At 39.1% G+C, this 266,569-nt stretch overlaps 28 protein-coding genes, 1 long non-coding RNA gene and 1 other non-coding gene across 41 annotated transcripts; 17 read left to right on the plus strand and 13 right to left on the minus strand.

The window, feature by feature from the left end:
- Positions 1 to 43,428: 43,428 nt before the first annotated feature.
- On the plus strand, positions 43,429 to 82,751 carry LOC6559440 (5-hydroxytryptamine receptor 2A). The gene is made up of 10 exons (XM_032734863.2): positions 43,429 to 44,117; positions 44,691 to 45,392; positions 48,597 to 48,730; positions 49,510 to 49,619; positions 67,742 to 67,931; positions 67,999 to 68,136; positions 74,280 to 74,501; positions 79,322 to 80,206; positions 81,532 to 81,653; positions 82,583 to 82,751. The coding sequence occupies exons 1-9, from the start codon at positions 44,093 to 44,095 to the stop codon at positions 81,628 to 81,630; spliced, it is 2,505 nt and encodes an 834-aa protein (XP_032590754.1). The 5' UTR covers positions 43,429 to 44,092; the 3' UTR covers positions 81,631 to 81,653; positions 82,583 to 82,751.
- LOC116805060 lies at positions 58,941 to 62,461 on the plus strand. Of its 3 annotated transcripts, XM_032734861.1 has the most exons (4): positions 58,941 to 59,402; positions 59,461 to 60,809; positions 60,876 to 61,894; positions 61,947 to 62,461. In XM_032734861.1, the coding sequence occupies exons 1-4, from the start codon at positions 59,043 to 59,045 to the stop codon at positions 62,369 to 62,371; spliced, it is 3,153 nt and encodes a 1,050-aa protein (XP_032590752.1). In that variant the 5' UTR covers positions 58,941 to 59,042; the 3' UTR covers positions 62,372 to 62,461. The 3 variants fall into 3 exon arrangements, with proteins under 3 accessions (XP_032590752.1, XP_032590753.1, XP_032590751.1); XM_032734862.1 differs by having other exon boundaries at positions 59,461 to 61,894; positions 61,955 to 62,071; XM_032734860.1 differs by having other exon boundaries at positions 58,942 to 59,402; positions 59,461 to 61,894.
- Positions 80,649 to 81,158, minus strand: LOC6559441 (RING-box protein 1). The gene is made up of 2 exons (XM_001987819.2): positions 81,110 to 81,158; positions 80,649 to 81,038 (listed from the first exon to the last, which is right to left on the minus strand). The coding sequence occupies exon 2, from the start codon at positions 81,032 to 81,034 to the stop codon at positions 80,696 to 80,698; it is 339 nt and encodes a 112-aa protein (XP_001987855.1). The 5' UTR covers positions 81,035 to 81,038; positions 81,110 to 81,158; the 3' UTR covers positions 80,649 to 80,695.
- A 2,167-nt stretch (positions 82,752 to 84,918) lies between the features above and the next one.
- On the plus strand, positions 84,919 to 85,351 carry LOC116804956. The gene is made up of 2 exons (XM_032734074.1): positions 84,919 to 85,200; positions 85,264 to 85,351. Exons 1-2 carry the CDS (start codon positions 84,980 to 84,982, stop codon positions 85,349 to 85,351), a joined length of 309 nt encoding a protein of 102 aa, XP_032589965.1. The 5' UTR covers positions 84,919 to 84,979.
- Positions 85,352 to 86,231: 880 nt separating this feature from the next.
- LOC6560666 (E3 ubiquitin-protein ligase TRAIP) lies at positions 86,232 to 88,150 on the plus strand. Its single transcript, XM_001987821.2, has 7 exons — positions 86,232 to 86,347; positions 86,401 to 86,616; positions 86,687 to 87,040; positions 87,108 to 87,165; positions 87,232 to 87,351; positions 87,537 to 87,728; positions 87,792 to 88,150. Exons 1-7 carry the CDS (start codon positions 86,232 to 86,234, stop codon positions 88,035 to 88,037), a joined length of 1,302 nt encoding a protein of 433 aa, XP_001987857.1. The 3' UTR covers positions 88,038 to 88,150.
- LOC6560667 (armadillo repeat-containing protein 6 homolog) lies at positions 88,077 to 89,982 on the minus strand. The gene is made up of 2 exons (XM_001987822.3): positions 89,579 to 89,982; positions 88,077 to 89,510 (listed from the first exon to the last, which is right to left on the minus strand). Exons 1-2 carry the CDS (start codon positions 89,693 to 89,695, stop codon positions 88,236 to 88,238), a joined length of 1,392 nt encoding a protein of 463 aa, XP_001987858.1. The 5' UTR covers positions 89,696 to 89,982; the 3' UTR covers positions 88,077 to 88,235.
- Positions 89,983 to 90,197: 215 nt separating this feature from the next.
- LOC6560509 (endoplasmic reticulum junction formation protein lunapark-A) lies at positions 90,198 to 92,393 on the plus strand. Its single transcript, XM_001987823.2, has 6 exons — positions 90,198 to 90,349; positions 90,471 to 90,700; positions 90,783 to 90,915; positions 91,182 to 91,608; positions 91,668 to 91,865; positions 91,934 to 92,393. The coding sequence occupies exons 1-6, from the start codon at positions 90,323 to 90,325 to the stop codon at positions 92,095 to 92,097; spliced, it is 1,179 nt and encodes a 392-aa protein (XP_001987859.1). The 5' UTR covers positions 90,198 to 90,322; the 3' UTR covers positions 92,098 to 92,393.
- Positions 92,394 to 94,873: 2,480 nt separating this feature from the next.
- LOC6560510 (DNA translocase FtsK) lies at positions 94,874 to 95,702 on the plus strand. Its single transcript, XM_001987824.2, has 2 exons — positions 94,874 to 94,993; positions 95,061 to 95,702. Exons 1-2 carry the CDS (start codon positions 94,979 to 94,981, stop codon positions 95,535 to 95,537), a joined length of 492 nt encoding a protein of 163 aa, XP_001987860.1. The 5' UTR covers positions 94,874 to 94,978; the 3' UTR covers positions 95,538 to 95,702.
- A 1,206-nt stretch (positions 95,703 to 96,908) lies between these two features.
- Positions 96,909 to 98,785, minus strand: LOC6560511 (histidine-rich glycoprotein). Of its 2 annotated transcripts, XM_001987825.3 has the most exons (3): positions 98,764 to 98,785; positions 97,992 to 98,053; positions 96,909 to 97,258 (listed from the first exon to the last, which is right to left on the minus strand). In XM_001987825.3, the coding sequence occupies exons 1-3, from the start codon at positions 98,782 to 98,784 to the stop codon at positions 97,006 to 97,008; spliced, it is 336 nt and encodes a 111-aa protein (XP_001987861.1). In that variant the 5' UTR covers position 98,785; the 3' UTR covers positions 96,909 to 97,005. The 2 variants fall into 2 exon arrangements, with proteins under 2 accessions (XP_001987861.1, XP_043070690.1); XM_043214755.1 differs by lacking the exons at positions 97,992 to 98,053; positions 98,764 to 98,785 and adding an exon at positions 97,484 to 97,560.
- A 6,542-nt stretch (positions 98,786 to 105,327) lies between these two features.
- On the plus strand, positions 105,328 to 117,885 carry LOC6560647. Its single transcript, XM_032735297.1, has 11 exons — positions 105,328 to 105,424; positions 106,903 to 107,038; positions 107,164 to 108,188; positions 108,714 to 108,776; positions 112,929 to 114,185; positions 114,248 to 114,592; positions 115,157 to 115,474; positions 115,549 to 115,696; positions 115,758 to 115,954; positions 116,307 to 116,490; positions 117,028 to 117,885. The coding sequence occupies exons 1-11, from the start codon at positions 105,355 to 105,357 to the stop codon at positions 117,356 to 117,358; spliced, it is 4,074 nt and encodes a 1,357-aa protein (XP_032591188.1). The 5' UTR covers positions 105,328 to 105,354; the 3' UTR covers positions 117,359 to 117,885.
- Positions 117,886 to 120,063: 2,178 nt separating this feature from the next.
- Positions 120,064 to 121,224, plus strand: LOC6560648 (endonuclease G, mitochondrial). Its single transcript, XM_001987828.2, has one exon. The coding sequence runs from the start codon at positions 120,184 to 120,186 to the stop codon at positions 121,120 to 121,122; it is 939 nt and encodes a 312-aa protein (XP_001987864.1). The 5' UTR covers positions 120,064 to 120,183; the 3' UTR covers positions 121,123 to 121,224.
- A 24-nt stretch (positions 121,225 to 121,248) lies between these two features.
- Positions 121,249 to 123,775, minus strand: LOC6559189 (T-complex protein 1 subunit epsilon). Its single transcript, XM_001987829.2, has 3 exons — positions 123,534 to 123,775; positions 122,109 to 123,090; positions 121,249 to 122,049 (listed from the first exon to the last, which is right to left on the minus strand). The coding sequence occupies exons 1-3, from the start codon at positions 123,639 to 123,641 to the stop codon at positions 121,514 to 121,516; spliced, it is 1,626 nt and encodes a 541-aa protein (XP_001987865.1). The 5' UTR covers positions 123,642 to 123,775; the 3' UTR covers positions 121,249 to 121,513.
- Positions 123,776 to 127,567: 3,792 nt separating this feature from the next.
- Positions 127,568 to 131,575, plus strand: LOC6559190 (ornithine decarboxylase antizyme). The gene is given in 4 exon segments (XM_032734922.1): positions 127,568 to 127,638; positions 129,875 to 130,040; positions 130,042 to 130,093; positions 130,177 to 131,575. Coding segments are annotated over 4 exon segments (801 nt in total). The 5' UTR covers positions 127,568 to 127,582; the 3' UTR covers positions 130,704 to 131,575.
- LOC6559949 (small nuclear ribonucleoprotein Sm D3) lies at positions 128,652 to 129,422 on the minus strand. Its single transcript, XM_001987831.2, has 2 exons — positions 129,008 to 129,422; positions 128,652 to 128,935 (listed from the first exon to the last, which is right to left on the minus strand). Exons 1-2 carry the CDS (start codon positions 129,324 to 129,326, stop codon positions 128,799 to 128,801), a joined length of 456 nt encoding a protein of 151 aa, XP_001987867.1. The 5' UTR covers positions 129,327 to 129,422; the 3' UTR covers positions 128,652 to 128,798.
- A 561-nt stretch (positions 131,576 to 132,136) lies between the features above and the next one.
- LOC6559950 (histidine-rich glycoprotein) lies at positions 132,137 to 132,844 on the plus strand. Its single transcript, XM_001987832.3, has 2 exons — positions 132,137 to 132,222; positions 132,347 to 132,844. Exons 1-2 carry the CDS (start codon positions 132,211 to 132,213, stop codon positions 132,713 to 132,715), a joined length of 381 nt encoding a protein of 126 aa, XP_001987868.1. The 5' UTR covers positions 132,137 to 132,210; the 3' UTR covers positions 132,716 to 132,844.
- Positions 132,845 to 133,562: 718 nt separating this feature from the next.
- Positions 133,563 to 134,426, minus strand: LOC6559951 (pupal cuticle protein Edg-91). Its single transcript, XM_001987833.2, has 3 exons — positions 134,130 to 134,426; positions 133,979 to 134,050; positions 133,563 to 133,918 (listed from the first exon to the last, which is right to left on the minus strand). Exons 1-3 carry the CDS (start codon positions 134,136 to 134,138, stop codon positions 133,706 to 133,708), a joined length of 294 nt encoding a protein of 97 aa, XP_001987869.1. The 5' UTR covers positions 134,139 to 134,426; the 3' UTR covers positions 133,563 to 133,705.
- Positions 134,427 to 135,291: 865 nt separating this feature from the next.
- LOC6559952 (pre-mRNA-processing-splicing factor 8) lies at positions 135,292 to 143,854 on the plus strand. Its single transcript, XM_001987834.3, has 13 exons — positions 135,292 to 135,930; positions 135,998 to 136,213; positions 136,275 to 136,487; positions 136,545 to 136,670; positions 136,976 to 137,395; positions 137,466 to 137,683; positions 137,743 to 138,794; positions 138,877 to 139,069; positions 139,306 to 139,879; positions 139,942 to 140,092; positions 140,160 to 140,336; positions 140,396 to 140,687; positions 140,756 to 143,854. The coding sequence occupies exons 1-13, from the start codon at positions 135,314 to 135,316 to the stop codon at positions 143,698 to 143,700; spliced, it is 7,194 nt and encodes a 2,397-aa protein (XP_001987870.1). The 5' UTR covers positions 135,292 to 135,313; the 3' UTR covers positions 143,701 to 143,854.
- On the plus strand, positions 136,713 to 136,895 carry LOC116805149. The gene has a single exon (XR_004365062.1).
- Positions 143,855 to 143,924: 70 nt separating the features above from the next.
- Positions 143,925 to 144,947, minus strand: LOC6559953 (dynein axonemal light chain 4). The gene is made up of 3 exons (XM_001987835.2): positions 144,702 to 144,947; positions 144,551 to 144,634; positions 143,925 to 144,268 (listed from the first exon to the last, which is right to left on the minus strand). Exons 1-3 carry the CDS (start codon positions 144,765 to 144,767, stop codon positions 144,104 to 144,106), a joined length of 315 nt encoding a protein of 104 aa, XP_001987871.1. The 5' UTR covers positions 144,768 to 144,947; the 3' UTR covers positions 143,925 to 144,103.
- Positions 144,948 to 145,539: 592 nt separating this feature from the next.
- LOC6559433 (small RNA 2'-O-methyltransferase) lies at positions 145,540 to 152,387 on the minus strand. 2 transcript variants are annotated; one of them, XM_001987836.3, is made up of 4 exons: positions 152,221 to 152,387; positions 152,103 to 152,166; positions 146,427 to 146,596; positions 145,540 to 146,363 (listed from the first exon to the last, which is right to left on the minus strand). In XM_001987836.3, exons 1-4 carry the CDS (start codon positions 152,385 to 152,387, stop codon positions 145,610 to 145,612), a joined length of 1,155 nt encoding a protein of 384 aa, XP_001987872.1. In that variant the 3' UTR covers positions 145,540 to 145,609. The 2 variants fall into 2 exon arrangements, with proteins under 2 accessions (XP_001987872.1, XP_032590341.1); XM_032734450.2 differs by lacking the exons at positions 152,103 to 152,166; positions 152,221 to 152,387 and adding an exon at positions 146,649 to 146,792.
- Positions 146,850 to 152,037, plus strand: LOC6559434 (glutamic acid-rich protein). 3 transcript variants are annotated; one of them, XM_043214753.1, is made up of 5 exons: positions 146,850 to 147,176; positions 147,513 to 148,420; positions 148,484 to 148,639; positions 148,698 to 150,793; positions 150,859 to 152,037. In XM_043214753.1, exons 2-5 carry the CDS (start codon positions 147,973 to 147,975, stop codon positions 151,366 to 151,368), a joined length of 3,210 nt encoding a protein of 1,069 aa, XP_043070688.1. In that variant the 5' UTR covers positions 146,850 to 147,176; positions 147,513 to 147,972; the 3' UTR covers positions 151,369 to 152,037. The 3 variants fall into 3 exon arrangements, with proteins under 3 accessions (XP_043070688.1, XP_001987873.1, XP_043070687.1); XM_001987837.3 differs by having other exon boundaries at positions 147,771 to 148,420; XM_043214752.1 differs by lacking the exon at positions 146,850 to 147,176 and having other exon boundaries at positions 147,433 to 148,420.
- Positions 152,388 to 152,473: 86 nt separating the features above from the next.
- Positions 152,474 to 153,030, plus strand: LOC116804993. Its single transcript, XR_004364971.1, has 2 exons — positions 152,474 to 152,705; positions 152,761 to 153,030. It is a non-coding gene; the product is annotated as an uncharacterized LOC116804993 (long non-coding RNA).
- A 9,727-nt stretch (positions 153,031 to 162,757) lies between these two features.
- LOC6560626 (glutathione S-transferase 1) lies at positions 162,758 to 164,021 on the minus strand. Of its 2 annotated transcripts, none has more exons than XM_001987839.2 (3): positions 163,949 to 164,021; positions 163,701 to 163,799; positions 162,758 to 163,393 (listed from the first exon to the last, which is right to left on the minus strand). In XM_001987839.2, exons 2-3 carry the CDS (start codon positions 163,796 to 163,798, stop codon positions 162,826 to 162,828), a joined length of 666 nt encoding a protein of 221 aa, XP_001987875.1. In that variant the 5' UTR covers position 163,799; positions 163,949 to 164,021; the 3' UTR covers positions 162,758 to 162,825. The 2 variants fall into 2 exon arrangements, with proteins under 2 accessions (XP_001987875.1, XP_032591045.1); XM_032735154.1 differs by having other exon boundaries at positions 163,701 to 163,803.
- Positions 164,022 to 172,297: 8,276 nt separating this feature from the next.
- Positions 172,298 to 211,916, plus strand: LOC6560627. 5 transcript variants are annotated; one of them, XM_032734398.2, is made up of 18 exons: positions 173,762 to 173,831; positions 188,676 to 189,409; positions 189,600 to 189,910; positions 191,204 to 191,364; positions 191,437 to 191,581; positions 191,684 to 191,849; positions 195,488 to 196,391; positions 196,574 to 197,031; positions 198,990 to 199,437; positions 199,528 to 199,654; positions 199,769 to 199,880; positions 201,881 to 202,063; positions 205,743 to 205,838; positions 205,914 to 206,997; positions 207,346 to 207,588; positions 207,656 to 207,972; positions 208,213 to 208,291; positions 210,515 to 211,916. In XM_032734398.2, exons 2-18 carry the CDS (start codon positions 189,215 to 189,217, stop codon positions 210,535 to 210,537), a joined length of 5,052 nt encoding a protein of 1,683 aa, XP_032590289.1. In that variant the 5' UTR covers positions 173,762 to 173,831; positions 188,676 to 189,214; the 3' UTR covers positions 210,538 to 211,916. The 5 variants fall into 5 exon arrangements, with proteins under 5 accessions (XP_032590286.1, XP_032590289.1, XP_043070686.1 ...); XM_043214751.1 differs by having other exon boundaries at positions 211,217 to 211,916; XM_043214750.1 differs by lacking the exon at positions 210,515 to 211,916 and adding an exon at positions 210,064 to 210,470.
- A 3,159-nt stretch (positions 211,917 to 215,075) lies between these two features.
- Positions 215,076 to 217,307, plus strand: LOC6560628 (dynein axonemal assembly factor 3 homolog). The gene has a single exon (XM_001987841.3). It carries the CDS (start codon positions 215,111 to 215,113, stop codon positions 216,872 to 216,874), a length of 1,764 nt encoding a protein of 587 aa, XP_001987877.1. The 5' UTR covers positions 215,076 to 215,110; the 3' UTR covers positions 216,875 to 217,307.
- Positions 217,248 to 218,678, minus strand: LOC6560720 (mitochondrial ribonuclease P protein 1 homolog). Its single transcript, XM_001987842.2, has one exon. It carries the CDS (start codon positions 218,660 to 218,662, stop codon positions 217,301 to 217,303), a length of 1,362 nt encoding a protein of 453 aa, XP_001987878.1. The 5' UTR covers positions 218,663 to 218,678; the 3' UTR covers positions 217,248 to 217,300.
- Positions 218,679 to 219,160: 482 nt separating this feature from the next.
- Positions 219,161 to 221,869, minus strand: LOC6560721 (S-phase kinase-associated protein 1). Its single transcript, XM_001987843.3, has 2 exons — positions 221,755 to 221,869; positions 219,161 to 219,812 (listed from the first exon to the last, which is right to left on the minus strand). Exon 2 carries the CDS (start codon positions 219,804 to 219,806, stop codon positions 219,318 to 219,320), a length of 489 nt encoding a protein of 162 aa, XP_001987879.1. The 5' UTR covers positions 219,807 to 219,812; positions 221,755 to 221,869; the 3' UTR covers positions 219,161 to 219,317.
- Positions 221,870 to 222,269: 400 nt separating this feature from the next.
- LOC6560722 (pre-mRNA-processing factor 19) lies at positions 222,270 to 226,136 on the plus strand. The gene is made up of 3 exons (XM_001987844.2): positions 222,270 to 222,393; positions 222,450 to 223,803; positions 225,845 to 226,136. The coding sequence occupies exons 1-3, from the start codon at positions 222,375 to 222,377 to the stop codon at positions 225,987 to 225,989; spliced, it is 1,518 nt and encodes a 505-aa protein (XP_001987880.1). The 5' UTR covers positions 222,270 to 222,374; the 3' UTR covers positions 225,990 to 226,136.
- On the minus strand, positions 223,912 to 225,711 carry LOC6560417. The gene is made up of 7 exons (XM_032735550.1): positions 225,672 to 225,711; positions 225,534 to 225,610; positions 225,362 to 225,471; positions 224,673 to 225,300; positions 224,479 to 224,612; positions 224,173 to 224,419; positions 223,912 to 224,109 (listed from the first exon to the last, which is right to left on the minus strand). Exons 1-7 carry the CDS (start codon positions 225,709 to 225,711, stop codon positions 223,912 to 223,914), a joined length of 1,434 nt encoding a protein of 477 aa, XP_032591441.1.
- Positions 226,111 to 226,820, minus strand: LOC6560418 (ragulator complex protein LAMTOR2 homolog). The gene is made up of 3 exons (XM_001987846.2): positions 226,682 to 226,820; positions 226,433 to 226,619; positions 226,111 to 226,371 (listed from the first exon to the last, which is right to left on the minus strand). The coding sequence occupies exons 1-3, from the start codon at positions 226,747 to 226,749 to the stop codon at positions 226,249 to 226,251; spliced, it is 378 nt and encodes a 125-aa protein (XP_001987882.1). The 5' UTR covers positions 226,750 to 226,820; the 3' UTR covers positions 226,111 to 226,248.
- Positions 226,821 to 266,569: the final 39,749 nt, after the last annotated feature.

Raw genomic sequence — 266,569 nt, forward strand, 5'->3', positions numbered from 1 at the left:
AATTCCTAATACAAATCGATTGACGAAAATTGATATGCTGCGTGTAGCAAATACTAGTCAATACACACACATTCACGCACACGCTTACACACACACACACACCCCCACACCAACATTCACATTCGCATTCTGGGTATGTGCGCCTAAGGCAAAAGTTTTGCCTGCGGTTTGCTGCTAAATGCTAAGAGTTGCTAATTTCTTATACAATAAAACTAATATGTGCGAGTGTGTAATTGTGTGGATATGTGTGTGTATATGTGTATGCAATACATGGACATTAAATGGAGCACATAATATACTGAAAGTCAGAAAAGCATTGAAAGACAAAACCCAACCCAAGGAAAATGCCATGCGAATGTCAAGGGTTCTTTAGCTACATCATAAATACAAAATTGTTTTGCAAATACATTTTGTCAGCATGTGTGTGCGTGTTTGGGTGTGTATTTGTGTGTGTGTGTGTGTGTGTGTTTGAGATGTGTGGATGTTGCCTCAAGTGTAAATTCAATGTACATAGGTGCATACAAATACGCTGGGGTAAACCATAATACATAACAGCTTATATAAGAGGCAAACATGCGTGTCTGTATTAGTGTGTGTTAGTTTGTGTGTTTGCCACAATGCATAAAAGTGCAACGCAGCATTCGTAAATTGCGCAGCTGCTCCACTACTGTCCCTGGTGTGTTAGCTGGAGTGTAAATGTGAGTGCATGAATGGCTATATGTGTATGTGTTCGAGGCAGTCCATTTCAATCCACAACGCCCCTCTCAGACACCCGCTGCTCCTTAAACTAATCTAACTGTTGACCATATTCGCGACTTCGCTACTCCACATGTATATATATGTTTATATAAGTGTATATATTACATATGTTTATATATTTAGCAATACACTTATGATCAGAACACTAGGTACAACTCCATAATTTGGTTTTGACTCTTGTCTATCATGGAGACCTTCCTTAGCTTCATATTCAAAATCAAACTCATAAAAAAGTTTGTTATATTCCTATTATAATTCTAAAGAAGATCACATCTCAGAGTCTCCACAAATCAACTCAAGGCAGATAAGTAAGGTTTAAAATCATGTGTAGTAAATAAGTAAATTAAAGCCTCAAGATCGCAAATGACAAAAAATGTCAAAAACAATAAAAACATATTAATTTGACCTTTGGTGTAAAAGCATATTCCAATCTTTACTTCCAATTGTAAATAATAAATGCAGTTGGAAAGCAACGTGCCACATTGGCTTTAGCACTGAAACGGGAACCAACACGTTTCCACCCGGAATGTGAGTGAACTTTCAATGCTGCTTAAAGAGTGTGCAACGCTTGTTTTTATAGGGGGTGTTACTGAATGTGAATAGTGCATTAGCTTGTGAACATTGTGGGGTTATGATCTCAATGACATTCGCAACCATTAGCTGATAATGCAAAGGGAACCATTCAATGAGCCATGCACCAAGTGCAAATGGCATGCTTTTAAATTCAGGAATATCCTTGAAAATAATTTGGCTAAATTCGCTTCTGAGTGGATGACAACAAGCATATTTTGTGCTCACTTTGAACATAAACAAAATATAAGTCAGACAAACGAATCGACGGCTTTTGTTAATCTTTTTTGTTGGATGCTTTCAAATTTATAGCTTCATTATGGGAGCACAGCGGAATGGGAACCAGAACACTATAATGGCTAGGGGAGAGGCGACAAGTGGGGGTGGCTGGTGAGCAGGCCATCAGACAAAGCGTTGCTATGGCTTCTATTGCCATTCGCTTAAGTTGTTGCTGTTGTTATGCTAGCTACTACTGTTGCCGATGCTGATGCTGCTCTAACTGTTATGGCTGTCATTTGGCAGCTTGTAATTATGTTTGCCACAAGTTGTTGCCAGAAAGTTGTTATCTAGATTTCATAGTCAAAAGCCATGACGGCGGGCAGCATCAAATTCAATTGAACTGTTGAGTCAGCAGCTCAGCTTAACTCATCTATAGAAAACATTTGAGAACTCATCGCCCATCACCACGTTTTCGTATAGTCTGTTAAAGCTAATTTGCAAACGCATGAAAAGTTTTTGAATTGAACTGCAAAGCAGATAAGAATCTTTTAATAAACTGAAAGTTATGGCCATTCAAAAATGTTGACTTAGAGACCTTTGATTGTTAATTTAAAAGCTGAAACATGATTTAAAAGGATACAAGTTGAGGCTGAAGAGTTGTTCGAGCCCCGTTGAATACCTATAGATAAAATCAATTGATAAGAGTGATTCGTGAGATGTTCTTGTTCTATTTCTTGAACGCACTTATTTTGCACTACAGTTCGTGCTGAAATAGTCAGTACGAGTATATTCAAAGACTTTTTGTATTCATTGTATTCAGATTGGCCCCTTGGTAAAATACCATGCAAAAAGTCTTGTTCTGACAGTTAGCTGTGAATATTGATTGATATTAATAGGCTGTTGATCAAATTTAAAAAAGCAAAACAAATTTGTAAATATTACTTTTGTAGCAAGCTTCACTAACAAAACATCTGTAACAAAACATCTGAAATATAGCTTGCAACCAGGAAGAAATCAATCGTTTTCAATACAGTAAAATGAGCAGACAGGCTTGAGAAATATATAATTTAGTTTCGACTGCTTCACTTTAAAGGGAGAACTAGATCATTTCTAAAAGAGAACGAACTAGAATTATGTTTTCTGCGCTAGCTAAGAAGCTGAATATGAAACTCTAAAATTACTTGTGTTCGTTATTATCATTACTAAATAAGAAAAATAAACTAAATATGCCTTGAAATGCTAAAAAGTATCGTTACTATATAAGAAATATTAATATAAGTATATTAATAAAATTGTAAGGCCTTGGCTGTATAGTCTATAACTCCGTCTGTTAATAAAAAATATATATAGACGTTTATTGACTCAATTGCTTTAAAAATTAACCCAACTAGTCCGTCCTCATGCGGCCCATTTAACTGTTTGGTGACACTATTTTAATGGCTGTCAGGCACCTGACGCATTCGCTATCTGACAGCAGAATGATGCAAATTTGTTTGGGGTATCTACAATTGTAGAGGCACACACAGGCAAACAGAGGCGGCAAATGACAGATAAAAATAATCAAGACACAAATGTGAGCATTTGTAATTTAATTTGGCAGCTTCGCAGCAAAAAATTTAAGTGCATTGCAAATGTAACCCTCTGAACTCAATATGAAAACAACAACAGCGATCTGTAATAACAAACACAAGAGTAGCAAGAGCAGCAGATCAAAGGGACTTAAAGGCGACAGAACTTTTATTTATTTAAAATTGTCAACAGCAGAGGCGTTGTTGCATGCAACAAATTTATTGTGCATGCCACGCCTCGTTGGATTGTTGTGGCTTTTAATTGAGTCATGCAACTGGCTCAGATGATGCTTATTGTTGTTGTGGCTGTTGCTCGTTGCCCAAGTTAAATTTATTTGCAACGCATTGCAACTAAGCCTACAAGCGACTGAGGAATGATATAGAATAGGACTGCGTAAGACGTAGAAGACAGAGAGAGAGAGATAGAGAGAGAGAGAGAGAGAGAGAGAGCGAGGGGGGAGTTGCAAGTCAACTAGTGGAATGCTTCGTATTGCGTGCAACTTTTACAAGGGAAAACTCTCCTGTTTGGGATACTTTATGTGCAAATTTTTGGTTGGGCAAGATACACAATGCAACTACAATGGCAACAAAAATGCAAGCACACCCACACGCACACACATAAAAATATACTTGGTTGGCAATTTGCTGGCACTGTGGCTGTCAGCTGCCAAGTCATTTGCATGCACATACAGCACAAGCACAAATACCAGCGGGGCATGAATGACAAACAAAAACAATAAACGAGAGTGGTTCATGCGAGGGGGTACGACTATGAGATAGTCTGTTCTCAGCTATTAAAAGCACATACACAATCACACAATAAAAAATATATTCATAATAAGAAAATTTGATGCTTAAATGTCTAGGACTTCAAGTATCTACATATACTTTTTAAAATCAAGACTATACATACAGAATATTTTGAACATTTATGTGAAAGACTTAAACTTACGTAAGAAATACGGCAAATCATCGTTAATTATCAAAAATCGCCTTTCTAGTCAGCCGTCCAGCTTGTCGATTTGCACAGATGATTCCTGATTACCTTCTTATTAAATTTTAATTGAAACAGGGTATAACTACGATATGGCAGAGAAATAGTGAACAACAAAAATGCCTTCGCTTGCAACTTCCAAGTTGAAACCACTGAAACAAAAACAAATTGACCGCCTGTTAGCATATAAATCACATGGTAAAAGATAAATTGAAAGCTGTTGTGGCTGCCTGTTCCATATCCACGATGCGGGTGCCAGACCTACCATGCCCTCCTTTTCTTACATGGTGCAAGCTAATGCAATTAACAGCAGCTGGGGTAATGCAAATGGCAAATGCGAGTGCCCAAAAGCTGCATTGACAAATTTCAGTGCACATTTCTTAGCCTGTCCCCTGAACTCCACACACAAGTAAGTATTGAAACAAGTTCGAGTAGCTAACTTAGGTACGCCGAATATTATATACCCTTGCAGCTTAAAACTGTATAAAATAGGCTTGCGCAACGGTTAGCAAACGACTCCTCCCTTTTCCTTCCTTCAGGACTAAATACTCTCCGCAAGGGAATAGCAATGCAAAGCAGTGCAAATGTCAGTTGAGCAGCTTACAACAACAGCAAAAAGCACATACACTGAGATAAATTGCTTAGTAAAAGCAATAAGATATATTTTAGTTCGTAGGTGATAATCTTATAAAAATTATTTTTTAATTAAAATATATATATATTATAATTTTAACCAATTAAGTTATTAAATTTATGATATGCGTTTTAAATATTATAAATACATTGCATCCATTTTAAGCAATGATTGATATTGCATACAAGTTGTTAAGGCAGTATTTTTAAAACTTTTAAATAATTTCACTTCGCATATTGTTCTTTACAACTTATGCGAAAGTTTCTTGGATTTATTAAGTATCAGTTTATTAGATGAGCTACCGAAAGCCCAGCTCATATTTTGCTTCTGGGAAGCAACTGCTGGATACAGTCGAGTTTACATTGTTATGGATTTCCTCTTTTTCGCATTGTCTATTTTACCCCATCATTCTGTCTTTCGCTGTGTCAAGGTCAATGCCTACTTGGCCCACATTTAAATGACTATAAAGCCAACTTGGTTTCTTAGTAAAGCTATACAGATTCCTTGGAAAACTGCTGATGGCTGCTTGATTATGAACATTGTTCATTGGATCTGATTATAATTTATATTCACACAATGAGTATTAAGCACTTGAGGACATCCCCTTTCGACATTTGCCATGCGACAGCTTTATCAGCTTTAATGCGTTTTCATTTGGCGCCCCTTTCTCTCGTCTCTGGTCAATTATACAATAGGTGGCTATTTGGCCACGGGGCTACTTTATCATCGTCATCAAGTGGATCTACAAATAACGCAATGAAACTAAATACCGAATTGATACTGCCCCACTTTTCACAGCCACAGCATAATGAAAATATGATTTTTGTATATATTCTGTTATTCACTTCTGCCCGAGTAAAGTGCTTAAGTGAAATGCTCATAAAATAAAAGTGCATTAAACTTTAAGTTAACTTTGAGGATCTCCTTTTTGAAACGAGTTCTGCGCTTAAACGTTAATTCATATATGTGGTGAAGTCTGTCGACTTCGTATCCAAACTAATTTCGCATTTTCAATGCTATCTTAAAACCCTAACTATATCTTATTTTAGCTTACCAAATGTAGCTAAGTCTGTAGCTAATGTTAAAACTAATTTTTATCTCTTTTACAACTTTATTCTTAACTTTATTCACAACTTATTCACAACCATTGAGATCTTTCCCTTCAAGTTCCTGATCACACCATTGATGTCGATCAACATGTTAGATTCAGATGTTATATTACAGTCTAAGAAAAATATATGTTGTCAAGTCGGTCTACTTACTATCTAATCGAATTGCAATGCTATCTTAAAACCTTAACTATATCGTGAATTAGTATAATCACCGATTTCGGCATAACTAGACATACATTAAAGCTGAAGCTAAGAAAAACAATATATGTTTACAGTAAGTAGAAAACACATGTCTGGCAATCCTGTTTTTATGGTCTGTGTATAAGCTGCTACTGCAAACAAAAAAAAAGAAAAAGAAAATAGTTTAATCTGCCCCAACAGCAGTTTTAGCCAACCGCACATCAGTTTGGAGCTGCTGGCTGCTGCATCCCGGAACTTGGGTTATAACTTTTAGCACGTGCTAAGTGCATTTTAATTTGTCTTTTATACTTAAAGATGCTGCTTTGTTGTCGTTGGTCGCTGGTCTCTCATCGTTGGTCGTTGCTGCCACTGCAGAAAATGACAACAAATTAAATTTGTGTGCAACCTAGTCTTAAGTGCTCGAGACAGGTGATTATAATACAGCTTGATACTGAGGCAGATGACAGCCAACTGAGCTGCACACCATTCTGTGACTAATTGCAATCTTATCTTTGTCACAAATACATCGATTAAAATTAAGCGAACTGCAGATGTCGAAAATGTCAGTAGAAAATAAGAAAATATATAGCTCAGCTTTAATTGCATTAAGCTTGTTATTCTTGTTGCATTTACAAAAATAATCGAAAACTTTTCAAATTTTTAATGACTTATTTTTGCCTTGAGCTTGAACAAAAAACCACTCGGAAATTTGATTTGTAAATTTTGTTTGCTTTGCTGATGCGAAATGCGATTCCATTCTGAAATTGTGCCAATTACAAGCGGCTTGTCCGAAGCAGATGACAGACAAGTCCAGAACAGGAGGGCATAGAGAGAAAGCAAGAGAGAGAGGGAGAGATGAGAAAGTGGAAGAGAAGTATTAAAATACAAGTGCATAGTTATGAATTCGTTATTGCTCATTAGAAGAAGCGCCAAAAAAATATTCCTGGCTATGGATAGAGAAAAGTAAAGCGAGAAGTATGTGGCATCAACTCCAGGCATGGCTATTGTTCAATAGAGTAATTAGGCAATTAGGCATTGCCAGAAAAAAGAGACTACTCCTGAAATCCTTTCCAGCATTTCAAAAATTCATCTCATATTAAAGTTGATCCAAATCGAATTTGTAAATTTAAAACAAACATCACTTTTGACTATTCCAAGTATTTAAATTTAATTTGTGCATTACAATAATTTTTGACATCTTGGTCGGCGACTGGCTTAAATCGAATTTATTTTGACTGTGGTCACAAAATGCTATTGTGTTATCCATTTCTTCTGTTTATTGTTAGCACATTTTGCTTTAGCATTGTTGCAGGAAGTATTTTTTTTTTCTTTTTTTACTTTTTGCTCTTATTGCTTAGTTGTTATTGCTGTCGTTGTTCCATTTCGTTTGAGAAATGCCAAGAATACATAGTCGGAAACAGACATTTGCATATATTGCGGTTCTGCTTGCTACGCTCGCTTCGCATTCTAATGCCACTATTTATACCCTGGCCAAAATACTGGGATGAGGTGTGATACATTTTTGAGTGTTGGCAGTGGAGAAATCCTTCAGTATTGGTTGTCACATTTTAAATACTATACTGATACTTGTAAAGGCTGTTTTTATATTAAAATCAAATTTGAATTTAGTTTTTTCTCAATAGCAGATTGCATATTAATGTTTAATCTTAAATGAAAAGTTTCTGAACACACATTTCAAAAACAGATGCTACAGGGTATTTCACACTCGGGTACTTCCGCGCTCACTTATCTGTTTAAGCTTACATCTGAAATACCAGCATTTCTAACTCAGATTGTTGTTGCTTTAGTTGCTGCCAGATGGATTTTAGCTGGCTCTGTTCTGGTCAGGACTTGGTATTGGTGCATTTGACGCTGCAGCCGCCAGTCAAACTAGTGAGTGGCGCAAAGTATTTGAGATTATGTCTTTTATGCCAACAGTTTGCCAACAGTTTTGGCGATTGCTTATCGTCACAGCTGTTGACCGTTTGTTGAAAGTGGACACTTACAGTTACAGTTGCAGATGCATTGCATTGTGGATACATCCTTAGATGCTATAGCTGCAATAACATTTGGCCAGCAGCAGGTCCTATCCCAACAAAGAGAACGGTTGATAAGCAACTGATAACAGGTAAATACTCTTATATTTCGAACTAAGAGCGCATCTCTACATAAAAAATGGGAGAGAAAGCAGCGCGCGAGCGTAGCGATTGCGACGCTGGCAGCGCAGGCAGCACATACGAACAAAACGAATGGTGAACACGAACCGAAAGCGAATGTCGACGCTGCTGCTGCTGCTACTGCTACTGCCGTTGTTGTCGTTGTGACGTAGTCAATTGTGCTGCTGCTGCTGCTGCGACGCCAGCTGAGGCAGCGTGATTTTGGGTGCTCTGGCGACGCTTGCTGCTGATAAACACTTTTCGTTTATCATCAGTTTGTCGATGGCACCGCGCGCAACTGGACGTTCTTTCGCTTGTTCACCGAGACTCTTTAACGTGTGCTCCTCACAACATTTCACTTAACAATTTCCCAGCCTGCCCGCCTGCGTGTGTGTGTGTGCCTCTGCCTGTGTCTATTATGCGTGCGTGTGTGCGCGCGTGTGTGTGTGTAGCTTAAGGGCGAACTTTAAACGGGTTTTATCAGTGCTGCTAGTGATGAATGGGCCGCATTGTATTTTTTGCCGGCAATTTCCGCTCAGAGTTGATGCAAAAACAACCTGCAATAAATTATTTATGAAAATTAGCAAATCATAAAAATACAAAATTAATATACTTGTGTATTCTGTGTCATGTCCAGCGTGGCATCTAATAAACCAACAAGAAAGCAATCAAAAAAATGTGAGTAAAACCAAATAAAAACTAGGAACACAAAATAGGTGCCGAGAAATATTTAAATGAATAAAGCAAGCAAGTGTAAAATACAATTTAAAAAATATTCATCATAATAATAATAATTCTAAATTCCCAAGCGCAAAATATGTGTGTCAATATTTATAATAATCACTAAGGTGAAGAAAATATTATAATTCAACGTAATTGAGTTTAATCAATTAAAACATAAATTTGCATTTGGTTGCTGCACATCATTAACTTGTTTTGGGTAAAGAGAAACTTTGAAACTTAATTTCTTGCCTTAAAGTAATTGAGAAACAACTTGTAGGACCAAATGAAGCCAGTTAACGTGTTTCTAAACGGACCCAACTGACCTCAAACAAAAGCAACCATTTTGAAAAATTGCCAAAAGGAAATTACCTGAAAGTATGCAAAATATTTATACAATATGGGTTTCCGTTTTTTTTTTTTTAACTAGCAACGAGTAACGAAAAACAAAGCAAGCAAAGGGAGGGACTGGAGGAGGGTATGCAGAGTGGATGAGGCGCTTAAAAGTGCAAAGGCTGCGTAAAAAGCGCACAAACGCTGACAGCGAGTGCGACTTGAAAAGTCGAAAATTATGTAAATGCAAAACATTTTTTATGCATGTAAACAATTTTTTGCGCCATTATGCGCCATCAAATATGCAAAGATATGTTGCTCAACTCAGCAGCCAAGAGGAGGGGTGGGGGGGAAAGAGTCAAGTCAGTCAAGGGAGCAGCCCCCCTCACCTGACATGACAGAAGTCGTGTTCCACCCGAGATTGTTCAGATTTATGCGATGCCGCTGATGCCGCTGATGCCGCTGATGCCGCTGAAGCCGCTGATGTTGCTGGCTGTCAGCTGGCAGCCCGGCTGTCTTGCCAAATCTATTTTGGCATTTTGTCTAAAAAGCCAAACTCAAATTACGGGAGCCAAACTCGAGAGGCAAAGTTACAATTAAAGCTGAGACTTGGTCGCACAAACACACACTTAGGTAAAGTTACACGCGTTTGCTTTGGCTGTCGCTTTAATTAAATTTAATATGCTCTGCCTCACACCCAGCCCCCCTCGTCCAGTACCCTTTTCTCTTTCCCGATGAGAAAAGTTGCCATCGCTTTCATTTGGCAGCGTAGCGTGCAATATTTAACTTTCGAGCTTTGCATTCAATTCACGCACCAAAACTTGGAAACAAACCAGTATCTTGTCTATGGTTACATACACACTCACACACACTCAGACACACACACACACACACATATAGGCACATACTCTCGCATGCACATACATGATGTTCGAGGCTGACTTATGCATAGACAAAGTGCCACGTTTTTATTGTAATACCAAAATCCCTGGCATGCTTTTAGTAGACAAAATATGCGCCTTTGGAGCTAAATCGCCAACTGGCCTTTGGCTCATCCAAACGAACCACGCCTCACCGTCCATACTGCATGTCTATCACTCTAGCTCTGTACACTTAGAAAACAAAACAACAATCTATGGATATGCTGGACGTCCATCATCATTATTTGAAAATTAAAATCAATAGTTTGATGTTAGGAATTTCAAAATTTTATTGGTAAAAGCTCTGAAAAAAATATATTTAAAAAAAAATATAATTTTCTTCAAAAGTCGAAACTGTGCATATTCTTAGCATTCCCAGCACCGAGAAAATTTTTAGAAAATTTTTCAGTAGGTTAAAGATTTGAAACAAACAACAAACAACATTTAATATAATTTAATTTAAATATGAAATATGTGAAATATATTTTCTAACGGGCTAACAAGTGCTGCTTTCGTTTTCTCAGTGTACATTTTGCTCGCAGCTGGCGACATTTGCTACTTTTATTTACGCACAAGCCAACAAAAATTGTATGGAGCGAAATAAGATTAACGCTCGCTGCCGCAAGAGCTGAAAGTAGTGGGAGCCATAAAACTTATGCCAAACAAGAGGCAGCCCAGATCGACCTGCTATGGACCCCAACCGGAACCCAGACCCAACGACGCACACACACGCACACACACATCGGAGCAGTCGCAGTTTTCGCTGGCGGAGGTGCCAGAGGTGCCACCCATTCATCATCAAGTGGCGTCTCCTGTCTGGAGTTTTACCACCCGAAGCGTGCAACTTTCTCTCGCATATTATGGTGCAAAAAAACAAAAACTGAGTTCAGCATAATGCACGGCACTCTCTCTCTCTCTCTCTCTCTTTGTCTTTGTCTTTATTATCTATCTTTCTCGCCTTCACGCTCTCAGCGGTATTGTTCTTGCGACTGTAATTTAGGGTTTAAACATTTTTATTGCCTACATTTGTGGGCACACCGTGGGCCTGCGGTTTATAGCCAAAACCTGGCCCGTTGTCAGATGCGTTTTATCTGTGCAGTGACACTCGTTAAACCATTGCAGTCGAGTGACGTGATATGGCATCGTTCAAAAATTCGCATAATTAACACACAACATTGTGTGTGCACGTGTGCTTTAGCTAAATACATGATTTAATGTTGTGGAATGCAATTAAGTAGCACTAATTTATTATTTAAACACTTAAAAAGAGAGCATCTAAACTATTAGCTATTAGCGCACAACATTGAGTATAAGCAATAGTTATAAATAGAGCTATCAGTATTTATTTCACTTTAATTAGGTAAAATAATAACTATTTAACTATTAATTAAAACTGTGTGATTTGTCCAGCTAGTTAAGCAAATTTTAAATGAGGAATTGGTGGCACAAAATTAGCCAAATATCTCATCATGAAAACTGCTTGCGACGCTTTAAGTCTGAAATTGTGATGGGCAAATTTCAATTTCGCGCTTGCCTTATGCTTTAATCAACTTGATGAATGGAGGCAGAATACGAAATTTGTTACTGTTTAATTTCGCTAAAAATGAAACTCACTCCTTGAGCGAGACTAACTAAATTGAAGCACTCGCGTTTCCCGAAACTTTTAAGCCGCTTAACACACACATTTATTAATTAATTTGGGCAAGTGAAGAAAAGTAAAGCTGCCAACTTTTCATTTAAAATTGAAGAGTGCAACTGGCAACGTCTGCGAAATATTGCACAAGAATTAAATTAAGCAGCGACCGAGCTGAATGCTTGGGTCCATTAACATTTCATTTAAAGTTGAGCCACTTTAATTTGGCAGCCAGGCAGCTGAGCAAATAAATTACAATAAAAAAATTCGCTGTGGCATTTTCGGAAACGAAATTGCGGCTGCAGTCGTAAAGTTTAATATTTCCTTTAAAGAAATTATTAAAAATTGTGTAATAAATGAACACAGATGGGGAGACTGAAAGAGAGAGAAAGAGAAAGACAGATCCAGATATAGGGAACAACAGAACATTAACCTGTAAAACAGCAACCAGCAGGCGAAAATGCTTAGTCGTAAACATATTAAAAGCTACTTTGCATAAACTTGGGTGCCTTCCACACCCAGAGAAAGATTTAAGCTTGGCGCAATCCCAGCACCTATCCCACTCACTTTTCAGCAAGGACAAATGTCCATTTGCAATTTATTGAAAAGGGCGAAAAACGAAACAAAACAACAAACACAACAAAAACAAAAATGAAGGCAAGCCAAACGGCAAACGGCAAAAAACCATAAAAATAAATGCGACGAGTGACGGCGGCTGACGTGACACGTTTTGGTCCTATCCTGTCCAAAACAGGACTGAGAAGGACCGTACCATAGTATTTATTAGGCAGGCGAAGCAGACTGGTTAAAAGGCTTCATTAAAAACACATTTCGTGCATAAACGTCGACTTCATTCGAATGCAGCAAAATGTGAAAAATTAAATAACGCCAAAGGAAAAGCAAACACAAAACAGAAGGCAAGAAAAGCAAAACGTAGGCAGCAAGCTATGAAATAAAAACCAGCTGTGATATTATTTGTATTTGAAAAGCAGCTGTCAAGCGAAGAGCGTAGCCAAACTGTGTAAGCGAGACAGCCTATTTAATGCTGTCTCACTCCAACTGCACTAGCACTTGCCGTCGACTCTGGCGATCTCTGCGACATTTATTATACTATAACGAAACTGGTTTTAGAAACTTATTTCCAGTCTTTTAAAATTAAATGAGAATTATATATATATATTTATATTTTATTGCATTTCATGTGTAACTTGGTTGAATATTAGCAGAAGATGCTAATGCAAAGTTGTTATGCTGTTAATAAATTTGTGAAACTAATGATTGCGCCTGCAGATAGGAATGAAATCAATACCGGAATATGTTTTGGCCCATAACTTCAGTGTTTCTTATCCGATTGTAATAAATAAATAAATAAAATCTTATAGTTGATCAATAATATTTCAATATACAGTGTCTCACAGTTTAAAAGACGCAGTGTCTAACCAAAAATTTAATTGCCTGTCATAAACAAATTATTCAATATTTTTCAAAAATTCCAAAGAGCGATGGCAGGTACATATATTAACCACCATAATGAATATATGATCCCAATAAACTGGGGTTTTTCCACCGGCTGGGCCGGGTTATGTAAAAAAGTACCTTAATTTATGGTCACAGCGAATTTGGTTCAGGGGCGTTATGGACACCTGGGTGCCATAAAACCCGGATTTTTTACGTCATGTTGATTATTTTCGGTATAAATAGACCAATCCTTCGTAGTCAGTTTAGTTATATCCTGCATCTCGGGTGCCACCAGCCAACAAGGACTATGGACAAACGGACTACCATTGAGCAACGAAATCTCATCCTGGAACACTTCCAGATTGGATATTCATATCGCCAAATAGCTAAAATGGTAAATCTAAGCACCACAACTGTATTCAACATCATTCGGCGCTTCGTCGACGAAAATCGGATAGAGGACAAGGGCAGAAATGCACCAAACAAGATTTTCACCGAACAGGAGGAGCGGAGGATCATCAGGAAAATAAGGGAAAACGCCAAGCTATCGGCTCCAAAACTGACTCCACAGATGGAGGACGAAATGGGGCAAAAGTGCAGTGTGGAATCTGTGCGCCGGGTTCTGCGCAACCATGACTTTAATGCCCAAGTACCACGGAATAAGCCCTTTATAAGCGCCAAAAATAAAGGGACTAGGATGGCATTCGTCAAAACCCACTTGGACAAGGATTTGGAGTTCTAGAACAAATTCATATTTGAATATGAGCCCAAATTCAACATTTTTGGCTCAGACGGACAAAATTATGTGTGGCGACAGCCCAACACTGAGCTGAATCCCAAACACCTAAAGGCTACAGTGAAGCACGGCGGAGGAAGTGTCATGGTATGGGCATGTATCTCGGAAGCCGGCGTCGGAAATTTGGTGTTTTTTGAAACAACAATGGACAAGAGTGTGTATTTCAATATATTAAAAGAAAATTTACTCCAAAGTGCCAAGAAGCTAGGAATCCGACGTACTTTCCGGTTCTACCACGACAACGACCAGGACAAAAGCCAAGCATAAGTCCGGATTAGTACAGTCCTGGCATATCTGGAACTGCCCCCACATGATAATTCCACAGGCCCAGTCTCCAGACTTAAATGTTATTTAAAATTTGTGGGCTCTGCTGGAAAATAACATCAGGAATCACAAATCCGATCTCAAAAATGCTCTGCTGGATGAGTGGAGCAAAATCAGTCCAGAAACGACACGGAAGCTGGTATCTTCCATGAATGATAGGTTAAGGGGAGTTATTAAGGCTAAAGGGTATCATACTAAGTATTAACATCCTTATTTAAGTTTTTATACGCCAAATATGTTACTTTTCTAAGACTGCGCCAAATTAACTGTGACATGTATTTTAGACAAATTTTCAGTTTTTGACTAATTTTAATTAATTAATTAATATTTTAATAAAAACTAAAGTTAATTTTTCAAACGTGATATAACATAAAACAAATTGGCATTTAAACATTTTGCGTCTGTTTCTTTGTTTAAACTTTATAGCACTTTAAATTTTTTGTTAGGCACTGCGTCTTTTAAACTGTGAGACACTGTATGTTATATATCGAGTGGCTCTACCTTTAAAATTGTACCTTTTATTACTATCGGAAATCTATGTATATCGATATTCGAGAAACAGGTACACTTATCGATCAAATGAAATAAACTAGTACTAGATAAGTTACATTCTCAATTAGAGATTCGCTTGTGCATATAGACGAACAGACCGACAATCAGACGGACATGGGAAGATCGACTCGGCTATTGATTCGGATCAAGAATAAATATACTTCATGGGGTCGGAGATGTAGTCTTCTGCTTGTTACATACCGTTGCACAACTTCATTATAAGCTTTTTACCCATTTTTAATAGATTTCGGGTATAATCAGCTACCAAATAATATAAATCTAATTGCTTAGTGATTGTGGTCAAATACATAAGATTCCCTTCTATATTACTTCGAAGCTCATTCCCATGTCATGCATGGAAGTGACTCACTAAACGATACATTTCCATCAAAAACATGTGTTCACTATATCTATTTTTATTATCCATTCTAGTATATAAAGTTTTGTTTAGGGTAACTGTTTTAAAGCTGTATCAGACCCCATAAATGTTATTTAGTATCGCTTGCAATTCCCTCTAATATATGACACCGGGATTTCCATGGCTATCACGTTTTGTCTATAATCTCATCACCAATGCACAGACAAGCAAACTCACACACATATACACACTTGCGTGTGTTGTAGCTTAGTTTTCAAAGCGTTTGCCCTATTTATATTTTCGCCTGTCATTTCGGCCGCCAGCTGGCAAAGCGCGACTAAGAAAAATATTTACAATGCAGTCGAGCGATAAAATGAAACGCACACACCCCCACAACAACACACACACTTTCACAGACATGATTACTGACCAGCAGACGATGTCAACTGGAAGTAGGGTCAGTGCTGGAGAAGAGGTGTGGGCGGAGCTTGCATTGATAGGCCAGCGTGCCATTTGGTCCTGAGTCCCTGTCCGATAGCTGTTAGGAGATAATCAAGTTTCAATTTCAAAACAATTCGGCGCAAAGAAATTGTCAGTTGCTTTTTGGCACAAAGAGTGCTCGGAATTTTAAGCGCCATGCAATACGGCCTGAAGGGTAAAATGATGGAGTACTTCACGTATGTGACAACGTCGTCAACATTGTCATGTGAGAACAGGCGAACAGCGGGGCGTGCAACAGGGGCCAAAAATTAAATGAAAACCAAAACACGAGCAAGCAAGCTAACAAACAAAAAAAGAAAAAATAAATGAAACGAACAGCCAGTGTAATGTACACAAAAGGCAGCAGGCCAGGCTCAGACCGCTGCATTTGACAGCAGGCAGGAGCAGGTCCTGGCCACACAGGAACACGCAGGCAGGAGGCACACATCAAAGCACCGGCTGCACGCATCGATGGAATAGCTGCTCCTGGTGCTCATTTTGCTCTTGCTGCTGTTGCTTTTGCTTTTGCTTTTGCCAGTAGTTCATTATGCCACTAGAACAGTTTAATGTCGTTTAAAGAGTAGCAGCCACAAAACAGCGCGAAACAAAGCCACAAAATGTGGACAGCAGTCAGCAAGCAACTGGCAGAGAGAGAGAAAGAGAGGAGTGTACAGGAAGGGGCGTCACGCAAGGGTTCCCCAAGTTACAGTACCGCGCTGCGGACAATGGGCGTCCCACATTGTGAGACTATGTTGGTTTTTGTGTGTGTATGTATTATAAGCAATTTTCCATTTTCCACATCATTTTCTTTCTTTTTTTTGTCTATTTGTATTTTTTCGTTGGTTTTTCTTTTTCAAGTTTTCGCTTTGCGCTTTGTTATACGTTGTCAGGCTACTACGAAACGTAATGAAAATGGCAACAAACCAAATAATTGAAATTTGGTTTAGCACAACAACAACAATATTATCAAAAAAGAAAACAGCGAGCTATGAAAAAATTGGCTAAAATGAGAACGAAAATTTGAAGCTAGTGCCAGCAAATACCAGCAATGAACAAAAGCAGATGGTGACAACACATCGACTAAAGCGAAGAAGATGAGCATTTAAGCCAAGTCGAGAAACCAAATGGAAAACACAATGGAAAACGCTAATACCACAAAAAAAAAAGAAGAAAAAAAGCTACTCAAGAAATACGCAGACCGAGACGACAATGTAACCTTATTTTGTGCAGATTTCTGTGCTGATTTTACTCTCACTTTCCTTCAGATTTCATTTTTTTTTTTGTTTTTTTTTTCTTGCCTTTATCTTTGTTTTTGTCTTGAAAAGTTCTCGGCCATTGCAAATTAAATTTTCCAATTCGCAACGCTCATCCTTAATGTCGCATTCGGTATTACCTTGACTTGCCTTCCAGTCACCAGGATAAGAGCCCACCACAACAACTGACATATAAAATTTTCTAATTTTGTGTAATATTACAGTAAAACCGCACACTCAACACACACACACACACTTACTCACAGACATTGAAACAAAACAAATTTCGACTAGATCGAAGTTTATATTCCCTAGAAGAACTGTTTGTTATAAAATTTCTGCGAATTTTAAAATTCGTTAGCAAATCAATTTCCTCTTAACCCAAAACTTTCCAAACCACAAAAAAGTTATAAATTCACATTTATTTATGCATTTGAGCTGCGATAAAAGCTAAAGCTTGCACTTGAGTGACTGCCGCTTGGAACTTTAATATTCCATTCTCAGTTGTTCATGCTCAACTTCATGGCAAAGTTATTGTGCCACACCGGCAATATCAGCATCAGCAGCATCTATATTAGCATCAGCGACCACGAAGCAAATGACAAAATAAATTCGTCCGTTTTGTGTTCAAGATTTGAAAAGAAATTATACATAAAACACAAGAAACGGCAACTATTGATGGGGTAAAGAATATTTAATGCACTTGCAGCTGGAATTAAGATATGTTCTTTAGTCAGATAAGAAATATGTTTATAATAAATTTACTGCTTTTATTTTGTCTTTAATAAAAAAAATATTATTATTATTATTTATTTGATTGAGTATCACAAAAGCAAATTTGAATGAAATAAATAAATACTTTACAAAAAAATCGTAAATCACTTCTTTTGTTAATGCAAATTTCATAATTTACTCAAAGCAAGAGTATCTAAAAAATTAACAAAAGAGCAAAATAAACCACGTCAAGTGAAGCATTGCAAACGTGAATCCGTCGGATCTGCGGCGATTTAGATGGCCAGCAACGTAGCATCAATTTCCATTTCGATTTTGGGATGTGCGCATTTCATAGTATTTGTTTCATCTCATGCATAATTTAAAATCCGTTACCTACGTGAACATTTTAAGTCGAGGATGGAACTGCTACACGCATAATGCGAGCAGATGCGAACTTATGTATACATATATATTTATATAAATATATAGGTACATATCTTAGTGTATATATGGTGACTATAGTTATAAGTAATTTAATGTAATTGATCTGCTCAATTGCACAATTACAATGACCGAAAACATGTTGCTGCATTACAAATCCCCTAATTGTAGCCATGGCTAATTACTTGTATCAATTGCATCGTTTACACACACACACACGCTATACATTGACACTGTTCAATAGCAATAACGGTAGCTAGAGTACCTTGTCGTTGCTTGTCGCATGCCGTTGATGATGACGCTGCTTGTGGGTGGCATGGGCTGGCCAATGCGTACTGCATACATGCAGGTCATGGCGTCTCCTTGTGTGCGCTGCATTTTTCATCATCAATTTTAGCATTAAAGCTTTGAATCGTCGTTTTGCTGACAAATTTACGAGGTGTGCTTTTCGAGTAGAAAAAAAGAATTATATAAATAAGAGTACTATAAAAGCATACCAAAAACTGTTGCTTAAAAAGTGAAGTCGACTGATGTAGTTTGTTGCATTATGATACAAACTAATAATCTAAATACTGAAAAAATAAAAAAATAAAATTTAATATTTACATTAAATATTATACAATTTTTCGTAAGATTTCTGCGTTTATCAAATGCAAAATTTGTTCAACATTTGTTGTATGGTTTTGGATAAGCCCAATCAATAAGTAAATTACGAAATTGGTCAATATTACTTCTAAATGTGCATTTTATTATATATCAGTTTTGATAAGTTATGGATTTTAGTATATGGGAATGTTAAGAGATATAAATTATCATAAAACATTTAATTGGATGTTTAAAGTTTATTTTGTGCTATCAGCATTTCATTTACTATAATGTACTGGATAGTTCTCGTCAACCGTTCGAGCGTATACGCTGCCAAATTTGGTATTCGGGTACCTCCGAGTGGCAAACGTTCTTTTTGTTTTTTTCTTCTTATCGGGAGAACGATTATTTCTACGGAGGGACAAAGCGGGCGGAATCCTCTGCACCGTAGCTCTTTCGGGATGGGGTGGGTTGTTGCTGAGTCTCAGTAGGGACAACATAGTTTTAATTTTTTTGGATTTCATCTACATCTAAACTACATGGGGAGACAATACCCCTCGAAGAGTTCGTTTGGGCTTACAAATCCCACAAACGATTAATGGACTAGACCAATTCCCTTTATAGTGGGCTGTCATCTGTTCAGGGTGCCCTGAACGGGGCGAGGTCTGAGGTGGTAGCCGACTCTTGCGTTCTATACCTTAACCCAACCATGATCATCGAAGCGCAGTTAGTCGATGATCCCCTAAAAAAAACTTATCCTAACTCATTATACTACGATGCCTCCCAGGAACGTTACGATTTTAGCACTTCATGATTATTTCTCTTCGGGTTTATTCATTTTCATTCATCATCATTACGGGCACCTAGTGTTAGCCACATAATGAGAGTTATTAAATTTATCAGATAAAAGTGACTTACAGATTAAGTAACAATAAGAATTTAATAAAGAAAAAATTTAATTCTAACAATCCATAATTTGGCATTTAAAAAAAAGGTTAATTAAACAAATTAATAATTTATAATAATAATTTGAAATTTTAAATTTACAACATTTTAACTCAAAAAAATAAATTACAAAATTTTATTTATTCCAAAATTTATGAAATTAAAAAAATTTAATTAATTCCAAAATTTATGAAACTTTAACAGCAAAATTAATTACAATAATTAATTTAAAAAATTTACAAAGTTAAACAAATTCAATTGAAAATTAACCCCTATAACAATTTAATTTAAAAAACTTTATAATTAATTTAATTAATGGCAAAATCTAAGAAAAACCTGAGTTTTAGAAATTAATACAAACTCCAAGGAAATCTATTACACTTTTAATTTTAATTATTTACAAAAAAAATATTACAAATGGGCGAACCATCATCGCAGCCACTGTACTTCGCAGGTCAGTGTGCGAAGCTTGCAATAAACAGCTGTTCGCGCTGCACACGCTTAAAATAATGTTTGTGTGGTACAGAATGTAGTTACTGGTAAAACTTTTTTTCATTTATTTATTATTTATGTTGGAGATTTGGGGTACTGATTGAAACACCAGGCCCATGACCATTGATAACACGAGGAGTTTTTCAGTAGAGGTTATGCTTATATATATACGTTTCAATGTCTTTTCGTCAAGCGCAGCGCGACCTTCTTTACTTAATGTAATGGAACGACTAAATTACGCTAATCGATGTTATGCGCGTCTTTACAGTGATCTGTTAAGAGACTCGCATACATAATGTTGTGGTAACTCTATGTACATGGTGCATGCAGAACTATGTAAGCATTCTTGCTTTAACATATTATTATACTATTCGCGATAATAACAATACGCTCCCTTAAAGTAACAATACGCTTTACTTAAATATATGTAACTCCCAAACTCGAAATGCATTCGCGATGTTTGCTCCCGCTCAGACCTTTCGTCAGGACGTCTACTGGCATTAGATTCGCTCCTCAATCTGCATCGACCACGCCAAATAGATCCTCGCCTGTTTGCTTATATAACAGATCCAATTGCTTTGTACCGCTTAGATACCTCAATATGCGTTTCGCTGCCTTCCAGTGCTCGACATTGTAATTGCTGTTGAACTGACTCATAAAGCTCACAGCAAACGCAATATCCGGGCGTGTCGTAACTGAAAGAAACATTAAAGCACCAATTAAGCTTTGATAAGGATACTTTCGCATTTCGCGTTCGTCGATAATCTCAGGACGCTTCAGGTTACACTTTGCCTCGATTGGTATCAATGCAGGCTTGCATTCGACCATGCCAAATTTCTTCAATATGGCACCAACATATTGTTCCTGTGAAATGAATATCCAGTGCTTGTCTATGCTCTGCTTATTCATGCCTAGGCAAGTCCTCACTTTGCCGATATCCTTCATCTCAAAAGCATTGCAGAGATCTGCCTTAATATTTTCCATCCACGTAGGGTCATTTGATGCCAACAATAAGTCATCAACGTATATCGTGATAAGCAGAGTTTTGCTCCCTTGTCTCCTTACAAATAAGCATGGGTCCTGTTTGGTGGGCTCCAATCCACTCTCCAGTAATTTAGTGGTCAACTTGTGGTACCAACGTAGGCCAGATTGCCGCAGTCCATAAAGGGCCTTCCGTATTAGACAAACATGATTCTTGGATTTGCTTATTCCTTTCCGCTAAGCTGCAGCGGCTTTTAGATATGCCGCTCCTTGAGGGGTGCCCCTTGTTCCGATCGGTGATCCTGATTCTAACTTTTCCATGAAGTCGGTAAATCCCTCTGGTATATCCATGAAGACGTTCTCTTCGAGCTCTCCATTTAAATATGCCGTAACCACATCCATTTGGTGGATTTCCATGTCAGCTTCTACTGCTAATGATATAAGCAGTCTGACCGATGTAAATCGTACTACGGGTGAATAAGTGTCATGATAATCTTCTCCTGGTCGCTGAGCGTATCCCTTGGCCACCAGACGCACTTTCTTCTTGCCTGCAGCGCTGCCGTCATCCTTTGTGCGAAATACCATTCTGTTGCCGATAACTTTACGATCGGCTGGTCGTTCTACGAGGTCCCACGTTTCATTTAGCACTTGAGCTAAAAACTCGTCCTCGATTGCTTTAGTCCACGCGTCTGCTTCCTTAGAATTTTTAGCTTCTTGCAACGTAGACGGACCGTCTACGCATGTAAAAGCCATTTCGCACTCCTCAATGATGTCATCCTCTGCCTTGGCGTCTCCCGCCTCATCATTGCTGCAGCTGCTGCATCGTACCTCTTTGTACAATTTTCGTGGCCTTCCGCGTTGACCCGTCCGAATAGTTTTTGGACGCCCCCGACCACGACGCGGATTGTGTAGTTCTTACACCTCCTCTTCGGATTCGTCCATCGCATCCTCACAGCGCTCACTTGGCTTATTCTTCATATTTCGTTTTGAAACCTGGAATATCCAAGAATTTTACATCGTTAGATAGATCACCTTGCGCCTTTCCGGCACGTATAGCCGATACGCTTTCGAGATTGTTGCGTATCCCAGCAGAATGCACTCTTCAGATCTGGAATCGAATTTGCCTTTCTTGACGCCTTTCTCAAGCGCAAATGCCTTTGTGCCAAACGTTCGCATGTAGGCCAGTGTCGGGATCTTATTTGTCCACATGGTGTAGGGAATCCCTCCAGATAGTCCTTTCGTTGGGCATCTGTTGCGAATGTAGCAAGCTGTGTTTACAGCTTCTGCCCAAAACATTGGAGGCGCTCCCGCTTGTTTCATCATGCACCTGGCCATTTCCACAAGGGTTCTGTTTTGCCTCTCAGCTGCTGCGGCGTATATGGGGCACTAAGCCTACGCCGGATGCCATGCCTCTTCAGATAGTTATCAAACTCCACGTTGCAATATTCGGTTCCGTTGTCCGATTGTAGTGCTTTTATTTTCCTTCCGGTGAAGTTTTCCACTTCTGCTTTATATTGCTTGAACATTTTAAACACCTCAGACTTTTGTTTAAGGAAATATATCTCGCAATATCTTGACTGATCATCGATAAAGGTTACATAATATCTGTAACCACTCATGGACTCTTTCCTCATTGGCCCGCACACGTCGCTGTGTATAATTTCGAGAAAATCAGTCGTTCTCATATCAGTTGTAGTTTTATAAGTTTTTGTAGTTTGTTTCTCACTTATACATACTTCACATTTCGTCAACTTTTCGCTGTCTTTGACATTCATACCGTACACTTTGCCGCTTTTCGCCATGCTCTTTAAATCTCCTTCGTTTAAGTGTCCCATGTGGTAATGCCACATGTCAATATTCTTTTGACTGCGCCCTTCTATGCTGTTTGCTTGGATTCGCTCACTCTCCAAGTAGTATAAGTTTCCATATATTTTTGCACGCAACCAAACCATATTATTGTATTTCACTATCAACTGCGATTCGTACATCGCCGACTCCACTGATCTGTGTCGTTTCATTGTTTGCCAAATGCAATGTTTTTTATATCATTGCAATATTTTCAAATTAATCCACATTTGAAGTCATATGCGCTGTACATCCACTGTCTAGGCACCACATACCAACTTTATTTACACAGAAATTAGTCTGACAAGCGAGCGTGGATTCTTCAGCTCTCTTTACTCTGTCTTTTTGGTTCTCTGGCTCTTTTTTTTGGTTCTCTGGCTCTTTTGCCTTGTTACGACAGTTGCGCGCTATATGTCCCGTTTTATTGCAAGTAAACCATTTTCTGTTCTCTCGCACTTTAGGCGGCTTATCGCGTTTACCGTTTTGTCGGTGAGCGAACATTACGTTTTGCTCTTCACGTTCACACTTAGTTTTGCGCGCATTTACTTCTAGTATTTTTACTTTTAGAACATCTGACTTTGGAAGATCATCTCTTGCTTCCATTGCGCACCGAAACGTTTCATATGATTCGGGCAAACTGTAAAGCAGGAGTATGCTGAGCAAATCATCGCCTATTGTCACGCCAATTTCCCTGAGTTGGTCCACAGCCTCGAAAAACTCGTACACATGTTGGCGCGCATTGCCATCTTCACTAAGCCGCGACAATGCGATTTTCTTCAGGAGAGATGCTTTTCGCACTGGTCCTCGTGATTGAAATGTTTCCCTAAGCTTTGTCCAGCAGTTGACAGCTGACGTACAACCAATTCGGATGGCCTAATCGCCAACACTATATCCGCACGCACTTTTTCGTCATACGTTTTCCATACGGCGGAGTCGATCCCGTCCGTCTTAGTGCCATCCACGTACTGCCATAGGTCGATCTTCATGAGTACGGCTTGCATTTGTAATTTCCATGTATAGTAATTTTCTGCGCACAGCGGTTCTATTTTTATAAAGGCACTAATTTTTTCACTTTTTGCATTTATAACGTTCTATTGTTTTCAAGTGATTATTATTATTTTCCGCGCACTGGAAGCGTGCTGGGCCCATAACCTGTTGGAGATTTGGGGTTATGGGTGCAGGCTTACTGATTGAAACACCAGGCCCATGACCATGAATAACACGAGGAGTTTTTCAGTAGAGGTTATGCTTATGTATATACGTTGCAATATATTTTCATCAAGCGCAGCGCGGCCTTCTTTGCTTAATGTAATGGAACGACTAAATTACGCTAATCGATGTTATGCGCGTCTTTACAGTGATCTGTTAAGAGACTCGCATACAGAATATTGTGGTAACTCGATGTACGTTGTGTATACAGAACTATGTCAACATTGCTGCTTTAACATATTATTATACTATTCGCGATAATAACAATAATTTATTTTATTTTTTGTTTTTTTTTTCTATTATATTTTATTATATTTTTGTTATCTTTTGTTTGCGCTCATCTGACATGCTTTCTTCTTTCGCCTACGTGTAGAGGTGATCACACGTGCAGAAAGCTTTCTCGGCACAGCATGTCAGAGAAGCTCAGCTTATGAAAAGCAAAAGCAACAGATTAAAGAATTTTTTGCACTTACTTGTGTCCCACATCGGAAAGCTTTCCATCGATGCTTGTGGTGGTGTGTGTATGTGTGTATCTAGCATACAGAGCTTTATATGTAGGTCTTCCGCTCTTCACTTATCTGATTTTTGCCTTTATTAATTTCTTTATTTTTTGTTGTTGTTTTATTGATCTTGTCTTTTAATTTATTTATGCATTTTTTTTCTTATTTTTTACATTTTTTCTGTCCAACACTTCAAATGAAAAAACAAAAAAACTGATGGCCAAAAGCCGGCAAGTAAAAGCTTTTGCTCTCACAACAACAACCACAATACTCACTTTAAGCTGCGCTTATGCTGCAACAATTTGAATTGGTATATATTCTGCATCTGCAAAATCTTTGATGGGCAAGCACTTATAAGTAATTTGCAGGTTCAAATTACTTTTGGTTTATGAGCACAACAAAAAAACGTCGAACGCATTTGGCACAGAAAAATTAGGAACGCCGGTTTCTGCGGCGGGTTGTGATGCACTGATGCCAGCTGCGGTGCAGAAATCCAAATCCAATGCTTCGGCTCAAAGCTTTGCGTAAACGCAGCTGGGCGTGCGTACTCCCGATGATAATTGTGTCCCAATTGGGAAGGCCTAGGGATGGCACGGCGTGGGGAGGACGCCAAATTTAATTCCATTGGTCTTTGACTTGGCGGTCTTCCATACCCACACCTGAAGCGACTGCGCCAACACACGTTTCGCTGGTGTGGGGTTGAATGGGATTTTAAGCCAAAGTGCTAAGAAGGGGATTTGGACTTTATAATACACGGCAATTGAGGCAACTGCGGCACATACCTTATAAATTTTTACAAGGCAAAACTTGTATGATCGCTGCCGCGATGGCCTCCAAGATGGAGTTGTCTCGCTTTTTCCTCTGCTGGTGGTCGCGGCCAGGCCTTACTGCCCAAAATATGAAAAATCTCTGAATAATTGGAGGCGCGCGGACTTAACCTCCAACGTTTAGCCATCGAGCTAACAGACGTGGAGGGAGCAGACTTCTTAGATAAAACAACGAGGCGTAAAGGCTGCACCCTGCCTCCGCCAGCTCTTTTATGAGCAAAAAAAAAAACGAAAAAAATCTTTTCTTTGTCGAATTTTGAAGTTCTGCTTCTTTCCTCGGGAGAGCCAAGTGATCGAGCTCTGCAGCATTTCTATTAAGGTCACTGAAGGCTGGGTGCTATGAAACTAACTCAAATTTTATCACCATCAATCGATATTATCGAACAAAAGAAAAGGCGGTATAATTTAAATTTTATCAGTTCAGCAATCCTTCCAACGGCGACCATTACATTACTTTAATACGAATATTCAATCATAACATTTATTTAGGCATTAATACATTTAACTCAAATATAACTTTCCATTAATGTTGATGGCTGTGTAAGATAAAAGTAAACAAATATTTTAATAACGCAATTATCAATGCTGCTTTGGATTTTAAGCATGTTTTACTAATTTATAGCAAGATTTATAAAGAGAAAAGTGGGAGAAGAAAAATTCCCAAGTATAAATTTCTATTTGTAAAATTTCGTTTAAGCAACAAGTTTCGAATGCTAATTAAAGCTATTGTTAAAATATAATTTAAAGCTACTTTTCGAGATGACCCACAGCTAGTAAATCCGAAAATTACACTTCGTAGGAAGCACAACAAATAAATCCTATCAGCAATCACTGCGCTTCCCATTGTTGGCGAAGAAAAATGAGTCAATCATAGTAAAAACTTTGCCGGCATTTCAAAAATGCAAAAAGTGATTTTTTCGCGATGACCTTGAACCTGGTCGCCCACATCTGTGAAGTGCCATCAAACTCAGACTTTTTAATAAAAACGTGTTTGTTTTGCCAAGGCGGCACTCGTAAATTTCAGCTTACCCTCAGACATCAAGACACGTACATACATAATGTATAATAATAATAATATGTATCTACATGTACCAAATTTAAGTTTCCCCAACACACACAGATAGTTTAGAGAACAAATATTACAAAACTTTTTAATGGTTGACCTTTAGTTATAAAAGGTATAAACAACTTATTAGACTTAACTGAATGTCGTTTGTTGTGACTGTAAAACTTAAAAATATTATTTGAAATGTAGGTAATTCTTCAGATAACTAAAAATAAACTTAAAAGTGCTTTCCAAAAATTTCATTGCAAAACAAAACATAAATATACAAACTAACACAACAAAATTTGTTATGGCAATACACGAAACTAATTCTAACTAAAACACATAACCATCAAGAATACTCTTTCAGTATTTGCGTTCATTGTTACTTGACTTGGAACATAAAACAAATAAGCAAACAATAATTTTTATAGCATCATATTTTCACATTTTCTCATATTTTTGTGTCGTGCTTTATGTGTTTTTTGGGGCCCAACTTTTGCATATTTTATGGATAGAACTTTATGAATTTTTATGGCCTGCCAGAAGTACGGCTGATAAAAGCAGCCAATAGGAAGAAAACCAAAAGCGAAAATGAGACCAAATCGCAATTTATTGCACTTAGCAATTGGCTAGAATGCCACTGCTCGAATCGGGGGCAACATTTGCCAGGTAAACTTTTAAATTCAATGTCAGTGTCAAACAGGCTGGCAACTGCTGTTGTTGCTTTTACTGCCACAACAGCTTCAGATACACATACTTATACTGCTGCAGCAGTTGTTTGCATGGAGGCAAAAGTTTTGCAAAGCTCGTTTGCTTTTAATTGCGCTGGGTAAAATATTTGAGTTAATTATGCGTCGATTTGGGATGGCAAGTAAACAAATTAATTAAAGAGCAAACATGTTGATAATGATGCTATGCACATACCCTCTCTCTCTCACACACACCGAATAACGCACATCAGCTGCCAAGTGCCAAAAGCGTCTTGTCTTTTGTTGTACCCTGTATCTTTAATGGCTGAGTAACAAGGACATCATCAATTTGTGTGAACGTAAATAACAGGTTAAGGGAATCAGCTCTGAAATCCCTGTTATAGTTCAGATAATAAATATAGTTAACTTGTATATTGATAAATATATCTTGAGCAAACACATTAAGTGATATCCTTATGAACCACGCTTTTTATATAGATTGTATACATAGGCGCAGCCTCGGGTTGAGTGAATTTGCATATAACTGACTGTATTTTAGGGCTAAGTGCACAGTATCTGCCAATCTGGCTTACTTATTTGTTTTATGTTAGCCTTGTGCTGTTGTTAGTCAAATTGTTGTTGTTGTTAGTGCTGGCACGCATTAATGTTAATTATTAAGCAAGTGACAATTTGAGTGATTTGGCTTGGGCAAAACGCCATGCGCTCATCTAATGTCAACAAACAAAATGCGACAAGAAAAACAATCAAAGCGACATTTGATGACCTCCCCACAACAACAACAATAACAAGAAACACAATACCAGAATCGCCTTCAAACTGAGCAACAGTGTTATAGGAAAGGACAGCAAATGATGTCGCTGTCTGGCTGTATTCCTCTCTCCCACCTTTCTCCCTCTCTTTCTATTTTATATTGCTGTTGGCCGTGCTGTCATTTATTATCTGTTTCGTTTGATATATCGCAACATTCACACTGTCCAGCCTGTTCGCGTTTCTTTTAGCCGCAATGTGTTCACACGCAGCATTGTCAATTACACACAGATACATACACACACACACACACACTCACACACGCACACTAGTAAGTTAAATTGGCGAATGAATCGTGTGAAATGTCAACACACAGTGACATGGCAAAAGTGGAAATGGTAATTGCGTGTTAATTGCTTTACGCGTTCAAAGTGCTTTTCGCTATACCGCTTACACTTTTTTGATCACAGACACACCCATATATACACACAGAGACACATGCACGGGCCTCAGGGTACATTCAGCTGAAGCACAACTAATCAATCTGAGGCCAGGGTCGCCATTGAGTACAAAGCTAGCTGCAGCAGTACACAACACACACAGCCACACCCACACATACCCCACTGACATTTAGATACACATATGTGTGTAGCGCACAGATTTCCCATTTTCAGGCTGCCAATGAGCGCAGCAATTCCGTTTTAGTGGGCTGCTCGAACTTTGCAATTGCAAGGTTGTTACACGTTGCGTATGAGCAATACAGCGCAATTGAATTTCAAATTCAGTGATTCTCTTCGGAACAAGAACAAAAATGGAAAGTCGTGCGGTTGCATGGAAAATTGGGTTAGTTACTCATTGTTTAAACTTTTAATAATAACTGATTTGTAAAACAGTTTAACTTTGCCATAAGCTACAGAAACAAATTTTGCCTAGGCTATTAAAGCTATACTAAAATATATTTGACATTTTATTGTATGTTTTATTTTCCGATTTGTTTACTTTAAACCTAGCATTTTAAGTGTGCATAGGATTTATTTAATGAATAATTTATGTTTTTCCGATTTCAGCCACAAAGCTTACTAAATAGTTTTAATTACGGACTTTGGTAAATAAAACTTTGAAAAATATACGCTTTGAACTATTGTTTCTCATTATCAAACAGAATAAATAGCGAATATTTTCACGCCTATCTATTTAAAAAATGTTATGACCACTTTAAAAATATTTAAAGTGCACTCAAAGTCCCATGCAATAACTTCTGCATAGTTTGCAAAGAGTAGGAGCAAGAAAAATTTCCAGAACACTTCTTCTGCTGCCTCCCGACAATCAGCCAGAAAACGAGATTAGCCCATTTCTATACGACAAATTTCAGTTAGCTAATCTGAAACCAACAAAATTGCGAAGTTTATTGATGCATCCGGTTGATCTCGTCGTTTCCACCCAGTGTCAGGAAACCCGATAAGAATCTGAATACGGTAGGAAAAGGGACTTTAATGGCCGACGCCAATAGGTCAGATTGGATCAGAACCTAATCTATAACAAATACCCAAAGGTAATCTCCTCTCAATTCATTAAACACAATTTTGTGCTTTTACTTAGAAGTAAAATGCATCCATCTTGATTGCTAATTAATCCCTACCACAAAGCTCTAAATATTAATAACCATACGATTATTGCTAACAATGTCGATTGCCATCAATTGTTGTTAATTTGACTGACTCAATAATTTCAATAATAGCCTTTAGGTTTGCACCAGCTGCCATTTGATTATTGACATGGCCCTTTCGTTCTCCTGGCTCCTGTCTCATGAAGCGGTGGGATCCACACCTTGAGGCACTCCACTCGACAACATATGTGCCTGAGAACAACTCCTACTCCATGCTTAACGCTCCTCTAAGCACATTATGGCTGTCAACATGTTTATTATTCACCTGTGCATGAAAAAGGCCAAGTTATTAAAAACTTCGCCACATTTAGAGAGAACAGGCGGGTGGAAAAATGTCAAGCAGCAGCAGTAACAAGGGGCAACGCCTGCGTGGCAAGCACTTTTGCAAACAATTGGCAAAAAATGTTCGCGTACAAAAAAAAATGCAATAAAAGTTGCTCGAATGCGACGTGTTTGCTTAAGTATTTCCTAGGTAGGCAAGAGTGTATGAGGAGTATGGAGTAAAGGGAAACATTCGGCAGCCCGTTGGCTGATTGTGATTAATGCGACAAAGACATGTGTAAAATATGCTTCATGTGCCTTATTATTGCGTTTTATGGCCCATGGGGACTGACACAACAAAAACAACAGACAAATACATACTCACACACACCTGCATGTCATATGGGGCAAAAGAAATTCCACAATGTCGAAATACTAAAATGTCGCCCCACATCGTTTGTCGAGTTGCCTAGTGTTTAAATATTTGCAGCATGCCAAGTATGTTAGAAATGTTTTTAATTATATTTATACTTTTTTGCTGTCGTTGACTTAAAGCAAGACTGTAAATTTGAACGGCTTCATTGCATAAGCCAAAAGAAATGCACAACAAAAAGGATATGCAAAAAATAAGGATAAAGTTGCTCCCAATGGTCGCATAATCCATAACAACAAAAAAACGCAGCTCATAATCAAACACAGCACGCCGAAAATTTCCCTAGAGTGAATGCCTTAAAACAAAAAAAGACAGCACATGCAAATATATGTACATGAATATGTATAAATATATATATATATGTATGCAAGCATACTTATAAGTATATGAAGACATAAGACATGTTTGCATAAGTATAAAAATAAAAGTGGCACAAGAAAATAAAGCAGCCTCATTTTAATAATAGCACAAAAGGCAACACAATGCCAAAGGCAAGCCAAAACACACACACACACACACAACAGGACCCACACTCATCTAAACACAATACAAACACCACAAACACCCGCACGCATACAGCTGCCTGGTAGGGTCGCAATTCGAGTGTCTTTTACTCAAATGTAACTGGATATTTACACTGCGACGAGAAAACAAGCATCACGTGCGTTCTTAAAATCCGAAATGTTATTTGCATTAAAAAAGGGATAAACATATATTTTAAATACAAATTGAATTCATGCTAGCTAAAAAGGAATGTTAGGCGCCGGTGCATAAAAAATATTTTATATGCTTATTGTAAACGTTTTTAAGACCAATATTCACTTTTACAAATTCCATTTGAAAATCTTGTTTTGACTGTGTATTTGGCAAAAAAGACAATGCATGATGCTCTGTTAGTTGCTATAAGCCCTTTTTCCATCGCCGTTTCACCTTATCAGCGACATTGGTGACTAACTGTATGCATACAGAGTTTAGCTACTTCAATTGCAGAATTTACGCCACTGCCCTTTTTTGCTCTAACCGAGCATAATCAATTAAACAAAGTGCACTCTGGCCAAATAAGAGAAAAGAGCGACTTAACGAGAAACGGCGCATTTAATGCAAATATATGTTGCAATTTACGATAAAAACAAAAAGAAATGGAACACACACACACATATGTGCATACCGCAATTACACTAGTGTAGTATGGCATGCGGTTGGCTTTATACACACACTGCGTATACGCAACGTCAAGTGGCACTTGGCGCGTAATGTCGCTCGTTGCCATTTCATAAAATAACCATTAAAAGAAATATGTTGAAGTGAGGTGAAGAGAGTGAAGTGAAGAGAGAAAATGGGGTGGGGAGTAAGAGAGTGTAGCAGCCACTTTAATTACATTTTAATTAATTTTTTCATAATACTTGTACTCAAGTAATGCACATAATTACGCCAACAACATTAATTGCTTCAGAAGGTAGTATATTTCTCTGCCTTTATCCATAATTCAACACAATTAATTCAATGTAGCAATAAACGGCTAACATTGAGTAACTATTTGAAAAATTTTAAGTTCAAAACGCCTATTATTATCACTCAATAATGACTCAATAAGCTCAGAAATCAGAGGCAAGAATCTGACATTTGAAATATATATTTTGATAGTAAAGTTACAGTCTGAGTACGAGAAAACAAAATAATATGATTAAACCCGTTGCTTAAAGCACTCAAGTGCAACAATTGGTCAGTAAAAATTAAAAACAAAGACTCACTAACTATCAGCAATGCCAATGTTTACCAAATGGCAAAAAGCCAAGAAGACAACTGCCAACACCGCCTTTCCCATTGCTTCTACCGTGGAAAATAAACAAACAATTAAAATTTACATACACTATTCAACAAGTCGACATGTAACATTCCCTTAACGATGCAAAAATTGTTGAGAAAGTCGTTGAAAGTACTTTTTTCAGACAATAAAAAAAATATTTTAATAATATAATTTTTGTTAACACTGTCTCTTTGAGACGATTTTGATTATATTGTCATGATATATATTCGTGTAGTTATTTAAATAAGTTTATTGTGTAGTTTTCGAACTATCTCTAGACTTGAAAACTTAAGCAACTTGCTAATTTGAGCATATACCAAATTGCTTGCAACATAGTATGCTAATAAGAGAACCCGTATTTTCTTGCGGTCATTATACAGATAATCTGCTCAATTGTGCTAGTTAGTTAATATATTAAAATATATATACTCAACGTTGACCAAGTCAATCAGCATTAATGATTGACAAAGAATTAAATGCATATAAATAATACAATTTAAAAGTTTAAACATTAAAGAGAGCTCGCTGGCAAGTCCAAATTAAGGGACAAAATGAATCGTTTAAGAAAATATAAGTATCTGCTCACTAGCGACTAACTTAATTATTGCTCATCGTTAATACTATTAAGGAAAACCAAAACTTCATTTCTAATACTAGCTAATCCTAAACAACATAAAGTACATATTTGTGCCATGTTTAGCACTCAGCTTAACCTGTATCCAATAAATGGCAGATAAATTTAATTAGCAGCTAAATTCACATATGTGTTTACAATATCCCTAGTTATTGCCCACAATCATGTTAACTAGCCGATGATGCCCCTTTAAGGCATAATGTACGGAGCGAGATAGATATAAAAATGACAAGCCTGTTGGGCCAACACGGTGGCGTATGAGTGTTCTGTCTGATCTACTTTTTGTTTTGCTTGGTTTTATTTTTTTCCCCCAGTGGCGCTGACGGGCAGGTAAACAACACTGAAGCACAGCACGGCAAACACGTGTGCTAAGCCAGCGACTTAAAGTGCGTAAATGAGCAAAACACACACATGTACACACACACCCACATATACACCACACACACAGGAAGAAGAACGGGCAAACAGAGCGTAGCAGGCAGACACAATAGTGTAGTGTGGCGCCTATTATGCGTATACTTAACATTTATTTCAGCCAGACAGTGAGCCCTTTGGGCACAAGCGTTTGTGTGTATGTGTTTGTTTTGTGTGTGTGAGTGTGTGAGAGCGAATGTTTATAGACACAGTGAAGATATATTTGTATGTATACACATATAGATATATATATATATATATATATATACATACAACTACAACACGCTTATAGTTTTATGTGTATATCACACCATGGAACGTAGCATAAATCTCATCGTGCATTCATCAATGTCAAGCCACAAGTTTGCTTTTCATTTGTTATGGTTTCACTCGGTTGTTTGTATATGCGCTGCACATTCGTACAAATATATATATATATATATGTATACAATATAAGCGAGGGCTGTTTATAATATAATAAAGTTGAATTTAACGCGTACATTGACAAGAGCTGTTGAAACAGCCCGTGTGCCAGTTTATCCATTCACACGTTCAGCCTGTTAGCTGGTAATATGAGTCCTTTGTCTGTGTCTGTGAGTATGGCTTTCCCTTGAACTTGGAAACACTGGCACAGATAGTAGCCACACATGTGTGGCGATTGATTTGCATATACCGACTGCATTTCACACGCCATTCCACACTCACAAAACGGCCTCTCTTAAAACTCACAAGACTCTTTCACAGTCAGGACAATGGCAGCGCTGCTGTTCATGAACTTTAAGTGTTGCTAAAAGCGGCAGTTGGCACAGCCGATAACAAACAAGTAAAAATGCACAACGAAAAGTAAATGACTAAGCAATTACCCTTTAAGCAGCTACTGCATTCGTCCTGTATTGTATATAACATTATATTACATTCTAACTTAAATGATGTAAGCATTTGAATTTCAGTTCATTTAAATTTAAATTTAAATTAAGCATATATCGAAAACAAAAACGTAGCTTTACATATGCATAAGTAGCTTTATATATTTAAATATTATTTACTTTTATTTAATTTAATAACCAACGATAATTTAATGTTTATTCCCATTTTTCTAAGCAGTTAAGCTTGTTCATCTTAATATTGGAAATAATAAAAATATCCAAGTCATTTTAATCGTGTTCCTAGCAAAATTATGTTTTAAAAACCGCTAAATTTTGTCAAAATAATATATTGCGATGACTTAACTATCTATATATAATGGATTGAATTGAGTATATTTTATTAGAGCATTTAATATATTTAAATTACTGTGTGAAAAGATGTTTTCGAATTTGATTTAATATACCCCAATCACCGTTTGAAAGACAGGCCAGCAGCAGTTGAAAATTGCAAGGCCAAAGCGGAAGTCAAATCCATTTAAAAGCAAGCGACCGTAAAACGATTGTGCAGTTATGCTTGTCAGCCAAAAGGGGTGACTGGGCGACTAGGCTAAAAATTCGGCGGATGAATCAAAGTGGAGATGGAGTGAATCAAATTGCAACAACTAATGTCACAAGCTGCAAGTTTTTGAGATTTTACGAGAAGCAGGCGCCAGCGAAGGCTACCAGTGTCTTCGAGTGCGCACGTTAAGCAATAAAGCGAAAATAAAAGCAGACACAAGGCAACATGGGCGACACAATTTGACGCAGATTGAGCCCAGTTAGCTCGAAACAGCGTGGGCTGGCTTTAATTTTTGCCGCCATCAGCAACGTAGATGTCGACATCGGCTCATCGATTTTCAGATACGAACTGTGCGTTTGGCATTAGCTCAACAGATTGGCAGATTGCCCAGACCAAAGAACATAAATAGGTGGAATTTTGGGGGTGTGGGGAGGGGCATAAGCGTTGCTTATCAGTCGCTATATAAAAAGAATAATGCTCCCTGAATATTGTGAATTGATACGCGATACGATTTAACAGTTTCCGTTCTACCGAAATTTCAATTGGCATCGCATGCAAATGAAAATAGCTAAATTTTGTAGCTGTTGGCATTTTGGATCTCGGACCGAGTCAAATTTCAATTGGTACGTTCAAAGCTAACAAGCTGCAAAACAGCCGGAAGCGCAATTCACTCGAGTCATTTGGGTTTTCCTGTCTCTGAAACTTTTGCCAAAAAAAAAAGAGAAGAAAAAAAAAAAACAACGGATAAGAAAAAAGAATGAAGAGGCTTAAAAAAATTCCATTTCTCAAAAGCATAACAAGCAACACAGCAAATCACTTGTAAACACTTGAGCAAAAATCTGAGAGACCAACACATACAGCACGAGTAACGAAGCCAAACACAAATCAAAAGATAAACGCCAACCGGATGTGGAGGCTGTGTGAAAACTTGCGCTGAATACGACTTGGAGGAGGCACACGAAGGCAACCATTTAAGTCGCTGCCCGGCGGCCATTACAAAAGCTCCAGACAGACGGATAAAGATGAAAAATGGAATGCGTAGCTCAGAAGCAAAGGGCAGTGGCAGCTTGCGTAAATAGAGTGCAAATTTGCAGAGGCAGGCAGACAAATGAGCGGACACTCGGGATGAAAAGTGCTGGACATGATCGAACATTGGACAGCTGCTAAGTGGCTGGCTGATGCAACTGCTCAAACAGCACCCTAATATGTTAGTGTCAAACAAGTACCGCAAGGGGACCTCAGTCCCACTGCCATTCGCTCAACAACTTGCGCATATAATAATCTTCAATAGAAAATTGAAAATTTAGAACGCAAAAAAATAGATTTTCTTTACACAACTTTATGGTTGTTGTAAAAACTTTTCATACCCTAGGTACACTAAAAATACCTTAAATGGATAAAATTGTTCAAGTGTAAACAAAAAGCAGAAAAAAACACTTATCGAAAGATAAATTCTCCTGAGAAAAACACATATAAATATAAATATGTGACCTCCGCTATTTTAACACATTTTGTATATATCTGCTAAATATTGCTAATATTTTCCTACCAATTCTAGATTCAATTAATGGGTATCTCAAAGTCTAGGAAGATTTCGCAACTAGAGCACTGCTACTTGTTGTTTGTTTTTTTTTGGTTTTAAATGTCCATAAAAGTTTGATTCCATGGTAATAATATTCACTCGACGAGGCAGTAACAAGCCCTTAGGGTGGAAAACGCGGGGCTGCTTAATCTGTTGGCTTGCAATACGCCATAATGCTTATTTGTTGGCCAATCGAGTTGATGGAGAGATCGAGGTGGATGGGGGCAAAGCATGTTGATTAAATTTTCAACATATTTGGCGTAGGGCAAAACTTAATTAAATACATTAAAAGCTGATTAATAACAATATTAAAACCAAACATTGCGACGGCTGCCTGCGTCATGCTGAAAAATTTCCTCATTAATATTAACAACTTCATTTAAGCCCCGGCGACGCTTTTCGGGCCGATTATTTTTGCAATTATGCAAAGTAGCTGATACTGGTTGCTGGACACTGTTGTTGTTCATTGTTATGGTCGTCGTTGTTGTTGTTGTTCTTGTTGTTGTCAATGCGTGCACAAAGTTAAATTTTAATAAATATTTAATCAAAGCGACAACCACACACAAACACTGCCAGCAGGGTTTCAAGCTCCATCACAAGTGCAAAAAGTCCATCAGCTTGTTTAACTGGACAAGAAGAGCATAAAAGTTGCTGTGGCTACTACTGAATAACCCATTACTTAGGATGCTCGACAGGACAACATATTTTATGAATTATAACGAACTTACGACATTTTTAATAGTAAGGGCATTTAAGCAAATTGGTTTTGTAACAACAATTTGAGCACTTTTAGAAAATAGATCGTGTTTATATATGTATATATATTTTAGCATTTTTATTTGAATTTAATTTTTCTTTCAAATTAAAGTAAACGGTAAATATATGGAAACTGCTACAGATTTCAAAGCTCAGTCAGTATACGACATCTTAAATATCAACATAAAATAACTGCACATCAAATATAAAAGACACATCTTACACCTACTCAAGTTGTTCTCTTTCTAAGAATTTTCAAATATAAATTTAGTCACGTCATTACGTAACATTTTGCACAACAATTTTCTCGTCTCGTCGTCGCATTTAACAGGTTAAACGCCAAATGCAGGTTGCTTGGCAATTTTGAAAGGCAGCCTCAAAATTATATTCGCATCGATCGACTGCCTGGCGGCGGCATTTGGCTCCGTCCTTCTTCCATTAGACCCATCATCCCTGCTGACTATCAAGCTGTCGCCACGTGTTTGTCGCTCACGTTTATTTGCATGAGAAAGAAATCACGTCGCACACATTGCTCAGACAGAATGACAGAGAGACAGACACACAGACTGACAGCTTTTGGCTGAGTCGCATTGTAGCTAAATTGTGCGCAAGAGCATGAAATCATCCTTTCATGACTGTGAACAATGTATGCATTTTATCGTATTTAACTTTAGCAGCAGCTTTAATTGCAGGTATCGTATGTAGAGGGTTGGTTAGGAAACCTGGGTATTTGCACTCACATTTGGCTTGTGACTAATTGATTGTGCGCTGCAAAAGTAGCCCAGAAGCAACATCAACTACTCCCTTCACCTGCACATGCATAATGCATGAGAGAAACACAACAGCAACAACTACCAAAAATTTACGGCACTGCATTTCCTGCAGCTTTCTACAGCTATAGTAAGAGCCTGTCGGCGACTGAAACATGTCGGCAAACGACAACAAACAGATGAAGAGTAAATTTGTAGGGAGTGAAGCTGTGAGGGTGATGTTGCGCAAAAAAGCATGTCAAGTTGTGGCATATAAAATTTACGCGCCTCACAAATGTTGTGCGACTTTGAGCCAAAAATGAGCTGCGCACATACGGCTCATAAATTTGTATTATGTGGTAAAGATGGCCGAGCCAACCTCAAGACCGCAACATCTTTACTTATGCGTGCGGTCTGCAGAAGCTAACAAAACGCAAACATGGCTGCTATTTGGGCGCACTCTGCTATGAAGTGCCAAATGCTCACAAAGCAGGCATTTGTGGAGGGGAAAGCTGTCCAAAGTAATGAAGCAAAGTGTGTTCGCCAACCATTCGACTCGAAATTTACTGACCGACAGAGACAGAGAAAGAGAGAGAGAGAGAGAGATGGAAAGAGAGAGAGCCACAACCGTCCAGAACAGACACCGCAGAGTGAATGCATCGCGCAAGTTGACTAAGAGAGCGAGAGAAAGGGGGGGCTGTTTGAAAATAAACTCATTTCATTCATGTCTCGCTGACGTATGGACGACGGATGCCTTGGCCTAGACGGGCACAGAGGAAGTGTTATTTAAATGCAGGATATTGCATGCGGAAATTTATTATCATGTGGCATGACATTCAAGAAAAAGCACATACATACCATACAAACACACAATCACCAGTCGAGTACATTCTTGAATTTACTGCCTCTCCTTTATATATTTATTTATTCTCTCTAGTCTCTTCGAGCATGCGAAATTCTGAAATGTAATTAAAAAGCAACAATGTTCGTTACTCGCATATATTGTAAAGAATTGTAAAAAAGTTTAATTGAATTTTCAGCGCATTTTCCTTCTTATCGCGTTATAATTTAAAGTACCCTTACACTTTCGTACTATAGTCAAACATCACTATAATGAATGCTCCTGAGAAGTTTTATTCGTACTCAAAACAATTGTTTTTCTACCTTAACATCGAATACCTCTGTCTTTTATAACTAATAAACTAAATTTAATTCTTTTACATGGAATAGATTTCAGATTTTAAGGAATTTAAACGATTTACAACTGAAACTAATTCTCAATTTTATAGCATTTCGACTATTCCATTGTTATGCGAGCTACATACAACAAAAAAAAAACTATCAGAACATTTTTGCAGCTTTTGCATTGATTTTTTTCTTTTTTGAAAACCGCGTTGAAATTGCGAAATAAGCTGGCATTTAAATATTTGAAAAATTCATATAATGGTTTTTTTTGTCAAAATTGTTTGATGGACGAGTATTTATTTGCATTGTTTAACATGACAATGAACAGAGACAGAGAAATTTATAGACATATGTGATGGATAGATGAAGTGGGTGATAGTGGGGGTGTGAGTTTCCCCTACTTGTTTACAGTTTGCACAATTTGTTGTTGTGGTCGATTTGGTCGATTGCATGATTATTGAATAATTGCACAGAAACCGCAGGCAATCGTATATTAATGAGACGCTCAAAAGAAAGAACACTAAACTTAATTACAAATGCAGTATATTTTTTTATTTCATTCTAAATGTATGCGTAATATTTATTTCCCAAAAGTGTAGGAATGGCATGAAACTTGTTTAGTTGCCGGCTCAGCAGAAAAAGTTATAAATTATTTGTAGTAGAATGATTGGCAAAAGCAATTGCAAGCTGGCAAAAAAGAAAACAATGCCAGCACCAACAACCGCAAAAGCAAGGGGCTGGCAAACTGAGGCTGTACACACATCACAGCTGCAACCGCAACCAACAACAATAACAACCGCAGCATGAACAACAACAACTCGAAATAGAAATAGTCAGGCCAATGAAAGGCCTTTCCAGGACAAGGCAACAAAGCGCAAACACTCGAGTGTAAAGATAGAACAAAATGGCGCATGAAATGAAGCGGAAACAGCGCAAAAGGGAACCCAGCTATCACACAAGCTCACCAACACACACTCTCCCACACACGCACACACTCACACACATTCACTCTTGTATTCGATGCACAAGTAAGGCTTGAAAAGTGAAGGAATGAGAAGGGGAGGGTAAGGCAATGGGAAAATGGAGGAGTGGCAGCCACTTACAGGGCTGAACTAATATGTACATTAGTATCTTTGAATGCACGTGAACAACTGATAAATGTCTGGTCATGTTTGCCTTTACCAATTTATAATGTATGTATAAATATGTATGAGTGTGCGTGCCACTGTCTGTATTTGTGAATGCGAATGAAATCGAGCGTCAAATGAAAAATGTATGCAATTTATTTTACTTTAGTTTAGTTTGAACATCTCTTTTGCACAAACAGCTGGCATTGAAATTTGCAATAAAAATAAAATAAAAATCGTTGTGCAAGCTTTTGAAAGTGCACTTTTATAGGCCAAACAAAATGTATGTATATCTTTATGTAATTATATGTGCGAGGGTTGATTAAGAAGTGATTTCGAAGCTCAGAATGACATTTGTAAAAACTAAATGCTGGAAAAAATCGTATTGTAATTTTAAGGAACAACTCTGAATGTGAGGACATCAAATGAAATATGAATTATAGAAACAATTCATGGTTCAAAAAATAACTTAAGCATTTAAAATAAAGAATATATTCTAGAATCTAGATAATCAAATTAATGTTACGATTTCATTATTGAGATCTATTTAAAATGTGCATACCTTTCGCAGAAAATCAAAATTCGGCGATATTTAAGTAAAAATGTTCTAAAAATTACATATCCAATAAAAAGCAACGGTTATATTGGACTTATAAATTTATTCCAATATTAAATGGAACAACTTTATATTATAGTTGTATCAACAAACTTGTGAGCCAAATTTTAAAACAACAATAATCGATAAGGCTAATGTCTTTTGTGCGTACCTTAAAGGCCAAGTTGCACAAATATGCGATAAGCTAGCTATAAAACGATACAATCAAATACACTAAATCACCAACACAAGCAAGAACTTATAGCTATGCACATGCATAATATATGCAGCAGACGCCGGGCCTGTGGCTCTCGTTGCTGTATCGTTCTACTTACTAGCTAACCGCAACAAGTACACTCGTCAGCGGCTGCTGACAAACTGCCACGTAGTCACACATACATACAGAAATACTAACACACACATGAACTGACACGTAGACAGGTGTGCATTTAAAGAACATGTGTCGTCTTCACACTGAAATGCACTTCAAACGCGCGCCTCGCACGTTGGGCAACTGCCCAACCCGCCCCTAAACAGAAAAAACTCAAGCGCACAACATCCCCTCTGCACAACCCCTTTTGTAACCACACATATGCACACGGAGCCACTGTGCTGCCTTGAACATTCATGGCTTACATAAACTTATGCGTTTAATCGACATTGAACTTGAAAATGTTAGTTGCAGTGCCTTTCACACACACCTACACGCTCGCATGCAAACAATATACAGTTAAGTTTCCGTTGTGGTTATTTTCATCGTCGTTTGAAGGTTAGCACTTTCAGCTTGAATTTGCCATCAACGCAATTTGCTATTAATATTAAAATATGCAAAATTATTGCAGCATTTTTGCAACAGCTAAATCTATATTCTGTGTGGTTGGCGCTGCTGCGTGTTGCGTTTTGCTGCAAATGTCGAACGGAATCGAACTCCGAATGCCCTGAAAAGTATGCTACGTTTCATGCATACTTTGTTAAGTAGACGATATGTACAACAGAGAAGCTATTCAAAAGCGAATGTGATTGCCAATGAACTCAGGAAGAGCAAAGTGAAAAGGAGGTGACTCGGTAGAAAAGCTAGAAAGAGCACTAAGCTCACTTCTTGTGTGCATTTCAGCTACTTGCAACCAATGCCAACTTTTAATGAGCTCCATGCACAGTGAATCTGAAAATCTGCATCTGTTTACGCTGTACTTAACATTTGAGCTGGATAATTAGCACTGCATACATTTCGCATACGTAGGGACAACCCTAATTTAATAGCGAGAAGTGCACAAAAATTGAATACTAACTAGGCTAAGCTAAAACTGCATATGGAAAAGTTTGTATCGCGAGATTTTTTTCTAGAAACCTTATACAATTTTAATTGATAATATAATCGCAATAAGGAAAAGAAACTGCAATATGTATGATAGAGTATGATGATTATGCATTATTGAAAGTCTACTGTTCTCTTAACTTTTATTATAAGGGCAAGTTAGAAATGTTTTTGGGGAGTACTAGTATTTGTATACAATTTTATATTTAAAGCCGACTTATGTGTTTTACCACACATTGCCTCGATTTATTTACTCATTCTCCCTAGCTCTCTCTCTTCTTTTCTTTTCCTAACTTAACCTAGTGCTGAATCTTACCTTCTATCACCAGACACTATCCATTTCTTCTTTATTTTATCTAGTCCCTGTTACTAAACTAAAATTCAATAAATTCATTTTAAAATAATTATTCCCTGCCACTTGAAAGCTCCTCAAATAGACTAGTATCACACTTACTATTTGCCTTAGTTAAGTTTCTAAAGCCAAGGCTTGTATCAATGAAGATCACATAAATCTTGAGGGGGGCATAAAATCTATACGTTTTTATAGAGTCCAACTCAGCACTCTGCACAGAAAAGAGTCAGGGTGAACATAAGCAAAGCGCTTTTCTTGCTACAGTCAATTCTCGCTTATGGGAACTATAAACTAGACGATAGACGGCTCTCGGCACTTGGCACTTGGCATTACGCATGCAACATTCTCGCAACGCGTTTATGGTACCGCAATCTATATACACATGTATACTGGCTATATAAGTATAATGTGCACTAGCTACAGTTACAGTCACAGATATAGCCACATACGCACACACACACATTCACATGCTTAAGCCAACATGTGATGACATTTTACTACGTTGCGCAGCGTTGGGTCCTATTTTATTTTCTCTTGTTTTTTCCTGTATTTTATGCGTTTTAAATTTATTTCGAAGCCGTGGTTGTTGCTGCTGCTGTTGGTAGAGAACTGCCTTTACCAATGGCGCCTTTGGCACGCACGCAAACTTCCGTTTACACACACACACACAGACTGACACACGCATATGAACTGAGATGTGTTGGCCACACACATGTGGGGTGCTGGCAGCCTCAGCGAAGAAACGAAAACGACTTGCGTGCCAGTTTCCATTTTTATTTATCGTGCAAAGTGATTGCGTGTAATTGGAGAAATTGCGTTAAATTATTAAGCAAGCGATTGCGAGTAAAGGCAGTATAAAAATATTTCGTTGCTCTGTCCTAATATTTAAATTCATTTACACTTTACGCACAATATACAGGAAATTTATATATGATATCAATTTGCAGCAACTGTGTGAATAGGGAACAGGAAATTAATTCGCAGCATCCAATTTCAAAATATTGGAAAACATTTAAATTTCAGTTGCTAACATAATTTATTTTCTAATTGAATTCTGATTGCAGCTGTGCAAATGAATATGGTATAATGCGGGCCATTGCGCCCCCTCTCTCAAAGCAAACAACAACAGCATGAAAATACAAACGCGACAAAAGCAATAACAACAGCAACAAGAGATGATAGGAGTTATGTCGCCAACGGAAGTGAGACTCACTTTGAGGTTGTGAAAATAGCGTATAAGCAACCCATAACACATGAGCACAAACGGAAGAGCTTAAAAGGAATAAAGAATAAAAGAAGTAATAACAACAGGCAGCCTGACAAGTTGGCAGCAACAACAATCAGCACCAAAGCAACAACACTGCCAGTCAAAAACAAAAAGAGCAACAACAAAGCATCCATTAGAAAGTGAATGCCGGAACTGTAAACGTCGCTCCGTGTAAACACTTAAAAGCTCATTAAAAGAATACTTCCTGTCTACGACTAGTGTGTCCGTGTGTGTGAGTGTGTGTGTGTCACCATGTACCGACGTCAGCGACGACGCCCAAATAGCTCCATCTCGCCTCTGACCAGCCAAAGTCATAGTCATTGCATAGTTGCATAGTAGCATAGCCGCGCTTCCGTTTCCGTCTACGCTCACTCACCTCATTTCCGCTGCGGCTGCAACTAAGCGAACTACCTTTAATCCCACCAAAAAAATAAAACAACAGAACCAACAACAACAACAAAATGGCGCGCGAGACCAACTTTAATGGTATGTAACACAAAAAGCTAAGCCAAATGTACTCTTTCAAGAAAATACTCATACATATTCAGCTCATAGGGCTTAAAAAAAAGTTTTAATTGCAAATTTCACTTCATACAAGTCAATTTAAGTGAAGTTAAACAAATATTATTTTACTTTACTTTACCGTGTAATGAAGCTGATGTGGCTAGTTATTAAGAAGAACAACCTTTTATAAAGAAAGTAAATGTAAAGAGAAAATATTTAAACTTCCTTTAGATAATAGTATATTTCCAATATTTCCATACTAATATAAAACAAATTCAACTTTATTAAGCATATAAAAAAGTGTTGTCAAACCTTTTTGAGCATAATCCACATTAATTAAAGCATTCGAAATATTTAAAGAATAATAATTTATGAAGAAAAAGAACAAATTAAGCAATCATAAAAAAGACATTAGCTTTGTTCAATTCTCTTTAAAACAGTATTTAAAAAAAACTCATCTATCTGAAATATATCTACTCCAGTTATTTGAATTTTTTTTTTATTTGCCACAAGTGTCTCTTATTCTCTTTTATTCACTACAAATGCATTTTACAGATGCTCTGGACTACATTTACATAGCCAATAGCATGAATGATAAGGCATATCTGATAGCTGGGCCGAGGCCTTATAACGATGACGACAATGAGGATGAGCGGGAGCTGGATGATGAGCTTGCCGGCGACGACAACAATAACAATCATTACTATAACGATGGCGGCGATAGCGACTTTATAAACGCTGTCGCTGCTATTGACACCATCGATGGCAGCAGTGCGGGCAACATTAAGAACAGCAACTACAACAACAACAGCAATAGCTCACCAAGCTCACCGCTGGCCACAGCAGCGCTGGCAGCGGTAGCGGCAAGTGCCTCGGTTGCAGCGGCAGCAGCGCGAATAACCGCAAAAGCGGCTCATCGAACACTCGCCACAGGTGCAATCAAACTGATCGATGTGGATGGCAGCAGAGTTGCCGCCAGCGACAGCGCCAGCTCCGTTTTAGACAATAACTATACGAATGTGGCTGTGGGCTTGGGCGCAATGCTGTTGAATGATACGCTGCTACTGGAGGGCAATGATACGGCCTTGAGTATTTTTGGGGAGTGGGTGAATGTTAACAGCAGTGGTCAGCTGATGAATACCAGTACAGCAATCAATGTCACCGCCAGCAAAGTGGCCGAGGATGATTTTACGCAGCTGCTGCGCATGGCTGTCACATCGGTGCTGCTGGGCCTCATGATACTCATCACCATAATTGGTAAGTCGGCAGCGGAATGTGCCTTGATACATGGAAAGCTCATTAGGCGGCAAGTCGAAATCGATGTCGAAGTCGAAGACGAAGTCACGACCAATGCTAAGGCCAAAGCCTAAACATAGACATAATTATTTGCGCGCTGCTTTTTGTTGGGAGGGAGACCATGGCATTAAATTCCATGGACGCCAGTCTCAGGCACGCGCGTGCCAGCAAATCTAACGCACCATTTCATTGGGGAATATGGCAAACAATTCAATAAGGCAAACCAAATGACAGCTTATTGGGGACTGCTGGGAGGGCGGGTTGACGAGCATCGAGTGTTTCCTGGGTCGCTTAAAGATTTTGCGCTCGTTCAGCATTTCGGTTTGGTTGCAGATAATAAAATACGCGTAACTGATATTTATGATGCTACGAGCCCGTTTTATATTATTTATTATTATTGTTGTTATTACGGCTCAAACAACAGCAGGCAGCTGGCAGCAGCCAGCATCAACTCTCTAACTACTCGATATTAATAAGGCTCAATGTTACTTGCCATTGTTATTGGGCAACATTCATTACACGCATTTAGCCATAAATCCAAAGGCAAACACAAGACAAAATCTGCCAGGCGCAGCATTCATCTAGGCAAGACCAGAGAGACACGACGCATTAAAATTGACAGACAATCAATCAATCAATCACAGTTTCAAGCCACATCTTCAACAACAAGCAATTTCGATTTTTTTTTCCACTCTGACAAAAATTACCATGAAAACTTTTACTGTCAAATTGTAAAACGCAAACCATTTAAGTGTGTGGCATAAAAAAAAAAACACAAAAATAAACAACAGCATCAACTGAAATTGATTTCATTAACTTAAGTAGATTTCATTTGATTTCATTTCATTAAAGCGCGACACAAAAATCAAGAGACAAAACATAGAATCAGAAGAATCATTAAAAACCAGTGCCCAAAAAAGTATGCTACATTTTGAAAGCAATTTTCTTTTCGTTATTCACATTTCTTTGTTGTTTTTGCTGTTGTTGTTTTTATTGCATTCATTTCGTATTCATTTTGATTTGCTTTTAATTTGTGTTTATTTTCGTAGTTTTGCTTTGCGCCCTAGTTTCACGCCAACCGTTAACTGGCTTTCGCCTTTTGATTTTCATTTTCGTTTTCAGTTCCATTTTGATTCCATTTAAGTTTTCTTCACTTTTGAACTTCGCAGTGGTTGCATTGGCTCTGAATGCTGTTTTGAGTGGCAACATTTAGCATATAAAAGGAAATGCTAATGAGCTTTAATGCTAATTTCGTCTGCAGGAACTGGGAAGAGACAAACTAGGCAAGATGCTGGCCAATGGCTGCTCTATTTGTTACCAGCTTCAATACGAACCGAATAGAAAACACTGCTGGTGATTAGAGGGCAGCTCTATAAATTGCTAAAAACCAGTTTAAATAACAGCAAGGACGTGATTTGAATTGTTCTAAGCTCGAAAATAGCAAGCAGTATAAGATTTATTATACGCTTGCTATATATTTAAATTAGCATTTTATAATTTTGTTTTCAAAACATAAATTAAAGGTATAATTGGCACGTTTATCAACTAATTTTGTGAAATATGTATTATACACCGAAGTAGAAATTATTTTTACAAGCAAAATTGCTCCAGTATGATTGAATTTAACTGATGCATGCCTTAAAAACGTGAACACATATTTAAATTTTATTTTTATATTATTAAATTAAGTTAAATTTGGATTACTATTTTTCATTATTTATTACTTTTTTAAACTAAGCATTAGCATTTTATAATAAATCTTATGCATATCTGAGTAATTTAAATTAATTTATGGCACACGCAGCTTTTGTATTTATTTCGCATTAAATTATTTATTTATTATCTTTTAATTGAATTTATTATATGAACACAGATTGTTTAAAAAAATTATTTCGATGTTATTGTTACATAATATATTTAATGAAATTCATTTCCTGACACTCACTTATAGAATACCATAAATTTTCCAAAGCACTCAATTAGGTCTATATATCGATTTAGTTAAAATGCCATTCTACTGCTTAGGCGACTTGCTTATGGGAATTATTCATTGTAGATTTGGTCAGCTTTGGCAAGAAAATATTTTTTTTATTGTATTACTTGAAAGCAAACTTTTTGCAGCATCCTCGACGAACAGCCACAATGAAAACAAGAAGCACATCTGAGCTGAGCTGAGCTGAGCAGAGCTGCAATGCAAACAGCAACGGCAGAGACCGCTCGTCCCTTTGCCTTCACTTCACTTTGACACTGAAGTGTCTAATTGCATGTGTATTCCTTTGTCGCCGCCCTGACAGGTACCCAATATCAGAGAGTAAGAGTATGTATGTGTGTGTGTCACATGGGTATGGGATGGCTGCGGGCAGTGTGTCTTGGCAGCCAGGTAAATTCAATGCCGCAAATTGCATGTCTTGTGCGCATTGGCTCAACTTTTTGTAGCACACTTTTCTTTTCTGCACCTTCAAGTGTGCCACAAGTAGTTCTGACAGACAGGGAATTGCAAAAACAAAAAAAAAAAGTTGCTGCGCCTCCGAATGCTGTCCAGTCTGTTGTCAATTTTTTGCTCATATCGTAGGGCGGCAGACAATGGGTGGATTGTAGAAAACTTTTCGACTGTGCGATTAGCCCATGTCGTTTATGTTTTGCTTTTAAATGAACTTTGTCTACGGCTTTGCTGAAGTGCAACACAAAGCAGTAAGTGCAAAAGGCCAGGCAGTCGACTATTGCCAGGCGGCATGGCTGGGGCGATTGTGCAGTGATATTCGGATAGATTGGTGGGTGCTGCACAAGTGTTTTAATGCAGCGAGAAAGTAGTTCTCCTGGGCTAACAGCCAAGTTTAACAAGATTCCCCACACCATTTGGCCACATGGCTTTGCGGCACACAACTTTTGCAATTTTCAAACTTTATCTGTGTTTTCGGCAGCGCATTGGTTTCGATTTCATTTTCAGTTACGTATTAGTTTTCGTTGTCGGTTTACTTTTACCTTGCAGCTGTGCTCAAATTCGACTTGCCAACGTACTTAATTGAATTGAAAACTTTGCGCTCAAGTCAATTTTCGCAATTAGGCCGCTGAGCAGTAGCAATAGCGGCAACAGTTCGAGCAGCTGTCATTGCCGTTGCCATTTCTCTCTGAAGGATTCGTTCAACTAACTACTTACAATTGCAGGCAACGTCTTTGTGATAGCAGCTATTATACTGGAGCGTAATCTGCAGAATGTGGCTAACTATCTGGTTGCTTCATTGGCCGTCGCTGATCTATTTGTTGCTTGTCTGGTGATGCCACTAGGTGCTGTCTATGAGGTGAGTACACAATCAAGTTTGAGACTAAACCAAATTAATGGATAGTAAAGCTAAGAGTATTTTTCTTTAAAAGCGAACTAAGTATATTATATTTATCAAACTCAAGATCCTTTAGTCAATTAGTTTGTGTAAATGTACTGCAATCAATATAAATATATATTTATATATATTTGGATATATATATACAAGATTCTCTTCGTGTTTGCTCTCTTCATCTGCCGCATTAAATTTCAAGCTATAAAATTAATTCTTAAGCAGCCTTCAGAAAATTATGAGCATCTCAAAGTCAATGAACCATCAAAATAAACAATGATTTTTATTTGTGTATACTCGTAAGCCAAAAATAACAGATTATTAGCAGATTAAGGGACACAAAAGATCATCCGCTCAATGTTAACAAAGCTAAATTGTCTCGACAAATTTTGTCTTTGTTTTATATTCTACCTATAATTGATATTAAAAATTGGTTTTAAAATAATATTTTACTTAAATCTTACAGCTTTAAGGCACTGTAAAATAAGTTTTTCTTATTCAACATCTAAATGCATTTCAAATCAAATCCATGAGCGGAAGCAAGCTGTGGGTTGAGCATTCAAAGTCAATGCAATCCTTGTTTGCGCTGTTATTAGATGCCATCATGACCTAGCTTCTCAACTCCTCCCCAGCGTGACATCAATTTTAATAAGCCATCAACTTTTATTGTTTATTTCACTGGCACTCTGAGACCCCGTGCGTAACTTTATGTCCTTTTATCTTATCTCTGCTTGCCGCACCCACAGATCAGCCAAGGCTGGATTCTGGGACCGGAGCTATGCGACATTTGGACTTCGTGCGATGTACTCTGCTGCACTGCCTCCATTCTGCATCTGGTTGCCATCGCCGTTGATCGGTAAGCAATTACTTTTGTTTGTAGGCAATAAGGGAATTTAAAAAAATAAATAAACAAAAAAAAAATTAAAAGAAACGAACAAAATTATCACATTTGATAAACGAGCAGCAAAATCCACTTGTAAGCGACGTGTGAAACAAGCCAGCATACAATTTTGAGAGAGGTAGGGTTGGGGTTGGTGTTTGTCAATATATAAGGGCGATTATGTACATGTGTGTCAGTTGAGCGAATCAATCAATCAAGTTTTTAGCATGTCAAATCTCTTTACAAATCCACTTGACTACAAAACGAAGCGCACATTAAGACACATAGCAAAAAATACGTGAAAACACTTGAGAAATGCGCACGAGACATTGAGATGCCCTAGAGAAATATTTATCGATTCTATCAAAATATAAATGGCTGCACACGAAATCGATTAGGAATTGAAGAGAGTTAGTTAATGAATGGCTGATATATTTTTAATTGATTTAATATTGTATTGTTTCAAATATTTAACTGAAACAATGAATATCTAAATGATTAAATGAAAATCCTTAAAATGTTTTAAATAGAGAAAAAACACATTATTTATTATAAATATGTAAATAATATAAATAAATATAAAATAATGAATTAAAAATATAAATAATGTAAGTTATTTAGATGCTTAATACTCTTTTATAATTTATTTTTTATTTTATAAAGATTTTTACATTTTTTGGATACTATAAAAAAGCTTAAATATTCATTTTATGAGCCCGCGAACCCGGCTTTGCCATCATTTTATATACGATTCCAATGCATAGTCATTTACAATTGTCAGCCAGCACTCCCTAAACCCAATCCCTTTAGCAAAGCGCGGCCAACTTCCACCCATGTTTTTAAAGTAGGTGTGTGTGCGTGTCTATGTCCCGTTAATATGCTTTACCATTTAGGGTTGACAAATCCTTGGGCTGTGTTTACTCTGCTTGCCTCTAGTCATGCTAGGGCTATATCAATTTAAAATAAATTCTCACTTATTGAAGCGTATGGGGCATGTAGCATGCCTGGCTGCATATAATCAATCAATTTGCAGCAAACATTTCAATCAATCAATCGCATTAAGAAACAGCACCGAAGCAAATGGTAAATGAAATGAATTTCATTTCATTTCGCTGTCCATGAAAAGCAATTCGAATGCCACTCGCAATCGCACTGCTGCCAAGATGTTGGTTGTGTTTCCGTTTTGGGTTTTGGTGATGCCTCAATGGCTGCTAATTTCAGCTGCACTTGACGACAGTTCCGAGTAGCAGCATAAAAAATAAGTAAGAGAATTACACTCAACCAAGTACGTAATACTCTATAAGTCGAAGGGAAATATTTTAAATCTTTTAAGATAATTATTATTGACAATTTAGACACAATGGCTTTCACATCGCGTGTACTTTATGTGCAACTGTACAATGTACAATATGAGTGCAATGTGCCACCAGGGCAGTTACAACAGCAGCAGCAGTCGCAGCAACAGCAACCACAATTTTGTGTATTTAAACACTTAGCACACCCCAAATTAGCGCTGGTAGCCAAAGCTGGAGAAAATTAGTGTTTCAGTCCCAATACCAATCCCAGTTCACAATGCCCGTGCAGCATATCGTATGCCCAATATAATTTGAAATTGCCAAAGAGTCGCACTCTGCGCTTAACTGGCTAATCATGTTTTATTGAACGACGGACTTGGTATCGAGCATGACCAATACAACAGGCCAATCGCCCACATTAATTGGCTAAGCTGCGGGCCAATGTGGTGCCAATTATTCTGTGGTTTCAATTAGTGCAGCTTGCCAGAAAAACAAAGAGCAGCCACAAATCCACAGCTCAATAGTCAATAATGCAGCTATACACACAACAAATTTATATTTCTTTTTTACTTTGTTATGGCACCAAATCTGACTAGCGCGGCGTATACGCATTTAGTGTGTTGAGGTTTAGCTGCAGCTCATTAAAACCAAACCATAGAAAATATTATTAGTTTTGCACTTGCTAATACATTTACCTGCAAAATTATGTATTTGCAGTTTCTTTTCATCGTTGCACAGTTTTCGAATGGTTACATTTTTGGTCTCATATTAAATCAGTAAAGCTGCTTCATATGATACTCGTTTTCAATGGAAACCGTTTTCAAATCGGCTTATAAAACGTTCGATAGAAATAATTTTCAGCTCTTATTAAATTGAGCAGAATAGGAGCTTACTGTGGCGACTTATTGAGTATATATAAATAGTTGCCTTAATATCTGTTCAGCTCTTACAGGTTGGCATTTATTTACATACACAGTGCCTGCTGTTCGAGCTGTTATCATTCGTTGGCCAACGCTGATTTGGCTGTCACTTGGTGAAATTGAAAATGCTTCTGGCTGCTACTGGCCCAAATTGCCTGTCAATAACTAAAGCCAAGTGATGCTTAGATTTCGCATGCATATCAATCAGTAGCATTCGAATGAAATGGCCAGCTCAGTATTTGGGTATTTGCCTGTCAGCTGGACGCCAAAATGAGTGGCGCCTTATTTCACATTATGATGGGCCACTCAAAAGTATGCAGATGAGCTGCATGACAGCTCTATTCTGCCTGAATACCAAATCATTCTGTCTCTATGTGTGTATCTGTTCGTGTCTGTGAGCGAGCAAGAGCTCTCAAAGCCTAAAGATGCTGCCTCATTTTGGTTGCCAGCATGAAACAATTACGGGAAGTTCCTGTAACCCCCGCAGGCCGTATACACTTTACGAGTATTTGCTAGTTGTCACTTGATATTTAAAATAGAATTCAAAGCCAGCTTTCACTTATCAGCAAACGGAATGAAAATTAATGTGCTTTTAAGCAAGAGGCCCATTTGCTTGTTGTCATTGTCGTTGCCAGATCCACAGTATCCCCGGTGCCTTGTGCAAGTCTGTACATTAATAAATTAAGTTTGTCAAATGGTTCTTGTCCCCGAGCCACTCTCTTGCCCTTTCTCACACTGAGGCAGCTCCTGTGCCACCCGCATGATAAATAGTTGTTGGAAATTCGACTACAATAATAATATTTGCAAGTATTTGTCGTTACGAGCAGTCGACTCGTTGACAAGTAAGCAGCCAACAGCCGACGACAGCCAAGTTGCAAGGAGCTGACTGCTGAATTCTTCTGCCTCTTCATTGCTTACTCCTTACTCCTACCATAGACGCATCGTTCAACGTTGCCAAGTTCATTTTCCATGTCAGTAATTTTTAAGCAATTAAGACAAAGTGCCAACAATATTTACGAAACTCTCAGACAAGAAAATAGACAGAGCAACATAGCAGCCAAGAAGCAGCATTAACAAAAAAAAAAACATGTTCAGAGCACGGCAAAAGCAAAAACACCAAAATATACGCCGAGCCCAATAAAAGACTATGGCACGATACCATTCGAAACCAGGATGGCTATAATGGTTCACAACAACGAGTAACAAAGTACGGTTCGTCGAAGATTACGTACCCTTGCAGAGCTAAGTCCAACTGCTCTCATCGAATCTGATTTATTAATTGAAGGAACTTTGCGAGAAGTTAAATGCCAATCCAATCCGGTCGTTTGACCGCTATTTTGAATATTTGGTATTCAACACAAAAAAAAAATTAATAAAGATATATATACATATATGGAATCAGCGATGTCGCCGTCAATACGTTACAAATTTTGTAAGAAAAGTGAAGTACACCTTGCAAGTGTATACAAAATTGGCGCATGGTCATTAATCTTTATGCCGCATTTTGGTTGCTGCCACTGCGGCTTTTGTTGTTACTATAGTTGCTACTGCTGTTGTAGTTTCTGCTGTAGTTGTTGCTATCGTTGGCGCTGTCAATACCGAAAATATATATTTTTGCTCTTACACCTATGTATGAGCCTGCACACACCCGATCGTGGCAATTGTGGAGTTGTGAATAAATTGTATTCTATGTAGCATGTTGCTGACGTCATTATTAGTCCGAGAGCAAATGACAAATGTCACGCTGGGGTAACCTTTCACCCAGTCAAACAATCAATTAAAGTTTTTGCATAGTGTATGCACGTGTATGGGCGACTAAAACTCTTGTCCATGTAGTACAGTGTTCATTGACAAGCCACAAACACAGACCCTCTGGACAACAATTGCTGGTCAGCCTTAATTTTGATGTTGCAGCAGTTGTAGTAATTGTTACTATTGTTTATATTCTTGTTGTTGTTCCATATGACATATTCAATTAAATTTCAATTAAGTTAACACTATATTTTTTTATTTATTTGTTACATAAATATTTTACCATTAGCACTTAAAGCGTAATTACATCGGTGTTGACGTTGTCCTTGTTTGGCTTTTCTGCTAGCTTAACAGCAACAACAACAACAACGATAAAAGCTGCAAAGGGAAAAACAACAACTACTACTATCACTAACTGTCTCCATATGTGCCACGCTGTGTAATTGCAACTGCTCTTACCACACCACATTTTTGGTACTTGGTGTAACTACAGTTGGTGCCAGCAGTTTTGCCACTGTAAAAATATGTTGTATTATTTGCTCAATATTCTTCTCAATATAATTTTTGTGTAATTAAAGAATTAAGTAATAATTCCCTCTTCAGTTTTAATATGCTACAGTATTAGTAATGAAGCTCAAAGTCTTAACTGCCTAAGACAAAACGGAAAAGCGTACTATAAAAAAGCTTTTAAATTTTTAAGCACATACGTTATGCTACTATGGTACTTCAAATTGTTTGCTTGAACAATCCTTGAATAAATTTCTACTGTATTTTGAATTTTATACATTCACAAAAACAAATGCGAAAGATAACTCAGTCAAGCCAAAAAAAAAATGTATTATTTATTAGTGCTGGTCTGGCGCATATAGCAAAAAATATAATTATTATTGATTAATGATTACGGAATGTCACACAAACTGCTTGGAGGCACTGTTCAATGGAATTGTATTGTACGAAAAGGTCCATTATGCTTATAGTTTACATAATATTCACGCTGGTAATTTCAGTGAATACCACTTAGACTACATGAACAACAGTCGTTGACCACCCAAAAACAACATTTGGCCCCTCCTGTGTCACATTATAACAAACATCAATGTGCAATTAAGGTGTCTTTTATTGTATTGAGTATTTTTAGAATTGCCTATGTTTTTTATTTACCACAATGCCAAACAGTTGAGCTGGGTAGCCAGATTATGCCACACACATTACATAGGTCTACACAAAAGCATAACCTTAATTAAATTTCTAGTTAAACAAACGCATTTAGCAGTATAGTTTTCGTGCTGCGACCAACCAAAGAGAGAGAGAGAGAGAGAGAAAGAGAAAGAGAGACAGAGACAGAATGAATGTTGGCAGTCAGTAGTCGAATTACGCTTCATTTGTTTTTCACATTTGATTTGGCAAGCTAAAATGCTCTGATTCATGAGAATGTATGTGTCAAACACACAAGCACACACACACATTAGCAAGAGTTTGCTTTTGAAATGGTTAATGAGACAAAGCAAGCGTAGAGTCGATGTCTGCTGAAAGCAAACAGTGTAGCCAAGCAATAAAAGCGGATATGTTACTAAGACATTTATGTTATCTGCTAATGCCTAAATACACGAACACTCACAAGCACACTCTCTCACACACAACCACACACATACACGGATAAATTCATAGTGCTAGTTACGGCATTTGTAATGAGGTGTTTGTTGCATTTAAAGGTTGTCGTCAATGAACTCAAATCAAGTTCATAAAACAAATGGTAAATATTTTGTGTGCAAGTACAAATGACTATAAATGCTCTAAACATATATATATATATATATATATATATATATGTTTATATATGTGTGTACTGGGTGTGTGTGTGTGTGTGCTAAGTGTGTGTGCTTACTTGGGGCCATATTCAATCTCGATTAGCAGGACTTGACATAATTCAACTGATTTATGTATTTGCCAGACAACATTACAAAATACCCCAATCAATATTTGCAAACAGCTACAATACACACCCACACATACATAAATGTTTTATGTTGAGAGTATAGATTTGTTATTTGAGCTATAAACTTAATTTTGTGCTGGCTGAGCCAAGTCTTGGGTTTATTGACAGGCCAGTGAGTGCGTTGGCACATACAACTCAATTAAGTTGCAAGCCAAGCTAAAGCACACATACCACACACACAGAGAAAGAGACGGAGGCGAAGAAATAGAAGAGAAACTCAAAAGTACTTGAAAAGTGTTGCCTACATTTTGGGGCTTACCGAGCAGTTTTGTAACTGAAATATCAAGCAGCGGCAAAAGCAATTATAAGACCGAAATTCGTTAACCACAGCGCTAAGCATTTCAAACATTTCATTTAAAATGGCAAAACCAGTGAAACCACATTTAAGATGAATTACAATTCTATAACTGTCACAGGCGGCTAACCCCAAAAGTCGATGTCCCAGTGTCTGTGTGCGTAATTTAAATTTCGAATTTGTGAAAGTCGCATAAATCAAAATAATAGCGCATGGACTGCCCGTTGCCAGCTAAATGATTAATCAGTGCAAGAAAGTAAATTGAAATTCAAATAAATCAAATAAGAGACAGACTCAGTCGGAGGCGGAGTTAGAGGCAGAGATCAAGGCGAAGATGAAGGCTTTTAGAGGGCGCGACCTTAAAACAAACGATATTCAAGTAAAAAATTGTTCACTCAAACAAAGACAGGTCAACCAAAATTTAAAAAAAAAATAATGTAAAAAAAAAAACAAAAACAGGAAAGAACGTAGACACAATTAAACTAAGGAAGTTCTGCACTTAACGGACTAGAAAACTCGGACAGATGGCCAGGCAAACATAACTACATCAACCCGGTTAGAAAGTCTGATAAAGTATATTTGTATACTTAATATGTGCGGATGATGAACAAAAGATGAAAAGAATAATTGATAGATACACTAATTTGGACCTAATTGTACTTTGAAGTTTAGAGCTTTTTTAAATTTCCGTGCTGTGGCCCAATATACCCTTTCGTTATTTTCGAAACAGCGAAAAAGTGCAAATAACTAAAAGAACAAATGAATATTGTTTATCCACTTGCAATTGAAAAGTTTGCGGTTCTATAAAGCCATAAGTTGCTACAGAACATATTCATATGTACATATATATATTTATATGAGGGCATACTAACTCTATTGTCTGATTGTGCATGCGTGTGCGTATGTGCGTAAGTGTGAGCATTTCGAGATTTGTTTGTATTTAGTTTTGTGTTTAGCAGAGTTTCCGCTCGCCGTGTGATTAATGGTCGTTTTTTCGGTTTGGACGAAAACTTTGGCCACCGGAAACAAAACTTGGCCACAAACCACAACTAGAGCGAGCCAACGGGCATGAGAGAGATAGATAAATAGAGTGGCAGTGCTAAATGGCACAAGCACACGTAGTGAAAGCTAATGGCTAGAACAGCGGGTGACCAGAAAGCAGCTAACAAGCCAAACTGATGCCCAAAAATCCATTGCTGCTAACACATTTTGCACATTTGCGTATTGTTATAAATTTTAACAAAATTTGGAATTTTGATTGGCAGGCATACGAAAGCAGCATATGAATCAGCGGCAGCAACTGAGTTCGCTTGACTGTTGTCCGTTCCAAGTACTACATAAAACCAATTAATTAGCTGACTGAATTTTAGATTTGAATTATAAACTATATATAATCGGAAGCCTTATAGGCATCATTTAAGGACATGCCAATTGGCTGTGCAATTATAAAAATCCGTTTACCATTTAAGCTTATTAAATATAATTAAGCCGCAACTGCCTGACCTCGGCAGCATGCCATTATGCAAATTGTCGTGTATATGTATATGTTTTACATGCAGAAAGAGACGCAGAATGCAGAATGCAATGCGCAGGCAAGCATAATACCACGGGATCCAAAACAGCCCGGCTATTCATTTAATGTAGCTGCGAATGACGCTGGAACTTAAGCTGAGACTGGTTGGGCTGTTGTAGTTAGTTGGTTTTCGTAATTGTCCTGTTGCTGCTGCTGCTACTACGACAGCTTCGCCTTGCAAATTTACATAAGTTTCTTGTTTTTGTGTCATAAATTACAATTGCTGGGCCCCTATAGTGGCACGCACACAGGACATGCAGGACACACAGGATACGATGCACAGAGGGCACGCACCCAGCGGCACAAAACACAAATGTATGCGAGGGACCCAGAAGACGCATCCTGTGCCATCTGTGCGCCAAGTAGAAAACTTTGCCACATGAGAGACTAAATAACAACTATACAAGTTTTTACTATTAACTTATCAACTACGTGATGCCCTGCACGTTTCTGAGAGTTGAGTACAAAAAGTGGAATGTACATATATGTTCGATAAGCATACTGAATTGTATACATAAAATTAAAGATATATGCAAACGATTTAATCATTATTCGCTTACAATACTCAAAATCAAATTCTTGCCCAGATTGTTTATTCGTTGGGGGTGCCACATACTGAATTGCCATAACTTCATCAAAACTGATCCGATTTTAAAAGGCAATATCTCGTTGATCTGATTTGGCATCTTCATTAATCCTTGATAATTTTAATAACTTATTTGTTTGTTACGCTATTAAGTAATTTACAATAATAGAAATGACTACCATTTTTATTATAATAATGCGCAATATATATTCAATCTTTAATATTTAAAAAATTATTATTATATTGCATATTTTATTTCCTGCCTTTAAATTTAGAAATATATTTATTTGTTGGGGTACTAAAAGACTATCGCTTGCCTTATTTTTTTCAATTTGAACACCATAAAGAATGTTAAGTAATGACTTTGATGCTGTCCTCAGCCGGCATTTCATATTCAGCAAACATTTCAATGCAATATTCCCACACACTTTTCGACAATTGTTATTGTTGTTGTAGTTGTTGTTTTAATAGCAAAAGCAGAGTTGTAGTTGTTTGTTGGATTTCGATTTGTTAGATAGTCGATAGATTTTGGTGTTACATCGATATAATATCGCTCAAATAGCACAAATGTTAACCAACTGCAATTGTAGCAATTTGTTAATGATTAAACACACGACTAATCCGATATGTTCAGAAATTAAGCTCTAGCCATTTATATTGGAAAAATGATCAAAGTTTTGTAAAATTAATTAATCGAGATATCGCTTATATTGGCTTGGTATGTTTCGTTAAGTCTGTGTATTTTGTTGAGTATCTCTATCAGCTTTAGCAATAAGTCAACACATAAATTTGAATTTTCTGCCAAATTAACATTAATATCAACAAAATATAAAAATGTTTTTGGATTGTGGAATATATTTTATAAAGTAAATTTGAAATTGTAAGTAATAAACTGGATGACATAGTCTAAGTAAGAACTATGCTATGGTCTGTCTAGTGGTGGTAAAGGTTGGATGGTTTTCAAAGTAAAAAGTGGCGAAAAATGGTTGTCCCAAAAGTACAATCATGCAATCCCTTAAGCCATGTGAATGAAATACAAAAACTAATTCGTCTATATCGCGCCAACGAATGCCTATGGAATCCAAAAACTTCTGGCTTTTACAATATGGCATTAAATAAGAACGCCTGGCTGCGCATCTCTTGTTTCTTCAACAATCGCTTCACCGTCGATCAACTGAAGCTGCAGATATTATCGCTGCGCTATTACTTCGCCCAGGAGCAGGTGGCTTTAAAACAAAGCCAATTGGGCGGATATCACTATGAGCCACGGCACTCCTACTTTGAGGAACTGCAGTTCTTGAAAGCACCAATGTCAAACAGTGCCAATTTGAAGGCAATAGAGGTTTGGGATTGAAAGACAATATAAGCTTTTTACATAATTATTATATTATTAATTACAGACAGACAACAAAATCAACTATCTTGCTGTGGATATTTTTCCGCCGAACAGCAGCGAGAACAGTATCCACAGCGAAAAAGTTGATTTTCAATTACCTTCAGCATTGATTCAAACGGTGGACATTTTAGAAATAAATCGGGAAAGTGAACTACCGCAACCGCCGCTTGAGCTCAAGGCACAGCCAAATGAGTTGCGAGCTGCTTCTGGCAACGATTCTTATCATGCTACTGCTGATAATCAAACCAGATCACCCTATTCAGCAAGGCATAGGCGCAGCAGCAGCCATAGTCGGAACAGCGACAACGAGAGATGCAAATACAATCAACAGCAGCTTCAATACATGAATACAGTATCGACTGGGCAGAGAGTTAGCAGTCACCCCTTGAAAAAGGTACTAACTGGCAGATACAGATGCCAGCCAAGGCGTAGCAATGCAGAGGATTGGCACAGTAATAATGATGTAAGCAGCAGGAAGGTACCAAACAGAATGAGTGACGTCAGGCAGAACGACGCATATGAATATAATCCCTATCTTGGAAATTTTCGGGAGATAGTTCGGAAGAAGTCGGGTAACGACGCCAAAAAGCCACTGGAAAATTACAATAGCACTGAACCTCATTACTTATTGCGGAAGGAAGCAGTCCATCAGGATGGGCAAAGAGCTAACCAGAATCCTCTATCTCCGATACAATTTGAAAAGCAACTGCCTAGAAATATAGATTCTAGTTATTACCCCGAGGATCAAGATAACCCGCCCACTATCAAACAGGAGCCCCATAATCTTTCAAATGGTCGACAGACACCACCAACTGTCAATCGACAAAGAGGCAGTTTAGAGAAAAAATCTAGGACAGATTTGAAAGAAGCTGCAGCAGTCGTGTCAGAAAATGCTTTCACTCAAACACCGGACGATGACCCAAGTTTGGGTACCAATGAGATTAATTCTCCTGATGACAGAAGTAGGTTAAATAAAGCGTCCGAAAATAGTCCTTTAGTGCGCTCAAGAGCGCAAAAAATGCAACAAATGAGTAACGAGTTATTGGAGCGCTTACAAATAAAGAGGCGTCGAAATGAGGATAACTTCAGAGAGCGACCAGAAAAGAAGTTGATTAGTGAGGAAGATAATCCAGATGGAAGGTTGCGCCCAGTTGATGAAGAGCCACAAGAAAGATATTTAGGAAAAAGTGATGTGCAGCCTGATCCATTCTTATCATATCAAAATGAGTCAAAAGAATTTTCCGCCAACCAACCGTTAAGTGCTCAATCGAATTCCATCAACGCGCCCTCATCAAGCTATCAAGGAAGATACAGTTATGATCGGGATTATTATCATGATAAGGATCAAGCTGAGTATGAAAATATTCAACAAGGTCAACAGCCTCTACAGAATGATAATGGTTATGCCTCGTCAAACAGAATCCAAGCCCAACGAAGCAATGATGGATACACCTCTGCATATAATGACAAATATAGATTCAACCGGCAGGACCCTAAGATGATAGAACGATGTAGGTGTGAGGATAAATATATCGATCAGGAAAAACGAGGGCAAAAAGATTGGCAAAATTATCCTAACTATGTGGAACGCCGACGGAAATACGCCGATGGTCGGGGAACAATCAGAGAAAGATACGCTGAGCAAGATCCCAGTTATGGGCGAGGGATTCGCGAAGAGATCATTCGGGATTACAGTCAACGGACCTGTAGTCCACAGAGCTCAAAAGTAAATTTGAGAGCCATTGGAAAGTACAATGAAAGAAGAGAAACGCTGTACAACTTAGGCGGAGAGCACAGAATACATGGATGCCAGGCCAATGAGCAGGAGAACTACACAAGAAGAACACAATACTATAATCTGGATAGTAGAGATACCGTTGTTACGAAAAATCAGATCGATCAGGAACACTACAAAAGAAACGAAATGGAAAAAATGTCAAAAATACATTGTCAAAAATACCTCGAAAAAACAGCCTATGTCAAAGCAAACGAAGGTAAACACTACAATGTTGAGGAGAAAATGCAGGATTGCACTTGTTCCACAGACGAAGAGGAATTAGAGACAGTGAAGGTCAAGAAGTCCATCTCTCGTTGTGATGTGGCCGTTGAGACAGACATTGACATGTCGCTCACTGATAGGCAAAAGAAACCCATGTGCGATTGCTCGGACGAATCTTTCTCAGTATCCATGAATAATGGGAAGAAAACCAATTCAAATGAGAAGCCCAAGGCTGCCAAGTATGTCAAGCGAGTTGGCAAAATCTGTGCGTGTAAGCCAGCGTTACTTGTGAAAAACCAAAAGGCCAAGTCCACAGACCCTCCGGGGACTACTGTGTGGAAAGCGGATCCATTGAGAAATCGCGTGGCACCATCAACTGGAACGAAGCCACGTGGTTTGCGTAGGCAACAAAATAAACTGGAGGAAGAAGTTGTAAACAGTAAGTTCATTGATTTTTAAATTCTTGCAATCTGATCGGTGGCATTACCCAGAATTCCAGGCCCTCGTCGGCCGTCCACTTCGATTCGTTCCAAAGGAAAACCTGAATGATGGTAATCAGACTTCTCAAATAATTAATTGCGATGGAATTCAGAGTGCCGAAAACAGGCCAATGAATCCGCTTGGAAGGACACAAGACGCTTACGACAAGTCCTTTTTGAATAGATCAACCAAATGGGAATCTCGAGCCGATTATTCTCAACGCAGTCAAGGGATCTCCACGAGTAATCCGTTTCCTAATCTGAATTTTAATGCTTCGAAAGGAAACGTTATTGTAATACACCCGCCAGTTCAGAACTTTCGTGCCTCAAAATACTCTTGCAACATGAGCCATGTTGATTTAGACGATTACCGAATGTCAGCGGATAGATTTCCGCTGCATACCCAGAATAATCCGAAGCGATCCACTAAAAACTAACACACTAAACCAACCTAATCTAACCATAGCTGTAGTTTTCTTACATATCTCCCCTCCATAGCTGAATTAAATGTATCTCACTGAACTGAAGACTCAGCTGCTTATATTATGTATATGAAGGACTCGTATAGCACCCTAAAAATAGTATAAGCACATTTAAGGGCGTTACGCCTTAATGCTACATGAGCATAAATAATATTCTGGCAATCCAGTCAGTTTTGTCGTTGGGGGTTTGCCAAACATGTTGTTTTCCTATCAGTGGACTTTTTCTTATTGATTGATGAGTCGTCGGAAAATATTCAAGCGTCTCCCGACGCTAATTGATTTAAATACGTTTTTTTTAATTTTCCCTTTAGGCCTACATTTTTTATGTACACTACCAGAACTAAATTACTAAATTACATAGTCTTCAGCAAATATATTCCTAACAAATAATTCTGCAGGCTTATAAAAATCATGTAACAATTCTGATCATAAATATTTTTTCGATTAGCCCTTATCAAGAAAAATACAAAAATATACACTGAATGCGCAATTCGAGGGCAAAAATAAAACTTGGTTAAAATTGCTGGCTACCATATCACAATCAATATCAACCAAATAGACAGAATTATGAAGCAACTTAATATTTATCGTTGGTTCTGTGTTGAAATTAGAGACGAGAGAGAGAGAGATAGAGAGAGAGAGAGAGAAACAAGCACAAGTTTTTGCCAAGCAACTTAAATTGTTGCCAAACACGGGCCAAGTTGAGTGCTAAGAGCTGTCTGTGCGAATCCTGGGCCTCAGGGCAGGCAGGCTGGCGGCCGGGCAGAGGGGCAATTTGGCAGCCATAATGACCATTCCATTGGACAGCTTGGGTGAGCCAAAGGGCGCTAGAGACATGGCATCCTGTCGCGGTGATGGGCGGGTGGTGGTGGAGGGCCGTGTTAGCTACAGGAGCACTGCGCAGCCACGTAAGCACGTTTTAAATTGAATTTCGCTGTAAGGCAAGAGCCGTGCATGTCAGCATAACTGACGCACTGCGGCTGCAAGTGGACAAGCACATAACAAATAAAATGTGGCAGTATTAAAATGTTGCCTCTGCTTATACACAAGATGTGGCCTGGCTCTCTCTATATCTCTGCATCTCCCACTCATTTTTTATCTGTCTCGCTCGCTCTATAACGACCATAATAAAGTGAAAAACTATTTAAACGCATTTATTACGCTAATTGATTTCTGGACCGTTTACAATAATAATAATTATAACAATGGCAATAAACCATACAAGGCGCATATACACTGAAATTAAGTGTCAATCATCATCACAACGTGTTTAACCATTTTACATTATTATAGCTAAATGTATATGAATACGTATAAAAAATGTGAATTGACCCTTAATGGACGTTTACATAAAATGTCGCAGAAAAATAAAAAATTAAGGCTATTTTAAGAGGTGCTTGGCTGGCCCCCACAAAAACACATAAAACCAAATCGATGTTAATTTTTTTGTCATTAGCGAAAATGAAAAATTGATTTTTTTACAAACTAGCTAAATATATCACAAAAATTTTTCAAATTTGTTGCATTATTATTTCCCAGTTTCTTTGCTGACGACGATTTCAGCAGAGGGCAATTGTTGTATTGTTTTGCGGCTCATCTTCAACTATGAACAAATCCAGTTTTTTTGTTTCTCTTGTTTCACTCGAACATTTTGTGGTTATTACTGTTTTAGTTGTTTTTTTTTTTTGCGTAGGGGGGAGTACAAGTAATTTGCAAAAATTTAATCATTCTACAACTGCCGCGGGGCGAATAAAACAAAACTAGACTGAAAATAAAAATTACAGACTCAATCTCAGCGGTGCCGCGCCACTCACAGCTACACATGCAGTAGATGCTGTCATTGATGTTGTTGTAGTTGCTGCGGCCTCCGTCTTTTGTTATTTTACTGGTGTGGAATGCATTTTTGTATGCCTAGTTTTGTTTACCATTTTTATCTTGTACAACCGCCCTTTTTCACATTCCTTCTGCTTTTGTTTCTTTGTTTTGTTTTGTATAAAACAAAATATTATTTGTAAGCTGAAAAAACGACAGCCAGCAGCCGCAGGTAACAAGCATTTCTGCCATATTTATGACCTAAATTTAAAATTCAAACAATACACTCAGTCCGCTGAGCGATTTTCAGTATGAGCTTAATAAAATCGATTAGTCTGATAAAAAAAAAAAAACAGAAATACCAAAAACTAAATACCCTTTTCAAATTAATTAATATATGCCTCCATCAATTACACATTACATGAAAAACGTATCGTACCCCGACAAGAATGTAACGAGGGATAAAATGCTGTTTACTAGTTGACGGCCATAAAATATGGAGTTAACCGCTGTCAATACAATAAAAAAAAAATAAAATTTAATACTAGCCGACACTCGATAACATAAATTGTCAATTAATTATTAACAGCTTTTAAGGTCGCTGCCGTTAAATATTTTTAATTCGATTTTTTTTTTTTTTGCAAGCTATTTGCACGCTATTTCAAAATCAATTTCCACGTAATTTCGGCAAGTCATGGAAGCTTATGAGGGAACCTACAGATACTATAAGTAGTGACAAATCATAATATATTTATGAACAGCAAACCTTATACACAGAAAGATACAAGTATATAGTCGCCTTAAGCAGCTGCATACGAAATTAGGCGAAATTGTAAAGTTCGTGTTAGCTGAAATTGGGCTTCATGCGTTTGTAATCAAGTGAGATCAAGAGTAATGGCTTTTTTGTGTGCGAGGCGCACAATTTTTAAATGCACTAAGAGTGTTACACTCGAGTGCCGCACATTTATCACGCATACACACCCCCTTACATTTATATAATGTTGGGAATAATGGAAAATCGCATTTAAATTGCTTGGCGTACAATAAATTATTATAATTCATCACACGACTAAAGTTGTGTGTTCACTGTTCGCAATGTTTGATAAATTGATTGACTTCAATTGAATTGAATCGAATTACTGGCCTATGAACAGAGAGTACTCTTTTTGTGTATATTGAAAATATACCATAACAAATTATGATACTTTTTCAACGCGACAAAAACATCGTATGAGTGATATCACATTGTGAGCACATCGCATGACAGGCACTTTATTAGGTTTCGCTATTAATTTGCATGCTTTTTTCATTGCGTATGCGGCCCACATCAACTTCAACTTCACAGCTACCTCATGTGCCCATCAAACCAAAAATTGTAATTATACTGTTAACTCGAAAAAAGCGAACAAAAAAATCAAATAAAAAAGCAGACATGAAAATCGCAAAATTCCATTAATTTTAAGCAGTCAATCAAAATTGCCAACTCGACGTCGATTATATTATGCTAATGAATAGCAGACAGGCAGAGTGGTTTGACAAGCATTTTACGGGGAATGTAAGATGCGACCTTAAGACTTAAGATGCCACTCCAAACATAAGGACAGACACAGCAGGTGGCAGCTGTCCAAAACAAAAGTCGACAACTATCAACATCATTCATTATTATTTATTATCGATGGAGCATACGTGGCGTATGCTTAACATTCGCTGCTCTAGCATATAACATCATTTCTCACAAGGAGAAGACAAGCTGACTGCAAGAGATAAAACACGTGTTAGTCATTTGACACTAGGTCTGATTGAACTATTTCGGTTGAAAAGAAGAAAACGGCCACTAGGGCATAGTTTTTAAATCAAACCATAATTTTGGATCAAATTCCTTTTTTATTTTTTGACATTTTGTTTTTCGGTGTTTGTCTTAAGTCTGTTTTCTAATCAAACCATTTATGTTATATTCAAAATGGCACATAGTAGTTCAAGTTTTAAATTGTTTAACAGGGTAGTTTTCAGTTAATCCGCATGCCTGAATTAGGCCAAATTTTAATTGAGTGTCCTTTAATTTTAAACAAATACACAGCATATCGATAATTATATTTCTGCAGTCATTGGTGTGTAAGTGCGCCATTGAACAAATTAACTTATGGTCTTTCGCACTTTGCATATATATAAATCTTTATAGATATATGTATATACGTATGTCGTTGATACTATCAGTAAATCGTCTCGAGTACTTTGTCAACTCAATTAATTATTGATATAAACTTACATTTGTTTGCACTGCGGTCCAGCACGGCATAATATTTGTTTATGCAAATTGTGTTTAATTAATACATAAACAATAGAGGAGTCTGTTGGTTTTCATACTTTTGTTGTTGTTGTCGCTGCGGTCAGAATTTTGGTAGAAGAAAATGTGAGCCTTGCCGTCATATTTTGAAATTTGTGGGATACCGGCATTAATTTACCAGTTAGCCACAGACAACTTTCACACACACACATACACACTCGAATAGGTACATACATACACACGCCGCAGGTTGTTGTGGTTGACAACCTTTCTGGCAAAACCGACAACTTCAACCAAAATCTGCTTAGTGGCTGCGTAACCATGTAGCATGGTCTAGTTGCCCTCTCCGAACACGATTATCTAGTTGAATAGTTGCTTAAAGCTTTGCCAGTACCATCAAGCATCAAGTACTCAATGTGACCGTCATGCAAGGTACCGTTACCGTAACGTTTAAAAACTCGTTTAAGCATGTTGCTCTACTCACACCCAAGTTGGTAACTAAAAAAGATAGTTAGCTCTCATAGTGGCAACATTTCTATACTCTACTGCAGAATAAATTTCAAATAAGGAAGTATTTTTAAAAAAATGATTGCTATCGGATATGTTTTACCAAACTGCTAGCTTAAAAGTGAAATAAAAATACACTTTCGTGGCTCATTCGAGGCAGATTGTAATAGGTATTATATGTTTTGCTAAATTTTAGGGGGATGCCTAACAGTACAAATTCTTAATTTCAATCCTCTCTCAGCTCACATAAGGAGTCTGAGTTGAATAATTTTGGTGGCTGGGCAAAGGGTTCCACAAAGTTTTGATGCTCTCTCATCCTGTCTATATAATGGAAATTTGAAAAATGCTTCGCTTAGCTCAGGCACACAGACCCACTGGTTTGCATACATACATAAAACATGTTTTGGCACACAAAACCCAATAACAAAAAAAAGGAGCAAATACACCAAAAAAATTGAAACGAAATACCATAAAAAAAACGGTTGAACGGAATTCAAATATCGAACACATTTCTTTACTTCGACGCCGTTGCCGTATTTGTGTAGAAATGTATTTGTCGGTGTGTGCGTGTGTTGTGTGTATGCTCCTAGATTTATGCCACATTTCATTTACATTTTGGGCGCGTCGCGAATAAAGTAAATAAAATAGATCTCAAGTGGCGCACAATTGTTAATAAAAATTTTCGTTATTGTTATTTACATTTTTGTATCTTTCACTTGTAGCTATTGGGCTGTGACCAACATCGATTATATTCACTCGCGCACCAGCAATCGCGTCTTTATGATGATCTTCTGTGTGTGGACGGCAGCAGTGATTGTTTCCTTGGCGCCACAGTTTGGCTGGAAGGATCCAGACTATTTGCAGCGCATCGAGCAGCAGAAATGCATGGTATCCCAGGATGTGTCCTATCAGGTGACCTAACAGGCCCAGATCAGTTCTGTTTTCGATTTCAAACAATGCATAAGTGTTTGCTCTGCAGGTATTTGCCACCTGTTGCACCTTTTATGTGCCACTGTTGGTAATCTTGGCGCTATACTGGAAAATCTATCAGACGGCAAGGAAACGCATCCACCGCCGGCGGCCAAGACCCGTCGATATGACGGCTAACAATAATCAGGTAGTGCTTTAACACATTTTCTAAACAGATTAGAATAACTCAAATTTTATATCATTTTTTGATATACAAATGCCCAGTGTCTGAATTTTTATTATAAGACATTTAAAGTTTGCTATTATTATTTCAACTATAACCATAAAAATGGCAATACAATTATTATTGCAAGTAGTTCAAATATAAATTAAGAGATTTATTTTTAAAATATCTATTACTATTCTTTCACACACTCATAACTTGCTAAAAAGCTATTTTTTATATTAATTATTTTACATAGTTCTAACTACAATTATCTGATTAAAGTCTTATTATTTTGGAAACGTTATAAGTTAACACGTACAGTTACGCAGCCGCATGCAGGGTGTTGACTGCTAACTGCTTAGTAAATCACCCTGTATAACACCACATATCCACATACTAACTAAGCCGCCACACAATTTGCTATGTAATCACCAAACCTTGCAATTATGCACTCTAATGAAGTTAATCGCATAAGGCATACCCCAAGGAATAATGGAATGCGGAATAAACTTAAACTTAACATATGCAAGACGCCCACGATTTGGTCAGTCTAAGTCGTGCTCGACTTGGCCCATGGGGCTAAATGTAATTAGGCAGCTTCCAACTTCATTCAAGTGTGTTTAAAAATGCATTTTAGAATTGGATGCTCGCCTTCTGCGTTGACCATGAAAGGCAGCTCACTTAGATGTCCAGCAAAAATTAAGACGAATAGTGGTTGCCAAGAAACGAAAATAACCTTTCTTGCTTTGAGCTCTGCGTAAGTGTCTCAAATAAATTTAGTTTTGCTAAATTGCAATTTGGATTTTGCTTTTATGTGTAGGTGGCTCTTCAAAGAAATATCTTACGATAGGTGACCTTCACTTAATCAATCAGTTTGTACAGGTACAGGTATTGTAGGAACATAAATTCATTAAATGTTAGTACACATTTACAGTTTAACATACATAACTTTTAATATACACTCCAGAAAACAGTCTCATTCTTATGCCAAGTTAACTGGCAGACAAATAACTTACATAGAGAATTTAAGCTTCGTTGTTGCCTTTGTAAGGCTCTTTGTGTTTGTATTTGTTTCTTTTCTTTCTTCTTTTCTTTATTTTGTATATAACTGGCACATGCTCAGAACCAGCTACTTAGCTTCAGTTTAATACTTTGACTAAATTGAAAATGACCATTTGACGTGCAAATGTTTGCAACCACTTACCTACACATATACTTACAACGACACACATACTCGCACATGCCATGGACACATGGACACATGGACAGTGCGAAGCTGACAAAAAGTCATTGGAATCACAAATTCAATGCGCAAACAAGACAAGTTGTCCACTATTTGCCAGCGTACACATATCCCAGTCATGTCCGGTCCATGTTGCTTTTTATCTGTGTATGTATGTGATGCTGTTGCTTTAGTATTGGCATTGGTATGCGCACACACAGAAACACACAGCTACAGATATACGCATCCATTTAGTGCCACTCACTGGCCTGACCTGCTTGTTGATTTTAAAATATATTTACCCCACTCAGCGCAGGCATTTTGATGCCCTTACCTCAAGATAGCTAACTCAATAGACTAATTTGCTTACAATGGATTTTAACTGCACTTTAAACCAAACTCTTTGAATATACGTGATTAAATGCGAAGGATAAAATAATAATAATATCGTAATTAGGTCAGAACCAAAGAGGCATAGGTTACTACTGTTATGCTAAAATATGCATTATTGTGTTGAAATGCTATAAACTTTTTCTTATCCTAAGATCTTTTGTGCTCCAAGACGGACTTAAATAAATTCCACCTTAACTAAGCCTTTGCTTTTGATGAGACTTTAGCTATTGTGTCCTGCTCGGCTGTAATAGAACTTAAATTAATTAAATGACGCTGGCAATATTCAGGAGCTTTTAAAGCTAGTAAGTAAGACTTGAGCTGCAATTAAGCTTAATTTTGTATGCCTCACCAAAAATATAAAGCTTAGGTATTAAAAAGAGCATTTGGCTAACGACTTGACAACGTTTTTCAAATTATTCTCTTGTTATTCCCTTCTTTATTTAACTAAATGCTTTCAAATTGAAAATTGCTTTCCTGCAACTTGACGAGGGTTTATACTTACATATAACGCATCAACAACAACATTGCAAGAACAACAACAGATTCAAAATACATTCCGCTGCTCGCCTGCTGCGTGCTCTGTTACAATTTTCTCTTCTCTTTTTTTTTGTGTGTATATTTAATAATGATTTGTTGTAGCAAAGTTTTGGATACTTGGATACAAAAACAACAACAACAGCAATCAGTAGAAAAATTGCTGATTTTGTTTTTGGTTTTGTTGGCAGCACATAAATTGTAGTTAATTGCATTTGCATTTAGCATGTTTATGGCCAATTCTAAGCTAAACTGGCAACTGGCAGATGACTGAATAATTCGGTCTGCAATTGATTTAAAATGCAAGCATTTCAACCAATAAATTTCAAAAAATTACATTTACGAACGTATCGCTACTGTCTTTGTAATTAAATTTGTATACATCACAAAACTGCGCGATTTTAAGACTTAAAGATTTATATATTTTTAAAAATGCTTTGTACATCAATGTAAACGCAAAGCAATAATTTCTTGAGTTAAAATAAAACTCGCCTTAGCAACTCTTGTCATATTAACCTCTTAAGTTGACCCACAAATCTCTCTTACAACGTATTAAATGTCACACAAAGTATCCATTTATCCCATCGTCTGTTTGAATGCATTGATTTTGCAATTAACATAACACACGTTAGTAAAAGGCAATTAAGCAAATTGAGCGCACAGGTATTATCTGTAATTTAGCTATGAGTCTAATGCCACACACAACTCGCCGCAACAACAGTGGCAACAAAGCCAACAATAACAACAGCAAACATTAATAATAATGTAACATTATACACAAAAAGCAATCGGTCTTTGAAGTGTCCCTTAGCCAAGTGATGCTGACAACAACGCCCAGATGCTTTGCTCTCAAGAGCATTGATAATATTCTGTTGTTGTTGTTTGTCCCCGCCTTGACCACTTGAACATAATCACAATTACATTTGCAAGCAACAACAGCAACAACAGCCACCAAAGTGACAGCAGCGACAGCAGCTCAAATTGATTGCTCTAGATATTGACATTATGACCATAGCCATATGACAAACAGCCAGGACCAGGACATTAGCAGGCTGAACATATTTTGTCTAAGTCGTCCATATGCGACACACGTCTTCAACTTGTGTTGTTTCTTTCTCTTTTTTCATATCAAGGGTAGCAACTTTAACACTCAGCTACAAAAGCAGACATAAAAAGCTTTAAGGAAAATATATATTTTATTGACTGTCAATAAACTTCTATAAGCTGTACATTAAATCGAAATACAGTTTCTATTAAATTAACAATGCAATCCACAAAAAAAAGTAATTATCTTACGTAAATATTAGCCAGTAAAAAAAAAACATTTATCTGCAAACAACATAAGTAAACAACTTTTTTTTAAATACAAAAAAAAACATAAATTAAAAAAAAACATATATATACATATATAAATATATATATATATATTTACATATATTGATTGTGTTGGCCAGTGTAAATATAGAGAAAACATTTTTGCCAGGCACTTGAGCGACATTTAGGACATAGCTAGGCAGGCAGCATAAATCGCATTTAAGGAAATTATTGGATACACACGCACACACACAATACACAGCACACTTTAACATAGAAAAAGACAAAGACACACTCACACTCACACGGAGAGTGATATGGAAGCTCAACACATGTCTCACAAGAAAAACAATTAAATAAGAAAACAATTTACATAAATTAGCCAAAGTGGCAAAATGGCTTCGGCCAAGTATCGTTTATGCAAACGCTTAAATAAATGTGCACACACACACGCAAACGTTCACTAGTGTATATGTGTATATATATACAGCGACAGCTGACAGGCACATCTACATAAAATACACATTGAGCTGGGTTTACTTATCGTCGACTCTGCTGAAAAGTGTGCTACACTTTACTACACTGGGAGTAGGAGCAGTGCACGCTTCTGTTGTGTTATCTATGACTGTGTGTATGTTTCTGTATGTGCTTTACTTTAGTATTTAAATAACGTTAATGTGCCATGTAGTTTAGCTTTCGATCTAAGCAAAATGCCAAAGGGGAATCCATGGAATTTATGGCCAAGCACTCACACGAGCAACTTTCTACCAATTGCTTAGTACGCCAATTTGATGGCACGCCAACTGGCAAACAATGTGCCAGAAATGCCGTATGCGTATGTATCGCTGAAGTTATCAGCGATTCAATTACGCATTGATTACCCACATGGTAGCAACAGCAAAAGCAATAGCAGCAGCGAGAACACAATGCCTTGTATACGCAATCTCTGGCATGTACAACTTGTGCAAGGACGCAAATTCAATTAGCGTGCTGCGAACAAATGCGATTATTACAGAAATATATTTTTCGGCAAAAGGTTGTTTGCCTATAGCTGCGGAAAATTGTAAACGGAACAGGGAAAAGTTAACGGATCTACGGATTCAAGTTAACCCCAAATTGTTGATTACTTTAATGCTAGGTGCGGAAAATCGTTGAATACCAAAGAAATATTAATAAAGTTTGGATTTATACCGAAAAGTAAAGGCCTCCTTCTAGCTCTTTTATCCCATTCAGTTTTGTCCATGGCTTTTGCTTTATTTAGATTATAAATTTTGTTTTTATTATATTATAAATAAATTATAATATTTTTTTGTTTGCTTGATTTCTCAGTAATTTCATTATTATTAATTTATTTTAAATTACGAATTGCTCACTTAATTATAGGTACAGCTAGAGCGCATATATCAGATATATTATTGTATATATTTTAAACAACATTTTTTAATAAATCGCTGATTTTAGCATATAAAGTTACTGTTAAAGTTCATAACTCTAACCAGAGATAAGCGCCTGTCAAATTTAAGTCTCTAACTTCTAGTTGCAAGGACACATAAAGTTTCTTGCTTGGGTAACTACAATTTTGGTTATCTAATAACCATAAAGGAGACTTCAATTTAATAGCTGTCTGCTCCCAGTTGGATTAGGTTGCACCTAAAAACGACGTCTAATTAAGTATACAGCTTTTAATATTTAATAAGCTGACTTGACCCTTCAACACTTGTCCGCAAATCCAACCTCATAGGGCACATGAAGTGCAAAGGGGCGATACATGTGAGGAAGCAATTACACTTCTGTTGTCCTGCCCACAAAATGAAGGTCACATACATAGCTGCAAATCCATTTAATACTATTTGCGCAAATATTCACGCCATTTGGGAATGCTTGAAAAGGGAGCCGGAGTGGTAAAAGGGCATGACCAGGCACACTACAAACCCGATGCCATTTTCATCTTCTTCTTGCTGCGACTACGGTATTTTTTTCGGCAAATTTCCGCACACGAACGCAAAATCAGCATAATTTTATTTATTTAAAGCAATATCGACTTCGCAAAGGGTCAACATGGCAATGACGAGAACGTTGACGATGAGGCAAAAGGTTTGACTACTCAATTACTTTAATTTGGTGGGGATTGAAGGCGACGACAACAGCGACGAAAAAATGAGAAAAAAGTGAAGAAGAGAAAAGGATGCAGCCGTAAGAAGTGAAAAAAAAAATCAAAGAGGTCAAGCGCTTGAGGCAGTCAAGCGTGAAATTTATTTTGAACAGGCACTGTAGTTAGTTGGGGCTGCCCTTTTTCTTGAGGGTGGTGTGCAGCATTGCTGATGTGGAAGTGGAACTGTGGCGTGACTGTAACAAATACACACAATTTATTTACGAACGTATCCACTTACATATGCATATGTTGAAGGCAACAAAACAGAACATGGGATCGGCTTGGGCTCAGCTCAAACTCTGATATGCGTACAAATTGCGGTTTATTGAAGTGTAAGGCGCAACAGCAACAAACACAACTACAACAACAAAAACATCAACAATATGCAAATTCCCATCTTTTGTTATTCATTTTAATGTCAAAAACTATGAATTTAATTTTGATATTCAAAATCGATGCAGCTCAACATAACTAAACTCTCCATCCTTTCACCTTCTTTTCCACTTTAAGCCCGATGCGACAGCGCCAACAGATACAAAACTTAATCGTCTGCGGCTACGTCTTGGCAGATTCTCAACGGCCAAGAATAAGAGCGGTGGTGCTGGTGGTGGTGCAGCAAGTAGTACGGCTCTTGGTTTGGTGGAAGGCAACTCCACAAACACCGTAAACACAGTGGAGGATACCGAGTTCAGTAGCTCGAACGTGGACAGCAAAAGCCGAGCAGGCATTGAGGTAAGTGCCAGCAGCAGCACCATCAAAATCAACATCAACAACAAGTGCTGGGGATTTGAATTTTGGAATTAGGTTTTTGGTGTGAGATTTTCTTTTTTCTTTGGGTGTGGCCTGTGCTTTGGTTCTCTGTGCACATTCAAAGCAAATTTCATAACGCCTGACATGTGCCCAACGACCTGAGTTTGCTTCCTGAGTGCACGCAACCTGCGAAAGAAAAAAAAGAGGGGAAAAGCGGAAGTAAAAAAATAAATTCCTTGTCCAGTTCGTGCGATATTCTGAGTCCTGCGTAATCCGTGTTAAATCCAAATAGAAACTTGCACATGTCGTTAGCTAAACATCAAGTAGTCCTGACATTTGATTTATGCACGCATAAATCGATTTTTTATACGGATTACGTATACGTCGCGTGTGTCAACAAACGGCAAATTAAAAGACAACCAATAGCATTTGATTTTATTGCAAATAAAAACACCAAATGCATATACATATATATATATATATATATATATATGTTATTGCAAATAAAAACCTCAAATGCATATACATATATATATATATATATATTTATATATTTATATTTCATATGTGTATTTGTGAGCATATACTCTAGGTACGCAAGCGTTTTGGGTAGCAAATCCTGTAAATTACCCACTCAATAGAAATGTGTGGCGATAAAATGCAGGCAAAGCTTTTTGTTTATTGACGTCCAAATTTGTATTTAGCCGCATTTTATGTACTTCAATTTCAGATTTTTATGGCTAAAAAATAAGCAGCAAGATACACCCACACACACGCACACACACATTCAATAATAACGCATTAAAGCAAAAGCCACGAAAACCGAAGCGAAACGAAAACCATAAAAGAGCCAAGGAAAATAAATTGCTTGAGCGTTTTGTTGGCATTGGTCACAAGGTGGCTAAAAGTCGAGTGGCCAAAGGTCGCACCGATTCGTTCAGGTTAAGTAATAGCAAAGTCAAATATAAGCTCTGTGACAAGGATACGCCAGTGCCATCGCCATAGCCATCGCCAGCTCCTTTACCATGCAAAGCATCTCCAGATCCAGCAAACCAAATGAAAACAAAGCCAAACAAGAGCAACAACAACAAAAATAGTAACAGCAACAGGAGCTGAAAACGTGGCCTAACAAGGCACTCAATACGCCTGAGTAATTGAAGAAAATATGTTGATAGCTTATGGCTAACAGCTTTCGTTTCCATTCGCTTTGGCCCATAATAACCAAGCGAACCAACTGCGTATCGTACTTGCCTTCAGCTGGCCAACATAGATTAAATATTTACTTGGGCCAGGTTTCTGTGTGCGCCAAATAAGTGAACTGCCAAATAAATAAACACACAAACACGCATAGCTAAAAGCAAATATATAAATTTATCTTACTAGTTTTGTTTAATATCAGAAAAGGGGCGGCTGCGACGAATGAGCTAAAGCAAACAAAATACCCACAAAAAAAGAGCAAAAGATAATAGAAAAAGGAAAACTAAAACAATAATATTAGGCAGTGTGCACCAAAGCTTTTATGCGAGCCGAGAAATAAGTAATATAGATTTCCATACAACTTGGAATGCATTTTCATTGATAGCCACACATGTGTTATTAATATTTTCTTGAATGTTTGGCTTTGAATTAATCTAACAGCAAAAGTTAAAGCTCCCATATCGACAAGCCATGTTTCAAGTCATTTACTTTGCTTAAGCACCTTAATATTTCAAGTGAATTAAATTCGAGCTATTTTAACTATTAAGAGAGTTATTTTTTATTTTAGTAAAATAGTATTTTTTAGCATTTTTCACAAGTAATTGTTGTTCATATTTTGAGCCAGACTTCGATGAAAACTTTTAAACTGCATAAAGCAATAGTTGAAAGCCCCGCAAGTTATAAAATTCACCCATCACATAAGCAAGATACAAGCATTGCTTATCATGTGATTTATAAGTCTCATGCTGAACCCAGCCTATCTCAGTGCAGTGCAGTGCAGTATTAAGTGTTCACTTGAAAAAACCAAACAAAAACAAAAAACAAGAAGTCAAGTGCCAGCAGAAAATAAATTGAGAAAAATATACATTTCACTCATATACATACCGTAAGGGCAGTAAAACCAAGTCCAACTGCGGGGGCTCTGAAGGGGCAAAGTGCGTGCACCTGCACATAAATAATATATTAGCCAGGCTAGTGTGAGTGTTACTTTGTGAGTGTGTGGTTTATTCTTTACACTTTTACACGTTAACGCTCAACTCTTATGCTTGCAGTTATGTTGTTTTGTGGTTTAGGCTTTTGGTTTCTAGCTTCTGCTTTTGGATACGTGTTCTTATTTGCATTTCAAATTCAAAGTAGCTTGCACAAACAACATGCAGCTGGAACTGTGGTGTATGCGAGTTCATATTCACGTTGCCATATTGAATCAAGTGAAAAGTTATTATATCCACGTCGTAAACTGTATTGACTTTTGGCTTGTGTTGCGCCTTTTGAATTGCAGTTCGCCTTGCCGTGGCTCTGATTTGCTTTGCGTGAACATTAAGATCGAAACGCAACCAATCCCAAGCCAAACGAAATTGAACACTTCCTACAACATTTGTTTGCACTACTTTACGAACGACACAATGACAATGGTCAATGTTCAGTGTACAATGGCAATAACTTTGATTTCAACATTTGTGTGCTGCTTGGCTCTCTTTTGTAAAGTTGTACAATTTGCCAATGGCCATTGTATTTTATATGTAGTTTAAGTACGTTCTTTACTATCCGCATCCGGTCGGTCCGGTTTTGTGCTCCTTCTTGCCATTGTTATTGGCAAATGGTCGCAAAATGAAAATGCATTTTTTATTTGGTTTCCAATTTGAATGTCTTCCTGTTGTCAATGTTGTTGAGATTCTTTCTGGTTTGTCTTTGTGTTATGTGTTCTGCTAAAGGAACCACACCAATTACATGCCTATAACACAGCCCAGCCATATATTATGAAATCAAAGTCATAAAATTCATTTGGCAAACGCCACTGGCAACTGGTCCGTGTGGGCCATTAATTGTCAGCAGGAAAAAAACAGATTCCAGGTTGAAATTAGAGACGAGATACCTGTGCTTTCTGCAGACAGATAAAATGGCAAGTTTCGGTTTTCACAACCTGCTTTTTATTACCTAGAAAACAGAAAAAAAGTAAGCACAATTTTGAATTCGTTCCGCGGTCGTTTTAATTCCCACATTCCTTGCAGCGAACTCGCCGTAAACGATGGCTGAACACTCAATAACATAATATCCAGAAATCGTTTATAAAGTGAAAGTGTAAAAGTAAAATAATTAAATTGGTTTTCGAGTTGTACAGCCTTAATATTAAAATTGATAAAACTTGCAAAAAAAAAAATATTAATTCGGATTCTAAGTATTTACACCAAGATAGCTAAGCTAAGCAAAAATCGACAAAATGTGAATTTGTCGGAAATGTCAAAGTGTAAAATAATCTGCCAACTATCGTCTGACAACTGTCCTCAATAGATATATTGTGTCACGTTTTTCGCCTCTACTTTGCACATCTCTAGCCGGTTGTGCGCCACCTGTGCTATTCTAACATTCGATGCTCGTTCGCAAGGCCGTAGACAAAATTTATAACACATAAAAGTTGATTTTAGCACTTTACGTTTCTGCACATAATGTGGCCGGCACATGGACACTGCTGGCTCAAATTACAGGTGATTATATGAATTTTAGTGCCCAGGACATGCCGTTAGCAGCCAGCTCAAAGTCGACAAATTGTAGCCCTTTTTGACCAAGTGCCGCCAAATCGCCCAACAGACAGACTACCTGACTACGCCAGCCTGCTCGCCTGCGGCCAGGATAGTGGGGTGGCGCTTCTGTAATAGCATGGGCGTGGCAAGCACCACCCACGTAGTGGGGAGTCAAGGAGGTGTTCCAGTAGCGCACAAATGCGCAACGAGCTTAACGAAAATAAATATTTGCTCAGCGATTTTATTTATTTGGTAAATTTATAACCACAACTGCGTGGCATAAAAAGCTCATGAAAATTGACGACCCAACGCTTGTTGTAGATAGGAGCTGAGGCCGAGACAGGGAGCATCACTAAATAAATTTATGAATGCAATTGAAATTGTGATTCGTGTGTGTGTGCAGCACAGATTTGAAATGCTAATTCAGTTAATTTTTATGCTCGGTTCCCAATTTGGTTTGGAACGGTTGCTCTCATTTTAAGATTATGACAAAGAAATATTGCAGCGCACGTTCTTGCCTGCGAAATTAGCCAAATTGCTACATCCCTTATCATTTTAATATAGAGTCATAAGCTTTGACTTATTTTAGATATGTATGTATGTATATGTTCTGCTCTAGACTCTTGACTTGCTTCTTAATTAACACTGCTATTCGGGATTCAGAATATGTTAATACTTGGCTTTAGTTAGTTAAGCAAAATTCAAAACAATTTCTAAATTCATATGCATAAGAAGTGCGAGTGATTTTGTCGACAGAGCTGAATAGGACACAGCCCATAAATAAAATTATGTGACTAGAAAAAATAACTTGCAAACCCACTATAATTATCAAAATTATAATTGTTCAATCAGATGTAGTCTATTTTCCAATTTTCAAGATAAAAAGTCTACTAAATTATTTTTGTACATTTCGAAAATCAAACATTTTAACAATATACATGAAAATTATATCTGATTTTATATTTAAGTCCTGAACCGGCTCATGGTTTATTTTAATTGGATTTCCAGTTCATTTTTACTCACAAGCTTGTCTGCATAAAATTAGAGCTTCAAACTAATGGCCTACTTTGATGTGATCATTTCTAGGTACCCAGCACATCGGGCAGCCAAATTGCAACTGTTTCGCACCTGGTGGCGCTGGCTAACCAGCAGCATGCCAGCAGTGCCAAGCAGCAAAGACCAGTAGCCACAGTCCAGCAGCCGAGAACAGAGACGCTTAGCAAAGAGGAGCAACCATTGGAGGAAGAGCAGCATCACCAGCAGCAACTGGATGAAGCACTGGAGACTGCAACCACAACTTCAGAAGAAGCAACGGCAGCGGCAACAACGGCAGCATTGGGCAAGGCAAACGGAAATGGTGGTGTTGGTGGCGCTGTGGAAGTGCTTGAGGATCCGCAGCTGCAGCAGCAGCTCGAACAAATGCAGGAGCTACAGAAAACAGCGAAATGTGGTGGGGTTGGCGGCGGAGGTGCTAGTACATCGAATGCCACAACAATTACATCGATATCAGCGCTGTCACCGCAAACGCCAACATCGCCAGCCATCGTACCACAGGCAGGCGCCGTTGGCCCCATGACAGCCAAGACCAGCACATTGACTAGCTGCAACCAAGCGCATCCGTTGTGCAGTTCGGCCAATGCCTCCGGCGCTGTAACCCCAGAGCCGCGCACCAAGCACCATCAGCAGCAGCCAACAGCATCGCACCAGCCACAACAGCAACTGCAACAACAACAGCTGTCAAGCATTGCAAATCCGATGCAAAAGGTGAACAAGCGCAAGGAGACCCTGGAGGCGAAACGGGAGCGCAAGGCAGCGAAAACATTGGCCATCATCACCGGCGCCTTTGTTGTCTGTTGGCTTCCGTTCTTTGTGATGGCATTGACGATGCCGCTGTGTGCCGCCTGCCAGATCAGTGATAGCGTCGCCTCTCTCTTCCTCTGGCTGGGCTATTTCAATTCTACACTCAACCCGGTAGTTGTCAATTATAATACGACAAAAATTAACCTTATTCGGCTCTAGTCGAATATTTAAGAAATCAACTACTAATTTAATATTATAGTATTGTATTAAATTCACTTGAAACTGAGCTTTATGAGATTTATGAATATCTCGAAAGGTAATCAGTAATTCAGTTTTCGACCGATTATTCCTATGTAAGATATAGGAATTCGAAGGTTAAAGATTATTACGGCAAGCTTAATTATTGAGATTGAATTAAAGGTTTAAAAAAAAGAGACCTCTTTTTAACGGATAATTCCTCCAGCAAAAAGAAGGATTCAGCCCAAGATTCTTTCTTCCTGCTAGTCAAAAACTGTAAAACATAAATGTGCATTGAATATTGAAAACAGAGTCTACAAAAATCGGTAGCTCGTTTTACCTAACCTCAAAGCACCACTCACTAAATATACAAGCACTATTTGTACATTTGAATATATTTAAGTAGCGCAATTACAATTCAAATTACTGCAATCCATATCTGTCAAAGTTCCACTCTAGATTATCCAGTGGACAGACGGAACGCGTCCGCAGCCAACGCGAAATGCAGTGGAAATGGAAAGCATGACTGCAGGAGCCCCAGGCGACGACGCAGTCGTTGCCGTTGTCAGCGTAGTGATTGGCCTGGCACTCAATACACGGATCCATAACATGATTGCGGCAAATGGCACAGTTGTCAACAACAATATCCCATTCCCAGAGAGCCACACCATGCCACTTCTTTAAAATAAAGCGCTTCGAAGGTGGGCCGCCACCGGTGACACCGTCATCGAAGGCATCGCTCTGCTGCACTTCGGAGTCCATGATGCTGATAGTGATTTGTCGTAAATCGTGATTTGCAAAAACAATCAATGTATTAAGTGATTCGTATACTCATACTTTGATACTCAAGAATACAGAAATCAAATATATTTTACACAAACTTGCGATTCGGTTGTGCCAATTTGAAAGATGGGCTGCCAACTTTTCTTTTCATTACCAATCAAAGTCACTTACAGTATTTATTTTTTTTTTTTGATGGTCAGAATATCGATGCACACTGAAAAAAAATAAAAATATTTAAATGATATACAGTATATATTAAAATGCTTGGTATCGATAACTATTGTGAAAGCTAAGCGTATATTGTTGTTATAAAAAAGTGAACAAATGTAGAAGCAGTAAATCCAATCAAGATATCTTATTAGTATATATTAGTCTATTGATATTATATATTATTATATATTTGTCAAATCGATTCAGTCATAAGTAATAATTGAATATTGTGTAGGTAAAACTCATGTTTTATTTTTGAATTACAGGTCATCTATACGATATTCAGTCCCGAGTTTCGTCAGGCCTTCAAGCGAATACTCTTTGGCGGTCACCGGCCGGTGCATTATCGCAGTGGGAAGCTCTAGATAGTGCATGCGAAGAGGCGAAGGTACGTATCCATCTATACACATATATAAAGAAATAAAAAGCTTAATATTTAACTACATTGTTACAATTCTTGAAAATTGAGGACATGGCAAGCAATTGCATTTGACTCACTCCCTTATATTTATTTTTATTTTTATTTTCAATTTCGCGCTACAGGTTTCAATTTGCAATGCTGCTTCCGAAATTGATATTGCTTAAGCATGCTGGATAATGCTGTTGATGCTGCTGCTGTTGCAGTGTTCAAAGTCTTTTCAGTTTGGTTGTCAACGTTTTTGCTTTTGCTTCGGGCTTTCAATTTTTAAAAACAGACTCCACACGGGCAGCCATGGGATATAGCCTGTGGCACTCACATAGATTCGAATTGGAAACGCTTTGTTGCCAGCTTTCCTATGCCTGGGAAACTTGAAACAATTTGTTAGCTATGCGAAAAGCGCGGGCAAAAGTTTCGGGGCTCGAGCCCAATGTGAAAGTTTTATCAACGCTTATCGCTGCTGTCATCTGCATACGAGAGACTGTTTAGAATCGCTTGGCCAATGCAACGGCTAACGGATACCGTCTAATGGTCCAAACGAGCCATTCGAAATATGGCCCGTCACAGTGCTGAACCGAATGCCGCGCAACTGAAAGCTTATCTACAAAAGCGGGCGCCCCAATTCCCTCTTACTCAACCAAAAAAAAGGAAAAAAACAGCCTTGAATAGTTATCCATTTGCATTTGCAGTAGCAGTAGCTATAGCCTGCCATCTTAGCCCAATTGGAAGATGGAGACATCTGCGTGTGGCAGCAGTTAAATCTTCAGCATTTATTCACTTAAATTTATCAAAAAGTTAAATTAAGTAACATTAATTTGAAATTCTGTTTTCTGTTTGATTTGTATAATTTGAATTTCATGCTAATGAGATTTTTGCAACTAAAAAACAACTCTTTATAGACGATTCTGCTAAAAAAAAAAAGAGAAAATTAACGGCAGACGATCTTTCCTCTTCGGTTGAAAATCTACAAATCCACCAAAAACAACTCCAAAAGGAAGAAAGCACACCATAAAAAAGGACTCACAGCATGTATACCAAGAATGATTTTTAGCATATATATATATATATATATATATATATGTAAATAAGTTGAACTACAAATTTGTTTAAATTAATATTAACTATGCGATTAGATAGTGGTGTATTAAGTTTGTAATTTAATTGATAAAAGTGGAGTCTGTCTTTTTTTTAAAGAAAAAACAGAAAAAAAGAATCTATGTAATCAAAATATGAAGTAAAATAATTAGTTATTAAGTTTAGCCGCGAAACATATTGAAAAATTATTCTATCGAAATCTACTTCCATAACTTTTCGTGTGTTTTCCATTTTGAATGTGTAAATGTAAATTATCCATTTAGATGATAAGTCCAGACAGTATATAGATTTATTCTGGAGATATTAAAGCTTGGGTTATGATCAGGCTATGTGACATTTGGAATCGTTATAACTGAACCCGAGCACATACTGAAAAATACTACCATCTAGATAAATTGTAAGTGTGTATAAAATCAGATAGATATTAAGTAAAACCTAACATAAATTTGTTGACTATTATATGGCTTTTAGGTTAACACTTACTGTATAGCTAAACTTAATATAAACTTTGAGCAAAATTGAATATGTAAGTGTTTAAATTGAATTTAAGCCTATTGTTAAAGCAAATCTTAGTTAAATTACTATTAAATAATAAAAATAAAAAATATGTTATATTAATAGCGCTAAGCAAGTTGGTAAAAAATGTCATATGGATTTCTTTGAATATGACTCATATTAACTTAAATTAATATAATTGCCTAAGGGTGCAACAAATTGCCTAGCATTAATGTTAAAATCAAGAACAACAACATGTATTATTGAAAAGCAAACTACTTTCGGGAAAAATGGGTAAAATATAAAATGTAATGTATCAGAAAATAAAATCAAAAAACTTCAAGTGAATTCACACACATATATACACACTCAAACAAACACAATTAAACATATGCTAGTTAACTCTCGAATTAAGTATGTGGAGAATAAAATCACAATTGAAATCAAATGTTTTACCAAACTAACTTTAAAAAATGAAAACCCTTAAAAAAAATAAGAATCCATTCCTAAAATCAAATGTAAAACAGAAATCATGAAGTAGCATTTTAAGAATTTATAGATCTATGTCTAAACTAGATATCATACTAAAAAAAATAACTATCAACAACAACGCAGTTTAAATCCGAAATTATTTGTTCCAAATCAAGCAATAATTTGAAAGACACACACACCTATTATTATAATTTCATTAAGAATTGGTTTTTATTTATATTATTGGCATTATAAGATTTTTATTATAAACAAATTGGCGCGCATTTAAAAAGAATTATTGCTTGGTATTGGAAACTAATATCTCAGATATTTAACTGCAAATAACAATGACCTAAGTTTGCAACAAATACTATACTAAAATTACTGTACATTTCATTGGCTGCAAATTAAAATAAATATTGAACTTTCAAGCAAACAAACTGAGTTTGAATTAATCAGCAATTTTACCACCATACCTATGAGCAATCAATAGCAGTTGGATTCTGCGCGCACATTTCAGCCTGCTTGAAGTTGGCTGTGCGACATTTCAACTCACGCGAAGTTGGTGGCCGTGCAACATTTTCAGCGTCATTGAAGTTGGCTGCACCAAACAGCTGTTTTTCGAAAAGACGTACGAAAATCTGTCTCAAACTGCGAGTCAATATTTTAATTGTTTGTCAAGCATGTTGAGTTTAAAATGTGCTATATGCGTCGCTCAATTCATTCATTCCGACAATGTTTACATTACCATCTGCGGCCATATGTTCCACCATCTATGCCTCGTACAATGGCTGGAACGGTAAAAATAATTTTCTAAACAACATAATGAAATTAATTGCAATTAACTTGCAGCTCCAAAACATGTCCACAGGGCCGCTACAAGTGCACGATGCACAAAATTCGTCGGGTTTACTTCAATTTTGACACTTTGAATGTGACTCGAATCGATGTGGGCGCGTTGCAGGAGCAGCTGAGCAATGCAAAACTGGCCATTGAAAATAAGGAGCAAGAATGCATCAAGGTCAAACAAGAAATGAAAGATCTTCAGGATACGCAAATGAAGTGTCTGTAGGTTATTTAGATTGCAATAAGCAAAAAAAAAGCGTTATGGTCATTTCAATCAGAATCCTTAGCATATTTTTGATTTCCTTGACAACTGTGATTTCACAACTTCCCGCAGCGAAACCATTGCCCTCCTGCAGGAGAAAGAAGACTATCTTGTCTGCAGATCCACCATGAAAATCGGTATCCTTAAGCGCAATGCCAAAGAGCTGCGCAAGCAGAATGAATCGCTTAAGCAGCAGGTGCACGCAATGGAAGACGATTATACGAATCTGAAAGCCTGGTCTGTGGCATCCGAGCAACAGCAGAGCCTATACAAATACCACAATACAAAACTAAACACTGAACTTAAAATGACGCAAAATGATCTCCGCAGGGAGATGGACTCGAAGCGGTGAGCAGGGTTTGCTTTCCAAACTGTCCTGTAATTTAAAATGGTTATTTTCTTGCCTAGCAGAAAGTTGGTGGAGCTGATATTGCGTGGGGAGAGTAATGAGAAAGTAAGCTTCATGATGAGCGACTATACAACAATGACTAACATTTAAACATTCGAACGTTATTCAGGTGAAAAAACTTCTAAACGTGTATGCTACCAGCAAATCACTTGGCTTAGGCACCAATATGGTTGCGTTAAAGCGTGAGGAACGGCTCCCGATCAAGTCGCACAATATGGTACGTCTAGGCCGAAAATTAGATACACTTCTTAAACTACAATCATATTCAAATTTTCAGAAGCAGAGCATTATACGCATTAAAGAATCCTCCTCCACATTTCTGAACACAAAATCCAGCAGTGTGAACATGGCTCATTTGCTGAAACCGCATGAGACCCATCAATATATCGCCCATTAAAAGAACACACAGAATTTTCTGGGAATTGGGATCATACGCAACACCGCCAGTGATCTTACTGATAAGGTATATTATTAGAGGGTATTAAGTAGGAATTACATATTACTCCGATGCCGGAGTTTCAGAGAAGACTTCCTCAGTTACGTATTAGGTGTGTTAGCATAAATCTCTTGTTAGCATAAATGTTTGTTTGTGTGGGCTCCGATTATTTTGCCCTGTTACATTAATTTTATATGGAAATAAGTTAGTATGTGAAGTCAGTAATAAAAATATCTACGCATGTATCTAGTTATATTATACGACGAGTTTAATTTACCTCTCGTGCAGTAAATATGTCCTAGACACATTAAAGCTCAGATTATATTTAGGTAATGTGATCCGTTTTCTGCTCTGCCTAAAAGTAGACAATACAAATTGAAATCTGCGCGCAAATTTGAACTCCTGTGCAATTATGAGCCCACTTGAAGTTGGCTGCGGCAAACAGCTGTTTTTTGATAAAGACGCGCGCAAATCTGTCGCAAGCCGGGAGTCAGATATATATTCCTTATTTTATTATTGCATGGTTTACTAAGCATGTTAAATTTAAATTGTGTTATATGCTCCGAACTGTTCACACAGTCCGATGATGTTTATGTTACCATCTGCGGCCACATGTTTCACCACACGTGCCTAATGCAATGGCTGGAACGGTAAGAATGAATTTTTAGACAAAAACTTGAAATTAATAGCAATTGACTTGCAGCTCAAAAACGTGTCCACAGTGCCGCAACAAGTGCACAACTCGCAATATTTGGCGCGTCTACTTCAATCTGGCCAATTTGGATGTGAGCCACATCGATGTGGGCTCGCTGCAGGAGCAGCTGGACAATGCGAAACTAGCAATGAAAATGAAGGAGCAGGAATGCACCAAAGTTGAACAGCAAATGAAGGATCTGAAGGATACACAAAAGAAGTGTCTGTAGGTTATCTTGGTTATGTTGTAGGCAACAGTGTTCTGACTGCAGTTGAAATCTTTTTCACACTTGCAGCAAAACCATTGCCGGCTTGGAGCAGAAGTTGCAGAAGAAGGACTTTGTTGTCAGCAGCTACGTCGAACAAATCAGCGTGCTGAAAAACGATGCACTAGCTGCGAATGAGCTGCGCAAAGAGAACAAATCGCTAAAGCAACAAGTACACACAATGGAAGGCGCTTGCACCGTTCTGGCAGCCAGTTCTGCGGAAGCCGAACGCCTGGTCAAGAACGAGACCAATCCAGTTGTCTTAGCCAACTGGGTTTCAACGCTGAAGCGAGAGCTGAGGCAGGGCGAGTCCAAAAAAACTGAATTGCGTAATGTTCTTAAATTGGTTCAGAATGATCTGCGCAGAGAGCTGGAGTCAAAGCGGTGAGAACGTTTTAAATCCAAACAAACAATAATTTTAAACTAAGCCTGTTATTGACTTGCTTTGCAGCAAGTTGGAAGAGAAAATATCTCATCTGGAGAGTGATCTTTATCGAGCCAATGAGAAGGTAAGCCGTTGTCTGTGGTGTGCCACGTAACATAAACTGACACTTATCCGACTGTGCCTCATTCAGCTGAAAGATCTGCAAAGCCAGCCAATTGACGTTGATGCTTCCAGCAATTCATTTGGTCTAAATACTAATGTGGTTGCGCTAAGGCGCGATGACCGACGCCAGACCATCTCGCCCACAATGGTACGTCATGATACAATACTAAGGAAAAGAATAACTACCTTTGGCATCCCGAAGATTAAATACATTTGCATATGTACTGTAAATGTATACCTCTTATATGAATTATGTTTGTTGAAAATCACTCTTTAATAGCTCAAATAATATTTGCAAGTATTTGATTATTAATACTTTGTTCAAACTTGCAGAAAGAGAGCATCAAGCGCATTGAAGAATCCACCTCACCCTATCTCAACATAAAATCTAGTAGCGTGGGCATGGGTCATCTGCTGAAGCCGCCAGAGTTGAGCGTTACCAAAATATCGCCCATTAAACGGGGACCCGGCATTAGCATGGCAAGTGGCGTCATCCGCAAAACCACCAGCGATCTCAGTGAAAAGGTATACTACTGAGTATTGAGTAAGCATTACATATAACATAAAATGTTGTCTATTCGCTTACAGTACTCCATTTTCAAAAAGCCGCGTCTGCTGCTGGGTGCATCCGGTTCCGGAGCTTCAGGCACAATGGCCTCGAATTTTGCCTATAACGGCATGGGCGGCTCCGAGAAGATTGATCCCTTTGCGCTGCGCGCTGAGGAGGAGGAAGCAGAAGCGAAAGCTAAAGAATCAACTAATCAGCCGCTGGCCAAGACTGTTAATCTGCGCATTAAGGCAGGCACGCTGCGCAACATAAAACTATCTAAATAGACTAGATCCCCAAAAGTGAATAACCCAAGACTGCCTCAGTTTCGTAATAAGTTCGTTAGCATAAATTTATTGGCCGATGTTTCTCTGTGTAAGCTCCGGTTATTGTGCTGTGTTGAGTTAATTTCATATAAAAATAAGTTAGTAGTGAATTGAATATAAAAGTATAAATATAATTATAAATGTATGCATGTAGTTATATTATGCGGCAATCTTTTTCTCCGCCTTGCCGGTCCACTCTTCACGCAGCTGCACACTGCAGCCCAAATCACGCAACGCCGCCTTAATGTCCTGTGCCACCGTTGGATGCTCCACCATGGCCGCATTGAGCAGATCCTCAACGCCAAAGGATAGCCACGTGTCGCATTGATTTCGTGATCTGGACACCATATTACGTATGGCCCACGCACCATTTCGCTGCACAATTTGATGATTTGGATGTGTGCGCAGAGCTTCGACAATCACCTCAGCAATACCGGTTTCAAAGAAGGCGCTGCTGTGCTCCTGGACGCGCAGCGTGAGAGTTGTTATGCAGGCTAAGGCAGCTGACACAATGTTTGCATTGGTCTGATGCGTTTCGAGGAGATCTTTAATGATTGGCGCAACGCCCTGCTGCACAATGTGCCCCTTGACCGCATCATGTCCGGCAAGAGCGCGCAATAGTTTCAACGCCTCACGATTTAAGCGCTCCTCTTTCAAGTTGACGCTCATAATATCAAATATTAGCTTCAGACCGCCCGCATCGTCGATAAGCGTGCACAGCTCCTGGCGCACGGCCAGCGTGCCAATGGTGAGCAACAGATCCGCAAGGACGTTGACATCTTCGTAAGCGGGCAACAGCTCCACCAGCTGCGGGAGCACCTCGCTGGCTATTTGCCGTGCATGTTCATGGGCACAGCCAAACTCAACGCGTATGTCATCGTCCAAAACCAAAAATCTGAATACGGCAGTCACCTCGCTCACCAATCGCTGACTGTCCATAACTAATAGTGGTTTTAATAGCTTCAATGCATTTGCGCTTATTATGTTCTGACGATTTCTTTCATGCATGATGCACGCTTTTTGCAGCCACTGCAGCGTGAGACATATGATGTCCAGTTGATCCTTCAGTGCCAGCAGCTTCAGCACAATGGACAATGCCTCTGCATCGAAGAGATCGGGCTGCTTGTGGGTCAGGCTGTTGACAGCCTGCAGGCATCTGCTTAGCAGCGTCATATTGAGCGTCTCAGTGGCTAGTGTTTGCTCCAGCAGTGTTATGAGCGCATCGTGAGCACCATTCTTCCCAGCCAGTACACGATGGGCCAACGATTTCTGGCACTCGATGTCCAGAACAGTAAGCAGCTCCAATAACTGCTGTGTATCGCCGCCCTTTTGGCTAATGTGCGTTTTAATTTTGTCCATTGTTTCGTTGATAATAGGTTTTCCCGTCTCGGCATTGACCGTTAAGTCTTTTATGATGTTAGCCAGGTTAATGCCCTAATGTCCGTAAGAAAAACTGGATCAGTCTTACTCAAATCGTAAATGACTCATACAAAGTTACGCACCTGAGCTTCGAATTGTTTTATTGTCTCCTCCTTGGCTTCGGCGGGACTCATTGAAAAGTCCACCACATTCTCCTGCACAATATCATCGAAAGTTTCTTGAGATATTATTTTGGACATTATATTGATCAATTGATTAAATTTCGGCTATAAATGCTACAGCTGTTGTTTTGTGTGGTGTTTTGTTCGTGTTCCAACTTGTTCCGCAATAACACCCATACACTGGCAACGGCAACGTGAGTTTCTTTGTTTTCAGTCTGATAGTAAAGCTGCTAAATGTGCGTTTTAAATTGAATAAATACAAACAGGCTCTTAATTTGGAATTGATCTCAAATTTTGTCTGAATTAATGCTTTTATTTATTTGTAAAATGCGCAGCAGAAACTCAGCTGTTGCGCTGCTTGCAGAACCGCAAATTTATCGGCAAGATTCAGAAATGGTGATTTACAAAATTTTCAGTCAAAATAGTTTGAAATTTTATAAAACTGTAATTCACCTTATAGTCATTTGATGTATTTTTTTAAAATCATTCTAATTTGAATAAAATAGAATTTAAATAACTATCGATACGCGATAGGCCTAAGGTCAATAGTATTGCACGGAATTAAAAATGGCATCGATATATACATATATCGATAGAATATCAACAAGCCCAACAAGCGGCAGGGGCTCTGCACGAAAATAGTTATTTACGTTTTTTAAATTTAAGTAGACTGGATTGCTTTCATACATTCAGAATATAATAAAAATGGGGGTTATTCTATCCAAATTTCGGGTAAGTTAAATTTTGCGTTTTGGTTCCAAAGACCTAACAAGACTGTGACGCCAACGGCGCCTATATATGTGCATATATACATATGCAATAAATTTACATACGTGCGCATTTCTAATTATAGAAAGAAAAGTCCACAACTGCTGTGCTGGAGGGACTGCAATTGCAAATCCAGGAACTAGAGAAATATGTGATCAATACGCAGGAACGTAAAAGACGCTTCGTCACCAACTTTGTTGGCTTCACAATTGGCGCTTACATTGTTGGCTTTGCGCTATTTTATTTCTTCTATTTCCCGCCAACAATGAATGAGCGGATCATGTATTTGGTGCCGCTGCTGCTCTTTCCACTGCTGTGAGTAATCCGCAACGATCGAATTATGATCTCACTACTACATCACAATTGCAATATCGTTTTTGTTCATGTTATATTTCAGTATTGTGTTCTTGCGTCAAATGTTTACGTGGTATTTTCAGCGCAAGCTTAACAAAAATGGCGATAAGCTGGAGCAACTGAAGCAACAGAAGAACAAGATATTAGAGCAGGTCATGGACAAAGAGACATACAAGGTACTGCAGCCAAGGCAAAATAGTAGTGTTCGCACTCAAATTAGAACTGCTCGAAATTGGCAAATGTTCAAAAATTATGATAATCATTTTCTATGAATTTTAAATTCATATGTACATATTTATTTATTTTTTTTTCTTGACGTAAAACCTTTCAAAATTGGTCTCTGCTGTTTCCAAATTATAAATTATTTGCTAATAAGAAGCACTACTAATTTTTGTGCAAACAAGACACACGTATAACATCATTTCAATTCGTTTATTGACAGGTCGCAGTAAAACTTCTTGAGCGCTATGGCGATAGGCAACAGAATCGCATGTTGGCCACCACAGTTCGCAGCACTCCTAGCGTCACATCACTGAATCGCACATCCACAGCGCTGCAGCGCACACCCCAAGCAGCAGCAGCGTCAGCTGCCACACAGCAGCAACAGCAGCGGGTGTTAACACCATATTCGAGTGTCTACCGCAACATGAACAACAATCTAAATAGCAGCGTCATGGGCGTCATGCAAACACAATTGGCGACTGTGACGCCGCAAGTGCGCACTGGCCAGGAGCTGCGCAAGCGCACGCCCTTTCCCGTTGTCGATGAGAGCGCACGCAGCGCCTTAGATCGCATTGTGGACTTTATTGTGGGCGACAGTCCACAGAATCGCTTTGGCATGATATGCAAGGAGTGCCACAGGCATAATGGTAAAAATCAGTGCAATTACATTTGTATTAACTTTTGTAAAACATTATCACATTTGTAGGCATGCTGCCTGTGGAGGAATATGAATATACAACTTTTGTTTGCGCTTTTTGTGGTGTGCTAAATCCGGCACGCAAGGAACGACCAGTGGCGCCACGCCTCAGCTTGGAGGCCGCGCAACCGGAGACGCCACACTCGGCATGGATGCGCAATGATAGCTCCGACAGTGATTCATCGGACGAAGAAGATGAAGAATTTGGTGACTAACAGCGCTACATTATTATTTTGTACCAGTGTCCATAACAATCCTATTATTTTGTGTTGCAGATAAAAAGCATTTAGTGCGTCGCGTGCTGCACGAAGACTTGCCAATGACTGATACCAAAGCTGATGCTGAAGCTAATACTGATGGCACAACAACAACGACTGCAATGAAAGTTGAGGAGACTGAAAATGAAACTGTTGCCAGCGAGACTGAAGCAAAAGAATAGTTTCGATTTAGATCCATTCAGCTCTCAAAAGTGCGGCATGAACAGGTTTTAGACTTCGCAAAGCGTTGGCTTTAAATAAAGCAATTTATTTATGCATATTATGCTTAGAGTTAAATTTAAACTTATTATAAAATAACACGTTGTTGGTAAGCAACTACATTTTAAAATATTTGTTCAATTTTAGTCACTAAAAACCCCAACTCACTAATTTAAATCTTATCAAGAATTTTTGAATAGTTGTTGAGCATGTCTTGAAAATGCAGAATGTAAATTAAAAACCAGCTTGAATATGCAAATTCGCTTTCTTTTCATGGCACACCTAAGCACACGCCCCGTTAAGTGCCGTCCGTCAGCACAGAAGGAAATTGATAATTAAACAAGAGTTAGCCAGTGGTTTATGCCCGACTTGGAAGTACCCTGTATAAAGCCCTAAAATACATACATTCACAGTAATTTCTTGGGACAACGATGGTATCCAAATTCGAAAACTAAAACGAAAACACTTGCGAATGGTTTTTATATGCTTTTCATTTCATATTATTTAAATATATTTATTGGCCGTTTAATTTTAATTGTATAAATCGACGGCTGGTTAGCTTTTAATGAGATGACGTTGCACAATTTGTGTTGCTATTGGCAGCCAAGGATCTTCTGCCTCTTGATCTTGAGTTTAAGTTTTAAACGTCTACACTGCGGATATGTAACAACTTTGTGATACCCTTTTTAACATTTGTAATGGGTACAGAGTATATAAAACTAGACGAAATAAAATAAGGCGACAACTAATGGCATAATAATTTAAAATACGACAGTGTGACAAAAAAGGCAAGCACAATGTTTGAGATATCAGCAGCAGCAGCAACTACTGCAAATATCAACTAACAAGCGCGAGAACAAATAAATACACACACATGTGAGTTGTGGACTGCATTATGCGAGCGGTCAACAATTTCAATTTCGCTGGTGTTTTATTTTTCCGGGCCATTGATCAAGGCTAACGAGATCGGTTTGCAGCGCGCCCGCGCGCCTTATAACGCATTCGCAGCAGCAACAAACACCACCTACAAGTGGAGCAGCCGCGCCCGCGCACATTCCTTGCCAATGGCTGTCGGCAGCGGTTGCAAGCACAAATTATAAGAATTAAACTAAATCTGTTACACTCTATCCAACAATTGGCCCCGGCCGCATTCAACTATCTGTGGCAGCACATACATATGTTTATTTGAGTGTGTTTCTCTCTCTCCCGCTCTGCATGCCTATCTCTCTCTCTCTCTCTCTGTCTGGGCCACCGGGTCCGCCTGCTGGCTGATTAGCTCATAATTTGTGTGACAGCACATTTTTCGCCTTGTAATTGGATGTGCCAATCTGATCTCTGACGTAGGTACTCAATTCTCTGGTCAGGAAGTCGACGGGGTGCGTGCGCTGCTGTTCTCTGTGTGGCATTGGTCAAACGCATGCGTATATGACTTGAACAAAAAAACAACAACGTGTTATTAAGGCGACAATGTGCAGGAACATTTACATAAGCTGGCTAAAACCTGATAGAACTAGGGTTGGCAACATTTGTCATGTGTCATAATGCACTTTGAATCTAAGCTTATGAAATAAATGCATGTTACGATTTCTTTTGTTCAATTCTTGAAAAAATATTCAAAATATTAAATTTTAATAGCAAAAATATCAATATCTATGGTTGAAGTTATTACTTTACAGAACTCCCTCGAATTTTTGCTTTCTAATATTAACTTTAAGAGATTGAATCATTTGGTTTTTTACAGAATTTCCGTAAAAGTCAAACTTAAATACGATTATAACATCAATTAACTTTAAAGGTTTCTTACTGAATTTTCTTAAATTCAGAATGTTCTTATAATGTAATTATTTCCGAATTGAAAGCAAATTGAATTCTCGTATTGTTGTAGCCCTAGCCCAGAACTGAATCTAAGACCAAGTCCCGCACATGCAGCGCATTGAATCTAGTGCAAGTTCGCTCCACCGAAACCCGTTTCCAAGCGATCTGCCTTCCGGACGTAGTGTGTATGTGTAATGTGGATAAGAGCAAATCCGCGGCGTTGGTGTCGGCGTATATGTTGGCCAAAGGTGTTTGTTTTGGTTGCGGCACGACAAGGAAACCTGCGGCACAAATAAAGTGATTCACGAACAGATTCCGATGACGGCGGGAAAGGTTGAGAGCCTGCCAAAGCAGTATTATGGCCAAAATGAGAAACGCCAACGCGCTACAAGACAATTCAAGAGCCAAACTTATTTTAAGTTTTTGCTTTGCTTGGTTTTTTTTTTTTGTTATTTAATTTTTCTATTTGGCCAGAATGCGATTGCGGGGCTCACAAGTTGGGGGCTTAGTTCATTGCTATTGCTAATGACGGCATGGCTGTAACTTGATAGGCATATAAGTATGTGTGTATGTATGTAAGTATGTATTTATAGGTAAGTACACGTAAGTACACACATATGCATGTATGTCTGCATATGTGTCTGTTATTGGCCGTTCGATTTATTTGTTCGCGCTCGCGCACAACAAAGACTCTAATAATAATCTGTTGGGCCAATCAAGCAAAATATGCGCGAGATCAGTCAACTACAGCAACAACAATAAATGCAGTCGCTATTGCCGCACCAAATCTGCTAACCAGCCAGCCAATGAAAGTGAAACCGAGCCATAGACTCGGCCTGAGACACATAGACTCGGTTCTAGCCGCGGTCAGCGAGAGACTGTTGTTCGGCTATATAAGCCAAGTGGCTGGCATGTTTGTCCCACAGTGCAGCGCTGACCAGGAACCCAATTGGAAGTTTAAGTTCACAAAACGACTTTATAGTCCAATTGGCCACAAGGATTACCATAATCAAACAATCAATCATCGTAATGTTCTACAAACTGGTAAGTACAGTGCACATTGCAAGAAGGAGAACAGATTCGCTTAGTAAGAACTCCTCTGCTCCTGCAGCTTCTCGCCTCCTGTCTGGCCCTAGCTTTGGCCAAGCCACAGCACCAGCCTGCAGCGCAATATCCGGCTGGCGTCAATCCGCAGGACTGTCCCAACTTTCCCATCTGTGATAATGCACGCCTGCATAATCCACACTCGCAGTGGCAGCAACCGCAGCCACAGTGGCAACAGCCCCAGCCTCAATGGCAGCCACAACCCCAGCAGCACTGGCAGCAACCCCAATCTCAGTGGCAGCAACCACAGCCGCAGTGGCAACCACAGCCTGCGTGGAATGCACCACCTGCAGCATCAGCCGGCGGTGACAAGTATCCAGCTGGTGTCAATCCTCAGACGTGCCCCAACTATCCCTATTGTGATGTGAATGCGGGACATGGCGGAGCTCCAGTTGCAGCGCCACCATTGCCCGGCTGGACGGAGCGTCTCTATCCCGCTGGTGTCTCTCCGCACCAGTGCCCCAACTTCCCCTTCTGCAACTAAATATTGTTGTACCACTATCCACACTCTACACTCCGTCCACTGTCCCACTGTCTACACTCATTACACGCGTTTTTAACCCTCAGCTTCCTTTTACACGCTACAAGTTCTCAACTATTGAAATTCCGTTGTTGGCGTCAAATAAAATCACACATGTTGGTCATAAAATTTGAATTTTATTGAATATATGTGGGAACTGAAATTTATCAAATTCGAAAATATTTAGCACAATTTCACTGCAGTAACACCAAATCAATGCCAAAAAAATGCATTATATGGAGAGGAAATGTATGAAATTTTGAAAGTGTTGGAGTGAAATGTTGAGCTAATTATATCACTTTAAAAGTACACTAAATTTATACATATTTCTTAAATATTAAAAAAAAAAATTATAATTGGTATTTTTTACAAATTCTAGTCATTTTGTAGATATTATTATTAAAGCCGCCGAAGTACAATTATATTCTAAGGAAAGATTTGGGAACCTTGAATTTAATTAATTACATATAAAGGGTTAAAACTTTCATCATATATTGGCAAATATGTTTATAAGTAATGAGTAATTAAAAAAAACGTTTATGTAAAACAAAGTAAATAAATTAAAATACACGTTGAGTACTGACTAGTCTCACATATCACATTGTGTAATTAATTCAATTATATTGAGTATGGGTTTAATTCTGCACATACTCAAAACAATCTTAGAAAAACTTGATTAATGACTTGATTCCGTAACACATATTGCTAATACGAAGGAACACTTGAGTTGAGCAACAAAACAAATAGAGTCTGCAATACTTGTTTGGGAAAGTTAACCAAAAGTTGTCATACTGTGGCGGAAATGTGCCACACCCTCTGATTGTCTCTTAATTCGACACAAGTGCACATATGTCCAATTTCGTGAGTTTAACAGCTCAATTCCGAATTGAAAATTCCAATAATTGTGTAAATAGTTGACCAAAACCTTGTAAATGCGGCGAGAATGTGCCACGCCCCATGATGCAGCTATCAGTAGACACAAAGCAGTTCCAGTTCCGCGCTTGGACAAGGAGTGTACTTACAGGTGATCACCTGGTTACTGGTTGGTTGCTGATTGTTGGCTGGCAACTGTTGCTGGCTGCTGGCAACTGTTGCTGGTTGACCCCGAGCTGCTTTTGTGAAAGTCGTTCTTGCAAAACGGCGGCCAACATCAAGCGGCCAACAGTGGCCAAGGTCAAGTGCAACTGCAAATTAAAACTACTTAGACGCACATACATATATAAATATATACATATATATATATATATATATATATATGTGTGTGTGTGTGTTACATATAATAATAAACACTCTGCTCTCTCGAAGCCCGAAAGTTACAATCGAAAATCTCACTTTTATTTACAAACACTTTTAAACTTAAACATTGTACAGTATTTACAACAAAAAACAAAACGAATTGTAGCTGCTGGGCAGGGTGAGGTTCCTTGCAAATTTACCAACCATGGGAGAGAGAGGAGGACCAGCCCTTGTGGAAATCATGATGATGATAATCATGATGATCCTCATGCACATGCACCGGCACAATCTCCTCGTGATGGACATGATGGACAGGCACCTCCTTATAGACAGGCACATGCACCTCCTTGTAGACGGGCACATGCTTTACCACCGGCACCGCAATCTTCTGGACATGATGATGGTGTACAGTGTGCACCTTGTATGGTACATGGATTGTGTGATGCTCACTGCAAACGATGGAGAGAGAGAAAGAATAAGAATAGGTAAGCAAGCCAAATGGAAAGCAAATGAAAGTGAAAATTGCTATGGTTAAACTAAATATGGCTGTGGAACAACGAGGAGCTAGTTGGGGCAGCGACATCGAGGGTGCAGTCCATCAATAATTGGCATGCAACGTTATTAGCTAATCAGTTAAATAGCTGGTTGGCAATCAGCTCAGTGTGTCCACCTACCCCATCCCTCTGTGTGTCGACCGAGCAAGTTGCTTGAACTCCGTTTTACATTTTGTCGCATTGCCACTTGGCACAGAGGCGGAGACGTAGACGGAGACCGAGACTGAGACGCAGACCAACGTTCGGAATGTTTAATTAGGCATTGCAATTATGTGCGCATTATAATACAACAAATGGCAAGCGCCTGCGAAATTCCTGAGCGTTGTCTTTTTGTCACAGGTTCACTGGCTGCCAATTGAACTGTGCATCGATATACAACAACAAAACAATATCCATCGCAGAGCAATCTCAGCTAGGGCTTAAGTGTTACAAGATCTATTTATATTGATTGCTTCATTTCAAGCGTAATTGAATCCATAAATCATAGCGTTTAAATGCTGACGTTTAAAAAGCAATACAAACGCCAACCATAAGAAATATATATTATGTAGTTGCACAACACGGGAAATGTTTTAAATGTCGGGGCTGGGCATTTATTAAAATATGCATAAACTGTTGCTTTACTTACTGTTTGCCAAAGAAGCCAGGACTAGGTGCACAATATGCCACAGCGAAGAGTGCCACAAAGATCTGAAAGTGAAAAGAAACAACGGAGATGATATGAAAACTGAAATATGTTTTAAATATTTAATTTATATGGCTAAAGATCTAGATGCATAAAATTATTTGTACATTTTGGATATGAATATATAAGAGTTCCTACAAATATTAGATCAACATAAGTGTTTTTATTAACAGTTTTAGAATTTATAGGGTATTGCCCAGTCGAGCACTTTAGTATATAAAATCTTTGCTGTTTTATTAATGCAATCTATCTTCACATGATGTGGTTAACAATTCAAATAACTTAAATTGGGGCAAGTCAATATCTGAATTAAAGTAAATAACTAAACTGACGGTTTAAGACATATTGAAAGGCCGGTCCGAATATTATTTTATGATTGAACTCTACTTACTTTACTAAAGGCCAGATAGATATTTTAATTTAATCAGTATTTCAACTTAAACATATAATTACTAACTGAAAGCAAAAACTTTTATGAAATACTAAACCAGATTCGTTAGCTGAATTTTTGCATTAAAATGTAAGCACTTTAGGATGTTTGTTGTTATATAAGACTTTGTTATTTATGTAAGACTTGGCCTGTAATTTGACTGTCACTTGATCGCTGCACAATTAACCAAAACACAAATTTTTGCACACAACACACTCGAGTCCTTGTAAATATTTGTTAGATATGTATTTAAGTGGGTTAATTCCTCTTACTTTCGGCACTTACAAAAACTTTCAATGCGAACATATTTATGTTTTTTTTTTTTGTTGCTTTTTGTTTATAACGAACGCGTTGTGTTTGTACTGACGCAGTGCCAATGTCTGCCAATGACTGATAACCAATGGACAGCGGCTCATCCGTTTTATACCCGATTGCAGGCGACACACAGACAACAGTTAACAGCGACCAGTAATGTAAAAGACAAACGTGACGCATGCGCACAATACTATAACAGCAACAGCAATATCAACAACAACAACAACAACAGCAGCAGCGCACTGTTAACTGTTTTACGAGTTGGCTAACCAAGAGGTCTGCTTGTTGTTGTTTAAGTCATTCGGTGAGGCAGCTACCACATGCACTGCAACATACACGCATCAGTTGTTTGCCGCAAAATGAAGTCACATTAAAATGTGTTTGTTGTCGTTGTTGTCTCCAACTGACATAGACAATCGATCTTTGACTGGGCAAGTTTTAGTCAAATTGTATGTGTGTGTGTGCGTGTGTGTGTGTGTGTGTGTGTGTGTGTGTATTTTGTGTAACACAAGACAATATAATTATATTAACGTCATTATTATTTATGCCATAATCGGCCCTTCTTCTGTCATTCCAATTGAATGATCAACTAGCACATAAAACATATTGCGATTGAACATTTCGCTAAGCGGCCTTCTGCAATAAAAAGTGAACGTCAGACCAGCAGCAACAAAAGCAACAACAACAACAAGATTGTCAAGCTTATCCCTACCCCGAAATACATACGTACATCTTTGGAGACGACCTTGACACATTGTGGACACATAACAGCAGATGTTGCTGTTGTTGCCACTGCTGTTGCAGCGTGGCAATTAATTGCTACAAATAGGTCACAATTGTCGCTGAGGAGCTACTGATTAAACATGTGTGTATCAAAATCACGTACGCTCGTGTGCTTAACATAAACAACGTAAATTTGCAATAAAACGCATTTTTTATAACCATTTTAGGCAATTACTTAACACAGCTGGAAACCAAACTTCCAGCCCCGACGTATAAACCTAATCACGAAATGCATCACACGCCTTCAATTTGACAAGCATTTGATGATAGATTTTGTGGGCCGATCCCAATCACATAACACACTAGCAAAAAATGTGGCACTGTTGCAGCTACGGGCACTGTTAAGTGCATTAGCTGTTTTGGTGGTTAATAGCCTAGTTTCTGTAGGCCACACAGGGCAAAGCCTCCGTATCCAGCTTGTTACACTGGCAGCAAGCACAAATTGCCCATCTAACTCGACAAATTGCATAAGAAACGATTTGGCCGACGAACATTGTGCCACAGTCGAGTGCAATGCGTGCCGAAGCTGGAGCTCCAGCTTAGCGTCAGCTGTTTGTCGCAGTTGCAGTTGGAGTTGCTCGACAATACAATAATAATACTACCTGTGTGTGTTTTGCCTGTGGGTTGCGGCTACTATTGCACCTCAGATTATAACTTTCATTTTCGGTATGCGAATCTTAAATTGCTCATGCAAATACTTCCTGTTCGGTGAGTTTTCAATTTCTGTGAAATGTGGGGCATGCAACTGCATGCAGCCGCAACAAACAGCTGTCTGTGCTAAAATGCGAAATTAACAATTGAAATTGCTGTCAATAACTATGATACCTCCGCACATATGATGACTATGCTATTTGGTTCGGGTGCTTGTTGTTTGGATTAGTGGCACCTAAAAAGAAAAATTAATAAAATTGTGTAATATGGAATTTGTTGCATTCATATCTCCAATGAGCTAACCTGATTGCACATAAATTGAAAACCGTAAACGAATCGCTTATGATAAGAACTGAAACGACTTTGGCTACTAATAACCAGTTCTCATTTGCCAATCAGCCAAATAGCCATAGAATTGTAACCAATTCTTTGGCATTCATAATCCGTTCCGGTAATTAAATGTCCATTGTAAACTATCAAATTAAATTAATTTCTATAACAATATTATGGCTAATGGTAGTAATAACATATATTCAGGTGCAGTCTAGAATTGAGAATTTGGTATATTTTGGCCTACGGCTTATATGAGAGTTAAGGAGTGGTTAAATAAAAATAACACAAATTTTGTATAATTTCAAAATGATCAGAAGGTCTTTAAATCGCTGTATATGATAAATTTCATGCTTTTAATCTTTTTAAGTTCACAAAAGATAAGGATATGGAAGTATCTTTGGGTGGAGTATCTTATATATAGATAGAGAGGGAAATGGGGTCGGCGGGGCTTCCTTCTGTCTATTACATACTTTTGTACAAGCAATTGTACACTTTTTACCCATTTTTAACGGGTTCATGGTAGAAAATAAGATCTAAATATGGAAACTGTAGTCTGGCTCAAACTAAAAAATAAGCCATGCACAATCGAATCGGCAAAAACAATTATTTCATGAACTCACGGTTAGATTCAGAGAACTAGAGATTTTCGGTATCTTTGAAGTGACCGCTGAAGAAATGGGGGCTTAAATAAATAAAAGTTTGTCAACGTTTGTCGTTTCCTACACACCCACAACTGTCAATCGCCGCTGACCGAATCTATGCCATTTACCGAACCGCTGGATGGGAGCTGGATGAGCTGCATTTTCAATTTCAATTCGCTATCAATATATTTTCAATTTTAGCTTCTGTGGGTTATATGCTCCTTGGGCTCGTTTCGAGCCCAATATCTGTCGTCCAATATCTGTTTTAGACACGCGCTGCATATTCAAATTGTTCACGCTGTAAAACGTGATGCCACATATTTAGTGTGGTTGTTGTTATTGTTGTTGCTTTTCCGCACTTGTCAGTCGGGGCGCGTGCGCGAATCGCTGTTTGCCCCGCTGAATTTTGAGCGATTTCTGATGCGATTTTTGATAGGCGCAACGCAGTATTGCGCCTGCCACTTTGGCCGCACTGGCACGCAATCGTTTTTAAAGAGCCAATGTGGAGCAGAGCGCCGCTCAAATATAAAATCCAATATACAAACATTGTGCAATATCTTTCCCATGCCAAATTCAAATTAAATATATATATTGGCTATTTCATCTTTTGCCTTTGCCATTTTATAATCTCACAGCAATTTGAGGCAGCCTTCAAAAGGCTGCACCTCGCTTTTGCGGTTCTTGAGAATTCCTGTTCTTTACTATATGCAAATTAGCATAGAATGAGCTCAGAGCTGAGCTCAGTGAAACTCAGTTTTGAGTTTCAGCGAATTTTTGTGAAGCTTCTCCTGACGCTGGATACGCTCGTTTGACGCTTGCCGCCGCAGCGACGCAGACGTTAACGTCGACGCCGGCTTCGAAGTTGAAGTTTTTGCCGAAGCGCTGATGAAGAACAGCCCCGGCCTGAATTAGACGACGTCAGCGAGCATGACAAGGTCGACACTTAAAGGTGTCGCCAATTATAAGGCCCCCCAAAAATAGACATACGCACACACTCGAACTCAATCTCAATCAAAATCACAAATATTTTGGTAAGTAGCTGCAGTGAAAACTTGCACCAATTAACGCTTCAGGTGCCACGAGGGCAATGTTTCCATTTGCCGAACTTTAAGCTGCATTGGCCAGCCAGAGAGCAGGCCTATTTAATGTGAACTGAGCTGTTTTAATGGCTCTAACAAACCGTAAACGTAATTCAAGAAATTATTATGCCATTCTCTTGTTCTTTCTGGTCTGACTTCAAGTTCTGGTTCTGCAGTGGATTCTAATTCAACTGCTCTATTAATTCTACAACAAACGAGCGAACAACGACACTTGCAGTCAAAAACACTTGTCTCTAATTGCGCACACAAATAATCACGCCCCTTCATACACTTTTCCCTTTGGGGTATTACAACTGTGTGAAGAAACACATAAAAACGAAATTATTCTCTAAAGAAATACAAAAGAAATCCCTTACAACTGCTGATTATGTATCAGAAAATAAAATAAAATGAATATGAGAACAGCAAACTTTTTCTTTTTTTTTTATACAAATCGTTCTAAGCTTATCATTCTTGGAATTTAATTTTTATATTTTCTTTTACTCCTACTCACTATCAAAGCCCTTAGGTTTTAAACAACCCACTATTTAAACATGGAAAACATGTTCGATATTGAATTGAATCGATTTTGAAAAGCAATTCATGGTTTGTCTTCCAAATTAAAGCAAAAACTTGAAGTGAATGGCATCCCGGTTTGTCATCTCGTAAAGAGACTGTTTTTAAGCTATTGTAGATTGCCAGCTTATTTAAGGGCAGTTCCTGTCTGAAATTAAGCGGTGAAAGTGCCTTCTTAATCGTGGTAAAAATATCAGGCAGACTGAATTGATCATTTAGTGGAGTGGACACCATCTCCAACCTCACCGTTTAACTTACCATCAGTATAAATAATTGGCAACCCGCGTAGTTCTTGGGGCCCATCTATCCACTCCATCCTCGCTCGGTAGTTCTGATTTAAATCAATAATAGCTCAACTCAAATTCATAGTGTGCGGAATACGTCTTGCAACATGCACCCAAATTCCATGCTACAATTTCGTTTTGAAGCAATTTTGCATGAGTCATTGCCAGCTATAAGATGAAATGGCGGTAGGCAAAAGACGACGACAACGACGATGACAATGGCGACAATGGCTACGTCAAGGCAAGCACCAGGTTGCTCGACACCCCACCAAAAGTTGCTGCTCAGTACCCCGTCTCAAGTCTGAAGTGGGCGCAGCGTTGTATTGCTAATGATAATAATAATAATAATGATCAACTCGAGCGCCAAACTTCAGTGCCTCAAGCAACAGTTTTGTTCCCCCTTGCTCTCCCCTCCAACTAAGTTCAAATCTAAACGCCGTAAACACAAGCAACAACAACAACAGCGGCAGCAGCACCAGCAGCTAAGCGACAACAAAAGAGTGCGATGCTTTTATTTGATGTTGCTGCTGCCGCAACACTGCTGCTGCTGCCGCTGCTGGCAGCGCTGCTTTCTGCTCATCCGATGAGTTTCGAATACAACTAAATCAGAATTTTTATTCAGTTTCAATTGTTTAGCGAGTGCGGATCGGCGCTTCGTGTTTCGAGTCGCAGCGTTACAAAAAAAAAAAAGAACCAAACGAGAAACGAGAAACGAAAGCGAAGAGCAAAAAATAAATAAAAGAAAATAAAGTATTAAAACAAATGCAAACAAAAATAGTAACAAAAATACTTCAAATCAAAGCAAGTAAATTCAAAATGGGGCTGCATTTAGAAATTTCATCTAATTTTGGGTGTGTTTTAGTTGTGCGTGTCGGTGTGTGTGCGTATATACATGTATATATTGTGTGTGGGTGTGCGTGTATATGTGAGCTTTCTTGTCATTAGCGCATTCGCTAAAATGTCAAAGCGCAACGGAAGCGTGGTGATCAAATTTACCGTTAGCTCTGCTACATTTCTCACCAAAAGTGGCGAAAAGACGTTGATATGTTTGTTGTTGCCCCAGAAGCCCGCAACACTTAACACCACGGTGAAATTTGCACACTCACTTTTACCTACGGACAGACACACACACACACACTTATGCATATTTCGAATTCTGTTCTCAGTAGCATTCAATTATTCATTCATATTTTTATTTTTTAGTATATAATCTTTCTCAAGCTGTCATAGCAAATTAATTGCCGGTTTTGTTTCTCTCCCTGGGCAACAATTAAAAATTTTTGTGGCCAATGTGCGGTTTTTAGTTGTTTAGTTCTTTTTTAATTTTTGTTTTGTTTATAATTTTGAATGTTTTGCTTTTGGCTTTACATTTGGCCAAGTGCGACGGCAATGATGGCAATTGTATTTACGCATTGCTGAGCACTTTGTCATTCAAATATTGTTAATTACCAAGTGGCCAAAAAAAAAAAGAATACTTTGGCACAAAGGTCATAGGCTCCAGAACAGACAGTCAGGCGAACGAACTTATGGCGTCATCAAGGAAGCCCGAAGAGAACACGCGTCTAGTCAGATCTAGTCAGGTTATTGACACGTTTAACACGTCTAACACACCACACACACAAACACAAACACAATCTCACAATTGTTGATCTTCATTTTCAACTTGAAAAGCAAAGTCAGGCTTTGGGGCGAACCCATAAAGAAGCGATCCCACATCTCATCTTTAACGATCTGCATATTTTGGCAACATAATTAACGGTGAAAAGAATGTGAAAAGTAGCGAAACGAAACGCGAACGACACAAGCTGAGACACAAAACACTTTGCTCAAAGAAATGAATCCCACTGGCACGCGAACGTAACAAAAGAAAGGAAAAAGAAAGAGCGAAGAAGCAGCAGAAACAGATATAGAAACAGAAACAGAAGGTTTCTACTCGTCTTGCGCTAAGCGCTGTCTTTCAGTTCCCAAACTCCCGTCGATCCAAACAGTTCGCTCTCCCCAATCCAATGCAAATACTCAAAAATGCCAAAGGAAGTGAATAAGTGAAGACGCAAAATAAAAAAAACTATATTAAAATAATAATCTCTAAGTTGTGTGTGCAAAAATCAAAAGGGAAACAATTTCTGCCGCTAACAATTGAAAATTGTCAATTAAAACCGGCAAATGTGCCAGTTGCTCAAAACTCAGCTCAGGCAGCGCATTGCGCTGATCTGGATGCTGCAGTTGCTTTGCAATCGAATCGAAGCACTCACTGTGGATAATCAACTGGTCTCGGCACGTAATGGTAAGCAGTAGCAGGGGCATAAAAATCTATTACTACATGAGCATAAAAATTATGTGCTTATAGAAGTGTTACTACAAGCAGTAATCTTATGCATGAGTAATAAACGATTATAATGACTAATACCCTTATACTATTGAGCGGGTTACCCTGAGCACAGTTAAGTTAATCAAAAATTTAAACGAGTTCTAAGATAGTAAAACCATTATAATGGGTCATATAATGTTTAATGTAGTTGTCAAAATTAGCATAGTGGGGTAAATAATGTTGGCAATTTAGCTGAACAGACCTGAAAATCGACTACAACTAGCAAATTACTCTAAAACATACTAACTACACAAAGAAAAAACTTGGGTGTCTGTTGTTGAATATAATAAATATGTAAATTTAGTACTTTACAGGTTTCACACCCGAATCGAAATATAGATAGATATAGATATGCAATCTTTGTACAGTATACATTTATTTTAGCTTCTTCAATATTTGAATCTTTAGAAAATGATGTTATATAGTTACTTAGATATTATGCTCTTCACACATACATAAGCTCGAGTCTGATTTGAAACCGGATCTAATTTCATCAGTTGGTTCGAACATTTGCTAATATCTTAAAATACTCTTTGATAAATTTATCACTTAATTTTAACAATGAAGTTTGGTAAAATAATGACCATTTGGAAATTAACAATAATTAATCTGTAAGGCGATTATAGATACATTTATGATGTTGATAATGTGTAAATACTCAGACATGAAATCAAGCTTAACCTAAGAACAGATTTTCTAACAGAATTGAGAAACTCTTTAAGATCTAGCGACTTGATTCCAATCTAATTTTATGTTATTCCGACAGGAGAATTTGTCAGCATGGGATCTCTAAAATAAAATTGAAAGCTTTGACAGAACTTTATATTTCAGAGGAACAACAAATATTTTTATTACTTTCGGCCTATTATTAATATAATATTTAGTTAGAAAACATAAAACTGAGGGCCAATAATCCATCATGCCACACAGACACAAACTGCTCAGGGAACCACAAAATGTATTTGTTTGTCGTGTTTGACCTTTTTGAATTATTCATGGGACTGTTTGTGGCAAGTACTATTTGCCAGAGTTCTATGGGCCACACATGGGTTAATGGCAGTCAACTGCGTCCACCCGGCACGCAAGCCAAAAAAACCGCAAATTTAAATAAAGAACAAAGCGCAATTGCGGAGACAATTGCAGAGCCAATAAAACTAACCTACCGTACAGTGGAGCAACCCAGTCCAAAAATGGCCTTGAAAGTGCAAGTGTTGTCCCCAGGTGACATCATCATCACAGTTGGAGTTGGAGCTGTTCTGTAGAAGTTATAACAATTTTTTTGGGGTCGCTATATTACACAACAAAGAGTGTAGTGAACCTTTTGGCCAATTGCTGTTGGCTAATTTAGTAAGTTGTTTGATTTCGACTATTGCTTTGTTTTTGTTTTGTTACAGACTGCTTTGAGCGAATCGCTTTGGAGGCAATGCTGCCATTTGAGAAGACCTTCCGCACCGAAGACACCAACTCGCTGAAGATGTGCAAGGAGAAGTGCCTGCAGGCGGGCGAGAAATGTCAAGCCATCTCATTTGGGTAAATACGATTTGCAATTGGCGAATTGCGATTGCACTAGCTAGCTGGCTAGCGATTACCCAACATTACTTTTTTTCTACAAATGTGAAACTGACTTTACTTTTGATTTTTTTTTTTTGTTGCAGTGTGCATCGACGCGGAAACGGCACATGTCAGTTGTCATCGGAGCAGTATGGCAATGCTGGCGGCGCGAGCGGGCGGCCGGGTGGGGTCATTTTCGATCCCGACTTTGATTTGTATGCGCGCAAAACGAACTGTTTCGATTTGAGCGACAATTCGATTGGGGCACCATCGAGTCCCATCAGTACGGGCGTAACGCCCGTGAATCTGCCCAATCGACCGCTGGATGTGGGCAACACACCAGTGCTCGTTGTCGATCCCACGCCGCACACCGACCATCCCGATCATCACCTGCCACCTTCACCACTACCACCACCGGGTCCGTCTTTGCCCCCACCTGGCGTTGGAGATCGTTTGTACTTCTCGCATGAGATTTATCCACTTTACAAATATCCAACGCTCTACGAGCACAACTATCCGGCGCCCAATGAGGAGGTCTACATACCCGGCGGCTATGCCGCCAATGTGCCAGAGGTGGATGAGCGTTATAGGCCCTCCTATGGCCATTCGTTGGATAATGATGGCGTGCGTCCAACGCCACACAGCCCTCCACGTCCCATTTTTGGCCTGGGCTATGGCAATGGCTATAGCTATGGTACTCCGGAGCGCTATGCGCCCACCACTCTACGGCCCGGTGCCAGTGATCGTCCCAGCTATGCGCCCCGCCCGGAATACAGCAGCGACCGACCCGACTATCCGCGTCCTTCCCCAGCGCGTCCCTATGACAGCTCCACACCGACCGGACATGGACCGCGACCTACGTCCACTTACGATGGGCATCGCGAGCCACGTCCGGACTATACCAATCGACCTGATCCGCCGCAACATGCAGCACATGATGGCAGCTATGAACCCGGGCCAGGCTCTTCGGCACGTCCGCCCGTCTACGACAGGCCATCGCCACCTCCTAGGGATGACTATGTGCGTCGCAATGGTAGCGTCATGCGACCCAATGGTTACAGTGGCTACGATGATGACAAGACCATATCCACGTACTTCAATCCCGGTGATTATATGCACGGCAATAAAAGTAAGAACTAAACTAGCCTTTTAAAACTAAGATAATATTTTTATTATAAGTTTCCAAGTGCTTACCATCCAATTTTTTCCTTCACTTTCGGTGGTTTATTTCTGGGAAGCGCTTTTGTTTTGACATCCAATTTTTTTCTTCACTTTCGGTGGTTTATTTCTGGGAAGCGCTTTTTGTTTCATTTTAGTTAACATTTTTTTATGTTCACTTAGGATTTTAGACAGCTTTCCAACATTTTGAAAGCATATTTCACAATTCCCAGTGAGCGTTCATAAAATAAAGAAAGCTTTAAAATAAGAATCTTTTTTTCTAAGGACAACAAAACACTTAGTTATGTAAAATATTGCTTAAATTCAGTGCCAAATACAACGATACTAGATCAGTTAAGTTTTCACTTAGTAAATTAGTTAGAAACATATTGAGTTAATTTGGTATAATACAATATACGAGTAGTTCACTTTGTAAAATGAGAGAAGAAATATCTGCACCAGACTCAAGTTTGTAATCTTTGAATTTATCTTTCAGAGCCCCCAATGCAAATGCCTGGTGACAGAGATCACGATCGTTATCCCATGGATGAGATGAATGGTAAGTAAGTCTAATGTTCACTTTAATAATTCTAACATGGTCCCAACTAATTTGGATTCGCGCCCATCTAACATAGGCAGTGGCGGGTTTTGAAGTGGTTTGTTTGCTTTTTGGGCTTAAAATGTAACAACTAAAAAACCTAGAATTAAAATTGCGCACAATTAAAACTCATTACGAACGGGCGTAGTGGGGAGGGAGACGGAGGAGGAGGAGCGAGCATTTGACCCACATTTTGATTCGCTTTTATTTGCGTAACAAAACTAAAATCCCATTAGCTAAACATAAAGCGCAATCTCTCTGTTGAGTGGGTGGACGGTGGACGGTGGACAGCAGACAGTCGCTGCTTGCATGTGCCCAAAACATTTCCATACTAAATTTATAATCGAGTAATCGAGCTCACGGCGTGGACAACAAAACAAGTGACCGCAACTCGCATTTTGAATGCAAAAAAAAATAATAATATAAATGTCGACCAAAGCTTATGAAAAACGGCAACAAATGTCAAAAAGTGGGTTATCGATGAGCTTGCATTCTGAAGACCGGATGGCTTAAAAATAGAATACATTATATTTTAATATTGGATACTAATTAGAACAACATTAATAATTAAACTTAACATAGTCGAATATTTTTAGGATTGGAAATTAATTAAAAAATGACTATCAAGCTTAAAAAAAGGTCATGTTAAGTGCAATTTGGAAAAAAGAAAAATATGAATATAAAGTTAAATCGAAAATATGAAATATATAAAAATCGAGGCTTAAGACAAAGCTGGGAGCAAAAAAAACACAGAAGTTTCACTTAAGCTAACTTAAAAAATTACAATATATTTTTATTTTTAAATATATATAATTTTTTACGCTTGAAAATAGAACAAAAGTTTTTAACATCTTAACTAGAATACCAACATTTTCTTTTTCACATATGATGTCAGCTGTTAAGATATGTTTATTTATTTTGGTTAGGTTGTCAAGTGCAAAAGATTTATGACAATTCTAAAATTGCGCTGCCAACTCATCAAAGAGTCATTTATATTTTGATTTTAGACTCGACTTCCTTTTGGAGTTTCTCGAGTGTGACGAGTACGTACGTACGTGAACTTTCAGCATAGTATCATGATGAGGTGACATAAGCCAAGTTCAAATGCCAGTTACTATCTGACAACGTAATTAAATCGTTGGTCTGCGTGCGCGTTTGTTAGTTGACTTTTATTAGGCGTGGGACAGATCTAGGGAGCTAAAGCTAAAGATAACCATACGACTAATGTGTTTTTTTTTTCAATTTTTCTTTTTGGGCTGTAGAAGCGGAAGTGTAGCACGCATATTTTTGTAAGCTTGTTTTTGGCTACTTTGCTGAAATTGTGCAAGAGCAAGTGCACTTGAACAAGCGCCCCAAAAGGCAGGCTGTATTGTATGCAAATGTTGTAGGCCGAAAAAAAGCCAACCATTGAACTGACAGCAGTGACATTGATTAAGAAACGGAAATGCGCTCAACTTGTCTGGCTTTTTGTGCTGCATCTAAGAGTGGATGTGCAGTGGGTGGGGAAGTTCTTGTTGTTGTGATGATCGATGGAATTGCCAAGACTTGGGCAACGAACTTGATATTAAATATGAATTGTGTTTGTAACAGCTACGGCCGAGATGCAAAAGACTTAGGCAACGAACTGCACTTGCAGCTTATTTTGCTTAATAATATTATACGCTAAAACAGACAGCGTGAGCTAAGTCAAAAAGACTTAGGCAACGAACTAAGTGTGGAGTTTAATTAATTTTATTCTGAAAATAAATTAAAACTAGATAATTGTGAGCAAAAATAATAAAATTGCAAGAAATGTAATAAATTTTTTTTATTGCATATAATTAACATTGTTACATTTTTATGTAGACAAAAATATTAACTTTAGACAGAGAAATAGTTAGGCAACTAACAACTCCTTAAAGCTCTACTAATTAAAGAGAATTTGAGCGTATGAAATCTTTAAACAGTACAGAGAAGAACATCAAACTAACACAGAAGTATATTTTTGTAGTAATATCATGTTCGTGAAATTCATTTATAAATTTGACCTGTTGTTGTTTTAAAATTAAACTCAAATTTTAATTTATTTATCAGAAATTTGAGTTCTTTGAGTTCATATTTAATTTATCTCGTTGGTCTTCTTTAATTTTACATAATTTGATTATCGCCGGCATCCTTGAGTGACGTCTATTCACGCATGGCTGGTCAGCGCTCTGCCCATAGCCCCAAAGGTACCAACTAACCAAGTGCCCCCGTATTTTCATCTGAATCAAAGATAAGCAATCTGCTACCAAAAAATACTCATTAAAAAATAAAAACAACAATCATGATTCAAGGCTCCATAGACTCCACCAATGACAACGCCCCCCGCTGGCATCAGAATAGTGCCGCATGATACATAGTCGCAGCGAGAGAACAGAAACCGCAGACAACAAAAAAAGCTCTCGCCCTTGCCGCAAAGTGAAGCTTTTTCCACGCTGCCTGGTGAAAAACGCTCGAGCGCTCGAGCATTTTTCTAATACCATATAAAACCGCAAGCTTGACCACAGCAGCTGCTCATTCGCCATTAGAATCGCCATCGCTGCGCGTCGCAGTCGCCGGAAATAAGTATACGTATTCACATATCCTGCTGTGTGTGCGTGTGTTTGTGTGTGTGTGTGTGTGTGAAACTCTCTGTTTAATAGCTGCTGTGCCTGCGTTTGGATTTTCCACTACACGCAATTGACATTCAAATAGAACGCTTACGTAATCACTGAGCATCACATATAAAATAGAAAAAATAAAATAAAATAAAACAAAGCACAAATAGAATTAAAAGCTAGCGCGATTATATAAAGATTTGGAAAATATTTGTTAGCTTTTTAGTGCTTCGCTGAGCGCGTTTCAATGCGGTTGCAAACAGTTTTTCACTTGTTGCTGCCGCCGCTGCTGCTGTTCTTCTTGGGTGGCAGCAGTGCCAAATTTGTGAGTCCTACGCGCCACAGCAGCAGCGACTTAAGCAGCACAATTATCATTGTGGAGGATGCCAAAGGTAAGACGCTGAATTGGAGTTGATCTTAGCTCGGTCAATGCACTTAGCCAAAACGACGCTGTTTAAAGTAATTTGCATAATTTTTATAAAAAAAAATATAAAAAAATGTAAAATAGAAAAATAACTACTCAGAGAACGACTCCTCCGCTGTTCAGCGGCAATTTTCCACAGATTATCTGCACAAAGGCCCTGTACATTAAACGTGTGATGATGGGTGGGCGGGGACAGTTATGGGTGAGAGGGGCGGTGTTACAAGTGTCCGTTGGCGTCGCAAAACATGACTCGAACATAATTTACAGCAACAGCGGATGTGACGGTAAAAAGAAAAAAACAAAACATACACATGAAGCAACATGAAGCCCCCGATCTTGGAGTTCTGGCCGCGCGTTTCAAACGCTTCACTGACTTTCTGCTTATGACCATGTTTTTTCTGCTTCTTCTTTGGTTTTTCGGCCAGAGTTAAAGTGAAGAGGCAGAGATTGCTTCACTAACAGCTGCTGCTTCAACTTGTTGACTGCATTTGCTGCAGCATCTTTAACTTTTTTATACCCTTGCATTTGGATATTTTTACGAAATTCACGAAATTTTTAATACAAATCGAACAAATTATATATATTTGATCAGAGACACTAGTTTCTTTTGCGAAACAGACACTCACCGACACTCAATAGAAATAATGGCAACTGTGGCTTCAAAGTTGAGCTCAGGTGTAAGTCCTTTTAATGCTTCCTTAAATATTTTTGCGACGTTCACAAATTGTACTAGTTTTTATGATGCCAGCATATTTAAAATATCTTATAATAAAACTATATTTTTATCCTTCTCATCATATTCCAGATGTTCCTTTGTATTTTTTAATTTAAATTTTCATACCTTCGGCTATTTCTAATTTACCGTGATCGCTTTTTATTATCATATGTATAACAAAATACATTCTTATACCAAGCATACTGTTTCAAACAATACAACTGATTCAACTTAAAATCTCCAAAATTGAGAACAACTTTCAGCATATCTCTGCAAACTGCAAGATAATTTCATTTTCGGTACACCGAAAATAACTTATCATTTAGTTTTTTCTTGCTGTTGTTATTTATTTGCAGCCTGCTTCCGTCGTGTGTTGGCCGGGAAGCGAGTCGCTCAGCATTGGGTGCGTCGCTCCATATCCTGCGAACGGGTGGAGGATTGCATGCGGGAGTGCGGCCATGAGAAGCGATTCATGTGCGAAGGCTTCAACTATCGGTTGGATCCGTCGGGACATGGCCAGGGCGACTGTGAGCTGATCGAGATGCCGCTGTCCCAAATGGAAATCTATTCGAGTGCGAATCGACGCGACTCGAATCTTCTGAGGCATCCCGATTATGATTACTATGAGCGGGATCGTAATGCGCCCAGCAGCTGTCGTCGCAATGCCTGCCAGGACTGCTCCAAGGGTCCACTGAGCAGTAATCCGATTTACTTTAAGCCCGGTAGCAGTGGGCCTGGACCCAGCGGCGGCTCCTATGGCGGAGATCGAGACCGTGATCGCGATCGTGATCGTGATCGTGATCATTATAGACCCCCGCCACCGTCGCCACACAGCAGCACCGCTGTAGATCATTATCGAGGTCCGTCGGGCCCCCCAAGTAGCAGCTCCTACGAACATCGACCTTATTCACCGGACCATCATAGCTCCCATTCCTCCAGCTCCTCATCCTCATATGAATTCTCCTCGCATAGCTCGGGCTCTGGTTACTATGGTCACACGCCACCCAGCAGCTTTGGCGATCAGTCACGACCCGACTATATAGATCGACATGATTATGGCCGACCTGAGCCACCATCCCGCTACAGACCCGATCGCTGGGAAACTTTCCCCAGCAGCTCGGGCTACGATAGCTCTGTCTACCGTCCACCACGACCCGAAACAGATCGCATTGACAAGTACAGACCCTCCTATCGTCCGGGGCATGATTACTCGCCCTATCGCCCACATGAGCCGAGTAGGCCAGCGCCGCCAGCCACGGGTCCGTCGCACAACTACCTTGATAGAGATGGACCCAATTCGGGCAGCGTTGCCTACTCGAAGCCCAACAAGTTTGTGCCCTATTTAATAGGGACCGAAGACAACTATGGCAGCTATGGGGGCAGTTATGGCGGCAGCAGCAACAAGCACAGCTCCTCGCAATACGGACTGAGTGAGTCGCATCATCGAAAGGATCAGCATGGCTTCAACTACTTTGAGTTGGGCACCAGCCATCGGGAGCCACCACGTGAATCGAATGCAGTGCTGCGCTATCCCGGCTCCAGTTACGACAATGAATATCCGCGTCTGCGCAACGACTACAGACAGAAGTGGACCAGACGACCAGGACCAGATGGTAAGGAAAGAATTGAGTCATAAATTGACCCTATAATATATGGTCTTCCTGCCCGCTTTAAGAATGCTCTGCCAAGACTAGCGAAGGCTTCCGACTCCACAAGACGGCCGTGAAGCATGCCTTCAATGTGCCCACACTCACGGAATGCGAGCGTCTCTGCTCGGATCAGCGTCCCAGTTTCATTTGCCACACATATAGCTATCGCTATAATCAGGCGGGCCGCGACAATTGCATGCTCTGCGACAGGCCCGTCAATATGCTCGATTACTATGTGGACATTGAGCCGGATCGGGACTACGACATCTACTCCATGGCCGATGATATGGATGTGTGCAGACAGCCATCATCACAACCCCCGCGACGTAGTGATAATCCCAGCACAGCACTCTCCGATCCGCGCAATGCACGTGAGTCCATACAATATTTTAAATCTTCACATTATTTCAAAAAATTTAGAATGTTACTTCGAGTTTTTATAATTTATTTTTATCTAATTCTTTATGCTTTTAATTCCTTATTCTATAAAGATTTTAAATTTAAACCCTTTTTCCAGTTTATACAATTACAATTTGAGTTTATTTTCACTCTAAATACATTTTTAGTGGTAATTACTTTATGGGGTTTATTATGATTTTTAGTATTATTTATTTATTTATAACTTAAAAATTTTTAAATTAAGAAATTAAGAATCCTTTCTAAGATTTTCAATTTTTCGTATTAGCTCATAATAATATAAAAATAAGTAAGAGTGTTGTATGATAAGTTTTGCACCCAAATGTGAGCAGGTGCAAGTGCACTCATTTCTTATAGCAGCGCATGTTTTTATTCACAAGCCCGATCTGATCCTAGGTGACCGGCAACAAACTCGTGCATATACATAAATACATAATATCCGTTTAAATACAATTCACATACATATATAATTCAAATATAAGTCAACAAATCTGAAATACTTTGTTGATGCTTTGCAGAGTGCTTCTTCCGCGCCATTGATGCCACACGCTTCTTCAAGTCCATCGTGAGGGACTCGCTGACTGTGCGCACTGTGGGTGAGTGCGAGATGGAGTGCATCCGTTCCACGAAGTTCACCTGTCGCGCCTTTGCCTTTCGATATGGCCAGCAGCGGCATGCGGGCGTCATCGACAACTGCCAGCTGAGCGATTGGCCCGTCCGGGATATGGACAAGGAGCGCCATCTCATTTTGGATGCCGCCTTCGACATATTCGAGCGCGCCAGCTATGGCCATGGTTGCGAAATACAGCCTATTATGGATGAGAAACACAAGAAACGTATGTAAATAATATTTAAATCCTTATCAAATATATACATATACATTTATATATATATTTATATTTTCGTATAGTGTGTTATTTGGGATATGGATCGCCGGCTCGACTACTGCCACCTGCTATCAAAAAGGTCATGAAGGTGTCCTCAGAAATGGCCTGCAAGAAGGAGTGCATACACTTCAGGGAGACGACCCAATTCAAGTGCTATGCCTTCAGCTTTGGGTAAGTCCACGGATTGAGTGCATCTCCAGGCCGACTTCATGTTTATGTTTGTACACTCCAGCTCCCATGGCAACTGCGAAATGTCGGATCTGGATCAGACGGAGCTGAAGCTGGATGTGCACTATACGCACACCAAGGAGCGCGATTATTGGCTGTTCGCGTGGAATCCCTTCGATTGGACCTGTCGCGACAAGGTTAACACAATTGGGGGATCGCGTGTGAATAATGATCGTCGCATGGACATATTCCGGGAACCTGGTAAACTGACACTCTTAACCTGTTGCACGTCCATCATTGTGTAAATAACCAGCGGAATTACCCACAAAATTCAACTGTCAATAATCCCCAAAACGTAGCGATTAGTAATTTAGTTGTATGTGTATAATTAATTTGTAAACGGCGGAGAATGTACATAAACATGTAAAAAACATATATAGACAACTACTACTACCAGCATGTAAAGTAACCCCCCCCCCCCCCCCGCAACGAAAAATAACCCCAAAACAAAGACGAATCCCCCCGTCCCGCCATCCTCTTAATGTACTAACTAGCGCATGCCTCACGGATTACGCTTTGTGCCTATCCTAAACTAACCTTTCATTTGCAAAAGGCGACCTTGCCTGGCGTCATTATACCGTGTCCGGCAAACCCTGTCGTCGCAGCAGTCCTTGCGAAAAGAATCTCGTAACGGGATTCTATTCCTGCGAAACGGATGGCACAGAAATCGGCTCCTGGGATTACTGCTGCAAAACGGATCATCCCTGTGGCTACAGTCGCGGCTTCGATTATCCCTGGTGAGTCATTGAACTTGAAATGGATGTTTAAGTAAGCTGAAAATTAAAGCTCAGATTTTGATTGAATTTAAAGTAAGACTCAATATCAAAAAATGTTTAAAGTCATAATATTTTATTTGTACAGGTACGTTTATTGTAAGCTATTTTTGATTTGAAGTAAACCTGAACATTAAAAAGTAAAATTGAAAAAAAAAATGGTGTAAAAAAGGCCAACGAATTAATGCAAGCTTAGCCTTAAACATAATTTGCAGCTAACTATTTATTTTATGTTTTTTTTTTCCAGAATTTAAGGTTATAAAAGATTTAAAAAAAAGCTTGTAAAAGTTGAATATAGAGTGTATATATTTAATACTAAAGCAATTTTGGTAATACTTAAAATTAGCTATTAAATAAAGAAAATTTAATTAAGGAATAATCGATTCTATTTTAAATATAAAAAAAAAAATAGGAAATAGGTAAAATTAGAAAAAAAAACAATGTAAATATTATTTAACCTGTAAAAAAAAAAAATTATAACTCCGTTTTTATTTGAAACAGGTGCTTTGTGGGCGACGAGGCAGATCAGTGGCGCAAGTGCAGCGATCGTTATTATCCCGGCGGCAAGAACGGCACAAAACCGACGCACTCCAGCCTAGGCCTGCCCAGCAGCATCAGCAGCAGCAAGCAGAAGCCAAAGCATCAGCCAAATCAGCCAGCGACGGCGGCGAGCAGTGAATACAACCAGCATCCGCCGCGACCCGGTGGATTGCAGAGTCTTAGCGATTTCGCTGCGGCACGTCTCTGGCCGGTCACATATCTGTACAGCGAGGGGCCGCCAAATGCGACCGAGTTTAGCAATTTCGTTGATTGCAATAAGGAGACATGCTAGCCGCCACAGTAACAGCAACAGTAGCAGCAACACACGACAGCAGAAAGCGTTTTAAGTAGTGCTTAGTTCCCCAATTAGCAGATTTCCCAATAACACTTGCCACCTGCCCCCCGCTCTTGCCACCAGCACTTTTTCTAGCTCTAAGTGCAACTGCACGCGGTAACAATGACGAAACGAAAAATGTTCTCACCGTTTGCAAAATGTGTCGTTGTGATTTTTTAATGAGATTGGATACAATTTTCCGTCATAATCAAGTATACAAAAAAAAAAAAACAATTAACTTATTAATTTAAATAATATATCCAAGCTTTTTAATGTTAATCACCCATTCGTGCTGACGATAAAATTTATGTATTTAAGCTAAATCTGTAAACTGTGTACGCAATATAATAATGATAATAATAAACTACTTAACTGCAAAGCGGTTAAAGTTGATGGTAATCTAATTATTGCTTTCGCTGTCACTGGACCTATTTAAAGAGCGATCATTGTAAATGCTGATTAGTGTGGGAGATAACTTAGTTTCCACTGCAGCTGTGCTCTCTGTTGCTGTAATCTGCCTGTTGAAAGATTGTGTTGGAAATAACTGTATTTGCCTATGTACACCACAGCTTGTCTTGCATTCCCGTTTTGTAGTCTTAATCTGTTGTTGCCTGCGAGCAACGGTAATTGTAAGTTCCTTATGATGAAGACCTTCTTCGATGCTATGTTTAAGCTATTTTCATGAAGAAAGAGTCAGTCGCTTTTGGTCGCTTGAATCGCGTAGTATAAGTCGCATGAAGCGGACATGTATATTCTGTATTAAATACTAAGCTCTGAATAAATATAAGCCCCAAGTTATAATAGGTTATGGGCCCAGAACACGGAAAATTCAGCTCGTAGAAAATACAGTGAATTGTTCTGAGGATTACTTGTAGAAGGTGAATGAGAGCATTCTGGACTTTCTTGGACAAGTGTGATAACTGTGTGGTTAAAGAAAATGAATACCTCGATGAGTTCGATCGAGAAGTTGGACGACCAGAATTATAGTGCCTGGGTCGTTCAAATGAAAAGCGTACTCGTGTATTCAGAACTAGGGCAGTATGTGTGCGGTCGTGTCGTGAAAAACGAAAATGACAGTGCTGAGCAAAAGGCAATATTTGATGCAAGAGATGAAAAGGCTCTGGCAAGTATAATGCTTTGCATAAAGGCATCCCAAATAAATAATGTGAAGAATTGCCAAACATCAGCAAGTGCCTGGAACACCCTGAAAGAAATTCATATGCCAATGGGACCTGCGCGTCATGTAACTTTGCTAAAGCAGTTGTTACGGCTAAGATTGGTATAGTCGGGTAGTATGGCAGAGCACATACATTAGTTTGCGGACTTAGTGGAAAGACTAAGCGAGATCGGCTTTTTAATGGTCGAAGAGTGTTTGTCTATATTGTTGTTGTCAAGTTTGTCGGATGTGTACGATAATTTCGTGATCGCCATGGAAAATCGTGACACGTTGCCGTCGCTAAGTGTGATAAAAATCAAGTTACTCGAAGAGAGTGAACGGCGTAGAACAGACGGACAGACAGAGTCAAACGGAGAGACAAAAATGTTCTCGACGCGTATAGACAATCGAGCAAACAAAAATACAGACGAAAGTAACGGGAAAGTGAATCGTAGAAGTGCGCAGCAAAAAAAGGCAACACAGGGCGGCTGCTGGACATGTGGTCGCCGTGGGCACATTGCTGCAAATTGTCGCGCAAAAGACAGCTCCGAAAAAGAGCAAGGCAAGAAAAATAAAGAGAGTAAGAAATCGTGCTCAGTGTTTGCAGCGGCAAGAAACCCAAGTAGTGGTGGTTTTACGAAGAACACGTGGTGTCTAGACAGTGGCGCCACAGCGCATTTGTATAACGACAGATCGTGCTTCATAGAATTAAGAGAGCACAAGGAGAAAATTATTTTAGCTGGAAATAATTACATACAGGCATATGGGCGTGGAAAAGCACGCATAAAGTGGAAAAATAACACTATTGATTTGACCGATACATTATATGTATGTGAAAGACCTTCAATGCAACTTTGAGTTCTGATCATGCCAGTGAATGGAGGGCATCAATGCAGAAGGAGATGGACAGTCTAAAAGGAAACAAAACTTGGGAGTTGGTTGATCTACCGAAGGGAGAGAAGGCAATTGGCTGTAAACGGGTATTTGCAGTGAAGCGTGACGAACATGGTAAAGTAGTACGCTTGAAGTCTCGACTAGTGGCCAAAGGATGCGCCCAACAATATGGCATAAATTACAATGAGACGTTCTCCCCTGTGGCCAGATATTCGACAATCAGATTACTGATTGCTCTAGCGGTAGAAAATGGTATATATATGCATCAGATTGACGTGTCTTCTGCTTATCTCAACAGTGAGCTGCGAGATGTGGTTTATATGCGACAACCAGAGGGATTTGCCAACCAAGATTTCCCTAACCGAGTCCTAAGACTCAAGAAGGCGCTGTACGGCCTTAAACAGAGCGGCCGTGAGTGGAACGAGAAACTAAACACCGTGCTAATCAGGATTGGTTTCACTCCCTTGTACTCAGTACTTTATTCGATTCGTTGGTCCTTGGGGATGTCAAATCAACCAGCTTTGTCACAGCTTTTCTCTTATTCAGCTTTCTGTCCGCGCAACTTATCGATAACTTATACTAACAACGCTGCTTAGTATTTTTGAATACGACCGGCATATTCCACTTTGCCTGCCACGGCCACACGCGCTTTCAAACAGCTGACAATGTTATAATTGTGCAATAAGCAAACGGCTTTAAATAAATAAAATTATCTATAAAAACGAAATCCAAAATGAGTCGATCACAAGTACGCAACATCTTGGCAATCGGCACTACAGCTATAAGTGCTTTTTGTCTGGGCTCCTATGCGGAACGCCACCTGACCAGTTACCACAGCACAGGTGGTCAAGAGAAACTTTCACGCTTACCCGGATTACCCGTGTTCGGAACCGTCTCTGCTGCAGCATTGATTCCGGCCAATGAGTTGAACCGTGCAGCGACGCCGTCACGCATCTCACAGATCATGAAATACGGTTTCCCTGGCCTGGACAACGTGCGCTCCCAGTCGGACTATGTGTTATCGTACGACAGACGGACTCGGGTGCCCCACTGGGTGTTCGAGCACCTCACCGCCCAGTCGGTGGATAAGAATTCGGACGTGGATCGTGCAAAATCCAATTTTAAGCCCGACGATAGCATACATCCCTATTTTCGCGCCCAGAACACCGACTATCTCCGCTCTGGCTACGATCGTGGTCACATGGCAGCGGCGGGCAACCATCGACTGCATCAGAAGCACTGCGACGACACCTTTCTGCTCTCAAACATGGCTCCCCAGGTGGGCCAGGGCTTCAATCGAGATGCGTGGAACACGCTGGAGTTGCACGTGCGCAAACTGACACGAATCTACGCCAATGTCTACGTCTGCACGGGTCCCCTCTACCTGCCCCACAAGGAAGACGACGGCAAGACCTATGTCAAGTACGAGGTAATCGGTGCCAATGCAGTGGCCGTGCCCACCCACTTCTACAAGGTGATTGTGAGTGAGGCGGCGGCGGACAATAAGCTGCATATGGAGGTATACGTGATGCCCAACAGGGTCATCAGCAACGACACCCCGCTGCAGGTGTTCCAAGTTCCCCCCGAGACGGTGGAGCGAGCGGCGGGTCTGCTCTTCTTCGACCAACTCAATCGGAGTCAACTGGCAACCATAAATGGCAAAAAAGTTTAGTTTTAAAGTTAGCCGAGAGATTTTCAATTGAGCCTTTCATAACTTGATCCCGATCCTTGATTGTTTTTAACAAATAAATTATCAACATGGCTTTACATGGAAGAATAGTAGCTACTTTTGTAGAAATTGTATTTAGTAAGTTGTATTTTATTTGAACGCAATTGTTCCGCTTGGTTACTGTTGCAGTTGATTTTGTTTCTTTTCCAAAGAATTGTGTTGATTAATAAAAGTAAACAGTTAATACAGAGATACACAAATATGTTAAGATATATGCATGAAAGGAGCGCAGAGCAGGAGCGAAAAGTTATGCACGTGTGTGTGTGTGGATGTGGATGCGTTGCTGATGTTTGTGTTTGGGTATATAAGTGTGTGTGCTTGGCTGTGCCATGATTTACATGCCAAGATTCTTGGAGCGCACATCGTCGATCTTGAGTATCATCTTGACGAGCTGGGTGGATAAGAGAATCTGTTGCTTTTTCGAGTGCAGCGACTCGACAACATTGTGACTCTTCATGTCCGAATCGCCGGTAAGCATGCAATCGACGCCCAGGCTTGGTTTCTTCTCCGTCACTTGGCTGGCCTTCAGCTCCGACAGCGTCTCAATTGGATGCAGACCGCTATTCTCCGCCAGCGCAAGGGGAATGCTCTCCAGAGCGACGGCAAAGGCACGGAATGCATACTGTTCCAGCGTGGAGAGCTGATCGGCCTCCTTGGCCACAGCCAGAGAGCAGCTGATCTCGGCAGCACCACCACCATAAACAATACGCGAATCCTTCACCAGGGAGCGCACAACACAGATGGCATCGTGGATAGAACGCTTGGCCTCCGCAATGATCATGGCATTGCCGCCGCGCAAAAAGATTGTGACAGCCTTGGAGTTTTTGCACTCCTCGATGACCAGCATTTTATCCTTAGACGTGCCAAAGGCTGCAAAGAGGAAAGCGATATTTTTAGCTAGGGGAGTCAACTCGCATCTGGTAACTTACCCATCTCACGGACGAGGCCGGCTGTGCCCAGTTTCTCGGGTGTTAACTCCTCGAAACGAGGCACAATCCGACCACCGGTGGCAATTGCAATCAGTTCAATCTCCGGACCACCAACCCAACGCACTGCAGGCAAATCCTGCTGCAGCAGTAGATGATTAGCCTCATCATCGAAGCCCCACTGGCATATGGCGAGAGTTGCGCCCGCATCCTTCACCTGCTTGACCATTTGGGTGAATTTCTCCTGCTCGTATTCGCGTAGTGCACGGTAATCCTCCGCCGAGGTGACATCCAGCTTATGCTTGGTCTTTGGCTTCGGTGGCTCGAAGGGGCAGGTGAGAATGGCCAGCTTTACATTTTTCAGCTCCTTGGGCATTTGCGAGTGACTCAAGGTCTTGTCGACAATGACGCCCTTAACCAGCATGGAATCCTCCATGCGTCCGCCAACTTTCGTCTCAATTTTGATCAGCTCAAAGTTTACATCTTTCTTCTCAATGTCGGCCACATTGAGCACCGCATCGACGGCCATTTCAGCCATCTGACGATGGCATTTATTCACAATCTTACTGCCCAGCGTCGTCATAGCAATCTGAATCAACGGCTCCTTGTTCTTCGGATCGACGGGGAACGGTTGAGCAATCGAATCCAGCTGCTTAATGGCACACTGTGCGGCCAGCTCGAAGCCATCAGCAATGCGAATGGGATGAATGCCGCGATCGATCAAACCCTCCGCCTGCTCGAGCAGAGCGCCAGCGAGGACAACGACGCCGGTGGTGCCATCGCCAATTTCATCGTCCTGCGACTGCGACAGTTGCACCATCAGCTTGGCAATCTCATGCTCCACCTCCATCAGTTTCATGATGGTGGCGCCATCGTTAGTCACCGTCACATCGCCATCGGCACTGACCATAATCTTGTCCAGACCCTTGGGTCCTAGCGATGTCTTCAACGTTGAGGCAATCTGCCGTGCCGCCATAATGTGCGTCTAAAACATACCAACATAATAAACATTCGATACAAAATAGATTACTTTTTCTGCGCGTGACTCAAGCGTCTGTGTGTGAAACATCGAACATCTGTGCGGCGTTTTAACCTCAAAAACAAAAGTGACGTCACAGAGAGTATTCCAAATAATTTCATTCATATATTTTACATTGAATTTAAAGGCGTTTGTTTAGCAAACTGCATTTATTATCAATTTTAAAATGACATTTGTACAAGACGCATTTGCAAAGTGTATTTTTAATGCGTTAAAAGCCGGCAGCAAAGAACACCTGGAACATTCGGCAAATTATGCGTCATTGTTTTCAGAGTCTACCAACTATATTTTAGCTGAAACATTTTTGGACGACTTTGAACAACACATTAAAACTATCAGGATATCATTACCCATAATATAAAGCATTTTAAATCACAAGTTTCATTTACCTTAATGGCATCTGTGCCTGTGATGCGCTTTTGCTGATCCTGATCTCGCAGAATAATGAAAGGCCGACCATATTCGTCGAACGCGAACGTTCCTGGAAAGGCGCTCATGGTTATTTAGTTGAAAGGATAGCGGATTTTGCCGTATTTCACAGATTTAATTTTATTTTCGCCAAATTGAAATGCACAAAATTGGCAGGCAACGCTGTACTAACTCTGCAATCGTTATCGACTACAATATCAGGGCAATATCGATAACAAAATAAATAAGTTCCCGGTAGAAATATTCACAGCTGCTTCACATATTGGTTGCCTATGAGAAAAAAAAAAAAACAAATAACCTTCTAGTATTCATCGTATATATCGTGTCACTGAAAACAATCGATGTGCGTGTGCCAGGTTGTTGGTTTCGTCTATTGCTTCGGATTCCGTTTACTTCACAAACAATTTAGCAGTCGAACCAATCGGATCACAAGTGCAGGATTCTCAAACGCTTCTCGTTAAGTCAGAGCAGATTTTTTGTTCAACGAAGACCCAATTTTTGTTTTCTTTGTGCGTTAAGTTGCAACCATTAAGTGTAAAAATGCCATCAAACATGAATAATAAACTGTAAGTAATGGTACCAAGGAGCCATGCTAAAAAAAAAGCAAAAATCGATTTTGTAGTGAAAAATAAAGAGGAAATGGAAAATAGTGCACGGGTACCGTAGCCAATCGGACCAAATCCAATTGGTGGCAAATTAATTATGTAGTTTGTTGTTGGTTGCCAATAAAATCATGGCAAATTTTCTATAATAGTGCAATAGTTTTAAGTGTAATATGTTAACTAATTTCGGATCGGTGTTGGTAATATAACTGAAGAATTTAGCCTGAACGCCATATATATGAAATCATATATACATGCATACTTACATACACATGTATGTGCATGTGTGTGTGTGTGTGTGCGAAAGTACATATAATCAAACAAAGAAATTGGATTATGTGAAGAAAAAAAAAACGATCTGTAGGTAAAGTAAATACCCTGATTTCATAAAATATTGTATTTATATGTGCATTTTGAAATGCCGTTTATTTGACTTATGTGTATTTTACTTTTGTTTTTCTCTTCGTAGCAGCCATCTTGTTCACCTCATATATATATGTATGTGGCTGTCACCCCGTGGTAGCCCTGATATGGAGAGAAAAAATATGCGAAAAAGGAATACTGATAAATATTTATTAGCTGTTCATGCGCGTTTCAATTAAAGCTTTATTGCTTAATTGTGCAAAAAACAAACTGCTGTTGTGATATGCTTTGCCACAGAAATCTGGCAACGCTCCGCACACACACACAAACACGCATTAACCGTTTCAATACCCTTCTAAATTTAATATACATATGTACAGATGACTTGACGTATGTGAGTGTGTGTGTGAGAGAGAGAAAGAGCGTCAATTGTGTTGTTTTATTCGGTGTTTACTTGAACAACTGTTTGTTCGCTCTCTTGTCAAGTACTGTAATTTATTATGCCGTAAACTGCCTGACAACACTGTTCGCGCAATGAGGCTGTGTTGTTGTCAGATGTGTTACTTGAATCTTTTTAGGCTGAGAGCAAACAAATGGAGCTTTCGTTAGCAATTACAGTTATTACGCGGTAAACATTGTGACTATATTCGTTCGTTCCTGCTCTTATCTGAGTTTTTTTTTCTGTTTCCAACGAACACAACTTTGACTCTTATCTCGCTGCCAAAATAAACAACAGAAATTGTTTCGACCCAAACGACTTTTCCACTTGCAATGGATGAGGCATTTATAATAAGAACTAATTGGAATTGCGGTTTGCTTACTGCGTCACTTCTATTTGCCCATTTTGTTTTTTGTTTATCATCCGGTTACTATAAGCTGCAATTTTGTCGCTTGATGGCTCCGCGCGCTTTCATTACGTCAAAATCAACATACACACTCACACGCACCAAATAACAACACAAATATACGTACACACATACATAAACAGACACTTGATGTATTTACAAACAATGGAAAATTCCACTCGCCATGCAACTCGGCAAGTGGCAAGCATACATATGTACATATATGTGCATGAGTGTTTGTGTGTGTGAGTGAATTGCCAGAACAGCGCTCAATATTGGGTCAATCGACTGAATCAAGAAGAACGGAAGAAAGAAGTTTCCACTAAAAGTATCAAGTCAGAAATGCTGAATCAGAAGGTCATTAAAGTGGCTGCATTATATCTGTAGTGCTGCCACTTAGGACGTTATCATTTCATGTCTTATCTTATAATAGTCAACATCTTAAAGCTGTCAGCCATCTTATCGCTATAAAGACAAAAAAAATGGAAATGATTAGTTTATTTTATGACTCGCTTTGCCATAAATCTCTCAACTTCTGTTTGCATATGTGTGTGTGTTATAGTGCTGTTTATTGCGAGACATACTTGCTTTGAGGTGAATGGAGATCTGTCTAACAACAATTAAGCATGTTTGTTTGCAGACAGCTTTATGCAGCAATTGCCACATACCATTTTGATGTGTTTACCAACCAGCGACCCATTTACGTACACAGCTAATACCACAATCGTTTCCTTATCTGTCTCATGTGTTATCTTAATTATATGCTAAAAACGCTTAAAGCTCATTTCTTTGTTTTAGACTTTTTACGTTATACTGCCGTAGCAAGGTGCAAAACAAATAAGTTATGGTAACCACTATGTATTAGTCCATGTCACGTGATACTGCTGAGTATTTGAATGATTATGTGATTGATTTACATAAAATGCGTGCGCTGATTCACGTACATATTGTGGGCACATATTATAATAACTGTATTTCCAAAGAAATTATCTTCCACTTTGTTGCCCACATTTGCATATGTTTTTGTTTTGCACATACGCACGCACACACACATCCATTTATACATTTCTTACGGCTAGACAGCACATCACGTAAGCAGGCCCACACATCGATTAACGATGCATTCGTATTATCGTTATCGCTTGTTTTCTTGTGTTTTTGTTTTAAGCTATTTATAGGCACTTAAATTGTTTGCTTTCAACAGTTCACGTGCTGAGCAATATAATAATTAATTCGTTTTGAACACGGCAAAACCGCATTTATCTCCTTATTTATTTATGTAAAAGTAATGAATTTTTGTCATTTCATGAAATTTATCATCATAAACAAATAATCGCATAGAGAGAGGGCAGAGAAAGAAAGCAAAGACCGCATAATATTTGCATAGATATATTCGAAGGGTGTGGTGGACACAAAGCGGCATCAGCAATGCAAATGTAATTAGTTGATTTTGCTTCTTTCCCCCACAACTGGTGTTTGTTTTTGCTCTTTCGCTAGCCAAGAATATCGGACCCGGACTGGGACAAATTGTGGGGCCAATGCTAAACCTTGGAAACTAGATTTCTAAATACATGCCCAAAGGCGGTTTTTCTTCAACAGTTAAACTGTACCTGTTTGTTTGTTTGACTGTTTGTTTCTTCCGATTCGGCCACATATAACCCCACCAATGCGGTAGTATATCTATCTATTGTATCTATACTACAGACACACGCGCACAGGCCGATTAACAAATATATATATACATATAAATATATATATGTGAATGTGTGTGCTTGTGTGTGGGACATCAACTAAATCTTTTTGAAATAAATGATGCCACCGCTATTGGGATGCCTTCAGTTGGCAGACAAGCGCTCAACGCTTCGCTCGCTTCGGCAAACGGGAAAACAAACGCAAATAACAAGCACAAAAACACACGGGTCTTTTTTTTTTAACTTTACCTTACGTTGTAAAAGCAAACAAGATAGGGAGAGTGAGAGAGGGACGCGAATACCTTTCGGAAGCCTTTTCGATGTAAAACTTCTAGAACATTGTTCGAATCGTAAACAAAACTGTGATAACGTAATTAACACAAAAGAGACACACAAGGCATATATTACACATACAACGTAACTGTGATATACACATATACTACATACGTAACTCGTAAATCGTAAATATAAATATAAATATATATACATATATATTTAAAACATAATCATGCAACAGCAACAGCAGCCGCGGCCTGACTCCGTCAACTCAATGGATCGGCTCGGGTAGGTGATTAACAACAATGTATTAAATGTTCCTTTCGATACTCAATTCGCCCAATAGAAACCCATTTAATTACACTTGCCTTGCACACATCATATGCACGTGCTTTCGATTAATTGTGAATGGAGGCTTCTGCTGTTGAATTGCACTCATTTAGTTAACATGCATTGGAGGATGCTCTCCAGAATAGCCTTTGATAAGTAAAAAGTAAAAAAAAAAGCGATGACAATGTTATGTAAAAAGTGCTAAATTAAATCTATATGTAAAAAGATCCCACTGCCTGCTGTTCTTACAATTTTTCCCGCAAAAAAGAAGCTGGATTTGAAGTGAAAAAAGCTTTAAAAAAACCGTGTCAGCACTGCTCTCTTTTCTCGCTTTTTGGGTACTAGAAAATATGCCTTTTGTTGCTCGCTCAATTTGAAATGCGTTGCCAAGTGCGCAGTTTGTTGTTCAATTGGCATCAATATAAAAAATTCATATATATTTTTGTGCCGGCCCGGCAAACATTAGCCTACAAATACATTCTTTTTTTTGGTAACTGTTCGTGATGTGATGTGTCCTGTTGTCTGTCCCCCAATTAAATGTTGATTAACCCCACTGAATCAGAACGAGAGAAATTATGAAAAGCGAATAAGTGAATAAAGAGAGCTGTCCGTCGACAGTCCAGTATAAATTTTAATACTGTCATGGAATTGCTCTCTTTGTATGATATTCGACGTTGCCCGAACAACTAACAAATTGACCTTGTCCTCTGTCTGAAATAAATTGTCTGTTGTCCTTTCAAAGCTTTGCGGCTTTTAAGTTTCACAACAAATTACGAATAGCGAAATGAAGAGAGCTATCCGTCGACAGTCAAGTTATATACCGATTGTAATACTGTCATGGAATTGCTCTCTTTGTATAATATTCGAAAAGCGACGATATTTATAATATATATATGTTTAGTTGATTGTCCCAAATAATTTTGGTGCTGGCTTCTTCTCTAGGTAAAATGGAAAACACAAAAAAAGTCACGTTTTGAAATTCAAGTTTCTGGTTCCATTGTTTTGTTTTCTTTTGACAATTATAAGACTTCAACATGGTTTGTTTGCGACCCGCCCGCTAAGATTAATTTTCCCTTAAATTATGTATAGTCGAATGTGCTGCACTTCCGCATTATATTTTACAAGCCGCCGCGTCCACGTCCGCCTGTGGGACCGCCTTGCCAAGCGCCGCGTCCGCCACCACCGGGTGCACCTGGTGGTCCACCGCCGCCTCGACCGCCGCCAGGAGGACCAGTTCCTCTGCCCCGACCGCGTGCTGCAAACAAAGAAAAACAGACGCTCTAGTAAAAAAAAGCAATGAGACAAAATGGCATTGCGCATGAGTCACCCTGTGCTCGAAGTATCGCCGCTTTGCCGCGTCCCGCTGTACCACCAAGGCCTTTGCCGGTCTGCTTTTTAAACATCGGTGCGTTCTTTAGCATGTCGGGCAGTATGAGGAAACGTATCTTGGATCCGCGTATGTAGACATTCTCCAGGTTGGCTGTTCGCCCGTCCCGATAGGTGACCGTGATTTGTGTCATTTGGCAATTCATGTTGTCCTCAGCCTCAATGAGCTTGCCGCGGTAGACTTCGCCGGTAATTGTCTCGCAAGTGATTATGTGGCCCTCGGCCTCGTGTAAAACTTTAATAGGTACACCAATCGACATCTTTGAGGTATATCTTTACAAATATTTGATAGCTTTCGCGTATTTTTCGGACGCTGTAAATTTTCGCTGTTCTTTCTTTGGGCAAACGTTCACAAGTGAGTATGTGTGTATGTGTGACAGCTGCCCGCGCCGCCATGCTGTGGTGAATAAGTCTGCTTGCATGTAGGGTTGTATTTCAGCCGCATAGTTGCGCGACAAATGTTATCGTTGTTATCGGCGCCAACTGGTTTTTATTGTAGATAGCGGGCATCTTATCTTAAAATAAAATAAACATTTGAAAAACACGTATGCGTTATAAAGATGTGGAATTGTTAAGTTGATTCGTCTTTGCCGATAAGCGTTAAAGTGTTATCGGTCTGCATGTCAGTTTTCCATAAGCTATTGCGCCGTAAAGCTGCTTCAGAGTCTTGCCACCAATTAACTTAAAAATGAATTGGTAAATTTGTATAAACTCCAAATACAACTACAAAATCGAGAGGCCATACTATGGAAATATTAAATTGATAACTAATATCGTTATTTCTGCACATGTTTTGTATCATTCGCAGCGACCCAATGTTTAGTAGTACCTTCGTTAGAAGAGACTATAATGATAGCGGAGTAGCTGGATGTTCCGATAGCAAGCTTCGCACCATCTCGACTTCGTCTTGCGCCACGAACATGTCGACTGAATCTTACCGCATCTCTCTCGGCGTAGGGCCTCTGTGGTGGTCCTGATGTCCCTGTCCACCACAGAACAGATCACGATAGGGCATCGCTCTTAACGGGTAAATAACCGAACCATCAAATTGCAATTTCCTTTTTATACACTGCCTATGGTTTTTGTTTTGTTTTTTCATCGATTTGACAGGCTACAGCCGCAAGTCTTCGGTCGATTCGGCTGGCGGCAGCTTGTTCGAGGCCAGCTCTCGGGCTTCGTCATCCTCATCTTCGTCGTCGGAATGCTCTGACTCGGAGTCGCATGACATTCATTCGTTGTGCTCAGAGGATGACTGCCAGGAGGTGTTGCGCCAGATCCTGCTGCATGACCAACCAGTGCATATTTCTATCAAATTGCACGTCACTGAAGACCTGTCAACCAATTGGATGTCGATTTTGAACCCGACCAACAACATTCTATATGTCGCCTTTCCCACTGACTTACCCCCAGCCGGCTCCAAGGAGACCTTCATCTCGCTTTTGGAATTTGCCGAGGATAAGTTAGAGGTGGACGGCATCGTCATGGTAATGAGTAAGGATCAGCCGGAGTGTGCTCGTTTAATTGAGGCATTCCTTTTCATGGGCTTCGAGCCGTTATCAAGAAAGTCGCCGAAGGCACCACCAGCAGCCGTCAACGATAACGAGAACTACTATTTCCTCTACACCATCGAGGAGTAGAAATTGGGACAACGTGTTGGCAACAGTTTTGCATCAGACGATGTTTAGTTACACATAACCGAAACAATTTACTTATTCAAACTTATCTACAATAATCAATAATAACTAAAGTGTTTGCGAACATAAATATTACCCATCTGAGTAGTACACCACCACAATATCTACACAAGCTGACATATTGACCCCGATGTGTTCAATGAAAATTCAAATCTAAGCAACTCGTTTCAAACTTTGTCAACGCGATCATTTTCTTTTGTGGTTATTCTATCAATATCCGATTGAATTAACAACATTAATTCGCCACGTTAAGAGCAAGCTTCAACTTGTCGTATATTATTACACAAAATATAATCAAAAAAAAAAAAAAAAAAAAAAATACGTAAAAAAAAAAATACTAAAACTACGAAAAAAAAAATGTATTAGTTTTAAGTTTATTTGTGAATTGCATTACAATTTATTTATGTCTTCTATATTTTTTTCTATTGTCATCATTTTTGTTTTCAAAAACCAATATTCTTGTTTATTCAATAATTTCATTAATTCAATATTTTCATAAATCCCACACGTATTTTATATAAAAAAAAATGTTTTCTATATATATATATATATTCAATTTTTGTATACTTATTTTCGATGAAAATGAAGGAATGAAGCATTCGAAAGTGGAACATACATATTTATATATATTTAATAAACTACCACGTTTATCAAGCAAACACATACATATATAAACGTATACATATATATTCAAACTAATAAATAAATCTTGAAATCAATAGATTAAAAGAACACATCAGCAAAAAATCGATATTTAATATTTTATTTTCATTATTTTGTAATATTTTGAACTATATGCAATAAAATTAATGATTCAATAATATTATTGACGTATTCCTCACTTTGACTGGTGATTTCCTTCTGTAAATAACCGGCTACGTACTATCAGAGATAAGTTTGCTAATTATTGACGTTGATCATATATGAGTTTAAAAATAATTGGACACCTGAGTGAAAAGCAAAATGGAATTAATTTAAAATTTGAACTTTCTGCTTGAGAACTATGCGCAAATTGTGGAAATTATCTGGCAATATTATCTGAGATACTCCAATCAACGTCACATAATTTGTAGGTTTCTCAGTTATGAGATGGCTGGTGCTACCAGGAACAATTCAACTCGATCGTCATATGGACACTTGATCTGTGCCTTTTTTAATCGTACACATCTGTTGTGAATGACTAGTAGAAAATACATAAAGCGTGTGCTTTGTTTTCCACTCTTTATGGGCGATAAAAAAACCGAACACCGACGCGTATATACATACAACGTAAGCATGTGTGTGTATATCTGTATGTATTATATAGGGGCTGGAGTTGCTGGTCATATAAAATATAACGCTATAAACAGCAACGGAAGAGTTTCCGAAAGCAGTCGACTTTTGGACGTACGCGTTTACACAACGAACTTTTTTTGTAAGGCACAACCGAATACAGAGAGAGGAATATATCATGTTGAAGGCGGTAAGTGTGTGAGGAATGGGCACGATATTGTTGTTATCTTATCCGCTTAGATAACGACCAGTGTTGCATCAATCCAACTATTAGAATTTCCAAATATATGTATTGCTTTGATCTATTTTTTCAGTTGTTTATCATTGCAACCATCCTGATTGCCGTTGTGCTGGCAACGCAGCATATTGAGGACAGTCAACGTCAACATTCGCACCACAAGCGCCAGCATTCCCAGCATGTGGGTCAGCATCAGCATAGTGGCCATCTGACGGACAAGTCCAGGCATCACCAATTGCCGGAAAACAACAAGGAGCAGGTGAAGCATGGACGCGTCAAAGTTCCAGTCGTGCCACACCACTCCAAATCGCATAGAAACGACAGGCGCCACAAGACGCCACTGAGTCCAAAGTCTGCGAAGAAAGAGCATCTTCCGCAGCAGAAAGCATCCCATCACAAGAGGCAAGCGCACAAGGCTCACGGACATGGTCGCAAGCACCATTAGAGAGGCGTCTCTATAGCAATACTTTTCAGCATTTCACCTTTTAAGCAATGGCTGTAATCAAACGCAACTTAATTTTTTTAGTGCGAAAGACAAATTTCGTTGCCACATTAAAGTAAAAACAAAGAGAAACCTTTGCACTTTTTTTTTATGAAATCAACCAGCTTGTAATCTTTTTATTTTTGACGAAAACATACTCTTTTTTTAATGTCCAACAATGTTTGAACTTATGATCTTCACATAATTGTCTCAACTTGTGTGTGTCGTAAATCTTGGGGGGCTTCGGGTTCAGGCCTGAATTACTTATTCGCTATTGCCAAATACTTTCAGCTAATGCTCTTTTTTGGCCACATTTCCCTTTGTTAAGTTTACGTTGCCGGCGTCAAGCTACAAATATTATTATTTCAACTTCTTCGGAAGCGCTTAAGTGTCTGACGATCCGGTTTTACAAACAAACCGAGTACAGCTCAAACAGAGCAGCAATTTATAAATAATAAAGATTATCTTTTGTGAGTGGTGTTAAATATTGCGGGGTCAAAAGCATATGACGTCAGTATGTCTAAAAAGCTGACTGAACTTGTTTTGAGAGATGGCCCAGTAGCCGGGTGAAAGGAGAAGCATGTGGGTACAATATACTATAGTCAAATGTGCGCCTTGCAAATGTGCTAAATACATTTTTAATTGAAAAGAAAAATACACATAGAGAAGCAATAAAACGCAATACGTATTTTACAATTTATTAATCATTTCATATTTAGAGCGCAAGCCAATCCACAAATAAATAAAGTAATATACATATATATATATATATATATATATATATATATATATATATATATATATACATATATATATTTGTATCTTGCTTGATATAATATATTTAAATATTTGGTTGTTAGTACTCATGTATAAGGGAAACGTACTAGACTTGTACATATATGTACGTTTATAAGATACTGTAAACGGTTATATTGCTTGGTTTTCCACATTTGATCAACCCCAGACAGGATAAATGTGGCGACGATAGGAGCGTCCGTAACCTCGGTAGCCACCATAGCGATATCCATATCCACCATATCCGCCATATCCATATCCGCCATAGCCTCCGCCTCCATAATATGGACTGTAATACGATGGAGAGTAGTACCCAATCCCAATAGTATCTGCTGTGGACAGGTCATCTTCCGAAGCTTTGGTCACCAAGGTCTTTAAGACAAGTAAAAGTGAATTCAATTTGTGAAAAAGTACATATATTCAATTAATTACCTCTCCAGGAGCCGCCTTAGTTGGGGACAGCAAAAAAATCAGCGCAGTCAGACAAAGACAGACTATCAAGAACTGGAAGTAGAACACAGTAAATTTAGATGATTAATTGAACAATCTTAGCTGACTATATTTGTTGATGTTGACTTCTTACTTTTGGCATGGTTAATATTGTATGTAAAATCTCGCAATATGTATATTTCTAACGAATTAACGCCTTTCGCCTATTTTGAGTCTGCTTGAAAGCTCTGTTGTTGATGAACTGTGATTCTGAGCAACCTGGCCAAGATCTTTTATAGTGCGCAAAATAAGCCGCAGATTGATTTTGCATATGATCATTGATTTGCCAAACATTAGCCTGGATAAGTCGTTAGCCGCGAGAGAATTGTATATGCACGAACAAGGGCGTACGCAGTGGAAAGGGTATCCCTGATTTAAATTGGAATACTGTCACACACATCCCTCCACATTATTAAAAATAAAACCAAAAACAAATACGAAAATAGAAAATACATATTAAATAAATATATATTTATTTAGCACTCCCCACTTTCACATAAGCTGGGTACGCCCTTGTGTACTTAGATTATATGTATATTCATGCATAAGAATCGGATCTTACACACAGAAAGCATTATTTCAGAATCTAAAATCCATATATAATCAATCAGTAATGTAGTGCAACATCAAAACATGTATTCCATGCAAAATTTGAAATTCCACAAATTCATCAGTGAGTAAATATGCTGACGCACTATTTGACAAATGTTACTAAAGAGTACGGCAAACAAATACACAAATGTGCTGTGCAATTGCTGACCAGCTTATTGATTTCATTATTACAATAAGAACGGGCTGGGGTTTTTTTTTTCTTAATTTTTGTTTATGATATTTGAAAATTATTCAAAGTGAAATTTGTTTAACGCTTACATCGATATTTATATCGATATGTTTTTAAAATTACCGAATTGGCCTATCGCATATAGCTAGTCGATGTTATGTTGGAAAATTATCGGTCATCTCAAAAAAATGTCTGCCGCATCTTAAACGTTTTGCAAGAAAAGCCGGAAAATTGTTAAAAATTGCAAAAAGTTATTTAAATTTGTCGAATAGGTATGTATATAACTCAAATATGCCTTCACTTCAACGTAAAGCGTGAAATGTTCGCATAGAATTTGTTCTTTGCGTAAAAATAGATGTGGTGAAAATTGCAAAATGCGGCGACAAAACCGACGTCTGTCTCTGCTTCTTTCTCCTCGCCGTTAATGAAACGTGTGTGTGCTTTGTTTTTATACGTATTCGTATTTATCGATTAGCAGTGTCCCATGTGATTGAGCGATGTCTATACCGCCGTATATGATTCCGCCCAACGCCTGGGCCGCCCAACTGATAGCCCAGCAGCAGGCGTACGCGGCGGCCCATGCACAGCATGCTCAGCTGCATGCCCAGCAGCAGATGGCTAACCAGATACAGCAAATCCCTCCGCCGGGCGCACCTTTGCCGTCTGCGGGCCACGCCAATGGCATTCCGGTGCCGGCAGTGGGCGTGCCGCAGCCACAGCTGGGTCAAATACCCACACCCAAACCCGACATTCTCACCGAGGACAAGCTGCAGGAGAAGGCGATGAAGTGGCAGCAACTGCAGTCGAAGCGATTCGCAGAGAAACGCAAATTTGGCTTTATTGACACACAGAAGGAGGACATGCCGCCGGAGCATATACGTAAAATTATTCGGGATCATGGTGATATGACCTCTCGCAAGTATCGTCACGATAAGCGAGTTTACCTGGGTGCACTCAAATACATGCCGCATGCTGTGCTGAAGCTGCTCGAGAATATGCCCATGCCGTGGGAACAGATCAGGGATGTGCAGGTCCTGTATCATATTACGGGTGCCATTACCTTTGTCAATGAGATACCCTGGGTCATTGAGCCAGTTTACATTGCTCAGTGGGGGTAAGTTTAATTTCGTTTCCATATATATAAATATAATTTAAGCAAAATATGGGTCAACATTTTGCAGCACCATGTGGATTATGATGCGTCGTGAGAAGCGCGATCGTCGTCACTTTAAACGAATGCGTTTCCCGCCCTTTGACGATGAGGAGCCGCCGTTGGACTATGCGGACAACGTTTTAGATGTCGAACCGCTGGAGGCCATACAAATTGAGCTAGATAACGATGAAGATAATGCCGTCTACAAATGGTTCTATGATCATAGACCCTTAGTCGACACGCCGTAAGTAATTATGATATACCAATATATATATCTAACTCCCAACTGATATAATCTTCCATAGGTTTGTGAACGGCTCCACGTACCGCAAGTGGAATCTATCTCTGCCACAGCTGGCAACCCTTTATCGCCTGGCCAACCAGCTGCTGACTGACCTGGTCGACAATAACTTCTTTTATTTGTTTGATCCAAAGAGTTTCTTTACCGCTAAGGCGCTTAACATGGCCATACCAGGTGGCCCAAAGTTTGAGCCGCTGATCAAGGATCACAATGTTGGGTAAACTAATGCAATATATAATTAAAGCGACTATTTTGATAATTGCTTGCTTTTCAGTGACGAGGACTGGAACGAGTTCAATGATATAAACAAGGTTATTATAAGACAGCCCATTCGCACCGAGTATCGTATTGCGTTTCCATATCTGTACAACAATATGCCACATTTTGTGCATCTAAGCTGGTAAGAAATTAATTTTTATATATATCAATATGTATATAGACATGTACATGGCAGTAGAGTTTCCAGTTGAAGTTGCCTGCTGGCAAACACTTTATGCCCTGTTAGAGCACACCAAACGCCCAACTTACTACCAATTTAGCGATTGTTTCCTTTTGGGAAGTGCAATGTGAATGTTCGTTACGATTTTCTAGACTAAATCGCGACTGCTGATAGTTGCATACAAGCATAGTTCTTATGATCAACAGGGAGTGACTATTAAATGTACCTTTCACTTGTATTTATTCTCTGTCTTTCTCTCTCTTTAGGTACCATACGCCCAATGTGGTCTACATCAAAACCGAAGATCCGGACTTACCGGCCTTCTACTTTGATCCACTTATCAATCCCATTTCACATCGCAATGCCAATTCTAAAATCCAAGAGCCATTGCCCGATGATGATGAGGACTTTTCGCTGCCCGATGATGTGCAGCCCTTCTTGCAGGACACACCGCTCTATACGGATAATACAGCCAATGGCATTGCGCTGTTGTGGGCACCGCGTCCGTTTAATATGCGCTCGGGACGTTCACGTCGCGCTATCGATGTGCCGCTGGTTAAATGCTGGTACAAGGAGCATTGTCCACCTGGTCATCCGGTCAAGGTGCGCGTCAGCTATCAGAAGCTGCTCAAATACTATGTGCTCAATGCCCTGAAGCATCGCAAGCCGAAGCCACAAAAGAAGCGGTAGGTTAACTAATTACACCATGACTTCTTAATTTCTATTATTGATATGTTTTTTTGTTCTCTTTTCTAGATATTTGTTCCGCTCCTTTAAGGCGACTAAATTCTTTCAAACAACCACCTTGGATTGGGTTGAGGCTGGACTACAAGTGTGTCGCCAGGGCTATAACATGCTCAATTTGCTTATACATCGTAAGAATCTAAACTATCTGCATTTGGACTACAATTTCAACTTGAAGCCGGTAAAGACGCTGACTACCAAGGAGCGTAAAAAGTCACGTTTTGGCAATGGTAATTGACTTTTTAATCATTAATTTAATCCCATTCTTAATGTCTGCTTCCTTTGGCAGCTTTTCATTTGTGCCGTGAGATTCTGCGCCTGACCAAACTAATCATCGATTCGCATGTACAGTATCGTCTCAACAATGTGGACGCCTTTCAGCTGGCTGATGGCCTGCAGTATATCTTTGCACACGTTGGCCAGCTAACAGGCATGTATCGCTACAAGTACAAGCTAATGCGACAGATACGCATGTGCAAGGATCTGAAGCATCTGATCTACTATCGCTTTAATACGGGACCAGTGGGTAAGGGTCCTGGTTGTGGCTTCTGGGCACCGGGTTGGCGTGTTTGGTTATTCTTTATGCGTGGCATAACACCGCTGCTGGAGCGTTGGCTCGGCAATCTGTTGTCGCGTCAATTCGAGGGTCGTCATTCGAAGGGAGTCGCGAAGACGGTGACAAAGCAACGTGTCGAATCACATTTCGATTTGGAGTTGCGTGCCTCAGTTATGCACGATATTGTCGACATGATGCCCGAGGGCATCAAGCAGAACAAGGCGCGCACCATACTCCAGCATCTGTCTGAGGCTTGGCGCTGCTGGAAGGCCAATATACCGTGGAAGGTGCCCGGTCTGCCCATACCCATTGAGAACATGATTCTGCGCTATGTCAAAATGAAGGCCGATTGGTGGACAAATACGGCTCACTACAATCGTGAGAGAATACGCCGTGGCGCCACCGTCGACAAGACTGTGTGCAAGAAGAATTTGGGCCGTTTGACACGTCTGTATTTGAAGGCAGAGCAGGAACGGCAACATAACTACCTCAAGGATGGCCCGTATATATCGCCCGAGGAGGCGGTCGCCATATATACCACAACGGTGCATTGGCTGGAGTCCCGCCGCTTTGCACCAGTCCCCTTTCCACCCCTCTCCTACAAGCACGATACCAAGCTGTTGATTTTGGCTCTGGAGCGCCTCAAGGAGGCATACAGTGTCAAGTCACGTTTGAATCAAAGCCAGCGCGAGGAGCTCGGCCTGATTGAGCAGGCTTATGATAATCCCCATGAGGCACTCTCCCGCATCAAGCGTCACCTGCTAACACAGCGCGCTTTCAAGGAGGTAAGATCAGTTTAAAATTAATGCTGAAGCTTAATTTTTGAGTTTTTTTTTTGTTTTTGTTTTTGTTTTATTTTTCTTCCAGGTGGGCATTGAGTTCATGGACTTGTATAGTCATTTGATACCTGTGTACGAGGTCGAGCCACTGGAGAAGATTACGGATGCTTACTTAGATCAGTATCTGTGGTATGAGGCAGACAAGCGCCGCCTCTTTCCGCCATGGATTAAGCCCAGCGATACGGAACCACCGCCATTGCTGGCCTACAAGTGGTGTCAAGGTAACAAAGCGTTTGTTTCTTCTTTTAAAGCATATTAAATTCCGAGTGTGGTATTTCTGTGCATTTTGGGCGTGTGATTTGTGGCAAAGTGATGAGCTTGATTCCATCCCCTTGTTGCAAACCTCACGCCGAAGGTGGCGCATCTAAGCAACAATATTAATATACAAGTTTCCACTATTATTAATTATAAAAATCGCCATGTGAAAATGCCAGCTAAATGTTCTATGCTTTTGCAGGCATCAACAATCTGCAGGATGTCTGGGATGTGGGTGAGGGTGAATGCAATGTGTTGCTCGAGTCGCGCTTTGAGAAGCTGTACGAGAAGATTGATTTGACCTTGCTAAATCGTCTGCTGCGTTTGATTGTCGATCACAACATTGCTGATTATATGACAGCCAAGAATAACGTGGTCATCAACTACAAGGACATGAATCATACCAACAGCTATGGCATCATACGCGGTCTACAGTTCTCTTCCTTTATAACGCAGTACTACGGACTTGTTTTGGATCTGTTGGTCCTGGGCCTGCATCGCTCCAGCGAAATGGCTGGCCCACCGCAGATACCAAACGATTTCCTAACATTCCAGGACGCCGGCACAGAAACAGCGCATCCCATACGTCTTTACTGTCGCTATGTGGATCGTATACATTTGTTCTTCAGGTTCTCAGCTGAAGAGGCGCGAGACCTGATCCAGCGTTATCTCACCGAGCACCCGGATCCTAACAATGAGAACATTGTGGGCTATAATAACAAAAAGTGTTGGCCACGCGATGCGCGCATGCGTCTGATGAAGCATGACGTTAATCTGTACGTTTATCAATATAATCATTGGTATGTCTTCTTTTGTTTATATTTTCTTCTGCTTGCAGTGGTCGTGCTGTCTTCTGGGATATCAAGAATCGTTTGCCCCGCTCGGTGACCACCATTGGCTGGGAAAGCACATTCGTTTCGGTCTATTCCAAGGATAATCCAAATCTTCTCTTTAATATGAGCGGCTTCGAGTGTCGCATACTGCCAAAGGTTCCTTTAAATTCAAATTGCTCACCAAGTTCAGTTAGTATTTTGTGTATTTTTCATATATTTGCAGTGTCGCACCCAAAACGAGGAGTTCACGCATCGTGATGGCGTCTGGAATTTGCAGAATGAAATAACCAAGGAGCGCACAGCTCAGTGCTTCCTGCGTGTGGATGATGAGTCACTGGGACGTTTCCATAATCGTGTGCGACAGATTTTGATGGCCTCCGGTTCCACGACATTCACAAAGGTATAGAGAGATTTAATTACTTCAATGTACAAATGATTTTATATTCGATTCGCTTATAGATTGTCAACAAATGGAATACAGCGCTTATTGGCCTCATGACCTATTTCCGTGAGGCTGTGGTCAACACACAGGAGCTGCTGGATCTGCTGGTCAAGTGCGAAAACAAAATACAGACTCGTATCAAGATTGGCTTGAACTCCAAAATGCCTTCACGTTTTCCGCCCGTTGTGTTCTACACGCCCAAAGAGTTGGGCGGCCTGGGCATGTTGAGTATGGGTCATGTGCTGATTCCACAATCCGATCTGCGCTGGTCCAAGCAAACCGATGTTGGCATTACGCATTTCCGCTCCGGTTAGTGTTCCTATAATATTCTATATATTTCTATATTATCTAACAAGTAACTTTCCTCTACTTTTCAGGTATGTCGCATGACGAGGATCAGCTTATACCAAATCTGTATCGCTACATACAGCCGTGGGAGAGTGAGTTTATTGACTCGCAGCGCGTTTGGGCCGAGTATGCGCTGAAGCGTCAGGAGGCAAATGCACAGAATCGTCGGCTTACCCTGGAGGATTTGGAAGACAGCTGGGATCGTGGTATACCGCGCATAAATACGCTCTTCCAGAAGGATCGGCATACGCTGGCCTACGACAAGGGCTGGCGCATACGTACAGAGTTCAAGCAGTATCAGGTGCTCAAGCAAAATCCCTTCTGGTGGACGCATCAGCGGCACGATGGCAAACTGTGGAATCTGAATAACTATCGCACAGATATGATACAGGCGCTGGGTGGCGTGGAGGGTATTCTGGAGCACACACTCTTCAAGGGCACATACTTCCCCACCTGGGAGGGTTTGTTCTGGGAAAAGGCATCCGGCTTTGAGGAGTCCATGAAGTACAAGAAGCTGACAAACGCTCAGCGTTCCGGTCTTAACCAGATACCCAATCGTCGCTTTACACTCTGGTGGTCACCGACCATTAATCGCGCGAACGTCTATGTGGGTTTCCAGGTGCAGTTAGATTTAACGGGTATTTTCATGCACGGCAAAATTCCCACGCTGAAAATTTCGTTGATTCAAATCTTTCGTGCTCACTTGTGGCAAAAGATACACGAATCCATTGTGATGGATTTATGTCAGGTGTTTGATCAGGAACTGGACGCCCTCGAGATCGAGACAGTGCAAAAGGAGACAATACATCCCCGCAAGTCATACAAAATGAACTCATCCTGTGCGGACATCCTGCTCTTCCCAGCCTACAAGTGGAACGTATCGCGTCCGTCGCTACTGGCGGACACCAAGGATACCATGGACAATACAACCACACAGAAGTATTGGTTGGATATACAACTGCGTTGGGGCGATTATGATTCGCACGATGTGGAGCGTTATGCGAGAGCCAAGTTCTTGGATTACACCACGGATAACATGTCCATTTATCCATCGCCGACGGGCGTGCTAATTGCCATAGATTTGGCCTACAATCTGCACTCGGCCTATGGCAATTGGTTCCCCGGCTGTAAAACGCTCATACAACAGGCCATGGCCAAGATTATGAAGGCCAATCCGGCGCTTTATGTGTTGCGTGAGCGCATCCGTAAAGCACTGCAGCTATACTCCTCGGAGCCAACGGAGCCGTACCTGAGCTCTCAGAATTATGGTGAATTGTTCTCGAATCAGATCATTTGGTTTGTGGACGATACGAATGTGTATCGCGTGACCATTCACAAGACCTTTGAGGGCAATTTGACAACGAAGCCGATCAATGGTGCCATCTTCATATTCAATCCACGCACCGGACAGCTCTTCCTCAAGATTATTCACACGTCGGTGTGGGCGGGCCAGAAGCGTTTGGGCCAGTTGGCCAAATGGAAGACGGCTGAGGAGGTAGCAGCTCTCATCCGCTCGCTGCCCGTTGAGGAGCAGCCCAAGCAGATTATTGTCACGCGCAAGGGCATGTTGGATCCACTCGAAGTGCATTTACTTGATTTCCCCAATATTGTCATCAAGGGTTCGGAGTTGCAGTTGCCCTTCCAGGCATGTCTCAAAGTCGAGAAATTTGGTGATCTTATTCTAAAGGCCACCGAGCCACAAATGGTATTGTTCAATCTCTACGATGACTGGTTGAAGACAATATCCTCGTATACAGCGTTCAGTCGTCTCATTCTGATACTGCGTGCCCTGCATGTCAACACTGAGCGCACCAAGATCATCTTGAAGCCCGACAAGACGACCATAACGGAAGCACATCACATTTGGCCCACGTTAACGGACGAGGAATGGATCAAGGTGGAGGTGCAGCTGAAGGATCTCATTCTCGCCGATTATGGCAAGAAGAACAATGTGAATGTTGCCTCGCTGACACAGTCCGAGATCCGTGACATTATACTCGGCATGGAGATTAGTGCACCATCCGCCCAGCGTCAACAAATCGCTGAAATCGAGAAGCAGACCAAGGAACAGAATCAACTGACGGCAACAACGACGCGCACAACAAACAAACATGGTGACGAGATTATCACCTCGACAACATCCAACTACGAGACTCAAACATTCAGTTCCAAGACGGAGTGGCGCGTCCGTGCAATTTCCGCCACTAATTTGCATCTACGCACGAATCACATTTATGTGAGCTCCGATGACATCAAGGAGACGGGCTACACATACATTCTGCCCAAAAATATATTGAAGAAGTTCGTCACCATATCTGATCTGCGCGCCCAGATCGCTGGGTATTTGTATGGTGTCAGTCCGCCGGATAATCCGCAGGTGAAGGAGATCCGTTGCATTGTGATGCCGCCACAATGGGGCACCCATCAGACGATCAATTTGCCCAATGCTTTACCCACGCATCAGTATCTCAAGGATATGGAGCCACTGGGCTGGATACACACGCAACCGAACGAATTGCCGCAATTGTCGCCGCAGGACATAACGACGCACGCGAAGATTATGCAAGAGAACTCCAACTGGGATGGCGAAAAGACAATTGTCATCACATGCTCGTTTACGCCCGGCTCGTGTTCCCTGACTGCCTACAAGCTGACACCATCTGGCTTCGAGTGGGGCTCCAAGAACACCGACAAGGGCAACAATCCTAAAGGCTATCTGCCGTCGCATTATGAGCGCGTCCAGATGCTGTTATCCAATAAGTTCCTCGGCTTCTTTATGGTGCCGGCGCAGAGCAGTTGGAATTATAACTTTATGGGTGTGCGGCACGATCCGAACATGAAATACGAACTGCAATTGGCCAATCCTAAGGAATTTTATCACGAACTGCATCGCACATCGCATTTCCTGCTCTTCTCAAATCTCGAGGATGGCGGCGATGGCGCCGGCGCTGATCGTGAGGATGTTTATGCATAATTTACAACAACTGCGGGAGGACGGATTAGTCACCAACAGAAAATCGGATATGTAACCTGAGGACACTTTTAATTCTTCTTCCTTCTAAGTGCAAACCATTTTTTATAACCCTGGATATCCTGATTCATTACAATAAAACAAAAATCAAATTTAAGCTCTCAATTACCAACATTTTTTTTAGGACTAAACAGCAGTTACCATGGCAAATGATACAACTCCTGGCCTTATTTGCATTGCAGCGGTTTTACTATTGCTTATTCTTTTGTCCTTCACATGGGGCAACTTAACACATAACATTAACTTAATGCTACATATAGTGGATAAGTTATACACAAATTTCTTATATTCTTGTTTGGTTTGGTTTCTAGGTACGTCTGTTGGTGATTTGGTTATTTGCTGGCGTTTAGGAGCATTTCCACAGCACAATGGCCAAGTTGCCACCAAAGAATAGATAGAGTATATTCTCAGTCTCATAGGACACCTCAAAGCCGAATCCCTCACCGACAACTACATGCCAATAGATGCCAAATTTTTTGTCCATGCTCTCCTTTATCATTTTTGCAACTAACTGCAAAAAAAAAGATTAAATATAATGTAAAATATGTGAAATAAAATTGTATAAAGGTCGTCTGAAAATGAGAACTATCAGAAATGAAAATAGTTCTCAAATCATGAATCGACTTATTCAATATTTTATTTAAATCGTTTATCTTCCGAAAGTCTTTTTCAGTCGGTTTCGAAACTTTTTGTAAATGTTATTGCATTTTTTATATATAAGGAAAGATTACTTGAAGCGTACTCTTTTCAAGAGGCCACCACATAAAAATCTATTTTGAGATATATGACTTACCTCATAATTTGAAGAAAATTTCTCGCACATACTAACGCTCAACTCGACAACCTCATGACGCATTTCTTCCTTCATATCAGAGTGCTGTTTTTCAAAAGAATAGAGTATTTCGGGCTTACTTCAAAAATAAACCGTTGTTTCTTTAACCAACCTTGACTAGCGGATAGATGTGTACGATTTTCTTGTCACCCTCCTTGACGTTCTCCTCATCACCCATGTCTGGTGCGGAGCTGAGCTCAGCTGAGCCGAAGCCTTACCAAGTTACCAAGCTATCACTGAGGAACACCGAACGTGTTCAGTTCCGGTACCAATTTCCGACTCTAAAAACACGCGATAACCGTTGAGATTGCAAACAGCGACGGACGAAACTAATGTAATAAAAATTGAGTTAAATTTCGATTTACATGTGACACACAATTCAAGGTAGTAACCGTAGTATAGTATTAGTCTGGCATATAGTATACGAATTGACTGACTGGCATGTGAATGAATGTAAATATGAATGTGAATGTGAATGTGAATATGAGAATGTTTATGAATTTGTGTTGTGTCACGCCAGGTTCTGGCTGCTATGGTAATTTGTGTTGCCTGTCGGCTGCACGATTCACTTGCAACTGACTGACGCCGACTCCATTAACTTTGCCTTTGGCTCAGGCGACCACAAAACCGGAGCACACACATACACACACACAGTCTAGGCATTAATGGCTGTGCTGCGTTTGCGCCAAGTTTGCAGCTACTCAACTAAACGGATTGCCACCCCCTTTGGCTAAAACAACAATGGCAATTTCCGTGCGGGAGCCAGCTAGACGGATGCCGTCGTCTCGTCATCTTGCCGGCCACCCCAATAATTCGCAAGGATTTGCCAGCATTGGGCTTTTGGGTGGATGAAGACGATGATGATGCGTTTGCGGAAAATTGAATAGCTTCCCGCCCTCTCCCCACCTCCTGGAAAAAACAACCACCAAGTCACAGAGAAACTGAAGATAAACAGTTGCACTTGTTAGATTTATGTTCTGTTTGCGGCAATTAATACATGTGTGAAATTTCTTGTATTATTTATGTATCCCAGTTTTCTTCCTCAGTCTCGCAGACGGGCTTAATTGAATTGTCCTCTTCCTCAGCAAATATATTGGATTCGCTGTTGTTGGAATCGTTCTCCTCTTCCTCGATCAGAACGAAATCGTTTTCAATCTGTTTCTTATGCTCCGCCAAGAGTTGATCCAAAATGTTCCTTGTGGCGCCCATATGCTCGAGTCGTTTCAATAGCAGAGCTATGGACATTTTGTAGGCACACTTCTCGTCGTCATAGTTAGCCTCGTTCAGTGTGCAGCTATGTAGTTCGGATTGAACCTCTACCCAAATCTTCTCCTCCAGCGAACGCGTGTCCTTATAGAATGGAAAATCAACAGCATGCAGAATTTTGTAAGGCGATTCACCGACTGGGAGAGGTTTAAGTGTAAGTGGTTCCATCAATGGCATGCCCAGCATGTCTTTCCTCACAAACAGCGCAATTTGCGAGACGTGACCCACAGATTCGAGGCCTGCGGGCGGTTCACCTACTCCCAGTACGGAGAACATATAATTGGGATACTTTTCAGTAATGCCCAAGCACCAGTTTTTAAATTCTTCTCTTGTCCATTCGAACTTGTGATCATGGTGTCGAAATCCATTTGACAGCAACGACTTGAGGCGAGTGAATATAATATTGAAATCCGAATTTGGTGTACTAAAAATCACAATTTTTGGCTGCATAAAGCCAAATATATTTATTGGTATTTTAGACAGCACATCATCGTATACATGCTCAATACTGAAAAAATGTACAAGATTACTGACTATATATAAATATAATTTTTTAAATTAAAATACTCACAGTTCCAAGGCTATGACTGCATCTGTATTTCTCAATTCCACAGCCGAATCCGCTACGCTGCCTTGCAGAACCTCGACGTGCAATGGACTCTGACGTTGTCTAAGATAATCAGAGCATAATGGATTGATGCGACTTAAATATGTTCTTAAAAGTTCATGGTCAATGTCCACCTGCAAAAAACAATTAAATACGTTTAAAAATGAAATACAAATTTGAGTTAACCGCCTGTTCCATGGAAACTCGTTTCACAGCACATGTTCTGGGTACAACAGTCTGGCAACGTCACACACATAAGATGAAACGAAACAAAATGGCGAAACAGTACGGCAACGGAACATTGGCTTGAGTGCGTGAGTGTGTGAGTGTTCCGAGCAGTAGTGCACGAATTATATGTAATTTGTTGTGAAAATAAATTGAGTGTTCAAATAAACATATTTGCAATTCCAAAATCTTGTGAATATGTGTGTCTAAATACACAAATTAACCTATAAGCAATCAATGCACGCCCAAACGCAAGCAAAGCGAACATTTTTCTTGCGTTGCACAGAGTGAAAAGCAACGTGAAAACAAGAAGAAGAAATCTTGTAATACGTGAAAGAAATACATACTGAAAAGTGGCAAATTGAAATTACCCAGACGAGAAAAGCAAATGGAATCGAAAATGTGTTTCTAAACAATAAGTCGAGCTGCGCACAGCTCTACGAATTCAATAAAATTGTGCAAAGGAGTTGACGCCGGCGCTCGACCTAAGTAAATCAATATTCTCCAATTCTGCAGGCGACTCTGTCTCTGCCCCTTCTTCGGTCTACCCAACGTCCGTCCGTCCGTTCGTTCGTCCGTCCAGACAGTCGGACACAGGGCTTCTACTTTTATCGGAATGATGACTGAGTCCGCAAATTGTTGCATATGTATTTTTGCAATATTAGTTGGAGTGATTAATTGTCGGGAATTATCAGAAATTTGCTAAATTATTTGTTTTGTTGTGTGTGCATAGTTGTGACCAATACAAATGCAATTGCTGTTGTGTGCATGTCTGTATGTTGTATGTGTGTGGCCCGTCTCCATCATTTTGCCATTCCGTTTTAGCCGACAGCGTCCCATTCCCGCTATTCCGCAGCAACAGTGAAATTCAAAACAAAAGAGTGAGAAAACCTGAATTAGTGGTGACAAACAAAAAATAAAACAACCAAACAAAATTAATCACCATAAAATACAATGGGAATTACTTGTGCGTGCTTGCGTGTTTATTTTTATGTATTGCCTGTTTGACGACAGCACAGTTTAAAATCATATACGAAAGAAAACAAAAACTCATCAACACAAGTCTTCTTCTTCTTGGCACAGCCAGCACGAATGTCATCAAAAGGGAAAGCGTGATAAAAAAGCAGCGGAGAATAACACAAAAACAAAACAAATTTCAAACTCAACGTTCCTTTATGCGCTTTGCGTTAGCGTTCAACTTGAGACTGACATCTGTCAATTGATCACTTGGGTTGATTAAGCGGCACAAAAGGTTCGATTCTGCAACAAGTGCCGCCTAGTAAAGATGGGCAAACGCATTGCATCGGAACGCCAGCATGTAACGACGCATCAAACGAACAGTAAAGCACCATCATCAGATCGCAGTGCACGGAAACGCAAGCGTGCCGCAAATAAAGGCTCTCGGGTGGAGAAGCGCCAGCGCATGAGCGATGTCGCAAATGACAACAGCTGTGAGTGGCACGAAAATGATGATGAGGACTCCTCCTCATCCGGTTCGGATAACATGGCCCTCTTACAAACACCGCAGCCACCGGCACGTGCTCAGTGTCCAGTCAATTCCCGTGCATCGCTGCTATCCCTGGCCACATTCGCCAGCGGCGGCTACAGCGATCACAATAATTCCAATACAACCGAATCGCCACGTCCCGTTTATACACTGCGCCCCTCTGTAGTCAATGGCACCATATTAAGGGATGTACTCTCAAAGGCCTGGCGACTCGGACGACCCATTGGTGAGGAATCAACTAAATCTTATTTTAATATTAACTCTTAAATTGCCAAAATTTCCCCAATAGGCAAGGGTAACTTTGGTGAGATATTTCTTGCCTCGGATGACACTGTCTGCCCGGTTTCCTTGGAGAGCGCCAAATATGTGGTCAAAATAGAACCACACTCCAATGGACCGCTCTTTGTGGAAATCCATTGCCTTATCAATACTAATCAGACACCAGGTAAGTAACCACAAATTTTCCTTCGAGTTAAGAGTATAATTGTTATATCTAATTACAGAAATTACAAGTGGCAACGAGCCGCGCAGCCAGAAGATTGAGAAATTGCTACCACGAATCAATAATGGACCACCATCGGGCATCCCGAGCTACATTGCCTCGGGCACACACTACTTTGGCGATGGACGCTATCGGTTTTTGGTGCTGCCGCGCTTTGATCGGGATCTGCATTCGCTGATTAAGAATACGCGTGTGGCACAGAAATCGTTGTTGCTCCTGGCCATACACATTATTAATGTGCTAGAGCATTTGCACGACAAGGGTTATTGTCACAATGATATTAAGGCGCAGAATCTGATGATGTCCAAGTGCAAGTATCTCAAGCGACAGGCTATGCAGGGAGGCGGCAGCAGCAATAGGAGCTTCGCTTCCGAGCACTATGACGAGAAACAGCAAACGACAGACAGTGGCAACAGTTCCGAACAGGAGGCCAATGACGAAGACTATTTCGTAAAGAGCGAGAAGCTTGCGCTGAAACGCCTTGTGGGTGTCAAAGAGGACAATGATGCGGAGGATGAGGATGAGGATTTTGATGATGGCGCCACAACGAACAGCAATAATAGCAACAGCCTTGACATGTACCAAACGCCAGTGAACAAACGGAAGGGACGCGCGCGCACCAATGCAATTGAATTTAGTGGCTCGAATCCAATGCGCTCGTGTCGCCGAAATGATACCCGCAATTCTAGCTCTATGTATGAGGAGATGGTCAAGTCACATTATCTGCGTCCGGCGAAGCGCGTCAGTTATTCGGAGCTGCTCGTCAATGAGGATGGCTATCCGGTGAAACCAGATGCTGACAACGAACAGTCTCCGGTCAGCTCGGATAATGAGTCTGAAGAGTTTTTGCCGCCATCGGCACGCCGTGGAGGGGGGTCTGTGGCCTCCAAGCGCAGCTCACGCAGCGCCGCCTGCAAATCAAAAACCACGCGTGCCATGCGCCGACAGGATCAAAAGGAGGAGCTCAAAGCCGAATTGAATGACCCTGGACGTAACGGTGGGGTGAGAAATAAGCGCACGGCGATGCAGTACCAGTTAATGCCAGTGGAAGAGGAGCATATATTTCTGATTGACTTTGGTCTAGCCTCGAAATATCAGGACCGCGGCGTGCATCGACCATTTATTATGGATCAGCGACGCGCCCATGATGGCACCTTGGAGTTCACGTCACGCGATGCGCACTTGGGAGCGCATTCTCGTCGCAGCGATTTGGAGTGCTTAGGCTACAATTTGCTATACTGGTCGGAGGGTTATCTGCCATGGAAGGATGTGGCGCACCAACAGCAGCAAGAAAAGGTGCATCGCGCCAAGGAGTTGTTCATGACTGATGTGTGCGAAATGCTTCGACAGTTCTATGGCAAACAGGTTCCTAAATATTTGGGTGAATTCCTCAAGGAAATCGGACAGCTGGCGTACCAGGAGCGACCCAACTATGAGCGCTATCGCAACATCTTCCAGCGGGAATATCGCCGACTTGGCTATGATTGCAGCCAAATGCAGCTAAGCAGCGATGAAATCTTACGCACTCGCGTCTCCGTCAAGGATGTTGTGGATGGCAGCGCCAAATGCGACATATTTGAGCTAAACAATAAAATTGCTTGCAATGTTATGCGCAATGCGACGCTCAGCACACCGTTCCAGGAGCATGCGCTTACGAATCGTGTATCGCCGAAAAATCTGCGTTCCAAGTCCAACCGGAAGAATGTCAAAAAGAAGATATTCTCATGGGCGGAGGTGCTTTCCCAAGATCCCGATCAAATAGCACGCGAACGTGCTGTGAAGGAGTTTGAGCGTGAGGAAGTCATATGCCCGCTACAGTCACGTCTACCCAGACGCTACGAGGGCTATCCTACCTATGCTATATTGGCGGTGGAGCAGTCCAGGCGGGACAAAGGGTTGATCGTGCAAGAACACAAAACCGAAGAGGCGATGGATGAAGGAAATACACATAAGGCTTCCGAATCAGATGAGGAGTACGAAGACGACGAGCAGGAGCAGGAGGAGGAAGAGGAGGAGCAGGAAGAGGAGGAGGAGGTAGAAGAGGAGCAGGAGGAGGAGGGGGAAGAACGGGAAGCTGATGCAGCGAGTGATGAGGAGGTGAGTAGAATAGTGCAATACAGTTTGCATCTAATGAAATGAGTTTATTTATGTTTTTGCCGTAGAGTGATGAGAGCGAGTGCACAACGCAGTCGGAAGCAGTGCGCAGGGGCCGGGGACGCCCGCGCAACTGCAGCAAACAAAGGCAATTACAACAACAACAAACGTTGGCCAAAAGTACTGAAATGCGTAAAAAGACTTTAAGGCCAAGCGGCAAATCGCGTAACAGTAATGGCCACAGCCAACAAATTGCCACACCGTTGACAGCAGTCGGAGGCAATAAACGTGGCTGCGCCACTCGTAAGGAGAATGCCACAATGGCATCCGCCACCGGTGAGGTGGAGCAACACAGCAAGCTAAAGTCCCGTCAGCCAGTGGTGGATCAACCCAAACAGCGGCGCACTCGCCGTTGTCTATATAAGACTGAATCACACATACGTGGCGAGAAGCAGCAGGATGTGGAGAACAACTATGCCACGAATATGCAAAATGTGTACAGCGTGTGGCAATATGACGATGAGAACAGATACGGCAAGGGGCGGAATGTCAACTCGTCCAGGCATTGTCGCAAGTGATACGATAATTAGAGATACCACATACAATAGCTACAATTCATTGTAGAGAGAGGCAAGCAACCAAGCAATGTTGCTCATTGGCGGCAACAGAGAAGCAGCCAACTATTCAAACAAGTGCATACAAACGATAGAAGATCAGTTGTGCTGCGCTTTCAAGTATTTTATAGAAATAAATAAATAACACTAAGTTAGTTCGATGAGAGGAAAGTTATAAAAAAAAAAAAATGGCACATTCATCTGGATTGGCGTGCATCCATTGGAGTGTTTGTTCTTTGCCTGGATCAGCAACACTTATACGTTTTTAAGGACATTTATTTTTACTTTGATCAAGTATGAAACTACAACGTTAAGCAGTAATTGTTACAATGCAGATATATGTTGGAAGAGATTCTGTAGGATGTGTTGGCACAGAAATAGGTGCAGTGTTAGGTTATATATTGGCCTTGATAGCAAATTATTGTTTAATTTCAATTATTTTTTGATGTTTTAAGTTACTCGCTTTAGGGTAATCGATTCGATAATTGTATACCCTCAAAAAACAAAAAAAAAAGTATTTACTATAACTAGATGAAGATTATTATTGCATAAAACATAATTATAAAAGTCTAAGCTAGGATATAAACTGCGGATATAAATAAAATACCTAGAAACTGTATGTCTACCAATTAATCAAGATACAATACATCTTTAAACAAATCGGCATACAAGGTCAAATGGGAAATTGAGACACCTACCTGGAGGACGTGCTCAATATTTTCGATGCGTCGCATTAATTGAAAAAGTCGCATCTCCGCGCATCTGCAATAAACATAATGTCATTGAGAGTAAGTGAACTTTTTGAATAATACACACCCAAATTCAGTAACTTTTTTGATTTCATGAGCCCAGCGCGGATCCTCCAGTATTTGAATGGCCGCACAATATCGCTGCTCGTAAACTGGAGAATCAAATTTGATTGTAGTGTCAGTCATTGTCGTCAGTGTTTTGAAGCCCCCACAAGGCATTGTATACTCAAACATTATATTTGGAGAATTTAAGTAAGTTCAGGAATTCACTTTTTCGGATTCAGTGCAACCGCGAGCACTCAGCAGCAAAATTTCGCAGTTGCAGCCAACTTAATGTGACAAAAATACTGCGTGCAGCCAACTTCAAGTGCAATCAAATTGCGTAAGGCTAAATTACGTTATGGCTCAATTGGAGCTTATGTTGTAATCGTGATTATCGCACTATTGCGATAACATGACTATCGAGCGCCTTATTTCAAAGAGTACAAATTGGCTAACGAACCAGTATGTTCTTACATTTGTGTGCCAAATGTCTTATAATTAAAATTCATGGTATGTATTGTCTGTTAGTGATAAAAATCTTTTTCCTAAGGGTTATCACCCCAAGAAAATCCAAGCAAATAATTGTGCCCTCTCGATGGCCATCTGTTGAAGCATTAAGGCTTAAAAAGGTTAAATGTGCAGTGTTGTGCATAAAATCCATGTCTTATGTTGTGGCCATTTTTTGAGCCCTCCGGGCTGTTGGCTTCCACAGAAGTACGGCAAACAAGCTACCGCAGCTGGCCAAGCAAGACCAAAAGGGTCCTCTTGCTTACCACCCCATCACCCACCCAGTGAAAAATAAAACCAAAGCCCAAACATTGCTTGACCCTCATTACGTTTGATATTTTCTTTACACGTTAAGGACAGCGCTGGGTAGCAGCAGAAGCTAGTTAGTTTTTAACTTTGTTGCTTGCTGGAAAAACTCATTTGCCTTGCACCGTGGACGCAACGAACAACAAACGGACTAAAGGAAAATAAAGTAAAGTAACTTTTAACCGGCCTGTGGGCACAACCAAAATAACAGTATTAACAACAACAACAACGAAAATAAATAAAGAAAACCCAAAAAACGAAACGAGTTTGTGAAAAGATTCGCTTTTCGTTTTCTTTTCACTTAATGGCAATAATACAATTTGGTACCAAACAGTTTCCCGTTTCATTTGTTTTCGTTCTGTTGAGCAAAACATTTAAGGCACTAACTTGGGCTCATTGAATTTTGGGGCCCCGATTCGAATGAAATGTTTTTGTTGTCTTAAGTGCACACAACTTTCGTATAATGAGCAAGATATCAAATACGCCGCTCAAACTCAAATCTTGCAGCGCAACTTCTCGCACTCTCCACTCCTCACTCTCTGTCTCTCTCTCTGTCGCTCGCCCAGTGCGTTATCCGTGGTAAGTTGGCAATGTGACATTATGTGCACGCACACGCATCCAGGTAAACAAATTTGTTGAGACGACAATTTCAAAATGCGGCGCCAACAACAAACAGAGCAGACCTCGGAGCTGGAGCTGGAGCAGGAGCAGGAGCATGAGCAGCAGCTGAAGTAAGTGCTGGCCAGATTGGAGCAGGTAAGCACAAAATGAAAAATACATTGGACTAAGGATAAAAGAAAATTATGCAAAAATAAACACACATACAAAGAGAGAAAGAGAACGCACAAGGTGTAGACAAAAAGGCATGAAGGTAAAGAAATACAGAGATATAGATAGGGAGAGAGAGAGAGAGCGAGATAAAGCAAAATGTGATAAAAACAACGTTTGCTCTTCTTTAAGTCTGCTTCTGCTGTTTTCAAGGTGATTATCCATAAGCCCCAAAACACAGGACAGCGCACATGGCCACGTTGCGGGAGGGTCCTGCCTGCCTTCGTTTGACTAAAGACAAAGTTTTTCAAACGATGCCCCGAAGATGGAAGACATGATGCCAGCCAACTTTCGACTGTCCTGTTACCTCTTCCTTAGAGGGGTATGTTTGAAAACCAAGCGTTAATATTTTTTTGAACCTGCGCACCGAAAATTTTGTAAATTTGTTGCCGACGCTTTTTTTTTGTTTTCTTACGGTGACAATGAAACGCGGATAAAGCATTTTACGTGCTGACGCCGCTGGCAGCTGTTTGTCTGTGGGTTAACTGTGAACTGAGAAGCAGAAGGTGCCGCGTTGTCTTTCTGCTGGTTCTCTGCGCCGCTGATTTCGCATAAATTATGCACGCAGACAACGGGCAGCGCACAAACGAACATCTCAAATCGCGCATCGCTCATCGCCCACAATCCGCTAAAAGCTACGTGCGACATGCAGGCGAAGAAGCAACTTCTTTCTCGCCCATCAAAATACAAATGTGCCGCATTTTATGCCCCGACAAGAACAAGAGCAGTACGATAACATTGGAAAACAACAGCAAGCATTTGTGCTCTCTCTCTCACTCTTTCTCTACCTCTCTGCCTAAAGGTGTGGGGGAGGGGTGGGGGGGGGGGGGAACATGTTGGTGTGTTTGATTAAAGGACTCCCAAAAAGACATTTGCATTTGAACATGTATATAAACCAAATTAGTTTGCTAAACTGGGCAACATAATGAATTTCTTTGTCTGCTCGTTTTTGTTTTGTGCTTTCCTTTTATGTGGCTCTGCTCCCCTCAAGTATTTCGAATTGAATATAGCGTTAAGCGGAAATAAAAAAGTGGGCTAGTGCATTTGACTGGAAGACCACAAAACCAATTCATCAGTTTACCAAGAAATAAAAAAATATGTACGTAAATGAAATAACCTGCATATGCGAAGCACACAATAAAATAGTTGGTAAGGAGGGGATGATGGTGTTGGAAGTGTTCATGATTAAGGCCATAAAGCAATGAAAAACTGCAACAGCAGTTGAACTCGGCAACAAGTTGGCCAGCAACGTTAGTCGTTTTTGTGCTTGCTCTGACACATTCCTGTGGCAATACGCTGTTGCCACACATTTGGACATCCACACCCTAGGGAGCACATGTTTAGATTGCTTTGCGCAATGGCAGAAATGTGTGTGGAATTTGTTGTTGCTGTTGCTGTTGCTGTTGTTCTTGCGTAAACGTCAACATACATACACACATTGTTTGACTATACTGCGTGTGCAGCGACCGCACATAGAATTGAAATGAAAACTGCTTTCGAACTGTTAACTACGCCAGATGGCCAGGGAAGAAAGCTGGTGGACGGAGGAGAAACGCTGGCCAAGGGCAACAGACTGACACGAATAATCCTGACGCACGCCTTCCACGCACCATAAATATGGAATTTTATGTATGTATATAGCTACCTTGAAATGCCAAAAAAAAAGCAGAAAAAAAAAGTTGGCCGTAAAAAAAGTTCATTGCAAGTTGTTTTAATCTACACGCTGAAAAGCAGATACAAAAATCGGGTTTGAATTTGTGTCCGTACATATTAAATGCCGAGTATTATGCGTGTGCGGTCTTTTTGCCGTGTCCATAAAAATTATTGAAAAAAGAAATTGCAAAGTTTTGTTAATATAGGTATTTAATAGATTAAAGCAAGCATATCACGGCTTTAAATGAAGCACAGCTGAATATAGCTTAAATCTTTGTCGAGATTTGAGTATATTGGTTAAATATTAAGTTTGGTTTTATAGACTTGGAAATTTTCGATGCGACGATTAACAGCAGATGAAATTGAAATATTTGAAATAGCAACAAAAGTTGAAATATAACTTGGATTGCTCAATTTCTTTAATTAATTTAATGCTATTGGAACAATTTTTCTCCGCTTCGACATTTGTTGTATAAATGATAAATAAATGGAAGTTAAGATGAAGGTACTAAAATAATAACGCAATAAATATTTATTTACTATTTTCTTTTAGCAATTAATAATTGCTAAGCTTAAGGGTTGGAGATCTGTCTTATGACAATTTTAATCTTTAGATTACAGCTTTTATGTAGACATAAATATACCATTGTTTCAAGAATTTCGCTCAGTCATCTATTACAATGGAGCTATGATTTGCTTGAATAACTTTGTGTTTGGTCCCCTGTTTGGGGGCCCACACAACAACGACAAAAACAACAACAACAACTTGAAACAACTCTCACATTTGTTTGCCTCAGCAGTTTATTGGTAATTTGTTGCGGCCGTGTAATTTTGTTCAACATTTTCGGTATGCTTGTCATAAGGCCGATGCTTAGCTAACTCCCCAAACACCTCTGTGTGGGGGTGTGGGGTTTAAGTATTCATGTCAGAATAGAACGCAGTCAGCTTTTCCAGTATGTGTGTCTGTATGTGTGTTTGTGTAGGTGTATAGTTATGTAAATGATACGCCCAATACAGTTCTGCGACAGCTGCCGAATGTGGGGCGAAATGTTTTGAATGCTTTTAATAACTTTACAGGCACGCAAACTCACTGACAACCACACAAACCCTCACTTACTTACAACAATGGACCGAACCTGTTCTGCCTTTGCACTCATGCCCTGCTCATCTGCTCACATCGTCTTGTCCATAAGCACCCACACAGGAACACACACATTAATACATTTTGTGGCACTTAAAATGCAAACGCAGCTAAAATGAAATAAGGAAATCGAAGGCTGCTTTCGCAGATCCTGCTGCTGCCTGTTTCACCTGCCTGCTAAGCTTAGGCGAGGTGAACTCTAAGCTGCTGAGGATTAGGCCAGAAAGATGCAGCCAACTGAAGCTCTGAAGTCTATACGGCACTCAGAAAAAAACTAGCCGTTTTCAAAAAATAACTAAAACAACTCACATTTTTTACAAACTTTTGCATATTCTGTATTTTAAAAATATTCTTATTATGAAAAATAAATAGCAATTTGAAAATAATTTTCTGCTTCCTTTTTTTCTGTGTAACACTAATTTTAATTTTGTTGCTGTTGATTTGCATTGCAAAGTTTAGAAATTAAATCAAGAGATAATTAAATCATTTTACATTTGGGAGCTAGCGTGAACTTATTAAGCAAGCTCAAAAGCCGGGTGGGAGGACATTTGGGGGCGCAGAGCACCTGCTGGTTGTTGTTGCTGTGCACAGCAGATTCAATTTCTAAAGAATACACACACACTCGCACATTCGCAATGAATAAAATTTCACTCACATCAGGCAGCAGTTAATTAAAGCAGCTGCTGCTGATTTTGTTATTGCTGTTTTTGTTTTTGTTGTTGCTGTTTTTGTTGTTGCTGTTTTTGTTGTTGCTGTTTTTGTTTTTGCTGTTTTTGTTGTTGTTGTTGTAACGGGTGTCCTCGTTGCTGGCCAGGCAGGTGGCTGTCAGCGCAAAACCAATTACAAGAGCTGCCAAAAACCGTAGACAGCGATAGCAGGCACCTATGCAAAACACGTATACGTCACGTGGACCAAGCGACAGGGCATAAGTCACCCAATTAGACGTGTTTTGTGTGCGGTAAAACCAGAAGCTGTAGCAGAATTTTTAGGAGCAGCAGCAGCAGCAACAGGAGCAACCACAAATGCAGCTGTCGCTCGTGTTAGACAAACAATAACAAAAGAGGCAGAGACAGAGAGAGAGAGAGAGAGAGAGAGAGAGAGAGAGAGAGAGAGAGAGAGAGAGAGAGAGAGAGAGAGCGAGCGAGATGGTATGGGAGAGGGATAGAGTTAACAAGGGAGATATGCAAGCTGGCAACAAAAACAGAATTAAAGTGCAGTGTTGTCGAACCAGTAAACTATTGGAAAAACTCAACACCTCTTCAAGCAAAAAAGTCAACCTTTTTTAGACAAAGACAGAGTAAGAGCTAGATAAATAAAGAGATAGAGAGCCATAATGTAGTTGTGCATAGTTTTGTGGTTGTCAGATTTAAAGCTTAGTTTGAGGCGATTAGTTTTTGTACTCAAAACTGCAATGGTTGCTGCGCTAACCAGTCTTTAATGAAGCAATAAACGTTTTTTGTAGCCTCATAAATGTGGCAAATCAATGCGAAGCCCCCGTTGTAACGCCTCTATTATTATGAAGTTAATTGCATAAACTGGCTGCCAGGCGAGGCGCATTGAGGCGAATGCGTGAAAACGGTATTCCTGCTTTAACGGCTTGCCTTAGTTTGCTGGTAGGTCTAGGCCCAGACTGTGATGGGGGAGGGAAGGTGGGAAAGTATGGGATACACAAAGCAAAGCCAAACGCTTTGAGGCTAGTAATCAGCGGAGCAGACGATAGGCACATGGCTGAATGAGTTTCGGTGCTAAGTGGATGCGGGGACCAACACTCCGGGCAGGTTGGCCAAAAGGACCTGCGAATCTGACTCAAATTCAAATTCAGATTCAGGCCAAGTATAAGTCTTTTGGCTATGACTGTAATAATTCATTTGTTGCTCGCTCTAATTGGAAAACTTTGTGCGGTTTGTGTGTATGTATAAAAATTATAGTGTGTGTGACAGAATCTGGCTATTTATTGCAGTTTTATTGAACATTTGCGCAATTTCCGTTATTACTGTGAGAGTCTGTGTGGATGTATGTGCGTGTATGTGGGTGGCACACAAATATGTGAAGCTATGAAAATAATGCGTATTTGCGCATAATATTCACATGCCAATGGCCTTATACAGACTAGATTATTCATTTCATGTGCAGGAAATAAGCAGAGAGATATTTTAATGGGATTTCCATTAAAGTCATGAATAACAACTGTTTAAAAATGATGATAACAATAAAAGCGTATTATTGGTTAGATTTTAATTAGCTGCCTGTTGGCGGAAATGTATTATGTGAGCTTATAAAACACATAATGGCTTGAATATTTTGTTGAACAATTTTGTTGTATATTATCAAGATTATTGAGAATGTATATTAGTTGATTAAAATATACAATTATTTCATTTATAAGAGTACACTAAAGTGCATTTAATTATTTTAGCTATGTGCATGAGAATATTGAAAAAATCAGAAGTATGGCAAAAGAAATTCAATCAATCGATTTTTTTGCATATGCAGATCATGTTTTTTTCCTATCAACGGCAATTATGCAAATGTTTCTATTGCTGTTGTTGTTGTTGTTGTTGCTGGTTCTGACAATTTTCAAATTGCATGGCACTCAATCAGCATGCATTGAATATGATGCAAAGTGCTCTTAGATGTATATTTGTGTGTGTGTGAGTGTGCGAGCGCTGGTCGACAGCACATGGCGTGACATATAAGGATGTCAGCTAGCTAGTTGGCTGACTAACAGACAGACAGAATGGCTATAAAAGTGGCCTCATTTGAATTCAGCACAATGCGAAAACTTTTGCGCTTATCAGCCAGCTGCCAGTTGACAGCGAGTCCGGTGTCCTGCTCGTCCTGCTCGTCCGCTCGTCCCGTTCTCTCTGACTGCATAATCAGCTAAGCATTGTCCTGTCAGTCCATCTCTTTGTCTGTCAAGCTATCTGCTGCTCTCAAGTGATTAGCCATCCGCCTGTTGCACTAAGTGGCATAAATTGACATTAAGCGACAAGCTTATTGACCTCGCCTTGTACAGAGAAAACCTGCATTTTAAAAGCTCAACTAAAATCGGAAAAATAAGGCGTCCTGAATTTTAAAACACCGCCTAATGTTGAATATAAAATATAATCATCCCGAAAACAAAAAAGTATTTAATTAATTTGCAAACTTATGAGATATATATTCTCGAAATATGTGTTTCTGCTGAGTAACTTTAATAGCAAACGGGAATGAATGATTAGCTGTACCAGAGTAGATGTAGCAGTCCACCAGACGATATCTAAATTTTAGTTATGAGTTCGAAATATTTAGTGGAGTGCTCCAATTTACGCAAAAAGTTTCCGTCCTTAACAAAAATCTTCCGTTTCCATTTTGGGGGCTCTAATTGAACCATCTAATTGACGCATTTTATTAGCGATGTGAGTTTCAATTCAATTATGTGGTTATGCCTATCTTAAGCCCACTACTTTAAATAGGAAGCTATTATTCCTATAGTGGGTAAGTGATGCTGATCAATAATGTATATCCCCTATGGTGTCGGATATAATAGCCGCACTCTACAAAGGTGTAAAAAGAGACTAATATTGTAAGGAATTTAAATAATAATAATAATTAATAATTGTTTTTTTTTCTATAAATAGAAATTAGTTCTTTAAACAAGAGCCACTTTCTGGATATCTTCTAGATTTTTATTCTGAGTGTAAAAATTCAAATCAGTTACGTTTGTGTTTTCTGTTTGAACACCTCATTGGGGTATCAATCTCACTATGTCTAATGGTCCAAAATTCAAAGCCAAAAAGTACCACCCTGTGACCACATGAGCTGCTTGCTAGCTACTGTAATATCCAATTTGCCTGCCATCAGGACAAGAGCCAAATAAAGTTTTAAGTTGCCTCACCTTCCCCACACGCCGTTCCTGGCTATCTCTTGATCAGGCCAAAATAATTGGTATGTTGCGGCTGCCTGTCACAATTCGAGATAACGAAGCGAATCCAATCGAATTGGAATTGTGAGCTCAAAACTTGTTATGCTATTGAAATTTCAATTCCTATTTATCATTATGCACATGGATAGGATATAGGAGATGGAGCTCATTAAATGCACAAATTTGATATGGAAATGATTTGAGCTATTTTTGTATTCAAATAGCTCTAGTTTTTGTCGGAATTCGGTTTAATACACAGACACACACGCATTCCAATTGAAATATTATAGGGCGAACTTAATTTCTATGTTAAACAAACCACAACCACAGGGCAAACAATGATAAACCCAACAAACATGCAACAATAACAACAGCAATCTACTTTGAAACAGCAGATGGCCAACGACATTTCAACTTTAAACGAAGCGGAAATGCGAGACCACAACGGCATCATTAATCATGAGTAGCTACAGCAACCAGCTCCTAAAGGCCTTCCTCTCTCTCTGCCTCTCTCTCTTTATTCATTCACTTTTCTTTCCCTTCATCTTCTTTGCCACTCAGTTTCAGTTACAGTGTTGACTTTGCTTAACTCTCAGGCAATGTTGCTTTTCTGTCAGCTCTTATTTTTGCTTTTTTTCTGTTTTTTCGGTATACTTTATGTTTTACATTTAAATATTAAAGATAAGCCCAGCAGAACATGCACTAAGCCTTTTATATTCACACAAACATAAATAAAATTATGGGCCCCTAAATTTTGCATAAATGTGTAGTTTTTTCTATAGCATACTTTTGTGCGTCAACCAAAATGAATTGATTATAATTATAAAACAAATTTGAAGCATGTAAAATAGAAAATGCTCAGTAAATATTTATTTCAAATACTTTTCTAAGCTAGTTGACAATTGTGAGTGTATCACAATATTGTATTGCATAAGAATTTTTTAGATATTGCGTTATAACAAAATTTGTAGGGCAACAATATCTTCATGCAGCCTCAAGTTTAGCTTTTTTCTCTTTCTTTTCCTTATTTTTTTTTGAGAGTATTAAATTTTAATCCGGTACAAAGGGCGAGGTCAGCCATGCGACGCTACCTAGCATGAGAGTTAATAGCATTTGGTGTTTGCTGCCAAACAACGGAACAGAAAGTTGACCAAAAACTTTGCTTCGCTTTAGGATGCTGGCTAACATCATTGAAACTTTTACGCCAAAGTGTTTGCGGATTTTACTGTGCGGGTCTGTGTGTGTATGTATGTGAGTATGTTTCAAGTTGATTTAACGGTAGATAACAACAAAAGCATAGAATGACAGCGAAAATGTTGCTGTTGCACTCACTGACACTTAAACATGCAATAAACCAATACGTCCAATATAGGTGTGTACGTGTCAGTCTGTGTGTAGTTGCAATTGTTGCTGTCATTTTGCGTTCATTGCACAATAAATATGAACTGAAGTGTGCCATGCTCTTAGAGTTATTGTTGTTGCTGTTTTCGCTTCTGTTCTTTGTTGGGAGAGTTGACCAAAACAATAAAACTGCAACAAAACTGAGTCTTCGGAATGGTGGCTACAGTTTGAGAGCAACTGTCACGAAATGTAGTGCATACTTTCAGACTGCACCTAAAATGTCGCTGCATGTCACGACTGCTTTTTGACTGTGGGTTGTGGCTGGCTACTAAATGAACCAGATTAGCTGGAAGTTTCAAAAACTGGAAAATCCAACAATTTTTTCTGACTGACAGTGTAGCAGCAGAAGTGATACATTATTTAGTTCTTTACCTTTTATATTGATATAGCAAGTCTTGCAAATGCTCATCACTTAATCAGTCATAAATCAATCAAACTATCTCGTGTCGGGCCTTAATTGTTGTTTAGTTGCAGGATTATCACCACAGCTTGACTCGTGCTGTTTGCTGTTGACAAGAGAATTCAGGTGCCTGGAGGGCCTTAACAACTATAAATGCGATCGCTTACAGCTCGTAATCAGTGACTAACAAGCAGGGCAGCAATAACAAAAACAAACAACTAAAAGCCTGCTAAAAAGTTGGATTTCTTTGTCTCTGAAGCAGCAAGTCCATCAAGTCCATAAAAAGTTTTTCCGCCAACAACTGGGCAAAATCTGTTTTCTGTCTCCCATCATATTTCGTTTTGCACTAAAGTTATTCGCGTTATTGCCACACCCCCATTTTCACCCTCATCTTTGATGCGTATGAAGCTCAAGTGGGGCCATTGTAGATCAAATAAATTGTATTATGACCAAATTGATTGATGTCTTGGCCACTCAGTCCATGTTTTTCTTATTGCTCGACCAGCACACTTTTGGCCAACTTAATTAGTATCTGAAGGCCCTCTTCATTGTTAGCCTTGTAGTAGGGCAGCGCCTGCAATCTGGCCAACCATTGTGACAGCTTGGGATACTTCTCCGCATCGATGGGCGCAAAGGCAGCCGCCGTTGACACCGACGACACGCTGCATAGATCCGCAATGGTTAGGTTCGCACCAGCGAGATATGGAGCTGTGGCCAGGCAGTGCTCCAGTCCATCGTAAGCCTTCTGCATGTATGTGATGCGATCTTCGGGTATTGCTGTGGCGCCAAAGTAAAACAGCGGCTCCACAATGAAACGCACACGTGGAAACAGATGGCCGCAATCGAAGTAGAGACGTGCATCGACCTCGCGTCGTTGTGCTGGATCCTTGGGATACAGTGCGTCACCGTCCTTGGCATACTTGTCAACCAGATAGCAACAGATCACATGCGAATCGCTGACCACAGTGCCATTGTCATCCAGCACTGGGATTGTATGCAGTGGATTTAGTTTGAGAAATTGTGGCGTCATATTCTCACCAGCCTTAACGGTCAGCGAGCTAAAAAGAGATATAGAGAGGGAGAGAGTATAAAGAGATGGGAAAGAATGGAATAAAACGCAAATAAAACTAGTTTTTGGTGGTTTATAGCAGAATCATTGAGTTATTGAGTTCGTAGAGTTTAACTAAATTCCACTGTTTGTCATGTGACATTTCAAGTAATTAATATTAACATCCATGTAACATGCTTTTAACATTTATCAAGTGGCTTTTCGACTGAATGTCCACTTAAATTCCTACTCAAAAATTTAACTATACAGTTTAGTTTATACACTTCGATAAGCTTTTATCGCTCTGCGGCACTTACCGGAGATCCAGGTCGAGTCCCAGAGCAGCGGCTGTGAGAAGCACCCCACGGCATGGCGGACTGCGTGAATTATAATAGAGAACTGGTTTGCTGGCCATTCTGTCTGTGTAGCGTGGAAGAGAGAGAGAGAGAGAGTGAGAGTGCGGTGGCGTTAGTTTGCGCCACAGATAAATAATAGTTAATGTTGATTACTGCCTTGCATGCACACACGCATCGCAAACAAAGGTATTAAATGGAATTGACTTTACCTATGTATTATTATTTTTATTAATTGCAAGCCGAAACAAACAAACGCAACCTGTTCAGTTAAAGTGCAAAAAGCTACTGAAATGAGAAATTTGCTGCGTGGCGTTGGCGATCGAAATGACACAGCTTAAAGCTTTAAGTAAATCGATTATATTTCTTTATTTGGATAGCCCGAAGGTATGCTTTAAATAATTGATGAGCAGCTCATGAAACCGATGACAGGGCAGAAAGCAAAGCGAAGAAAAAAAATAGGGAAATTCATAGCAGCTAGAAGGGTACTGTCTAAAAGTGGCAAACTTTTCGGTTTACTCACAAATTAGAAACTTTTGATGTAATAAATGAGTAAATTGAGTTATTCAGGGTAAATAAATGATTTGTTGTGTCAGTGACTGAGTTGCTATTTTCCATTTAAAATTTAAAAAACAGTCGTTGATGAATTAATTTGCTTATGTGTTAAACCAATTACTGTCAATTTTTCCTGCTGCTACTTTAAATGATGCCTGGATAAAGAAACAAACAGCAGCAGCATATCGAAAATGGTCAAATGATTTTCCACGCTTTTCACAGCACAAAGTGGCTAAGCGGCTTAGCGCTAAGACAGACCCTTTTACCAGGTGCAAGTACTAAAATTTTTTAATCGGATTTTAGCATTAGTTAATGGCTCAGTCGTGAAAAACACCCTCACGCTTTAAAGTGAAATTTAATTGGATTTGAAGCAGAATGTTTTATTTTTATATTATTATTTATATATTTGGTATTTTTTGTGTTTTTATTTTGCTTTTGGTATGCAGGTCGATAGCACTATAAAACTGATGTCGAATTTGGTGCCTGTGAAGTCCTTGCGCACGGCGAAAGAGTGTCCTTAAATATTTGGTCACGCGCCGCAACGAATTGAAAATACCGAAGCTCCCAGCTCCAGTCTGGCGACAAGTGGTGCGTTGGCATCCAGGTGAGTCGAGGATACAGAACGTGGCAGTGTGGCTGAATTGAGAGTGGGACAGACTATTGTGCTTGTGCTTGTGCTGTCAAAATTTTGTGAAAGCAATTTACGGTTATTAAAGCTTTTAGTGCGATCAAAATCAAGCAGCCGGCTTCCCTTGTCCTTGCCCTTGGGCAAGCGCATTAAATTTAATATCATAATTGAGTACTTTCCAGGGTAGGTACCCCTAGGTGTCTGGCAGAGGACTGGGGAGAGTCGGTTTGTTTTTTGACCTGCTGAAAAGCATTGACTAATTGATTGCCATTTGACGAGTGACATTTATCTTCATAACTTAGTTTTGTGCGTTTAATTGAAAACACAGACAGCAAAAAGCGTGTGAGATTGATTAAAGTAGAAGCCTGGCACAAGGACATTTCGGACATGCGGACATGAATACACATGAACATGGACATTGGACACGGATACGCACTTCAAACTCGACTGAGTGGTGCCGCTAGCATTGTGCTGCTGCTGCTATGTCTCGAGTGGAGTGAAAATCCAGTTTTATTAATGGTTCTTGACACAGGACAACAGACAGACAGCCAGGCAGTCAGTCAGCCAGTCAGCCACTCAGACAGCAGAGGCAAGAAAGAGTGCGTGGGATTTGATGTCCTTAGCTCTGAGTCAATTGCTTTGAATTTCCGCCTGACTAACGCGTTGTGCCAAACATAAATATTACTTAATTTCTAGCTATAATTCGCTCCATCTCTCTCTATCTATCTCTCTCTCTATCCCTCTCTCTCTCTCTCTTTCCCTTACACTATCTACATCTCTTTCTCTCTGTAATTTCTGTCGATTAATAACAATTAAATGCCAGTTGGTTTTCCTAGCTAATTGTTGACATTGAGAGTTGTGGATTTAAAGCATGGACCCAGGATCCAATACAGTGCTCCTTGGCAAAGTACAAATCTGCCCTTTTGGACTTACTTAAAATGTTAATAACTATTTTTAGAATATATAAATGTAGAATATGAAAAAGAATTGGTAAATCTTACAGGTAGCTAAAAGTTAATTATCATGCAAATTATTCAAAAAAGATTTTTATTAAGTATTTGATTCTAATTTGAAATGATATGTAAGAAGTCTGAAGTCCTTTCAATATTACACATATTAAACTGACGTTTATGTTTTGTCGCCTTCAGTTTTAGTCGGTTAACCCCTTGCAATGTTCAATTAGTTCGCAAAAATAAGTCAATAGAAAATTCAATGCTATAAGTGAGGGAATTCAGTTTTATTTGCTTCTACCTTGCTATATTTTGCTTATTAACAAATAAGGTACTTGTAAGACTCAATTTAAAAACTTTAATACAAATTTTCGCATATTCTAAAGTATTTCTCAAGATTTAGCAAAAAAAATATTCACATTATTTAAAAATACCAATTTAAGTCATAAGAATTCATTGAATATAAAATTGTAATATCAAGCGAAATTTAATTTCATAATGCTTCACTGTGGAATAGAATTGTAGCATAAGACAAGTGTGCTTAAGAACGCTAGATAGGCACAATGAAGATGTCGCTGTATAATGCGATATGCCCCCAGCTCCAATAAAAAATTCAACCTCGAAGCCGCAAGCGTCAAACCCGGAGAATAGCTGCAAGGCAGCTTTTGTTTTTTATTGAAAATGAACTGGCGTCGGGCGCCACAAGGGAGAAGCAACTGCCTCAGGGGTGGACGTGGGTAAATATATGTTGGGGGGTTGTATAATGTATAAATCGAAGGCTAAATTAAAAGTGACATGCCATTACTTAGATATAGATATGAAGAGACGCAACTGAGTGGCCAAATAGCCAAGTCAAATGAAGGGCAGACCCAAAATGCTAACGGCCAATCAATGCCAACTCTGACATGCAAATGAAATGGACCCCAATACCAACAACAACAACAGTAACAATAACAACAATAGCAACCAAAACAATTTGAAGCATTCTTTGAATGCTTCTGCAGTGACTCGGTCAACTAAATACACTCAGCACAATGAGTGCGTGAGTTGACTTGATTTTCCATTCATAATTTCAAAATTGAATTCATTTACTTATCGCTCGAACTCAACTTGAAGCTAAAGTTGAAGGTCTTTGTTATTTAAGCAGAAGCTGCACTACCAGAGTTTGTTCATTTCTAATTTGCTTGTTTTTTGTGGATTTGACGGAGCTTCAACAAATTTATTGCCATTCTCAATGGCATAAAATGTTACGCTATTTATTATGTTGAAGAACTTTGTTGACTGAAATTCATTCGGCTCGCTGACACAGAATCTTAAGTTGATAGTACTGAATGGACAACTTTAATAACAGGACTTAAAGTACAAGAGAAATACAAAGAATCTTTAAAGAATAAGAAATTGTGCTTCCATATTTATATTTATGTATATATTTATATTATATTTATATTATGTGCTAAACTGAATCGAATATTATCTTCGGCCTCAATCAAACTGCAAGTCATATATACTTTTGGGGCTAAGGCAATTCCATGCGGATCAAAATGTGGCAATCTGAAAGTCCCCACAGATTTTGGGACACCGGGTTTCACAGTGCACATATGTGTTAGAGGTTGGCCTGTCGCGTTCTATCAATGCCAACTGTGCGTCCTGCTGACCCCCTGACCTCGGTCATCGAATTCTTTTCGTTCCAGCTCTCCCGGCATCTTTCCTAAGCGGCTGATGAATGTTCACAAGTGAAAGTAAAAAGTGAAGGTACATGTGAAATGCCTGCCAGAGGAGCAGACTTTAATGTACTTGACGTTTCCTGTTACCGTTATCGAAGACCGTCAAGTCGTGCGAGCATTTTCCACTTTGATGTCATTTTATTGAACTCTATTTCGGAAAAAAATTCTAAAACACAATTTGTTTTTGTTGTCTCTTATGCTCTAATGCCGAAGGGCATTGTAAATTGTATGTGCATATATTTTAAATTTATTCCTATATTTTTGGCTTGAGTAAAGTGTTAAAAGTGTCACAACTTAAATCGATAAAATCTTTTTATTTTATACGGCTATGGAAGTAGAGTTGCGGGCTACTCTTCAAAATACTTGTAACAAAATCCAGTTTCAACTCTGCATTCACAAATCACTGAAACTGTTATCTGTCATTTAGCTCTAGAGCTCGACTATCGAAAGTGGACATTATAAGATGTTTTTCTTTCATTTATCGTCAACTAAAAACAGAGTATTTGCTAGACGTGAAGTGCAAATGAAATGTTGTGAATGCTAACAAGGATTCGTCAAATGGTCCCGGATCCGATTGCAGGTGATGCGAATGCATAGCAGACATGTATGTGCCAGTATGTATGTATTTATGTACATATGTACATATGTAGGTTTGTGTATGTGTGTGTAAGTGGAGCGGAACATATTTCGTATATACGTTTTACATTCGCTTTTATGGCCATACAATCCGGGCCATGAATATGGATTTTTTTTTGCTGTATTGAGGGGTTGTTAGGCTTTGCCAATATGTATTTTATTGGAGGAGTTGGAGGCGAATTGTGTGCGCTTGTCGGTTGGCTGTTTGTTGTTGCGGTTCTGCCTCTGCTGGCTCCGCTCAGCATTTTATTGGTATTGTTTTGCGATGGCTGCTGTCGGCACTTGCCCTGACTGCTGTTGATGGATTAGCCGAACGTTAGTCAAACTCACATCTTCCACTCCATCTTCAAACTCAAGGCCTGTTCAATGCATCATCAAATGGATGGGAAAGCTGGACAGGCACAAGGCTCACGGCAAACTCGACAAACTCGGCAAACTCGACAGCTCAGCAGCCAACATGGCAGCTGACAACGCCGGTATATGCTGTAGCTCAGCCTCCCACTCCCGGAGGGCATTAGATTACATTGTTGTGTGTATAATTTTACACAGGCATGCCATTAGGCAGTCGTCCAATTGGGAAAGCCTTTTCCCTTTTTTTTTCTCTTTGTCTGTTCAACAAGTTACAATTTGCCTGCAGAGCGAAAACTCTTTAAAGCTGTAAATGAGAGTTGCTGTTTCCACGATGAAGCTTAACGCGATGATTAACATTTTTAAATTTTCGAGAAAATAAATATTTATTAGATTGAGTTGTGTACTTGAGTTGATTTTCGGAAGTATTTGCATGGAAAACATTCACAAGCATACATTATTAAGAATATCATCCTTTTTTGTTGAAAATATGTATATTATTTGTCAAGGTACTTGTTTTCTACATTTTATACAAACTCACGAGTTTTTTTTTTGTTTTTGCTTTTTTTTTTTACTGCAAACAAGATAAATTTGCCTAACCCGATGTAAATTTAAGTGTTAAGGGTTTAAACTCGAATATACTTCGCAGACTTGAATAGTAAACAAGAGATATTGACTAAGAAAATGATACAAAATAAATTAAAAAATACTACCTGATGCACCTTAAATGTCTTAATCCTTAATTGGCTTAACCAAATCCTTTACTTTATCCATTCACTTTAAGTGCTATCCTTGAATTCCCTTCATTTAAAAACTGCAAACTACAACTGAGCACAGATACTCGACCTCCACATTAATTACAGTGATAGTTAATTTCGGTTTAGTTGCAGCCTGCACTCATGCAACCACATATTGTGGCTATTGTCTTGCCTTGTCTTTTTCAACTGTAATTTTGATAAGTCCGTGCACATAGGGGCCCAGGCAGTCGATGATCCGCATTCAAGGACTGCTGCTATTGCTTGCTGGAATTAACTGGCCAAGTCGATTAAGTTTCAGTTTTTCAACGCTGCTAAAATTTTGGCAACGTTGGGCGTGGGGAGAGGAAAGGGAGCTGCCTGTTCACCCGCATTTTAGCAAAAAGATTCAATTAAATTCGATATTGAAAGTTGACACATAAACAGAAACTGAGCAGCGACAATGCATACAAATTGAATTCCTATGAGACGGCTTAAACAACCTGATCCTATCAGCCGATATCGTTATATGTGTATATATATATATATATCTATAGATGTTTTTCTCGTTTGATTTTATAGCGCAATTTATGTGTTGAAATTGTTAGGATTTATGTGTATCTAAATATTTTGTTTTGTGGCCCATTAAACAGTGACCCTTTTGGCCATAAAAACTCTTGAAGAAGCTGTAGATTTGTTGTGGTCGTAAATTACGCATACGCACTGTGTGTATGGGCTGGGCTGGTTTTGAGCATGGGCGTAAATGCTAATTGCCTGCAGGCCTGCCAACTCGAACATATTTTGTAGTTGGTAGCACACACACACACATGGAACACGCACTTGCTAAATCAATTAATTAATGCAGCAAACACACAAACATACACATAAATAGAAAAAGAGAGCATTCCGTTGGGCATACGTAACAGGAGATTCAATTACAAGCGGCGTTGGCTGCATAAAACAAAGAAACGAGCTGCAGCAGCGGGGCACTCACCAGCTTATAATTGAAATGGAAATTATGAACGGAGGCGGGGACCATGTATCGATGCCAGGCACTGTTCAAAAGAGAGATAGAGTGTGTGAGCGAAAGAGTGAGAGCTATATGATATGCTAATATGCTTAAGCAGAGCCCCATTTCTTAAAGCTCTTGTTTCTGTTGCTTGTCGTGCTGAATTTGCTGAAGACGAACAAAGACACCTGCGTTTGAGACGGGGATGAAGCTTTTTTAGGTAGTTAGTTGGGAGTTGGGCATCGCCAGATGGAAAAAGTTCGTTTGCATTTTGTGGATAGAAAGGGGTGCGGTGGAATGTGGATGAATTGAACGGAGTAACTTTAGCTATTTGCGCTGTCATAATGAAGGCTTTTATTTAAATGTTAATGAAAACTTTGTTTACGGTTCGATGCTTCGAATTACGTTCACAACTACAATTAAGTTTTAAAGCCACACTTAAATGGTAGAATTTCGTGTGTAGCTGTTACAGTTACAGTTCATAAATCTTCATACCTAATTTGCGACAATGGCACAAAAGAGCATTAAATCCTTGTTTGCAAGACTTACATGTGTTTGTCTGCCTGTGTGCGGGTGTGTCTGCGCGAATGTGTGTGTGATGGGACTAAACAAATGTTTGCTGACTAAAAAGGGTTGTTTTCGGGTCGTGTAAATGTCACACCAGAACAACAGCTAAAAAACATAAGACAGACCTCAAAAATTCTTACCTTTCATTAAACATACATATATGCAGTATATACGTATATCATTGTATAACTGTTTGCCTCTTTACCGCGAATGCAGTTTCAAAATACTTTACAGCTCTGATTTGCACGTAACCATTGTTGTTGTTGGTAATAAATAATCAAGTTAATTAGAAGGAAATGCTTAATTTAATGCACGTCAAATTATTAAAGTGGCCCGTGCTATGCATTTTAAATGCGCGCCAAACGCAAAACGCTACAAAATGGAATTGAAACGAACCGCAAATGCACAGCAAACTGCGGCGGCCAGCCACCAGTAACAGTGTGAAAGCTCTCTCTCTCTCTCTCTCTCTCTCTCGCTCTCGCTCTATCTCTCTCTCTATCGCTCTCTCTCTCTCGGTCATCCTGGCCGCTATGCACTCATTGGCGCCCTTGCTTCGGCGCCGGGCGACTCTGTCGATGGTAGCCTGCCTGCCTGCCCGGGATTGACACACATCCCAAGGCAAACAGCTGCAACAACAACAACAAATACAGTATTCGCTTGCAAATGTCAACGTTTTAATGCCAGCAATTCAATGCTTAGGCCTAATTCAAATACAATCGTTAAAATATAAGAAAAATAAATTTGATCTAAAATAAAAAAATAAAATAAAAATTACCTTAGATCGAGCAATCACTGTATATTAGTTTGTAAAGCTGCATGGTTTTGGACGCATTTTGTTTATCTTATCAGCGAGCAGATGGCCACATGAAAGTGTTTACAAGGCTTACCAACCACCGCACGGAACCCAGCCACTCCATTAAATTGGCAGCCACACAATTAACGGGTTGCATATGCTTTTAAATATTAATTATCTCAAGTGCTGCTTGCATGAGAAAAACTAAAAAAAAAGAAAAAAGAAAACAAAAAGAAAAATGAAAACTGCGTTTATTTACACATAGGAAATAGTCAAAATTCGTTTTTTTTGGGGGCTCGTGCAACAATTTTAATAGGTTCTGCCACATTTACTTGAATCAGCAACATGGTGCGACGTGAGCTACAAGTGTCCCTGGAGCAACATGAAGCCCCAAAATGGCCACACCTCTCTCTTCTTCCTTACACACACACAAACACACACATACACACTCACACAGAGAGACGTGCTCACTCTCTTTTGCAGGCTCTGTTTCGTTTCCATTTTGTAGCGCTCGCTGGAGCTTTTTTGTGGGTCTGCCGAGCTGCTTTCATTTCGGTGCCATTTTAGTTCCTCGTTGTAGTTCAAAGCGGTCGAAGCGTGACGCGGCACACTCACAAAAACACTGGTAATAAGTTAGAAAAAACAAAAATACAGTTGATTGAGCTGAATGCGAAACGTGCGCGAAGCGAGCAGTACACAGCAGCAGAAAGCAGCCATTGGCCAACTGAGTGAAGTGTAAATAAGTGAAGCTGCCCCTCCCCTTTACACACTTATCTATTCTAAATCACATGAATGTGTAGGTGTGTGTGTATAGGTGTGTGTTTGCGTGTGTGCGTTTCATCTTCATTTGTTTATGTTTGGTTTTGTATTTGTGTTCTCGCTTCGATAGCGCTGTTAACCTCTGCCTAACCCCTTATGCCCCTACCCCACTATCCTCTAGCAACCATAGTGAACCAGGTGTTATCTATTCGCCTCCTTAATGTGCTTAACGTAACTTTTCTGTTCGTTTTGATTACTTTTATCATAATTAGTTTCAGATTTAATTTTCTTTTAAAAATGGCAGCCAAATTCGCACGTCAGTGATTTCTGTTCGCATCAGAAACACTTGCCAAATTGATGGAGATTTACATTAAAATGTCAAGAGCGCGTGACAATATGCCATCCTTATACATAACAAAATCTACACATATATACACACATAAGAGTGTGTGTGTCTGTTTATTGAGTGTATGCCAAGTGATATCAGTACCAAAAACCAATTAGCTGTTGGCATAGCAAGCACTCATCGACCTTCCCCCATATCCATCCACCACGCGAACCACATCCAATTGGTCGGACAAAAAAGTTTTCGTGCCTGAGACCCCTTGATAAAAAGAAGAGGAATAATAAAATAATGCTGCACACTGCACAGTGCACAGTGCACTATTTTAATTGGAAAACTTCTCCAATTGAACTTTAATATGCAACAGAAGAAACGTCAAGAAGAGAACAACAACAAATAGAATATTAAATAAGTTAATTGGGCAGGAAACAGTCCAAGGACGAGCTTCTACAGGCTTCGCTCTAATTTTCAATTAAAAATGTAGCCCAACCAAAAACCCAAGCAACAAGAACAGCAGCAGCAATAAGAACAAAGGTTGCCAAGTGCATTGACCACAGCTTACTGAAAAAAGGAGAGCCGAAGTCGACTTCAGGACTTACAAAGATCCCTGTTGGCAGGTTGTCGAGCTGGAGGCTGCTCTCATTCAATCTATTGTGTTCTGTCTGCTTCCTGTACTTATTTTTCCTTTTGGGCTTCTTCTTTTTCTCGACGATTTCTGCCTGTTTCAGACAGTGAAAAGCTGCCTTGAATTTTCAGCCTGCGAGCAATTAAAATATGCACAAAATGTAAATGAGAGCGGACCACTTGGCCAAACATTTTATAAAAAAACCCCACTCCCCATATCTCCCCTATTCAGCTAACTTTCATTTTCACGTAAAAAAAAACAATTTTGGGCAAACTCATGTAATTAAAGTACTGAAAAAAAAACAACTATAATAATACAAAGGGACTAGTGAATTAATTTAATTTTATTATGAGATAATCGTGCAACAAATAAAGAAACGAGACCAAGCCAAATAAATTAACAATCTCAAAAGGCAGAAAATACGGTAAGTGCAGCAAAGGGAGAGGGAGAGAAAGGAACAGGTGTTGGGGCTGGCAGTTACTCAGTTTGCTATATATGTTTACACAACTCAAATGTCCTTGCGCAAATATCCTGACCACCATCGCATTTATAAGATCAATAAACGCATTCATGCGGAAAACTTGTTTATTTTTAATCTAACACTCGCACGAATGATTTGCAATTAGACTTTTTTCGCTTGCCCGCATGGAAATGAGGCAATAATATGCCACGCCCACATGCTGCGAACGCCACACGCCATATTAGCCTAACTGAGTGGCCATCAGCAGAAAGAGAATAAGCCAAGAACAATGCTCATGTAAATTACACATTTTTAGCCATTGTCAGTCTGTCCGTCCAAATGTCGCATCCTTTCGTTTTTTTTTCTATTTTCGCTTTTTTTGTTGCCCAGCAAAAAAAAAAGAAAAAATAAATGAGCCATTAAAAATGTTTACGACACACGCAGCTGGCCAGCTGGAAAGGTGGCCATTTGCCATATGATTAACTGGAAAAACTGAATTTCATTTATTTGTTATTTCCCCCCACTGATTGTCTCAGCTAAGGCAGAGATTAGCACGAAAAAAAACTTTTTTACCAACTTGCTTTCTTGTTCTGCTTTTAGTTTTTGTTTTTGTTGCTGACTCTTCAGTTAATTACAAGTTGCTGCGGCAACTTTAACTTCAGCAACGTGCCACAAACAATGGCTCTGAATTTTAGCACAAAACGCAAAAAATACTATGTATATATGCACATACTTATCGTATAGGTCTATATGTATATGCTATATGGCATATAAATGTCTTAATACTTGCGTATTTTAGCATTCATTTGGCATGAAATAAGTTTGCGGCCCCATTAATATACGAGCCACAATGATACTCTGTGTATGAACAGCGCGACAGCGGGTATATATATACATATGTACATATATATATACATAAATATAATATGTATATATAATTGTGTGTATGCTGTGTGTGTGTATAGGCGACGCATCTAATTAGAGCTCTGGAAAGCAGTTGATGAGGGTAAATTGGCAGATAATTAATCGCCGTTTAATTAAGGACTTACATGAGCCAACGCCAAAATAAGGCTTCGCCTTCTTTTTCTCTCACCCCTTTTTTAACTACTAAACCTACTAAACATTACACATCCTTTGGTAACAGGCTTTACACTAACTTTGCTTATTTTCCGATTAAACAAATTATTTGTGAATATACTAAAATAAAATACTTGATCATTACATAATTCGATTATGGAAAAATAATCAGCAATGAAAAATGTAATTGGATTTAAATATAAATAAGTATATTGATTGATATGAAATACTATATAGCTACGCTAATAGTCTTTAATATGTAGAATAGTCTATATTTATTTATAAAATATAAAGCTTTGAAAATTATTTAAAAGCTAAGGAAGTTTGGTTTTTAATTATTCAGTTTGGTAAATTATACGGATATATATGCTGAGTAGCAATTATCCGAGTCAGTAGAAAGCATCGATATCTATTGGGGTCGAAAGCGAGTTGGTTGCAGTCAGTGGTAAAAGACAGACGCATGAAATGCGATTGTACAAACTGAAATATGATTTGGCACAGACATATTAATGTAAATACATCATGCCGTATAAGCACTTTAAAGATCTCTGCCAAAAAATTTTATTTTTAGCAAGTAACAAATAATAAAGTTCGCTTAACGACTTTTTCGCCTTTTTTTCTTTTTTACCCAAGCCCATTCAATTCGTTATAGCAATGAATTTCAAGTTTCACGTAATAAAATTTAAACGTTCACATTCCAGAATCCATTTGAAATACAATTTTTTTCATTATTCATAAGCGAATATGCTTGAAAAAATTTAAATGCCTTTTGCAAAGGCGTGAATGTCAATTAAATAATAATATTTTAAGCCGATTTAATTGCTTTTCTCGCTCCAATTGTTGTCTATAGGGTATCTTAATAACTATCGTTTGTGTGCAGCTCATTTCATTGGCCGCCCTTGCGTATGCGTTATTGTTATGTATATATGAATGTTTGCGGCTACTGCCTGTGAGTTCTGTAAACATTGAATACTTGTTTATATTTACATGCGCAATTTTCAATGTTGCTCAGAAACATCTTTAAAAACAGCCAGTGGTAAATAGAGCAGCAAATGCAAAACGCGAGCGTTTTCTTGTTATTGTTTATTTGTTTTTTATTTTTTTACTGTCAATATTTAAATCACATAGTCATTTACTTTGAGCATTCTTGTGCAACGTGGTTTTAGCCACTTACATTTTATAATCATTGAAACTATAACATTTTTATGAGCAATCACTGCATTTGAGCTGAGTCATCGCACAGCTCATCTCCATGTCTGTTGCCTAGGCAAATCGGCAAAAGTTTTCTTATGGCATGCCCCATTTCATTTTCGCCGTAATATTTAAACTCAAAACTGGCCTTGATTTTGTCTACAAGTCAATTTAGAATGTTTCTTCTACTTGTTCGCAAAGCCATAATAATTTTAACGCATCCGCAGTGTAAACAGTCGGCGGAAATGAATATTCAGCAATACTCGAAGAAGAAGTGGAAACAGCTTTGTTTGAAGAGTTTAGATAATGATTTCCTTCAAATATTGATTTATATAGGCGCTAAGCGCAAAGACTTTGATCACTTCGTTGATTTATAAAGATACACTGTACAACTCAATTTATAGCTGCAAAAGTGAATGAGCAAAGCCAAATGTATGATTAGGTTTTATGTAATTATATTAGTACAACTGCCGCAATTTATTTGCTTTAAAAATTTAAAACGACCAAATGAAAAAATAAATACAATATATGCTGTATTGTATTTGGAAACTGAAATGATTACACTTTTGAATTATTTACGCAATGACGGGCTAAAAATGACAAAGAAATCAGCACTTGTACTCTAATGATAATCTAACAAACTGAACAAATACAAAGTGTCAAGCATGAGGAAGGAGGTCTTCCAAAATATAGCTATGGTGGTGAAAATTACTTGCCCAACATTTCGTACACTGATATAATTACACATTCTGTACATTTCGCTCTTCAATTGTGAAGCGCCGCTGTCGTTAACGTGTGAGTGCAAAAATTATCGCTTGAATTAAATTAAATAGCTAAGCTGGTTGCGAATTTAGTAATAAAACCAATAAATTCAAATATTAGAAAAACTGATTAATAAGAGTCCAATTTAAAAATGGTTTCATTTCGATTTTGCTTTCAGAACTATAAAGAATAATAAATTATACAAAAAAATTAAATTATATTATACGAAATTCAATGAGTCACTATTCGTGAATTCTTGGCGAATTTCTAAATCTATTTGTAAATGTAGTGATCATTACTGCTTAGCATAACTTATTTTCCTGTTAATTTTGTTAGCCCCAGCACCACAGCTCCAGTCTCAGTATCTTTGCTGCCCCTCGCTGAGTAATCAAATTGCTTTGGGTTGTTCCAATTAATTTTAAGTATACCTCGACTAGTCGTCTGACACTCTTCGACACTCCCTCTCACTTTTCTCTCTCTCTCTCTCTCTCTCTCTCTCTCTTTCTCTCCCGCTCTCTGTGGATCTAAAGCTCTTTCTATTATATATATATATTTGTGTTTGCAGCTCACATGGCGTATGAGTAATGTACTTTAAAGCACTTATCTGCGCACACTCTTACACTTTAAATGCAAAATGGGCGCATAAAGTTTAAATGGAAGGTGGAAAACCACACATACGCACACACATAGCCAGAGAGTGTCCTTGAGTGGGTGGCCTGCGGGCATAGCCCGTTTTTGGCCGGGAAAGCAGAGAGTGAGCTGCAAAGTGCCATAAATCAACACTCGAACCACTTAATAAAAGGCAATGCCATTAGACAACGGCTACATCAGAGGCGGCAACAGCACAAGCAGCGTCGATGTTGCACGTAACCCTGCTGCCACAACTCATAACAATGTGTCACGCACACACATATATACATTCACAAATACGCATACATACTGACTCACAATTTAGCTGCGGCAGATGTAAACTGCAAAATATTTTACGTTTTTCCAAATGAATAATGTCAGACAACAACAAAAGCAGCATCAACAACCGAAAAACAGAATCCTAAAACAGTAAAAATAAAATCTGTGTACGAGCATCGTGGTATGAATGGGTCTGTTGGTGTGGGTGGTGTGGTTTTGCATTAAGCCAGCGGCAGGGTGTGAGTGGGTTGGCCAATGGGTTTTGGTTAGCTTAATGGAATAAAAATTATTAACAAATGCTGACAGCTTGTGTAAAGAGTGCCGCATGAAATGGCTGCACAAAATTGCTGTGCGCGAAAGTTTGAAGGCGTGATAAGAGTGCTTGCTAAATGGGCGTTGGGAATGTATGAGGAGGGGAGGGGGTGTGTCACTGGGAAGTCTTTTCGTCACGCACTTTAATTGGCATGGCTGTCTGCACAGCAGCAACCGCAGCCACGTGCTGGGCGTGGCAGTTGCTTACAGCTTCCGTAACTCTCGCATCTCCACTCCCCTTTCGAATAATCTCCTCTGCATCTGCTTAACGCAAGGCAATCGCAAATTAGCCAGCAATTAAGCCAGTATTTTTATTTACTTCCCGCACTGCTCTTATCGGTCGCAGCAAAAACTCTGGCATTTGTATGTATTTTAAATATTTGCACAGTGTTTCATTATTATTTCCATTTGCCAGGGCGCGATGACATTGTACTCGCTTCCACATACACATACACACATACCCCTGCCTCTCTATGCACCACTCACCAGGCAGTCGCTTAATAAAGACCATTGAAAATAAACACACATCCACAGAATGGGTTTATGCACATAGTATTATTCTACATGTCTTGGAAATTATACTTCGTGTGTGCGCCACAATTTTAATTAAATATCGCACAGCAACCACAACAATAACTACAATAAACAATAACAACAGCAACAACAATACTCCACAGGGTATCCACCGCAAATCTGTATCTGGGGCACTTGTGAAGTTTCCATGCGTTGTCTGCAACTTTTTTCCACACTTTGCAGTGTTATTAGCTGTTCAAACATTAACTCAAAAGTGACACGTAAAAACTTTTCGCACTTACTAATTATAAATGGGAACCCATTGAACATTTGATTTCTATTTTAATGTCAGCTGCTATGAGTCTGTTTTTATATCCTGAACCCATTTAAAATTTGTAAAAGGGCATAATGAAATTGTAAAAAGTATGTAACTGGCTGAAGAATGAATATCCAATCCCATAAAGTATATATATTGTTGATTAGCAATAATAGCTGCGACAAATCGATTTCCGATAGCAATAATAAACACAACTTGATAGATATAGCCTTCTAATTCATATATAATATTCTTAGACATATCATTGATCAAATGTACAAATTTCATTATGATCGGATAATCAAACAAAGATCAAGCCCGCTATAGATTTAATAGACGGGTTATAAGGTTATCCTAGGCCTTCCAACCTTTTTTTTTAAATATTTTAATGGGACAATGTGCAATGAGAATTCGTTGCCAGACTGTGCTAAATAGTTAAACAATAAATGTTATTGCGCTCTTAACATGTTTAAAATCAAAGTCAGCTAACTATAATTGCCTTATACTTTTTTGTTTGTTTAGCTTAAGATATAAAGGTTTGTTTGTCTTTTGGCTGTTTGTTTGCCTTTAAGTAACCATAAATTGTACATTTTCATTTTCATTTACTCGGCTCATAATTTAAAAAGTTAAATCATGCAACAACCCGACGATAAACACAAAGCACAATGCACAAACACAAACATAATTTTATTTTCACACTAAGCCAAAATAGCGTGTTTTGCGATTTTTATCGCTATTCGGAAAAACGGCGACCCCCACAAACTCTTCTTCTTCTGTTGTTCCCACTTTTTTTGCTGCTGCTGCTGTTCTTGCTTCTTCTTGTGCTTTTCAGCTGCGCTCATAAATAAACTGTTGCATGCTTTTGGGCGGCACGTTTGTCCATAAGATGTAGTTAGTTATTGCTGTTCGTTGCTGCTGCTGTTGCTGTCGATGTTGTTGTTGTTGTTTTTGGGTCGCAATCTGTTCCCCTTGTTTATAGCCATTTAATAAATGTTGGCGCCTGGCGTGCGGGAATGCGTCACACGCTGCGTTCAAACCTTGATAAATACCTTTCAGCGTAACTAATTTTACAGCGGTCCAGCTGACAAGACTGACAAGTCGCGGTCAATATCTACCTGGCCACCGAGAAGGAGAGACAGAGATATTTTTACAGCTTTGTGGCCCTGGCCCGTTGGCATATGTGCCGTATGTTGCTGGAAAGAGAGCTGAAGCTGAAACTGTCAGTAGGCTAAGCTGGACATGCAAAAGCACTACACACACATATTAAACACACACAAAAACACAGACACACTCACTCACATAATCGCAGACATAGCTGCAATACTCATGTAGACTTTGCCAGATATTCGAACATTTTCAAGTTGAACACTTAAAGACCTTCTCTTTTTCTATCTTTTGTTTAAAAGTGTTTTCCTTCGGCTTGTGGCACTTTGTGCAGATTCAAGTGCTCAACATAAAACGAAGCAACAATTTTTGAATTGAAATTTTATTTGCAAATACGAACTGAAAGTTTGCTCATCTTACAATATGCTTAATGAAAAGTCCCAATTTCTTTATTGTAAAACCTACCCACTTCAACTCATGCACTTGCTAGGCTACTGTCTTACCCCACTCTGTCTGCCACATGACGCAACTTGAACTTTGTCTGCAGCGGAAGCCTGTCGAATTTGCTGATGCCACAAAATTATTTTATAACTTTGTAAACAATTTGGCCATGTGACTTTTGCTGACATAATTGCAGATTCTTGCAACTCGTCATTCTCTGTCCATATATAATGTGAAATACTCTGATTCGATGGCACTTAAAACTGAAAATAAAGATTGCTTTCTTAAGTCAAATATTATGCTTGGCAATCTGCCAAATTTTTCACAGTGCTGACTTAGCTATTTTTTTTCATTGGTTTCAATTTTTGTTTGAGTAAAATAACTTTTTGATTAAGATGTATATTTCAGTGATTATCTTATCAAGATACTTTGTAAATAAATTTGACTTAAATACGATAAATACCTTGTAAAATATATCTTGGTAAGTTGCATAACTTATAACCGATTATATCATGAACAATATTAACTTATTTATGAGTTGATTTCTGATTTCAGATATCTGTATAATAGCTAATCAGTTAGGAAAGCCGCAAATATAACTTAATAAAGTTAATTTACGGTTTTAGCCCCAACTCAATACACAGAGTGTCTTAGAAATCGAGAACTTTTTAGCGCTCCGGGGTAATCAATAATTTTTAATCCCCAAAGTCAGCACAAACACACACAGACACACAGCAGGTCCTCACACGTTTTTGTCTGATGTTATCGTTATATTGGCCTGATTGTTTTTGTTTTTGTATTGGGTTGGCTGAACAGAAAACTTTGGCCAATAATTGAAGCACACGCCGAATATAACGCGTTATGTTTGCATTTTCGTTCGCAAAATGAAAATGATTTGTAATATGTGACTTGCGTTTGCGGCGTATGCGTAGAATGCGATAAAGCACTGGACCAGGGGTAGAGAGTGGAAATGTGCGTATTTTGTGTGGGTGCTGTGTGTGTACGTATCATGCATCATTAATTTGAAAGCCGCTTATCATACAATTTGCAATTACGCATTAGATTCGGGTTGACATGACCCCAAGCACCAAGCTGTGATTGACAGCACTCTGATTTGTTCATGGTATGAGTCAAATTAACGATTTAGACATTCTATGTAAACTGTTTACATTGGCACATCCACAATCTTCCACATAATTTCAAGCATCAAATACTTATATCTAATATAGGTGGCTGCTGCTCCGTCTTGCCCTCATCCACAAAAGTGGCAAATCCTTAAATAATTAAATACCAAAATGCTGACAATCCCTTTCACAATACCCCATTGAGTTCCAATCACTGAATGGCGGCGCCCTAATAAAGCGCAAATAGAATCAAAATTGTTGACTCTGCCGCTGGTGCTGGAGACGCTTGAAGCAGGGAGGCAAGCATTGAGTGGTTGTTGAATCTACAACCAGCCAGCAACTTGGGAGTTAAATATTTGAAAATTTCGAATTTGCAAATGGCGGCAATGTGTGTGTGCGAAAAAATTCATTGACATGATTTTTTGGCGAATATTTTACGTGACAATGCCATGAAATCGAATTTGCAAACGACCGGAAATGCTTACGCCTGTTAACACATATACCTACTTGTGTGTATTTACACGTGTGTATGTGTGTGAAAGGCTATGATGGCAAGCAAAACGCTGGAAGGGCGGCCGCCAGCACTTTTTGATTTATGCGGCATTTTTATTGTAGGCCTGCTCCCGCCCTCCACCTCCATCTTCCTTGTTTTGTGTAGAATTTAGTCCAAGTTACGAGTCCTGGCCTGAATGTAGTCGAGCACGAATTGCGTGAGCTGCTTGTGCAAGTTTATTTACTTTTGTAAGCAGCAGCATCCGCGGCAGCAGCTCGACAGCCGCTTGGCATCCTAAAAACAAAGAATAGATAGCGACGACGAGCAAAAAAATGAAAGACACTTGAAAATGTTTTACTTTTATACCCTGCACACACAGCAAATGCGGTAACAGAAATGGTTTAATAAACTGCTGCACATGCTGGTGGCATACAACAAATTTCAGGCAGCTGCTACCCTGTATAGTTTTGTAGTGTATCATCATTATGACCACACCTCGATTTATGGCAGAGACTGTATAGTTTCTTATACGAGCTGATACATTGTAGCTTAGTTACAATGTTATTCTTAAGAGCGTAGCTCTCTTGACAAGGTAAATTGTTTATTTATTTGATACATTATCTACATTGATCATTTGAAAATCTATCAAAAATTAATTTGATACAGATGTAAATATCTAAAACATATTCCACAATTTCAGAAAAATTGTAAAAGAACTGATTGAAAACCCATAAAGTATTTCAGTAAATTATTAAAAAAAAGTAGTGTTCAAGCTAATATAAACATGTTGGTAATATAAATATGGCGATTGTTCTTAAAATATCGGAGTATATAAAGAAAACAACACGTGTCATGGAAAACCAAATTTGAAAAAAGTTTACTTTCTATATAACATTGAATATGTACATACAATAATTTGTACGTTTTTAGGTCCCTGTTAAATCTTTGATTATTCATGATTCTTGTTTTTAATGTGGATTGAGTGCATTCTTGTTTTATCTGTTGTAGCAGGCCATTAAAATGTAGGCACTAAGCACACAATGCATTGACAATGTACATATTTCTCAAATACATTCCTAATGTATTGTCTGCTTAGTGATGTAGCTAACAGACTATTAGTGACGATAACATCTGTGCATATATCGATCGATATCGATATCAATTGTGTGATCACCAACAAAAGTCAATCAATCGTTGTGAATAAAGTAAAGTAAGCGGATGTGTTTGAGAAAGAAATATAATTTAGTTTTGACTGCAACACTGTGTATTTTAATAAACAAAGCTGAAATGATTGCGTTTCGTGTTACTTTAGGACGCCTTAAGGGGTATCACTCAGTTGATATCTCTCTCCATTCATTCCCTCTACCATAGCTTCAAGCATTCCATATTATTTGCATTTTTTGATGTGCTCATCATGGTTGCTTTTGTTGTTGTTGCCTGCTGTGCATAACTAAATGTGGGTATAGCTAAAAGCAATGTCCTTCAGCCGTTTCAGTCTCAGGTAAGAAACGTAAAATTGTCAAAGGCATGTCTAGTATCTGAAGCCTCAAATTAAAAAGTCAGCTCACAATCAAACGGATGCCAGGCAGCGAATAAAGCGAATATAAAAGGACTGACTGTAACTGTGTGTATGTGAGAGTGTGCGTTGGGTTTGTTGTGTGACAGACCGTCAAGGGTCAAGAAAGGCCATTTTATACATACAAACACACAAATATATATGTAATAAGTAGCAGTCGCAGCTGCTAGGCCCACAATATAAGCAAAAGGGTCATCACCTTGCTGAGGGCAACTGAAATTAACTTCATAACGGGCAGGATTGTGGGACTCCAGCTGGGCACAGTTGTTGACTGGGCACATATTACATACACAATCAATGGCGACGTCTGACATTACAATTGTGCATTCCATTTGAGTCAATCAGCTCGGTTTTTAACCACAAATCACGCATACGCAACTTTACCCACTGGGTCCTTTCAATCGCTCGCCATAAATCAGAGTCGAAATTGTTGCACTTGCCTCACTGCAACGTAGTTGGCACGTGGCTGATTACAGCCAGCAACGGTAATGGCCAACGAGCAACAGTTAAAACGTCAAATTGCTCAATTTTCACGCATCATCTGAGGGCCAAAACAGGGGCGAACACATAAAATACAACCAAGTAAAAAAAAATCAATTTGGGTCGACAGCAACAAAAAAAGAAGAAGTAACAAAAAACTTTCAGCAGCTCAGGCCACAGCTCATTTTGTATTTATCAACTGGGTAGACGTTGGGTGGTTGGCCCAGACCACTTCACCCCATTCCATGTGGCAACCATTCGAAGCTCCCTGGTCGCAGCCACATCTGTCCTGATGGGTGGCATAAAGTTTTATTTCAATGAATGCCAAAACTGGAACAATAGCCCTACCATCGTGCACTCCGGCTCTAAACAACAAGAACAACAGTAAAGACATCGACTCTGTGCTCTACTCCAGTTTTTCTCTCACTTTCGTTGTCGTCTCAGCTGTGCCAGAAATATTCGAGGCGCTTGTTTCTATTTTCGTACACCACCAGACAAAAAAAAAAAATGATAATAAAAAATAAATAAAGTTAGAATGCGCTAAGCAAGAATGCTTGACTGGCAGATATCCTAAAAAAGGAGACCTTTCCCGAATTATATCGAATAATATCATTTACTTAACGGCTAGCTTCTGAATCAATTATAAAACAGCTCGAAAATCTATGTAATATATTGTAATATAAATGTTCTCTATACATATATGCATTTAATATTAATTTCTGCTATTCGTATTTATCAATTAGCAAGAAAGTGAAAAGTATACATTTTCATTTTATTTTGTTTTGACTATTTGTTTGAGAAAACAAGTGAGAAGAATTTTATATGAATTTCAATAAAAATACGTACTTTATGGCTTTTACATACATTTACACAACTTTTTGATACTTTACCCAAATATTTTTATGGGAACAGGTTATAAAAAAAAACAATAACGGAAAAACATTCATGGAGTCGGTCGAATAATATTGAGGCAGTAAAAGCCGCTTTTAAGTTTCCTTCCATGCTTGGCATATAAATGGAGGCATTAAATCCTTAAAAACTCGCTCATTGCAAAGTAGGGAAGCAGCAGTTTTAGACAGTCGAGAGCCGAGTCCAAATGAATAGGAACTGTTCTAATTTTGGCTGTTGGAATTCGGCTTAATTATTTATAAGAAAAATGAGCACCTAAACGACAGCTGAATGTGTGTGTGTGTTTGACACACACGCACGGACATATGCCGCGACGCATTTAATATTAATGCCACGCAATCGAAATGAGAGTGCGGCACATACGTTGCACGTTTCAGTTTGCTGCTGTTGTTGTTGTTGCCAGCGTCTAAAACGCTTCCACATTGTTTATTTGCTGAATTTGCGTTTTTTCGACCATTATGTTTGCTTTCTCGTCCTAACCTGCTCAACTTTGTTGTCGTTTGCGATTTGGGTTCGCCTTCTTTGTGCTTGCCACACACACCACCTGCTTCGTGCCTGTGTAACATCTTTGAGCCTGTTCCTTTTCTTTGGTTTTGCTGGTTCTGCCAGCCTGTTGCGGTCTTTAACTTATTACCATTAATTTATTTATGCGTGGCGCGTCACAGCCAATATTTTATTTTCGGTTTTGGTCTTCCTTTTGATTCCCCCCCCACTCACTTAGTTACACAAAGAAGGAGCAAAACCATTTGGCGTAACCAGATTCCAGTGGCTCCTCTGTGGCCTACATGCTTCCATTTCGATTATGCAACTCGGCCCGGGGGCCAAAAGTTATGACTTTCAACAATCAGAGCAACGCTTAAAGCTGCACAGACACACACCAACACCCACACAAACATTCACATACATACTTGAAGAGAAGGAAAAACGCTTTATGAAACATTTTAAAGCCTTTTAAGCGAGCATTAACGACCTCGATTTGAAGTGTTTAAGTTAGTTTTATGTGCTGCGTTTTGATTTAATATTTTTTGTTATCTGGCCCTAAAATTTTATTTAATTGAGAATTATATGTGTATAAGTACAAACGAATTTTATTTTAGATCTAGAGACCTTAATTTTTATGGCATAAGCAAGTTAACTTTATGTTATTTTCGAATTTGTAAGGATTTGGACAGAGCCACGTCCAGTGCAGATGCAGTTTCAGTAGTGAGTATTTTATGTTGGTTCTTAAAGATAGATGTCTCTGTGTAGCGTGTAACTTTGTGCCTCACTGGTAAGCTTTACTCTCTCTATCTCTAACTACCTATAGAGGACGACGTTTGTCTCTTATCACTATCGCGCTCTCTGTCTTAAGCTCTTCGCCTTACTATTTCATTGAATCTCTCTTTCTCTCACTCTATATATGTATATGTAAGCATATGTATTCCTCTCTCTCTCTCTCTATATATATATATATCTCTCTCTGACTCCGTATCTCTCTATCTATCTGTCACTCAGTCTCGCTCTTTCTCTCTCTGTCTTGCTTATACACAAAAGTAAAGTCTAAATTCTTAACTGACTTCCTTTCAAAAGCACTGGCCAAGAATCAGTCACAAATTGTTGCACATATTGTGGTCAAGGCTATGCAAACTGCTAAACGGTTATTGCCGAGCAATTGGGTCGCATCAAAGACCATAACTCGTGAATTGTTGCAAGTAGCAACGTGTTGCAAGTTGCTCTGTTGGCATTTGCTAAATATCAATACTTATAAATTAAATTCAACAGCCAGTTGCCAATGCGAAACGATTTTTACTCACTGTAGCGAATGCTGGCCAATATAAACATTTAGAGAGGGAGAGAAATAGCTGAGGCATTGAATCAAGGTCAGTGCTCGTTGAGGCAGTGCCTAGTGGTCATTGCTTTGCCCTAATGGAAGTCATTTGACACCAGCCAGCTCTCATCGCCCAATGCCACACGAAGCATAGAAGCAACTTACATAGATAGCAATGTTCATGTGCTTCTAGGCCATATGTTTAAGCCTTGTGCCATTATTTAGCAGCTGCCCATTCAGAAGCCAGTGCCGTTCATTGAATGTCCTTGCCACCGTCTGTTTCGTACAGCACCGAACTCCCTGTCACCAAAATGGGGGAAATTGCCCAATAATGGGCTTAATCGGCAAACCAATCGCCTCCATTATGGCCAGGTAATTTTCTGTTGTTAAATGTCACTGCAATAGCTCAACAGCCAACACAATTTGCCCGCAAACTTTTGGGAGTGAATATGAAACTCCTTACTTGAATTCGTATCTATAATTTTCGAATCACTGGCAGTCGCTCATTAGGCGCTATTTATTTGACCATTAAATATTTATTGGCTTAAGGTGAGGGTAATAATCAAGAGGAAGGGATGGGTGTTGCGTATGGGTGTTGGTGGTGGGTGGTGAGGGGTTGCTTAGTGAAGTGTGTTGTCATTGCAAGGCCGCTTTGGTAATTGCACTTGCTGAACGCAGAGCCAAACTACGCGCTTGACTCGCACCTTTGATTAAGATATACACGCGCACACATGCACACAAAAATATGGACAAGCTGCCTTTAGGCCAGCCAGCTGAAGCTGAAGCTGCTGACCCAAGTCCATCTCCTGCCAATACTCAAACGAGCAATTTAGCCAACTCATTGAAGCGGAATTAATTGCAATCGATTTTGTTAAGCGAATAACTGCGAGTCTTCATTAGACCAACTCTCTGTGTTTTTCTCTGTTGTGTGTGTAAAGCCTTAAATGTAGCCGTTGCCAACGCCTGTCCCGTTTTGTATATCTCACTCTATTAGGGCGCACATTAAAGTCAAGCGCGTGGAACTGCAAAAAAACCCATAGAACTACAACGATTACGTATATTTGGCGCCTTTGAAAATCAGAACATTTATTTGCAGTGTATTGACGTTTATTAAGTGGCGCGTAAATCAAACAACATTTTTTGCTGTACAGGGCTGTCAAGCAATATTAAAAAATAGAAATTTACTAAATATGGAATGTTGTTTAGTTTGATGTTCATATTTTCTTAATCAAAATTTCGATCAAATAAGTATGTTCAAATTTCACATATTAAAAAACAAAATTAAATATTTGCTTAACTTAATCAATACTTGCGTAAAAGTTTTGAACAAACTCGATCCACATCTGATTCAATAAATTGTTGCTGGTTTGCTCTGTAAAAGTTTTTTTAATTCAATTATTTTTCATGTGACCTACTTCTGTGCGAACTATTGACATTAATCTGATGAACACTGTGCTACAAATTATTGCCAAATAATTTGTGCGATCCAGTATAACTTTTAACTGCTTTTTTTTATAAACTTTCTTTTATATGTTGCTGCTGTTGTTGGAGTCGTAGCAATTTTTCAATCCACAAATGCAATCAACTGTTAACACTTTGCCGTCCTCATGACAGTGATGATCATAAAACAGTATTTCCACCAAGGAAAAAACTTTTCAGCATCTCGTTTACCATAGACATATGTGTGGGCTTGTGTGTGTTTGTTAGCGCTAAAAGTTTTTTACATAAATCTTGGCTTGTCGCTTTACACATAGTACCATAAATACATTTGCTCTTTTCAATTTGTATTTGCAGCAACGACAGTGGAGCAAACAAAAATAAAATATAATATTATCCGTAAAGAGCAAACTTTAGCACAACATCGCGATGCACAGGACGCAACTGGCAGCGGCGTCGAGCTGGTGGCAAGCGATGCTAACACCCTGTTCCTGGGTCCCTTCCTGCCATGCTTGCCAGTTGCGAATGGATTGAGGCAAGCACATCTGCACAACCACAATACACACAGACACACAAAAATACACGCATGCATTTGCACAGAAACAGATACAGATACTGATACATATATGTAGCTATATGCTGGATAGAAATGTGCAGTCAAAGATAGATTGTGCTCCAATGAAAGATATTCGTGACTTGATGTTGAACATGTGCCAAGGCTTTGCTGCTGCCGCTGCTACTGCGAGAGTGACGCTCCCGTTTGATTTTGGCCAAGTCTAATAAATATCACAGCGAAAACAATAAATTAAGCCAAAAGATTTTTCAACAACATTCAAACGCTCATCGCCTTTTGGCTCGTCAGCCAACCAGTAAGTTGCCTGTAGCATTTTGTAAAAATGGCCGCTCCAATCGATGAGAGCATCCTTAATGCTCTGCGGGGCGTGACCAGCGCCCACACGCGCCTCCCAAAGCCGCTACTTATCAAAATCTATGTGGCTAGCCTGAAGCAGGAGTTCAATCAGGAGCGCCGCATGCTCCTCGAGCTGGTCGGACCAGAGCTACAAATGCTCTACGATGATCGACAAATTGAGGTAAGTTAGCTGCTCCACTGAAACAATATAGCTAGGGTAAATTGATTACCTAATTATTAATTATCGGTGAAGATGTTATTAAAATTCATTTTATATTTTCATGTTTTAAGTGCACTTTAAGTATACTTAAATTTTTCAATTGTACCTGTAAACTAAATATGATTCTAATTTTTTGCTTGCACTTTGATAGCTGGAAATTGTTGATATGCACTTTGGTACGGGCGTTTTGGATGTGACGCTGCTGGAGCGTGATCCTTATATGCTACAGGACTTTCTACACGAGATTGACACCTGCCATGCGCACTCAAAGAGCGTCTTCTTTTTGGCATTAATTGGCGATGGAATTGGGCGTCCCCCGCTACCCACACACATTGATGAGGACATCTACGCAGCCCTGCTGGCCGAGCGGCCAACTTTGACGACCAATGAGGTGGAGCTGGTTGAGCGTTGGTATGACAAGGCCGAGCATGAAACACAGCGTGTGCTCAAACCGGACTATCGGTGAGTTTGGCAGTCGAATCATTATCCTTGTGCATACTCGCGTTGTTGTTTGCAAACTCAATTGCAACTGCACAGACCTGGCAAATATTTGCACAACTCATAAGCCAACGATGGCATCTGCTGAAGGGTGCCCGCAGAGAGTTAGAACCATTTGTGTTCTGATATGGAAAGGCCAATCCCAGCACTTGACGGCTGCTAATTATGCTGCTTATGGCTAGCGGGTAATTGCAACATGAAAGCAATGAAAGCATTGCCAAATGAAATTAATTCAGAAAATGCACATGAAATGAATCACAATTCGAATGGAATAAATCACGAGAATTAAAATAATCTAATGGAAAATGGAAGCGAATTAATAAAGCATATCACATTAAGCAATTAATGAAGGTTTTGTTAAATACCTGAGAATCTACAAATAAATGTTTGGGTCAGTTTATATTCGTTAGCCCCAAAAGAGAGTTAAAGCAATTTTGACTATTATTTATTCATGTTATATTAATTAACGTATTTCCTACTCGCATAAGTAAGTTCATTTAGTCTTTAATTAAATGCATTTGATTATTTTCTCTAAATAAATTAATGTTTCTTAACTGCGATTGCTTTGCATCGAAATGCTCAATCTTTCGCTCCTCTGCGATTTATTTTGATCCATGAAGTTTTTGTTCATACTTATTCCTTTTTGTGCTCAAGGCTTTTAATTTGCGTTTATCTCAAGCTGTTGACATTGATTGTGCTTGGGAATATTTCTGTTCTTGTGCACTTATTGCTCTTCACTCCGACGCGTGTTATGCAACTTGATATGTTGCACGTAAAGTTAGTCTTTTGAAGTATATATACTGATATATGATACTGAAATAATTGCATTTCATTTTGTACGTTTCACGATTTAATAAATGAGAGCAAACAATTTCAAAAACTCTCTAAGGCAGAAGAAAATCAAATTTAAAAAATGTAATAAAAGTTTTAAAGGACGATTGTACAAGGCAACACAAAAATAAAAACACAATGTAAATGTAGAGCACTCAAAAATAAATTCTCTTTCTTTAGACATTTATTTTTCAGCTTTAGCTGATTATTAGATCTGATCTTAATCTATTTTGTTCAGGGCTTGAGAGAAGTGCATAGTTGAAATTAAGAAAGTTTGATCAATTTAGTTAGCTTCTCTGATTTCGGATATGGCTTTTCAAATGCATTAATACCCAGTTTTTAATGACTGCAATTCTCCTAGCATTATAAAATGCTTTTTCGGTTTTTATGGCTTGTATCTGTCTATATCTCCTAACTTATTCATAGCTCGCTGCCCTCTGAAGAGTGGCTGACAGAATCACGTCTGTTGAGTCAGACGCTGGAGAAATCGTTGCAATATCTGGTTGCAACAACGGATGCGGAACTAATGCGACGCGTACAGCTGCTGCGACGTACACAAATCGAGCTGGAAGTGCAGCGTGCAATGGGTGAGTAAAGCACCCAAATTACAAGACGAGGCATTTATGAAGCTCCACCTATTAAACTAACAAAAACTACAGCACACTCCAGTGAGAAGATACTGGCCGTGTTCCGGGAGCGCGCTGCCCAAAGCAGCGGACGCGACGTGGAGGCCAGCGAGCGGTTGCGCAAAATCAAAGATGAGCTGACCATGAACCTATCAACAGATAATCACACGACACTCGTGTAAGTAGCCGGCACAAGGGACTCATCTATTTAATTGGGCGACACATAATTGTTTTATCGTTATTGCTGTTGTTGTTGTAATTATTATTGTTATGGTTGCAGTGTGCCTGGGAGCGCCAGCAGCGAGTCCATTGATCCGGACAACGAGGACCACGAGGCGTATTTAAGTAAATTCAAGAACAAAGTCACCGACAAGCTGCGTCTGCTAATCGAGGCGCATATTACAAATGATCCCGATGTAATCAAGGGGAGGAAAAAGACTGTGCAGGTGAGATACTGCTGTGAGCGTGTGGAGATGGATGGCTGGGTGGGTTGGGTGGGTTGGGTGGTTGAGTGCCGCAATTAACAATGCAGACAGCTACAAAGTGTTTTTTGTCTGCGCTTGCTCTCCACATTAAATTACATTTATTTATACTCTGACAGCCGCATTTGTTTTTCATTCCGGGTCGCTTATTTAATCAGCAACGGTTGCTGGGGCCCCGCAGCTGGCAGCTGCATTCTTAATTGTGTCTCGCTTAAAGCAAAGCATTCCATAAAAATAAAAAAACAGTCATAAATTAATTCTAAGCATTAAAGGCCCAAACAAGCCAAAGATGCCCTACAAAAAAAAAGAAAGAAATTCTGGCATTTATATTACTTAAAAGTGGAATCTCAAATTTAGACAACATACCTAAATTTTACCGATGGCAGGTTCACAACATTTTTAAGAGGGCAGTTGTTAAATTTTCTGTATACTTGCAGTCTGTTTCTCATTGTTTGTGTTTTTGTTTACGTGCCCTGGAACGCTTTGGGTAGGTTAATTAAATGTGTGTCGAGTTTATGTACAGCAAGTAAATTATGCATTAAGTTTATATTCGTAGAATCTTATATGAGTTATAGAGTATAGTATAGAGGGACTGTATAATATATTTTCAGGAGCGTGGATTAAAATGTTTTTTAATTTTATGAAGACAATTATAATCACTACTGGAAATAAAACCTGTAAAACAAAATACACATATGAGCTAAATGTAAATATGTGAATAGTTTTTCTGGTGTTTCCCTTATCCCTAATGTAATTTTTCACATTTGTTTTTTAACGAACCAAAACTTCAGTTGAACATTAATTTATTTTTACACACTTAAAGCTTTACAGGTCACCTTTTTCTGATATATGTTTTATTGACTTTCCATTAGTTTAGCTTAAGTGGAATTGTCTCTCTTCAGTTGGCTTATCAATTTCGCTGTACAATATTTGCTGAAACACCTGTGAAATTGAATTGCCAAATGCCGAAAGAAGGAATACAGAAGGAAATTCCAAAATAAAACCAATATCAAGACATCTTCATTTTCTGGCGTAAACAAGGCGGATTTTAGCCGCCAGCCATAAGCAGCACTTGGCTAAAACTTGAAAAGACTCTGCTCTTACTCACTTGCCACGGGAATAATGGTGATGGTAATGATGATGATGATGATAATAATAATAATAATGATGAGGATGATGATAATGATGATAATGATGTTTTGTTGGTAGCTTGAGGTCTTTCGGACCACATTGCCGGCCACATAGACTCGCCTTCGCATTCGCCACTCGTTGGCTTTTGTTAAAAGTATTTAACATTTAAACTTAGGGCAAAACCGAAGGACGACGCGTAATGCGAGCTTTTGCTGCCCCATTAGCGGACGATGGCAGCCGCAGCCTGTCTTTGCAACACCACACCCACCACCTCATTTTGTACTTTTTCAGGCTGCTGCTGACATATTAACACACTTACACTTGCTTGCAATGCAGGCAGCCACGCCCCCTCACCCACACTACGCCTGTTTGCACTTAACGACGCCTGTTGCAACATAAACTGCATTCAGGCGAGCACCACTCACGACACGCCACCCCATCGTTAAACTGAAAGCCTTGCCAGTCTGCCTTTAAAGTCGAAAAACCCAGCACACCATAAACCCCGCTCGTCCTTCTACCCTCCTACGCTGCTGAGCACTTTGACAAAATGCTGTGACATTGGAAGCCGTCAAGCAAGCTAGAACCGCCCACACCCTAAGTCTAGGCAGAAGAAACATTCACATGGTGACACTCAGAGCCAAACACTCACCTTCAGTTGTTGGTGCCACATACAGCATACACATAATGCAATTGAAAGCAAGCAAATGTCAAGCTAATTAACCGACTCTCCTTCAAGCCACATCTGTGGCTGTCTGTGCACCACCAAGCACCACTCAAAGTCGGAGCAGAAATTCAGATTCACATCCCAACTTGACCACAGCTCGTTTCTTGACTCTGCGGCTTAGCCACAACAAGTGCACTTGCCAATGAGCACTGTACCAATCAGATTTACAAGGCAAAAGCAAAAGCTTATAGAAACAGATGGAGTGTGGGCACTGAGAAAAGTTAAGCATACGCTTTTTAAGATATTTTAATTAAATGATACACTCTAGTTTAACTCAATTCAGGGTATTGGGTTTAAGCATGCTATAAAAACGATAAATTGAACATAAAACAACCTTTTGTTGGAGTCTAATCAGAGTTCTCTATTTGAGCAAATTATTCAAATCGAAGAAAAATAATGTGAAACGCTAGAATCAATTTATTGGATCAAATAATTGGAATTTGAAATAAATGCGACTCGCCTTTAATTTACTAATTAAAGAGACCGAGTTTGAGGTTAATTGGTTGAACTTTACCTAGTATTTGACAGGATAAAGATTGGGATTGTGATGTTCTAGACTAGTCATTACATAAGCACCTTTAAGTGAAACCACAAAGACAAACTTGAGTTAAATTTGGCCAAAGTTCGTAGTTCGTTACCTCTATTTCGAAACAAAAAAAGAATCAGAAAGAAAATTCATGTGAAGTAAATTTGCTATAAGATACACTGTGCCGGAAGCTTAATATTCAAGTCCATAATAGATATTCAAGCCCATAAGCAGCATCAGATGAATACTAAATGTTACCTATTATATTATTAAAAATAGACTAGAAAATAGATGATTTTGAATAAGTAAGAATTAACAAAAAAAGAGACTAAGAGTAATGCTACTAAAAGTAATTCAATTCCACACTTTGCTTTCCAAGGACCTGGTGACTTGGTGTTGGCAAAAACTCAAGTTGTAGTTGTACAGTGTAGACATGAGTTCAAGCTGGACAGCTCAGGCAGGGATAAAGATAAAGATGACGGGCTCTTAAGTGCATATATGTTCGTGTGTGTGTGTGTGTGTGTGTGTATGTGTGCGAGTGTGTGTGAGAGTATAAAAGTGGGCTTGTGGCCACTACATCGTAGTGGAAAACAGTGAAAAACAACAACAAAGACCAAATAGAAACTACCAGGATGAGGATGTCAATGAAAGCGACAAGCTTTGCTCAGCAGGTGGAATTCTGTTGGCATAGCAAGTAAGCAAAGTTACGAGCAAGCACACTCAGAAAGTCGCTCAAATATAGTTTGAGGCATGGCAGGAGAATGGAGGCTGCGGCTGATGCAGACACACAGAAGCGGTAGATATTTTGGCATAATATATGCCCCAGTCATGAAATGAGAGCTGCCTTCTGCTTTTGTCTTGTGTGTGTGTGGCAAGTGCTTGATCTGAATGTCAAACCATATCTCGAACTAGCCGTCGTCCAGAGGGTCAAGGTTTGATTCCCTGAAACTTCGCTGACTTTTGATGTCACTGGCTGCATGTCAAATGTTTGATTTGGCCGCTGATTGCTGTTGTCTACTCTAGCTTACCACACAGAAAATCGATTCACTTTGATATTTATTCGCTATTAAATTAATTTGTATTTCAATATGTAAAGGTTTTGGCAGAGATTTATTTTTAGGCAAATACCACTCAGCACTGTTTCTAAATGAAATATTTTAAATTCAATAAGATAATATTTACATAAATTTAATGTGAAATTGAACTTTCGTATTCGTGCAGGAAATCTTTCACGAACATGCCACACATTTGCGGATAATGCGCGAGCATTCGGAGCGTGTGGTGCTTTTGAAGTCGCAGGTGCCACAGCAGTTGCGTCAGAATCTAATGACCAATTTTAAGAATGGTAGCCGGCATGCACCGTACTTTATCCGTGGTGCACATGGGAGTGGCAAGAGTGCGCTGATTAGCACTCTGTATGGCCAGGTGGCAAGTTGGTTCACCTCGACGCGTGTGCATCGTGTGATACGCTTTGCGAAGGCCTCGCCGCGTTCCGCGTACAATTTGGAACTGTTGCGTGTGATTTGCCAACAGATTTCGATAATATTCAATATACCCGAGGGCTATTTGCCTAAGGATGCATCGTTCGATCCGCTTTACATCAGCAATTGGTTTCAGAATCTTTTGCGCCGAATCGAGGATATGAACAATGATGTTTTGTTTCTCTTCATCGATGATCTGCATCTGCTAAATCCGCTGGACTGCGATATTGTCGCTGCACTCTCCTGGCTGCCCACCTCACTGCCATGGAACGTGCAAATCATTTGCAGCTCCACAACACCCATGGAGCAGCTCAAGTTTACGCCCATGCAGCGGGACAGATTCAAGTCCACAGAGTATCAGTTTGTGTTGAGTCTGGAGGCAAATGCAACGCACTTGCAGCGACCATGCGCCGATAATGTAAGCTTCGAAGCCTACGTGGAGCAGCAATTCGATGAGCTGGAACAGCACTATGGTAGACAGGCAGTGGCCAGTTTGGCTGCGTACATCTCCTGCTCTGAGTATGGCCTGACCGAGACGGAGCTACTAGAGCTGCTTATGCCCACTGATGATCCGGAGTCGCAAATTGACACGCACAACGGACACTTCAGTTTCGCCAGCTTCAAGAAGATACACAAACAAATGGGTAAGTTCTGCCAATCCACTTTATATCTTCAGCTTACAACTGCCATTTTTAAGTGGTCACTGAAAAAGTCAATAAATGGCCATAGGCCAATGCGAAACAGTTTTGAGAAATTTCAGCTAAAGAAGTATTTAACATTGAAACACAATAATGTCACCAAATTAATGAATTACATCACTACGCAGATAATCGACTGCTGCTGCACGACAAAATTATGTCCGGCAAGGTGCTGATTCAGTGGCGCCACAACTACTGTGCAACGGTGGCCAACGCTCGCTATATGGATGTGGAACGCAAACGTTGTGTGCACATGGAGCTGGCTAATTTGTTCTTTCCGCAGGACGACGATGAGAGCACTCTGGAGAACGATTCGACCAGAAGTGATACAAAGTCTGTAATCAGTCTGAAGGAACGCGAACCGCACAAGGACAAGGAACGTGAAAAGGATAACGTTTCGGCTGGGCGTAAATCATCGTCGACGCACCACAACGATGACACGTCCACCTTCTACAATCCAATTGCCGCCGATGTGTCCTACAGTATGCGGCACGTTGAGGAGAGCTGGCATCATCTCATGCGATCCGATGACACGACTCGCTTCAAGCAAATCGCTGTTTGCAATTTTGATTTTCTACTCGCAGCGGTAAGTTGACAACAAGCCCCACCCCCCCCTTCCCCCACCCTTCCCCAGCAGCATCAATTTCAACGAGCAATTAGTTCGAGCTGAGGAAATTAGTTTAGCCACGAGATAAAATGACGTTGCCATCTTGTCGATTTGCGCGCGATTGAAAGGCGCACAAGCAACAAACAGCTAACAAAATTGGCCAATTGGCGCTGACAATGTGAGCAATGAACTTGTCTAATAAACTTAAGCTGGCCATAAAATTTGTGAAACCCACTCAACTATTCCAGCAATACAGAAAAGTTAAACGGCGAACTAGAAGCTAACATATTTTATTCATGCATCATAAATGTAGATAAGACTAAAATTGAAAGTTAGGGGAAATTTATTTTGGAATATTATAGATATCACATCGATTCCCAAATAGAAATATCTCTGTTGTTTAGCAACTTTTACTTAACGACGTTATCAATTTAATAAGCTTCCAATGCCGTTCGGCAGGGTTCGTTGAGGAAAAGTTACCCTCAACGATAATAAACATTTAACCTGGACCCCGAAACAACTAACAGGTTTTCAATAAACATAAAAAAGCTTAACAAAATCTTTACAGCGTAATAAATTTATTCTATTTAAGCTTAAATACTGTTTGGTTAAAGAAACTGTATAATATAAAACATCTCCGGGGCAGTCACCGCTTTTCCGAATACTTGGGAATTAAAGTCACAGCCCTTAATTTTGCACTACGGCTTAAACAATAGCGTGGCGTTTAATTTTTTAAAACGTCGTCATTCATTACGAAAGTTGTTTGTGCGAGTCGTATTGCAAAAGAGTGACAGCGGCAAATTGAGAGATGATTATTTAAGCAGCATTAATTTTGTCAAATCGAATTAGGTCAGCGAAAATTCGTAGTTTTTTAATGCAACATTTATCAGCGCTTGACAGATGAAAAATGCATTTCGCCATGAGCTTTATAAATGGCAAAGTTTGCAATTCATGCAAATATGCAAAAAGTGCAGTTAAGCGACGGTAAACAATGCAAACTGTGTGAAAATAGACAAAAAAAAAGGCAAAATCTATCAGGCTCATGCGAATTTGCGGCTATATGAAACATGGTTTTCATTAGAATGTTGCAGCTGTAACTAACATGCAAAAAAGGCATGTGGCACAACCTGCGGTATACTGCATATATACATGTGACCTGGATTTCAATTAAGCGAATGCATAAAAGTGCAGCAGCCACAACTCAAGCTTGATTAAATCAACATTTTCCAAGGCAACGACAACTAAAGGCCAACAACGTTTCTGGAAAAAATATAAATGTATTATATTTTTAGCTTTTACAGCCTTGACTTAAGTTGTCAGCTACCTTAATCTGAGCATGTGATCAGAATTCACAGCGTCTCAGGACTTTAGTTATAAGTTGGAAAAGTGTATATTTAAAAGTAATTGACTAATGGAAACATAAAAATAATTACAAGGTTTTCAAATATCAATTAAATTCGTTTTTAATTCGGTTCACCCACCAAAAACTGAAATATAAATTTTTAGAAACATTTATTGGGGAGTTTATGGGCTTAAATTTATTTATTTTCAGTCGACAAATTTAAAAAAACTTATCAAGCAGACATGTTTGGCCCAGCTGCACAATTTATGGGAGATGTTTATTTATTTTGCTCAAAAGACTTCACCTTGTTTGTTGTATATTATAATTCTCTTAGCAGAAACACATTTAAAAGCTTGTTAACTGTTGTCAAAATGGGTTTACAATATACATATTTATATTTAAATCTAATTGAGCATCTTAATTTAGACTAGTTTTTCTGTATAATTGTTATATCAATGTATCAATTTGTTACAATAAAGTATGTCCTTTTGTGAATTAAACGAATACTTTGAAAGTATTTTAAGGAATTTAAGGCGCTTATGTAACATTGCTACTACGCTGAGTATACTTAATTATTTGCTTTGTTTACCTACAGGTGCAAACGGTATCGATTAGCTACCTGCGCTGCCTAATCGAGCACGTTCGCTGCTTAATACTGGATCGTGACATTGAGCTCATCTATTATACGATACGCAAGTCAAGTGATGTCCTCACCCGGGATCCCATGCAGCTAGGCTCACAGCTAATCTCTTGGTTGCGTCCGATTGGGGAGCACGACGACGATGACAACTCGCTGCTGAGCATGACTGTCAGATCGGCGACTGCCTGGTGTGATGGCTATGCAGTGCCATTGCTGGTGCCTCTCACTGGCTGGCTGCCTGCCCCGCTGCCGTCGCAGATCCGCAATATGACAGTGTCGGGAACTGGGGTTATACGAGCCGTTTGTTTGGCACCATCGAGGCAGCATCTGATACTGGCCACTAACTCGGGCGATGTGCAGCAGTGGCACATCATGAGCAACTCGCTGGAGCACACATTTAAGGGTAAGCACTGACACACACACATATACACATTTAATGGTCTGCCATTAGGGGGCTAATCATGCGACTTGTGTGTGCCACATACAATTGCAGGTCACACTGCGGCAGTCACGTGCCTGTTGGTGGCGCCACAGCAGTCGCAGCTGCTGCTGACCGGTTCCGAAGATACTAGCGTGCTTGTGTGGCACGTGGCGCTGCGCGAGAGACGAGCGCACATTAAGTAAGTTCGCTCTTCCAGCTTCCCCCAACCCTATCGCATTGAATCTCTACTGGCACTAAGAGTGTGTATCTTTTGTTTCTCACTCCAAACAAAAAAAAAAAACAAAAATTCCAGCGCCCATACGGGTTCTATTACAGGCGTGGCGGCTGGCGTCAATAACACCCTGATCATTAGCAGCAGCGAGGATGCAACAATTGCCATTACGGACCTAGCCAGCGGCAAATTGGTGAGCAACTATATGGCAATGATGTGCAATTGAAATCGAATTAAAATAGCACTCAGCACTCAGCACTCTTTCAACCTTGCAATTTTTCACATATTTTCATTTTCCATTTTTTATTTTCATTTCATTCTGGGATTTATTTCATTTGCATTTCACTTTCAGACACACAATCACAAACGATGAGCAAAACGTAAGGCGAACAATGTATAAATATGAAACGTAAAATGCATTTTGCTGTTGCCTAATTGCAGTACCAGGCCACGAGCCATAACAAACCAACCGCATTCATTTACATAATTCCATCCGCCACTGCGAATATCAACGTGGGCATAATTTGTGTGTATGTGGGAAGTGGGCATCCATCAAAAACACCCTGCATCACTTTGACGAAAGGGGTTAATTATGTTTGCATATATAGCGAAAGTTGTGATAAGCTACAAATGATTATGGACACAGTTCTCACATTCATTAAAATCTGTTTGAGTTATAAGCTATTAACATTATTTTAATGTTTGTCCATTAATTCAAGCAAAGTGTACTTTTGCTTTCTATGCCAAGTGGTGTTGACTTTGCTGAATACGCTGTTAATAGTTTATTTGTAAATAGCCAAAATATAAATATGTTATTCGCTGGCTACAGCTGAAGTATTTTTTTTATTTCTTAAATACAGCGCTCGTTCAGTCAGCTGAGAAGTTAGAAATAAATATTTAAATAATTTTTCTCCTTATATAATCCCTTTAAGATTAGTATCTAGCATCAACTAGCACAACAGCTCGACACTTTGCACTTTTCTACGGTTAATGAGTTTTGAATCTACGCTGTAAACTTCCATTCGCACATGAGAGCACAATATTAATAGCTTACCCTAAAACAGTACAACTCTTAACTCTAGACATAGGAATATGTTTTAAATCACTCCAGAGTAGCAGCTAGTTGAGCAGCTAAGCTGTTACCTTTCTACTAGTTAAGCATGTTTGACAAATGAAGCGGGTGATGGCCGTGCAGAGGCAGAGGCAGAGGCAATTGCAAAGGCGCACACGCAACCCCAAAAACCTGCGGCCTATGCTCATACACCCATAAATCATTTTAAGCTTAAATTTTGCAGTCACAAACTCACATACACATCCGGCCAGACAAACACAGAGGCACGCACATTAAACAGTGATTAAATACAATGCAATGTTTGCATATAGAATGCGCCATACGGATGTCCTTGGGCGTCGTCGTCGTCGAGAATGTTTGTGGGTGCCAATGCCGCTGTTGACACACATCTAAATTAGATTTATTGCCATTTGGTGGGCGAAAAAGTCCCATTGGCATATTTTAAAGCCAATTTCGCTGACTACGCAGAATTGAACGCTTATAAAAGTCGAGCGTCAAGTGCAGCTTTTACATTTTGGCTTTGGCATGACTTGGCAGACAGTCAGCACACACACCATACACATACATACACATGCACATTCACGCAGGCACTCACGCGCACTCACAAGATATTACAGGCGCTTATTAAATTAATTACAATATTACGTATACGCCGTGTCACAGTCACACTGGCTGGCATTGCTTTCATGTTGTTCTTGTCGTCATCGGCGGAGCTTGTGACTTTTGAGAGTTTGAGGGAATTTATTAAAGTTATGGCATTTTTATATGACTCCCTCCCACTTTAAAAAAATCCTTTTATGGCTGGTGGTGAGTGGAGTAGAGGCGGGTGATGGAACCTGCTTTGCCAACATCGCATGCCGTACGGTAATTAACTTAATGCATACAAAATGTGGCACAAACAGGTACAAATAATACAGACGACAGGCGACCGCGTCACATGTGTCACGCAATTCTCTATTCCTAGTCCTCATACTCAGCCCTCTTGATTTTGGCCTTGCACCACCACACTCCCTTCGTCATTTAGTTAAATGTAGTTTTATCGAACCATAAAACTGTATTGCATTCACTCAGCTAAGTTTTCCTTTATTTGATTTACTCATCCAACCCCCCTTTAATTGCAGATACATCGCATTAGCTTCCATCGTGGCCCGGTGAGTGGAATTATAGTTGCTGGCGCCTGCGATGTCCTCATCTCGGCCAGCCATGACAAGAACATTTGCGTTTGGGATCTGGAAAACTATTCGCTCCTGAATACCATGCAAATGACGAGTCCTGTGCTACGCATCGATATTTCATGGAATTCGGTATGTACGAACGAGCATAAAAATGTGTTTTAGGTGCGGTTTATTTTATATTTATACTTTATGTGGATGATAACTTACATTCACTTATGAGTCTGTGGCACACAGTGAAACCATTTGTCTGGTCGATATACGTAACATACATGCCTCTCTAGGAAAACACCTATTGGGAAAATGCACAGGTGCCCATTAATATGCACATACACATAAAAAAGCCAAGCACTTCAAATTTAAAACAATGTACTTGACATAAGAAATTGCTCCATTTACTGAGAAGGGGCCAATTATTTTAGATTTAGGCTATAAATCCATATATACGTGGTATATGAAGTATTATGATCTGGCATTTTATATATTGAACTCCTTAAAAGGGCAAGCAACAACAATCTCACAAAACATAGTATTTATGATTACACATTTTAAAGAGAAACCTGCGTTAAAAGGGAAAGCTACTCTTCATTTTCAAGAGTACACTTAACTTAAGAACTAACTCGTGTACGATGAATATGCTCAATTACATACATTTTGTGTTTATAAAATCCATATGGAAAAAGCAATTTAAAGCTTCAACTCTTTAATGCCTTCAAGCGTTTCTTCCAAATCCAACTGTTCAATTGAAATAACAAAATGACAACAAATCTCTGCTGACGTGAATGTAAAAGAAAAATGGAAAAAGAAGGAAAATGCGCATTGGTTAAGAATTCTATGACAGCATCTCAATTGTCTAACGCAGATTTCAATGTTTTTCTACTTCTAAGTGTGCTCACAATTTTAAAGCTGTCGTTTGATAGATAAACTAAACAAAGAAGCCTTGCACAAAAAATAAGATGCAAAAGATACAATATACAAATATACTTAAAGCGACAGCAGATAAAGTAGAAATTTGTGACAACGCTCAAAGTTGAAGAGAAGGTTGGAGAAATATAGGGGCGGGGGGAGTAGGGCGGTGGAGGGTTGATTGTAATAAGTGATTTTGGCTTAGAAGATCCGCATTACGAGGCAAATCCTTTGTTGTCAATCAGCTTGACAAAAAGCCGTAGTTACACAGGCGCTCTCTCGCTCTAGAACATTGCGTGGTGGTTGTGTGCTTGTGTACGTTTGAGCTCTATGTGTGTCCCTATCAATATATATTGCGTACTTAGCAGCAATTTGGCACACAAAACAATATCAACGCATGGCAGACCAAGTGGTTTTATCAATGGCAACTATGTTATTGGAGCTAGGCGCTTCCAGAAGGGAGCCTTTCAGCTAGGAGCCGTGTGACAATTGATGTGTGTGTGTGCCAAGTGCTTGCTGAGTCTCTCTAGTTTGCCTCCAGTACCATTCTATCTATTGCTATAAATCGAAAGTAGACAGTGGAGTGTCGTCTTTGTGTCGCTTAATGTCGCCTGTCGAGGCACACAGACGAACAATATAAATAACAAAATAAGCTAAAAGTTAAGCCTATTGAAGCACACCGAAGTTTATATGCCCTTTCACCAAATCAGATTATCAAAACAAATTATTAAGTTTTATTATCTTGCTTTTGCTGTAGATATTTTAATAAGCGTTTGAAAGTTATAACATTTAAAAAGTCAGAACTAAGAATTTTGTGTTTTCTACGTTAAAATCAAACCGTTTTAAATAATACACACTTTAATAATAATATTTAATAAAAGAGTACGCAGCTCCAAAAAAGCAAACCCTATATGAAAAAATTCATATTTTTGAAATTTCGACTTGTGCAGAATATGAACTTAATAGGTCTGCACACCTCCTATCTATTTATCTTTCTCTATCTCTATCTTTCTCTCACACTCACTTATTTACACGTTCCGTGTTATAATGTTAATATCCTCCCCAAAGGGCATATTAACGACAAGATCAACTCGAAGCTACAAGACACACTTGGTCGAGGACAACAATTGAAGTCTCAGATACATTGATAATGTGCGACTGTCTACTACTGCCTGCTACGGCTTCTACTCCTGTGGAACGTGTTGGACACATCTGATTATAGGACACTGACACGAGAGACTGACTTCAAAAGCCTCGTCTGAGCCTGTCCTGCCTCCTAACTGAAATGGCAAGCCACTGTTCTCAGTTCAACGCCGGCTCGTCTTTCTGGCAATTAAAAACTCATTTCTCGCATTTCGGGCGCTGACAGCGCGCGCCCAAATACAAAGTATAACCAAATTTTGCTTATCACATTAGGCAAAAAGTGCCTAACATTTAACAAATTGCCTATAAGCATGTAGCCAAATTGCTGCCGATAAGAAGTATATAAGGAGGACTTTCGCTATTACAACACATGATGGCCCCAAGCCGCAATTTCGCGAGCTCTACACAACATTTTTGAGGCTCAAATTGAAATGTAATTTTTGTGGCACTCACAAAAACACACACACAAACGCAAACGTACAAAGGTATAGATATTTCAAATATGTACTGTTGCCTAGCCAGCCACTTGAGAGACTCGCGCTTTGCTCCTTGTCATTCTTCAGCTTGCGGACAGCCATGTAGCAAATGGCAAACGGAAATCAACTTTCTTACACTTTAGCTTACATCCTGATGGCTCTGTGGCATGCTAAATTCCCTCATGCTCGATACCAGCTTCGCCAAAGAGCTGCCAGTTTGTGCACATTCTGCCCTATCGTCTGGCCAGACATTTCCCTGAAAATTGAAATGTTGTAATAAGCCAAATAGCCCCAACCCCGTCCCATCCTTGCCAATTGCTACGACTTCTGATGGTTGTTGTTGTTTAACTTGGTGTTAGTGTTGTTGGCATTTTTCAATTTACCGGCTGGATTGCAGCCCAGCCCTTTTACGGGAACACGGTGAAAAATCTGTTAATATTTAATAGAATATGAGGACAGCTCAACTAGCTTAAATAAATTTTCGATCCCGATTTCGCTCTGGCACAAGGCAATAACAAAACTATAGAAAGCAATAAACTACTAAAACATAACTTCTTCATGACTATGTGTGTATAAATCAAATCGTTTTTTAATCTATTTATGAATATATTATGAATCGTTTTTTAATCTATTTATGAATATATTATGAATAATATATAATATTTACTAGTGTCAGCTAAAGTGTTGGACTCTGTGCTGCATATCTAAGGCTAAACATGAAAGAAAGATGATACTTTTGTATGACCCCAAATAAAATTAATTTCCATATCTCTGTACAATATATAAATATCACAAGAATATATATACATATATTTATGACTTGAGTCTTTTATTAATTATTATCATTAATATTAGTCTTAATGACATCATTATAAGATTAAAACAAACCTTGTTCTATGACAATTTTTGGAGATCACCTAATTAATTAGTCCACTGAATATCCCCTTAAATTAAAAACATTTTCTTACGACCATTTTTTTAATTTCTGAAGAAATCTGGAATTATTCTCTTTCGGCTGATTACAAATGAATATACCTTAAAGCCATAAAATAATAAATTAGCCTAATTAACTTTTGCTCAGTGTACCATTGGAAAACGCACTGTGAAATGCAATTTATTAATGTTTAATTGAACAGACTGAAAGTGCGTACCGTAGAGGAAGTGGGCGTGAAACCGGAATATAGTTGGCCTTTTGCTTCCATCAAATGGCAGGGAATGCATTCAAATTTTATTTAAATTGTCAATTACATTATTGCATTTAATGTACATTGTATGCACTTTTGCAGGTATTCCTGCTGGCGCTCTGCGAGGATAATGCGCTCTATGTGCGAACATTGGCCACCGGCAAGGAGCTGCACACTCTCAAGGGACACAAGTCGCGGGTGAGTAGCGAGTAGAAAAGACATCGGGGTGTGGAGAGGATCTCAGTTGTTATCCGTATGTATATGCACTTGCAGATACGTACCATCTCCATTGGCAAGGACAGTCAGCGCTGTGTGGTCGGCTGCGAAGATACACGGGCTCTCATCTATGACATGCACTCCGGTAAACTGGTGCGCTCGATGCCCCCGAATCCGGGACCCGTTACGGCCGTTTATGCCATGGAGAATGATGATTTTCTTATAACGGTGGGCGGAAATAAGATAACATTCTACTCGTTTCGTAACGAGGAGCTGTATGTGAATCCCTATTCGAAGCATCCGCGACGCAAGCGGAGTCTCAAGCGGCATACTCAAGCGCAACGTTCCCCATCCACAACGCTGCCGCCGATCACTTGCTTTGATCTGTCGCGTGATTCACAGCAGCTGGCGATTGCCTCTGGGCGCAATGTGCACATGATGCGCATCAATACGCCGGAGTACCAGAGCACCCTGGAGGGGCACAGTTGTGTCGTCAATTGTTTGAAGTTTGCGCCGAATGGCGAGTTTCTTGCCACCGGTGGGGAGGATCGTGTAGTGCAGGTATGGAACTTGGCTCTGGGTGAGATAAATCATACGTTTAAGGGACATACAGCGCCGGTGATGCAACTGGTGGTACTCATGGATTCGTTGCGCGTCATCTCTACGGATCGCGAATCCAATATGCTCGTGTGGATGGCCGACTCGGGCAATGTGCTGCAAACCATTCAAGGTCCCTACAAGAGTCTCGCTGCTACCAATAACATGCGCTTTGCCATCTCCACCAATGGCGACAATACGCTCAAGATTTGGTCCCTAACGCAGGAGGATGAAAAGTATTCCGTCTCGCATTCGGATGAGATTACCTGCTTTGAGATCAGCGCGGACAGCATGCATATTATAACGGGTTCCCGGGATATGTCACTCAAGGTCTGGCAATCGATGGGCGGCAAACTGAGCCAGGTACTTGTCGGTCATAGTGATGCTGTCACCTGTGTCACCGTCTCCGTGACCAATAAAACGCAAGTCATTTCGGGCTCAAAGGACATGAATTTAATTATTTGGGATCTGCTCACCGGCGAGGAAGTGCACACACTTGCTGGCCATTTGGGCGCAGTGATTGGCGTTCAAGTGGCAGCAGATGGTGAGTAGCTACAAATTTTTGTATGTTCTATTAAAAAAAACTATAAAAGTCGGAGCAAACTAAATTTTGAAGCAAAATGAAGGACCTGGGCCTGCCATAACAAATAGCTTAAATTTGAGTGTGCAAAACTTTATAAACGGGAATTTGGAAGCTAGAATTATATATTTATCATTTACTATTTTTTTTTAGTAACAATTCAAAAATCGATTTTAAAATGTTTTAAAACTTTTTGTATGCTATGTTATTTTGCATTTTTAGACAGTATCGATTTTATTTTAGTGCTAAAAGTGCTAAAGCGTATTAAATTAATAAATAAATAACCAAAGTTTGATTGCTCTCATTTGACAGGCTCCACCGCTGTTTCTGGCAGCGATGACAAGACGTTGATTGTATGGGAAACGAAGCGTGGATTGGCGCTGACCTCTCTGCAGATGCATGTGCCTTTCACGCACTTTGATATCAGCCTGGAAGTGTCGCGTGTGCTCGTCCAGCTGGTGGACAGCTACAATTTGCCCGTAATCTGTTTGCATAATACGCCGGCGCAGTATGTCAAGCTGCCCACTTATTCTGGCCCCAGCAAGGATGTGGAAGGTGAGACGACTGGAGCTTATCACTAATCTAGCAACTTCAATTGGTCCACTTTTCCGATCTCGGTTAGATTTGCGTCCACAGGGACCAAAGCGGCAGATGAAGCGGCTGCTCAAGAAGGAGGTCTCATTGGACACTTACACCTGGCAGAAGAAATATGGACATTTGACGTCCTCGGTGATGATGGCCCAGGTCGATGAGCGCTTGAAGCGACGTTTTAGCGTCTCAGCCAGCATGGAGGAGATTTCGAAGATTGCTGAAACCAAAACGGGCAGCTCACAGGCCAATCTGGGACCGGAGCAGGCGGCTCTGGCTCAATCCCAGCACTTTGATCAACTGGAGGCGTTGTGGAACAAGCGTTCGCCACCTCGGCGACGTCACAATGCGGTAAGTTGGCTGTCACGCCCACATACTCTCCATTATCAATATTAGTCCTAGCGGCAGCAAAAGATGAAGAAGAATACACAAATTTGATCTTTTAGTAGATGCTTTACTCATCATTTCGTATAAGTTTTTTTTCTTTCTATTTTTCTATATATTCTGTTGATTATGTTATGTGTTTCACATCAACTTTGGCTTTGTCTCTGTTTTGCTCACTTGCAACTTACAACTTGTAACTTGAAACAGGGTCTGTCGCGACAGACGTCGCTGGTGGAGGACCGATTGGAGTCCTCCGATGACGATGAGTATCAGGATGAGCGTGCAGGTATGTTATCAGCATCCTACGATCACATCCACATGCTCGCTCGCTTGCCAGGCATCCGTAGCCTGCACGATGCATGGAAGACGAGTAGCTTGCGTGTCTCCCGCACCAGAACCAAATTCTATGTCAGCACACCCCCGCACAACAATAACAACAACAACAACAACAGCAACAATGACAGATATGACAACACTAACAATAACAATAAAACCAGTGCCACCAAATCGACCTGCCAACTAGGCCAAGAGGCGCCTGATCTTGTGCGTGATCTGCTCCAGGCGGACCGTTCTCCGGTCAGACTGCGTCAATTTTTTCATTGGCCCGGCTTTAAGCCGCAGCTGTGGCGGAATCGACGCCAGCGCAATTGTCAATCCCTTTTACCGCATTTTCGCGTCAATCTACCAGATCGAGTGCGGGCCACGCCCATTGTTGTGGTGGAGAACTATGACTGTCGGCAGGTGCAGCGTCTGCGCACCGATCTCGTCCTGCATCCACAATGCAATCAGGCCACACTGGGCACCATGGTTGAGGAATTGCCCAGTTCCAGTCTCAGTTCCAAGAGCCGGCGGAACTCCTGTGGTTTCTGGCGACGTCGCTGGCCCCTGTTTCGCGGCAAGTCTGAGAAAAAAGTGCGTGCGACGCCCACCGAACCACCCACCGTCAATTGCAATGACTGTGTGACGCTATGACAAATCTCTGAATCCCTATTCCTCTTGTAAGCCCTTCGTACCGCTACACAGCACTCTTTGGCAACACTTTCTACACTGCACAACCTTACTTTTGTTCTCTAAGCACATTTTTTTTTTTGTACACAATTCCTTCTGCAATGCGTAGTTATTAGTTATTATTTTCGAATAAAGTATGCAAATTGTATGTGTGTGTGTAGTTATTCATAATTACTAGAAAATGTGAGGTAAGTTATATGTGTTTCTCTTTAACCGATGTTCAAAATTGCGTTAAATGGCGCGACAAATATAATTATTTTCACATGAGCTCCATAAATTGTAATCAATTAAATTTCTGCATGATTAATTCGATACAAAATCAGTAAAAAAATAAAGAGTAAACGAATATTATTTGCTAGCTTCTAAGCGTCGCAACGATTTAATACATTTAATAGCGTCACTTAAATGAATTAAAGGCACTCGATAAATTTCGTTGCACTTGCAATTCATGAATGTGTGTGAATCAATATATCAATTTGCAAAACTGCAAAAATTGATGCAAATGGAGTGTCGAGGTAAGCGCTGCCTTTCAGCTCTTCAGTTTTATTCTCAACTTTTTTTTTAGGCATGTTTTGCTCCACACCACCCACCTCCACATCCACACACCTGGCAAAAAAAAAGAAACGCAAGAAAATAAATCAAGAAACGGTTGAACCATTTTTGTATCATATGTAAATGTTACTTTGCTATGCTTACTTATATCGACCTATTTAAGTAAAAACTCATCTTCGATTCAAATCAAAAGTTTTATCTGGTTACTTTCCTCTTGCTATTGCTCTGTCTTTCTCTCACTCACTCACTCTTTCGATGTGTATATATTATGTACTAAATATATATATAAATTTGAAAATTTGTTGAAGTTTTGTTAAATTTGGTTGCTGTTGCAACGCAAGATGTTGCTTATTTTCTCAATCTTATTGTGTGTGTTTGTGCGTGCGTGTGTGTGTGCCTTGGCAATAGCAACAGTTGCCAATATGAAATGAAACTCAATTTTTTCGTTTCCAAACAACGTCAACTGCCAACCACGAATCACTACCAAACAACTACTAGCAACCACCACCAGTATGAAAACCAGTTCCCGCAGCTCACTGCAGCATGCCCCACAACAACAGCAACAGTAACAACAACAAAAATAACCACAACAACAGCTCAGCATCGCCTGCAATAATAAATAATAAAATCAACAAATGTACAATTTAGCACTTGGCCGAAACTACGATTTAATACAAAAGTTTTGCATTTGCCATTCCCAACATTTAAGCCTCAAAAGTAACTTTGAAAATAATAGACTCCCAAATGATATTCTCATACTTTTCGGTTGGCATGCAAGTTTCATTTTGAAATTTCTCAGCACGTTCAACAAATTAATCTAATTGTCAGTGAAAATGGAATTAGATTAGAGAGCACTTGCCAAGTAAAAAAAAAACAACGACATAAATAAATATTAGACTTGCTAAAAATTTTCAATGACGTACTTAATTGATAACTTTGTACTTTTTAGACGATTTCGACGAGTTCTTTTAGGCTCACAAAAACTGATCTAAGCGGTGTTTTAGTTATTCATACAATTATAATCCGCATTACCTTCCAAAGATACAAGCATACCTCACTGCAAGTGCTGAAATATTTTGTAGAGCTCTACATAATATGTAATAATCATTTATAAACCATATATAATAAGGTTGCATAAGGCAAATAAATAAATAACAACACAAATTATAAGCAACAACCACAAACCAAAAATATATCTTAGATTGTAATTAGTTGTTGGCCACGCCGTCCTCACAAGTGGAATATATTGCAAGCTTTGGATTAGCTCAAGTAAGTAGTTACTAGCTACGTATATAACGCATATCTATCTGCGTATCTACATACACTATACCCACTACAGCCTATCTATAGAACTATACAACTACGTAGCTTAGTTTTACACAATGCTTCTGCAATCTGATTTGCCTGGAAATGGAATTGTATGCAATTCCATACACACTTTTTCACCTGCAACTAATTTTTTACTTATACTAATAATCAATCAGTTTCTATTAGTTAGTTATACTCAATTGTAGTACTGATCAAAAATTATTAAAAATTCTTGTTAAGCATAGCAAAAAGTTCATTAATTTCTTAGATATTTTTCCAAAATTTCTAAAACATAACACAAGCTATACTTAATAACATTTCTATTCCCATGCACGCTTGCCAGATCATTTCGCTTCAGGAGGAGGAGGATACCACAAAGGATAATCTGTAATTGCACTCCGGCAACATAATTGTTAATTATACTATATGATAAGTTAGTGTTTTAAATGGTAAGCAATAATTGAGCAACTGACATCAATTTACACTATCGCCACTCCCCTCAAGTGATCTATTATACATTTCTTAGCGTACTTTCTATTGCAAAGTAAAGTGAAAATGAATTGAGCTTAGGTTTGTTTAGAATAGCGCACATATAGCGTATACTCGAGTAAAACTCAAACATTCGTTTTGAAGTAAGTGTTAAAAATATTTATTTTCACACTCCTCCACATGTAGCCTGTAGTCTCTAAAAGCAAAAACCACCGTCTCAGACTTTGTAGAACTTAGCATATTAAGCGAGCCGTTTTGACATTTTAATGTTGTAGAGTGTTTTATGTACTTACACATAAAAAATAACTAGACCTATATGTTGTTATTAATATATATGTATAGAGTGTAGTGATTTTCGATCAAAACAAATGTGCAACCACAAAACATTAAGGGGTTAAAAGCGTAACTATGCTTAACAAACAAACAAAACGAAAGACACAAAGCAAAAACTTGTACTTGTCACAAAAATGCCACAAATGCTGAATAGTAGCAAAATTAAGGGTATAAAACAAAAATAATTTAACTTTAAAGAGAACATTTTACTCAACAAAAATCAAAACCTTAACATTTTATGCACATTTAACATGCATTTAATTTCAACATTGTAAATACATAGTGGCATAAGGAATAACACTCCATATTTATTAACACATATCCATTACAAAAACGTTAACAATTGTATAACTGTGTACTATTTTGTTTAAGCAAACCAAAAACTCTGTTCTAAGCGCACAAATCTTTTTCAGTTTATCACGCACCTTAGATAACTTCAATAACTATCTGACAATCAGAAGTTCTTGCCTAGAACAAAAAAAAAAAAAAGAAAAAAAAAAAAAAGAAAAGTAAACTAAAAGCGATATTTCTACACATATTTCTATGCATGCGACAGGTATAACTTGATTAATCCCTAACCTAAGGCCCCATACAATATGATAACATACATAGGTGGCGTTAGTATAACATCAATTGACTTATTGTACCCCGAAAGCAACGGGACAATTTGTAGCAGCTAAAAGTTCATAAATGTCGGCAACTAATTTCGGAAATGCAATCTGGCAGTTCGTCAATCCCTTGAGAACCTAGTGCTAAATAGAAAACACTGTCTATGTCTATTGCAAAAATTAAACTAAACTTTACTGGAAAACAGCAAAAACTAAAGTCTTTCATTGAAACTACAACGCAAATTAAATTAATGATTGCGCTGTCACTTGGTTCATGGATAAATGGTAATTTCCTAACGGTTAATTTATGCATGCAATAATAACAAAAATACATTTGCAACACTTTGATCGACAGCTCATAATTATGTATTTCGGATTTGTAGTTTCTGCTTGGACAGCAGCAGTTTATTGATCAATATGGCATCCTACTATGTGTTTTGGCCTACTATGTATGTCGAACTATCAATTTTGGTTAACCAAACCGCAGACTGTAGACCATTCTGTCTACACTCTCTAATGAGAAAAGTTTGCGCAAAACATTGTCAATGAATGCCGTTGATAACACTAAACGAGTCAGGGAGAGAGAGAGGTGAATTCCAAATAAAACCCGGCCAAAAGCTACCAGCCTGAGCCCCCAATGTGGGTTAGCCTGACGCTATTGTGAGACTGACAATGAGCAGACGACATTTTTCGGGATGGGGGAGGTCTTCTGAAAACAAACACACAATAAAAAGGAAAAAAATCATAATGTTTCTTATACACACACGCAGTCAAACACCCACAAAGATGAACAGGCCCAAAATATCGATTGTTATTCAAACTTTTGTTTGGCCAAAACAAAGTCGCATGTGGCGTATAGGATTTCAATGATTTTATGATGACCTTTTCTGAGGCTACATAAAAATATAATAATGTGCAGCTGATTTGATTGTTACTGACTGAAAGAATCCTGCCTGAAAGCTTCAAATCAACAGCAAAATTTGAAATAACAATTTCAGCTGTATAAAGTCCACTCACGTTTTAAATTAAATTTGTATATCAATTCGAAAGCATGATAGGCTTTTGATCAGAAATAATTAAGATTAATCAAATACGTTTAAACGCGTTGACTATCCCTAACGCAGATTTTTTGTGATATTATGAACTACAATTTGAGCTGTATAATAATAATTCAATTTTAATATAAACTCTGAGGATATTTGCACAACAAAGTTGATTTACAAATTATATATATATTATAATAATATTTATGTTTTATAACACATATACTCGTACTTAAAACAGACATCTCGGATTTCAAAAGTGCAATTAAAAACTTTTATGTTCTTATATTATAAGTATACCGCACTTTGTTTAAGGTTTGCCAAACCCTTTTAATAATTCCCTCCCTTTTTTTACGGCTATTGTCTGGCATTCTTTTAGTCATTTTGCTGGTGCTGGCCTCTAATTAACTCATTGAAAACTGATGCCATGATGAATTGCATGCCGCTTGAATGGCATTCAGTTTGCTATATGCTCGTATTTATTGAACCGCAGGCAAATGAAGTGTGTGTCTATTTCTGTCTCTATCTCTCGTTCTGCCAGCAAATGCACTTACATACTGACTAATTGAGAACCGACAACTATCCAACAGAAGCCAACAATCTGGGCACAACAACAATTTTAGGAATATATCCATCCATCAGCATTTGGCAAAGAGATGTGTGGATTTGGCATTACACGCCTGAGCAGTGCTCAAACAGCAAACAGTTGAAAGCGTAATTGCATCTGAAAAATGCTGCAAGCAATTTCTCACATCACACATACGCAGCGTGTAACAAAGCAAATCAAGGGCAAAGGACACATTCGCAATTAAGGCGACCTGCCGCTGCTGCTGCTGCCGAAGCTAACAGTTTTGTTAAGAGTTTCGGGGGCCAAAAATAAGTACGTATTAAGAAGTTTCAAGTTTGTCAAGCACAAAGTTGGCAAAGAAAGAAACTTCCCGGATTACAGCAAGCCAACTGCGAATGAAGATTAAGTAAGCCACTTGGGAGACGACTCAAGCTGACGCTTGTGGAGTGTGCAGCTTCAGTAAATCCTTTTAATCGCACTTGCCTCCCCCGTACACAGATCCGCCAGAAATCACTATGCATAATATTGTTTTTTTTCCTTTGCTGCCAAAAAATAAGGAACATTTTCCAGACAATGCATTAGAAACCCTTGAGAAGGCCGAGTGAGAGTTTACTTTGGACAGTTGAGCACAGCTGACATAATTTGTATGACCAATTCAATTTGGTTGTGTTTATTTTTTGGATAGTCTGCTTAAACTGTAAGTAGTTATGCTGTCGCATATTTTAGTTATGTAATTTATTTTAAGCTGTTTGGCAAAAGCAATGCCCGCTGGCATTGCAACTCTTTCTCCTCCTGCATTTCCAATCAACTAAAAGCCGGCAAAACGAACGTTGAATAATGCATTACGATTAGCGAGGCAGGATTTTTTTTAAGCTGGTCTGATTTTTGTCTTGGTCTTAGCATACCCACTAGTTGACTTCGTTTTTTATTCACGTCCCTTCTGGCAGCCTGATCTCAAAAACCAATTTCCGCCCTCTAATCCACACAGCGCAAATGCAATGCAAACAAATAAAAAACGCAGGGTGTATGCAAAGATAGTAAAACTCGTTGTCAGGCAAACAAGCAGCTCAATACAGTATATGGGGCAAGTGGAACTAGTCGTCCAGGCAACTGCCGTCAGGCAAATAAATAGCATGAGCAAATGAAGCAACTAAAATTAAAATTTATATTTTGAGCGTAAAGTGCGTGAGTAAAAAATGTTTTGGGGTCTCAGCTCGGCACTGGATTTATGCCAGGAATATAGAAAGGCTTTTAAGCTGCCGGATGAGCCTAGTGCTATGGAATTGGAAGCGCAGCCAGCCACACTCAATATAATCATCTGTGGTGGAGCTGATCCACGACATGTAATCAAAACGCTGGCCAAGCGCTACACCCATACCTATAAGCCCAAGTTGAATATTTATGTGCTGGATGCCTGTGTGGAGATTTTGGCCAGGAATATGCTGCTCCTAGGCTTGGCACTAGAGCCAGCAGAATCCTTTAGTTTAGTATGCAAGGCACATCTGTTTATGGACATCTATGGCAACACACTAATGCGTCCCAGCTCGCATCATTATGTGGCCGCAAAGGCGCGCACTCTTCTCAACATGATCTGCGATGCGGAGCAGCTACAACGCTTGGCGCCGATGCTCAACATTGATGCACTAAAGTACAAGGAACGCGATGGCCTCGAGATGGCCTTTAGCTACTGGCAGCCACAACATGAAGCGTACGAGATTCAACGTTACTGGGAGCAACGTGTGCGTCGTATTTTGGGCACACGATATGATCATCGACAGGGCGTCTTCGACTGGGATCTGAGTATGACACTGAAAGATCGCGAAGCGCAACAGATTTGTTCGCAGGAGTATCGACATTGGCGTGAAACGGGTGTTGCCTTTGTCTTTCCGGAGTACGAGCACTGCAAGCCGAATAAGACTCTGGCAGCTGGACTACAGCGCAATGGACGCACCTATCTGCATCGTGGTTATTTGGGCGACATCCAAACGGGTCCCTTCTGTGGCTTTGGGCTACGGACCACCGAAGAGCGCATGCATAATTCGGTGCATGGAGAGAACGACTATCGTGCCACAGATGTCACCGAACGCAATCTCTTGGAGCTATTCCATGAGCTGCTCACACAGACAGCCTATGAGCACGACAAGACCATCTCCCGGCGGTATGGATCCACACAACTGCTAATGACGCCGCTGCTCACCTACAATGAGTGTGATATGAACGATGGGCAGAGGAGCTATGATAAGCCCTGTATCCAAGTTCCAGATGTCCAACTGCACTTCATCTCGCCGATGGAAATAATGGAGCTGCAAAAGGGCGCTCCACGTTGGCAAAACTATTTCGATATCGCTTTTGTGGCCTACAATTATTATAACTTCTTGAGCAACGAGTTTTTTGGCGCTCTGCGCGCACAGTCTCTCTTTGTACTGGAGACAAAACTGCTGACCGTGGAGCGCAAGGAAAACGTACAAAAGTTTGAGACGGCTGCTAAGGAATTGCTAAAGCAGGCTGGTTTACGACCCTGCCTCAATTATCAATCAATTAATGTCAAAAATATGCAGCTTAAATACAAAAAGATGCGAGACGTAGCTGGAGATGGGAACGATGAATTTCCAGATGAACCAATTGAGTTAAAGGAGGGATATTCAAACGAAATTAGAGAAGAGATTCGAGACAAAGAAAATTCAGATATGAAAGATGCAAGAAATGAAGATCAAGAGAACGCAGGGAAATTGCAGTTAAACGATAATGAATGCAAGGACGCACAACACAAGCATCAGGGAGGCCTACAGAAAATGACGAACTCACAGGATCAAGCGGTGAAGCAACCGAATTCGCCATTAAATATAAATGCGAATGAATACCACGACGATCAGTCACAAGAGATATTAAAAAACGGACAGGAGCTAAAAGAACAGGAGACTGAACAGCAGAATATACAACCAACTATTAATGATAAATAATTACAGTTTGAATCAGAGCAAGAGCAAAACGAAGACACCAAGAACACGAGCTGAAGGAAAACAAAAGATATTGCAACCGAATACAAATAATGAGATTGAACGACAGAAAAGCAATCAAATACAAATAGAAATAGGAGCTGAATAAACTTGAAGATGAGAAATTATCCGTGGACCCGCTATAGTATAACGAAGACGACCATCAGTTGAAGGTGTTTAAAGAAAATAAATAATTCGAGGACCTAAACACACAAGAGTAAAGACAAGACCAACTGCTGAGAGATCACATATCTAATCAACAAAAAATGCAATCTCGATAGGTCATCATTTACAGGATGCACACCCCAAATGGTTCCATGTTTGTTACTAATTTACATTTCTGTTCAAACAATACCTTGTCTTTATTAAATTAACTTATCCAGGAATCAATTAACTACTTCGACTCGTTTTCTTTTTGCCCGTTGCCCAGCTGTCTAAGTTGAAATTCATGCCCTCTTTGCCCTGTCGCAGCTTTTGGGGCGTGCCAAATGCGGTTGCTTCCCGTCGGTTATCTTCGTACTTGAGCAGATGATCAATGCGCACGTTGAGCTTGTTGGCCCGTTTATTCAACGCCTGGCGATTGTCCGCCTGTTGTGTGGCCAGATCAATAACCTTGCGACGCGGCACATGCTGAAGTGCCGCATTCCAATCGCCCGTTTTCTTCAGATCCAGCATAATGTTAATCATTTGATTGAGCGTTAGAGACTTGCCAGAGCCAGAGCCCCACTGCAGATAGCGATCAAGGGGCAGACGCGCCATACGCAGACCCAAGCGCTTCGCCTTAGCTAGCGACAGCGGATCATTGTTCACGGTGTCCACCATGGCGCCTACTATGTAAATATCATCCGGATTGTATGTTTTCAAATCCTCCCGACAGTGCGGCGTCAGATAAACTAGCTGCTCTTTGGGAAACAATTCCGTAAAGCACTTCGTGTGTACATTCATGGGAAACTCTGGACTCAACATTGTGGGAATATACCGTTTTAGATACTGCATGCAGCGTCCCTCAAAGTTGGTATTACAATAGTGCAAATCAAAGGGTTCATCATGGGCACGATTTTCGGCAAAACACAGCATCAACTGTTTGGCAGCATTCGAAGATTCGCGATTGTTCATGCTCGCATCGTAGGAGCAGTCTAGAACCATTTTTGGTGCGAATTGCATTGAACGCGTTAAGCGATTGTTCAGCCAATGATTGATGGTCGTGTCGTATATGCGAAGAAACATTGATGTGTGCGCCAGTCCATAGATGATGTGGGTGTTCTCTTCCCGCTGCTTACGTAGATCAGCAATGCGTTGTTCCGTCGCATCGGCCCGCAGAGCTTTCTTCTCTTTGTCCGACTTCTTTTTCATTTGGATTTGCCACAGAAATGCATAGTATTTGATGCGAGCCGACTTGGATGGCAGTGTCAGCACGTGCGACCAGTGGTGCTCCTGGAAGAAGTCCAAAGCAGGCACACGGCGTCCTTCCTGATGCGCTATGTCTGCTTCCAGCTGCAACACCTTAAGCCTCTTATCGCGTTCTTCTTGGGTCTCAACTACCGTATTATCTGGCAGTGGTGTGGACCTGGATAGTGCAAAAGGATTTACAGGCTTCCTGTTTGCCTCCGACTTTTGCTCAGGCTCACCGATGACGGTATTTGTGTTCGATTTGAACGGATTGCACAGGCCGCGCGCTGTGCTCACTGGCGAGACTACAGCGCCATTTAAAATGAATTGACCTGTACGCCAGCGTAGTATGTTCTTTAACATGTTTATGTTAATAATTACAAAATATATTAAACTAAAGCCGAATCCAATCAGCACGCGTAAATTAAATAACAGCAACAGCTGTTGGCCAAAACCTCGATGTATTATCGATATATCGTTATTTTTAAATTTATTTCAAATATCGATATGTGTTCCACATGTTTCACAGCTCGCAGATGCAAACACAGTCTGCCCTCAAATTGTTGGCCCCACAATAGGCGAGGCGACAGGGACTACAGCGATAAATTATATAAAACTAAGTCATAGCTAAGTACAGCGATTTAATGACTTTGTCGTGTAGAATATATGCATAAGCAAAATACTCACACTGTCCTTAGATCCAGATTCACTACTTCGGCATCTTGCAGCCATTAAATTAAGTGTTCAAGAACTACTTTATCAACGACAGTCAACTCCCTTAGTTCTAGCACAATGACAGCATACTAATACCTATCACCAATAATAATAAACAATTTGTGAAAGGAATGGGAGTTGTTTATTTTGTCTAAGCATGTTTTATATTTATTTCTTAAACTTCTTGTTTACAAGCTAGTTAAATGTTAATTTAATACGCGAAGTCTGTATGTATTGTGTCACCTTTCACGTTGGATCGTGAAATCTGTTACATCTTCCGTTAATCGATTTTGCCGAGACTCGCTTACTTCTCCTCACACCACTCATTCTCCTTACGCACCTGCTCCTCCTCGGCGGGAGTGAAGTCCTTCTTGATGTTGAAGGTCTTACGGATGTCCTCCGGAGTCTTTCCCTTGATCATATTGGCCACAGTTTTGCATGTTAGCTCCAGCAAACCCTTAATATCCAAATAGTTGGCCGCCAAGATCAGTTCGAACAGCGTACCCTGATCGACTTTGAGAAAATCGGCATCCCAGGATGTGATATCATCGGTGCGCTTCTCCTTGCTCTCATCATCATCGGTGGGCTGCGGATCATCCTTGTGATAGTTTGCCCAAGTGAGAACCTTTCGCAAGATTGTCGAATTAACATTGGGCAAGGGAACAATGGCATTCTCATCGTCCTCCATGCCACAATCCTCCAACATGGTTCGAATAGTGCCCGAACACTTGGCGATTTGTATATCGGTATCGAAGATCTCCTCATCGGACGATTGCAATTTAATATTCGGCATGTTGATCTGCGAAATCGAATACAAGTTAATTCCAAGCATATACATGCATACATATACATGCAGTGGCTCTCAGTTCATTTCGGGCAGTGTCTAGCAAACATTTTAATTGCCTGCCATTAACATATTATCCAATTTTTTTCAAAAATTCCAAAGACCGGTGGCAGGTACATATATTAACTACCATAAGGAATATATGACCCCCATAAACTGGGGTTTCCCCACCGGCTAGGCCAGGTTATGTAAAAAAGTACCTTAATTTATGGTCACATATTATTTCGGGCAGTGGCATTATGGACACCTGGGTGCCATAAAACCAGGATTTTTTACGTCAGACTAATTATTTTCGGAATAAATAAACCAATCCTTCGTAGTCAGTTTAGTTATATCCTCCATCTCGGGTGCCACCAGCCAACAAGGACTATGGACAAACGGACTACCATTGAGCAACGGAATCTCATCCTGGAACACTTCAAGATTGGATATTCACATCGCCAAATAGCTAAAATGGTAATTCTAAACAAATCAGCTGTGACCAACATCATTCGGCGCTTCGTCGACGAAAATCGGATAGAGGACAAGGGCAGATGCACAAAACAAGATTTTCACCGAACAGGAGGAGCGGAGGATCATCAGGAAAATCCCAAGCTATCGGCTCCAAAACTGACTCCACAGGTGGAGGATGAAATGGGGAATATGTGCAGTGTGGAAACTGTGCGCCGGGTTCTGCGCAACCATGACTTTAATGCCCGAGTACCACGAAAGAAGCCCTTTTTAAGCGCAAAAAATAAAGGGACTAGGATGGCATTCGTCAAAACCCACTTGGACAAGGATTTGGAGTTCTGGAACACAGTCATATTTGCAGATGAGTCCAAATTCAACATTTTTGGCTCGGACGGACGGAATTATGTGTGGCGACAGCCCAATACTGAAATGAATCCGAAACACCTAAAGGCAACAGTCAAGCACGACGGAGGAAGTGTAATAGTATGGGCATCTATCTCGGAAACCGGTGTCGGAAATTTGGTGTTTTTTGAAACAACAATGGACAAGAGTGTGTATTTCAATATATTAAAGGAAAATTTAGTCCAAAGTGCCAATAAGCTAGGAATCCGACGTACTTTGCGGTTCTACCACGACAACGACCAGGACAACAGCCAAGCATAAGTCCGGATTAGTACAGTCCTGGCATATCTGGAACTGCCCCCACATGATAATTCCACAGGCCCAGTCTCCAGATTTAAATGTTATTTAAAATTTGTGGGCTCTGCTGGAAAATAACATCCGGAATCACAGATCCGATCTCAAGAATGCTCTGCTGGATGAGTGGAGCAAAATCAGTCCAGAAACGACCCGGAAGCTGGTATCTTCCATGAATAATAGGTTAAGGGAAGTTATTAAGGCTAAAGGATATCATACTAAGTATTAACATCCTTATTTAAGTTTTTATACGCCAAATATGTTACTTTTCTAAGATTGTCCGAAATAAATTTTGACATGTATTTTGGATATGTTTCCAGTTTTTGACTAATTTCAGTTAATTAATTAATATTTTAATAAAAACTGAAGTTTCCTTTTCAAACGTGATATAACATAAAACAAATTGGCATTTAAACATTTTGCGTTTGTTTTTTTGTTTAAACCTTATAGCACTTTAAATTTTTTGCTAGGCGCTGTTCCAGTTTAACTGCGAGTCACTGTATGTAGTATTTATCTTGCATGTTGAGCAGAAAAATCCATAAAGGTAGGAGGGATGCATAAATGTGTGTATGTGTATATATGTTGGGTATCTGCATGCATAATTGTAATATAAGCATTCATTTGCTAAACAATCACAATACATACATATGCGTATCCATGTGAATGTATGAATGTACAGCAATTTGGATAAAAGCGTCGCATATTCAATTTTCCATAAACCATAATTCTTTTCTTTTTGCCACATACTTACTGCAATAGTAAATGATTTATTTAAGACTTGAGTGGTAATTGAAGCAGCACGTTGGATAGTTCGAATAGGCTACTTTTATTTATATACGATCAACTATATCTCAACAAGACAGGGAATTCCGCAAAGCCAAAGAAACACGAAATTACACTGTGATAGAGCTGGGCGAAATAGTGATGCCCGATACTTTTAAATTTATTTAATCGATGTTTTCTGATGTTCGATGTTTTTCTGCTTGCCTGTAGCGTCCAATGTTCAGTAACGCAGTAATAATAGTTTTATTCCAAATCATTTGGTTTCCTTTCGTGTTTATGAAAAATATGAAATATTCAATAGGGAAGAAGTACTTTATATCCATTAAAGTGAAAAATATAGTAAAAGATAATTACATCGATGTTCTTAATCCAGAACTAGCCACAGCTGTTCTTCGATAGTGATATGAGCCAATTCTAACTAATTTCGATATATTATCGAATTAATAAACGTTTGCGCCTCGCGGTGAATGCAATTTTTAGAAGAAGCTGTATTTGCCGACAGTTTTTGCGCTTGTTTCTATTAGAAAACGCATGTAAAATTTGTAAGGTAAATTTAAATCGACCAGAAACGTTAAAATATTTGTCGCGATGGCTTTGGTTTGTGCACGTAAGTTTCTGTCAGTTACGAGTGGCCATATTAAGACTAATATCATGTTTTTTCAGTAACAAACGAGGTACCCGAGTGGCCAGTCGTCTCCCCGTGCTCTGGCGCCGTTTTTGAAAGACGCGTCATTGAGAAGTATATCATGGAAAACGGCTGCGATCCGATCAGTGGCAAGGAGCTGAAGCAAGAGGAGCTCATCGAAGTGAAGACACCTGCCGTAGTCAAGCCAAAGCCGCCTAGCGCAACCAGCATACCGGCAACGCTAAAGACCATGCAGGATGAGTGGGATGCACTGATGATACATTCGTTTACACAGCGCCAACAGTTGCAGACCACACGCCAGGAGCTGTCAAACGCACTGTATCAACACGATGCCGCCTGTCGCGTCATTGCACGCTTGAAGAAGGAGTTGACGGCGGCGCGCGAGGCGCTGGCCACTCTGAAGCCTCAGGCGGGCAATGTGAATGTGCCGTCAATGATTTCAGAGCCTACGCTGGCTGCAGAGGCTGGCGTTGGTGGAGCTCACCAAATGGAGCAGGCCGGCATGAGTACCGAAGTCATACAGAAGCTGCAGGACAAGGCCACAGTGTTGACGCAGGAGCGTAAGAAGCGTGGACGCACTGTGCCCGATGAGCTAGTCACGGCTGATCAAGTGAAGAGCTTCCTTACGGTCGCATCACATCCCGGCCTGCACTCGGCATCGGTTCCTGGTATTCTGGCCCTGGACATTAATAGTGCCGATCACAGCAAGATTTTGACGGGTGGCAATGATAAGAATGCAACTGTATTTAACAAGGATACGGAGCAGGTGGTGGCTATACTGAAGGGACACACTAAGAAGATCACCAAGGTCATCTATCATCCCAACGAGGACACTGTTATCACCGGCTCACCAGACATGAGCATACGCATCTGGCATGTGCCCACAACGCAGACGCAGCTGTTGTTACGCTGCCATGAGGGACCCGTCACCGGACTCTCGCTGCATCCTACTGGCGACTACCTGCTGTCTACGTCATCGGACAAACACTGGGCCTTCTCGGACATACGCACTGGACGCCTACTGACCAAGGTCATTGACACAGCCGAGGTGGGTCTGACAACGGCTCAGTTCCATCCGGATGGTTTGATTTTTGGCACCGGTACCGTTGATTCACAAGTCAAGATTTGGGATCTGAAGGAGCAGAGCAATGTGGCCAATTTCCCCGGACACACTGGTCCCATTTCGGCCATATCGTTCTCGGAGAACGGTTACTATCTGGCCACGGCAGCGGACGATGCTTGCGTCAAATTGTGGGATTTGCGCAAACTTAAGAATTTCAAGACCATACAACTTGACGACGGCTACGAGGTCAAGGACCTGTGCTTCGATCAAAGCGGCACCTATCTGGCCATTGCCGGCACCGATGTCAGGTAAGATCAGCGCGCATCGCTTAGCTTTATGGATGTAAATTTATTTATAGTCTCGCTTTTTATTCTGGTAAGGATTAAATATGCTTTTGGTATAATTAAATTTATTGTTTAAGCCTTCTGCTTGCTATACTGTGCCTGCTGCAATCGGTGATGCTTTTTGAAGTGCTCCATCCAGTTGTGTAAGCGATTCTGCTTGACCAGGGCACGGCGCGACATTTCGTTTTGCTTCGCCATGTGCCGTCGCACACTCTTCTCCAGACGACGCAGATCAGTTGGCGGTATGGCGTCCAGTTTGCCCAGCAGTTCCTGTGCAAAAGAACACCACCAATTCGTCTTCTGTTCATTCGTATTTAATTTGAGTACACTTACCAAGGCAAATGTCTGAATTTTCTCCACTTTGGTGAGCGTAGTATCCTGCTCGTCCTTGTAGCTGGCTTTCTTTGTGTTAGCCACTGACGCACGCATAGCCTCCACGGTACGCCACTGCTTAGATGATTTTTGGGGCGGGGTCTTTGGTGGCTGCTTCTGCTGTTGTGGCTGCTGCTCTGGCTGCACTTTATTCTGCAGCCGTTTCAGGATAACCGGCACAATGCTATTCAGTTTGATGCTCAGCTTGCTGAAGAGATATGTAATTAATGTAATTAATAATTAGCATTTTTGTAACTATTAACATACTCCTTGCAGTAGGAGTGCTCGTAATCGTTAAACAACTCGTGGGCACGTTGCTGCAGTGCAGCCATGCGACGTTGCAGAAACTCTGGGTCCTTGAGAAATACGACGGCGCTCGCATTGCGCTTTTGCGTCTTTTCCTGCAGATGAAATTTAAATTAAATGCGCTCCATAAGTAAGAGCAATATCCACATACTCACTGCCTTGTCATGGAGTATGCCAACAATGTGGTTGAGCAGCGCCAGCTGTGTGAAGCGTTTGTTGTAGTTGGACACCTTCATGCGATTCCGTTCGTAGCCCTTGATCCAAATTTCGGCATTCAAATGATTTCGCTTATCCAGATACGGTCTAATCACCTGCTCCATATACTGCTTAACCTGCCGCACCTGCTCGAGGCCAGCCGGATGACGTTCGCTGATCTCCATATTGGCAATATGCTGGGGCATTGGCAACTTGATGTCAACCTGCTCGGATTGCTGCTCTAGCGTGTCGTCAAAGTAGCTAATCAACTTCAGCAAGTACTGAAAGCGACCATAGATTTCCTGTACCTCCATTAGCACACGCTGATGCTGCAATTTCACCTGGTTGAGCTCCTCAGCCACTTTGTTCTCTTTGAGCTTCTTGAGGTTTTCCTGAGCCTGGAGCATTTTCTTAAATTCGTTAGCCTTCATTTTCATGAGCGAATCGGCGGCAAACTTATGAAACTCTTGCGCCTCCCGATAGAGCTGATTTTGGTGATCAACCTCACGCCTCCTATCCAAAAACATTTCCTGCGTTGAGTAGCACATAAATTTATTGCGTGTAATCTCGCGTAGCAATAAAATATCACTGTAAATGGAGAATATTTAATTTAGATAAAAACTCTTAAAGTTGTCTGCAGACTACAGACGTCTTCATGCGAAACTTCTTTGCCAAACGCTGCAGGCCAGCGTCTTTAATATAATCCGGATCTATGGTGGTTACCACACATGGCGCACGCGGATTGGCAACTTCACCTCGCTGTTGAAAACGCAGGGAAAATATTTAAGAAACTTAAATACGATTTTGCCAATTTTTGTTACCGCATTAAAATCATCAATGCAAAGATTGATATGTTTTGGTGCGTTCGGTTCCAAATAGTCCTGTGGTCGTATGTAATCTATTAGGAAGAACTGCTTATTAGAAACTTATGAATAGATACCAATGCATCTTAATCTTACCTTCATATTTGCGGAAAATTTTACGCTTAAACTTTTTCATCATTAAATTTAAAGAGTGTCCTCGATTAGTGGTTGTTTACTATGTTGCCAGGGTTAAATAATCATTTATTAACAGTAGTTACCAAGCGCAACCAGACATTGATAACATTTCCATGTCCAATTTTATATTGCAGGGTTTACTTGTGCAAACAGTGGCAGGACCTGAAGGTATTCAACGATCACACAGCACTCGCCACAGGCGTGCGATTTGGTAAGCATGCTCAATATATCGCCTCCACCAGCATGGATCGCACCCTGAAGTTGTATGCCGTCGAGTAAAAGCTGCATATTTTAATTTAAGCCATCGGAGATCCATAGTTAGCAATAAGTTCAACATTTTATATAAATATACTACATACATTTAGCTGTTCTTGTACCCGTAAATCAATTGCTGCGTAAATAAACCAGACTCTTCTTTATTTCCGAGCCAAAAGTGTTTAACATATGATATAAAATACTTGTTTATAAACTACAAAACAGAATTTATGCTTATAAATAGGCAAACCGTTGCTTCTCAGCTATATTTGGTTTTCGATAATTATGATGCCGAGATCTGCTTTAATGGGCTTTCCAAATACGCAGCCAGCGACATGGTCTTCTGTTTCAACATGCCCAATCCCACATGCTCTTTGGCATAGAGACACAAAAGGACACTGGCCACCTGCAAAAGAAAAAGAATTTGATTAATAACTATAATTGAAATTGTTTTGAGTGTCTCCCACCTGAGTGATGGCCACATGACCGCACTCGCAGTCAATTAACACAAACGTCAGGCGATCTTCCCGGAATGCATTGCGTCCGTGTTTCTCGTATGCAGCCCAGATATTGCTCGCTATCGCTGCAGTTATGCGTGCATCCTTATCACCATAGCCGGAGTATGCCAGCAGAGCGCCTTCCTGGCTGAGAAGACTGTAATTGAAAATCAAAGTAGCTTTTGCTGTTTTGTTCAGAAATGTGAAGCGCTTACTTACAGCGTATTTTCGACGCCGCCAGTGTTTGCTTGGCTTAAAACCTGGGTCAGCGCTTTTGGTTTTAGCATTTCGTGTACTTTTTTCCCTTTTCTTTTTTTGCTAAAAAACAAAAAACAATTGACGCCCCGACAATTCAGGCATTCGCTGGGAAAGGCAACACGACATATGTGCAGTTAACAGTGCTGCTCCTCACTTAACAGAATCCGTTGACGAATGCATAAATTTGAATTTTATTTAGCGTACAAAATAAAAAACCCAAAAATGCTTAAAAAATTTTGATGTGTGATCTGTAAATACAGATTGATAGGCAGTTATCGCATACCACCACTAAAAGAGAATATTTAAAAGGCCACATTGTTGAAAAAGGGAAGCAAGTTGACAGGGTCAGCGAGATCACATTGAATGTTACCGAATTTTCCGCAAGGTGGAGTTTTGTGGGTTAGGGGGAATTAGCACATGACAACGAACTAAAAGTGAGGCAGGTCATGTTTCTTGGCGCGTAAATTTTTGTGTCGTGCGGATGAAGATTGGAATGTCCTTGGCAGTTCACTAACCTTCTGCTATATTTTCGGCTTTGAGGAGTAAAATTCGGCGTAAGTGTGATGGTTGAAATATTTTTTCTGTTCTAATTTTGTGGTATATGTTCAGGTGGCCGAAAGCAGGTCGCGCCGCATTTTTTTTTGCTTGGCGACCAAGAATTGTCTAAATTCGCTGGAGACAACCTTGTCTACTATTACGAAGGAATCACTTGGCGCATCGTTTATTTCGACATTGGGAGTGCGCATGCGCAACGACGGTGAGCTTTTTCAGCCGGTGAGCGCGTTCCAATACGTAACCAGTGCCATCACGTACTCCTAGGATTAGGCCATCAGCGACCCAAATCGCATAGTTCGAGCGTAATAAAATATAATCGAACAAAAATTAAATTCAAACGCATGAGCAAATGAAATGTATTGTCACGCCCAAATTTAAAAGGCGTAATTTATATTAAAATCATGAACTGTCAAGACACATATAAAACCAAATATATGCCCAGTCGAGTGCAAGTCGACTGCGTGCATTTGTGCCAAACCCAAATTCAGCGTCCCGGTCGTAGTGCTTCAGCACATCCAGTCCATTTTCCTTGTATTTAAATTGTAGGCAAAGTAATTTGTACATCTATTTGTTATTCATAGTTGTATATTTATTTATTCATATTTGTTACGAGCCGGTTTGTTCTAATGGGGCAGCTCCGGCCAGCCAGTACTCCATTAGGGGTGGGTCAACCCATGCCCACCGACCGTACAATAACACAACACTAAACAAATCTACACATCACTATTAAACAGCTGGTTTAACGGATAGTGGCAACCATTATTTAAAACAAAAAGAAATACGTCAACTTAGACGTCCAACGGTGGCCTCGCTGTTATTGCCGTAGCGCTCCCGCCCTTCCTGTGGGGCGAAATCATATAGTTAATGCCCCACCCTTTTAATATCAAAGATCACATCTTATCTTATCTTATTTTTGGTCCCCTCCTCTCCATTTACAAATCTTAAGCCGTCATTTTAACTGACTACGCACATTTAATGTTCATAGCTTACGGCTAATATTTTACGCTCAGACTTATTGGTATATATAGTTATTACACTAAATTTAATTTAAATGAACGAGACCCGACAAAACTTTATTCGACCTTCTACGCCATCACAATTGCCTTACTTTGCGTAGTCTTGTTTTTGGGGCTTAAAGCCTTTTACATAACCTATATACAAAATTAAGTTCTTTTATATATATATTTTTTTTTATATTTAATTTTTTTTTAACACGAAGGTGAGTTTTCAGACCATTGGGGGACACCCTTAAGTACCCTATGGAGCTCCAAGGGATAAATATGAGGGTATCTACTCACAGATATTTTATGGCAAAAGAAAAAAAAACATTTGCACCAAATAATCAACTAGCATTCGGCACGTAGAAAACCAACAAAGAGATGTCTCGGTGACGATTAAAGCTTAAAGCCGGAATGAGTTATTTGACCAGCGCAAATAATTGCTTATAACAATTAATAATTATGATAACCTAATCGATGATGGGCCTTAATATAACAAATTTTAGCCGTACGAATAAACTAATAATTAAATAGATTACAACAAACGAAAAAAAAATATAAATACATAAACTATAATCTACAAATTTAGCCAACAAAAAGTTGCGCATCACTGTCGACGGCTGCGCATCACTTATGTAAAACTGATTAGCTGTGCGAGAGGGATGTTAGGCGTGCGCTCTGCTGACAGATACCAATTTCTTTCTGCCGTGATTTTATTGGACGGACTCACGATTTTGTTGTGTGGTTCCGATCCTTCGCTCCCCTCGTCCTGCTCTTCCATGTCGCTGTTGGTTCCGGATGGCTGCTCCTGGTAGCTTTTTTATCTGCGGGGATTTTCTTTACTCGGCTTATGTTGACATTTACATTTTTTGTGTCATTGTCGGCGGTTTTGAATTTTTTGAATTTGTTGCCGCCGGATTTATTAAATATTGTAGGTTTGTTTCTTCGATCTTTAAATTTTTCTTTATTATTTGAATTTGTTGCCGCCGGCTGGTTTCATTTAATATTGTATGTTTGCATTTTCGGTGTTTAATTTAAATTTAGTAGCGATATTCCTCTTTTTTTTTTGAGTTCACTTTTTTTCCACCCAAAAAAAAGATCTTTATCTCCGCACTTTGCGCTCCTTCATACTTATTTCTTTCCGTTTCTTAGGCGCGCGAACTCACTCTATCTTTCTAAAAAACTTACTCTCCGTCTACTCTCTTAAAATTGAAATCTTGGGTTACCACCTATTTGCCTGTTGGCAGCTCCAACTATCGATACCACGCCGCCTGCCGCAACAGTACCCCGAGATTTAGAGGGACGCCTCGCCACTGAAGGAATCTTGGGAGCAAGGGGATTTCAAATTTGGCGCTAAAGCCTTTCGCAAAGTTACTCAAAACGAAATTCCGTCGGTAGACTTCTTGGCCCGGCTTCGCATGAAATGCCCGTGCGCGAACCTCCCCACGCTGGTGACGTTCGTTCATACGCCTTACGTAACTGGTTTTGGATCCCCTGTTGAATGAGTTGCATCTTATCCGATGCAAGCAAATGATAAACCTCCTGTTCGCTCATGGACCCTAACTTTCGAGCTAGTTTGTGGTTAGCCCCGTTGGGGAACATATGATGTCCGAAAACTGCGAAGAATGGCGTAACTCCTATAGCCCCGTGTACGGCGTTGCGTATGGATACCTCTATCTCGGGAAGGTACAAATCCTAGTCTCGGTGATCTTCCTCAAGGTATGCTCTTATGGACGTTAGAACTGTCCGGTTAACCCGTTCTGCAGCATTACTTTGTGGCGAGTACCCAGGCGTGCGCATATGCGAAATCCCGAAAGATTCAATCATATTCTGAATGGTCTACGATCACGAAGATCCAAGCGTGTCCTTGCTTAGATCTTATATATGTCCCCAGAAAGTCTATATAGAGTTTTTGGAAGGGTCTTTCCATTACTACCTCATTTCCAATTCCCATTTGCATCAGAAAGTTTGGTACTCTACATTCCTTGCAGGTCCTACATTGCTTCACCCAATCTTTCACCTGAACAGCCATGCCTCGCCAGTAGAAATGACGCCGCAAATTTTCCAACGTCTTAAAGATCCCACCATACCCTGCCATTTCATCTATATGGGCCTTTTCAATCAGTCCGGCTGTCAAAGTGTTAGGGACCCACAGCTTCCAAATCGTTCCTTCTAATTCATCTTCCGGGCGAACAAACTCCGTACGCTTGAACAGCAAGTCTCCCTCTATCTTCGTATCCGGTAACTGGTCTTGATTCTTTTGTACCTGTTTGAGCAATGTTTGATACTCTTCTGACTCAAACTCCGTGGTTGTAAAACCCAACAGTTGCTCCGGATCAAAACCAATCTCCTCGACACTACGAGAAAGTGTACCGGCCACCACGTTTTCAGTACCTTACCGGTGTTCTATACAGAAATCATATTCCTGCAGTTGTAGGGACCAACGAGCTAACCTCCCACTTAGATTCTTCATGGACATCAATTTTAAACTGGCGTGGTCAGTGATACATGTAAATGGCATTCCTTCGATATACGGTCTAAATTTTCTAATATACATTTGTTATGCCTTGCCTGTCGAAAGCACCAATATATCGCTCAGCCGGCTAGCTATCGGCTCAGGGGTAGTTCGACCGCGTGCGCATGCGCTGCGAGAAGGTTTTAAAAAAGAAATTCAAATAAATTGGTTGTAAAAAAATGTTGAAGTAATTATATATAAAACAAAATAATGTAAAATAAATAAATAGAAAACAAAAGTAAAAATAATAAATAAAATAATAAAATAAAAACATACAAACCGGCGGCAGCAACAGGAGGAACTATTCATCGCCACCATCAAGGAGGAAATCGGCCAACTGGACTCAGGAACCAAGAAATCAAAGCCCGGAGACCGTGAGACGACTCGGATTGTATCTACAGATCAGTGAGTTTGTTCCCGCCTAGTAGCGGCAGAGTGAGCCAAAGACAGCTGATCGGCCCTAACCAAGGCAATAGTGATGCTCACTTTTAAAGCCAAATAATAGAAAAGAAAAAAAACTAAATGTTTTGTAAGCTTTAAATTAAGTAGATAGATAAAATTGTATTAAATATATATAAGCGAATTTGGTGTTGCCCAACAAAAAGGTTAGGGATCACGATGTTACATGTATCATATGAATTGTAAATTAAATAGTCTAAAAAAAGGAACATGATGTGGTAAATCAATGTGATTGGGTGAGATGAGGGCATAAGAAGCAAACGAGAAAGAAATAATTATGAAAGGGAATTTCCCCAGGAAAGTTAGAGGAGAGTCCGAGATTTTTTTTATTTATAAAAGAATACAAATTTTTTTTTGTTAACTTGCCGCCCAATATATCGCGGTCGAACTACCCCTGAGCCGATAGCTAGCCGGCTGAGCGATATACTGGTGCTTTCGACAGGCAAGGCATAACACATTATCGCCGCCAAACATCCCTACTCTGTGACGGAATAGTTCCTCGGATGTTTATTTAATTTGGCGGAGAAGAAAGCTATTGGTTGTTCTTGATTTTCATAATTTTTCTGGAACAACACAAACCCTATTCCAAACTGAGATGCGTTGCACTATACAAATAATCGCTTGGAAAAATTGGCGTGAACCAATACCGGCGCGGTGGTCAATGCGGTCTTCAAATTCTTTACTGCCTGTATAGCTTCTGTACCTGAAAGAAATTTACCTTCTTCTTTCTCCAACGATTCCGTCAAGGGTGCAGCTATACTGGCGAAGTCCCGTATAAAACGCCTATACCAACCGGCGGTGCCTAAGATGGAGCGAACTTCCTTTCCCGACCGTGGTATTGGGATTCTTTTAATAGCTTTTACCCTCTCGGGATCCATGCGATCCATACCACCACCGATAATGAATTCCAGACACCTCAGTGCTTTGAAACAGAATTTGGATTTATGCAATCCTCTGGAAAGGTTTGCCTTCTTGAGACGTTCTCCCACTTTTATTAAATATTTTATATGGGTTGTAAAATCTGGAGCTATTATCAACAGATCATCCAGGTAGACAAAAATGTTGGATCTTAACTCGGCGGGTATAACTTTGTTCATCAGCCGAACAAGTCTTTGGGCTGCATTGCATAGCCCGAATGGCATTACTCGGAACTGATACAACGGCCTTCCCGGTACGGTAAAAGCGGTATATGGCTTGCTTTTATTATCTAATTCTACTTGCCAATACGCAAACTTTAAATCAACGCTAGAGATGTAGTATGTTTGGTCTATTCTTAACAGTATGCCTTCTATACAGGGTAATGTATAGGCGTGCTTTACGGTCAATTCGTTGAGTTTTCGAGCATCTAAACAGAAATGATTTTTGCCCGGCCTTCGTACGACTGTTGTACGATTACTCCACGTACTATTGCTCTCTTCTATGACCCCTAGTTCCAACATCTTATCTACTTCGTCGTGCACAATTTACTGCATGGCTGGAGATAATGGATACGGTCGGTCTTTGATCGGTTGGGCCCCTTTGACTAATTCGATTGTGTGTCGTTCTACGTCAGTCCTCCGCAATCCACTTTCTTCGAACAATAGAAATTCCTTCTTTACGGTCTCCAACTCACATCTTTCATCTCTAGATAGTTCCCACGAATCGGTCTCTACCTCCACTTCATCCTCTTCTTCTCTATAATGTGTCATGGACACTGCCAACACTTCTTCGACTTGCTTCTCTGTCGTAGTAAGCTTATCGGGATCTAGAATGGCTGGGGCTAATTCAAAGGCTCGCCAAAAATCGATTCCTAAATATGCGCGTTGTTCCAGGTATGGACATATGTATAAAGGTGATATTTTTAGTTAGATCTCGGTAAGATATGGGTAGTTCAACTCGGCCGATGATCGATCTGTCCTGGCCTCCGGCGGTTCGAACGATTGACACATATGGTTGCATCGTAATTCCTAGATCTTCAATAAATTCCCGACTGCCTTTCCCTAGCAAACTGACACTCGCTCCAGTATCCAAGAGACCTCTTAAAGTGTACTTGCCTACCAATATTTCCGCGAATACCCGTGAATCTTTTAGATCGCCTTTCGCAATACGCGTCGTCGTCCAAAGCGATCTCTTGCCTTCTTGACCCGACGTGTCACGATCCGCATTCCTTCTAATTGTCTATCACTAAATATTCTATTCCTTACTTCTAAATATTTTCTTAACCTTTCTTCGAGTTGTAAACGCTTGATTAAATTACTGTCTTTATTTTTACCAATTTCTCCGGGCTGTTTACCTATTTCTTCTGCTTTTCGGACTGAATCCCCGAACGTGAGTCGCCCGTCCTCTTCACGCTCATCCGACCGTTTCCAGAGCATTCTGGGTATTTAGGAGAGATGGTCTCTAGACATCCACATTTGTAACAAAACAGTATACGCAATTTATTTTCCCATTAAACCTAGCACTAACACTTAAAACAAGACTTCAGAGTACTCTCAGGGTCGCCTCCGCCGCGCAATTACCTAGAGAGCATCTTCTCAATAGTAAGTCGCGGTTTCGTACGGCGCGAAGAGTAGCCATCCGTACTGCGAGGACTCGTCGTTTCGGTTTATTTATAATTTTCGGTTGTTTGATTTCATCTCGCATACGCTGATCGCTTGAATCTGCTTCTTCAACCATGGCTCTCGCGATCCTGATGATTTCACAAAATGCCCTTGGGCGCCATTCTTGTAACACGTCCAGTGTTTCACAGTGGGCAACCTCGGTTAGCTAGTATTCCCAATGTGTGGCAAAAATCCAGACGCCGTATTTTGTTGAAGAACAATGGTACTTAGATATTTAAATTAATAATAAATATGTGAATAAATAAATATATGAATATGAATAACGCATATATATACAAATTACTTAACATAACATTCAAATACATAGATAATCGCCGACATACAACATTTACTTAAATATTCTGAATGAGGATTGGATGCGCTGGAGCACTGCGCCCTGGGCGTTGAATTTGGGTTCGGCACAATGTATGATTTGTTTGGTGCTGAAGGCTTATCCTAGGATCATGTGATAGTAGTAGGGAAATGGGGATTCTATGACAGGAAGCGGGTTATTGCTTCTTTGATTTTTAATTGCTTCATTATTGGAGCTAATTTATTGCTTTTGGGTGGGGGAGTGACAGGTGTGTGACCTTTTTTTTAGGAAATTGTGTGATTTTGGATCACGTATGCGACATTTATGATCGAAAGGTATAGATTTATGGCTGACCCTTTTTTATTGTGGGTTGGCATGAGGTGGAGGATCACTCAGCAGCACTTGTGTGTGCGTACGTGATTGTGGTTTTAAGGAGGATATTGTGTGCTAGGCGTGTAACCTGTAACCTGTGTTTTAGAATCAAGTGGAAGATCAGCTAGCAGCTGGCGCACTGTTGTGCATGTACATGATTTGATTTTTGAGGGTGGGTGCAATGATCAGTGGAAAGGTAATGCTCGCTTCTCTTTTGTCACTTTTTGTCAATGCATAGAACTCATACGAGACCTCACACCTGAATGTTTTCCCACACAATAATTAAAGTATTATTGGTGTAAACTGTTGTTAAGTAAGTACTTCGCACGTACGTTTGCCACGTGCTGCTACCTTCTTCGTGTGTTTGGTTCTCTCCCTTTTTACAGTGGAGTAGTTTTCGAACTCTACAATCGTCAACTCGTGTGTTTGCGGTTTCAAAGTTTTAAAAGAAACTAAAAGAAAAAAGAAAAATGTTCAACAACAAGAACAACTCCGTCAACGCCGTCAAGGGATTCAACTATGTCGCCCGGAATAACTCGGCTCAAGGACAGAGCCACCCAAATTATTTCGATCACTTGACTTATGTGGCTAATACAAGCATACCCGCCAATCCCAACATCACCACCACCACCAACACCAGCTCCATCATCAACTCCGTCACCACCACCACGACCAACACCAGTTCCATTATCAACTCCGTCACCACCACCACCAATAACACCAACTCCGTCGCATCAAATATAATCTCTAATGGAGTACCAACTCAAGTCAGGGTCTGCACCGCATGCAGTATACAAATTGCATCATCAAAGTGGAGCGCGCATCTTCGTTCCAATGCCCACAAGATGCTCGTTTTTACGCCTGTAAATAGTCAGGTGAAACTAATTTCGAGAATAATCACACAAATTTGGTCGAACCAATAGAGTTTCTGAGTGAAGCAGCTGAAGAAATGCTTCCACTAATTCAAAATGTTTTGATAACTCACACAGCCTGCAAAATAAATATTGAACTCTTTGCAGAGTATATAAAATTCACTGATGTTGAATTGCTGATGACAATTAAATCTCATCAGTCTAACATGAGTGTCTTAACAGCATCTAGTGATCTTGGAGAGATTATCAAAGATCATTCAGCAATAATTTGTGTGAAAATGGATGAGTTCCAAGAGAAGGACAAGGACGTGGTTGGACATTGTCTCAAATCTTAAGACTGGAGATAAATATTAACAAATATACTCCACTCAAAGTTTCAAGCTTTATTGAAACACCAAAAGTTTTGAGGAATAAGAAGGCGATCATTAATGTTAAAAATGCTGATGAATTTTGTTTTAAATGGGCATTAATATCAGCCCTTAAAGCACCAGCAAACAACCGCCTGCACGATGCTCAGCATATAAAGTTGATGCGATTGAGAGCGACTTAATCAAAATTGATGGAGCACTCACGCTCAATTTTTCCAATTTGGATTTCCCTCCACAATTGGATCAGATAAAAATTTTTGAAGCTCAAAACCAAAACATTAGCATCAATGTTTTTGGTTTCGATGAGCAGTCCAATGCAGTCAACGGATCTTCGAAAAATTCTGTATATAAACGATGCATTTTTCTTCAATAAATTGAGTGTCTTTTGGAGTGTCTTTAGAGTCTTAGCACATACAAGTCTACTCATTCATTTCTACCATCGCATACACTGTGCGCAACGAAGGACCTCCCTCTCCGTAAGTCCAACTAGTTACAAGTGCTAGTTGCGACGCCTTTTAGTAGTCAGTTTATGTGCTGACTGCTTCCCTTCAAATATACACAAACATTTTGGTGACCCCGACGTGATTCCTGCAGTTGTCAACTAGGCGACAAAAGGATAACCAACCTCCAAAAATCCACATTTGAAGTTGTCAACAAGGCGACAATCAAAAGGATATCTGCAATCTCCTAACACAGTTCACTATATCGGTGTTAGTGAGACCATCTGAAGTTGTCAACTAGGCGACATATCAGGATAAAAGTGTGCTCTCGTTAGTTGAACGACCACAGCACTTATATCAAAGTCCACCAAGCGACAAAAAAAAAAAAAAAACTGATTAAGAAACAGATATACCAGTACATATCTGTAAAGGTCCAACAAGCGACAAAAATCAGTCAAAATGGCATCAGAAAAAAGAACCATCAATGAGTTGCTTGATGTCCAGCAAGATATTAGCGATGAGATTGTACGGCTGATATCTAATTATAAAAAGGATTCCGCTGAGAGAAAATCTCAGGCCGGCTATCACAAAATTAAAGCAGATTCTCTCAATGAGAGATGGAATATTGTCCAAGAAAATGACGAAGTCATAAGAAAATCTGGCGAGCTACCGAAAAATCATGAATACTTCACCTACTATGAGGACATAAGAACAACAGTTCTAAAGTACTTAGAAGTAATCAAAAACGACGCTGAAACCATAAATCAAGCCACAAGCAAGAAGCTTGAGATTGGCGATGGACAGCGTCAGCAATCAACCTTAGAACCCAAGGTGATTGCATTGTGCCGGCGACAAAGGGCAATGATCGCATCACTACATCGCACATTGCACCAAAGCACCCCTATTGAGCACGCAGCATTAGAGCTCATAAGGAATCTATGGACACAAATTCAAGAGGTCCATTTTCGGCTGTATGAAGAAGTTGAAAACCCAGAAGAAAATGGATATGATACAAAGGAGTATCTACAGGCAGAAGAAGATGTACAAAGGGCATTAGCTTTAAAAAGCATTAAGCAGTGCACCAATGACATAAACTTGCCTCGCATAACCATCCCCAAATTTGATGGGGATATATTAAAATGGACACAATTCTTTGATATGTTTGTGTCCATGGTACACGGGACCAACATGCCAACAATTCAAAAAATGTGGTATCTAAAAACCAGCGTGATCGGTGAGGCAGAAAGACTAATACGTCAAATCGACTTGAAAGAGGATAACTATCTTCACGCATGGAACATGTTGGTTGACGCGTACCACAATCCAAGAGACATAGCATCAACGGTATTGAACCGATTTTTAATGCAACAAGCCATTAACGACAATACAAAATCGCTTAAGGAATTATACATAGTCACTTTGGAGTCCCTTGCATCTCTCAAGGGACTCGGATTAGACATCTCAACGTGGGACCCAATTTTAATAGCGGTCATACGAAATAAGCTGGACAGCACAAATAAAACGCTGTACGAGCAATCATTAAGCAACTCGAAGCAAATACAAAAACTGGACACCATGCTCCAGTTTCTTGAACAACGAGTTCGTGTTTTAGCTAGCGGAAGCAAAACACACAGCAATGCCAAAAGGGATTCGATGGGAGCAACTTGTGCATCCTCCTCAACTACAAGGAAGAATTGCCTCTATTGCAAGAAGGCTGATCATATCATATTTCGGTGCGACGTTTTCCGTGCAAAGACAGCCGCTGAGAGATTGAATTGGATTCAACGACAAAAACTATGCGTCAACTGCCTCAAAGGAGATCACATGGCAAAGGTTTGCCCAAGTCGTTTTAAATGCTTCAAGTGCCAAAAACGACACAACACGCTGCTGCATTTGGAAAATTCTTCATTGGAGCAACAAAATCCAATTGTAGCATCAGCAAGTAGCAAAAATATAAACCTACTTGCAACAGCAAAGGTAATAGTCCAAGGAAATAATGGACGACAAGCTTTGATGGATTCTGATTCAGATTAACGTAATATCAGAACGACTCGCCTCTTTATTATCTTTAAAACGACACGATTCCACACTACGAATTGAAGGCATCGGTAGACAACAAAGGACAAGCAGAGCTCGCGTAAATCTGTTGGTAAAGTCATTATACAACGACTTTACAATGCGGATTGAAGCATTTATTCTACCGCACATTATTACGGATCAGCCATCCCAAAGCATAAATAATAAAGATTGGAACATGCCAGCAACCCTACCGTAGGCAGATCCCCAATTTAACAAACCTGGCAAAATCGACATGCTCCCACAACAACACAAAATACCCTCTGGTCCAATCATGCAAAAGACCAAGTTAGGATGGGTTGTGGCTGGAAAAATAAAAGAATCAAAGACGTCAGCAGCCATTTGTGCAGTAGCTACAGGAGAAGAAACGAATACCATAATGGAGCGATTCTGGACCCTAGACAACTTTGAAACAGCAGAAAGGCATCGTACACCAACTGAAAAGGAGTGCGAGAGCCATTTCATTGAGAACTTGCAGACTGCTGCAGATGGGAGATTTATCGTAAAATTGCCGATTGCTGAACATTCTTCAACCCTGGGGCCTTCGTTGGAGACTGCAGAAAAAAGATTCCTCGCACTAGAAAGAAGGACAGATTCAAAAATCTGGAAGGCATATGTGGACTTCATGACTGAATATGAACAATTGGGTCATATGAAAGCTGTCCCTCGAAAACTCCTTCCAACAAACCATTACTTCATCCCTCACCATTGTGTGCTGAAACCTGACAGCAGCACCACAAAGCTAAGAGTAGTCTTCGATGCATCATGTAAGACATCGACAGGAAAATCATTAAACGACATATTGCAAGTAGGACCCACGGTACAAAGTGATCTCATGTCAATTTTACTGAGATTCAGAACACATAAGTACGTATTTACGGCAGATATCGAAAAGATGTATCGCCAAATATGGATAAACCCGGAACACCAATTTAATCAAATGATAGTTTGGAGAACAAATCCAAATGATGAGTTAAAATTCTTTCGATTAAAAACGGTCACATATGAAACAGCATCGGCTCCGTTATTGGCTACTAAGTGTCTAAATCACTTAGCCTCACTTCATACAAGCAGATCACCATTAGGATCCTCTGCCTTAAGGGATGACTTCTACGTAGATGATTGCCTCACAGGAGCAGACTCGATACAGGAAGCAATCCAAATTCGACAGGAGTTGGTAAAAATACTGCTCCCCAACGGATTCAAATTACGCAAATGGTGCTCAAACAATGAGCAAATTCTTCAAGGAATTCCCAAGGACGACATAGTAAGCGATATTAAGCTTGACGAAACACTGGAACACTACAGTGTTGAGACATTGGGCCTTATTTGGATGCCAAAAAGGGATCAACTTTGCGGCCGCACACAAAGCAGCACAGCAAAAAGGATTACAAAACGTGTAATTTGCTCGGAGCTTGCAAAGATATTCGACCCTCTAGGCCTGTTCGCTCCAGTCGTGGTAAAGGCAAACATTTTTATTCAACTCGACTGGGACGACGAATTACTTGCGAATCTTCAGAATGAGTGGAAGGACTATAGAGAGGACTTGCAAAGCCTTAGCTCGATGCAAATTCCAAGGCACATATACGATGGAAATCCTCCAGTTACGAAGGAATTGCACACATTTGTGGATGCTTCAGAACAGGCATATGTCGCAGCAATATATGTATGCGCAACGTACAAAAACAAGCAAAAATCTGTGCGTCTACTATGCTCAAAGTCTCGAGTGGCTCCAACCGCAAAACAGTCACTACCTCGTTTGTGGCCAACCGAATAGCGAAAATTCAGGCAGTGACAAGTCAAAATAATTGGCGGCATGTATCGTCTGCCAACAACGCAGCAGATGTGCTCTCAAGAGGAATATCCGCACGAAAGTTACACAAGCATAGTCTATGGCTCTATGGACCACTCTTTTTGCATGGCACTCCAGACAAATGGATAGCCCCTCCCGTCATCTCTCCTAGCAACCTGGAAAGGAAAACAAAGCATATAAGCCTAGCTGCAACTCAACCAACAATAGGCGAAGAGTTGTATACCTGTCGACACAGCAACTCATTTCGTAAGTTACAACGCATTGTGGCTTACATGTTGCGATTCTGCTACAAGCGATACAGATCAGCAACGACCACGCTGTGTAAAATGGAACTGGACTGCGCTCGCAATATAATTCTACAAACAATACAGCGAGCTGAATTTACAGCTGAGCTGAAAGATTTGAAGCGCCACAATACAGTGGACAAAAAGAGTCCTATGGACTCATGCGAGTTGGAGGTAGATTGGAGCAAGCCCCACTCCCTTACAATGCAAGGCACCAGATTTTGCTGCCTTACAACGATCCAATAGTGAAGATGATATTACGAGAGCTGCATGAAGACAACATGCACTGCGGTGCTCAAGCCTTACGAGCAACTGCTAGACAACAATATTGGATCCTGAACGACAAAACTATGTCGAGAAATATCGTTCACAACTGTGTGAAGTGTAACAAGGCAAAACCCAAGTTAATGAATCAAATTATGGGTAATTTGCCAGTCGATCGAGTAACACCAACACGCCCGTTTCTCACTACAGGCGTAGACTACTGCGGACCAATTTGGATTCATCATAAAGTTCGCGGAAAAAGACCAGATAAGGCATACATAGCCGTATTCTGTTGCTTCTCTACAAAGGCGGTCCACCTCGAGCTGGTTAGCGATCTGACTACAAATGCCTTTCTAGGAGCCCTGCGGCGCTTCCTAAGCCGCCGCGGCAAATGTCAAACCATTTATTGTGACAATGCCACCAACTTTGTTGGAGCAAACAACCAACTAAAAGAAACTGGGAGAATCAATAGTTGGCGAGAAGGCTCAAGCAGAGATCATCAATCACTGCAACAAAAAACAAGTTGCCTTCAAATTCATACCGCCACGAGCGCCATCATTTGGAGGTCTATGGGAAGCTGCGGTAAAGTCTGCAAAACGACTACTGGTTACCACGACAAATACCGCATCTCTAACATTCGAAGAATTAAACACGGTGATCATCGAAATTGAAGCGATCTTAAACTCTCGCCCAATAACACCAATGTCAAATGACCCTACGGACAACACAGCCCTCACCCCAGCTCATTTTCTGATTGGTGAAACGCTGACTGCTCCCCCCGATGTCAACACAGACCGCAACGAAAAATCCTTACTAAAACGGTGGGAACTAGTATCCAGACTCAAGCAAGGATTTTGGAAGCAATGGTCACAGGAATATTTACAAGAATTGCAAGCCAGACATAAGTGGAAGGCCGTCAACCCCAATATCAAAGAAGGCATGCTTGTTCTAGTCAAGAAAGACAACATACCTGTGATGAGTTGGCCAATGGGACGCATTGTACACACATATCCAGGCCAGGATAATCACGTTCGTGTGGTTGACGTTAAAACTGCCTCAGGCATCTACAAGCGCCCCATAACCAGGCTTGCGCCGTTATTTCCAGAAGACATGGCCAAAAAACGCCCCATCAAGGAAACCGAGGACACAGATAAAAATGATGCGCCACCCGTTCAACGAAAACGTCTAACCATAACCTCGTCTGTGCTAATCCTGCTCTTTATGTTACCCTTGGTACTGAAAAACTCAGTATCTGTGACACGGTTCAACACAAAGCCTGGAATCTATTATGAAAAAATTGGAACAACGAAGAGAGCAGTATCCGACTGGACCATGGTAATATACTATGAATTGGAACCATACTGGCGCGATATGAAACATTTAATTCCATATGTATCCATATCTCAGCACTTTCGTCACTTGTATGATGAATTACAAATGACAAATTCACTTATGCAACATACACGAAAACGCCGGTCCCCATTTGATGCAGTGGGTAACATTGCGAATAGTCTATTCGGAGTATTAGACTCGATCTACGCTAATGAAAGGGCCAAAGTGATAGAGAAGGTAAAAACAAACGAAGAATTTTTGCTGACATTACTGAAGAATCAAACTTCGGTACTTGATTCAACCATTAACATTGTCAAGAAGTCAAGATCTGCATCTGACAAGCGACTAAGACTACTTGAACAGCAAGTTGCTATCATTAGTCAAACTAGAGGAAAATACACTGGTGCACGTCTCACGAAGACTTACCTGGCGTTAACAACTCAATTAACACTGTTAGCAGCCAGCCTTCAACGCATGCAATCGGAAATAGTGGACGTACTTACTGGAATTCGCCACCGTACAATAAGCCCAACATTGATTTCTCCCGATCAATTAAAGGAACAATTGGATCAAATACGGGATCATTTGCCGCCAGATCAAATGCTACCAGTAACATCATCTGACGTTATTCATCAGAAGGCACAGTGACCGACACTCATGTAATATTTAGAATAAGACTACCACTAGTGTTAACATCAATATTAGAACTTTTCAATATTGTGCAGATTCCGATATGGGACTCAAAAAGCTGGCGACTATTTGAGCTTAAAACACCTATTATAGCTGTAAACAGCCACAGGGATCAATTCATGGGACTCACAACAGATGATCTACAACGCTGCCGAACATTACCAAATGAAGAATACATATGCTTTGACCATCAAGCTATGTTTAATGTTAATAATCGGTGTGAGTTTCAACTTTTTAACAACAAAACACCAACAATGTGTCAAGTAACTCATAGAGCAACCAAAATGGTATGGTCAAAAACACACCATCCTAATAATTGGATCTTTGCAACGCATTCTGTAATGGAACTACAAGCCGTATGCAACGGAACCCCGTCTACTATACAACTGATGGACACCGGACTCCTATCGCTGTCATCAGGTTGTACTGCACGCAACTCAGAAATTAGCATCAGTACTTTCAACATCATTATAAGTCATGTGAGAAAGGGCTATGCTCATTTTGGCAACATAATCGAGCCAAACACGACTCAAATCAACATATCAGAGAACAAGGTACAAGAAGATAAGGATCTGGATGACTTGCAGCTAACATTGAACGCACTCAACAAACAAGAGCTGCCAGACCAAATAAGTTCAGTACAACATCATCATATCGCCGCTTATACTGTTTTAGTAGTATCCGTCCTTGTGCTACTTGCCTATACACTACGGAAGCAACGCTTTTGGACCTTGCAATCAACAGCTACAAGGAATGAGGCTGCCATTACACCCGTGCCATCAGCATCCCCAAGACGATTCACACTGGATCTAGATGATGGTTGATCACCGATTCAACGGCCGGGAGAATGTTTAGATTCATTTAAATCATAAGCCAGTTGTACGCTGCAGATAGCGCAGCGTACACAGCAAATAAAGTACACCCAATCCATGGGTTGCGATTAGAAATATGTTCACACCATCTGTCGAGCGGCCTGCACTTAGCAGTGAGTAGCTCAGTCAGCGTCGTAAATAAGATCATTTTAAGACATGATATCTGTGCACGCATAGATAACCATTGATTGTTTAGGTCAACCCGCAGATAGCATAACTAGTCCTAAGCAAACATTATCTTCGAAAAATTCTGTATATAAACGATGCATTTTTCTTCAATAAAGTGAGTGTCTTTTGGAGTGTCTTTAGAGTCTTAGCACATACAAGTCTACTCATTCATTTCTACCATCGCATACACTGTGCGCAACGAAGGACCTCCCTCTCCGTAAGTCCAACTAGTTACAAGTGCTAGTTGCGATGCCTTTTAGTAGTCAGTTTATGTGCTGACTGCTTCCCTTCAAATTTCATACACAAACAATAACGTAAAAGCCTTTTTCCCATTAGATGATGAATTTCATCTAATACGTAGGAAGGGGGTATTTCCTTATGAGTATATTGACTCAGAGAGCAGATTAGATGAGTCAGCTCTTCCCCCCAGAGATGAATTCTTCAACAGTTTAACCAATACAGAATATTCAGTCGAAGACTATTCCCACGCTCAAAAAGTCTGGTCAGTTTTTAGATGTCAAAGTCTTAAATATTACATGGAATTGTATCTTAAGACTGATGTTCTTTTACTGTCGGATGTCTTTCAAAATTTTCGTGCAATTTGCAAGAAAATTTATTCATTAGATTCCGCCCATTATTGCACTACACCCGGTCTCGCATGGGATGCAATGTTGAAGACCACAAAAATAGAACTAGAATTATTAACTGACATTAATATGTATAGGTTCATTCAAAATGGTATTCGTGGTGGATTAGTTCAGTGCTGCAAGCGCTATTCGAAAGTCAACCATATGTATATGGAGAATTATGACAGCACTAAGCCATCAGAATTCCTGATGTATTTAGATGCCAATAATTTATATGGATGGGCAATGTCGCAATATCTCCCATATTCCGGCTTTAGATGGATGAACGATGCAGAATTGAATGCATTTGATATTTCATCTATCAAAGATAATTCAGAGTCTGGGTACATTCTCGAGGTAGATCTTTTGTATCCAGACTCTCTTCACGATTACCATAATGATCTACCTTTTTGCCCATCAAACCAAAAGCCTACTCCGGAGGCTAAAGTTAAAAAACTTGTTGCTGACCTTAGGTCAAAAATAAAGTATCCTATCCATTATAGAAATCTTCAGCAATGTCTAAGAAATGGCTTAGTATTAACAGAAATACACAAAATTTTACAGTTTAAGCAGTCTCCCTGGCTTAAAAAGTACATAGACTTAAATACATATCATAGAACATTAGCAAAAAATAATTTTGAAAAAGACTTTTTCAAATTATTAAATAACGCTGTCTATGGAAAAACGATGGAAAACGTAGAAAAACGTAAAGACATCAAACTGGTCACATCGTGGGAAACCACTAATCGGAATAGATTGGGTGCTCGTGCCCTCATTGCAAAGGCCAATTTCCATAGTTCAGCATAATTTGCAGAAGATATGTATGCGATTCAAATGAATCGACTCCATAATGTGTATGATAAGCCAATGTACTTAGGTTTTACAGTTCTCGAACTGTCAAAATGGCAAATGTACGATTTTCATTATGATTACATGAAGCCAAAGTATCAAGAAAAAGTTTCTTTGAATTATATGGATACAGACTCATTCATATATTCTATTGAGACTAAAGATTTCTTTAAAGACATTGCGGAAGATGTAGAAATGAGATTTGATACATCTGACTATCCGGAGGAGTTATCAAAAAAATATGGGATCAGAAGGTGCAATAAGAAAGTTTTGGGAATGATGAAAGACGAAAACAGTAGAAAAAGAATATTGGAGTTTGTTGGTCTTAGATCCAAAATGTATTCATTGTCTCTTGAGGGTGGTGGATACATCAAAAAATCAAAAGGTGTTAAAAAGTCTGCGTTAGATAAGTTGACTATAAATAGTTATAAGCAATGTCTTTTTGAAAATAAGACATTTTGTGATAGCATGTTGATGTTTAGATCTAAGATTCACAATTTTTATACACATAGAACAAGAAAAACAACTTTAAGTTTAAGAGATGATAAGAGAAAAATAAAAGAAGATGGGATAAATACATATGCCTGGGGGCAATATTGAATTAATTCATAGTAGTAAGAAAAAAAAAAACAAAAAAAAAATTAATTAATAAACAAACCATCAAAAATATTAGTAAAATTAAGTGGAAAAAAATGTAAATAAAATTAAGAAGAAAGAAATTAAATAAATAAATGAATATTTAAAACAAAAAATAAGTACATGTGTCTCTTTAATTTATGCAAGCTGAAAATGTAGGGTGTTGATATGAAAAAAGAAAAGAAAAGTAGAAATACCAAATATACATATGTATATATTTGAAAATTGTTGTCTCCGCTACTCTGGAGTCTGTTAGTAGACGAACTACTAAACAGACTTGCCAACAGTGGTATTCAATGTCAAGGTTATGCCGATGACATTGTTATCATAGCGCGAGGCAAATTTGAAGAATCACTCTGTGACATAGTCCAGTCAGGGATAAGGATAACGTATGACTGGTGTAGGGAGGTTGGACTCAACCTAAACCCTACGAAAACAGTCATCGTCCCCTTTACCAGACGACATAAGTTACAGAGGATGAGACAAATATGGCTCTCAGGGACCCTACTAGAAACAAGTAGGGAGGTCAAATACCTGGGAGTCACTTTTGACAGCAGACTTAACTTTAGCACCCATGTGCAAAACACGATATTAAAGTGCTCCAGGGCGCTTTATACATGTCGTAGTATTGCCGGCAAATCATGGGGTACATCACCAAAGATATTAAGATGGCTGTACCTGATGGTAGTAAGACCCATGTTAACCTGGTTGCATGGGGTGGCAGGACGCAGATGATCACCGTGAAGAAACAACTACAAAAGTTGCAAAGAATGGCCTGTGTATGTATGACAGGAGCTATGCGCACCTGCCCAACAATGGCCCTTGAAGCCTTAATGGAGCTCACACCACTCCACCATATCATAAGGCTCAAGCAGAAAGCCACGCTTCTCAGGATATCAGCAGAAGGAGTTGGGGGCAACCATATCCTAAGCCACAAAGATGCCCAACTCCTTTCAAACGAACTACCCCTACTGACGCAACCTAGGGACGAAATGGCAGCCGAATACATATTCGAGCGAAATTTCACAGTTCGTATGAGTAGTAAAAGGGAATGGACAACTCTGGATGAAGTCCATCCCATGAAACCGCACACCATAAAATGGTACACCGATGGATCACTCACGAATCAGGGCACCGGCCTTGGAGTGGTGGGTCCTCGGGTATTTTACCATGAACCCCTGGGAACGCACACCAGCATATTTCAGGCTGAGGTGTGTGCGATAGGGAGATGTACGGACATCAACATAGAACGTAACTATCGGAATACGGATAAATCCATCCTATCCGATAGTCAAGCAGCATTGAAAGCTATAATGGGGACTAAGATAACATCGAAGGTAGTCCATGAAGTTCGTTCAAAGCTAGACTGAATTGCAAAGACATAGTAGACCTCAACCCAACAAAGATCCTCACGTTCGTAAGGGAGTTGGGGCTGATGGAAGAGCTATAGGCTCAGAAGGGGGGCACAATAGATCAAATAGGTCGCGGTGCAGCTTCCCCCCTAATAATAATAATAATAATATTTGAAAATGTGTGTGTGTGTGTGTTTGTGTATCTGCTTGTGCCTGTATTTAGAAATGCAGTGTACCTGTAAAAAAAAGGAGAAGATAAACACAAGACTTTAGGGTTCAAGTGTGTGCTTGTGTACCTGCGTGTGTCTATTTAAAAATGCAGTGTACCTGAATAAAAAGAAGAAGATGATGATAAACACATGATTTTAGGTTGTACATATATGCATTTTATTTGAATTCATGAATCTGAAAATAAAGTGTATATGTGTGTATGTACAGTGGCTTACAGTTCAAATGGAACAGCGCCTAGCAAAAAATTTAATTGCCTGCCGTAAACTAATTATCCAATATTTTTCAAAAATTCCAAAGACCGATGGTAGGTACATATATTAACCACCTAAATGACTATATGACCCCCATAAACTGGGGTTTCCCCACCTGCTAGGTCGGGTTATGTAAAAAAGTACCTTAATTTATGGTTACATATTATTTGGAACAATGGCGTTATGGACACCTGGGTGCCATAAAACCCGGATTTTTTACGTCAGGTTGATCAAGATAGCGAAATTCATAAACGTATCGGGTTGGGCAAATATTTAAATATATGGTTGGAATGCTGAAGGCACGACTGCAGGAAGAAATCCCTAGATCCCCTCCTTCGGTAACACAACGGGCCAAATATGGCCTAAGTGTGTCAGCCTACCGGGCTGACAGCCGATATAACCTAACCTAACCTACGTCAGGTTGATTATTTTCGGTATAAATAGACCTATCCTTCGTAGTCAGTTTAGTTATATCCTGCATATCGGGTGCAACCAGCCAACAAGGACTATGGACAAACGGACCACCATTGAACAATGGAATCTCATCCTGGAACACTTCAAGATCGGATATTCACATCGCCAAATAGCTAAAATGGTAAATCTAAGCAAATCAACTGTATTCAACATCATTCGGCGCTTCGTCGACGAATATCGAATAGAGGACAAGGGCAGAATGGCACCAAACAAGATTTTCACCGAACAGGAAGAGTGTAGGATCATCAGGAAAGTAAGGAAAAATCCTAAGCTATTGGCTCCAAAATGGACTCAATAGGTGCAGGATGAAAAGTGCAGTGTGGAAACTGTGCGCCAGGTTCTGTGCAAACATGACTTCAATGCCCGAGTACCACTGAAGAAGCCCTTTATAAGCGCAAAAAATAAAGGGACTAAGATGACGTTTGCCAAAACCCACTTGGACAAGGATTTGGAGTTCTGGAACACATTCATATTTGAAGATGAGCCCAAATTCAACATTTTTGGCTAAGACGGACGGAATTATGTGTGGCGACAGTCCAATACTGAGCTGAGTCCCAAAATCCTAAAGGCAACGGTCAAGCACGACGGAGGAAGTATCATGGTATGGGCATCTATCTCGGAAGCCGGCGTCGGAAATTTGGTGTTCATTGAAACAACAATGGATAAGAATGTGTATTTCAATATATTGAAGGAAAATTTACTCCAAAGTGCCAAGAAGCTAGGAATCCGACGTACTTTCTGGTTCTACCACGACAACGATCAGGATAACAGCCAAGCATAAGTCCGGATTAGCACAGTCCTGGCATATCTGGAACTGCCCCCACATGATAATTCCAAAGGCCCAGTCTCCAGATTTAAATGTTATTTAAAATTTGTGGGCTCTGCTGAAAAATAACATCGGGAATCACAGATCCGATCTCAAAAATGCTCTGCTGGATGAGTGGAGCAAAATCAGTCCAGAAATGACCCGGAAGCTGGTATCTTCCATGAATAATAGCTTAAGAGAAGTTATTAAGGCTAAAGGATATCATACTAAGTATTAATATCCTTATTTAAGTTTTTATACGCCTAATATGTTACTTTTCCAAGACTGTTCCAAAAAAAACTGTAACATGTATTTTGGATATGTTTTCAGTTTTTGACTAATTTTAGTTAATTAATTAATATTTTTATAAAAACTGAAGTTTTCTTTTCAAACGAGATATAACATAAAACAAATTGGCATTTAAACATTTTGCGTTTGTTTTTTTGTTTAAACCTTATAGCACTTTAAATTTTTTGCTAGGCGCTGTTCCATTTGAACTGTAAGCCACTGCATGTGTGGAATAAATAATAACATAAAAGAAATATGTATTTTGTAATGTTTTTTTTATTATTTATTTAAATGTAATGAATAAATGAAATACAATTGATTAAATTTAGTATTTATTATTAAATATTTTTAATAAAGTTTAAAAATTTTACTGAATTTTCTAGAAGATCGTCAGCATCGAAAATTTTCTTTATATCCCATTCCTCAGCAATGGGCTTCTCAACAAGAAGCTCATCGAATGTGGGTTCCATCCTTTGTCCCTCCTCGGTTATATCGACGATGAAGGTTTCCGAGTCGTCAACCTTTTGCTTCTTGTGGAACGAAGCGTCCTCCTCCTCCTCGATTGTCCATTTCTCTCTGGGTGAAATTTCCAAGAGCTCAATCCATTCTGATGGACTCAGCTGTCCCAATTGAAAATTCATTGAATTCTCCTCGTCGTCCATGAAATTGAACAGCTCCTGAATGTTCTTCGACATCTTTTTGAATGAGATACTTGTATTCAAGACGCTCTTTTATATCCGAAATTCCGTACACTGAGTACATTCGTTTCATACATAAATTAACCGAAACCTTAGTGCACAGGTCCGAAGGCTTAAGGGAAATTACTGACAGGTTCATCACAAATCAATACTGTTCATGCAATTTTAATCTATTAATAGTAATATAGTATAGTAATAATATTTATCCAAGAGTTCTGATCATTTGAGAACCCAAGCCATTTAACTAGAACTCTATATTTTCGACGCCTTATTATCTTTTCAATCAAGTAAGTGTTTGGAAATCTTGTTTTCCTCAACTCTTCATTATAGAAACCTCCTTTCAGAACTGCACCTTGATAGTCTTCCAGTATGTATGTAGTTGGATTGGTATTTTGTATTTGATTTATTTTCAAAATTTCAGTTGTCCAGTTCGGTGTATACCCCTTTTCAAATGTATGTTTATGCTTGCTAATACGCACATAATCTCCAAAATCAAATTTACTACCATTGAAGATTTTTATATGAATGTAGGCAGTATTCAACAACTTGTTCTCATTTAACGAATTTACATCAACAGGTCTCATTTGAATTGTTCTATAATGTTTTCGATTGTACTCATTTATCAGTTGTTTATAAATTGTAATCCAACAATATGTTCCATTATAACTAAACTCTCTCCACATCATCTCCTTAAGCGTTCTATTAAAACGCTCAACAATTGACGCCTTAAGACCACTAAAAGTTGAGTAATGATTGATGTTATGTTTTCTACACAAACTCTTAAAGTCTGTATTAAAAAATTCTTTTCCATCATCGGTCTGTAAATTCTTTGGAATTCGATTCTCCTTAAGTATACCCGAGAATGCGCGTTCAACTTCTTTCGCAGATTTTGTTTTCAATGCTTGTCCCCATGCATATTTCGAAAACGTATCAATAACTGTCAATAGAAATTTATATCCTTTATTCGATGATGAGTACTGTCGCATTTCTACCAAGTCTGCTTGCCAATGATCATCGATTCCCTTCATAATAACTCTTCGGCGTTTAAAATTTTTACGAGCTGGTGCATGTAATTCCTCTATTAAATTCCTCCTACTCATGATTATCTTTTAAGTTATTTTTCTTCATATTTAGCTTTACTTTAATTTTATTTTTTATTTATTTGTATTTATTTTATAAACGAGAACAAGGCCTACTTCCTTTTGAAAAGTGCTGTCTGCAGACCATTTTGAAACAGTTTGTATTTAGTACCAATGCTTTGACCATTTTCCGTATAGTCTTCCATCAAGTGGAAAACTTTACTCTCTATTCCGCTCATTTGAGAAATGTCCGAACTTGTTAACGGTCCTATAGGTTATAACTCATGGCACACAAGACACATTATTTATCTATTTTATTATCGAATCTTAAAGAGTCAATATTTAAATTTTATATTTTGATTTTCACCGTTAAATAATGACTTAATGACTCTATTTGCGAATTAAAATTCGTTTGTAAAGAACTTTCTGATTTTTTCAAGAGTTCTTCCACCTCAATTTTATTTTTATTAATCTCATGAAGAATTGTAAATGATATTTCACTTATTGTTTTCTGATCCGACTGATCTTTTCCTTTTAAAAGTTTTTCAAAGCTCTCCATTGTTTCTTCTACTTTTCGTTCTAAAAAGACTTTAGTAACCGCATCATTATCTTCCAAGGGTTCACCCACATTCTTAAGACGTTTGTTTGAAAAAATAATGTTCTGATCACCATCAAGTAGAACACCAGCAATTTGTTTTTTTACACTTGATCTTTCTTTTTCATTGCTTGTTGAGAAGAAGTGACCAAACTATCAAGAGGCATTTTGATATTACTAAATTATTGTTCATCACAGTATTAGTTATTTATTCAATAAATAATTTTTGCTTCACGAAGTTCTTCAACTATCGAAACGATTTCATTATTATGATTAGTGTTTAAGTTTAAGTCTATCAACGATCTCATTTGGATCATCCCTATATACATAATTTGGCTTAGTTGAACTGAGTGTCATAAAACTTCCACCCTGATGCATGGATTTCTTATTTAGAGGTGTAGACATTGCACTTGGATTATCATTTTTTGAGAAAAGTTTTTTTTATTAATTGAGTGTACTTTTTAGAACGATTTCCCTTAAGCGGGCCATCAGGTAGATGATTTTTTCTATGGGCATTGGTTTTTCAAAAGATTTTCTGATATACATCCAAATCCGTTTCATCATAACCTTTAGGATCTTTCAAGTAAATCAAAGAGTATAATCCACGAGTAATATTCCACTTTTCACCAGATTCCAGCTCAATTTTCTTGTGGTAAATATATATTTTAGAACTACCCAAAATAATTTGTCCACTTTTTTTAGTAGGTCCAAATGCTTTATCGAGCTTTTTCTGACGATCTAAATCATTTAAACTAAGATTAAAGATCTCATCAGTTATTTCTTTCGTTTGATTATAGTCTTTATTACTAATTGCATCAGGTTTATTATAACTCTCTTCGCTGGGTCTAACGATAAATCTTCTGTTTGAAGCTCAGATATTCCTTTTTCGAGTGCATCATAATATTCAGCAATACTACTAAAGTTTTCATCACTTTTAATTTCATTCCTACTATTTACTTGTCCTTCCTCGTCTTCCTTTTTTACTTTCATCAACTGATTTGCAAATAAATTCCCTCTAACAATTTTCTGAAGAGGTTGCGTTATTGGCTCAAACGTTTCCTCTAATTGATATTCATTTGCGGCTCTACCTAATTTAATGCTTTGAAATTTTCTTTTTAGTGCGTTTCTTGTTTTTGTCAATTCTTTCAGAATATGCTCATCCATTTTTAATTAAAAAACCAACAGATCTAAACCGAAAAACACATTTATAGGTGGTTTCTGGTTTTCAAGCGGTTTGATGCAGTTTATCATGTGTTAATACGGTTTTTATGTGGTTTTAATACAGTTTAATAGTCATACTAAAGATAGTATAACTATGTATCATTTTTATATACTAAAATAAAATAAAATATTATCTGGTTTTTATTCATTAATTTATTTATTTTAAAGTTCAATACGGTACGAATAAGTTAATTAAAATCAGCAGGTTTATGCTTCAGTAATAGAAATCTTAAACATAAGTGTCCACAGTTAAAAGAACCAAATCGTTGAACTTGGTTATAATTATATTTTATATTCTTTCCCAAATATCTAATAAGCTCTAAAAGTGGCGGTAAATTTCTATAACTATCAAAATATCTGATTTGCTTATCTGCTTTGTAGTAAGCTACCCAATGCATTCCAGCTCCAGTAGAAATTTCCAAGTTAACAATACCACATTCTCTTTTCCGTACTCGTTTTGGTAATGAGTCTCTCATAAATACACCTCGGAAAAAGGGGATATGTTGTGAGCAAAACTCACAATGTCTATGTTTGAGAGCGGGAAAGTCAGTTGATATACCATATATCTTTTGATATGGTCTTAGATAGAGTCCATTGCCTAAATCAATGGCTTCCATTCTTCTGTTATGTCGTTTATTTTCTTCCAATTCTTTCTTTGCATTTTTCGCACTATTAATACTCTTTGCAATAGCTGCACCACCAGAGGCAAGTCCACCTGATGCTCCGAGTGCTGTTATAATGGGTATAAGCGGCAAGAAGCCACCAACTTTCGGAACACTAATAACTCAAGGGATTATTACTTCATTTTTCTTTCGCCCAAAAGTCTTGTTTATTGCTTTTTTTTTTAGCGATTTTTATCGCAGATTGAATATCAAAAGGCTTCTTTTTCTTCAATGCTCTGGTAAACACTCTTACGGCATGCATGCATTTTTTCTTTTTCTCACATGGCTTTTTATATTCTCTTTGTTTGAGTCCCATGCCAAATTTTTTCTTTGCTTTCATTATGTTGGTTACAAAATAAGCTGCGGCTCTTTCCCCAAGAGTACTATCAGAGGCCTTTACACACTCCCACGCTTTTTCGGCCAAATTTGAATCAGCTATATTCCGATTTCTCAAATCTTTATGATTAGCATATGCTATGTCGTGCTCCCTACAAGCAGCATCTAATGGATTTATTCCCTTTTCGCCTCTTTCCAAACGACTTTCTAGCGTAGTTCCTGGACCACAGAACTGATAACCAGGTATATGTAGTTCAATTGGGAGGGAGTTGATTATTTTATTGATGAGACGTCTACCTCGATAGAGCTGTGATTTGCTACTAGTTGATTTATAAAAGCGCACTACCATTTTAATTGATATTTATTCTTCAAAGACTTGCAAGAGAGTAACGATCTGCTGAGAGAAGTGTATCTGATATGAGATTAATAAAACAAAAAACGAACATAGAAGTGAGGAATATCGATTTTAAAAATGGAGAAGACAAGCAAGTTAGACATAGCAGATTATTATTATTATTATTAGCAGAATTGTTGGACCTTCTAATTGTGGGAAAACAAATGTAATGATCAGTTTGATTGAAAGCCCAAATGGAGTGAAATTTGAAAATATTTATTTATATTCAAATTCTTTACATCAACCAAAATATGAATACTTGAAAACACTCGTGAACCCAATAAAAGGGATGGGATATTTTACATTTTCAGAAAATGAAAGTGTTCTAGCACCAAGTAAAGCCAAAAAGAACTCTATAATGATTTTTGATGATGTTGCTTGTGTAAAACAAAATAATATTCGTGCATACTTCTGTATGGGACGACATAATAACATTGATGCGTTTTATTTATGTCAAACGTATACACGCATCCCTAAACATCTTATTCGTGATAATGCAAACCTAATAATAATGTTCAAGCAGGATGAACTAAATATGAAACATGTGTATCAAGATCATGTAGGCGTAGATATGAAATTTGATGAATTTAAGAATATATGTCAATTTTGTTGGAAGGAAAAATATGGTTTTGTACTTATAAGTAAAGATGATCCTCTAGAAAATGGACGCTATAGACGGGGATTCGCTGACTTTATTAGAATTTGAAATATAATATGAACAAATCTCATTATTAGTTCACTTAGCAATAATCGATCGAAATGACAACAACTCTTATATTAACGGGCAACAGCTCAATTTTAATGACAAACTATCATCCACCCATTGAATTGAAGCGAAATTATGAGTGTGCACTCATTGATTTCCACATGTATAACTCAATTCCAAATGTTGATCACGATAATAATTTATTTCATATTGGAGAACATGTTTTTGAGATACCTGTTGGATCATATGAGCTTAGTGATATAAGAAATATTATTATTGAGAAAATGGAGGAAAAAGAACCAAATAAATTAAAACACCCTCTCATCGAAAGTAACAATAATACGCTTCAAGTGATGATTTCAACTAAGGAACATCCTATATATTTTAACAAAGCGAAAACTATTGGTCAATTATTCGGGTTTAATTAAAAAGTACTAACACCGAATTCTATACACATCTCAGAAAAGTAAATACAATTCGAATAGAATGTAATATTGTAAGCGGATCATATGTTAATGCAGAATCAAGTCATGTATTGCATGAGTTTGCATTAAATGTCCCCCCAGGCTATAAAATGAGTGAGAAGCCACACAATCTTATTTATTTCGCAGTTCGTGTTCACTGCGAGAGATACAGTCGTTAAAAATACGGATTGTTGATCAGGACGGAAATTATTTAATTTACGTAATGAGAGCGAAAATGATTATTTACAATAAAAATGTATGCTATCCTCCATTATCAAACACTTTGAGTTATAATGCAGAAGAAAGAATGTCGTTAAGGACAACGCTTACAACAGAGAACAAATTGTTTTTAAGGTCATTGGGTTTAAGAATTAGAGAACAATGACTAATTTATTAACTGTTCGAGAGAAACCCTATTCGGATGAGAGTATAATCAAAAAAGAATATCATAGCTACTCTCCTTATCTACAATCATTTAAGAGTAATGATGAAGTTAGAATCACAATCCAGAATCAGGACTTATATGTGATACCGAACGAGAGTTTTATTAATTGTGAAGACTATAACAAAGTCTTATTAAATTGTAAACATGAGCTAATACTACTCATAACTAAAAACATGGATGATGTATATCATAGTAAAATTGGAAGTATTGAGTATAAATTAAATATAACTAATATTACATGGAAAGTACCACATATTACTCTCAGTGATGAGAAGAAATTACTAATGTTAAATATAACAAAAAATGGAGGCTCACTACCACTAGCATTCCGCAGTTGGGATTGTTATCTCAATCCAACACTAGCAGAAGGCACTCATCATGTGTGGAATGTAAAATTTTCAGCTAATAGGGAACGCCCCCGTTTCGCTATAATAGCCTTTATACTGGATAATTAATTGATTCAAAATCAATTGCAAAACTTGAAAGTGTACTTGAACTCTGAAACATATCCCTATGATGATATGAATATAAATTTTAATCGTGAACGATTTGCAACTTTGTATGATATGTATGCAAATTTCCATGCAAGTTACTATATGAAGCAGTCTGAACCGTTGTTAAGACCTAAGGAATTTAAGGAAAAAGCACCGATTGTTGTTATAGATCTAACACATCAGAATGAGTCTGTTAAAACAGGACCGATCGATATCAGAGTTTCCATCGAGTTGGAGAGTGCAAGTGTGAGAAACACTAAAGTATATTGTCTGCTTATGCATGATCGGTTAGTTGAGTATTCACCATTAACAGGATTAGTTCAGCAGTTTGTTTAAATCAATTCGATGGAGAACCAAGTAGTTGTTGACATTCAAGGATTTTTTGGAAATTGCGACAATTTTATATAAAAAGAAATTGCTCTTGTTTTTAAGAATGGTTATTATCATGAAATTCATTACCTTATAAGACCTCTATATGATTTTCTTAGACTAACGAAGAAGGCCCGTAAAACGGCAATAAGGTTAACTAGAAATCAGAACAATCTCTATTGGAATGATGGAAATGATAGCTTTTTAGAAGTCAGAAACTATCTTCGTGAGCTTCTCAAGGATATGAGAGTAATCACAAAGGGAGATACAAAGAAAAAGTTTCTTGAAAAGTTTCTAAAGACGTGTGTAATCAACATTGAAGACTTTGGATGTCCACGATTAGATGCGATGAAATTAAATGTTTTCTCCGATTGTGAATCCCATCTAAATAAAGGAGTATGTGCCCTAAGAAATGCACGAGTTAGATTTTATTATAATCTGTAATTTAAATGTGGTGTAAACCCATTGGCTAAATTGAATAAAGCAAACTCGATATATAGTATTTTATAGATTTTATAGTTTGTTTATATTTAGGAACATAATAGTACAATCAAATTTTAATTTCCATATATTTCAAAATTAGAGTTTTCTAAGATTACAAATAGTTTAAATAAATTGTTTAGAGCACATTGGTTTATTTTCTCATGTATTCTACAATTTGTGAAAAAGTTTTGAAAGTGTCTTAAACTTTGATCTAGTTCTAAATCAACTATTTTTGTAGTTAAATATTTACTTAAAAACTATTTCTTTGCTCGACCTCGTACAATAACTGTAGCGAAACTATTTAATGGACTTAATATATCACCAAGGCTTAAGTAAGAAATGTCGCCATCACACCAATCCAATCCATCGACTATTTAGTTGTTTTTAGCGTTTTTCTTGTTATTTCATAGTGCTCTTTTATATCATAAGGAGGCTTGAAGTGAAAGAAATTCGGAAGGATTGATCCGACTTGCATGAAGGCCAATTCCTTTACAAAAATTTGTTGCTCGTTTCCAAATATATACTGAAAGTCAAGAAGAACACACGAGCTCCTGTCTATCTTAATCATGTTGCGTCTAATGTGTATAATGTACTGAGAAGCATGAGCAAGACTCTTCACCTTAAATAGCGTTCACAATTCAATTCCCAAGTTAGTTTGAGACAACTTTTCAATCGATATGGACACACTTCAGCTAAGAAAATCCAGAAATTCAAGAAAAATTCAAGATCACGAAATCATTTTTGGTTTCGAGTAATTTGTTAATCTACAACTAAAATTAATGTGTGGCTTTTCAACAACGAGACGATTTACATCAATGGTTTGGATGCAGCAGCATAAACGTAATTTCATTGGATTTGGAAAAGAGGAATGCATTCAATTACTGACGTTTAAGGAATATATCCAGTTAAGGCTTGAGCAGTTTGAGTTCTTGATGCCTGATGCAATAATTGATAATCCCAAGATTGAGAGCATAAAGTGTAATTTTAAGATTAGAAAATCCGATAAGCAATGCATATTAATTTTAAATCAATACGGAAATAAAATTGAATTTGATAGTGAATCATGGAGAGCCTTCATAAGATGAGGGATATTTTTCACGTCATTTTTGTGTTGGAACACACTGCTTAAAAATCAAATTTGTAATATATATAATAATTATATTATCCCAAAATGTTCAAAGATGGGGAAATATGATGTACAACTTTTAGATTTAAGTGTGTCTTATGGACATGAAGCAGAAATTGATTTAACACGCCTATGCTTTGAAATTTCAAGAAAAATGGGAAAAGAAATTAAAAAAGATGTAAACCAGTATAGACAAGTATTACAAAAGAAAGTTACACAAGTATAGACACTTTATAAATAAAGTAAAATAATTCTTCAGTTGCATTTCTGCTTTTGGAGAATACACAACAGAATGGGTCTAATTTCGAATTTTGGATTTAAAACAAATGTAAGGAAAATTGATGATTTCCTCAAGGAGTTTGAGGATGTAATTTTCCCTGAACATTCTAAATTGTTGGAGGAATACCGAGTATTTTTCTTGGAATATGAAAACTATCGTCTAATTAAATCAAAATATGGAAAGCACTTGACAGTGTGCTCATGGTCTTCGGATAACGCTACAGAAGGAGTTGATACATGTGCTTGTTACTTCTTTGCATCATATAAAAGAAAACTGGATCGTCTTATATTTCAATATACTAACTTAAGAAAGAGGTTAAGCAAAATGGATAATAATAATAATATAGTTTCATAATGTACATGTATCCTAAAATTAAACTATAACAATAAGAATAAACAAATTTTCACATTTGTAAACATTCTATTTATAAATAAATAAAATATATTATGAAAATTAGAAAAAAAGAAGTTATTTTATTTAAACATTTTAAACTCTACAAACCTAGGTATGAAGCCCACATGTGCACAAAGAGGCTATTATTTCAAATTATTGTGAAATTAACATAAGAGTGCACTGTAAAAAGGGAGAGAACCAAACACACGAAAAAGGTACCAGCACGTGGCAAACGTACGTGCGAAGTACCTACTTAACTACAGTTTACACCAATAATACTTTAATTATTGTGTGGGAAAACATTCAGGTGTGAGGTGTCGTATGAGTTCTATGCATAGACAAAGAAGTGGCAAAAGAGAAGCGAGCATTACCTTTCCACTGATCGTTGCACCCACCCTCAATAATCAAATCATGAACAGGCACAACAGTGCGCCAGCTGCTAGCTGATCTTCCACTTGATACAAAAACACAGGTTACAGGTTACACGTCAAGCACACAATATCCTCCTTAAAACCACAATCACGTACGCACACACAAGTGCTGCTGAGTGATCCTCCACCTCATGCCAACCCACAATAAAAAAAGGGTCAGCCATAAATCTATACCCTTCGATCATAAATGTCTCATACGTGATCCAAAATCACACAATTTCCTAAAAAAGGTCACACACCTGTCACTCCCCCACCCAGAAGCAATAAATAAGCTCCAATAATGAAGCAATTAAAAATCAAAAAAGCAATAACCTGCTTCCTGTCATAGAATCCCCATTTCCCTACTACTCTCGAAGTCAATTCGAGATTTTGACGTTTTAAGTTTCTGTTTCCAAATTCAAACGGATGTATCTTCGCAATGATTGTCAGAAGTTAGAATTTCTTTCAACATTATGAAGCCTAATTTATATATATTGATTCTGCATCAAAAGTTGAATATATGTAGTCTAGAAGAAAATTCGAGAAATTTACATTTTAAGTTTCTGTTCCCAAATTCAAACGGATGTATCTTCGCCAATAATTGTCAGAAGTTAGAATTTATTTCAACATTATGAAGCCCTTTTTATATAATTTGACTCTGCATCAAAAGCTGAAAATATGCCGTCTTGAAGTCAATTCGAGAAATTAACGTTTTAAGTTTCTGTTCCCAAATTCAAACGGATGTATCTTCGCCAATAATTGTCAGAAGTTAGAATTTCTTTCAACATTATGAAGCCCTTTTTATATATTTTGATTCTGCATCAAAAGCTGAAAATATGTAGTCTTGAAGTCAATTCGAGAAATTGACGTTTTAAGTTTCTGTTTCCAAATTCAAACGGTTGTATCTTCGCCAATAATTGTCAAAAGTTAGAATTTCTTTCAACATTATGAAGCCATTTTTATATATTTTGACTCTGCATCAAAAGCTGAAAATATGTAGTCTCGAAGTCATTTCGAGAAATTGACGTTTCAAGTTTCTGTTTCCAAATTCAAACGGATGTATCTTCGCCAATAATTGTCAGAAGTCAGAATTTCTTTCAACATTATGAAGCCCTTTTAATATATTTTGATTCTGCATCAAAAGCTGAAAATATGTAGTCTCGAAGTCATTTCGAGAAATTGACGTTTTAAGTTTCTGTTTCCAAATTCAAACGGATGTATCTTCGCCAATAATTGTCAGAAGTTAGAATTTCTTTCAACATTATGAAGCCCTTTTAATATATTTTGATTCTGCATCAAAAGCTGAAAATATGTAGTCTCGAAGTCATTTCGAGAAGTTGACGTTTTAAGTTTCTGTTTCCAAATTCAAACGGATGTATCTTCGCCAATAATTGTCAGAAGTTAGAATTTCTTTCAACATTATGAAGCCCTTTTTATATATTTTGACTCTGCATCAAAAGCTGAAAATATGTAGTCTCGAAGTCATTTCGAGAAATTGACGTTTTAAGTTTCGGTTTCCAAATTCAAACGGATGTATCTTCGCCAATAATTGTCAGAAGTTAGAATTTCTTTCAACATTATGAACCCATTTTAATATATTTTGATTCTGCATCAAAAGCTGAAAATATGTAGTCTCGAAGTCATTTCGAGAAATTGACGTTTTAAGTTTCTGTTTCCAAATTCAAACGGATGTATCTTCGCCAATAATTGTCAGAAGTCAGAATTTCTTTCAACATTATGAAGCCCTTTTTATATATTTTGATTGTGCATCAAAAGCTGAAAATATGTAGTCTCGAAGTCATTTCGAGAAATTGACGTTTCAAGTTTCTGTTTCCAAATTCAAACGAATGTATCTTCGCCAATAATTGTCAGAAGTTAGAATTTGTTTCAACATTATGCAGCCATTTTTATATATTTTGATTCTGCATCAAAAGCTGAAAATATGTAGTCTCGAAGTCATTTCGAGAAATTGACGTTTTAAGTTTCTGTTTCCAAATTCAAACGGATGTATCTTCGCCAATAATTGTCAGAAGTTAGAATTTCTTTCAACATTATGAAGCCCTTTTTATATATTTTGACTGTGCATCAAAAGCTGAAAATATGTAGTCTCGAAGTCATTTCGAGAAATCGACGTTTTAAGTTTCTGTTTCCAAATTCAAACGGATGTATCTTCGCCAATAATTGTCAGAAGTTAGAATTTCTTTCAACATTATGAAGCCCTTTTTATATATTTTGATTCTGCATCAAAAGCTGAAAATATGTAGTCTCGAAGTCATTTCGAGAAATTGACGTTTTAAGTTTCTGTTTCCAAATTCAAACGGATGTATCTTCGCCAATAATTGTCAGAAGTTAGAATTTCTTTCAACATTATGAAGCCCTTTTTATATATTTTGACTCTGCTTCAAAAGCTGAAAATATGTAGTCTCGAAGTTATTTCGAGAAATTGACGTTTTAAGTTTCTGTTTCCAAATTCAAACGGATGTATCTTCGCCAATAATTGTCAGAAGTTAGAATTTCTTTCAACATTATGAAGCCCTTTTTATATATTTTGACTCTGCATCAAAAGCTGAAAATATGTAGTCGCGAAGTAATTTCGAGAAATTGACGTTTTAAGTTTCTGTTTCCAAATTCAAACGGATGTATCTTCGCCAATAATTGTCAGAAGTTAGAATTTCTTTCAACATTATGAAGCCCTTTTTATATATTTTGACTCTGCATCAAAAGCTGAAAATATGTAGTCTCGAAGTCATTTCGAGAAATTGACGTTTAAAGTTTCTGTTTCCAAATTCAAACGGATGTATCTTCGTAAATAATTGTCAGAAGTTAGAATTTCTTTCAACATTATAAAGCCCTTTTTATATATTTTGATTCTGCATCAAAAGCTGAAAATATGTAGTCTCGAAGTCATTTCGAGATATTGGCGGCTTAAGTTTCTTTTCCCAAATTCAAACGGATGTATCTTCGCCAATAATTGTCAGAAGTCAGAATTTCTTTCAACATTATGAAGCCCTTTTTATATATTTTGACTCTGCATCAAAAGCTGAAAATATGTAGTCGCGAAGTCATTTCGAGAAATTGACGTTTTAAGTTTCTGTTTCCAAATTCAAACGGATGTATCTTCGCCAATAATTGTCAGAAGTTAGAATTTCTTTCAACATTATGCAGCCCTTTTTATATATTTTGATTCTGCATCAAAAGCTGAAAATATGTAGTCTCGAAGTCATTTCGAGAAATTGACATTTTAAGTTTCTTTTTTCAAATTCAAACGGATGTATCTTCGCCAATAATTGTCAGAAGTTAGAATTTCTTTCAACATTATGAAGCCCTTTTAATATATTTTGACCCTGCATCAAAAGCTGAAAATATGTAGTCTCGAAGTCATTTCGAGAAATTGACGTTTTAAGTTTCTGTTTCCAAATTCAAACGGATGTATCTTCGCCAATAATTGTCAGAAGTTAGAATTTCTTTCAACATTATGAAGCCCTTTTTATATATTTTGACTGTGCATCAAAAGCTGAAAATATGTAGTCTCGAAGTCATGTCGAGAAATCGACGTTTTAAGTTTCGGTTTCCAAATTCAAACGGATGTATCTTCGCCAATAATTGGCAGAAGTTAGAATTTCTTTCAACATTATGAAGCCCTTTTTTATATATTTTGATTCTGCATCAAAAGCTGAAAATATGTAGTCGCGAAGTCATTTCGAGAAATTGACGTTTTAAGTTTCTGTTTCCAAATTCAAACGGATGTATCTTCGCCAATAATTGTCAGAAGTCAGAATTTCTTTCAACATTATGAAGCCCTTATTATATATTTTGATTCTGCATCAAAAGCTGAAAATATGTAGTCTCGAAGTCATTTCGAGAAATTAACGTTTTAAGTTTCTGTTTCCAAATTCAAACGGATGTATCTTCGCCAATAATTGTCAGAAGTCAGAATTTCTTTCAACATTATGAAGCCCTTTTTATATATTTTGATTCTGCATCAAAAGCTGAAAATATGTAGTCTCGAAGTCATTTCGAGAAATTGACGTTTCAAGTTTCTGTTTCCAAATTCAAACGGATGTATCTTCGCCAATAATTGTCAGCAGTTAGAATTTCTTTCAACATTATGAAGCCCTTTTTATATATTTTGACTGTGCATCAAAAGCTGAAAATATGTAGTCGCGAAGTCATTTCGAGAAATTGACGTTTTAAGTTTCGGTTTCCAAATTCAACCGGATGTATCTTCGCCAATAATTGTCAGCAGTTAGAATTTCTTTCAACATTATGCAGCCCTTTTTATATATTTTGATTCTGCATCAAAAGCTGAAAATATGTAGTCTCGAAGTCATTTCGAGAAATTGACGTTTTAAGTTTCTGTTTCCAAATTCAAACGGATGTATCTTCGCCAATAATTGTCAGAAGTTAGAATTTCTTTCAACATTATGAAGCCCTTTTTATATATTTTGATTCTGCATCAAAAGCTGAAAATATGTAGTCTCGAAGTCATTTCGAGAAATTGACGTTTTAAGTTTCTGTTTCCAAATTCAAACGGATGTATCTTCGCCAATAATTGTCAGAAGTTAGAATTTCTTTCAACATTATGAAGCCCTTTTTATATATTTTGACTCTGCATCAAAAGCTGAAAATATGTAGTCTTGAAGTCATTTCGAGAAATTGACGTTTTAAGTTTCTGTTTCCAAATTCAAACGGATGTATCTTCGCCAATAATTGTCAGAAGTTAGAATTTCTTTCAACATTATGAAGCCCTTTTTATATATTTTGACTCTGCATCAAAAGCTGAAAATATGTAGTCGCGAAGTCATTTCGAGAAATTGACGTTTTAAGTTTCTGTTTCCAAATTCAAACGGATGTATCTTCGCCAATAATTGTCAGAAGTTAGAATTTCTTTCAACATTATGCAGCCCTTTTTATATATTTTGACTCTGCATCAAAAGCTGAAAATATGTAGTCGCGAAGTCATTTCGAGAAATTGACGTTTTAAGTTTCTGTTTCCAAATTCAAACGGATGTATCTTCGCCAATAATTGTCAGAAGTCAGAATTTCTTTCAACATTATGAAGCCCTTATTATATATTTTGATTCTGCATCAAAAGCTGAAAATATGTAGTCTCGAAGTCATTTCGAGAAATTGACGTTTTAAGTTTCTGTTTCCAAATTCAAACGGATGTATCTTCGCCAATAATTGTCAGAAGTCAGAATTTCTTTCAACATTATGAAGCCCTTATTATATATTTTGATTCTGCATCAAAAGCTGAAAATATGTAGTCTCGAAGTCATTTCGAGAAATTAACGTTTTAAGTTTCTGTTTCCAAATTCAAACGGATGTATCTTCGCCAATAATTGTCAGAAGTTAGAATTTCTTTCAACATTATGAAGCCCTTTTTATATATTTTGATTCTGCATCAAAAGCTGAAAATATGTAGTCTCGAAGTCATTTCGAGAAATTGACGTTTCAAGTTTCTGTTTCCAAATTCAAACGAATGTATCTTCGCCAATAATTGTCAGAAGTTAGAATTTGTTTCAACATTATGAAGCCCTTTTTATATATTTTGATTCTGCATCAAAAGCTGAAAATATGTTGTCTCGAAGTCATTTCGAGAAATTGACGTTTTAAGTTTCTGTTTCCAAATTCAAACGGATGTATATTCGCCAATAATTGTCAGAAGTTAGAATTTCTTTCAACATTATGAAGCCATTTTTATATATTTTGATTCTGCATCAAAAGCTGAAAATATGTAGTCTCGAAGTCATTTCGAGAAATTGACGTTTTAAGTTTCTGTTTCCAAATTCAAACGGATGTATCTTCGCCAATAATTGTCAGAAGTTAGAATTTCTTTCAACATTATGAAGCCCTTTTTATATATTTTGACTGTGCATCAAAAGCTGAAAATATGTAGTCTCGAAGTCATTTCGAGAAATCGACGTTTTAAGTTTCTGTTTCCAAATTCAAACGGATGTATCTTCGCCAATAATTGTCAGAAGTTAGAATTTGTTTCAACATTATGAAGCCCTTTTTATATATTTTGATTCTGCATCAAAAGCTGAAAATATGTAGTCTCGAAGTCATTTCGAGAAATTGACGTTTTAAGTTTCTGTTTCCAAATTCAAACGGATGTATATTCGCCAATAATTGTCAGAAGTTAGAATTTCTTTCAACATTATGAAGCCCTTTTTATATATTTTGATTCTGCATCAAAAGCTGAAAATATGTAGTCTTGAAGTCATTTCGAGAAATTAGAATATCTTTCAACATTATGAAGCCCTTTTTATATATTTTGACTGTGCATCAAAAGCTGAAAATATGTAGTCTCGAAGTCATTTCGAGAAATCGACGTTTTAAGTTTCTGTTTCCAAATTCAAACGGATGTATCTTCGCCAATAATTGTCAGAAGTTAGAATTTCTTTCAACATTATGAAGCCCTTTTTATATATTTTGACTCTGCTTCAAAAGCTGAAAATATGTAGTCTCGAAGTCATTTCGAGAAATTGACGTTTTAAGTTTCTGTTTCCAAATTCAAACGGATGTATCTTCGCCAATAATTGTCAGAAGTTAGAATTTCTTTCAACATTATGAAGCCCTTTTTATATATTTTGACTCTGCATCAAAAGCTGAAAATATGTAGTCGCGAAGTCATTTCGAGAAATTGACGTTTTAAGTTTCGGTTTCCAAATTCAACCGGATGTATCTTCGTAAATAATTGTCAGAAGTTAGAATTTCTTTCAACATTATAAAGCCCTTTTTATATATTTTGATTCTGCATCAAAAGCTGAAAATATGTAGTCTCGAAGTCATTTCGAGAAATTGACGTTTTAAGTTTCTTTTCTCAAATTCAAACGGATGTATCTTCGCCAATAATTGTCAGAAGTTAGAATTTCTTTCAACATTATGAAGCCCTTTTTATATATTTTGACTCTGCATCAAAAGCTGAAAATATGTAGTCGCGAAGTCATTTCGAGAAATTGACGTTTTAAGTTTCGGTTTCCAAATTCAAACGGATGTATCTTCGCCAATAATTGGCAGAAATTAGAATTTCTTTCAACATTATGAAGCCCTTTTTATATATTTTGACTCTGCATCAAAAGCTGAAAATATGTAGTCGCGAAGTCATTTCGAGAAATTGACGTTTTAAGTTTCTGTTTCCAAATTCAAACGGATGTATCTTCGCCAATAATTGTCAGAAGTTAGAATTTCTTTCAACATTATGCAGCC

The sequence above is a fragment of the Drosophila grimshawi genome, unplaced genomic scaffold (genome assembly GCF_018153295.1).
Source record: "Drosophila grimshawi isolate 15287-2541.00 unplaced genomic scaffold, ASM1815329v1 contig_184, whole genome shotgun sequence".
NCBI lineage: Eukaryota > Metazoa > Arthropoda > Insecta > Diptera > Drosophilidae > Drosophila > Drosophila grimshawi.

Coding starts and splice junctions, on each gene's coding strand:
- LOC6559440 (XM_032734863.2), top strand. CDS start 44,093: ATGGCGCGCGAGACCAACTTTAATG. Junction 49,620..67,741: donor GTTGCCATCGCCGTTGATCG/GTAAGCAATTAC, acceptor TTTCACTTGTAG/CTATTGGGCTGTGACCAACA. Junction 68,137..74,279: donor TGACGGCTAACAATAATCAG/GTAGTGCTTTAA, acceptor TTCCACTTTAAG/CCCGATGCGACAGCGCCAAC.
- LOC116805060 (XM_032734860.1), top strand. CDS start 59,043: ATGGTTGTCCCAAAAGTACAATCATGCAATCCCTTAAGCCATGTGAAT. Junction 59,403..59,460: donor CCAATTTGAAGGCAATAGAG/GTTTGGGATTGA, acceptor TATTAATTACAG/ACAGACAACAAAATCAACTA. Junction 61,895..61,946: donor GGAGGAAGAAGTTGTAAACA/GTAAGTTCATTG, acceptor GGCATTACCCAG/AATTCCAGGCCCTCGTCGGC.
- LOC6559441 (XM_001987819.2), bottom strand. CDS start 81,034: ATGGACTCCGAAGTGCAGCAGAGCGATGCCTTCGATGACGGTGTCACC.
- LOC116804956 (XM_032734074.1), top strand. CDS start 84,980: ATGAAAATCGGTATCCTTAAGCGCAATGCCAAAGAGCTGCGCAAGCAG. Junction 85,201..85,263: donor AGGGAGATGGACTCGAAGCG/GTGAGCAGGGTT, acceptor CTTGCCTAGCAG/AAAGTTGGTGGAGCTGATAT.
- LOC6560666 (XM_001987821.2), top strand. CDS start 86,232: ATGTTAAATTTAAATTGTGTTATATGCTCCGAACTGTTCACACAGTCC. Junction 87,041..87,107: donor AGAGAGCTGGAGTCAAAGCG/GTGAGAACGTTT, acceptor CTTGCTTTGCAG/CAAGTTGGAAGAGAAAATAT. Junction 87,352..87,536: donor AGACCATCTCGCCCACAATG/GTACGTCATGAT, acceptor TCAAACTTGCAG/AAAGAGAGCATCAAGCGCAT.
- LOC6560667 (XM_001987822.3), bottom strand. CDS start 89,695: ATGTCCAAAATAATATCTCAAGAAACTTTCGATGATATTGTGCAGGAG. Junction 89,511..89,578: donor TAAAACAATTCGAAGCTCAG/GTGCGTAACTTT, acceptor TACGGACATTAG/GGCATTAACCTGGCTAACAT.
- LOC6560509 (XM_001987823.2), top strand. CDS start 90,323: ATGGGGGTTATTCTATCCAAATTTCGG. Junction 90,701..90,782: donor CTGCTGCTCTTTCCACTGCT/GTGAGTAATCCG, acceptor GTTATATTTCAG/TATTGTGTTCTTGCGTCAAA. Junction 90,916..91,181: donor TGGACAAAGAGACATACAAG/GTACTGCAGCCA, acceptor GTTTATTGACAG/GTCGCAGTAAAACTTCTTGA.
- LOC6560511 (XM_001987825.3), bottom strand. CDS start 98,784: ATGTTCGCATTGAAAGTTTTT. Junction 98,054..98,763: donor TGTTCGCATTGAAAGTTTTT/GTAAGTGCCGAA, acceptor TTTCACTTTCAG/ATCTTTGTGGCACTCTTCGC. Junction 97,259..97,991: donor CCTGGCTTCTTTGGCAAACA/GTAAGTAAAGCA, acceptor CATCGTTTGCAG/TGAGCATCACACAATCCATG.
- LOC6560647 (XM_032735297.1), top strand. CDS start 105,355: ATGCTGCAGTTGCTTTGCAATCGAATCGAAGCACTCACTGTGGATAAT. Junction 105,425..106,902: donor ACTGGTCTCGGCACGTAATG/GTAAGCAGTAGC, acceptor GTTTTGTTACAG/ACTGCTTTGAGCGAATCGCT. Junction 114,593..115,156: donor CTCCGATCCGCGCAATGCAC/GTGAGTCCATAC, acceptor GATGCTTTGCAG/AGTGCTTCTTCCGCGCCATT.
- LOC6560648 (XM_001987828.2), top strand. CDS start 120,184: ATGAGTCGATCACAAGTACGCAACATCTTGGCAATCGGCACTACAGCT.
- LOC6559189 (XM_001987829.2), bottom strand. CDS start 123,641: ATGAGCGCCTTTCCAGGAACGTTCGCGTTCGACGAATATGGTCGGCCT. Junction 123,091..123,533: donor CAGGCACAGATGCCATTAAG/GTAAATGAAACT, acceptor GGTATGTTTTAG/ACGCACATTATGGCGGCACG. Junction 122,050..122,108: donor CGGCCTCGTCCGTGAGATGG/GTAAGTTACCAG, acceptor TCCTCTTTGCAG/CCTTTGGCACGTCTAAGGAT.
- LOC6559949 (XM_001987831.2), bottom strand. CDS start 129,326: ATGTCGATTGGTGTACCTATTAAAGTTTTACACGAGGCCGAGGGCCAC. Junction 128,936..129,007: donor GGCGATACTTCGAGCACAGG/GTGACTCATGCG, acceptor CTTTGTTTGCAG/CACGCGGTCGGGGCAGAGGA.
- LOC6559951 (XM_001987833.2), bottom strand. Junction 133,919..133,978: donor CTAAGGCGGCTCCTGGAGAG/GTAATTAATTGA, acceptor CTTGTCTTAAAG/ACCTTGGTGACCAAAGCTTC.
- LOC6559952 (XM_001987834.3), top strand. CDS start 135,314: ATGTCTATACCGCCGTATATGATTCCGCCCAACGCCTGGGCCGCCCAA. Junction 136,671..136,975: donor CATTTTGTGCATCTAAGCTG/GTAAGAAATTAA, acceptor CTCTCTCTTTAG/GTACCATACGCCCAATGTGG. Junction 140,688..140,755: donor CATTACGCATTTCCGCTCCG/GTTAGTGTTCCT, acceptor TCTACTTTTCAG/GTATGTCGCATGACGAGGAT.
- LOC6559953 (XM_001987835.2), bottom strand. CDS start 144,767: ATGGGTGATGAGGAGAACGTCAAGGAGGGTGACAAGAAAATCGTACAC. Junction 144,635..144,701: donor ACATCTATCCGCTAGTCAAG/GTTGGTTAAAGA, acceptor TTTGAAAAACAG/CACTCTGATATGAAGGAAGA. Junction 144,269..144,550: donor AATTTTCTTCAAATTATGAG/GTAAGTCATATA, acceptor TTTTTTTTGCAG/TTAGTTGCAAAAATGATAAA.
- LOC6559434 (XM_043214753.1), top strand. CDS start 147,973: ATGGGCAAACGCATTGCATCGGAACGCCAGCATGTAACGACGCATCAA. Junction 148,421..148,483: donor GCGACTCGGACGACCCATTG/GTGAGGAATCAA, acceptor TTTCCCCAATAG/GCAAGGGTAACTTTGGTGAG. Junction 150,794..150,858: donor ATGCAGCGAGTGATGAGGAG/GTGAGTAGAATA, acceptor TTTTTGCCGTAG/AGTGATGAGAGCGAGTGCAC.
- LOC6559433 (XM_001987836.3), bottom strand. CDS start 152,387: ATGTTTGAGTATACAATGCCTTGTGGGGGCTTCAAAACACTGACGACA. Junction 152,167..152,220: donor AAAAAAGTTACTGAATTTGG/GTGTGTATTATT, acceptor TGTTTATTGCAG/ATGCGCGGAGATGCGACTTT. Junction 146,597..152,102: donor ATATTGAGCACGTCCTCCAG/GTAGGTGTCTCA, acceptor TGTTTTTTGCAG/GTGGACATTGACCATGAACT.
- LOC6560626 (XM_001987839.2), bottom strand. CDS start 163,798: ATGGCCAGCAAACCAGTTCTCTATTATAATTCACGCAGTCCGCCATGC. Junction 163,394..163,700: donor GGACTCGACCTGGATCTCCG/GTAAGTGCCGCA, acceptor ATCTCTTTTTAG/CTCGCTGACCGTTAAGGCTG.
- LOC6560627 (XM_032734395.1), top strand. CDS start 189,215: ATGGCCGCTCCAATCGATGAGAGCATCCTTAATGCTCTGCGGGGCGTG. Junction 191,850..195,487: donor GGAGGAAAAAGACTGTGCAG/GTGAGATACTGC, acceptor GTATTCGTGCAG/GAAATCTTTCACGAACATGC. Junction 199,655..199,768: donor GAGAGACGAGCGCACATTAA/GTAAGTTCGCTC, acceptor CAAAAATTCCAG/CGCCCATACGGGTTCTATTA.
- LOC6560628 (XM_001987841.3), top strand. CDS start 215,111: ATGTTTTGGGGTCTCAGCTCGGCACTGGATTTATGCCAGGAATATAGA.
- LOC6560720 (XM_001987842.2), bottom strand. CDS start 218,662: ATGTTAAAGAACATACTACGCTGGCGTACAGGTCAATTCATTTTAAAT.
- LOC6560721 (XM_001987843.3), bottom strand. CDS start 219,806: ATGCCGAATATTAAATTGCAATCGTCCGATGAGGAGATCTTCGATACC.
- LOC6560722 (XM_001987844.2), top strand. Junction 223,804..225,844: donor ATTGCCGGCACCGATGTCAG/GTAAGATCAGCG, acceptor TTTATATTGCAG/GGTTTACTTGTGCAAACAGT.
- LOC6560417 (XM_032735550.1), bottom strand. CDS start 225,711: ATGAAAAAGTTTAAGCGTAAAATTTTCCGCAAATATGAAG. Junction 225,301..225,361: donor AAGAAGTTTCGCATGAAGAC/GTCTGTAGTCTG, acceptor CTCCATTTACAG/TGATATTTTATTGCTACGCG. Junction 224,613..224,672: donor GCATACTCCATGACAAGGCA/GTGAGTATGTGG, acceptor TTTCATCTGCAG/GAAAAGACGCAAAAGCGCAA.
- LOC6560418 (XM_001987846.2), bottom strand. CDS start 226,749: ATGCTAAAACCAAAAGCGCTGACCCAGGTTTTAAGCCAAGCAAACACT. Junction 226,620..226,681: donor GGCGGCGTCGAAAATACGCT/GTAAGTAAGCGC, acceptor TTTCAATTACAG/TCTTCTCAGCCAGGAAGGCG. Junction 226,372..226,432: donor GTCATGTGGCCATCACTCAG/GTGGGAGACACT, acceptor TTTCTTTTGCAG/GTGGCCAGTGTCCTTTTGTG.